This window comes from Salvia hispanica, chromosome 4 (genome assembly GCF_029641045.1).
Source record: "Salvia hispanica isolate PSC_SH4W2 chromosome 4, Shi_PSC_v1, whole genome shotgun sequence".
Lineage (NCBI taxonomy): Eukaryota > Viridiplantae > Streptophyta > Magnoliopsida > Lamiales > Lamiaceae > Salvia > Salvia hispanica.
Window position 1 is genome coordinate 59,854,584 of NC_142695.1, and position 270,899 is coordinate 60,125,482.

The 270,899-nt window shown below is 35.4% G+C and overlaps 32 protein-coding genes, 2 long non-coding RNA genes and 8 pseudogenes across 39 annotated transcripts; 27 read left to right on the forward strand and 15 right to left on the reverse strand.

Moving 5' to 3' along the window:
* Positions 1-347: 347 nt before the first annotated feature.
* LOC148929801 (uncharacterized) lies at positions 348-1,751 on the reverse strand. Its single transcript, XM_089057029.1, has 4 exons — positions 1,459-1,751; positions 1,227-1,395; positions 539-1,144; positions 348-449 (listed from the first exon to the last, which is right to left on the reverse strand). The coding sequence occupies exons 1-4, from the start codon at positions 1,749-1,751 to the stop codon at positions 348-350; spliced, it is 1,170 nt and encodes a 389-aa protein (XP_088913155.1).
* A 1,564-nt stretch (positions 1,752-3,315) lies between these two features.
* LOC125198257 (uncharacterized) lies at positions 3,316-5,833 on the reverse strand. Its single transcript, XM_089069606.1, has 4 exons — positions 5,699-5,833; positions 4,687-5,215; positions 4,004-4,609; positions 3,316-3,563 (listed from the first exon to the last, which is right to left on the reverse strand). Exons 2-4 carry the CDS (start codon positions 5,212-5,214, stop codon positions 3,417-3,419), a joined length of 1,281 nt encoding a protein of 426 aa, XP_088925732.1. The 5' UTR covers position 5,215; positions 5,699-5,833; the 3' UTR covers positions 3,316-3,416.
* Positions 5,834-13,149: 7,316 nt separating this feature from the next.
* LOC125195547 (disease resistance RPP8-like protein 3) lies at positions 13,150-16,811 on the forward strand. Its single transcript, XM_089069532.1, has 2 exons — positions 13,150-13,920; positions 15,005-16,811. Exons 1-2 carry the CDS (start codon positions 13,158-13,160, stop codon positions 16,720-16,722), a joined length of 2,481 nt encoding a protein of 826 aa, XP_088925658.1. The 5' UTR covers positions 13,150-13,157; the 3' UTR covers positions 16,723-16,811.
* Positions 16,812-20,845: 4,034 nt separating this feature from the next.
* LOC148929802 (putative disease resistance RPP13-like protein 3) lies at positions 20,846-24,393 on the forward strand (annotated as a pseudogene).
* Positions 24,394-25,126: 733 nt separating this feature from the next.
* Positions 25,127-29,546, reverse strand: LOC125195549 (aspartic proteinase A1-like). The gene is made up of 14 exons (XM_089056021.1): positions 29,391-29,546; positions 28,723-29,084; positions 28,581-28,641; positions 28,194-28,288; positions 27,999-28,111; positions 27,612-27,780; positions 27,498-27,537; positions 27,350-27,414; positions 27,064-27,177; positions 26,893-26,957; positions 26,247-26,403; positions 26,051-26,170; positions 25,460-25,548; positions 25,127-25,386 (listed from the first exon to the last, which is right to left on the reverse strand). The coding sequence occupies exons 2-14, from the start codon at positions 29,074-29,076 to the stop codon at positions 25,302-25,304; spliced, it is 1,527 nt and encodes a 508-aa protein (XP_088912147.1). The 5' UTR covers positions 29,077-29,084; positions 29,391-29,546; the 3' UTR covers positions 25,127-25,301.
* A 3,640-nt stretch (positions 29,547-33,186) lies between these two features.
* LOC125197089 (WRKY transcription factor 6-like) lies at positions 33,187-36,773 on the reverse strand. The gene is made up of 5 exons (XM_048095791.2): positions 36,397-36,773; positions 36,205-36,294; positions 35,754-36,065; positions 34,034-34,147; positions 33,187-33,942 (listed from the first exon to the last, which is right to left on the reverse strand). The coding sequence occupies exons 1-5, from the start codon at positions 36,679-36,681 to the stop codon at positions 33,316-33,318; spliced, it is 1,428 nt and encodes a 475-aa protein (XP_047951748.2). The 5' UTR covers positions 36,682-36,773; the 3' UTR covers positions 33,187-33,315.
* A 1,730-nt stretch (positions 36,774-38,503) lies between these two features.
* LOC125192932 (putative beta-1,3-galactosyltransferase 2) lies at positions 38,504-41,568 on the reverse strand. The gene is made up of 11 exons (XM_048090607.2): positions 41,282-41,568; positions 40,577-40,673; positions 40,414-40,478; positions 40,117-40,322; positions 39,981-40,044; positions 39,837-39,909; positions 39,625-39,745; positions 39,452-39,539; positions 39,260-39,385; positions 39,065-39,174; positions 38,504-38,981 (listed from the first exon to the last, which is right to left on the reverse strand). The coding sequence occupies exons 1-11, from the start codon at positions 41,386-41,388 to the stop codon at positions 38,833-38,835; spliced, it is 1,206 nt and encodes a 401-aa protein (XP_047946564.2). The 5' UTR covers positions 41,389-41,568; the 3' UTR covers positions 38,504-38,832.
* Positions 41,569-47,341: 5,773 nt separating this feature from the next.
* Positions 47,342-52,546, forward strand: LOC125196241 (Polynucleotidyl transferase, ribonuclease H fold protein with HRDC domain-containing protein). Of its 2 annotated transcripts, none has more exons than XM_048094675.2 (12): positions 47,342-47,703; positions 47,801-48,051; positions 48,662-48,760; positions 48,849-48,932; positions 49,143-49,229; positions 49,403-49,523; positions 49,752-49,936; positions 50,018-50,062; positions 50,179-50,687; positions 50,764-51,256; positions 51,397-52,025; positions 52,213-52,546. In XM_048094675.2, exons 1-12 carry the CDS (start codon positions 47,463-47,465, stop codon positions 52,217-52,219), a joined length of 2,751 nt encoding a protein of 916 aa, XP_047950632.2. In that variant the 5' UTR covers positions 47,342-47,462; the 3' UTR covers positions 52,220-52,546. The 2 variants fall into 2 exon arrangements, with proteins under 2 accessions (XP_047950632.2, XP_047950631.2); XM_048094674.2 differs by having other exon boundaries at positions 52,242-52,546.
* Positions 52,547-52,649: 103 nt separating this feature from the next.
* Positions 52,650-56,917, reverse strand: LOC125192447 (NEDD8-activating enzyme E1 regulatory subunit AXR1-like). Of its 2 annotated transcripts, none has more exons than XM_089069762.1 (14): positions 56,789-56,917; positions 56,528-56,700; positions 56,233-56,396; positions 55,374-55,484; positions 55,222-55,301; positions 54,994-55,144; positions 54,809-54,902; positions 54,374-54,462; positions 54,109-54,182; positions 53,854-54,016; positions 53,572-53,657; positions 53,370-53,453; positions 53,109-53,289; positions 52,650-53,001 (listed from the first exon to the last, which is right to left on the reverse strand). In XM_089069762.1, the coding sequence occupies exons 1-14, from the start codon at positions 56,824-56,826 to the stop codon at positions 52,918-52,920; spliced, it is 1,572 nt and encodes a 523-aa protein (XP_088925888.1). In that variant the 5' UTR covers positions 56,827-56,917; the 3' UTR covers positions 52,650-52,917. The 2 variants fall into 2 exon arrangements, with proteins under 2 accessions (XP_088925888.1, XP_088925887.1); XM_089069761.1 differs by having other exon boundaries at positions 53,370-53,474.
* Positions 56,918-57,089: 172 nt separating this feature from the next.
* LOC125195550 (uncharacterized) lies at positions 57,090-59,573 on the forward strand. The gene is made up of 3 exons (XM_089069763.1): positions 57,090-57,345; positions 58,318-58,341; positions 59,001-59,573. The coding sequence occupies exons 1-3, from the start codon at positions 57,165-57,167 to the stop codon at positions 59,318-59,320; spliced, it is 525 nt and encodes a 174-aa protein (XP_088925889.1). The 5' UTR covers positions 57,090-57,164; the 3' UTR covers positions 59,321-59,573.
* An 88-nt stretch (positions 59,574-59,661) lies between these two features.
* On the reverse strand, positions 59,662-62,560 carry LOC125195839 (fatty acid hydroperoxide lyase, chloroplastic-like). The gene is made up of 2 exons (XM_048094096.2): positions 62,078-62,560; positions 59,662-60,858 (listed from the first exon to the last, which is right to left on the reverse strand). Exons 1-2 carry the CDS (start codon positions 62,471-62,473, stop codon positions 59,812-59,814), a joined length of 1,443 nt encoding a protein of 480 aa, XP_047950053.2. The 5' UTR covers positions 62,474-62,560; the 3' UTR covers positions 59,662-59,811.
* A 4,644-nt stretch (positions 62,561-67,204) lies between these two features.
* Positions 67,205-69,944, forward strand: LOC125192586 (protein NRT1/ PTR FAMILY 6.4-like). Its single transcript, XM_048090205.2, has 5 exons — positions 67,205-67,362; positions 67,438-67,549; positions 67,747-67,964; positions 68,085-68,626; positions 68,812-69,944. The coding sequence occupies exons 1-5, from the start codon at positions 67,360-67,362 to the stop codon at positions 69,698-69,700; spliced, it is 1,764 nt and encodes a 587-aa protein (XP_047946162.2). The 5' UTR covers positions 67,205-67,359; the 3' UTR covers positions 69,701-69,944.
* An 8,979-nt stretch (positions 69,945-78,923) lies between these two features.
* LOC125192396 (carnosic acid synthase pseudogene) lies at positions 78,924-80,594 on the forward strand (annotated as a pseudogene).
* Positions 80,595-86,325: 5,731 nt separating this feature from the next.
* LOC125196742 (condensin complex subunit 2-like) lies at positions 86,326-90,364 on the forward strand. The gene is made up of 13 exons (XM_048095356.2): positions 86,326-86,596; positions 86,685-86,786; positions 87,328-87,445; positions 87,643-87,713; positions 87,955-88,015; positions 88,157-88,357; positions 88,475-88,764; positions 88,858-89,002; positions 89,086-89,333; positions 89,417-89,447; positions 89,559-89,698; positions 89,803-89,913; positions 89,987-90,364. Exons 1-13 carry the CDS (start codon positions 86,345-86,347, stop codon positions 90,176-90,178), a joined length of 1,962 nt encoding a protein of 653 aa, XP_047951313.2. The 5' UTR covers positions 86,326-86,344; the 3' UTR covers positions 90,179-90,364.
* A 1,308-nt stretch (positions 90,365-91,672) lies between these two features.
* Positions 91,673-93,207, reverse strand: LOC125195551 (putative ubiquitin-conjugating enzyme E2 38 pseudogene; annotated as a pseudogene).
* A 587-nt stretch (positions 93,208-93,794) lies between these two features.
* On the reverse strand, positions 93,795-96,691 carry LOC125191865 (serine/threonine protein phosphatase 2A 59 kDa regulatory subunit B' gamma isoform-like). The gene is made up of 2 exons (XM_048089292.2): positions 95,534-96,691; positions 93,795-94,433 (listed from the first exon to the last, which is right to left on the reverse strand). The coding sequence occupies exons 1-2, from the start codon at positions 96,689-96,691 to the stop codon at positions 94,074-94,076; spliced, it is 1,518 nt and encodes a 505-aa protein (XP_047945249.2). The 3' UTR covers positions 93,795-94,073.
* Positions 96,692-96,773: 82 nt separating this feature from the next.
* Positions 96,774-100,761, reverse strand: LOC125197546 (chromatin remodeling protein EBS-like). The gene is made up of 6 exons (XM_089056444.1): positions 100,460-100,761; positions 99,324-99,666; positions 99,171-99,239; positions 98,598-98,736; positions 98,265-98,316; positions 96,774-96,998 (listed from the first exon to the last, which is right to left on the reverse strand). Exons 1-5 carry the CDS (start codon positions 100,530-100,532, stop codon positions 98,290-98,292), a joined length of 651 nt encoding a protein of 216 aa, XP_088912570.1. The 5' UTR covers positions 100,533-100,761; the 3' UTR covers positions 96,774-96,998; positions 98,265-98,289.
* Positions 100,762-103,127: 2,366 nt separating this feature from the next.
* On the forward strand, positions 103,128-105,901 carry LOC125193679 (receptor-like protein EIX2; annotated as a pseudogene).
* A 4,564-nt stretch (positions 105,902-110,465) lies between these two features.
* On the forward strand, positions 110,466-114,930 carry LOC125193714 (receptor-like protein EIX2). Its single transcript, XM_048091581.2, has 2 exons — positions 110,466-113,056; positions 114,733-114,930. Exon 1 carries the CDS (start codon positions 110,531-110,533, stop codon positions 113,048-113,050), a length of 2,520 nt encoding a protein of 839 aa, XP_047947538.2. The 5' UTR covers positions 110,466-110,530; the 3' UTR covers positions 113,051-113,056; positions 114,733-114,930.
* A 2,915-nt stretch (positions 114,931-117,845) lies between these two features.
* LOC125195554 (receptor-like protein EIX2) lies at positions 117,846-120,386 on the forward strand (annotated as a pseudogene).
* Positions 120,387-122,049: 1,663 nt separating this feature from the next.
* LOC125195555 (receptor-like protein EIX2) lies at positions 122,050-124,322 on the forward strand. The gene has a single exon (XM_048093693.2). It carries the CDS (start codon positions 122,050-122,052, stop codon positions 124,264-124,266), a length of 2,217 nt encoding a protein of 738 aa, XP_047949650.2. The 3' UTR covers positions 124,267-124,322.
* Positions 124,323-125,711: 1,389 nt separating this feature from the next.
* LOC148929803 (receptor-like protein EIX1) lies at positions 125,712-129,704 on the forward strand. The gene is made up of 2 exons (XM_089057031.1): positions 125,712-126,012; positions 127,297-129,704. The coding sequence occupies exons 1-2, from the start codon at positions 125,712-125,714 to the stop codon at positions 129,702-129,704; spliced, it is 2,709 nt and encodes a 902-aa protein (XP_088913157.1).
* Positions 129,705-131,189: 1,485 nt separating this feature from the next.
* On the forward strand, positions 131,190-133,655 carry LOC125195558 (receptor-like protein EIX1). The gene is made up of 2 exons (XM_089057032.1): positions 131,190-131,825; positions 131,922-133,655. Exons 1-2 carry the CDS (start codon positions 131,190-131,192, stop codon positions 133,653-133,655), a joined length of 2,370 nt encoding a protein of 789 aa, XP_088913158.1.
* A 3,521-nt stretch (positions 133,656-137,176) lies between these two features.
* Positions 137,177-139,654, forward strand: LOC148929804 (receptor-like protein EIX2). Its single transcript, XM_089057033.1, has one exon. It carries the CDS (start codon positions 137,177-137,179, stop codon positions 139,652-139,654), a length of 2,478 nt encoding a protein of 825 aa, XP_088913159.1.
* A 3,295-nt stretch (positions 139,655-142,949) lies between these two features.
* On the forward strand, positions 142,950-144,572 carry LOC125195559 (receptor-like protein EIX1). The gene has a single exon (XM_089057034.1). The coding sequence runs from the start codon at positions 142,950-142,952 to the stop codon at positions 144,570-144,572; it is 1,623 nt and encodes a 540-aa protein (XP_088913160.1).
* A 192-nt stretch (positions 144,573-144,764) lies between these two features.
* On the forward strand, positions 144,765-145,364 carry LOC148929805 (receptor-like protein EIX2). Its single transcript, XM_089057035.1, has one exon. The coding sequence runs from the start codon at positions 144,765-144,767 to the stop codon at positions 145,362-145,364; it is 600 nt and encodes a 199-aa protein (XP_088913161.1).
* Positions 145,365-147,705: 2,341 nt separating this feature from the next.
* LOC148929806 (receptor-like protein EIX2) lies at positions 147,706-151,709 on the forward strand. The gene is made up of 3 exons (XM_089057036.1): positions 147,706-147,712; positions 148,595-150,854; positions 151,028-151,709. The coding sequence occupies exons 1-3, from the start codon at positions 147,706-147,708 to the stop codon at positions 151,050-151,052; spliced, it is 2,292 nt and encodes a 763-aa protein (XP_088913162.1). The 3' UTR covers positions 151,053-151,709.
* Positions 151,710-151,723: 14 nt separating this feature from the next.
* LOC148929807 (putative disease resistance protein At1g58390) lies at positions 151,724-153,497 on the reverse strand (annotated as a pseudogene).
* Positions 153,498-155,802: 2,305 nt separating this feature from the next.
* Positions 155,803-158,841, forward strand: LOC148929808 (receptor-like protein EIX2). Its single transcript, XM_089056085.1, has 2 exons — positions 155,803-158,454; positions 158,642-158,841. The coding sequence occupies exon 1, from the start codon at positions 155,828-155,830 to the stop codon at positions 158,414-158,416; it is 2,589 nt and encodes an 862-aa protein (XP_088912211.1). The 5' UTR covers positions 155,803-155,827; the 3' UTR covers positions 158,417-158,454; positions 158,642-158,841.
* A 4,909-nt stretch (positions 158,842-163,750) lies between these two features.
* LOC125193793 (uncharacterized) lies at positions 163,751-165,120 on the forward strand. The gene is made up of 2 exons (XR_007171631.2): positions 163,751-164,690; positions 164,870-165,120. It is a non-coding gene; the product is annotated as an uncharacterized LOC125193793 (long non-coding RNA).
* A 1,438-nt stretch (positions 165,121-166,558) lies between these two features.
* LOC125193521 (receptor-like protein EIX2) lies at positions 166,559-169,378 on the forward strand. Its single transcript, XM_048091335.2, has 2 exons — positions 166,559-168,931; positions 169,130-169,378. Exon 1 carries the CDS (start codon positions 166,598-166,600, stop codon positions 168,914-168,916), a length of 2,319 nt encoding a protein of 772 aa, XP_047947292.2. The 5' UTR covers positions 166,559-166,597; the 3' UTR covers positions 168,917-168,931; positions 169,130-169,378.
* A 1,379-nt stretch (positions 169,379-170,757) lies between these two features.
* LOC148929809 (receptor-like protein EIX2) lies at positions 170,758-173,467 on the forward strand (annotated as a pseudogene). Its single transcript, XR_016129036.1, has 2 exons — positions 170,758-173,097; positions 173,197-173,467. The product of XR_016129036.1 is annotated as a receptor-like protein EIX2 (transcript).
* A 947-nt stretch (positions 173,468-174,414) lies between these two features.
* On the forward strand, positions 174,415-176,614 carry LOC125195560 (receptor-like protein EIX2). Its single transcript, XM_089069997.1, has one exon. The coding sequence runs from the start codon at positions 174,732-174,734 to the stop codon at positions 176,472-176,474; it is 1,743 nt and encodes a 580-aa protein (XP_088926123.1). The 5' UTR covers positions 174,415-174,731; the 3' UTR covers positions 176,475-176,614.
* A 117-nt stretch (positions 176,615-176,731) lies between these two features.
* LOC125195561 (clathrin coat assembly protein AP180 pseudogene) lies at positions 176,732-178,694 on the forward strand (annotated as a pseudogene).
* Positions 178,695-179,817: 1,123 nt separating this feature from the next.
* On the forward strand, positions 179,818-185,457 carry LOC125195562 (uncharacterized). Of its 2 annotated transcripts, none has more exons than XM_089057724.1 (12): positions 179,818-180,148; positions 180,240-180,343; positions 180,895-181,036; positions 181,138-181,434; positions 181,527-181,674; positions 181,934-182,899; positions 182,987-183,216; positions 183,320-183,393; positions 184,017-184,098; positions 184,173-184,314; positions 184,697-184,756; positions 185,125-185,457. In XM_089057724.1, the coding sequence occupies exons 2-10, from the start codon at positions 180,288-180,290 to the stop codon at positions 184,254-184,256; spliced, it is 2,079 nt and encodes a 692-aa protein (XP_088913850.1). In that variant the 5' UTR covers positions 179,818-180,148; positions 180,240-180,287; the 3' UTR covers positions 184,257-184,314; positions 184,697-184,756; positions 185,125-185,457. The 2 variants fall into 2 exon arrangements, with proteins under 2 accessions (XP_088913850.1, XP_088913849.1); XM_089057723.1 differs by having other exon boundaries at positions 184,199-184,314.
* Positions 184,444-186,719, reverse strand: LOC125192664 (inositol diphosphatase DSP4-like). Its single transcript, XM_048090285.2, has 6 exons — positions 186,325-186,719; positions 185,784-185,877; positions 185,560-185,617; positions 185,417-185,460; positions 185,140-185,321; positions 184,444-184,690 (listed from the first exon to the last, which is right to left on the reverse strand). The coding sequence occupies exons 1-6, from the start codon at positions 186,561-186,563 to the stop codon at positions 184,669-184,671; spliced, it is 639 nt and encodes a 212-aa protein (XP_047946242.2). The 5' UTR covers positions 186,564-186,719; the 3' UTR covers positions 184,444-184,668.
* Positions 186,720-190,497: 3,778 nt separating this feature from the next.
* On the reverse strand, positions 190,498-195,007 carry LOC125192975 (centromere/kinetochore protein zw10 homolog). 2 transcript variants are annotated; one of them, XM_048090662.2, is made up of 14 exons: positions 194,408-195,003; positions 193,912-194,043; positions 193,648-193,824; positions 193,356-193,517; positions 192,989-193,222; positions 192,773-192,913; positions 192,531-192,623; positions 192,286-192,381; positions 191,909-192,037; positions 191,729-191,806; positions 191,491-191,649; positions 191,251-191,398; positions 191,074-191,156; positions 190,498-190,977 (listed from the first exon to the last, which is right to left on the reverse strand). In XM_048090662.2, the coding sequence occupies exons 1-14, from the start codon at positions 194,972-194,974 to the stop codon at positions 190,891-190,893; spliced, it is 2,286 nt and encodes a 761-aa protein (XP_047946619.2). In that variant the 5' UTR covers positions 194,975-195,003; the 3' UTR covers positions 190,498-190,890. The 2 variants fall into 2 exon arrangements, with proteins under 2 accessions (XP_047946619.2, XP_088926065.1); XM_089069939.1 differs by lacking the exons at positions 190,498-190,977; positions 191,074-191,156; positions 191,251-191,398 and having other exon boundaries at positions 191,497-191,660; positions 194,408-195,007.
* A 2,519-nt stretch (positions 195,008-197,526) lies between these two features.
* LOC125192241 (GDSL esterase/lipase At2g04570-like) lies at positions 197,527-200,115 on the reverse strand. The gene is made up of 3 exons (XM_048089755.2): positions 199,724-200,115; positions 198,559-199,054; positions 197,527-197,930 (listed from the first exon to the last, which is right to left on the reverse strand). Exons 1-3 carry the CDS (start codon positions 200,081-200,083, stop codon positions 197,737-197,739), a joined length of 1,050 nt encoding a protein of 349 aa, XP_047945712.1. The 5' UTR covers positions 200,084-200,115; the 3' UTR covers positions 197,527-197,736.
* Positions 200,116-210,179: 10,064 nt separating this feature from the next.
* LOC125195564 (protein FAR1-RELATED SEQUENCE 5-like) lies at positions 210,180-211,455 on the forward strand. Its single transcript, XM_089057037.1, has 3 exons — positions 210,180-210,189; positions 210,501-211,263; positions 211,416-211,455. Exons 1-3 carry the CDS (start codon positions 210,180-210,182, stop codon positions 211,453-211,455), a joined length of 813 nt encoding a protein of 270 aa, XP_088913163.1.
* Positions 211,456-211,511: 56 nt separating this feature from the next.
* Positions 211,512-212,816, forward strand: LOC148929810 (protein FAR1-RELATED SEQUENCE 5-like). The gene has a single exon (XM_089057038.1). The coding sequence runs from the start codon at positions 211,512-211,514 to the stop codon at positions 212,814-212,816; it is 1,305 nt and encodes a 434-aa protein (XP_088913164.1).
* A 26,326-nt stretch (positions 212,817-239,142) lies between these two features.
* Positions 239,143-239,864, forward strand: LOC125198836 (norbelladine synthase-like). The gene is made up of 2 exons (XM_048097090.2): positions 239,143-239,380; positions 239,461-239,864. Exons 1-2 carry the CDS (start codon positions 239,197-239,199, stop codon positions 239,751-239,753), a joined length of 477 nt encoding a protein of 158 aa, XP_047953047.1. The 5' UTR covers positions 239,143-239,196; the 3' UTR covers positions 239,754-239,864.
* A 3,566-nt stretch (positions 239,865-243,430) lies between these two features.
* Positions 243,431-244,517, reverse strand: LOC125198835 (uncharacterized). Its single transcript, XR_007172479.2, has 3 exons — positions 244,122-244,517; positions 243,935-243,994; positions 243,431-243,766 (listed from the first exon to the last, which is right to left on the reverse strand). It is a non-coding gene; the product is annotated as an uncharacterized LOC125198835 (long non-coding RNA).
* Positions 244,518-270,899: the final 26,382 nt, after the last annotated feature.

Sequence of the window (270,899 nt, forward strand, 5' to 3'; positions counted from 1 at the left end):
GAAATTAATAAGATTGATGCTATATATTTTATTCAGTAAATGATGTTACTATATGGATAGCGTCTCCAATTTACTTTAGTATTCAAACCTAATTTCTATGTAAAGTATACTTTTATTTTTGACTTACCACATACATAGAACGAGAACAAGAAGTGGGTGCAGCCATTTGAAACTTCAATAACAAATATGTTCAACAAAGACAAGCGAGAGAGAGTTCTAATATGACTTAACTGAATCCTATCAAGTTACTGACTTAGCATGTTGCTAGTTCTAAACGGCCACAACTTTGTCCTAAAATTTGAGAGTCAGAGAGATGAATTCATATTCAACATTCAAGCTTTGGTCGTTCACGGCTTTTGTAGCGAGAGAGACGCCTTCAAGATGGCTTTGATGAGGCCATCTTCCAAGGTTGTCGTCGATGTAAGAGCCTGTTGCACTATGCTTAAACCCTGTAGCAGCAATATCGAGTATGAGATTTTTAAATTAGAGTAAAATCTTGATACAAATTCTTGATACAAAACAAAGAGTAAAATCTTACCTCTTCGAGCCCAACTTGCACCTCCACTTCTTCAACCTCAGACAGGAAGATGTTCAGCTCTCTGAGCACAGAGAAGCATGATGACAGAGTCAACGGTGAAACAGTCAAATTATTGCTCACCATGTACATCATCTCTCCATTAACATGATGGTTTTTCAGATAAGGGTCGAAATTCAAACGGGAAAACTCGTTAGATTGGCTAAGGTTTGACATGATTAGATAGAGTCTTGTCTTTGCGCTTTTCAGTTGGACCTTCTTAGACTCGTCTGCTATACTCCTGTGCAGATTGTCAATAGCCTCTAGGCCACTGTTACTCCCCGAATACCACAGGATGCTTCCCAAAGGAAGCGTGAGCATGCCAAAAAGGAAATCGATGAAATCGTTATGTGCTTGAGCAAATAGGAACCTGTTAGTCGATTTCTGCATAGTGGCCTTCACAATCATCTTCTTGATATTGGTAGATGCAACTTTCTCGTTGATGCATTGCAACCAAGCATTCCCTTGCACATTGGATTTCTTCGGCGCCAACCCTATCTGCCTACCACTCAGCACGAAAGCCGTCAGTGGGTTCCGGGAAACCAATGATAGCCTCAGCAAGTCCACGATCTGATCAAAAACAATCCACAAACAACACTTTTTTTTAAGTAACATTCTCAAGAAATATTAGAGAAAAAGCAGAGTGCATCACCTCTTTCGATCCAAAAGCCACATCCATCGTCTCAGCACCATCAATGTCGGTCCCATCAATGTCGAGAACCTTGACAGTTTCCATGAACAGGTCCATCACATTAGGCATCACCTTCAGATCATCACCGATTATGAAAGAAGCTGCACTCTCAGTGAAGACCCCGTCGTATCTATTGACAGAATCGGGACTTGCAGGAACAGCATTATAGACGTTGAGCCTCAGTTTACAAAACTCAGCATCGTAGTAACTAGCTGAAGCGAGGAGCTTCTGCTTGGCAACCCCTGTCTGGAAATGGTCGGTGTCAAGATTCACTACGCCTCTGTACAGCGTGCTCAAGCTTCCAATAGCAGGCGCCTCGTCTACATTTTGCTTCTCGAGGACCTTCATGATCGTTCCCAATGGCAGAAGTAGGAAGCTTAGCAAAACATCCATGAAATCGCAGCCAGCTTCTGCAAACAGGACCTTAGTTCTCTGCTTGTTCACCACAACCTTGATATGCAACTTCAATTCCTCGCCCTTCGACATGTTGGCTACAGGAAGTGAAGCATGTGTGCTACCGAACTTCAATTCCTCGTCCAATACACGAATCAAACATAAATGAGATACGCGACTCTTCATTGAGTACACAGATGCATGAGTGTTTTGACCAACTCTAATATGCAAATTAGTACTTTTCAACAAGACATTCTATTAATATTCCTTGATAGGAGATAACAATCAAAAATCCAGCAAGATTAATTAAGGACTCGTTTCGTTTCCTAGTTTTGTCAAGAATAAAATCATTATGTTATGCTCAAAACATAGTTATAAAATCTACTGCCTCCGTCCCTGAAAATATGTCACTTATTTCTTTTTTCATCCATCCCTGAAAATTTATCACCTTTTACTTTTACCATTTTTAGTAATAGACCCCACATTCCACTAACTCATTCCCAACATAAAACTAATACTCCCTCCGTCCCGCTTAAGATGACACGTTTTCCTTTTTAGTCTGTCCCAACTAAGATGACACATTTCCTTTTTTGGTAACTTTATCTCTCCAATTAATACACTCAACCACTTTTTCTCACTCCTATTAAAATATTCATTTTTCTTTATCTCTCTATTTTAATACTTCCACCCACCCTCTCTCTCTCCAATTAAACACTTTAACTAATAACTCCTAAAATCCCGTGCCGGCTAAGCAATGTGTCATTTTAGCCGGGACGGAGGGAGTATATAAAAGTAGGACTCTCATTCCACTCATTTTTCAAGTCACATTTCATTACATTTTCTTAAAATTCGTGCCAGTTCAAAGTGGGACAATATTTGGGGGATGGAGGGAGTACATAATATCATAACTTCAAGTAAACCAACAAGCCCAAGTATAAGTTTCTGACATAATGAAAATGTTTTTTATTTTTTATTTTTAATTGTTCATAATGGTAAAGAAAACCTTCAAATCTTCGTTTCTTTCAAGGCGCAATTTTAAAATTCAGTGGACAATCTAACAATTTATATTGTAGACGGAGAAAATAGCAATCAAAAAATTAACAAGAAGCTCAAATAAGTTAATTTCTTTTCCTTCCAACAACACTTCACACAGTACAAAAACAGCAAATAGCATGAGAAGATTATCAGTCAAAAGATCAAGCATCAAAGCTGATAGATAATCAAAATCAGAGGCAACTATAAATATTCAGGTCGAGATTAAGAATTACCATGGTTGATAACTCGTAAAATGTTGGGACTGGCGGCTGATAGATCATTAGATAATTGAGTGAATTGTTCTAAATAAGAGAGAAGTGATGGCATAGTCCTTACTATATTATTTTGTTAAGATATTACAGGGATTTAGCATGTATTGTGGAGTCTTTCATATGAAATATTTTGTTGGCCAAATTCTCTTGTGCAACACGCAAATAACCCAACCTTTTTTATGTTTTCTAGTAATATTCAAAAATAAAAATATAAAAAAAGAGAATAAAAATGTTGAAAAATATAGATAAAGGCAGAATCAAAAGTAAAAGAATGTAAATGGGTTTCTAGTATTCAGAATATAAAAAAAACACAGAAAATAATGCTTAACAGAAGATGGTGATAAAAATGCTTAATAGAAAATGATGAGTAAGTGTTAAAACTAGAACACATGTAGCAAAAAAAAGAAGCGCAAATTGCTAGTGAAATCAGCCTAGGTTTAGATCAACTATGTCACAAAACAAGTCTTAACATCAAATGAGTATACAATCGATCGATCGACTTAATTTTGTTGCTTTTCTGATTCTTCAGCATTGGCTTTATAAGGCCTTCAGTCAGGGCTTTGGTCGATGTAAGAGCCGCTCTCAATATGCTTAAACCCTACACAAACAAAACCAAAATTCGACTAAGTTTTTCGTCACATTATTACTACATTTTACTTTACCAATACACGTCATGTAAACTTTGTAAAAACCAACAAAGCTTGTACAAAAGACTATAAAATTAAGACATAACAAAAGAACCAACGGTCGAGCTTCCATACATAGCCCGGCCCATCCCATCAAAACGACTATATGTCGGGCCGAAGTCCGAACCATGTTTTCATAGGTCCCACATACATTGACTTAAAAAAAGTGATTTTTGGACAGGCCGAGCCATGTATCGACCGAATACGTATAATGTAGGCACGTGGGTACCCAAAATCCAGTTAAACCCAAAACAACTCGAAAGATGGCTCGATAATTTGACAGATCTATCTAACATATCAAATGATGATCCAACATAGAAAAGAACAACCAAAATATGACAACCAATCTTACCTCTTCCAACCCAACTTTGAGCTCCACTTCTTCCACGTCAGACAGAGGGACCTTCATCTTCTTGATAACAGAGACACTAGAGGTTATGCTCAACGGTGCAACGGTTAAATCATCACTTACCATATACATTCTTGATCCTCTAACATGAGACTGGTTTCTAGTCGGGTCGAAATTGAGGGGAATATACTCGTTATCATCACCATTGTCGTTGTCAGACAAGGATGGTTTGGATAGCATATTTTTATTCTTTAGATCCATCAGTCTGTTTCTGAACAAACTATCTGGAATGCTCTTGTGCAAATTATCAATGGCCCTAAGTCCGGTGTCGCTGTGCAAATACCACTCTACCCTTCCTAAAGGAATGCTGAGCAAACCGAAAAGAAAACTCACAAAGTCGTGCTGTGCCTGAGCAAAAAGTAAATTGTTCGTAGATTTTTGCATCGTGGCTTTCAAAACCATCTTCTTGGAGTTCACGGAATGGTTTTTCTTGCTAATCTGATTCAGGGAATTCCCCTGCTTTGCTTCGCTGTTAGGGTGACAGTGCTTGAACACGTAGCATGACAGTGGATACTTGGCATACATTGACATCAGCAATAATTCCACAATCTGATCAATGCATTCAAACGGACGTTATTTTCTAAAAGATTAAATTTTTAAAACAGAAACATTAATACGGATTTAACCTCAGCGAGACCGAAAGTTACATCCTTTATCTTAGCCCCTTCCATCTCTATCAAGTCGTAGCCAAGACTATCGAGAGTAGACATGACAGAGCCTTCCACGCCACCCATCACCCACAGATCATCACGTATGGTGAAGGAAGCTGTACTTTCAGTGAAACCCGATTCATACCTAGGCCAATCATGTTTAGAAACAAGACCCTTCGGACTTAGCAGCAAGCTTTTAGCATCTTTATTTAGAAAATGGATGCTGTCAAGATTTTCTAAGCCATTGTACAGAGTGGTCAAGCTACCAATGGCCTTAGTGTAGTAGAGAGGCTTTACGAATTTCACAATCGTTCCCAACGGCAACCGAAGGAAGGTTAACAAAGCATCTACAAAATCACTGCCAGCTTCTGCAAATAGTACCAAACCGTTCTCCTCGTCAGTTACACACTTGACGTGTATGTTCAAGTTGTCCCTCTCACCATTCAGTTCCTCCTTGTCCTCGTACTCTTTCTCCGCGTCCTCCCTCTTCACATTCTTAGTCATTCTGTTGATGATTAGAAAAATTATAGGCAACATTTATAACTTATAACTCAAAATTCACACACAACACACAAAACAACTATCAAGAATTTCTCCAAAAATGTTCTCTCATTCCTCCTAAATGGCAAACAATATGCACAAAGATGCATAAATCAATTAACCTATAGATACAAATAGTATATGCAAATCCATTCCTATTCCATTGAAGAAAATAAGAATGTCAAGGACAAAAATACTCATTCAAATATGTTATCCATGACGAAAAAGGTAATACTAAGAAAAATAAAATTTTCAACAAACAGGTGGTGTGCATTTCAATTTAACTTCTGATTCTCACAAAAGCAATTAGAGAATTTCTTAGTTACAGCATCACGGTTCCCCTTTACTTCCCTACTACAGGTGCTGATCAATTTCATTATTGATTTCTTCATCTAACAATGACTAATAAATAATGAATATACACAAAACGGAACAAATTAATGCATACCTGCTCTAGAATTGAAGGAATTTTAAGTTCCTTTGAAGTGATAAAAGAGAAAATTGATGAAAGCTCGATTTATGAACAGCTAGCGGCACTTCGGTGGAAGCGGCGGAGGGACGGCGGCGCAAGTTAGCAAGTGTAGTTAATTTCTTGGCCAGCGTAGTAAAAGGGCTCTTTTTACTTGATGGTTTTTTTTTTACCGCTTTGAATGTTAAATTTAAATTCGAAAAAAAATAACAATAATATTGTTTTCGTTTCTAGATTTTACTTATGTTACTCAAGATTCCAAAATAAGAAATAAATTTAGTCATTTAGTCTTGAGTGAGTTATTTGCGAAAGAACAAAGTATGAGAGTATATAAAAACAAATAAAATGAGTAAAAAATAAAATACTATATAATTCACTATAAAGTAATGCACATAAGGAAATAAAGTAACAAAAATTAAATTAATATTTTTTGTCGTAAATGAAAAATGATATTTTTGTGCGAATGAAAAATGACTCAATTACAGTGAGATAGCAAAAAGAATGATTACAGTTCAACTACGATGAGTGCTGAAAAATACTCCCTCTGTCTCCCAAATATTGTCCCGCTTTGACCCGACATGATTTGTAAGAAATGTATTGAAAAGCGAGTTGAAAAAAGTTAGTGGAATGTTGATTCTACTATTATATGTATTAGGTTTATAATAGAATGTGAGTAGGAATGAGTTAGTGGAATATGGAGTCCACTACCAAAAATAGTAAAATTGAAATGGACAAATTTTTTAGGATGGACGGAAATAGAAAAATGGACAAACTTCCAGGGACGGATGGAATAGAAACAGTAGCAAGAAATAACCCAAATTGCTAGTAAATGCAACTACAACGTCACTAAATAAGTATAAACATCAAAACGAGTAAATTGTCCAACTCAAATTGTTGCTTTTCTTGATTCTTCAATATTAGCTTCCTAAGGCCTTCCTAAGAGCAGCTCTCAATATGCTTAAACCCTGCACCAGCCAAGTCAAAATTCGACTAAGTTTTTCGTCACATTTAGTCAAAATTCAACTAGGTTTTCGTCACATTTTCATGTTACATACTCATTCCGAAAACAGAAATTCTTCCACTGTACCACTTACTCTTTTATTTAATTATTTATTCATTAAAAAAAAAAAAAAAAAAAAAAACAGAAATTCTTCCCTATTTGATCCATTTTTTAAATATAGAAACTTTCTATTTTTATTTCTCTCTAATGAATGAGATCTATTTTCCACTAACACAGTTTTTATTTATATCTTTCTTTTACTTTACCAATTTTGCATTAAAACTTATATCATTTAAAAAGTTTCTATTTTTAGAAACGGATGGAGTATGTTATAAGAACCAACGGTCGAGCAGCTAAACATGGCCCGGTCCACCAAAATGACTTTAGGTCGGGCCGAACCAAGTATTCATATGTCCTACATAACTTGAGTTCAAACTATGACATTGACAACCAATCTTACCTCTTCCAACCCAACTTTTAGCTCCACTTCTTCCCCACAGACAGAGGGACCTTCGTCTCCATGCTGCAACAGTTGAATCATCACTTACCATATACATTCTTGATCCTCTAACATGAGACTGGTTCTCACTCGGGCCGAAATTGAGGGAATGCACTCGTTATCATCATTGTTGTCGTCGCCAGACAAGGACAGTTTGAATAGCATATTTTCCTTCTTTACATCCATCAGATGAACAAACTATCAGGAATGCTCTTGTGCAAATTATCATGCCAATTTATCATAGGTGCACATTGAGTTAAACGATGTTGTCTACTGTAACGACATCAACTAGTTAAAAAACATAAACGATATACTCCATATAACACAACTGCCTAGGCATAGAATACAATCAAACTGACTCAATTTGGTTGCTTTGTTCGATTCTTCAGTAGGGAAAATACTATATTGCGAACTCAATACTTAATTCTAACTGCAATTAAATAATTGCCCTTAGATATTCAAATCAAGGGTCTAGATCATCAATAAAAAACGTCAATAAGGATATTAAGGTCAATTTACAGCAAATTATTTGTAACTAACTTTTGAAAAATATCACATAACTTTAAAACGCATATAACTTTCTCAATTTAAATTATTTTTTCGCACAACATATATCAAATTAAAGATAATTTCATAAGGATTCTAACGAGATTTCACTTGCATATGTTCCAATGTCAAAATTTGAAAATTTTTTGAATTTTTTCATACAGCAACAAATGTCAACATAGTATATAAAATATGTTAATATAATACATGAAGAATGTCATTTTTAAAGCATGCTGACATTCTCAAAGCATTGTGTTAATATTTTCAAAACACTATATTGACATTTTCATCCAAAACCCTAATTTAGTAGTTTTTTTTTATCTTTTTCGATTTAATTAATAAAAACAAAATTTACACGTGACAAATTTTAGACCACTAGATTTCTAAAATTCTATGGTGTTAAATTAGTTGTAGTTAGCAACTAGAGAGTGAGTTAACAATTGACCACTCCCCTTCGTAAATATCTACATATTATGTTATAGAATTCTCTTGAATTAAGTATTAGAATATCGAGATAATATTAGTATAACTATCTAGATATAGAATTCTCTACAAGTTAGATACTGTCTAGTAAAAGATTTTTATAGAGAAAAAAATTTAGATATATTGAAAATTAAATAATAGAGGAAAGTATTCTAGAATATGAACTGAATGCCATAAATAGAGATAGAGTTGTATCATTTTGTATAAGTTTGAAAAATTTATTTATTTGAGCTTTCGCTTCTCTGCCATCTCCCTCAAAGCATGAGAATGCCAAAAAGGAAACTGATGAAATCATTATATACTTGAGCAAATAGGAACTTGTTAGTGGATGCGAGTCCAATCAAAAACAAACCACAAACAACACCTTTTTTATGTAACATTCTCAAGTAATATTAGAGAAAAAACAGAGGAGTATATCACGTCCAAAAGCCACATCCATCGTCTCAGTACATTAATGTCGGGAACCTTGAGAGATTCCATAAACGAGCCCATCATATTAAGCATCACTTTCATATTATCATTGAAAGTAACTGCACTCTTTGGGAACACATTATAGACGCTGAGTCTCAGTTTCGTAGCAATTGCTGGAGCGAGGAGCTTTTGCTTGGCAACCTCTGTGTGGAAATGGCAGTCGTCAAGATTCATAATGCCTCTTTACAGCGTGCTCAAACTACCAATAGCCGGTGCCTCGTCTTCATTTTGCTTCTCGAGGACCTTCATGATCGTTGCAGAAGTAGGAAGCTTATTCCTTGTCCAATGCACGAATCAAAACTATATTTAAATATAGAAACAAAGAAGCTTATTCCTCGTCCAAAACACGAATCAAAACTAGATTTAAATATAGAAACAAAGAACAAAATAAATAGTATTGTACATTCTTTAAATAAGTAAGCATTCTTTACTTTAAATAAATAGTATTGGATTAAATTTTTTAATTGATTCTGTTTTAATGGTAAAATTTACATAATGGTAAAATTTACATAAATCATTAGCCGGATGTTTTTAATTTTTTTTTTATAAAATATGTTTTTTATATTATGGAATGGATAATCGTTATCTCTATTAGTAAATTGTGAATTCATTAAATATGCACAAATCCTTTTCATTCTTAGAAATAATGGAAAGTAACAAAATTATTCTAGTATATGCAATTATGTTAATTTAAAAATTCGACTAAGTTTTTCGTCACATTTAGTCAAAATTCGACTAGGTTTTTCTTCATATTTTTATATTACATCGTTTCCTAAAAATAGAAATCCTTGCCTTTTTTATCCATTTTTTAAAAATAAAAAACTTTCTATTTTAGGCAACTTATATCTCTCTAATGAATGTGATCCATTTTCCAGAATCCGTGCCGGACAAAATTGAGGGGAATATACTCGTTATCATCACTCGGGTCGAATTTGCGAGGGAGGTCGAAATTGAGGGGAATATACTCATTTCATTCTCAGAAATAATGAAAAATGGAGTAACAAAATTGTCCAAGTAAATGCAATTAATTTAATTTATCACAACTCGCATGAAAACTCTTTTTTACAAAATAGAAAAGGCTCGACTTATGGAGACGAGGTGGTACTGTGCGAGCAGCGGGCCCAAGGTAAGCATCCAGGGTAAAACGGCACCAATATACTCTCTCCATCCGTGATTAATTGTCTCATACTTTTATATATTGATTTTATAATAAAATATGAGTATAATGAGTTAGAATATGGCGGTCTGCATGAGGGAGTTGTATATTTCGAATATTTAATGCTTGAATTTAAATAGATGTATGGTATACAAATTATGTTGGGAAAGAGCATTAATTAATAATTTAATCAAAATTATTAATCATAAAAAATTTGAATCAATTCTAATTTATAAATTAGTAGTTGAGCCAGTTCGTGTTCATTAAAGTTAGATGTACTTCATCGTACTAAGCCATGTGAAAGTGGAGACAGTAGATGCAGATATCATTGTAAATTAATACTAGTAGTCACATTAATAAATTAAATTCGACTTTTTATAGTTATTAAATTGCGTTATTGAAATGCGTAAAATGATTTATTAATGCGGACATTGCTTCTAATGGGGAACAATAGATTAAAATTTAATTTGAAATAATAAAATCTTTATGCATGGGTTGGCAACCAGCCAAATTTTATCAGGTACATTCATCCAAATTACATTTTTTTATGTATATTCATTCTAATTATTTTCTAGCTAAAATTATTTTTTAAATAATACTAGTACTAGTTATTAATTAATCTAATAAATTTTAATTTATTAATTAATCTCTGCAGTCATTAATAATAGCTGAAGCACATGGCTGCATCTACTTGCTTCTTCCACATGGTTAATCTTATTATAATTGTATGAGCCAGCTAAACTATATAGTACTACTCCCTCCGTCCCGCTTAAGATGATACGTTTTCCTTTTTAGTTTGTCCCAACTAAGATGATACATTTCCTTTTTTGGTAACTTTCTCTCTCCAATTAATACACTCAACCACTTTTTCTCACTCCTATTAAAATATCCATCTTTCTTTATCTCTCTACTTTAATAATTACACCCATCTTCTCTCTCTAATTAAACACTTTAACCAATAACTCCTAAAACCCCGTGCCGGCTAAGCAATGTGTTATCTTAGCCGGGACGGAGGGAGTACTATTAATTTTGTTTCCTCCATTTAATTCCCAATCAAGTTGAACATCTTAAATAAGTATATGAATTTGTTCTCCAAAATCCCTTCTAACTCTGAAATATACCACTCTCTCACGTCTCAACAGCCACCGGCAAAGAGAAGACGCAACAATCGCAAAAAAAAAAAGGTACTTTTTCTTTACTTGAATGGTTTCATAACTCACATGATAATGTTGTTTTATAGTGTAAATTTTTGAATTCATTTGCTTAAAATATTATGCTTTCAGATTTAGAGCTCCTACGAAAAGCTTGGGTAAATGAGTTAGGAAGATTTACTAAATTCAATAGCTTAGAAATCTTAATTAGAATATAGAAAAAAAAGGTTATTGGATCTATTAGATTTGAAAACATTGTTCTACATCACTGATAAACAACCAAATTTTATACAACCAAAACAAGATTATATTAGTAATTTTGACGTGTTAATTAAATATTAAAATAACAGATATAGTTAGTTAACAAATTAAAACCAATTTATTAGTCTTTAAGCCTCATTTTCAATTTTTTATTTTTATATTTGAATTATTTCTCTATTATTTTTTAAATTTTTATTAAAGTATGCATTAATTACATTTTATGGTTCAAAAAAATTTTAAAAAATTATACGCAAATACCATAATATTGTGCACATTCCCTATACTATATATATGTCTATACTTTTTAATTAAATGCATAAATAAATTATTTTTTTACTCAAATAAACCAATTTTTGGTTGTACAAAATTTGGTTGCATAGACTTATTGTTTACATTATTATGATTATTATTTTGTGCTTAATTTTGGGGAGATCTGGTCAAATTCTCAATCTCAAACTCTCAAATCACAAACCATTAAATCAACGTACAACTCAAATCTGAATCAAATGTACTAGTACTTGTTAATTCATAACTACGAAAACTTATATTTTTTGCACAAAATTTGATCAGTCTATTTTATATAGAATAATTTAATTCAAATCAAATCAAATCAAATCAATTATAATAAGACTTGATGTATTAGGAATCAAGTTCATAACTCCCTCTTGCAAAACCATGTGAAAAGGGAGACGATCAGATGCAGCCATCATTATAAATTAATTAGTATATTGATTTAGTAGCCACATTAATTAATTAAAGTTGACTTTTTGATTAAATTGTGCCATTGAAATCGTAAAAATGAGTTGTTAATTAAGAGAAAAAATTCAGTGCTCCAGCGATTGCTTCAGATGGGAAACATCAAAATTTAATTAGGAAAGACACTCTGGTCTCTGAGAGTAAACATAATAATTTAATTTTTTTTATGTATATTCATACTAATTAGTTTCTAACTAAAATATATTAATTTTTATAAAAAGTAATTAATCAATCTATAAAACTAATTAATTAATTTTTTTAAACTCATTAATATTAGCCATAACATGATGCTGATTGCTATATCTACTTGTGTCATGATTAGTATTAGTAATACATTAATTAATTGTCTGAGCCAGCTAAACAAGTTATTTATTTTTTATTTACTCCATTTATTTCCCAATCAAGGCGACCATATTAAGTCTACGAATTTGTTCATCAAAATCACTTCCAACTCTGAAATATCTCACACTCTCAACCGTCACCAGCAAAAAGAAGAAGCAATAATCGCAAATAGGTATTTTTCTTTTCATTTATTAGTTTCGAAATTCACATGATTATGTTATTTTATATAGATTTTTGAATTCAATTTGCTTCAGAAAATTATGCTGTCCAACTAAATTATTTATTTAATTAGGTACCTTAATCATATTCATTCATACTCAATTTTATTCAAGAACAGTATGTGTATTTGTGTTTTTCATTTCAATGTATTTAGGATTAATGCGATGCTATTTTTATGAATTAATTCTGCTGATAATAAACTTTTTCTACTAATCCGCTAGTATTAGCAACGAATATATCTGTTGCTAAACTTGATTGTTTTCGTTTCCAATCTGATTTCACATTTAGTAGTACTTAGTCTGTTGAAAATCCGTTGCTAAATATTATTAGCGGATTATGTTCGTTACAAACACTTTGGCAGCGAGGTTTTTACCAACGGAGACTGTTTGCTACTAATCCGATGTTAATCATATTTAGCAACGGAATTAAGTCATTTAATCACAGAAATGTCCGCTGCTAAAACGTTATATTTCTGTAGTTAATCTTGCTCTAAATGCTTGTTTTGATGTTATGTGGATTTACAATTTTGGTACTTGCAGAGTTTGCCCATAAACATGTCAGAGGCCATCATCTTAGGGGCGATACAGAAACTGGACACTTTTCTGGCTGAGGCGTCGAGTATTGATACTGATGACGAGCCGATGCTGAAAGAGGTGATACATGAGTTGAGAATGACAATGGATTTCTTCAGAGACGAGAAACCGGGAGAGAGGAGCAGGCTAAGTTATTTGCTAGCTGACTTTGCTGAGATGGCTCAAGTTTCAGCGGATTTCATGGACACAAATATTAATGAGTACTTTTTCGAAGATGAGATCACCCAAGTCTTAGATTGGCTGAGGAAGACAAAAAAGCGGATGATGGAGTTTGGAGCCGGTGAGGGCGTGAGTACACTACCACAAAGTGTTGGAGGCGAAGGTGTCGTGGTGGGCTTGGAGAAAGATTTGCAGAAGCTTATTGGTAAAGTAATTCTTAAAGACGACTCGGGCCTTGTTACTTCGTGTGTTAAAGGCATGACTGGTGTTGGTAAGACAACTCTTGCCAGACAAGTATACAACCATGTGGCCGTCGTTGAAAAATTCAAGCATCGGGCGTGGGTAACCATTTCGAATAACATGAGTCTACATGAGGTGCTTGTGGAACTGATACAGCAATTGGTGGGACTTGATGGAGATTCGTTGTTGCGGGAGGAAATGGACAACCGGAGTCTTCAACGCTTGCTTCATCAGAACTTGGAAGCAATGACATATTTCATAGTTCTCGACAACGTGCTGCAAGAAATGCGCATGGATTCCATCTTCCATGGCCTTCCGAACAAAGGTATGTTCGTCTTTGATAGATATTGTCTTTCGAATGAGGTCCTATTAGGCTGCTAAATAGCTTAATTTGCTAACTTGTCAACAAGGTGACATTCAACACAAAGACATCCATATATGTACTCCCTCCTTCCCATAGAAATAGGCCATTTAGAGTTGGCACAGATTTTAATGTATAATTGGTAAAGTAAGAGAAATGGAGAAAAAGTAGTTGAAATTGTGTAGTGGGTGGTGGGACCATAAATGATAAAGTAAAAGAGAAAAAAGAAAAAAGGTTACCATAAATGGATATGGATTATTTCTATAGGATGGACGAAAAAGGAAATATGACATATTTCTAGACGGAGGGAGTAAATGTTTTTGTGTTGTTGATATATGTTAACACTAAGACATAAGTACGTCAACTAAATTTGTGTTTACGTACTAATGTCATCGCGTTGACATTTTTAACATGCAGAGTTGACAAATTAGCAATTGATCACATCCCTTTCCGAATGATTGTATGTTCGTCTTTATTGCTTAAACGTAAAGGGTGTTTGGCTGAGCAAATAATCTCGTTAAAACAACTTTTAAGTGGAGTGTGAGCTTATAAGTTATTGAAAAGTGTTTTGTCTCATAAACCGTTTAGGGAGATGATCAAAACAAAAAATAATCTAAATCCAGAAATGCAGCTCAAATCATGGCCCATGATTAGATGATATAATGATCAATAATTAACCAAAAATACCGGAAGGTCATAATTAAGCAATTTTAGGCCATATTATAAGATTTGGGTTTAATGTCATGTTAAGATCATTTTAGGTCATCCTTAGTAAGAATGACCTAAATATAAATCAACAATAACCTAAAAATGTCCTACGCATGTTATTGTTCTGTGTTTAAATCTAGTTTTGCATAGATTAAAACCCGTTATATATATGCACATTGTTGGACTTTTAATGTTATCTTAATTCATATGAAGCAATCTAAAATCTACCGATCTCTGAATGGTAGAAAAATAACAAACCATATCATCCAAATCTGGCAGTTCAAATAGTCACCTGAGTCTCCCTTTAGCCATTAATTGTTCTTAATATGCATTTAATTAGGCCATGGAAGTAGGATGCTGCTAACCAGTTGCTATGATGTTACAACACACATCTATTATACTCATGAGATGAAAGCTTTGGATTCTGATAAGAGCTGGCAATTGTTTTTGAAAACAATTAATAAATTTACAACTGAAGAGATTAGATTCTCAAAGGAGTTGGAGAGGAAGGGCAAAGAGATGCTGAAAAAATGTGGGGGTCTGCCGATGGCTATAATAGATGTTGCAAGGCAGAAAGCAAAACAAAGACTTTCGGGGATTGAATGGGAAAAACTTTTTGATTCAATTGATTTGAGTGGATCATTGAAGTTATTGGAACCGATGTATCATCAATTGGATGAAGAACTCAAGCCATGTTTCTTGTATATGTCCTTTTTCAAGGGAAATGCAATAATGAGGGAAGAAAAATTGGAACAGATTTGGGCTGCAAGTGGACTAAACGCACGAAAATATATGGCATACGATTTATATAGGCAATCCATTATTGAAGTCGTGCACCCGTACCCAAGAAGCTATAAAGTGAAAGCATGTCAGATGAATCCTCTGCTACATATGCTATGCGTTCAAAAAGCAGAGGATGAAATGGGCTTTGAGGTCTTAAGGAGCAATGGAAATAGACGACCCTCTCAAAAATCATGTCATCGTGTTATTCATTGTGACAGAGAAAAGTTTAACCATTCATCGGATCAGGACAAACATCTTGTTTCTCTCATCTTGCATGGAGGTGGTCGCTACTTGGATGATGCTAGCCAGTCCTATTGGAAGAGTTTTGAATTCCTCAAGATACTCGACATGGAAGATTTTGGGGTGAAGACTTTATCAGAGACCATCGGCACGTTGATTGAGTTAAGGTATTTGGGATTGAGAAACAATCACATACAAGAGATCCCACACTCGTTTGGGGGCTTGAAAATGCTTGAGGTTCTCGATGTAGCTCTGAACTTTATGGTAGAGGTGCCGGATATTATCAATGAGTTGGGTAGGCTTCGTCATCTCTACATGCGTGATGTTATTTATCAGAAGCCTTTGAAAGTAGATGCTCTACAGAATCTTGAGATCCTAACCTACATCTCGATTTATGCTTGGACGTATGAGGTATCGAGCTTAGAGAAGATGACTTGTCTCCATAAATTAGGCATTGAAGAAATTGATGAAAGCTCAGATGTAAGGAAACTCTTTGCATCACTAACTAAGCTGGCCGACATGTATTGCCTTAACTTGAGAGGGTTTCGTTTCAAACGCATGCCGCGTTTAGACAAGATTGGTGTTCTATGTAGACTTTGTGAACTCAGAATAGATGGACGCCTAGCTAGGCTACCGAGTCGATTCCCTCAACGGATAAGTCACTTGAGTTTGGTAAATACTTTTCTTGATGAAGACCCCATGCCGGTAATAGAGAAGCTGACCTACCTACAGTTTCTCAAACTGCGGAATGCATACACCGGTCGAGAAATGGTGATCCGTGGGTTCATCAAGCTTGAAGTCTTGTGCATCAATGAAATGTGGAATCTAAGAAATCTACAAGTTGAGGAAGGTGCAATGTGGTTGCTCAGACAACTAGAAATCAAAAACTGTCCACATCTAGAGACCCTCCCACAAGAAATTGGGTCAATGGAGTGTCTGAGGAAGTTGAAGATGGTAACAACAAAACACACAGCAACAAAGATCAGAAATTCAGGCTTACTCTCCAAAATATTGGAAGTGGATATCAGTCCATAATTTGAAGTTTGTATACGTATTTTGTATTGATAACGTGTACTTTTTTCTTTTATATTTTACCTTTTTTCACGTACAAATTATCTGTACTTGTTAAAAGAGAGCGAATTGATTTTCAAACTGAGCAAATATAGCGATTTACAAAACATTATATCTACGCTGAAGTCCAAATTTGGTCACCTACATTCGCAATAATACGTTTTGACAAAAATAATTACTTAATTATGAAGAATCAAGACATTTATGAAGAATCAAGACAAACAGGTTCTTTCTCTTATATGCCATGGAGGTGATCGCTACTTGGACATTGCTTGCCAGTCTTAATATGGAAGACTTTTGAACTCCTCAGGATACTCGATATGGACGATTTTGGGATGAAGACTTTCCCAGACACCATCGGTACATTGATTGAGTTAAGGTATTTGGGATTGAGAAACAACTACATACAAAAGATCCCACCATCGTTGGGGGGGCTTGACAAAGCTTGAGGTTCTCGATTTAGCTCAAAACTTTGCTATGGAGGTGTCAGATATTATATGCAAAATGGATAACCTTCGTCATCTCTACATGTCTGATGTGATTTATCAGATGCCTTTGAGAGTAGATGCCCTAAAGAATCTTAATACCCTAACCTACATCTCGATTTATGATTGGGCATTTGAGGACTCGGGCTTGAAGACGATGACACTGTGGAAATTGGGCATTGAGGAAGTTGATGAAAACTGTGATGTAGGGAAGCTCTTAGTATCACTAAGTAACTTAAACTTAGAGCGCCTTACGCACCTTATCTTGAGAGGGTTTCGATTCAGAAGCATGTCGTGTTTGGACAATAGTGGTTTTATATTCAATCTCTCCGCACTCAAAATAGATGGGCTTCTTTGTAGGCTACCCAATGAGTATCAGTTTCCGGAATGTTTGAGTTACTTGGCTTTGGTAAACACATGCCTTGATGAAGACCCGATGCCGATACTAGAGATGTTGCCCAAGCTAGAGCGCCTCAAACTGTGGAATGCATACACCGGTGAATCTATGTGTGTCCAACACAACGGCTTTCCCAAGCTTGAAGTCTTGTGCATCAAAGACTTGTGGAATTTGAGAGATATTCAAGTCTCAAAACTTGCAATGCCATATCTCATGCATCTAGAAATCAAGAATTGTCCACATCTAGAGACTCTCCCGGAAGAGATTAGGTCGTTGTGGAATCTGAGGATGTTTGAAATGGTAACAACCAAACACATTGCGACAAAGATCAGAAATTCGGGCGTGACCTCCCGGATATTGAAAGTGGATATCAGTCCATAACTTGTATGGCTTAAATTACATTAGTTTGCTATTTCAATAAGTACTCCCTCCGTCCCGGATAATTCGGGTCACTTTGACCGGGCACGGGTTTTAAGAATTGTAATGAAAAGTGGGTTGAAAAAGTTAGTGGAATGTAGGTCCTACCTTTATATATTAGGTTTATAATAAAATGTGAGTAGGAATGAGTTAGTGGAATATGGGGTCCACTACCAAATAAAAGTGAAGTGGGACAAATTATGAGGGACGGACCGAAATGGAAAACTGGGACGAATTATCTGGGACGGAGGGAGTATCTTTTTACTATTTTACTTGGTTATGGATTGTAATATTATTCACATAAAATAAATACTCCCTCCGTCCTAGATAATTTTGGACACTTTGACCCGGCACGGGTTTTAAGAAATCTAATGGAAAGTGAGTTGAAAAAGTTGGTGGGATGTGGGTCCTACTTTTAAAGTACTCCCCCCGTCCCAAGGAAGATGACCCCGTTCTTGGGCGGCACAGGATTTTATGCAACTTTATTTTGTGTGTTAAATGGAGAGAGTAAAGTAAGAGAGAGAGGATAAAGTAGAGATAAAGGGATTTCCATTTTAAGTAATGGGTCATCTTAGTTGGGACAAACCAAAAAGGAAAGTGGGTCATCTTTAATGGACAGAGGGAGTATTAGTTTTATAATAAAATGTGAGTATGAATGAGTTAGTGGAATATGGGGTCCACTACCAAAAATGATAAAAGTGAAATGAGACAAATTATGTGGGACGATCCGAAATGGAATACTGGATCGAATTATCTGGGACGGTGGGAGTACCAAACAAGTGTTGGAGTTTGTTTTATTTCAATACGTTATACAAGTATGTTTAAGTAGTCAGGATTTGATATATTTTTATTTGTTTCCAAGTTTAATTTGCATAGGCCCCTTGTGTAATCTGTTGACCACGTTAATCCTTGGCAACTCAACTTTCAAATGACATTAATTCATAACTGAATGAAAAGACAAATTAATTGTGTGATACACAAATCAATTACTCCCTCCGTCCCCCATTAGGAGTCACACATTGATCGGGCATGGATTTTAAGAAATGTAAAGAAAAGTTGGTTGAAAAAATTAGGGAATGTTGGACCCATTTTTTTTATATTGGTTTTATAATAAAATGTGAGTGAATTGAGTTAGTGGAATGTGGGACCTATTTACTATTTATGGTAAAAATGAAGTGTGACTTTTAATTGGGGACGGACTGAAATGAAAAAATGTGACTCTTAATCGGGGACGGAGAAAGTATAATCAAGCCATGTGAAAAAGAGACAATTAGCAGATGCAGCCATCATTATAAATTAGTATTTGGTTTAGCATCCACATTAATAAATTAAATTTAACTTTTTTGACTAACTTGCGCTATTGAAGTTCGTAATTAATGTGGACATTACTTGTGATCGTAAACAATGGATTAAAATTTAATGTAAAATAATAATAGCTGTCAGAATGGATTTGCAATAAGCCAATTTTTTAATGTATATTCACCCAAATTAATTTGACAAGTACTTTTAAGTGGAAACATAATTATTTACTTTTTTATGTATATTCATCCTAATTAATTTCTAACTAAAATTTATAACTAACTTTTTAATAAAACTTATTTACTAATCTAATATTGTAAATTTTTATTTATTGATTAATCTTAACGCTCGTAAAAATAGCAATAGCATGCGACTGCGATCTAGTACTTGATTCCATTCACATGGTTTATATTATTATAATTGTCTAAGCTAGCTAAACTAATTAATAATTTATTATTTTTCCGTTGAATTCTCAATCAATTTGACCATTTTTAAGTCTACGGTTTTGTTCTTCAAAATCCTTTCCAGATCTGAAAGACTTCACACTCTCAACCGTCGCCTGCAAGGAGAAGAAGCAATAATCGCAAAAAAGGTATTTTTTCTCTTTCTTTTCTTTTGAATAGTATCATAATACACATGATTATGTTGATTTATATAGGTTTTCGAAATCATTTGCTTGTTAAACTAAAGCTTTCACAAAGAGCTTGGGTGAAATAAGTTAGGAAGATTTACTAACTTCAATAGCATAAAATCTTAATTGGAATAGAGAAAAAAAGGTATGAAGCTATTTAGAAATTAGAAAACTTGCTTTATATTTTTATGGAATCTTTTGAAGTTAGTACATGTTAGTATGTTAGTGTGTTTATCATTGTTCTCATTAAGATAGATCATTTTCTTGAGTGACATAAACTATCATCTATACAGCTAATCCTTCATAAAACTTAAGCCATCAATGAACATATGATCCTAGATTCGAGCAGAAACTATCAAAATCAAAATAACACTACTCCTACATACATGTCAAAACTATCAACAAAGCAGCTACTTGATTTGAAAATTATAAGCTAAACAACTCCTAAACTATTTATCAAATTGAAGAAATCATAAATACGAGCATAAACTCTTCATCAAACAAATTAAAAATGATGATCCTTGCAAGTTGAGAATCGGAAATTTTGAAATGTCGGTACTCAACTTGGGGGAGTGTTGGAATGAAGACAGGAACGAGCCAGAGGAAGAATCAAATCAAGAATCAAAATTATTTACTTTTCTTGCAAACATAGAATAAAACTCTATATAAAAAAGTTGAATACTACTACAATAGAGTAGATTTGAATTCTATTTTGTATTGAAAGAAAAGAGTTTCTTGTTGATTTTCAATCATCATTTGCTATCATATGCTAATTCTGAATTCGTTTCATTACAAACATGCAAAATCTTACCATTTTGGTACCAGGAACATGTCGGAGGCCATCATCTTAGGGGCGATACGGACACTGGAAAGCTTTTTGGTTGAGACTCGTATCGATACCTATCACAAGCAAGTACTGGAAGAGGTAACGAATGAGCTGAGAATGATGCTGGATTTCCTGAAAGACAAAGAGTCGGAAGAAAGGAAGAAGCTAAATTACTTGCTAGCTGACTTTGCCGATGTGGCTCAAGAATCAGTTGATCTCACAAGAATTATTAATTCTCGGTATTTCAACGATAAAATCTCCTATGCCCGAGATTGGATGAGGAAGGCAAGAAAACGCATGACGGATTTTGGAGTTGCTGAGAGGGTGAGCAGACCACAAAGTGATGGAGAAGACGAAGGTCATGTCGTGGTGGGGTTGGAGAAAGACGTGCAACAGCTTATTGGCAAAGTGATTCTTAACGAGGAGGTGACTCAGTCCGTGAGTCTATGCATCAAAGGGATGACTGGTGCGGGAAAGACGACTCTTGCTAGACAAGTGTACAACCATCCGGCCGTCGTTGAAAAGTTCAAGCGACGTGCATGGGTAAGCCTTTGCAGGGACACAAGTGAAAGGGAGGTGCTTGTGGAACTGATTAATCAGCTGGTGGAACTCGATGGAGATTCGTTGTTGCTGGAGGCGATGGACAAACAGAGTCTCAGGGATGTGCTTTACTCTCACATGAAAGGAATGTCATATTTCGTAGTTCTCGACAATATGTTTCCGGAAATGCGCTTGGAACCCATCTTGGGCGGTCTTCCGATGAAAGGTACGTTTGTCTTTCTTTCTTTATCTCGAAACTTTGAATTTCATATAACTCTCTCGATTCAAATTATTTTTTTGTTTATGTCTTGTTACTCTTTGATTGCTCTGCGGTCTATAAACACGGATAACTGTAGTATCTCTTTTGTTATCCAATGGTCCTAATTGGTTTTAAGAAGAGTTTCAATTTTTAAATGATCATCATGGAATCTAAAATTTTGACAATATTGTAAGATCGGATAATCAACTGATTGTATTAAATAGTCAAAGAAATGAATCTCACATTTCCATAGTCATCTGAGCCTCCTTTTTGCGAATAGTTAAAGTAGAGATAATGTAAAGTATAGTAAGAAAGATAATAATGTATATACGACTCTCTTTTATATTATTGTCTTTTTTACTTTACTTTCTCTTCATTTTAACTGTTTATTATCATCTTCGCAAAATAACGGCCAAAAAGAAACGCCTCACTTGTAGTGGGACCGAAGGAGTATCTTTTAAGGACATGCAATTACTTGCGTTGGAAAGTTTTAGAAAATAACAACAATTGAGGACGCGAAAGAAAGCGTAACTAAATTAAGGACAAATTAACTTAATTTTATTGCTTTTTTAGGACGCTTCCATTTGCGTCTCTAATTTTAGTTAAGACACCAACAAAAAGGTCATTTTTTAAGCGTTGGTGGTATATTTAGAAACACAAATTATTGTCCTTAATAAGTACTCCCTCCGTCCTATAAAAATATGGGCAATGGGTATGGCACAGAAATTTAGACAAAATTAGTAAAGTAAGAGAGAAAAGGAGAATGGTAGTTAAAATAGTGTCAGTGGATAATGGAACCTGCATTATTAAATTGCTATAACTATCCAAAAATCGAATGCACATATTTTTGTAGCGCAGACGAAAATGGAAAGTGTACATATTTTTATGGAACGGAGGGAGTATCAAAAAATGTCCTTAACGATTTTTTTTTGTGGTAGCGCCATGTATGGATTCGGGCCATGGAGATAGGGTGTTGTTAGTCACTCGCTGCAAGATTAGAGAAACAAAAACCTATTACACTCATGAGATGAAAGCTTTAGATTCCTTTAAGAGCTGGCAATTGTTTTTGAAAACAATTGATAAATTTACAAGTGAGGAGAACAAGTTCTCAAAGGAGCTGGAGAGGAAGGGCAAAGAGATGCTGAAAAAATGTGGGGGTTTGCCGATGGCTATAATAGATGTTGCAAGGCAGAAAGCAAAACAAAGACTTTCGGGGATTGAATGGGAAGAACTTTTTGATTCAATTGATTTGAGTGAATCATTAAAGAAATTGGAACCGATGTATCATGAATTGGATGAAGATCTGAAGCCTTGTTTCTTGCATATGTCCTTTTTTAAGGTAAATGCAATAATGAGAGAAGAAAAGTTGATACAGATTTGGGATGCAAGTGGATTAAACACAAGGAGAGATGTTGCATATAATTTATTTAATCAATCAGTTATTGAACCTTGTACCTATACGCACTTATAAATAAGGTGAAAAGGTGTCGCATCAATCCTCTACTACACATGCTATCCATCAAAAAGGCAGAGGAAGAAATGGGCTTTGAGGTTTTAAGCAGCAATGGAAATAGTTGTATCTCGCAGAGTCCTCGTCATCGGGTCATCCATTTTGGCAGAGAAAAGTTTAATCACTGCACGAATCAGGAAAAACAGCTTCTTTCTCTTATCTTCCATGGAGGCGGTCACTACTTGGACGTCAGTAGCCAGTCCTATTGGAAGAATTTTGAACTCCTCAAGATACTCGATATGGAAGATTTTGGGATGAAGACTTTATCGGACACTATTGGCACACTGATTGAGTTAAGGTATTTGGGATTGAGAAGCAATTATATTCAAGAGATCCCACACTCATTTGGGGACATGAAAAAGCTCGAGGTTCTTGATGTAGCTCTAAACTTTCTGGTGGAGGTGTCAAATAGTATATGCGAAATGGGTAGCCTTCGTTATCTCTACATGTCTGATGTGATTTATCGGACGCCTTTCAAAGTAGATGCGCTACAGAATCTGAAAACCCTAACCTACATCTCGATCTATGATTGGGCATATGAGGGCTCAAACTTGACAATGACTCATCTCAAAAAATTGGGCATTGAAGAAGTTGATGAAAACTCAGATGTAGGCAAGCTCTTTGCATCAGTGTCCAAGTTCAATAGCCTCGAAAACCTTATCTTGAGAGGGTTTCGTTTCAGAAGCATGCCGTGTTTGGACGAGATTAGTGTTCTACAAGAACTCTTCACACTCAGACTAGAAGGGCTCCTCACTAGGCTACCTAGTGCCGATAATTTCCCTCATCGGATATATGACTTGGTTTTGGTAAATACTTGCCTTGATGAAGACCCAATGCCAGTACTAGAGAAGTTGCCCGGCCTAAGGCGCCTCAAACTGCGGAATGCATACACTGGTGAAAAAATGTTGATCTGTGATGGCGGGTTTCCCAAGCTTCAAGTCTTGTGCATCAAAGAGCTGTGGAATTTGAGAGGTATTCAAGTTTCAAAACTTGCAATGCCATATATCATGCATCTAGAAATCAAAAACTGTCCACATTTAGAGACTCTCCCGGAAGAGATTGGAACGATGCACAAGCTGAGGGGGTTTGAAATGGCAACAACCAAGCTGACAGTGTTTGAAATGGTAACAACCAAACACATTGCGACAAAGATTAGAAGTTCGGGCCTAACCTCCGGAATATTGAAAGCGGATATCAGTCCATAACTTGTATGGCTTACAATGCATGAGTTCGCTATTTCAACATTTTCTTTTACTATTTCACTTGTTATGGAGACGATTGTACTATTATTCACATAATACCATGATTTAGTAGTTTTAAATAATTTTAACAAATGTTGGAGTTAGTTTGTTCCAATTGTTATACACATTTAAGTAGTTAGGATAGAATGTTTTTTATTTGTTTCAAAGTTGTTTGGTTTCTTGTCACAGTTTCGCTTATTCTTATTCCGACAATTCATCTGTTAATATGCTTGAATCTGTATATTTTGCCGTTAGCCGGTCAGCGAGTTAGGGATAAGGGGGGCGACGCCCCCTTGCCTAGGGGTCCGGGGACGGTACGATATGTTTCAATTTTAGGCCTTAATTGTCTTATTGGGCCTAGCCCGTCGTCTGTGTGCCTTTCTGAAAACAATCTGAATAACATTTGTTCTCCGTTTCTACCCATGAACATAGTCAACACAATGTTGGTGAACCACGTAAATTCTGTTCTTTTTACATTTCTATTTGTCTCGATTACACAATTGCTCTATTATGTCACAACAACATCAAACACGGAGAAACTTTTTTTTTTTTTTTAATATTATCGCAGTACCGTATTATTCTCATTTTGACAATTAATCAAACAAATAGATTGGATAGATTTTCTTTAAGGCGATTTAGCGAACATTCTGTCATTGTACATTCTATCCTCACCTAAACTAACACAGCATTTATATACAATTATTTAAGTAAATAATTGTATTCTTTCGGCAATCAACGATATTCCTTCAATAATTTAGGAAGAAAAGGAATAATTCTTGGCAGGAACTGTATATTTTACGTATATGCTTACACACAAAGTTTAAATTATTCAATTTACAGAATTACATGAGATGAATAAACTCAAGCAAGTATACATATATTTGTCACTTCAAACATTCATGAAAGTTTAAATTAGATTTCAGAAACAGAAATGCATTTTAAGCAGCTTCAGCGAAACCAACCTGCATATTCCCGTAGTCGAAGACCGTGTGATACTGCGCCATGAAAACATCCCCGAGAATCCTGCATCAACCACCGCACCAATATAAGTCGAGATTCGAGAAACGAGCGCAGTCATAATGGAAGATTTACGTACCATAGAGGGCCGCGGGGTGGGGCCACGTCTAAGGCTGTGAATCCACTGATGCACTGAGCTACGTCGCCCTCACCGACTTTTAGGATGTACTGACACGAGCAAGAATACAAGCACGATGACAATAGTTTCGGATAGTTATATCGAGAAATTGAGAGAAAGGAATACATGAAATGTAATAGCAGTTTTCAAGTCTAATTCCCGACGATCCTCAGTCTAGTTTGGTTATTAATTAGACAGCGTCGATAGTTCAGAAAATAATTGGAAAACAAAAAAAAAAGATGATAGTTTACGCAAAGACATCTGTGAGGGCGTCCTAAAGTGTCGATTCTCATGAAGAAAAGTGTCATTTGTTCTTTTACAATCTAACTATAAAAATGTCGGTTATTCTAAAGAAAAGTGTCGATTATAATGAGAAAAAGTGATAATGTGTCCACCTCTTTGAGTATTTAGCATCACATCAACTAGCGTACGGTACTATGAGGCAAGTTGTGCAGCGATATCCGTAGATAAGGGAGAACTAAGATTATACGACGCAAGAAAAAAGGACCACCACATTTATGAAAGCTAAAAAGGACTGGGGATGTATCGAACCTGTTCCGGGGTGAGAGCAAATTTTTTACCACCAATGGTAAAGGAAACATTGGGCATCGAAGAAAGAGCATTGCAGTCGACAGATGATTCACCCATCGGGCTGGGAAGCCGATCACAGAGCTATAATTTTTAAAAGAAATGATCAGAACATAAAAGGAGAAAAACATTTCCAGAAAAGATTGAATTTTGATTCTACCTGATTAATATAGTCAAGAATCATTTCCTGTGTTTGGTTCCGTTTGAGTTGGTTTTGCATCCACACGACTGCCATTTCGCAAACCGAGCACATTTCATCACCGAGGCCGTGTGAGTTGCTGTCGCTTTCCTTGTCCACCACACTCTCGATAAGCATACTGAACATAGTTTCACAAAAACTCGTGTCAATCAACAAAAATTTCGAACGAAGATAATAGCATCAAACCACCAAAGTTAAACACAATGAACAATGAGTGTTTTATTATACGGTGCGATTGTTATTCGAACTTTTTTATCTATATTATAATTATAGTTGAGATTATTGTCATTTAAATCATCTGATCTAATAACTTCTGAAAGTGGAATAATCACAACTTTTCAATTCTTCACAATCGTCTGAAAATTATCAAAATCACACAAAAATAGAATGACGACGTCCAGTCTAAAACAACGTTGTTTTGTTGTCACATCATATTTAATTTTGTCATTAATTTTGATTTTGACCATCGTGGGACAATTGCGAAAAATTGAAAAGTCATGCTTTTATATTCCACTTTCAAAAGTATGACATTGAGCGGAAGTCGACACAAATTTGTGGCTTAAATGGCAATCATCCCATCATAAGTCGAGCGTGAAGGGGTACTGACCTAACATCTCGAGTGCCGTCGAAGGAGCACAGACCAACCTGGGAGCAGATCTTCTTAGGTTCATCCTGTAAATAGCAACACGAAGAAACGTTATAGAAATACAATATTCGGCAAATTTATCGACTGGATTTAGAATTGTGAGTTGGTAAGGGGAATCAGAGCCTCACTCACCTCAGACAACAACATTTCCAATATGGTTTGTCCATAAACAGAAACGACAGACTTGCATTCCTGGCTTACAACCCCGGAAGCTCCGATTTCATGATTAATGAGAGTGATCACAGTCTGAACATAGAATTTTAGCAAGTTAGCCAAATTTTAGGATCGAAAATATGCAACAAAATTCCGATTCCCAAATTTCTAGCATAAGACGTTTAGTGGAGCACAGTATCATCGGCCAATTCAATCTCGAGTGAAGTACATATTTTAGGTCTACTAAGTAACTAGGAGTACGTACAGTCGGTCCAGTCAGCAATGAAGTTCCAGAATCTGCGATGGCCGAGCATCCGCCAGCGCAAAATCCTACAAGCTTTAAAGATTAGCTCATAGACCATCGAAAAATCAAATACACGATCAGAAAGTCATATAATGATGTCATAAGTCACCTGTTGATTCCCCACCAATGAGAACGTCGCCCATGTCGAACTGAACAAAACAGAGAGAATTTAGCTTGAAGTGGGGAAACGATTGCAAAAACACGATGAGGTTTAGAAGGACACCTGCCAATAGCCCTTCTGAGTGACGGGAACATAGGTGTGCTCGCCCTTGAAATGGTTAGGATCGACACCACCAAAAACGAGCTCACCGCCATCTTCTTCGTTGCCACCACGATTAAACCAAAATGAGAAAACCGGGTCCTTCACAAGGCCTTGATTCACCATGTTGTACCTGATATTTCACGACTATTAACAGAGAAATTTGAAATGGTTGGAAAATGACTCTATGCCGGGAATCAGATCCGCTGTTCTTAGAAATTAGTCAACGAGTTCCCACTTCCCACTACTTACGGATAATAAACTAATGAATAGATACCCTACTTCTCGAATCCTCGAGGTTAAAGACTTTTTTGTGAATTAAGACATGTGTATGCTTGTGTTTGTGCATACCAGACAGGAACGGCATTGCCGACTGAAATTTCCTGGAATCCAAGTCCGAGAATGCCATCAAACTTAGCTGCCAAGAATGTGATGCCGGGTTCTTTGGTAGCTTCAATAAATTCCTAACAAGACAAAGACTTTATATGTTAAATCAGGAAAAAATCGAAAATAATCCCTACTTCTTTCGTTGTTTCCTAGAAATACCTGATCTTTTACAGTAAGGTCACCAATCTTAACATTATCTTCACTGAAAAACCCGGAGATAGATCCAGTTCCATACTGAATCGCAGCAGATTTACCTTCACCAAACAACGACCATATATGAAATCTCAAACGACAAAACATACTACCGTTCTTATATAGATCGGAAATCCATTAGACCGACGAGAATTACATTGAAACTATTCAGCATAAGCTTATGAATTTGCATTTTTCGTAGTCAATGATAATATCCCATATTATTCATGTGATACAAACTAAAACCTACACATATTTTCAATCTCAATCTCAAACAATCACCATCACAAAGATCATACCGCCCACATCAAAACGAAGTTATCCAAAACAATCATCATTAGACATTAAGCATACCATTCTTTTTGTAGGTGCTTGAATGGCTTGACTTGTACTTCGAATGGAAAAGGCAAGCAACCTGGATCGATCACACGCACAAAATACTTAAAGAACACACAAACAAGGTTGAATACACCTAAATTACACCAAAAAAACTCACAGAAAAGTAGCATTTTGACGATGGCACCCAAAGATTAGAGCTCCCAGTGTCGAAAATCACAGTGAACTTTTGTGAAGGGGTCCCAATGCCAATCTCACCAAAATACTGAGCATCCAAATAGTTCTTCAAACCAATGATATCCGCACCCGAATCTCCCCTAACGCCACGGATTTTGTAACGATCCTTCCCTAAACCCCCCTGCTTCGACTCAAGCCCATCCGAAACCCGATCAATCTGATTCAATTTCCTCTTTTTCAACCCAATTCTCAGCAACCCATCATCACGAGCAGCAAAAGCTGAATTAAACAGCACGAATAAAAGAAAAACCGTGGCAAAGCTGTGCCTTTTACCCATCCCAAAAACTGCAACAAAATCAGTTAAAATTAGCTTCTACCACTGTGTTGACTGTATAAGCAGTGAAAACCTAAGTGATCAATAGAAATTGAGAGGGGTTATACAAAGATTGAATCTTTACAGTTAAAATTGAAAAGGGCCCTCTTCAATTAGGTTTTGTGATAGTGAAATTCGAATAATGGGAAATTGGGAATAATCGAAAGACAGTTTTTTTGGTCTGAATTGATGCCAGGAAACATGAATACAATAGAAATAGGATTATCCATAAAAAGATTGAACCTTGCACAGAAAGATCTGAAGTTTGAAAGAATCACCTGAAGGAGAAGAAGACACCGGAGAAATGATCGAATCAAGAAAGTACTGCGAGCTGAAAAGTCAGCAGTTGGGAGTTCTAAAGCGGAACAATTGGATAAAATGATATTAAAACATTACCATTATTGGAATATTTGTAATAGTGGGATAATGTTGTTTGGTAATTCAGTGCTATATCACAAAAGTGTTTTGATAATTAAAATATTTTATTATATTTAAAATATTTTATATCTATTAATTAATCAAAGGTTGCTCTTAGTTCAGTTTAAATTTTTTTTTCAACTTTAGACCTTATAAGGGTTGGGAATACGGGTATCCGTGGATATCCGACCCGAAAAAATCGGGTACCCAAACCCAAAAATCATCTAAATGTATATCCAAAACCCGACCCGATATATTTTCGGGTACTCCAATACCCACCCCGGGTATCCATACCCGACGTATCGGGTACCCAAATACCCGACTCTTTACGTGCGTTAATAACTAATAAAAAATTCAAATTTTATATATTAATATAAATATAGAAATATTTAAATTGACTAATGTGTTTGATGTTGCATTTATTTGGTAGTATAAAATTAAAAAAAAAATTGGTCACTTTTATTTTAAAGTATACGATTATATTTATGGGGGAGTGATCAATTGCTAACTCATCATTTAATTGCTAACTACAACTAATTTAAGGTAATAGGATTTTAGAAAACGTGTGGTCTACAATTTTCCACGTGTAATTTTCATTTTTATTAATAAAATAAAAAAAAAGATAAAAAAAAAACTTCAAATTAGGGTTTTGGATGAAAATGTCAATATAGTGTTTCAAAAATATCAACACAATGCTTTGAGAATGTCAACACAATGCTTTAAGAATGTTAACACATTGCTTATATTGACATTCTACATGTATTATATTGACATATTTTATATAGTATGTTAACATTTCTGCTTGTACGAAAAAATTTAAAAAATTTAAATTTTTTTTCAAATTTTGACGTCGGAACATATACATGTTGGATATCGTTGGAATCCTTATAAAATTATCTTTAATTTGATATATGTTATATGAATTTAAAGTTTTGAGATTTCTTTTAAAAGTTAGTTATAACTTAACATGTAGTTAATTGACATTAATACCCCTATTGACATTTAGGGATTAATGATCTCAGCCCTTAATTTGAATATTTAAAATGGCTATTATTTAGTTGTAGTTGACAATTAAGTTATGAGTTAGCAATATAACACTCCCCATGAGAATTGGTTATGGAATATGTAAATAAAATAATAAAAGTTACGCATTTAATTAAACTGTAGAAGTAACCAATAATATAATTTAAAAGTCAAAATAATTATTCCAGAGGATGAATGCGAGGTGAGAGTTTGGAGAAGTCGTGGCCTATAGTAAGAGAGATTGACTTATTTATATAAGTTTAGAGAAAGTTAACCTAGTAAGTTGTAATTATTAAATAAATTAGCCCAGCTCTTGAAGTTCAAAATGGCTAAACCTAATTTAAAAAATTCTTTAAATAATAAATTGGATATTCGGGTAATACCCAATACCCATTCGGGTTACCCAATACCCGATTTATCTTAAATTTCAATATCCAATCCCATACCCAATCCCATAAAATTGGATATTGGGTATCCAATACCCGGCGGGTATCGAGTTGGGTACATGTAAACCTAATACCCGATATCTGTATTCCCACCCCTACTTATAAGCCTTTGTTATAAATTTCAACAAATTAGATTTATGTTTAATGAAGTCTCGTTGATAATATATTTTGGGATAATATCACCTCTACTTAACACTGCTAATTCTTCTAGCTAGTATACATAAACGATTACAAAAAAACTCACACCTTATATTAAGTCAAAATAATGTATAAATAATATAAAATATAATTTAAATGTTATTTGAAATAAATATTCAGCGAAATCTTAACATTTGGTTTAACAAACAAAAGCATTCACCCTTTCGCAAGTTCAATATAATGCACTCAATGTCAGTAATCGTTCAAGAAAAGAAGTGACTTTAGAATCGATATTACAATCGCTCATGATATATTGTCCTATCTATCTATGCTGTTACTATTGTTTACTTCTACAAAGAAATGAAATAACTTTTGTAATCATGAACCTACCGGTTGATTAAAATGTAGAAGAGAGACTTGTTTATTCAATCAATTTTTGTTTTTATGAATTGTCAGGGAGATTCAATATAGAGAGCAGAAAAATGGATATCTGAAAGTCGTGCAAAACACTTTCAGATCAAATCAATTTCGGTGGTTCTACCAAAGTTATTTGATCGGATAGAATTCAGAGAATTCAGAACCTTCTTATGTGTATTCGAAATTATGAACCAGAAGACTTGATCGGATTTTGAAGAAGATGAACCGATGCAGCTGTTGACGAAACAGTGCATTCGTTGGGATTTAACTGAAAATAACTGATTTTCAAAAAGGTTTCGAAATTGCAAATTAGTCCTTCGATTTTCAGAAATTACATTTTCGGATGAATTTATGAAACAGCAACTTTGTTGGAAATAAAACAGCCAGGGGCTCTGCCCCTTGGACCCCGCTACCCGGGGGCGCTGCCCCCGGACCCCCGTTCATCTGTTTAGGGGCTTCGCCCCTAACATCATAATGAATTCAAATAAGCGTGCACTCCGCACCTCCATACTTAAATGATGTATCATTATAACAATAACCGATCAATCAAGTTAATCCAATTACACTAAAATATCCAATATGAATTTAATCAACAATAATCAAATAACCAAGTTATGAGACTGAGTCTGATACGAGAATATCTCTACGAATATCCCATATCTCTATTATTTAGTTTAGTATTGATTTAACATATCTTTCCATATATTCTTAGTATCTTTATTTCTTGTTCCCTAAGTCAGAGTAGTCTTATAAATAGGAGATATTGTATTCTTCTATTTCATTCAAGAAATATCAATTATCCTTTTATCTTATTTTTACGCATTTATCGTATCATTCTTGGTTTGATTGACCGGCAAAGCTCCAGCGACTACCTTTTATCCCTAAATTTGACGTCGGATTGATCGTCAGGCAACAGCTCCCGCGACGTTCGACGCGAATTATTAGAGTTAAGGAACTTTATCCTTAACAAATTGGTGAATAGAAATATGGAATATTCGTAGAGATATTCTCGTATAGAGTCACAGAGATAATTTCTTCTCAAAAACTAAGGAAAGTAGGGACTGCAGCAACAAATAATACTATATTTTCAGCATATCCATTAAGTCAAGACTTCGGGTCATCTATTATAAGTACAAATGTATACTACATGATAAGTACGAAGAAAATATAACAAGTTGGACAATGATCAAGTTGTTATAACAAGTCATATGAAACTTACATAATTGAGTTGGACAATGATCCTTGATCAAGTTGTATAAACCGCGTAAATGCTTTCACCAAAGATTCTAGAAAATCAAGACATTATAATTGACTCCAATACTTGACTTCAATTTATGGAAACGACTTGAATGACAACAAAAATATACGAGGACAAAATAAAAACTTACCAACTACATGAAACATGCCAAAGTGAGAGAATATGATTGAATATTTGATTTGTTTCATTTAAATTTTCTTCATACTCATTTGGCTCCATATGAGAATAATACAAATAGCATTGACAAAAATCTCCAAGAATTGAAAATACTAACACACGCTATCCTCAAATTTCTCAATATGTACAAAAATGATAACATCTTTCCTCTATAAATTTTATTGATATTATACATCTAACAATATATACATAATTATTCAAAATTTAAAGAAAATAAAATAAAACGAAGAGCACAATTTAATGTTTTTGAGTTTTGAATCTATTGTAAGGAAGCAAACATAATTAATAGAATTGAATAAAATGAGGGGTTTACTTTGGCCATTGTTGTTATTGCTCGTTGTTGTTGTTGCTGCTGTCGTTGCCGTTATTGGGGCTCGGGCCGCCACCTATAAGCGAGGAGATCGCGGCCGCTAGAGCGGCCGCGAAATTCGGGTCCGTTGCTAGAGCATTCACGGCTTCACTCAAATGATTCTGCTGATGCAGCGGCGATGGATGATCGTGGGGCCCTTGATTGAGCTCCGGCGAGGACATTTGTAGGCCGGAGAATTTGGACTGGTTGTACAAGGCCTGGCTGAAGATCTGCGGGAGAAAGGCGGCCGCGGCCGCGGAGCTTCCCGCGGCCGTGGACGGATTGAGGAAGGAGAGGGGGAATTGGTTGGAGGGTTTGGTTAATTGGAGAGGGTTGGGTGATTGTGTAAGGTCTAGTGTGATGGTTGGGAATGGGGCCGAGGCGGAGATCGTGGCCGGGGCCGAGATCGGGCCGGGGAGGAGGGTTCTAGCAAGGAAATTCGAGTTCATTATGCCGTCGGCGCTCGGCATCGGGCCGGAGAGGAGCATTCTCGCGGCGGAGGATGTGGTCGACGCCATGGCCATGGCGGTCGGGGGCAACGGGTGGTTGTGGTTTCCCTCGTAGGTCGTTATGAGGATGGTCGTGTCGTCCGCGCATCGTTGGACCTAAGAGATATGGAATAGTGTTTAGGTTTCTATTAGACGATATCGGTGATATTGTCGAAATAGGAGATGAGATACGAATGTCGGGACGTACCTGTTTTCGGACAGGGCAAGCCACGCCCATCGTGCAACGATAGTATGCACGAGGGCATGGATTGCCCTTAGCCAACTTCTGCCCGTACTTGCGCCATTGGCATCCATCGGTGATCTTTAAGAGAGAAAATTTTAATTATGTGTTTGATATATTGGATTTGGAGGGTGAGATTGAGAAATTCATCGCCTAGACTTTTTCACATTTATGACATTTTAAGATTAGATTAAAGTTCAAAATTGATCTTGTGCATTTGGCAAAAAAATGTTTTGGTCCTACACATAAAATGTACTATTATCCTAGAGATAATATGTTTTGGTCCATATTTAACGGTTCCGTAACAAATTAACGGTCAATCGCGTTTTGACCTAATCGATGAGTTAAATATGGACCAATACACATTGTCTAGACCAAAAGCTAACACACTTATAATATTCGGAACAAATATGTTTTTATGCAGATATAAGGGACCAACTCTAGACTTAAAACACAATTGACTGTTAAAAATTGATGAAATTGTAAAATATGAACCAAAACACATTGTTTTGAAAACAACCCCAGCACGCGCGTACGCGCGCGTAGAGAGAGTTTTTAATGTATGGTTCAACCTTTGGGGTTATTGGCTCCTGAAAACGCAAACTTTAGTCAAAATTTGGTATCACGAATTTAAAACTTGGTCACCAGAATCAAGAACTTTTGTAGTATACTGAATTTCAAACGATTTGGAAATTCCAATGAAATTTGAGAGAATAAACTCAAGTAACACACACAATGTCGTCGTTCACTGCAATTAAAAGTGACGCCGACTCTTATATTGTCCAGTTTGCCACCTACATAATCTGATATGTCACGTTGAAAGCAATTTAGGGAAAAATCAGAATCGTACAAATTTTCTACAAAGCGTAACTTCATGATATTAGCGACCAAGTTTAGGTCCGTGGAAAATACCAATTTTTTTGCCATAGTTTGTAATTTTAAGAACAGTTCTTATGGAAACATAATACTCACTCTGTTCGCAAAAATAATGTCATTTCGTAACGCCATAAATTTTTAACGTGTAATTGTTAAAATAAGAAGATAAGAAAAAAGATGAGTAAACTAAGAGAGAATTAGAAAAATTACAACAATAAAAGTGAGTGTAATTTGATGTACAAACTAAAATGAAAATTTTTACTCTATGATCTCATTATACCTCAAACATAAAGAGCTATATAGGCATAGACAAAATATTCACCTAGAAGTCAATGTCAAATATAGTTAGTTTTATCAAATACTAATTTAGAATTAAAAATTCATATCAATTAATTAATTTTACCACACCTAATTCCAAATCCATTGTAACAAACACAAAATTCACTAAGAATATTTCATCTTGATCTATAAGATGTCTTATATTTGAATAGTGCGGATTTTAAAAAATTTGTTTAATTATGTGAATGAAAATGGGGGAAATAAGTTAAAGAAGTAGGAACCAACTTAAAACGTGTGTTAGTTGAAAATGAGTATGACCTCGTAAGAGAAAGAACTTTTTTGAAATGAAAAGTTTCTATTTAAGAAACAAATAAAAAAAGAAAGAATTTCCATCTTTAAGAAATAAATGGAGTATTAATTAAATTAGTTAGTGAAATGTGGGGTCACAGGTCACTTGTTAAAAAGTATAAATGTGAAATGAGATATTTATTGAGATTCGTCCAAATGTATTCAATAAGTAAAATATACATACCATAGTGGCCTCGGACCTAGCACGGACCGAGACACGGGCCTTCCTCATAGTAGCCTCAGCGGCCTGATCGGCGCTTCTCGGAGAGTGTGCGAGCTTCTGACCCTTGCTCTCTAAACACCGTTCGTGATCACCCACGACATCTTTGTCGTGGACATCCCGACTAGTTTGCCCTTCGGGCGGGGACAACGAACCCTCCTCGTAACCCCCGGACGCCATTTGATGCAACATATATTCCTTCAAACGAGCATTCTCCGACTTCAAACAATCATTCTCCGAATTCAACCTCTCCATTTCCGCTTGAAGAAACGCCACCTTGTACCAACACAAATCAAATTCATCTAAGATTTCACCATAAAAAATGACAACTTCTTTTTCAATAGTACTATATATTTACATAAAATTAAGATTTTTAGCTAACAACTTCTTTAGCCTAGAAGGAGCCTCGAATCACCTCGATTTTCGCTCTTTTGCTCTCCGGAATCGACAACCCCCCATCCTCGACTCCCGACTCATCACTCCCCGTCGTAAGATGCAATCCGATCTTCCGGAAGAAAAAAAATTAATCAAAATCACAAAAATTTAAAAAAAAAAAAAAAATTCAAAATCAACAATTTTTTTTTTCAAAAAAAAGATAGAAACATACATTAACTCCTCTTAACTTGTCCATCCCTTTCTCCTCCTCCTCACCGTCGTCTTCGCGGCCACAGCCCTCTTTCTTCTCGGGGAATAATTCCATCACGTCGAGAACCTTCCTCTTCCCGCGATCCTCAGAGGCGCAGACCGGAAACTCAATGGTGTCCGGAGCCTCCATTTGAGGCGAAATGTGGTGGATTTTGAGCTGATGAGAGTGAAAGAGGGTTTTTCTGTGATGAAACAGTCTGATGAGACTGTGATCTGGATCAAAGGAGAGTCCACCTTGTGTGGCCATTTTATTCTTGATGGAACAGATAGAGAAAATTAGATGGGCAAAGTCTTTAGAGATAGCCAAAGACTCGGCTACAAATTTGGAAGGTTGAGACTAGTGAATGAAGACCAAATATAAGGGTACAAGAATGACTATTTATTTCTTGATATTTCTTATTTATTCCAACATCAGCACCGGGCCACGTGGTCCACGTATCACGTATTGATACGTGTGCGTGGAATTGGGGTAGGTGTATTTTTTTGATGTATTATTTTTTTAAAAAAATCGACATCTGCGCATGTAGTGATACGTGTGCTGGTGTTGATTTTGTGTGGATGTAAATATTTGTTTGAAATTGAGGATTTCTTGGAGATTAATTGGAATAGGGTTCTAGATTTGTTGGGGAGAGAGAATTGATTATTGGGGGATTGGGTCTAAATTCGTCTAAACTCTATAGTCATTGCCCTAGAATGACTATTTGAAAATTTATCTCCTAAAATATTTTCAAAATAAAAATAAATGCTAACAACTAATAGAGAAATAAAAAATAACAAAAGAAATAACAAATGACATAAGATAGTGAAAATAAAATGGTCAAAAGTTGTGGGATATTAAAAATTGATAGGAGATGGTCCCACAGTGAAAATGGACTGAAATTTTAGGGTCAAGTTGCAATTTGATGCATTCATGCATTTTTGTCAAAGCCTCTTGTGAAATGTTCCAAAGATACCTCCCCGATTAGCACGGCGTTCATTTATTAAAATATTATTTAATTGAATAATTTTTTTTATAAGCTATTGTTATTCAATAATACAATTATGGAATATTTCTTTTTGTATAATATAGTTTCTAAAGTTGGTTTCTTTTTGTAAGTTTTTTCCAACGTTGGAAATGAATCAATTTAAATTCGATAAATTAAGGAAAAATCTAATTACTTTAATTTATTTTGGAGGTCAATAGAATTTTAAATAAACATTCAATTAGACTTGATCTACATGCTCATTAATAAAACAAAATAAAAATTTTAATTATTAGTATTTTTATTTAAATAATAGTGTATAGAATGTTCTTTGAATTATTATACACATTTCAAGAACAATTGACTAGTTGATTTGAATAGCAAGACGGCAAGACCATCCACTCTTTGAAACAGACACACACAATATGTTAATAATCGAATGGAAATTCATGAATTTAAGAATTTTAGATAGGCCTTCTCAATTGTGTGTTAAAGCCAAGAATAGGAGACTTGGAGTCAATGGATTTGTTATTATATGGGACCAAATTTATGGTACAATGTCATTGATATTTGTCCATGTAGGGCACTAATAAATTGGTTTACTACTAGTTGACTTGATAAAATTTTTATCATATGTTCATATAAATTTTGAAATGAGCCATATTAATTACAATGTTGAAAACTTGACCTGAAAATGAAAATGTAGTGGATGATTGATTGATTCTACTAGTTTTTGTGGAAACTCCAATAATTAATGAATGAAAAATATAATTATTTTTTCCTAATTAAACTCTCTCATAATTCTATCCCCTCTCTTTTCTACAATTCTTGAATTCCACATTCCCAACTATATTTCCATAATAATAGTATCACTCAAACAAGTTGGGCTGAACCAAACAATCACAGACCCAATAAATTTTCAGCCCAACCCAATAAACTAGACTAGGCCGCATACTCATACTCCCTTCATCCCACAATAACTGTCACTCTTTTTTATTTTGGTCTGTCCCCATAATAATTATCACATTTTAATTTTACCATAAATGATAAGTATGTCTCACATTCCACTAACTCACTTCACTCATATTTTATTATAAAACCAATACAAAAAAGTAGGTTCCATGTTCCACTGACTTTTCCAACCAACTTTTCTTTACATTCCTTAAAACTCGTGCCAAAACCAAAAGTAACAATTATTGTGGGATGGAGGGGGTATTATTTGTATTCATTTCTATATAGTACTAACTGTTTTTTTACAAAAGTGGATAAAGGAGAAAAGCAAAGCACAAGAAAATTAATACAATGATCTCAATAAGGACAAGAGGAGTGCTGCTTTGTTTCCTTAGCTGCATTTTAGCAGCTGCATTCTTCTCTTCTAAAATGGAGAAGTTCTTGCAAAGCCTCTCTCTCCTTTGTGTGCATCTTTATGCTAACTCTCAGAACTTAGCCTTCCACACAGCATCTTCACCTTCACCACATCTTCTATGAACCTCCTTTATCCTATCCACTGATCTGCATATCCCGCTGCAGCTCCAATCGAACGAAGCAACACAAATGTTCCCGGCCTGCGCCTTCCATTCGCAATCTGCAATCCGAATGCATCACCAAATTAAACCAACATCACACTCCACACACACACATAGATAATTTGATGTCCCATCTACTCACCTGGAGGCGTGCCACAGCACAATCTCCGGTCGTCTATGTGCTGCACGTCTAGCCCTATGAACCAAGATCCGAGAGAGACGTCCTCGTTAGCAAACTTGTGCAGAACATTCCTAGCAACATGAGGAAAAAAATTGATCATTAGTCCATTTTCATGAAATAAAAATGTGTGTTTGTTTGGTAACTTGTAGTACTTACTTGTTTACTGAGATGTAAGTGGCTAGATCTTTCGATATGGCGTATAACTGCCCTGTCGCGTGGCGGAAGTACTTGTTCCCGTTGTCTCCAAACTTCCAGAACTCGGGCTCGTGGTACCTCACTCCCCTGCACCAAAAACAATCTAATTAGAAACTCATTTCCTCATAGAGAAAGGTTGCAACATAGATGTACCTCTGGGAGAGGACGGGGCCGGATTTCATGCATCCGATGTAAACTCTAGGCTTCCTCCGATGCCTAGCTAGCGTTTCAGCGAGCGTTGCTGCAAGATTTCAAACATAGGACTAATGAAAATCACTCAAAAAACTTGATGAAATTTTTTTGATACAGATGGTGCTGTGTTGTACCTATGTTGACATGGACATCATCGTCGACTTTCACGTAGTACTCTGCGTCCCACAACGCGACAGCAGAGGCGAAGTAGGCCTTAGTCTTCGCTGACAGCTCGAGATAGCCTTCAACGTGATTCTAAACACACAGACACACCATATCTCAGTAATTTAGTATAGTAAGGCCTAAAATGGATGTGGAGAGGGAGAAGTGTTCGAGTCGAGCTCACCAGTCTCATGATGTCCCCGTGCTTCTGGTCTTCGGCCTCGACGGCCCTATCTAGTATTCCTCCTAAAGTAGCACTGCAAATAAAATGTCAAGATATACACTTATTTTACTGACAATGAATCGAATATATGTGAGATTTTGTTACCTGTGACCGATGACAAACCGGACTACTATCCCTTTCTCTGCCTCCAAAGCTCGTCGTTTCTCTCCTATTTTTCAATTCAAGTTAGATGCAATCATAAAGGAAACATTTGGACACGGACGAGGATTCAAGAACGGACCTTGTGGCATCCACGTTGCACGAACTGAATCTCTCCTTTTCCTGCTGCTGAAAGCAGTGTTAACTCCAACAACCATGAAGTACTTCCTTCTTTTAGTCGAACCCTTTTCATTTTCGGACGAGGGGGCGCCACTGAGGACGGATTCCTGCGCTGCTTTGGCTGCAGCTAGCTCCATCTCCAACGAGGAAATGGTCTTGTCAAGCGTCCTATCACAGAACGAGAAATCGTCACAAACACAAACTCAACAAAAAAGGCCTAAAACCAAAATGTGGGGAAAAAATCAAGAAAACTACTCACTTTATAGCATGTTGAGTGTTGGAAACTTCCTTGAAGATCTCCTTTGGCACCCTTTTCACACTGTTCTGTTCACAGACGAAAACGCGTAAAAGTGAGATTCGTCTTTAAGAACTTGCTGATAGCTCTACACAATGGAAAGGAGGCGATATATGATGATACTCACAAATGTTGGATCACAGCCTTCTGCAACGAGCTTTAGCCTCTCGGCTTCAAATGCTGTCGCTCTTGCCACGCCTTTCGCTTCTGGCAAAATCCATGTTCTGTCGAAATGCATTCATTCATTAGTAACATATCATTCGACTCAATATCGCAAAATTAGACACATATCTTCAAACAATACTGATTAATTAGAAATGATACTAATGTACATAAAAAGTTAGGATCCAACTAAAAAAGTAAATGAGGAGAAAAGCTTGATTTTAAGAAGCTACAAATGCAACTTCCACAATTATTGATGGGGCCAATCTAGCATTAAAGAGCAATCTACTACTTCATGATTTAAGAAATTTGCAGTAAAGGAAGCATGTAGTGATTAAGAAATCAAACTAAAGTAGAATTATGGAGAGGAAAATAATTAAACATAGGCCCCTATCTTTGAGCTTCAAGCAATGTAACATATTCTAAAATTAGATGCTATCAAAATTTTGTGATCAAGAGGTCCCCTCACCATAAATTAGCCAAAAATGGCATCATAAAAGTAGATGAAGATAAAAAGAAGAATCAAGAACAAGAATATATACATCCATGAAAAGTACTAAACTCAAGAATTGGGATCTTAAAAATGACATGAATAACATAAACACAATCAAATGAATAATTGCAAAAATCAAGAATTTTAATGAGAAAATATATGCATGGATGATTATACCTGTTGGTGAAGAGCAGCCCTGAACAGAAGCTACCAAGGCAGAGAAAAAGAGTCCATTTTTGAGATACAACACTTCTTGAAAACTGCTCTCCTCCTTTGTTCTTCATTGTTTTTTTTTTCTTCCAATCTTTTTTCAAGAAAAGCCCATGAAAAAAGATGAAATTTTTATTGATCCCAAATCCTCAGAATTTGATGGGATTAGTGTTTTGTATCAAGAGAAGGAAGGATCAGAGAGCAAGAGGTGAAGATCAAGAAAGGGTGGCATTGTGGTTCTTTTTACTTTATTCTTTGCCTCTCTCTAACCTCTGTCTGTGTGTGTGTGTGTGATGAGAGATGAGCACACTTTGCAGGGAAGGGACTTGAAATACAAGTGAGGGAAGACTGACTAACTGTCCTTGTCAGAACAAATGCCACCGCGGTGGGCAGTTTATTACGGTTTGAAATAAATATTACTAGTACTTAAATGATTTTTATTTTTTGTTTTTGCAATGAAATTATTTCTTAGGTGGATCATGTGGTGAATTTCACTAGAGCCTTTTTATTTGAGACTAGTGTAAATAAATATTCTACTCCCTCTGTCCGCGAATAGGAGTCTCGTTTTTCCATTTTAGTTTGTCTGCGAATAGAAATCTCAATTCATATTATCGTAAATGGTAATAGGGTCTCGCTTTCCACTAACTCATTCAACTCACATTTTGTTTAAAACTAATATATACAAGTAGGTCTCATATTTCATTAACTTTTCTACATTCACTTTTCTTAACATTTCTTAAAACTCGTGTCATTCATAAATGGGACTTTTAATGATGGACAAAGGGAGTATAGGGTTTTTAATGGAAGGTGGGCATAATAGTAGTACTCCTAAATTTTTTTTTGAAAGGTGACATATGAATAACAAATTAATGCAATTAGCTAAAAGAATTTTAAAAAAATATACAATGTATTACTTCCAACGACATAACTATATTTTCACTTTAACCTGAAATAAGAACTCATAAAAAACTAACTTTTTACACATAATATGACATAATAGTTATAAAACAAATTATTTTCAAAAATATATACTAGTAATATATTTTTAATTATTTTTCTTGGAAAAAAGGCAAAATGGGATCTAGTGTTCTGATATTGGCTCATGACTGCCCCACGAAAGTGGGCCCCAAGGTTGGCTGGCGGCACGTGCCAGGATCTAATGGCAATATGGCTTGGTTTAAATTTGGAGAATAAATTTTTTATATATATAATTTTTTATTATTTTCATTACATTTTGCAATGTTTAATGATTTAATAAACAGGTTCCATTCCCCAGCACGTGGGAAACTGCAGTTGTCTGTATCTAGGTCCATTTCTCACACCAGCCTCCTACCACGTGTCATAATTCTTCATAGGGTCATTTTTGTCATTTGACACTCTTCCTAATTTGTTAGAAAATCATTAAGGTTAAATATTCATGTATCTATAAGCAAGTTACATGGGTTGACCACTTTAAGTTAAGGCATAGTTTTATTGATAAGACGATGTCTCTCTAATTAGTAAAGATTTAGGGTATAGAATCCGTCAGATCGAAATTCGCTAGCTGAGGGTCGCTGTAAATTTGTTACTGTTGTCTAACACCGTTTGAATTATGAAAGCATTTTTTTTCCTATTCGCTGTTGACTCTCATTATTCTCCGTTTCATACAAAAGGTCATATTTAAAATGGATAGAGGGAGAACAAAAATAAAGGGAACCGCAAACGCTACGTGAATCTCGTAGAAGATGGTATACTAACTATTTGAATCATTAAAGTTTTGATGATATATGTCCTCTATCGATAGATGACATGTAGAAAGATAACGTTTGGACGGAGACAGATTCATGTGCAATAAAAAATTGATTAATAAAGTTTCCTAACAATACTCATAGACCGACGGTGGAATTGATCACTCGCTTTACCCTGTCCAGATAAGACTTTGCCCCTATTAATAGATCTAAGGTTTAAATTAGGGTTTTTGGCTTTTTAAACCAAAACATTTCCCCGAATTCCGGTTTTTCCCATGAACTATGAGATTTGTTTTTAAAACTACAAACTTTCATTTCGTTAGGATTTTCCCAACCCGACCCGAATAACATAATTCAAAATGTTAAAGTTGTGTTTTGTTTATTCAAAAGTTATCATTTGTTATGTAATAATTGTGACTGTATGTATTATTGTGCCAAATAGGATCCAAGTAATCAATTTAGTGACAAATAAGATTAAAATTGACATGTAGACAACCCGGGTTTCGTCGTTGACGCGCCGGGGGAAAATCCTAACAAAATGAAAGTTCGTGGTTTTAAAAACAAATCTCATAGTTCATAGAAAAAAACAGAATTCGGAAAAAGATTTTGGTTTAAAAAGCCAAAAACCTTTAAATTATCATAGTCATGAAATAAATAATGACCATAATTTATGTTATTTTAAAAATAAAGTTGGGTGTTGACTAAATTTAAGCTTTGAATGTAATATTGTAATTAAACTCCATAATTATTATGTAGGATTAAAAATTAATATGCTATGTTGGAAGTCAAAGAATTGACGAATAAAATTCCTCCAAGAATTGTGTTATTTTTAATGAGGCGAGACTTTAGAATCCAAGAATTTCTCCATATAACTTCTACAACCCTAAAATTTCATATAAAGTCAAAAATTATAGATTGATAATTTCACATCAATTGTCCCACAATCCTATCAGTAATTAGACTGCTAATCAATTAACATAATTGTAATTAATTGAAATTCCACTCGAACTACCAGTTTCGTTTTAATGATTTAATTGAAAAAGATTGTGGTAAGATAGTCTTAACCAAATCATTAAATTTGGGAATTCAATGAAGATGAGCTTGTAATGATAAAGACTTAAATACCATAAAAATTTAGATAATACTGAGCTTTATGTGCCACTATAAAAAGAGTTCAAGAAAATTGAATTGCTACTATTTTTTAGTGAAAAATATAACTACATTATATCTCTAACTAAAATAATAGTGTCAAAATAGAACGTCCATTTTAACCCATGACGACCACGATGCTAAATAAATGCACCCACCTATCTACGAAATAACATTAATACTTGAATATGAAATAAATTACTCAAGTATGTGACACTGTCGCAAGAATTAATTTTATTATTTTAATAGTTATCGAGTGTTTATTTTATAGTATTATATTTTAGATATACACATCTCAAATATGAAATAACATAATTATCTATAATTCCTTCTTAACTGAAATCATATATTATTATATATAAGTATTGTTCCTACTGTAAATCATAAATACACAAAAGGCAAGTAATTGTTAGAGCACTGTTCTGTTTATGTCAGATTTTTTATTTTTTAAACATAACATAAAACGACAAACATGCACAAATTTAACAGCTAGTCATTTCTGATTAAAATTCAAATCCAGACCATAATTAAAAAACATGTTTATCTATAATTTTGAAACTACATAGGATTTGCAGCTTAATTAACCTTTTTCTCAAATTTGGTCGGTTTGGATTATGTCAGAATTAGACAAGATTAAACAATGTTGTACTATCAGTAGCCGTTGTATTCACTGCAATTTCAAAATAATAGTTTTATTTCCTCAAATAATTAGAAAATTAATTTTGTGTAAGTACTTGTACATATTAATATTTTGAATGTACGTGATGATAGTAAGACAATAATTATACCTGAATTTAGATAAGTTAGAAAAATACTCCACACATACATGTATGTGATCGATTTCGCTGTCAATATATATTTAAAAAATGTTAGGAATATATTATTTAATTTTTTTTGGTTAAAATAAAAACAAGAGGGTTAAAATAATTGTTGTTATGATGGGGTCAAAAGTATATAATGATAATTTATACCACTAATTGTGGGTTGTGTCACATTACAAAGTTTGTTACAACTCAAATTTTAATAATTTAGAAAAAAACTTCCTTTATTCACAATGAAAACGAAATCTTATGCAACACTCATATTGAGCTTTTTTTCTCTCTTTCTACTTATGTATATATGATAAAAAAAAAAAAAAGATGAAAAGAAAAAGGGAATTGAATAAGTGCTATCACTTTATTGAGCCAGAATTTCACATGATTCTTTCTTGCTTTAGCCAACCTTCAATTTTAGTGTTTCCATAAAGAGAAAATAATTGATAAAAAGATATTTCTCCCATAATAGGCACAACAAAGAGATTTTCTAAAGATAGGCCTTGATGCAAAGCAATGTTGTTTTTCATATCCAACATAAAATTCAAAAATTATAATTTCTTCCGAGTAGAGCATAAGCCTAAAAAGAAGAAATAATTCATTACAAAAAACACATGAAAATATCATCATATTTTGAAATGAATTTCAATGGAAGAATGAATGCATCAATGAAACCACATGTGAATTTTAAAACGAGTTGCATAGACTAATTAATACTACATGTCAAAATATCGACCATTGACTTTAGGTATAAAATTTAAATTACTAGGCCAACTATCGCATTCTTCGGATATCTACTACTCCGTATTAGCAAAAGGAATAGTCATTAGGACCGTTGATACTGTTGATGAATTGTATAGTCTTTGAAAACACAATGTTAATATGCACTACAATGGACACAATCAAAATGATTGAGTCCCTCAAGAATTGGGCATATGGGGTCCTTTACTTCTAATGTAATGGATCACACAATCTTATATCTTTACCATTAATTGATCATGTCGATATTACAAAAAATATATGGATCAAATCATCAAGAATAATGTGATTAAAGTGTGGTGTTTGATATCACCAATTTTTGTGGACCATTGACCTAAGAATCATGTGATGCAGCAACAAACATGGTCACATACAAGTAAACAAATTAATTTACATTTTAATTTGTCACACACAAAAACACACACACACACACAGTTCTTGACTTCGAATATAAACACTCAAATCACAATATTTATTCGGTTGCATCCCCAATGAGAGATAACTTAGAAACCCTTCTAGAAAAAGATAGATAGCATGAAGAAATCGATTTATTTAAATGAATAACTAATTACCATAATAAATAATGTACGGTGGGACTACAAAACCTTGAGGCATATATTTGGGGATCAATGAAATCAATTTCGATTTATGGCAAATCTTGTGATGCATAACACTATATAAAAATATATAATCAAATATAAGAAATGCTAGTGTGATTAAATTTTATATGCGTTAAATGACTCAGACGAAATCCTTAAATTAATTGGCCGAACCAAATCCACGAAGTCATGAGAAATCCGTAAAGTCATTAACTTTCAGCATAGTTCGATTTTTTCCGTGAATTTTAAATGATGCATGAAAAGTCATGAACTTTACTGGATTGTGTAAATTTCTCGTTTGACCCGACCCGATAGATTACACAATTACTTATCCTACGTGGCGCGCTAGAGGCGTGACTTGGTAAAACTCCACTAATTCTAATTGTTTCTTTTCTATCTTTTCAATATCTGACCATGAACTTATCACAAACGTACAAGTTGAACGAAATTCAACATACAAATCGACATAAACATACAAATCGAATTTTACAAATCGAATTAAGCATAAAAGTGGCATTAAATCCACAATTCGAATTGAACCCTAAATGTGTCATTTGTCAAATCACGCTTCCAGCGCGTCATGTAGGATAAATTTGTGTCGAAAATCTATCGGGTCGGGTCGGATGAGAAATTTACATAGTAGTACGATAGAGTTCATGACTTTTCATGCAACATTTAAATTTCACAGGAAAAACTAAACTATGTTTAAAATTCTTGACTTTACATGGCCGTTAAAATTTTCAATAGTTTACAAGAAATTAACAAATTATATATTCAGACTTCATTATAACTTGTGATTTTGTCCATCACAAAAAAAAAGTGTTATGGGCCGAACTCACAGCGTTTGATCCATAGTGATTGGGCCAAGCCCGATTCAAAGAGGCAATTTCTTCGGCCCATAAATTTAAAAAGAAAAATCTCAGCTTCATCAATGGCGGCTCTCTGTCTTCAACGGTGAAGCACCACTACTTCAGGAGTTTAATCAGCTAGCAAAATTGTCGCGTTTGACCACCAATTCATAGGCTAATTCGGTTCAATTATTGATATTTGGCGTCGGAGAAGAATCGCATTGGCGCCTTTCGATTACTGATGTGTTTAATCAATGGCGGCGGAAAATGAATTGCACAGAGCAACACCGCTCGCTATCGCTGCCACCTGTTTCTTCGCACTTGCAATCTCTGCTTATCTCATAAAGCAATTCTTCGCGAAGTCAAAACGGTGTAAGCCTTGTTATTTGATTGCGGAATTTAAGCCCCAATACAAATTCAAGCGAGTGTTGGCGGATAATTCGCACTCTCAATTCAAACACCTTAAGCTCCACGCAGCTGATTCTGTCGCCGAAGGTATAATCTCACTCTCTTGTTGGTTGATTAAGTTTTTGTTTTGTTATAGAGAATTGTTGGTTAATTTGTTGAGTTATTTGATTACTGCTGTGGATAGAGGAGGAATTGAATTTGCATCCATACAAAGGGGAAATTTCGAGGCTGATCAAAAATGGAAATGTGGGGATTTTGGAGTTGTTTGATGGGTGTGAGAAGTGGAGTATGGAGATGGGAGGTGAGTATGTGTGGGTTGAGGCAGAGGAGCAGCTGAGAGAGCTCGTGGCGGATTTGAGCAACGAGGAGGTGTTTGCGGTGGATACCGAGCAGCACGGTTTGAGATCCTTTTTAGGCTTCACAGCTTTAATTCAGGTTCATATTTTGTGTTTCTAGAATCGAAGTTGCATTCCCTGTGTCTGCTTGTCTCAGTTTATTCAACTCATTTGTCGGTTATATGTGTGCCGTGGGCTTGAATTTGCAAGAACATGTTGTTTGCAATGTGCATATGGTGTTTCCATTCTAAACGTTTGACTAGTAATTGTGTGTTTCGTATGATCAATGTTAATAACTTCATGGTGCTTGTGATTAAGATAACTTAAGTTAATAACTTTATGTACTTCAGGTTGTTGATGAATTAGTTGTTGGAACTATAATTGTTTACATAGGGATGATTATTGAATGCTTAGTCTTTATTTGTTCCAGATTTTTTAAAGTTTTTCTGTGTGTGTTAGATATGTATGAGCTTTATCTTCTCATGTTCTATTTACATTTCTTAATTACATGAAAAAAATGCAGATTCGAGTTGTTTTCTGAATTGGAACATCAAAGAGCACATTTTAGCCAACCTTGTTCCCAAAGAAAGAGATAAATAATGTACAGCCATAGGAAGAAACAAAAAGATACTTAAGCATTATTCTAATTCAATCGGTTTTCATTGATGTGCGTTTGTAAATGACCATGATATGCATATGCGTTAATGCAGATATCCACTATGAGCAAGGATTATTTGATAGACACAATTGCCCTACATGATGTGATGGGGCTTCTTAGACCTGTATTCGCCAATCCTGCAATATGCAAGGTGATATCATTACATTTCATGCTTTAAAGTTTGATTATTACTTATATATTTTTTTTCTTTTTGTAAAGAAGTTCTTTTTATGAAACAGGTGTTTCATGGTGCCCATAATGATGTACTCTGGCTTCAAAGAGATTTCCACATCTATGTTGTCAATTTATTTGACACGGCCAAGGTTATTTACAAGACGTAATCTTTTTTTTTTTATTTCATCTGATATGAGCCATTAAGGAGGTTATCTGACTTTTGGTGATTTCTAAACCATTGAGAAGTTAGGGCATCTTAAAGACTATTCGAATTACATACTTGTCGTCCAGATTGTATGCTCATTTATACAGTAGCTTCTTATCAAATTAATGAGTGCTGTTTTACTCATGTATTGCAGGCATGTGATATCTTATCAAAGCCTCACAAATCATTGGCGTATTTGCTTGAAACATATTGCGGTGTTGCCACAAACAAGCTGTTGCAGGTTTCCATTACTAACTATAATTAAATGTATCTTTATATTTCCTGAATTGGCATGAGCTCTGTGGAAAGCGGAATAAAGGCACTCTTTTTTTTACTATCATCTCAGTTAGCTGGAAACACCAGTTAAGTTGTTTTGATGATCATGCACTGACTTGGTAGCCATCTGACTTGTAGAGAGAGGACTGGAGACAACGTCCCTTGTCAGAAGAAATGATCCAGTATGCTCGAGTGGATGCACACTATCTGCTGTATATAGCATATTGTCTATGCCTGGAGCTTAAACAACTGGAAAATGGTACGTTTTCTAATTGGTTATGTTCGTGTATTCCATAACTATCCTTCTTTGCAAAAGATAATAAAAGAAAGACTTATTGAGAAAATGTTCTGTATATTAATATGAGTATAAAAACTCTCTCCTTTTCAAGTACACTGGTTTCACCAGAAGCAAAAAAACCATCGAACTCCTATTTTCAATTTTTATCAGTTTGCCAAACTCACATTCTAAAGAAAATAAGTGATTCAGAAAATACATCTCCTGGTGATAAGTTCCATTTTATTCTCGAGGCTAGTCGACGGTCAAATGCAACTTGTTTACAGCTTTTTGCAAAAGATATCGAATCTTGTACTGGAGAATTGGCTGCATCATCAATCGTTTCTCGGTGTTTAAATGATCCCGGAAATATTTCGCCAAGTCTTTGTGATGAGAAGGTATTATGTTGGCTGTGAATATTTTTCATTGTTATTGGTAGAGCTGGGATGGATAATACTGATGAAGAATATTCTTTTCAGTTTCAGGAACTTGTGAGACGACTGTGTGTATGGAGGGATTTAATGGTTAGCTCTATCAATTGCTTTATATTCTTAAATTGTAGTAATATCTTCTTAGTGTTACTACCGATACATCTTGAATAATGAAACAGCTAACTTGAATAGATTTCAAATTCTTTCAGGCCCGCCTCCATGATGAGAGCCTTAGATTTGTTTTATCAGATAACGCGATCATTGCACTAGCAGCTAAAATCCCAACTACCGAAGCTGATATCTACAGCAGTATGCTCGAAGCTGATTCAGATGTTGAATCTGTGACAATGGTTCCTCTCCAAACTCCATCTCCTGTAGTTTGTTCTCATTTGGACGACCTGTTCTGCCTGCTTCAAGGAAAGATTACCAAGCTTGATGATATACTTCAAATGTGCATCCGGGAACACCTCGGCCAAGGCGGTAGCTGTCCTCTTTCCGCATATAACTATGCCCTTCTGTCCAAAACTACCCTGGGAATAGGCAATAGAATCACCCCTAATCACAACGGGTTTAGAGCTTCAAAACAGGTTGCAAAGATGGCTTCTCGACAGCTTTTTGTTCAGAAGTTTTCATGCAAGTCCCCTGTTTATCACAACTGCAAGATCTATGCCAGTGATGGACGATTATTATGTTACTGTGATCAGAGAAAGCTTCAATGGTTAGATGAACGTGCGCTGTATCCTCAATGCTTACTTCCCTATTTTGTGCAAGCTAAATATTAACATTTTGTTCAGGTATCTGAACCGGGATCTAGCAAAACTTGTAGAAGAAGATCCTCTGTCCATCATGCTTCTCTTTGAGCCCAAAGGACGCCCGGAAGATGAGGACAACGACTTTTATATTCAGAAGAAGAAAAATATATGTGTTGGCTGTGGCGAAGGAAACCACTATCTACGATATAGAATTATACCTTCTTGCTACAGAATACATTTTCCAGAGCATTTGAAAAGTCATCGCTCGCATGATATTGTCCTTCTGTGTGTGGATTGTCATGAAATTGCTCATACTGCTGCTGAAAAGTACAAAAAGCAAGTAGCTGCTGAATTTGGAATACCATTATTTATCCGTAGAGTTGCTGACTTGGATAAGACACAAAATACACCTGCATCTTTGCCTGCATCGTGTGAGGAGATAGGCGTGTCTCCTTTACAGTTACGTATTGCTTCTATGGCTCTGCTGCGCCACGGACCACAAATGCCATCTCAGCGCCGTGAAGAATTAATGCAGGTAAGAAGCTAAGAATGCCATATCTTCAACATTTCTTCAAGAGTCAAAAGTTGAATAGGCATATAATTCAGCTTCGATACAGTAATGTGGATCGAACCCTTTTCTCTGTAATATGCTTACCAGTCTCTTACTTTGAGCAGACAGTCATGACATACTATGGAGGTAGAGAAATAACAGACGAAGATCTTGAAAAGGCTTTGTTAGTCGGAATGAGTCCTCACGAGAGAAGAAGATTCGAGAAAAAGAGAGGTTACACATTCAAACACCTCAGAAAAAGTAGCAATCCAGTTGATGCTGAAGAGGATATTGGTGGCAGGCCACCAGTCACCGTCAAGAATGCATCACACGATGAAGATGAGGATTCGTTGCACACCAATACAACAGATGGTTATCAACAAGATGATGACAACATTTTAGAGGACGCAAAAGTAACTGGTCCATGCAGCATTGACGCTGATGATTCTCTATCAGATACAAAGATAGTTTCAGGAATCGAAAGCATTTCTATCTCCAGCAATGATGATACTTCTGGGGGCGGAAAACTATCAAATGGGACGACTCATCCATCGGAGGAAAATGAAACATTGCTAAAGAATGATTCCAAAATGTCATTATTAGGACACGGACCTCACGGAAAGCAGGTAGTCGAATATCTGCTTAAGGAGCATGGCGAAGATGGGGTTCGCGAGTTTTGTCAGAGATGGAGACATGTTTTCGTCGAAGCTCTCCATCCCCGTTTCTTGCCGGGTGGATGGGATGTTAAGCACAGGTACACTCTCTAGTTTGACATAAGTTGATGCCCACAAATTGCTTTGTTTCATTTAGTAAATGTTGGAAATCTTCAATACTTTTTCTTCTTGGTTCTTCTAGAAGATGAGCATACATGAAATCATAAAAATCGAATTTCGGATTAAATGTGAAAAAAACCTGATATATATTTTTTGGTATGTCCAAAGGATTTGATGTTGGACATTTTTTTTGCCAGTGGTAAAAGAGATTTTGGTGAGTTCAGTGTTTACAAGCCCACCACCAATGCTTCTGCTGCTGCTATTGCTGGATAAATTTCTGGAATTTTGATGGTGATGGTTTATTTTGTTTTTTTTTTTCTCCCAATTTTGTTGTTGTAATTGGAATAGTTCATACATTTGCTAGCTCTCTTTCTCATCTTTTTTGTTGATATAGAGAATATACAATGTTGGAATTTTGGTTTCAATTTTGTTGTTGTAAGCAGAATAGTTTCTCCAGTTGTAATTTTCAAGAATGGCAAAATTAATGGAACTTAAATTTTAAGTGTTTGCAGTTAGTCAATTTTACTATGCTTCTCAAGTTTTTTTCCCTATTTAAAATGATTAACAATCATGATATAGGTTGGAAACAATTATATTTTCTGATATGAAACGAAACCAAAAATAAAGGTAAGATTATAGCTCAGAAAATTCAAGCTCCAAAATCTAATCTTCAACCTGTATAAACAGCACGACAACGACAAGAGCGTAGGGGATGATAATCTCAGCAAAGTTTATATTGATTCAAGAACTCGTGGCTAACGCAGGCGCTGAGCCATCTACGTAAAAGTCGAGCCTCAGAAAAAAGGTCGTTGCATCGTTGGAAAACTTTTTGTTGTTGAGGTTGGCACATACGTCTCTGTTGCTTTTTCGAGCTCAAAGTAACAGCAGCTGTGATTTGTGATCCACGCCGTTGAAGATGAAAGTCCCACTCATTGGAACGAATTGTCTGGTGATGAGCTGCAGACGAGAGAGAGCACGTGCCTCAGTTACAGTTTCGAACAAATAGACAATGCTGAGACCTTCGTAAAACTAAGATGAGATGACAAAATATAAAAAGAACGAACCTTGATCACCTCCTGTGAGGCGATTCCTCCAACGAAGGCGGCCACTGAGTGAAGCTCTGCAGCCCCGTAACGACACATTTCATTGATGAGGTCTTCAGTCAAGGTTGATCCGTTGCAGCCCACGTCGTTGAGTAGGGAAACGGCTGTTGTTTTCAATCTGGAAATCTCTTCGTCCATCTCACTGCAGGACACGAATCAGATTCAGGCTGCCACAAGGTAATGATATTTCGGGTTGAAAAGACGTATGGAGAAGGTTTTTACCCATCAAACTGCCCCGGAAAGCTATTATAGTTTGCAGCAAAACGATCTACAGCTCGTAGAAGAATGTAGAATCCAACAGCAACACTGCACCGTGAGTTTGGAGTGCTGGCAAGAGTTAGTAGAATGTACGAAACGAATCCAGAGATTGTACAAAGATACAAAATTTAAAGAAAAGGAAACAACGCATCATATATAGGAGTACCAGTACTCTTCGTCTGTAAGATACTTCTGTAGCTCCAATTGAACCGGCGAACTGAACTCCTCCTCAATCTTGCGATATCTGCATACCTAAACAACACGGACAAACAGAAGGAAATTCAGTTACTGGGAACACCATGGTAATGAGACTTTTCAAGCATGCCATTTAGAATAAAAGGCGTCAAGTATGCCGAAGGAGAGTTGAATACGAGATGTCACAAATGCACGGGCATGGAGGTACATATATCAAAGGATCAGAAATAGGAATGAAGTTTCAAGCACAAACCTTGAGTTTCCTAGCGTTTTTGCAGAAGCTTTTTATGGTTGCTTTCGAGATGCTTTCTGGATCTCTACCTAGCTTCTTCAGTATTTTCTTGACGAGCTTTTCCATGACAAGAAAATCGGCCTCAGCTTTAGCCTGATAGATCTTTTGTAGGGAGACGTATAACCTACAACAGACGCAGGTAACAACCCCGATGTCAGCATAAAGACTTGTTGGGTCGTGTGTACTGTTAGGCTCGACAAAGCAGTAGTCACTAACTCAGTTGAAGATGTCATATCTGGGATAGATCCCTCCAGAGGTGCCTCTCCGCCTCCTTCGTTAGCTATGAATTCCTAAATTGTGAAGCAAAAGGGAGCAAAAATATTACTATATCTCTGGACAACCATTCAATTCCAAGACTACATTTGTTTCGCTTAATATCAGTAAAAAGTTGGATAAACTAATTAAATTCACTTGAGTATGTACGAAGAAGTACAAGTGAAGAGATCTTTAAACCTAAATGGATAAAGGTGCTACGAGTTACCTTTAGAGCTGCCACCATAACCCAAAAATCTGAAGAGTTGGAATTAACTTCAGCACATGTATCATTAATTATTTGCTGTAGGCTTGAACCTGTGATGCCAACATCGAGCTGTCAGGAAAGTGATTAAAGAGCACCTTCTGCACTAATCAGCAACAAAGTTTCTGTGACTAAATATCACTATTCGCAAAAAGGCCTCTATATTTGGATTATGATCCTTATAAATTTGTAATTCACTGCAGCTAGAGCAGGTTTATTATTAGAAAATATGCCATGCTTGGCCGGTTCAACTAGATTTACAAGAGGATGCTGCAAGTATTATTGATCTACCACAAATCAAACAATCTACCATTTCCCCGTTGGAAGTCTAGCTCATAATTGATCTACCACAAATGTTTTTCTACAACTAACTTTACTTAAGCGGTAAATTTAACTTACTGATTCCTTGAGGAGTGAAGACTTTGAATGAAGCTTCCATTGCTTCTTTGTAATTGTCTTCATCTGGTGCAGTCTTCTTGGCCTTGATTAAATCCTATAGCATTCATCGAGACACCAACCAGAATACCTCAAAAGACAGACACGACAACGACCAAATCACCGAGACAGAAAAACTTATAATGCACCTTAAATACTCTTTTCTCATCCCTTGTAGACGGAAGTTTTCCATTGTGAGCTTTTGCCCATTCCTCTGTCATCTTAATGAGAATAATAACATATGGAATGTGCTTGTGAGCAACAGGATCGGCTGTATCCAAATCAATTGATTCTGCATATCTGCAAATTTTTTGAAGTACGTAATCATGAGTTATAGTCATACATAACGAAAATAGATAATAGGGAGAAGATCAAACCTCCTAAGCTCAGGCCATGGATTATTTAGCCTGAGGTCGTCCAGAAAATGGTCGGGCTTTGATTCAATCACTGCATGTTCCTGAAAAGAAGCAAGACTTACTATCCATGTAGTTAAAAATCATACGCTATGTCTAAGATGCAGCCAGAGTACCTTAACACTGATTCGAACAAAACCAGTAAGGCCATAAGAGCGCGCAAATATCAACAAGACATTGGCTTCACGGCAGATTCTATCCAACTTTACCATTGAAGATTCCACGAGCTGAAAGAAAAACGCAAGACACAAGTTATAACGTATGAGTATGAGAGTTTCTCAATAAATGATGATTATTCCACTAGAATTCGAGATACAATTCTCCCACACAATAGAATGAACTAGAACATTGATGAATGGGACAACCAAAAACGAGACATTATATAGAAAGAGACAAAATAAGATAGTACATTTTAAATGGAAGTAATCTTGTGTGTTCACACCAGATGGAAGTTGATTTAATGAAAAATCTCTTTCCAGACGATGTGAAATCCAGAATAGAACAGCATACCACCAAAATGCTCGACGATCTTCATATATATGACATCAAACAATTTCAATTTTCAATCTTAAAGTGGACCGATCAATCAACCTGATCCAAGAGCACTTATACTAAACAGCATGCAGCTTCATCTATCCAATCATAAACCGTATAACTTCTAATCCTGATAAACTAAGCTCAAAAGCCAACACATTAAAGACCACAACAAGCAAGCGAACAATCTTTCTGACACAATCAAACTCCTGAATATAAACTGTGAATCCCATGCTAACTTCAATCTACACAACCAGAAGGGGAATTGAATGTTCGCTACTGAAACATGAAACGCACACATCTCTTCAGTCCACACATCCTTTTAAGCAAATATATTATTCTAAAGCCACAAGAACCATAGGGCAGGATGAGCAAGCAATTTATAAACGAACAACGTATGTAAATTCTCATCAACACACAAAGAATGAACATATTCCACACCTGCGTGGCAACAACCAACGTAAATTGCGAAAAGAAGGATGGATTGGATTCAATCAACTTCTCGGGATACTCTTCAATAAACTTAGCCTTCACTGCATCATTCAGCTCCTGCAGAAAGGCACAAACCGTTTTCGCCTTCGATTGCCCCACGCTCGACTCGTCCACTAGATAGTCATCAACCAAAACAACACAATAAAACAGAATCCCACTACAGAATCAGCACTAAGAAGAAAAAAATCACATAAAACCAATACAATTAGGGCTGATAAAGGATCAAAGATCAAACTTTTCGTACCCATATAGTTATTCCCGAGGTCCCCGAGCTCAACCTTCGAGCCATCAACAACAGTAATGCTTCCAACTCCACCAAGAACTAGATTTTTCAAGGTCTCCGAGCCGGTGGGCCCACAGTTCAACAAACATATGCTTGATTTCTCTAGGGCTTCTTGCCCTTGCTCGCCCCAAATTCTGTAAACAAAAAAAGGGGATTAAAAAAAATCGAGTTACACAGACTGAAATCGTGCAGTGGGAATTGAAGAGAGGAAAATGCAGATACCTGAGCTGACGATCGTATTTGGTTTTGGGTTCCGCCATTGATGATTTAGCTTGTTTGATACGCAGAGAGGATTTAGCTGAGGTTTTTGTAAAGAAGAGTGAAAGAGGGAAAGTCTTAATTAGTCTATTGTGGGTCAATTTGCGATTTTATGAAGTTTTTGGGTAAAATTGAAAATGAAGGAAGTTCAGGGACTGAATTGTAATTTACAGAGCTGGATTCGATTTATGGTGAAATTCAACACTCTGAATCTGATTCGCATTCTAGATTCTATTGGGATCTGATCAAGCTGTGGAGTGGATTGATTTCGACGTCCATGTAGTTCAGCTGCATTACAGCTAGAGAGATTGATAGATTCATATAGAGAAAAGGGGCGAAAATGGCGGTGAGGACTGGGGTTTTGAAGGTAGTTCTTGGTTTAATGGCGATTTGCTTGGCTGCGTATATAGTGGGGCCGCCGCTGTATTGGCACTTGAAGGAGGGATTGGCCTCTGCTTCAGCTGCTTGCCCTACTTGTAACTGTGATTGTGATGCTTTGCCCCTTCTCTCGATTCCTAAAGGTGCGTGTGCTAGATCTATCACGGTTTTTGTGTTTAGAGTGTTGATTTGTGAAATTGTGAGAATCTAGGTTTGATTTTTAGCATTGAAGCTTGAAATTTGGATGAATTTATGTGTGATTGTTTGATTGCTCCGCGTGCTGCTTTTTTTAGGTTTTTTTGTAATTAGTCGGATTTTGAGGTTTAGATGATTGTGTGTTGGTTTTAGTTTGATAAAGATGCGGACTTGGCCCTGTTAGATAGCTTGTTTCAGCAATGGAGTGATGGATTTTGCCTTTTGTTGTTTAAATCTTGGTGAGACAGTGTTTTCGTGCTTTCGACTGGAGTGTGTCATTTGGGATTGAGCCATTTTGTGGGAATTGGAATTTACATTGTTGTGTGATTTGATGATTTGATGGTAGTGTGTGTGTGGAGTCGGCTTCTGTTTGCTACGATAACAGCTGGAAGTTTATGTTGGATGATTGGATTCTTGAAAGACTATAGCTTCTATCACCCGAATCTGTAATTAATAAGATGTAGAAATCTAGGGCTATCGTCATGCTGATAGACCACCATTTAGTGGCCTAATCGTTTAGATGCAATCGAGCTGATTCAGAGTTATAATGGGTGGTTAGTGACTGTAGTCTGGGAGGATTCTACATGTAGGAGATGACAGAGTTATGTGCCATCTGCATCTTATTTGAATACCGGTATCTTGTTCTCTGCAGTTGGTCGACACACCAACTGACTGAAATATACGATAGGTGTCAGAAATTTTGATGTAAGAGCAATGTGGCTCTCAGTAAGATAATGATCACTTATTTGTATTTTATATTGTGAGGCTTCATATGTTTGCTATGATGTATGGCATAGGTAGAGATTTGTCTCGATGTCACTTTCTTCACATGAATATCTTGTAGTAAGATGCATGGTATGTTTTTACATAGTCTTCTGCTCGGAAATAACATATTCTGATTACTTGTTTGCCTCTTGCAGGACTTCATAATGCTTCCTTTGCAGGTAACCACTGTATTCTTTGTTTTAATTGCCTTACAATAAAACTTGTCATTGATTTTTTGCATCAAGGAGTGTTATTAAGTACACAATCGAGCTATGAATGTGGCAGAATAATTTCTCTCTTTTTTTACATCCGTTCTCATTTGAATTCCTCTTGCTGGGACTCTCCAACAATGTCCTCGACCTTTTATCCTCAGTTCATCTAGTCACATAGTGCTATTTTTAAACCCTAATTTTAGTGTAGAAACAGCTGAACCCATTAAATAACGCGTATTTTCAGAAGCTGCCTACTTGTTTTTACTGTCTCCATTGGAGTATGTCTATAAGTCCTCTTTACATCACATTAATTAAGTTGAGAATTATTTATGCCGGTACTCATTAGTTTAAGTTATACACTATGCGGCGGTCCCTATTAATAATTCATTCCGGATCATTATATTTGATTCACATTGACCACTCTTTTGCATCTGGATGGTATTTGCATTTATTTATGTCACATTATTAATGCAAAACCGATAGAAACCGAATTTAGATTTGAAACTGCTGCCTATCTTGAGTGTGCAGCATTTATTGTCCCTGCTCTATAGTTTTATTAGTTCTTGTCGCACTTGCAATGAATTCTCAACCTATCCGCTTTCTTCTATTTTCTCTTCATGTCACAGACTGCGCGAAGCACGATCCCGATGTGAGTGAGGACACGCAGAAGAACTTCGCAGAGCTGCTATCGGAGGAGTTAAAGCTGCGAGAAGCCGAAGCGTTGGAGAATCAGCAGCGTGCTGACATGGCACTGCTTGAAGCGAAGAAGATGACATCCCAGTACCAGAAAGAGGCGGACAAGTGCAATTCTGGAATGGAGACGTGCGAGGAGGCAAGGGAAAAGTCTGAAGTGGCTTTATTAGCGCAGAAACAGGTGACGGCAATGTGGGAGCAAAGGGCGCGTCAAAAAGGTTGGAAGGAAGGAAACGGCAGGGCTCAATCCTAGCTGAATCATCACACGTAGTCTATTAGAAATACCAAAAAATGTCATATATAGTTTCTTGCAATCGGTTAACGGGGCATGGTGCTCTGGTTGAAGGGCATCACAAGCTCCGAATACCAGGTGTTTTTGCTGTAAGCGAGCATCAGCTTCACGAGTATGATTCAAGACCGATGAATGTTATCGGATCTTCATGTAGAGGTATCATTGTCACTACTATTATTTACCATTTGGAAGAATACATACAGAGTTGTGTCAACTTCGAGCTTTAGACTGTAGCAGATATGGTGCTTATAATGTTTATCGATCGATCTTAGGAATCGAAGTAATGTTATAGAGCTTAGGTATTGTGTAGGAAAGAATCATCATTGTGCTGTTTTAAGGTTTATAACTTGAACAGGTAAACATATTGTTCTTCCATGTTTATTTTATACATTGACAAACGTCGATGTATACAGACGTTGTACTGTATTATGATACAGCATCGTTTACGGCCGTTACTTTGCCCTTTTGAGAGCAGTGATGGAGCCAGAAGAAATGGAGATCTCATCATATCTCTGAAACAGGTAAGCCAGAAACACAGCAGCAGTTTGAGGCACAGCGTCCTTGGCTGCACACTGCTTGTTGGAGGCCGATGGACCCGGAGTCCCTGTCTGCGGCCCATTCGACCAGAACAGGTATTCCAGCAACTTGTTACCACCGTTTTTCTTCGAGAATCTGTCGTACACGAAGTCCTCTGGATTCTCGAATATCTCGGGATCCCTCATCACTAGTGGCTGGTAGCCACACAGCAGCTCTCCTTTCTTGATCTCGTACACCGTGTTGTGTGAGGTGAGGTCGAAGTCCTTTCGTGCTCGGCCGAACTGCTGTGGAACCGGCGGGTCCAATCGTAATGTCTCGTACACGAACGAATTCACCAGGTCCATCTCCTTCACCGTCTCGAAGCTAAGGACGTTGTTCGAGAGCTTCTCCCGCACCTCCCTCCTCAGCTCCTCGTGCAGGCCCGGATTCTCTCCGAGCCTGCTGAGGAGCGAGAGGAAGAAGAGGGTGAACCCTCCGAACGCGTTGAACCCGAGCGTGAAGAGGAGGTTGTGGATGGCTTCCTCCTTTGTGAGGTTGAAGTCCGTCTGCGCTCGGGCAACAGTCTCCGCGGCTCCGTTCTCGACGAACCTCATGAGCTTCTCGTAGCTGGATTTGACGAGCCAGAAGGGGTAGGAGAAGGAGTGGAGGAAGATCTCCTCGAGGGGCTGCACGACGTTGATGGGTATCGTTGGGAGGAGCTGCACTCCGAGCCAGAGGTCGAGATATATGTGGCCGCATTTCTTGATGTCCGGGAAGGCGGAGGCGTCGGCCCCGAGGAGGGTGAGGCTGAGGAATGCGAAGAGGAATTCTTGGAGAGGGAGGATGTAGCTGGCTGAGCCGCCGTCTCCGGCAGCGGCGAGCTGGGACTCGAGGGAATCCCACGTGGCGTCGAGCGTGGTGACCATGGACGAAACCCATTTGCTCGAGCTCCGTTTTAAGATGTCCATGGCGAAGGATTTGATCTGCAATTTTATTTAATCATTGATTAATTATAAGAGTTAATGAAGTAAATAATGGTGGTAATGAAGAGTATAGTATACTAAATACTCCCGATTTTAAAAAAAATACTCCCACCGTCCCAGCTAAGATGACACGTCCCTTTTTTTCACGTGTTTTGAAAAAATGATAATAAATAGTTAAAGTGAAGAGAAAATAAAATAAGGAAGATAATAATATAGAAGATAGTATCTTCTACAATATTCTCTAACTTACTTTATTTTTTCTCTATTTTAAGTAGTTATCATCATTTTTTCAAAATAAGTACGAAAAAAGAATGTGTCATCTTAGCTGGGACAGAGGAAAATGAATTGTAGAAAATATCAATTGTCGTCACACTTGCAATAATTCAAGCAAATCAATAATATGTAATGAAATACACTATTGCAATAATTTAAGCTTCAATATGTAATGTAACAACATATCATGCTTCCTAATCCACTAGAAATAGTAGTCCATCCTAAAGAAATTATGTGGTCATGAAAGCAAACAAGATAAGATAATTGGTACTATAATATAATTGTAACAATAATAATAAATATTTTTTACTTTTTAGCATGGACCACGGTCGACAATTCACAATCATGTATGTTAACAAAATACAAATATAGGCGTGTGGTCACATGCATGTTCACATGCACATATCAGTCAAGATTTTTTGCAAATCATTAAAAAATTAATAGTAGAAATTATGTTAAATTATGCCTCATAAAGAAATAGTACTAAGTTATATTCTCTAATCACAATTATGTGAAATTGTGTCCCCATAAAAAATACTACTCCCTCCGTCCCCGATTAAGAGTCACACTTTTCCATTTCGGTCCGTCCCCAATTAAGAGTCACACTTCATTTTTACCATAAATAGTAAGTAGGTCCCACATTCCACTAACTCAATTCACTCACATTTTATTATAAAACCAATATAAAAAATGGGTCCCACATTCCACTAACTTTTTCAACCAACTTTGCTTTACATTTCTTAAAACCCGTGTCCGGTTAAAGTGTGACTCCTAGTCGGAGACGGAGGGAGTACTAAGTTACATAAATATTAAATTTATCTATAATTCTTCAAACGTCCAACCACACGAATTCTGTTTTCTGAATCCGCCACGTCACTAGTATATACTGTGTGTGAGTATTAGGAGATGGAGGAGGAATTGTGCATAGTAAAAGAGAGATACTTACTTGGTTATGTTTAGTTTCTGTGGGATCAAGATAAGCACAAACCCTAATTCCTCCGGTGTACTTAACACTCGGCATGAAATCTCCGACGAGGATGTTCGTCTTGTCGACGAGCTCCGTGTCGAAGAGGTGGCGGAACGACTTCACGTCGAGCACCGCCACCACGTTCGGGTTTACCCCGAGGAAGAACGGGAACGCCGGCGGGACGTTCGTACGGAACACCGTGCTCTCGTACTTCTCCATCCGGTTCGCGAAGAACTTCTGCGGCCCCTGCAGCCAGAAGTACTGCAGGCGGTCCGCCAGCGGCCCGATCACCGGCCAGCCGTAGCTGCCGGGGATCGCTGCACGCTGAGGGGCGGCCGATGGCGACATCGCCGCCCCGGAGAGTGTTGCATTCATGATTTGGGGGGATTTTAGGGATTTTTTGAAGCTTATTGTGTTGAAGAAGAGAGTGTGGAATGAGATTGGATTTTTGTTTGGATGAAGAGATTTTTGTAGGAGGAAGAAAAAGGTTGTGATGAATAAGTTAAAATTTGAGCTAAATTATTGAGAACGTTGTGCACGTGTTTTTTCTAATTTGAACAGATGACAATTGTTACAACATATTATCATTAGCTAATCAATTATAATAAAATTGACTAGTGTATTGTAAGTGGAGAAAGATCTAAGATCTGTATTAACAATGATTAATAAATGTATTGCAGATAAAGAAAGCAGTGAATCATTTGGCATAAATGATAGTGTAAGATAAATCATGAAATCTGATCAAATTCTGTTCGTATCACAATTTTAAAAATCGGTAGGAAAATATGAAGTTTTGATTTATTTGTAATTGTCACTAAATTTATTTGATATGTTAGCCGTAAAATCATATGATTATGTCATCACTCATGAGTACTTAAACGACATCGTCTTTTCATAAAGAAAACGTCGATTGTTGAATAATATTTTGCACATTAGTTACTGAATTTTTTCCTGCTTTTTTTTAAGTTGCCGACACAGAATTTCTATTTATAATGCGTAATATATGTTGAGGAAATAAAATAGTGCTGTATATATTTTGTATTTAGATAAATAATAATATAGTAATTACTAAAATATCTTGCACATGAGGATCGAAAATTAAAATATAGGTTGGCTTTTGGATTCTAATGTGGAAAAAACAAAATCATGTAGGCTCACACTTTTCGGCCATACATTTGGTTCACGTAAAATATCTTTTTTTTTTTGTTATAGTACTAATTTGCAATTATTGTTGTACACTTGTCCTTAGACGAATATATATGACAAGTAGTTAAATCGTTTCGTAAGGTAAAAATGTGCATTAAATTCAAAATATATAATTCGAAAATAATACTATCATATAGATATAGTAGTATCAATTTCTATATTTTCAATTTCATAAAATATATTTATATCTCAACCCATTATATAAATTAAGTGATTTTCTGTTGTTTAATTTTTAAATTTGAAGTATTTTTCAAATTAATATAGTAGTTACACTTTTGGATTGTAGTTTGATGGTCAGTGTGTTATCACTTCATGAGATTTTTCATTTAATAATTCAGATCTTATCTCTTTTTAACATTTGGGTTCGGCCGTTTGGAAATCAGTATTTGTGTCACGTATTGAATATCATCAATTCACCACCAGTCATTCATCATCAAGGTGGAGCCATATGAAGCTAAAGTTTTAAATTTTCGATTATGATTTAATTTTAACTTTTTTTGAAATATTCACATTTCTAATGTGCCAACTCAAAGTTCAATACAACAAAAATTGGACGATATGGTAAATTGTCAACAACGTTAATGGTAATTCCGCACATGTTAATTAGGACGAATTGTGCTCGGTTATTATTGGGTAGATCTGATAACAACTCAGTCAATTAAGGTTAAACTCAAACACAACCTGTTATAGAAATTTTAAATCTAAGTATAAAGTTGACTTGCTATATTAAAACCCGAATATTATTCACACATTACAAGAATATGTCAGTGACACGATCTTATTAATGTTGTGATACTAACAATATGACAAGGACACAGTTCGAAACACGCAATAATGACATGAAACGATTCTGATTATTGTATTGCGGTGAACAACATGGTTATGGCCTCGTGACATCGAAAACAAGAAAAGGAGACGTCATGTAAAATGCAAGAAAATAAAATCATAATTAGAACTTTAATAAAGTAATAAAAATAAAATTTACTACTGTATTAAAATTTGTTCATGTCGTTGAAAAATTGTCGGACCTAATATTGAGATCATGAGATATATAGACGACTAACAATTAAAATTTCAACTATATGTGGGGGTGTAAAATCATTATCAGGACTTGGGTAATTGGGTTAGTAATGGTCGTTATGATAGCAATGGGCTAAATTGGCCCATTTATTATCAACTAAAAGCCCACTATTTGTTGTTTAAGCCCAATATGGACCTTCAATGATAAAAAAACAGACACATCATTTGCAATTATTTATTTTATTATAAGATCATATTGGATTAAGGGCGTATTTAAAAAAATAACTAAAATTAGAATCACAACATCCTTCCAATCACATGCTGCTACGTGACACTTATAAGCAACAAAAGAATGTTACTAAGCAACAAAATTAGTGAATAACATTGATGGATTTTCATGGATTGCAGAAAAAGACTATTTATGTCATATTAAATGCAGTTTATTTTGCACTGTAGACTAAAATGAAAAATAAACTGCATTTAATGCAACATAAATAGTCTTTGATGCAATTCGCGAAAATTCGTCACTGTTATTCGTTAATTTTGTTGCTTAATAACGTTGTTTTGTTGCTTTTAAGTGCCACGTGGCTGCATATGGTTGGAAGAATGTTGTGATTCTAACAGTGAAAGAATACTAATGCTCCCGATTGGATTATATTCATGTGCATAGATGCAAATAAATAATTTAAAAAGATTCAAATAGTAATAATTTTTATAGTGAAAATCATTTTCAGTCTTTAGGTTATGAATATATATGTGATGGACGAGGACCTGATTTTAATTTCTAGATGCGACATAAATTACGTTTGTTTTGAATACAATTACTTTATTTCTTCAACTCAAATATGTTCTTATATTATCATAATTAAGTGTTTTACATTATAAGCAATCCCAAAAGAAGCATATATGAATAAATAAACACTTTGGAAATGTAATTAAATAGAGATACTTTTCGCCTTCAAGATTTTTCCTTATCTATGCAAAAGATCCATATCGGCTAAAATAAAACCAAACAATAATTCATGAAGTAAATTTCACATTGGGAAACATGCGACGTTATGGTGCAAGGTTAAGTAACAATCGCATTCCAAAACAACGTTTTTCCTTCTATTATTCAAACCTTAATTTGGCAAGAAAATGGTGGTGAAATGTGAATATCACACTTCTATATTCTTACCCCAAAAATAATAGAAATTCTATATTTGTATTCTAGCTTCTAACTCCTTCCTCTTTTTTCTTTGAGTAGATAGTTATGATATAAATGGTTGCAATTAGTAGTTGAAGAGTAGAACACAATCAATGTTAATTTCCATAATTGGGATTAGACAATAGACACTACTTCTTGTTGGCACCTCATAGTTTAATTGATCACGTATCTAATCATTTGAATCATCAAATTTAGCCCCTTAATTTCGTGCTCAAGATTGTCTTATCAAAATTGTTATTGAATTGGTTCGAGATTAGGTAGTCACATGAGCGATATAGGTGGCTAATTAATCAATCTAGTTAGGTGGCGTCAGTACGTTAGACAAGATAATATTGAGATACAATATGCGATAAGTCCCAATGGTCTTCATCTAGGATTAATATAGTCATATGGATGATGATGAGATGTATAATCAGAAGACATAGTGTAATTATGGGTCTTTTGATTGACAATTTGTTTGTAAATAGTGATCATGTCTATTCTTATCTCTTGTTCGTTTTTTTTTAAAATTCAGTCCGTGACAATGTATCTTGGCTCATCTTCACAGTGTCAAGATTGCATTGTATATCACATTTAATATTCATCTCACCTCTACCCCTATGACTAATTTATCGTTAACAAAGCTCAGTTTGGTTTATTCTATACCATATTTTACTATTATCTTATCTAATGAACCGAACATCACCTCAGTACTATGAAGACGTGCTGAGATACACTATCACGAGCCAAGTTCTCAGGAAATAGCTGAACAAGAGATAAGAAAAAGTATGCCATCTAATTATGAGAAATAGTGATAATTGAATAACTTTTTATAATATGATATTGCTCTAAGATTTACTACCAAACTTTAATCAAAAACAATATTTAAAAGCCTTAATCTTATAAATCTATTAAGCCACACACCATGTATAATACTTCTGCAATAGTAGTTAGTAGAGTTGTCAATATCATCTCTTGAAAAGGGACAAGAAGCCTTTATTGTACGTGTGAAAAATGAGTAAAATGTGACAATTACCAAAGAATAGTACCCTAAAAAATCTTTATGCCCGTGGTTGAGTAAATTTAGACTTTATCGAATACTTTTTACATATTTCTAGTCCCAATATTTTCTATATTAAAATCGCCATTCCAGCCATAATTTATATAGCCAATATTTGTCGTAATTACATCACTCACATGTTATTGCATACAAGTGTACAACGGTGGATCCATATTCGGCCGGTGAAGCTACAACTGTATCCTCAAAATAGTAATATTATAAAGTATTATATTTAAAACTTACTTAAATTTTAATCCCCTTAATTCCTCAATAACAGAGAACTTAGATTGTCAAAAATAAAAAAAAAATCTTCTCTTTGTCACTGCTCGTCAGTCTCTCCAATCTTCCCACGTTCTCGGCCCCGAGTCATTCACATGTACGATCGATTACGTAATTATTTTTCACATCCAAATAAAAAATCCTGACTCCGTCACTGATGGTATACAAAGTGATTTTTGCGTATAGTTGAAGAAGGCCTAGTACCATGGCTAGAGAATTTTTTTCAATCAAACAAAAATAATTAAATAAATAAAGTGGAAAATCGATATGGAGATAAATACATTGCATCTATTAAAATGTCTTGATTAGTTGTGTAGGATTTCAACCACAAAAGAATACCTCCAAAATCCAAATGTACAAGTTTCATTTATTTGCTCAGACATTTGCTACTTAGTATTTTTTTCCCAATCATTCAATTCCAATCCAACTTTATTGTATTCCTTTTGTGCTCAGCAATACCAACTCTCTCTCTCCTCTCTTTCCACTCTCTCATCTCTCTCTCTCTCTGCAATGGTAAGTAACATTGTGCACATATATATATATATGCTTTGTGTAAAAATGGTGAAACTAATGTTTGGAAATATGCAGGTTTTGGTTGATAATCATGGTAGCAAAGATGAAGGAGCTATGGTAGATTTTCGTGGAAAACCGGTCGACAAATCGAAAACCGGTGGTTGGCTGGCAGCCGGGCTCATTTTAGGTAATCCATATATCATGCAGTTTTATATAGTGGCGAAGTCAGAAATTTCAAAAAAAATTCTATTTAACAATATGAGACTATATAGGCTAACTACCCCTATAGAATCTAGCTATAATCATAAGGGATTATTCACCTTTTAAATTAAATAGTCTTGACTTATGAGTCTCGTCTCGTCTCGTCCCGTATTTTGAGTTCAGGAACGGAACTCTCCGAGAGGGTTTGCGTGATGGGGATATCGATGAATCTCGTGACGTACCTCGTCGGAGAATTGCATCTTTCGTCGGCAAAATCGGCGAACATCGTGACAAATTTCATGGGAACTCTCAATTTACTAGGCCTCCTCGGAGGCTTCGTCGCGGACGCCAAACTCGGCCGTTACACGACGGTTGCTATCGCGGCATCCGTCACAGCTTTGGTAAGAAAAAAAAGTCCAACCCCTCAAACTAGTCATGTCCTAATTTATTAGTACCTTTTTTTCTATAATTTTATAAATCTAACATTATATTATTTCATTTGAATTATGTGATTATTGAAGGGTGTGACATTGTTGACATTGGCCACCACCATCCCCAGCATGAGGCCTCCTCCCTGCACGGATCCGCGAGGGCAGCCGTGCGTGGAGGCCAGCGGGCGCCAGCTGGCCATGCTCTACACGGCCCTCTACACGATCGCGTTGGGGGGAGGAGGCATCAAGTCTAACGTCTCCGGCTTCGGATCAGACCAGTTTGACTCGTCTGATCCGAAGGAGGAGAAGGCGATGATATACTTTTTCAACAGATTCTATTTCTGTATTAGCCTCGGGTCCCTGTTCGCGGTCACGGTTTTGGTCTACATTCAAGACAATGTGGGGAGAGGGTGGGGCTACGGGATCTCAGCCGGGACGATGATCATCGCGGTTGGTGTGTTGCTGGCGGGGACCGCTTTGTACCGCTACAAACAGCCCCAGGGGAGCCCGTTGACCGTGATATGGCGCGTCGTCTCCTCCGCGTGGAGGAGACGCCGACTCCCGTATCCTCCTCAACCCGACATGTTGAATGAGTACTTCAGCGCCACGGTTCCTCATTCGAATAAACTTCGGTAAAGAATTTTCTATTTTTGTTTAATTTCAATTTCCCCTGTTTTACTAATCCTGGATGTGACTGAACTGTCATGCTAATGTCTGACTGACAGTTCAGTCATGTCACTTCTTATTAAAACATGGGAGTTGTTAGAATATCAATTAAGAAAAGTATGATTTTTTCTTGGAATTGTAACAATGTTAGGTGTTTGGACAAGGCGTCCGTAATCGAGGCCGACGCGGGGGCCGAGGGAGCCAAAGGCGCGGCGACAGGGAAAGTCGCAACCGTTACTCAAGTTGAGGAAGTGAAGATGGTAGTAATGCTCCTACCAATTTGGTCCACTTGCATTCTTTTCTGGACAGTCTACTCCCAAATGAACACATTCACCATTGAGCAAGCCACCTTCATGAACCGGAAAATCGGCACATTCCAGATCCCGGCCGGAAGCTTCTCCTTCTTCCTCTTCATCTCGATCCTCCTCTTCACGTCCCTCAACGAGCGGCTCCTCGTCCCCCTAGCCCGCCGCGTCACCCACACGAAACAAGGCCTGTCCTCCCTCCAAAGGGTCGGGATAGGCCTTGTTTTCTCCGTATTCGGCATGGCGGCGGCGGCCCTAGTGGAGATGAAAAGGAGAGACGCCTTCGTCAACGACGGCATCAGAATCCCCGCCTTCTGGCTCGTGCCCCAGTTCTTCCTAGTGGGGGCCGGGGAGGCCTTCGCCTACGTGGGCCAGCTCGAATTCTTCATTCGAGAGGCCCCAGAGAGGATGAAGTCCATGAGCACGGGGCTGTTCCTCAGCACCCTGTCCATGGGCTTCTTCGTCAGCAGCCTGCTCGTCACGCTGGTCGACAGCGTGACGAACAAGAAGTGGCTGATGAGTGACCTCAATAGAGGGAAGTTGGATAACTTCTATTGGATGCTTGCACTTTTGGGGATATTGAATTTTTTGGTGTTTCTTTTGTTTGCAATGAGGCATAGGTACAAGGTGCAGAACTATGTTGCACCTCAGCTTGATGGGGAAGAAGATCTCAAGGAAGGTACAAGCATTAATGCAGGCAAGATTGCAGCTGAGGTTGCAACAGAAGTGCCTTAAATTGGACTTTGATCTATGTTTATATTATTAAAATTTTTTTGTTAATTATTTTTTTGTTATTATTTTTTTTAAGCATAAGTTGGTAAATGTATATAGGGAATACACACTATGAAATTTTTTTTTTTTTTTGTTGTGTAAAATTATTTAGATTTTGGTATATGTGTTTGTGTCTTGTATTTGGAATTTTGGATTGTCATTGTATAATATTTGATTTTGTAATGTGTATATTCAAGTGTTGTTTTTCCGCCCTTCTTTCATTATATAATATATAGACTATGGAATGACACATCCATTTACTATAGTAGCATTGGGCTTATGGGCTTACGACTTCTAACATAAGCCATATGAGTATTATCACTGAGCCCATAAAAAAAGATGCACATATCAATCAATATTAGATTAAAAATAACAATCAATTAGAGTGGCACAGCAAAAGCGTGGTAGGCCCATAACCCACATGTTCCAAAAAATTGTAAACAAATACTCCCTCTGTTCCTTCGTAGTTCAGTCATTTTTCTATTTTGGAAAGTTCCCTTATAGTTGAGTCATTTCCATATATAGTACTCCTTCCGTCCCAGAGAAGATGTCACACTTGAGAAATGGCACGAGATTTTAGGAGATGTTATTTTGTGTATTAAGTGGTGAGAGAAAATATAATTTTATAATTGATGTGAGAAGGAACTTTTTTCAAAAGAGGAAATGTGACATCTTTTGTGGGACGGAGGGAGTAACTTTCTTCTCTTTCTTACTTTACCCTCTCTTACTTTATTCACTTTTTACTTTATTCTCTCTACCTTTTTTCTCTTTCTTACTTTTTTATCTATTTATTTAAACACTCAACATTCATTTCTTAAACTCCGTACCAAAAAGTTCCGCCTCAACTATGAGGGAACGGAGAGAGTAGATGTTTTTTTGCAGCGTCTTAAATAAATGAAATAACTTTTTAATAAAAAATTGTAAACAAATAGATGTAATTCTATAAAATAATTTTTAATTTTTGCCCTGATTACCTTTTAATAATTTAAATATTTAAATATTTTTATCTTTTTGCAGTGTTTTAAATAAATAAATAAAAATTTAATAAAAAATTGTAAACAATTAGATGTAATTCTATAAAAATAATTTTTAATTTTTTTCATAAATTATACTCCCTCCGTACCACACGGTCCCCTCACACTCTTCGCATTTTTCCTCACGCTCCACGCCGTGGCTGAGGGACCCTGCGTCCATCTGGAACCGGGGAGCCCGGAGGCGGGAGCAGTGGGAGTGCTAGAAGGTCCAGAAGCGAAACTCGTCGGATCAGCCGCCGGTGTTCAAGGTAGTCCTCACGCTCCACGACATGGCTGACGGATCCCCCGCCAATCCGGAACCGGTGAGAAGAGCTGCGAATCCTCCGTCGGCGGAGGCGGAGGCGGAATGGGAGTGCTGCGGATCCTCCGTCGGCGGAAATCTTATTCATGGTGCTCATATTGGCTAATAAATACCCCCTCCGTCCACCATTAGGAGTCCCTTTTCTTGGCGGCACGAGTCTTAGGAAATATTAAGAAAAGTGGGTGGAGATAAGTTAGTGGGATAGGATATATTAGTTTTAAATGAATGTGAGTGAAATTAGTTAGTAAAATGTGAGACCCTATTGTAAAAGTGAATCGGGACTCCTTTTTGCGAATGGACTAAAATGGAGAAACGGGACTTTTATTTCCGAACAGAAGGAGTAGTTTTCTTTATTATTTAATACACCAAGTTATAATTGTACTTAAAAATAGTAAAAGTGAAATTAAATATTTGGAAACTATCTAAATAAGTAAGTAGTATTTCATCGACGACGAGTGTTAGGAAATTTAGTTGTTAATTTAGAATTAGTTTACGTGTGATTGCTTAAGGATGAATCGTCATCATTGTGATATTGCTTCTAAATTTTAACTAATTTGTCTTTATTATTAAAATATAGCAAAATTAATATAATAAATAGTGTAGTGAAAAAATATTACCTCCGTTCCTCAAAATTTGTCCCACTTTGACCCGACACAGATTTTAAGAAATGTAATGGAAAGTGAGTTGAAAAAGTTAGTGAATTGTGAGTCCTACTTTTATATATTAGTTTTATAATAAAATGTGAGTAGGAATGAGATAGTGGAATATGAGGTCCACAACAAAAAATGGTAAAAGTGAAATGAGACAAATTTTGATGGACGGACAAAAATAAAAAAATGGGACAAAATTTTCAGGGACGGAGGTAATATAATATAATGAAAGTTAAAAATAATTAGAAAACATATGTGAAACTAGAATTTGATGCAAAAGATGTCACATTTCTATTATTGAAAAAAGTTCTCAATCACGTTAATTTTAAAATTGCATCCAATGGCAAGCCAATATCAGAAAATGGAAGAGGGCAGCGGAATTATCACTAAATCCCGGTGTCAAAAAACATGCTTCAAAAGAAACACTAAAAACAACATGCGTCATTTTTTTGATATACTAGCTATATCAAAGTATAGTACATATAAGTGGTACTGGCCCGAATAACCTGTCAAATTTATAGGGTAGGACTGGAAATTTCTAGCCCGATAAAATTACAATCTAATTAACCCACAATTCGTTAGGGTCAAAACCGAAAACTCGATGGACTGGCCCGGATATCCAATAAAATTTCTATTGTTCTATTTGTTTGACTCTAATTCGACACTTCATTGATTATTTTATGATATAAATTACTAAAAAAAACTTCATGTTTTATATATTAAATATATAAATTATATATTAAATTTTTATTAACATAATAATAGATAAATAAATTAGAAACTTCAAATTCACTAAAAAAATATTTTTAATTTCTAAAACATGTTTTAAAATTTCTTGATGTTTATGTTTTATTTTGCATGAATCTCAAATATTAGTATTTGATCATGTTTATGTTTGAGTTTAAGCATATATCTCAAATTTATCATCATTAAATATTTTAAATTTTATAAATATAACTAATTTTCACCATTATTTATTGGATTGATCTTATGTTAATTTTATCGGTAGCAACCCGATTAATCCGCTCGGCTATCCCAAAACCCGAGCTTTTAGAGTTAGGGCTGAACTTTTATAACCCAGAAAAAATTCGCACCCGATTAACCCGCAATTGGCCCGACTGACATCCCTACGTGGTAGTAATAATTAATGGGCCGTGTTCACTTGGTTATTGTACATGGATATTAACAACTTGTTCAGCTAGTATTGCAAAAGAAAACCCCTCTTTGGGCTATTCCTATTCCTAATGAATAAGGTTTCCCTTTGGTACGGAAATTAAGAAAAAATATGTTAGGTTAGTTAAATAAAGGGAGAATAAAGTGAAAAATGAAAAAGGTAGAGAGATGAAGAGAGAAAAAAAGTATGAGAGAGTAAAGTAGGTGTGGAAAAATGTGTTGACTTAGACTAAAAAGGAAAATGACTCTATTATTATGGAACGTACCAAAATGGCAAAATGACTCTATTACTATAGAATGGAGGGAGTACTATTTATTAATGGCCGAAAAGAAGCATATATTTTTAAATTAAAGCATGCAGCTCATGCGATAACTCAAAATGCTAGATCATTTTCTTAATATTGTGGTTAGGATTAATTTATAATTAATTTAATATTTTATTTAATAAAATCTATTTAAATTTTAATTTTTTTTAATTTTTTTTAAATTTCTTTTATTCAATAAAAACTTGCTGGAGTAAATAATGAACTATATTCACTACATAATGAACTAAACGAACGTATGTTTTGAAGTAATTTTTTCGCATTCATTACATACCGAATTTACTTCAACTAAAAGATAACTACCAAATTATGAAGTACTCCCTCCGTCCACGAATAGGAGTCCCGTTTTTCTATTTTGGTCCGTCTACGAATAGGAGTCTCGGTTCATAGTTACCATAAATAGTAAAGAGACCCCACATTCCACTAACCCATTCCACTCACATATCATTTAAAACTAATATATACAAGTGGGACCCCTATTCCACTAAATTTCTTCCACCCACTTTTCTTAACATTTCTTAAAATCCGTGCTGAATAGAAATGGGACTCCTATTCGTGGACGGATGGAGTAATAAACTAATGGAATGAAGTAATAGCATGACTGAATGAAGTAATAAACTAACGAAATGAATTAAGAAACTAATGGAGTGAAGTAATAGCAAGACTGAATAAAGTAATAAGTTCATTGCTACTGCTTGACGTTTAACACAGTTACATTTCAATAAAATGTCATATTTACTTCATTACTAACGTTCATTATATATTGAATATAGTTCATTACTACCGCTTAACGTTTAACACTAAAATTTGTTGTCTCATTAATGTATTTCAATAACATGTCAAAATTACTTCATAACATACTTCATTTAGTTCATTATTTATAGTTCATTAGTGAATATAGTTCATTATTTACTCCAACAAGTTTTTATTGAATAAAAAATATTAAAACAAAAATATTTAAAAAAAAATTTAAAAATTTAAAAAAAAAAATTCAATAAAAAAGTATTTATTGAATAAAATATTAAATTAATTGTAAATTAATCCTAACCACAAGATTAATAAAAATGGATGACCCAAATTTGATCTCTAGTTTAATCTTTAAGAATAGTTCGACATTGATCACAACTCTGTATATATAAATCTAGAAATGTACTCCTATATAGAGTAAAAAAAGTAAACCACTAACTAAATCTTATCTCACGTCTATGTTATCAATATAGCTAGGGATGTCAATCTAGCCCGAAACTCACGGGTCGACCCGAATTACCCGGTAAAATCATAGGATTAGGGTTGGAAAATCGCAACCCATATTCAAAAGCGGGCTACATGGGCTAACCCGTTTGGGTCGGCAGGTTATGCGGGCTGGCCCGGGTGGGTTGCGGGTTAGCCCACGGGTTGAGCATTTAATATAAAAATATAATTAAAAATTTGGATTATATACTTATATGAAGTACATTTGGTAATATCAATATTAAATACAACATTGATATGAAGAATATATGGTAATTATGTCTTCTCTCTCAAATTGAAAGTTAAGGTTATATGAAATGCATGATTTCCATTTACTTGTAGTATTAATTAAACGATATGTTTATCTATTTTGTTTCAATTTTCAATTGCTATTATTTTCTTTCTCTTAATCACTTTGATAATACTTTACTATTTGCGACAATTTATTTTTTAATAATTTAGAATATTGGATTGCATAGAAAGTAACATATAAGATTACTATTGACCCGAATAGCCCGTGGGTTAGCTCGAAACCCGAAGATTTAGGTTTAGAGCTGAAAATTTATAATCCGAGAAATTCACAGCCCGAATAACCACATCCAAATAGCCCGAAAACCCGAATGGATTGGCCCGAACACGAGCGGGTTAGCCCAATTAACATCCCTAAATATAGCTAGGTAAATTTAGAAATCAAGACGAAAAGGTGTATATTTGGGTCATACTACATCTTAGTTTTGTTAGAACATTTAAAGCAGGTATTCAATTTCATAGTTTATTATCATAAATAATTGCAAAGTCAAAACTAAAAGCCAATTGTGAATTAGATGATTAATGTAGATATCAAGATTTAGGTTTAGAGTCGAAAATTAATAACCCGAGAAATTCACAGCCCGAATAACTAGTATCCAAATAGTCCGAAAACCCGAGTGGATTGGCCCGAACCCGAACGAGTTAGTCTAATTGACATCCCTAAATATAGCTAGGTAAATCTAGAAATCAAGACGAAAAGGTTTATATTTGGGTCATACTACATCTTAGTTTTGTTAGAACATTTAAAGCAGGTATTCAATTTCATAGTTTATTATCATAAATAATTGCAAAGTCAAAACTAAAAGCCAATTGTGAATTAGATGATAATCTTTAGTCCATAAACTCTAATTTATTTGTGGCATGACTTGATTCCATTACAACTAGTAATATAATTTTGGTACTAGGTATTGACATAACATTATATAATCAAGAAGTTCCATAGTCTGAACGGCAGGAATTAAACTAATGTTGTATAAAATATAGTACTCTATTTTTGTTTTAATTAGCGGTCTTTTATCGTATTTGGTCATGAATTTAAAATGTAACAAAATTAATTAAAGTACTCCCTAATTAGTACTAGGAGTATTTATTTTCAGGAAAAGACAAAATAAGCAGGCTGTAGAATAGTGATTAGTGAGCATGAAACAAATAGTAGGATTTTTAATTTGACGAGTTTTGGTCAAATTTTAAAATATTTATAATTTATGGATTGAATTTGAATATTTACAAACTAGGTCATGATTAATATAGATATCAAGATTAGAGAAAACGGTTCACCCATTGGCTTTAATTTTAAATATTATTGTTATTTTTATTATAAAATTTATAATACGGAGTAATATTTATGGACATTTAATATGCCATTGATTGGCGGACGATTAATTGGTTTTGGAAAAAAAAGTTAATTTTTAATTCAAGTTTTTGTTATCATAAATATACACGGTAATAAATTATGGCAGTTAAACTTATAATAGATTTATATGCATTATGGCGTTTCTATAGCATCATTAGGATAATAGTACATTACACTAAAAAAAAAACTCGCAATTTAGTGACGGAATTATCCGTCACTCCATGAAATTTAGGCACCTAACAGATTTAGTGACAGGTTAAGGTTAAGTATCAACAGATCCGTCAATACAAAGCTTGTCAATAGAAAATATTAGCGACGAACAAATCCGTCGCTAAAGTTACAATGACAGAAATCAAAAGAGGCCACCATGGTGAATCCGGATTAGTGACTGACTAAATAGTCACCAATTAAGATTGATGCTTTTCAGTCACTTATCCGTCACTATTTGAAATTTCTGCTGTCAATAATTCCGTCACTTTTTTGTAGTGTTAGTTTCATTTTCTTAATCAGTTGTTAATTAATTGGCTTTGATGACATTATTATATAGTTAGATTTGACGGCTGTTTAATAGAAAAAAAAACGCTTTGATTATTGGTATCTAGCCTTATCATTTAATTTGGAGTATTTGAATTGTCTTAGTTTTTATAAATAATAACCATGGCATTTATGTGCAAATCATCTCAAAAGTTATATATATAAAAAAAACAGCTCGACTAATAATTAGAAAATTGTGGTTGGCACATTAATTCTCACAATGATTATGCGTTTAAATGAACAATATTCATCCCTATAAATCTTTCCTCTTGAATCCTCAGCGCTCGCAATGCCTGATGTTTAAGAGCTATCCACTATCATCATGGTATAATTCGTTTGTTCTTTAATTTTTGTTCCTCGGTTTTAATATTTTATGTTTACGCAATATATTACTTTAGCATTTTATCTGTTTTTATGGATTATGCTTTGCTCAACTCAGAGTGTGTTTGTGTAAACCCTTGAAGCAGAGGTGTTTTTTATGTGTTTTAACACTAACAGGATTCCAACAGTGTATTCATGGTCTATGAAATCGATATGGAGTTCATATCTTATTGAGTTTGCAAAAATCTCGGGTTCGAGTCCTCCCGTGACGTGACCTTAAATTAATATTCATTTAACCATCAAAAAATATAAAATAAAACGAAGTACTCCGTAGTCTCAACGGCGCAGAATTAAACTAATGTCGTAGTACTATAATAGTTAGCTGTCTTTCATCGTATTTGGATCATGAATTTAAAATTACTAGTAGCAGTAATTATATGAAAAGTCAAATTAAGTAGGCTGTAGAGAAATAACTAGTAGTATTTTAAAATTCAAATACTCCCCCCTTCCCTCCCCTCCTCTCCCACAAAATTTGTCTCATTTCATTTTTACTATTTTTAGTAGTGGCCCTCATATTTCACTAACTCATTCCTACTCACATTTTATTACTCCCTTCGTCCTCCATTAGCAGTCACAGTTTGACCGGGCATGGGTTTTAAGAAACATAAAGAAAAGTTGGTTGAAAAAGTTAGTGGAATGTGGGACCCACTTTTTTATATTAGTTTTATAATAAAATGTGAGTGGAGTGAGTTAGTAGAATGTGGGACCTACTACCATTTATGGTAAAAATGAAGTGTGACTCTTAATTGGGGACGAACCGAAATGGAAAAGTGTGACTCTTAATCGGGGACGGAGGAGTATAAAATTAATACTCCCTCCGTCCACGAGAATTTGTTCCAGTTTTCCATTTCCGTCCGTCCCCAAAATTTGTCCCATTTCACTTTTACCATTTTTGGTAGTGGACTCCATATTCCACTAACTCATTCTTACTCACATTTTATTATAAAACTAATACTTTAAAAGTAGGACCCACAATCCACTAACTTTTTCAACTCACTTTCCATTACATTTCTTAAAACCCATGCCCGGTCAAACCGGGACGAATTTTCGTGGACGGAGGGAGTACTATATAAAAGTAAGACTCACATTTCACTAACTTTTTCAACTCACTCTTCATTACATTTATTAAAACTCGTGCTCGGTCAAAGTAGGGCTGGGGAAAAATACCGAAATACCGAAATACCGGCCTTATCGTACCGAAAAAATATCGAAAATACCGAATTTTCGGTATATCGTGACTTTCGGTATGGTATGATACCTTACCGAAAGATTCCGGTAAGGTAACGGTATGAATTTTCAAATACCGCGGTATACCGCTGCATACCGAAATTCGGTATATACCGTAAATTAAGGTATATACCGTAAATTAAGGTATATACCACAAAAATATAAACACAATTATATATAAAATATATTTTATATACTTTTAAATTATAAAATCTATTGTGAAATATAAATATAATTATGAATAAATTATATTTAATTTATTTTTAAAATTATAAATTATAAATAATATTTTAAAAACTCTAATTTTCTATTTTAATTGATGTTGAAAGTCAGGTATACCGCAAAAGTAAGGTATACCAAACTTCGGTACGGTATATACCGAAAATGAGGTACGGTATCGGTATAAAAATTTATCATACCGAAAATAAGGTATGCCGAAGTTCGGTATACCGAAAACTTTGATAAGGTAAAGGTATGACTTTTTCACATACCGTATTTACGGTAAGGTATACGGTATGGTGGTTTCGGTAAGGTATACCTTACCTACCCACCCCTAGGTCAAAGTGAGACAATCTTTGTTGGACGGTAGACAGTATTATAAATAGGAGGGCGAGGTAGAAAGAAGAAAGGCCTGCAGAGAAAAGAATATAATGCAAGTTAACAATATTCTTGTTTGGTTGGGGTTGGCAATGGCAGCCGCATGGGTGGTCCACACTAGGTGGCTGGACCCATGGCGGCATCGGCGTGGACTTAGGTTCCCTCCGGGGCCGCCTTGTCTCCCGATCCTGGGCAATGTGTTGCAACTGGGGCGGAACCCGCACAAGTCCCTGGCTGAGCTCGCCAAACGGTACGGCCCCTTGATGTCCCTGAAGCTCGGGACCCAATTCGTGGGAGTGGTCTCGTCGCCGGAGATGGCGCGGGAGATCCTGCAGAGACAAGGCCTCGTTTTCTCGATGCCGTTCAGCGCGGAAGCGGTGTGCGTCCTGGGGCACGAGCGCATGTCGATGGGGCTGCTGTCGACCGCCTCCGCCCAGTGGCGGAAGCTCCGCCGCATTTCAAAGGAGCACCTCTTCTCTCCCGCGGCGCTCCAGGCCAGCCAGCACCTCCGGCAGGAGCGGCTGCGGAAGCTGGCCGCACACGTCAGCGAGCGCTGCGGCGCCCCTATGAACGTCGGAGAAGCCACGTTTGCCACGATGTCCAACCTCATGTTCGGGACGCTTTTCGCGATTGAGATCGGTAACAGAAGGGACCTGAGGGAGCATGTCAACTCCCTCACCAGGCTCGCCGGAGCTCCCAATCTCGCAGATTTCTTTCCCTTGCTTGCTCCCTTTGATCCGCAGGGACTCAGGAGGAACCTCACTTATCATCTCCGGACTTTGATGGCACTCATCCAAACCCTAATCGATCAACGGTTGCAAGTGCGGACCGCCTCCAATTACCACAGGACCAATGATTCTCTTGAAACCCTCCTGGACCTTGTGCAAGGACATGAATATGATTTGAGTATTGAAGAAATCAAGCATATGTTTGTGGTCAGCATATGATTTTCTTTCTTTCTTTCTTTCATTCTTTCTTTTCAATGCTAACTCCTTTTACTTTACCCCTCAGGACCTGATCATTGCAGGATCGGATACAAGTGCAGCCACAGCAGAGTGGGCCATGGTAGAATTGCTACTCCACCCCGACAAACTAGCAAAACTCAAAGCAGAACTCAACAATCTTCTTGGAGACCAAACTTGCATCCTCCAAGAATCAGACATCTCCAAACTCCCATACTTGCAGGCATGCCCACACTAGTAACTTCAATTAATTCGCATCTTCAGGGTTTTGTATGATCTGTTTTGCAAAATTCCATATCATCGATATAACAATTTTTCGAATGTATTACTAAATTTTACTTGCAGGCTACTGTCAAAGAAGTGCTCCGCTATCACCCAGCTGCACCCCTGTTAGCTCCCCATGTAGCCAAAGATGAAACCAAGATAAATGGATATGTAATTCCCAAACATGCAAAAATATTTATCAATGCTTGGGCTATTTCCAGAGATCCCGCCATATGGAACAATCCCGATCAATTTGAGCCTGAACGATTTTTAGATAACGATATAGACTTTGGAGGGCATCATTTCAACCTAATTCCATTTGGTTCTGGACGGAAAATTTGTCCAGGCATGCCACTTGCTAGCCGCATGTTGCACTGCATGATAGCAACACTGTGTCATAACTTTGACTGGAAACTCCAACAAGGGACTGAATCCAAACAATTTCAAAGAGAAGATGTGTTTGGACTAGTATTGCAAAAGAAAAACCCTCTTCGGGCTATTCCTATCAAAAAGGTTTGATCCATATGTATGGTTTTATTGCCTAAATACATAAACACCTTTGTAAGGATAAGTGCTTCTGGTTCATGTAAACTACTATGACAAATGTATGTACTATTATTAACACTTGTGCTATGCACAGGACATACAAATTTCAAGTAATAAATACAAAACATAATAAATATAAAGAAATTATGAATTTAAAGCAATGTGAAAATTTTAAAAAACATAAATATACTTATCTTGTCTTACTCTAATTGGAGAATTTACTATTCCCAAATGAATGAACTATCTATACAATTTTAATTTATAATCTAAGTGGAGTAAAAACAATAAAAACTAATGACAAAAAGAAGATATGTAACTATGATAAAAGAATATTAGTTAATTAGAATAAGACATACAGTATAAATAAAGAAAATATGTGTGAGTAAAAATGTTTATTGACAGTGTTGTGGTAGTCATTAATCCAAATAAAAGGTAAATCAATATATAAATTTAATAGCTTAATTAAAAAAATTAATTTGAAAAATATATGGAATATTAAACATATCCACATTAAATATATGAATAATTTAAATAATAAAAATTTAAACTTATTTGAGAAGTAAGTTAGAAAATTAGTACTATCTAATAATCACATTTTATATATGGTCAAAGACTAAATGAATTTAAAAAATTTAAGACTTCACTGAGAAGTCAAGTTAGAAAATTTGTATTATCTAATAAGTTGATTATTTATTTCTTCTATTTAATTTCAAACTATATACAGTCAAAGACTAAATGAGTTTTTGATATTAGAAAGAATAAATCTTACTGCCTGCCACATATACGTATAAAAAGTAAATATCACTTAAAATATAGATAATATTTTATGCATCTTTGTTGTTTTGAATAATGTAACAATTTAGACTTCTTTATATTAAGAAGTTATACAAACTTTATAAGTTAAGTTTAATTTTGAATATGAGTATAATTTAATCTAAAAACTTAGTAGTATTGTTTAGCTTGTGAAGCATCTCTAAATTGGCAAACAATTTTATACAATTTTAAATCTGATATGAGTGAAATAAATAAAATATAATAGAGAACAAAAATGAGATAAAAATATTTATATTTAAGAATATACAAATAAAAACCCAATTTAGAGAAGCAACAATTTATAAAAGCCCAAATATTCACTAAACAGATTTTTTATTTTACCTTTCTCCCTTGCGGCGCTGCTATGCCTTACTCGCCATGACCGCCGCCTTTCTCTCCTTCTCGCGGTTCCACCTCTTGGCCACCCGGCTTGAGGACTCCTCCACGCCACCCAACTGCCGTCGCCGGTCACCCCTCTCTCTCGTAACTCTCAGGTAGCGGGCTTGCCGGTGTGCGAGTCCAACCGCCACCGCCGTCGGCTCTCCTTCTCTTTATTCCGCTTTCGCTGCCGTTGGCCCTCCTGCACCGCTGCCGCCGTGGGACCTACACTATACTAACTTTTTCCACTCATTTTTTTCATATTTCTTAAAATCCGTGTCAAATCAAATTTGGACAACATTTTATAGAAGGCGGGAGTATTTATCTGTTATTGTTGTTAAAAAGTGCAACAAAAATACAATCCTGAAATCTGATTGTTATGTGCATGTGTGACAGTGTATTCGTTGTCTTTTTTTAATACTCCCTCCGTCCCTATTAATTGTTCATTTTTTGCCATTTTCGTCTATACTCATTAATTGTCCACTTTTACTTTTTACCTTAAATAGTAAGTGGGTCTCATAGTCCTATAACTCATTCCACTCAAAATTTATTATAAAACTAATATATAAAAGTGGGACTCATATTCTATTAATTTTTCAACTCACTTTTTTTTACATTTCTTAAAATCCGATCTGAATTAAAGTGGATAATTATTAAAAGACGAATGGAGTATTGTTAAAAAATAATAATAGAACAGACAATATCTTTAAATGCAGAATGGTGTGTGCGCATGTGACTGTGTGATTACATAGCAATCGGTGATAACACTAGTTTGGTATTAGTATAATAGAAAAGCTTAGAAAAGGTTTATTAAGTTAACTTAAATAGAAAAGGTTAGATGACTTTTTAATTACTACCTCCGTCTCCCAAATTTTGATACAGTTTTCTATTTCGGTCCGTCCCCCATATTTTGACACACTTCACTTTTTACTATTTTTTATAGTGGACCACATATTCCACTAACTCATTCCTACTCACATTTTATTATAAAACTAATACTTTAAAAGTAGGACTCACATCCTACCAACTTTTTCAACTCACTTTCCATTACATTTCTTAAAACCCGTGTCGGGTCAAAGTATGTCAAAATTTGGAGGACGGAGGTAGTACAGTGTATGATAAAATATTAAGCCATTTTAATTAAACTATAAATAATATCAAGTGCTACAGTTATATAATTTTATCATAATTATACTAAAAATAGTAAAAGTGTTTTAAAACATTACCGAAAACTATCTAAATAAGGAAGTAGCATGTCATTGACGACAAGTGGTAGGGAATTTAGTTGTTAATTTAGAATTAATTTACGTGTGATTGCTTCAAGATGAATCGTTAGTCACATTGCTTGTAAATATTTTAATAAGTATTTGCATTTATTCATAATTTTTAAATATGTTTTGGATTATTAAAAAAAAGTATTCCATATTGTTACAAAAAATGACGGAGCAAGGATTTTATTTTAATGTGTTTGGGGCAACCCATTGTTAATTTAATAGCTCAAGTCTGAAATTTTTGTGACCAACATCTAATTTTTAACTAATTTGTCTTTATTATCAAAATATTGCAAAATAAATATAATCAATAGTGTAGTGAAAAAGTAAAATTTAATGATTAATAAAAAAATTAGAAAACACATGTAAATCATATAATTAAACAAATGGCACATAATTCTTCAAGTTTTATTTTTTCAGTATCTCAGAAATGAAGATAAACAATTTCAAAGTAGGTTCACTTGTCTACTAATATTATTTTAATTATTTATTACTTTGTTTATAATATTTAATAATTTTAAATTAAAATCTGTTTAATATATAGGACTTGAATAAAGAAGAGACAAAAATCTCACATAGAGTGAGAGAAGGAAAATCGGCGCCTCACAAAGAGGGACGAAAATTATCAGTGTATTCCCACTGTCTCTCATTTGTTCTCCTATTTATTAAGTTACATATTGAGCCCAGTTAGTGATATATTTGGACGCGGGCCACACCTATTTGGTTTTTAACTAATTAAATTGGACCTCAATTTAATTCAAACACAGATTGAATATTATTATCAGTCACTACAGTAATTATATTGACTTATCTATCCAAATCCGAAATTATAAGTAATTTTGGTTTCCTTGCTTAATTAATAACTTTCCGCACTTAAGATGTAAATATCCGATAATTAATTAATTTCTGCTACTGATATAATCAATTAATATCTTATTTACTACGGGAATGGATTCAATGAAAATATTTATTTATTATTCATGAAATAAAATTCTAACTGGCTAGGTTGTAGATAATAAAACTTTATTTAAAGTTTTTCTTGAGGATATTATCAAACTATACTTGGGACACGATCTATCCTAATCTAAAGTGCAAGTTTGGTGAAAAGACCTTAATGTCCTTTTTGGAGGGAAGAAAGATGAGGTGTCTTCTATCCAAAAATAATTTTTTAAGACAAAAACAATTGGACAAATAATAGCTCAATAAAATGCTAACTTCTTCAAGAAGTTTTAAAACACATTTAAATAGTGCACTACCATTAACTTTTTTTATAAATAAGTCATTAAATTTATATATTAATTAGCTTTATATTTGAGTTAAATTGGAATTATGCTAGAGATTTTAGTTTGCCTTCCATTTGTTTAGGTTAAAATTGAGATTTAATCATTTATTGCAATACTTTTTCTCTGAATTAATTCACAAGCTAAACGAAAACACATATATGTAATGCTTACAATTTTCATCCCATATTTACTCAATTAAAGTGCTTAAATCTTATATTATAGTTCGCCTCTAAGTAAACAATATTACTAAATTTATAGATTAAACTAAGGAATAAGATGAAATTATATATTATTTAGAATTAAATCTAACTTATAAAGTTTGTATAACTTCTTAATATAAAAAATAGTGTAAATTGTCACATTATTCAAAACAAACAAGATGCATAAAATATTATCATTATTTTAAGTGAGAGTAGTAATTTACATTTTATACGTATATGTGGCGGGAGGTAAGAAATTTATTCTTTTCAATATAAAAAATTCATTTAGTCTTTGGTAATGTGTATTAAGTTATGCTATGGTCTGAAATTAAAAGAAATAAATAAATAGTCAACTAAAATATGATTATTGGATAATACAAATTTTCAAACTTGACTTCTCAGAGAAGTTTTAAATTTTTACAATTTAAATTATTCATATATTAAATGTGGATATGTTTTAATATTCCATATATTTTTTTCGAATTAATTTTATATAAATTAAGCTATTAAATTTATATATTAATTTACCATTTATTTGGATTAATGACTTGCATAGCACTTTCAATAAAGATCTTTACTCACACATATTTTCTTTATCTGTATATCTTATTCTAATTAATTCATACTCTTTGATCATTAATCACACATCTTATTTTTTTCATTAATTTTATTGTTTTTCATCCAAAGAAATTCAAGTAATATACTTATTTGATTTTAATATGTGGCCTAAACATATTAATATTATATACGGGGAGTGATCAATTATTAACTAATTAACAATCACAAACTAAGATCAAATCTTAGCCATTAGATTAAGAAATTTAGTAGTTGAAATAATATCACATGGATTATATTTTAAATTAAAAAAATTATTAAATAAACTTAAAGAGTATTAATGTCAATTCTCTCTCATTAAAATTATCTCAAAACTTTAAATTTAAGTAACTCTCTCGATTTAAATTATTTTTCGCAAAAAATATATCAAATTAAAGATAATTTTATAAGGATTCCAACGAGATATTAATTGCATATGTTCCGACGATATTCGGATAATGAAATTTGATAAATTATATTTCAATTTTCTCATGTTGATAAACTGATTTTATCAGCAAATATAACAAAAAAATATCAATATAGTGTAGGTAAAATATAAATAAAACTGTGTTGATATTTGTAATACACTATGTTAATATAAAAAAACACCCACGAAAATTGTCATATGATAACATAATGACGATATTACTCTTTTGTTGATATTTTGTCTATTATTTATTAAAATTTGTGAGCTTTAATCTCATTCATTTATTTCAACATTCAAGGATGTAGATTTAGTCTTTGTTTTGGACTGTGTATTATAAGCATTAGAAGATGACCCATCGTGAATATATATGAACTATATAACCTACCAAAATCTGTTATAAATAATACTATTAATGTGGAATTTAGTACGGAGTAGTATAATATAGCTTGCTAAATTAAAATAGATATAAGACAAATAGATAAGTAAATGATTGTGTGAAAATATTAAATAGCAAGATTGAGAATGACTTTGGATTTATTTCTAACAAGGTAAAAAATTGAAAATATTAAATTTTGTTAATGAACTTTCTTTTTTTGAATTGGATTTGGAACTACTCCTAAATTCCTAATATTTAAAACTTTTACTAGTAATTATTCATAATTAAATTATTATTTATATGCCTTTTGAAAAGGAGGGAAAAACCAGAATTTCGTAAACACCTCTCTCTACGAATTCCGGCCGCCGTCTGCAACCGGAAATGGGGGAAGCCTCAATAAGCCCGAATTCGAAGCAAAGAGCTGCATTTTCCCCAATTAAGAGCCCGCAGTTTGCAATCGGCTCCAACGACGACAAGCTCGAAAGGGCTCAGGCACGTGCGGCACGTGCCGCCGCCATCCGCCGGAAGCCCACCGTCGTCTCCACCTCCGTCTCGCCTGAGGCCGATTCGTGCCTCGGGAAAGAACAGATCCTCGATTTGTTCCACAACTGCATCAAATTAGCTAGCGAAAATGTCCGCGCTTTTCTATTTTGAATTGTGATTTTTTAAAATCTTTCAAATCGATTTCTGATTGTCGATTGTGTTTGTCTCTGGCGTGCAGAAAATTAATCAGAAGAATACGTGGGAGCTGAATTTGATTGATCATCTCTGCGAGATTGTTAAGGTCGAAGAAGAAGATGATACTGAAACCAATTTCCAGAAGGTATTTTGTTTTAAATCCCTAGTTTGGAGCTATGCTTTGATAGTGCATTGGATTTTGGGCAATTCATTGCACAAGTATTCAATAATTGGGAGAAATTGAGCATCGCTTTTTAAAACAATTTGAGAGATGAAGACTTGAAGTTTTGTTTAATCAAGTGTTCGGGATTAAAACATCAGTCGATTAACGTTGAAAATACGAATAAGAGAAGCGTAAGTTAGAAAAACCAGTCCTTCATCACATAGGTTAAGAGGATTGTAACATGATTATGATTATTAAGTTGAACAGGTCAAAAGGTCAAGTGGAATTTGTGCAATGATCGAGCTAGTTTCTGTAACTTGACGATGATCGTGATTGTGGGGAGAAAGCTTTGCAGTTTTTTTTATCATTGCTTTGAGTAAAAACATGATTCTTGGTTGATGTTAAATGTTCTTCATCCATACTCTTTAGGAAGCAAAAACCACATATTTTCTTTGGATTCTTTTTTTTGATATTAGTTGCATTCACTTGTATCTGTAACTTTAACTGTATAACTCTACTGTAGGCTAGTTGTACACTTGAAGCTGGGGTTAGGATTTATTCAATGAGAGTGGATTCTGTGCATTCTGAGGCATATAAAGTTCTTGGAGGAATTAATCGGGTTGGGCATGCAGATGAAAAAGGTGAGGTTTCACATACCTTCATGGTTCCTTTGTTGAATGTCTATGAGTTTTCCTCCTCTTTTCAGGTTTTACTACTTCAGTTTGACTGTCGGTATGTGGATGAAATGTAGTAGAAAAGATTATTATACCAAATTCACATCATTTTATATCATCTGGTTTTGGTATGCTTCCTAAATCCTAACACTTTATTCATACAGATGCTGTCGAGGATGGCAATGTCACTGCTGGACAAGGGGAAAATGATGAGAAGAAAGAGCAAGGGAGAAAGGTTAAGTGTCTGTCTTGTATTCTGTACTCCTGCAAAGATAGTCCACTTTTCCTTTTCACACCTATGTAGATGTGTTTTTAAAGTATTTTTAAATGGCTCAAGTGTCAAAAAACTTTTGTACCATTGACTAGAAATGGACTTTAATTTTGGGAGAGATGAAAAAGGAATATGAAGTATTAAGCAGTGGATCCAAGTACGTTGTTATTTGAGTAACCTGTGCATTTGGCATTTATCAATGCAGTTGTCACCTTTGTCAACGCTGGAGTCATCTTTTGCCGCCATAAATGTAAAGAAATTTGATGGTAAGTTGCATCTAGTGGTTTCTAATATTTATCAATTAGTTCTCGTAATATCTGGTGTTATTATTCTCTCTTCTGATTTCTGAATGGCATTTGGTGTGTGTTAGACTACATGTACTCATGAATTTCATTTTCTTATTTTAGTTGCATTTGCGGTGGATCCTCTCTACCATCAGACATCAGCACAATTCGACGAAGGTGGAGCAAAGGGTCTGTTGCTGAACAATCTTGGAGTTTATGGTAACTGCCAGGTCCTTTTTGATTCATTGGAAGTACCTGGGAAGTGTTCATCTCCCGTGGCTCGAGATGAGGGTGCTCAGGTTATTGATCTGTCTTTTGCTAGTGGTAAGTAATGCTGCAGACTGGATTTTCCTGCAAGGATTTTACCTTCTCTGTTTCGTTTAATAAAAATGGTTGGTTTGGACTTGATACCTGTTGATTATGTTGTTTAATTTTGTTCAGAATGCATTGAGCAGATGGTGTCGGATATGCTTAGCAGCTCTGAAATATCTCCTAGCCTTATGGCTATAGTTAATCAATTGGACACAGATAACCGAAGACAATCTGAGTCAGTTTCATTTGGGCAAGTTAATGAACCTCTCGACAGGGATGATGATGATGGTGTATCTGCTGAGACGTTTGGGGTCTATGGAGCTTGGGACGATGATCATGATGACGAAGCAAATGTGATAGACGAGGCTACTGATAATCAGGACACAACGTTCCCAAGCCAGAATGAAGCTCCCTATGTGGTAGATATTTTGTTGCTTCAACCTCCTCACCTTCTTTTGCGTATTTCAAGTTATCAGAACGAAAAATATGTGACAGCATGCCTCACTCTGCAGGGTGACGAACAGTCATATGTGTATGACCCCGATGAGGATGACAGATCCGAGGAGGTTGATAGCTACTTGTTTTTAAGTTTGGGGTTTTCAACCAAGCAAAATTCTTGGGCAGGTCCCAATCACTGGAAATTCCGGAAAACAAAAGGTCTAGGCTTCACCATGCCCGAACTGGCTTTTTTTTTCCAGCTTGTCTCTTGCTTTGAAATTAAATGCTGACTTCTTCTGCAGAACCTGAGGTTCCAGCAGAGGAAAGTGGATCACCGAAGTTGAAGAAAGCGAAAAACAAGAAAGCAGATTTGGATATTGATTTTTCAAACACTATCGATACTGACTTTTCGCAAATCTTTGATCCTCCGAAGAATCCGAAGTCCTTATTACTTCCAGCAAATAGAGCACCTTGCAACACCAAACTTCCCGAAGATTGTCACTACCAACCAGAGGATCTTGTGAAGCTATTCTTGCTACCTCATGTTTTGGTATGCTTCATATAGCACACTTACCTTTTCCATTAGCGCGGGACGATACAATAATATCCATTTTGTTGTATTTTTTGCTGCAGTGCCTCGGAAGGACTAGAACGAAGAAACATGGTAAGTTTTACTATTATGCTTTGTATCCTCGCCAACCATACGATAAACATCTCTGCTTTTCATCTCTTTCATCACATGCTGAGGTAGTGAGACACTAATTATTGTGGCTAGATAATGAAAATCAACAAAGAGATGGGTTTGAAGCAACGGCATCCTGGGATGATGGAGATGATTTTGGTGGTGGCTTTGATGACGGACATGCTCATAGCGATGTTGAAGAGACAAGCACCCTCGTTTCTCAACCTCGACAGGTTTGTTTGTCCATCACCATTTCTTAATCAAACTGTGCTAGCTAGTAGAAGTAGTAACTAATGCATCATCTCTGTGTCTTATATACGACTTGATTCGTACTCAGGTGAGCAAGATTGAGGTTCAGTATGACAAAACATCGAAACAAGTTGATGTTCACGCGCTAAAGGAAACACTATGGGGTCATATACAACAACTGGATCAAAGCCCAGTTGAGGTAAAGTAATCTACATTTTACTATTATAGAGACTGTTGTTTCAATCACATTTGTAGTAACACAACTTTTTCAGGAAGAGTCTATCTCCTTCAAGCAAGTGTTGGCTAATTTCCCAGATAGCTGCAGAGCAGCACCATCGATTAATGACATCTCGGCTCATTTGTGCTTCATTTGCCTATTACATCTAGCGAACGAGCATGAGCTGAGAATCCTCGGCTGCCCCACCATGGACGACCTCACCGTATGCCTCAAACCGCAAACCTGACTTCTTAGCATCGTCTCGTTTTGTGATAAGTTATGGATATGATTACAAAAACAAGCTTAATTCTCAAATTTTAAATGATGATATTGTCACTCTACATCAATGGAAGCTTTTGTGTCTCGCCATTCAAAAAAAAAAAAACTTTTGTTTCTCCGCTTTACTTCTTACTGAGTAGACTAGAGAGGTGATGAATTCAGTGAAATTTGGAATTTTGTGGAGTGTGGACAACAAATCAAAATCCTTCTCAATTTTTATGAAAGTTAGATTAACTTTTAGTAGTTGGATTCAGTGTCCAAGAAATATTCTGGTTTAGGTTGATGAGTTGAGACGTTGATGTCTCCAATAAATATTGTGGTTTGTTAGATGACTGGATTAGATTATCCAGTCAAATTTCATTGTTGGGTCATTTTATCAATTTATATTTGAAATCTTTTAAATCATATAAACAATACTTAGTGAGTGACTTAAATCCAATTTCAATATTAGGTCCATTTATCTTTTTTATTAGAGAGAAAGTGGTGCGTTACGGTGACACCACTCTTAAAGTAACAACGTGATAATAAGTACTAACATGCAATATGCAATACGTGTGCAAGCAATATATGATACACATGTAAGTAATTCGGCATATGATTCAAAGCACTATGAGATACGAAATCAAAGCGCTATGGTGACACCATAGTTAAAATGACAATCTAGGCAAGTAATCTGCGATACATAGGCAAGCAACTTTGCGTATGGTTTCAAGCAATTTGCAATATGAAATCAACGATAATCAAGCAATCTACGATACACATGCAAGCAAGTCTGCCACGTGGCAGGCTAATAAGGTTGAATCTGCTCCTAAATCTAACGGTTGTCCTTGGTGGTACATTGTCATCAATGAACTTTCACATGAGAAATAATAAAACGAGTATCTTTGAATAAGCTGACATATGAAGCAACCGTTCGTCTTAATTACTCCCTACGTCCACAAAAAATAAATAAGTTTTACTATTTGGGCCGTCCACTAAAATTAGACTAATTCTAAAAATGAAAAGTTTTAAAATAATACTAATTGTACACGTCATTCCAAATGTGGACTCCACAATACAGTAACACTACTTTTCAGTCTTTCACCATATGTTTCCTCTCTCTTTCTTACTTTACTAATTATGCATTAAAACTCGTGTCATCTACAACTTTGTCTATTTTTTTGGATGGAGAGAGTATGTTGCAAGATACTCCATGTAAAACCAAGGTTCACAAACAAACGAAAAAACGCTTATCTTGGAGTAGCTATATTATATCAAAGGCATATATCTATACATATAAGTATAAAAAAACACACAAGAAGGTTACCTTGTGCTGAGCATGATCAAAACATACAATTTTGTTGGCAAATTAAATATAAACTGTAATAAATTGTATGTTAAGGTATGGTGATATTGATCTAATGTTTATGTAGGAATAACAATCTAACACTTACTACTAGTCAAGATGACATAAAAAGAATGCCTAAACCCTAAACCCTATTGCACTACTCTTCACTTGTTTCTTTTTCCGAATCTTGTTGAGAACAAAGCTAGAGATTCTACCGAGAAGCCCCTTTATACGGTGTTCATCCTTCTTCTCAGAATCGGCTGTGGTAGGAGCAGCAATAGGCTTGGCTGGAACGGGAATGGAACGGGAGGCGAGGGCCTGCTCAAGCTGGCCTCGAATCCGTTCCAAACCGATCTTGAAATTTGCAGAAACGGCAACGTTAGGAGCTGAAGAGGATGGCGATGTCATGCCTAACTCGCCAGCCACCACACGGCCCTGATGATAGCGATCGATGGCTTGTATCAACGGGGCAGCACGCTGTCGAAAATGCTCAACCACAAAGCCCTCAAAGTTCTGTGGCGGGCGCTTGATGATCTTTTGCATAGTGGCGCAGGAGAGGATGAAAGCATTCTCGTTGTAGCGATTGGAACGCTTTGAGTTTTTCGTGTTTTCGAATGGCGCGAAGGCAGGCTCGTTGAAATAAGGCCTTGAGTTCAGCACGAGGCCTTGGATCGAGACGAGGAGCTGGAGAATGGTGGATGTTTTAGTCCACTTCTGTTGCTTGGTGCCTCTCCATGTGTTGATCAAGCTTAGGCAAAGTTTCCCGTTGTGATAGAGATTCGGATTCAAACGGTAGCCGTGTGAGTGATAGTACACCTGTGGTGGAACGTTGGGGTAGTCGGATGGCAGGAAGATGTCGAAGAAGAAGAGGCCGTGGTGGTATGGAGTTCCAGCCGGGCCAACGATGACTGCGCGAAGGAGATCGATCCTCGTCTCGTAGACCTGGACATGGATGGAGTCTGGGAGGCTTCCTTTTAGGATTCTCCATTCCCTCATGATGTTAGCATTGTTGGTTTTCTGAGATGTGTGGTTGATGTAGTGATGATCCTTTGCTACTTCCACACAATCAAAATTCATGCCTTCACTTCCCATTTTATCTATTGGGAAATAAACACAGGCAATCACGGATATGAAAGGAGAATGAACACAAGAAACTGTTTACCCAGTTCGATACGATGTGTATCTACGTCTGGGGGCGATGCCAAGCCAGAGATTTCACTATATAATTTTAGGATGATTTTACAATGAGGGAACACCTCTATTTATAAACACAATAGAAAGCCCTAACTCTAGTCAAACTAGGAAACATATTTCATAAAAAATATATTTCAAGGAAATAAATCCTAAATAAGATAGGAGATATTTTAGTCTCCATAATTATCAAAAATTCAATAGATATGTTTGAATTAATATATCTGTCCAATCTGAAGTAATCCCAATGCAAATAGCAAATACAGTATGTTCCATTACTAAATAATACTATTGGTATTGCATAATTAATTTAGGGCGTAGAATCAAACATATGCTATCATCATAGACAACTAAAAATTTGAACCCTAAACCCTTTTATGAAGAACGTAACTCTGATTAAACTTAAATTAGTTAAATAAAAGATTCTTGAATCTATAAAATGTTAAGGGTTTAATTAAGAGCCTAAGAAGTCCTTTTGTAATGTAGATGAGGATTAGGATTCGTAAAACTATATTTTTGTAAAAGAGTAAAACAATGTATTAAATAATTAAAAAATGAATAAAATATGGACGACAATTTGAATCTGATAGTTACTCGTAACATAAAATTCTATTTACATCCATTTAAAAGTTGGCTTTGGTAGGATATTATTTAAGAATGAATCTGAGGATTAAGCAATTTCAAGAATTTTTAACATGGAATTTTGGCTTCTTTCCCAAGCTAATCAAACTCTGATCCTCATTACTTTATTATTAATGACGGTTTATATAATTTCCGCTCTTTTCTACTGAGTCATTTTTCTATTTTGTGATCTTCCAAGATAATTGAGTTATTTCAATTTTTTTGCAAAAAGTAATATTCTCTCATTATTTCTATTTCAATTTTTTGCAAAAAGTAATATTCTCTCATTATTTCTATTACTTTATTCTCCCTTCGCTTAATGGACTAAACATATATAAAAGGTTTGATTTGTTATTTTATTTATTTATCTAAAATTCAGATAATATTACCATATGAACTCTCCTTTGCAAGTAGATATACCATCTGATGCATACATTACAAATAGTGATCATCACACCTCTTCTTAAATTACAAAATGAACATATTTTTTTCTGCATCAGTGATTAACGTGGAAAAAATTAAATAAAAAATGGACGTTTAGTTTCAGGAAAACTAAACCCTCAACGCTAAACCTCGAAGCAAATTAGACGAAAACGAATAAAAGAAACATACCGGCATCTCCAAATATTCACCTGCAAATACGAAAAAATATGATCTGATAAGGATCTTGGTTGGATCTTTATTTCTTGCCTACAGCGTTCGCTGCTTTGAGGAGTCGAGCGCCTCAGCTCCCTATAGCGACAGAGGAAGGGAAAATGGACACGGGCAGAGGCTCGTTTCTGAGGGGTTTGGCAGCGGCTATGTCTTCCAACCGTTTCCAGTTTGATACTCGTCTTTCCAGCATTTCCTTCTCCTTGGCTTCGTATTCGTTGAACTTGGCCAAGCATTGATCAAAGAACGATTGATCAGCATCCATGAATACCTTACGCACGTTCCGTGTTAGGCTCCGAACCGCGTGGTTCCAGTGACAACGGATGCTCTTCTCAATATACGGGAGTACTATAGGGAGTAAGACATCTTGGTTTTGAATGATCAAACTTCTTATGTTGTCGTTGTTCCACAGGAAGAGGGCACGCTCAGCTACCTGTCAAACAAGATCAAAAGGAATTGCATTACATTACAGGAGCAACTGATCACGCTTATCGTATTATACTGACCACTATAAATTGTTCCATACATAACGAATCAACGATTAACCAAATGAGACAAATATGATGATTTCTCGTTATTTCTCATTGATATTACTCTAAAAAATCATGATTGTGTCTGTTCAAAACGATGATTGGGAAAAGATTAATTTCTTATTGTATATTAGCAAATCCCTGTTTAGATTAATCAACCAAAATCGTCAGATCAATAGAGCAAGAGAATAAAAGCTCAAGCCATCTAAAAAATGGCTAGATACTAACTCGAGCTAGAACATCATACCAATAATCCCAATCTGATCTTCCTTGTATTCTGGAAGAAGAAAACGATAAAAAAAACAGTTTCGAAATGAGTTTGCGCGCGTGTGTGTGTGAAAGAAAAGCATAGAAGACTATGTGGAAATGTAGTTATAGAAGGCAGCTTAGGCCATCCACAACCCACGTCTTTTAACCGTCCCTTCCCTTCCCTTCACTATTCATGGGCCCCACATCTGTATATCATATTCCCTTGCTCAAACTTTTCTTCTAAATGCTAATAGAGTAACCATTTCAAATCTGTATATTATACGATCTTCTAATCTGCATGCCAAGAACTCATATTTATGCTACCACTTTGCAAATCATTACCCAAATCAAGAGGGAGCAAACTGAATTCCTAGATTCTGGATTCAATTTTCTGCAATCATGAATTTACATGCTGCTCTAAGAAACTAAGAAATATAATCAAATTAATAAATTAAATATTCCCTTAATTCAAGGAAACCATTAGACCATGACTGTGTGCGATAAAAAACACTAGAGATAAGAAGTTAACGGAATTCAATCTGTATGCGATATTCCCCCTGCTCAAACTTTCTTCTAAAACTTAATGGAGTATGCAATCAATATATCATGTATTCAGAAAAAAATGGAAATAAGCAATATGAAATAAATAAAGCAGGAAAATACGAGATTCTAATTGCATGCCAAGAATATTTTTTATGCTTCCACTTAGCAAATTATTAACCAAAACAAGTGGAAAAAATGAGATCAGCACCACCTGAAAATGGAAGCTATTGATGCAGCGGCCAATCTGATGGAACAAAGGGACCATCGCACGTTGAAACTCTGGAGCCAGCGTAGTTTCCAACACTTCCTCCATTTCACTGATAAACATAACCTCCTTCGAACTATTAGTCACAGGCCAGTACTTCAGAAGACCTCTGATCACTGTATCCGCAAGCTTCACATCTTTCTCGACAAATTGAGTTACACAATACGACAGCTGCTGATGATACGCGCACATATGCTTCGGTTTATGAAGTGGAATCAACGCACGCACAAGAAAAAGCTTATGCTCCTCCTTCAGAGGCAGAGCAAAGCCATTAATAATACTCCCCAAAATCTCCAGCAACTCCGCAATCCCATTATGCTTCTCCGACTCAAACATGAAATGATAAAAAATGTTATTGATCGACTTCCTGATAAACGGCCTATGCACCATAAACTTCCCGTATATACGATGCAGAATCGTCTTCAAGTACTCCCTCTCCCTCTGATCCTCCGAGTCAAAAAGATCCAACAATCTCAGCACGAAAGAATGGTCAATGTATCTCTTGGCAAGCTTCGCATCTGTCTCGGAGGAGGACACGAACCTCAGGAAGAACTCATACACGAGCTGGAGATGATGCCAAGAAGGCTCCAAGACCGGCTCGTCATCCTCCGGATCATACACTTCCCCCACCAACCTACTATCCGGATTCGTAGAAGGCAGCGCCCTAAACAGATTCGCCACCAGCATCTTCGTGATCTCGTTCATCACAATCTCACTGAACTTCGAATTCACCAACGAGAAATAGTCCAACAACTCGAGAAGCAAACCCCTCTTAGCATCCTTCTCCTCCATATGCAAAGAGGAGTCAGTGAAATCAAACACCACACAGCACAAATTCAATTTTTTAATGAACACACTCTGCCGTTCCGAGCTCGAGGCGTCGCTCAAGCTCGGCAACGCCTTGCAAGCGGAGACGTAATTCAACAATGTAGGGCTCCCGCGCACCGTAGGCGCCAACGGGGGAGACATGCCATTGCTGGCCGGCAGTGGAGGGCCCGGATTCACCGAATTCGGATTCAAATCGAGAATTGAAGCGTCGGAATCGAACTGAGACTGCTTTGGGGATTGTTTCTTCGGAAGCTTGCCGAAAATTTGCTTAATCATATCTATACAGGCACAGAGCCTCCCAAACACTATGCTAAACAGAGAGCTGAGCCATGGAAATGCAATCTAAACAGCCAATTCATTCTATTTCTACGAGCATTGGTCGAATTAATCGGAATTGGTCGAATTAATCGAAATTGGTGGAATCAATAAAGCTCGTACCTTTTTGCATTCGATTACAGTCGGAAAATCTCACCGAATCAATTGAGATACAGAATTTTGAATTGCAATCGCGTAAGCATCTGACAATGGCGAAATCGGAAGCGATGAAAGGGGAAAGTGATGATTTTTTCCTGGATTCAAAACCCTGAGAGGAAGGGATGTTAATTTTGATAATTGGGAATATTAAAAATGATTTTTTTACAATTATTATCATCCAATTTCTTTTATTTTGGAAAATAAAATTTCAAGATCTATCCTATCGATTTATCCCTCAAAATCTTATTATTGAAAATACTTAATATTATGTGAAATAAATCTATTATAGATATGATCCAATCTAATCATAACACTATTCCGAGTAGATAAGCTCCACAAAATTCTCATTTACGTAGTATGGCTACACACATTATTTTATAAAATTATTTTAATTCTATGGTCCCTAAGTATTCTCTCCATCCCTTAATAGTAGAAGCAATTCTTTTCGATATAGAATTTAAGAAAAAATGTTTTAAATAAGTTAAATAAAATGAGAATAAAATAAAAATGAAAAAGACATAGAAATGAAGAAAGAGTAAAGTAAAAAAGGGTAAAGTACTTTTTGCCAAAAAAGAAAATTACATATCTACAGTGAAATAATCCAAAAAAGAATATGATTTAGCTACAGAAACACATGATCAACTAAGTATATTAAATGATATTTTTAAAAGAGAGAAAATTGTCAAAATCATAATATAATTAACTAATTTTAAATATATTAAATGATATTTTTTAAATAGAGAAAATTGTCAAAATCATAATATAATTAACTAATTTTAAAAGTTGCAAAATCTATCAAAACTAAGCAATAAATGTAAGAACTCAATCACATGACAATGCCTAAAGCTTTAAATAAAATCTCTCTCTCCCTCTCTCTCTCTCTCTCTCTCTCACACACACACACACACACTTCACAGTTTAGCAGAAGGCATTACTACTGAGACATGACAAAGCAAGCAAATTAGAAGCATAAATGGCTAAAAACTATGAAACACAACAAACATGAAACACCTAAGATTTTGCATTCATCATCAACAAAATCCAGCAAAACTCAAGCAATTCAGCAAATCTAGGATTCAAAATCTAACATTTGTAACAAAAAAACAAGAAGCAAGTCGACACATTGTCGAATAGACACCCTCTGCATCCTAACAAAGACAATGCTTCGTGTGTTTTTAGCCCTCATTCGCGTTCGTGCACACGATAAGGAGACGGATAGTTAAATATCTCAAGTCAGTGCAGACGAGGTAAATAGCTAACAAAGGTAGCCATAGATATCCGTGGCCGTGGGAAAAAGCTGCTGTCACTGTACAATTCCTTGATACAACTATACTAGAGCTACTATGTGCTGTGCTATGCAAGAAATAAGCACAACCTCGTGATGCCTTAGGACCAACGTGTCACCTCTTTCTGCGCTTCGGCTCCACCTAGTAATGAAAATCGAAATGCAGTGTGGCCAAGTTAACTTCAGAACAAGAATTTCATCAGTGGAAAGGCAAATTTGTAATGTGCACAAATTGCAAACACGATGTTTTGGTCGTTGACGAACAAATAGCACAATGACCTTATCTAGCTATCGTTGTCTACATCTAAATTGAATCGAGAATAAATCCCGGTTATCTTCTGACCGTTGTCGTATAATAAACATATTCGAAAGAATACATAATATCTTAATCACTCCAATTCAAAATAGAGAAGAAGCTCGTACCTTTCCCTCATCAGCAGGTGAGACCGGAAAAGAGTTTAAAGACCTTTTAGCATCATCGTCTGATGAGCAATCAGAGCATAAGAAATGGTCCAATTTCTTCGCTTCTTCAATGGCCATGCCCATACACGAAGGATGAAACCTTCAAAAAGGAAGATTTATCAAAAGACTCGAAATTGTCTTCAGTCAACAATATTACAACGCACAGTAACCATTTAAAGCTCATGTTCTCGACATAGGAAGTATAGTAGCTAAACTGAACTATTATGCATCTATCATCTCCAAATTTCATTGAAAGGAGTTAATCGAACTGCAAATTTCGATAGCTGCCAAAAAAAGTCATCCAGCTCTTCTACCAGACACCTCTAGAAATCTTCAAAAATAATCTTGTTTTGAGAAAGCATCAACAAATGGTTAAATAAATGCAACTACAAGTCATGAATCACAGTGTACTAGAAAAACCCAAAATTCATAATTCACGCCATTCTAGGACTAAGAATGTTGAAAAATCAAGTGAAACAGTTAAATCAGGATTCGACGACACAACCAGAAGCGTCTAGAATTTAGAAGCCATACCAGTCCTTGCACCCCTCACACTGCACCATGAGATCATCAGGGTTGTAAGGCATCTCGCATTTGCAATACCTATCACAGCGGATAAGTTGATTGAACACTAAGCTTATGTTCTAGTAATTTTCATCCACTGAATCTTCAAATTTCTATACTCACACAGCCACACGGTCAGGAGTAAAGCCTCCAGTCACGGCCTTGTACTCAAACCTACAAAAGTAATCCTCTGTGCCGACATTCTCAAGCTTGGTGTAATTCTTGAAGTTATGCACAATGCATTTGCCTTCGATGGTGTGAGCACTCTGCACGTCGAAGTGGTCGGACAGGAAGAGCTCCTTCACGCCATGGAACTGCCTGCGGCCCCCGACGGATTCCTCAGGGCGGTAGTACCACCTCACACGCACTTTCACATTGTTCCTATGGTCAGCTTCGATATTCTCCACTTTGGCCACGTACGGGGCCTTGTCTGAGCCGGACGGCCTCATTAACACACAATCTCCCGCTACAAAAACACCCACATTCTTTAATCCAACAAAGTTCAGAACTTTATCTCAATGTGCAAGTGTAGGCATATATAAACCATTAAACTTATAGAATTCGAGATCACTAGTAATACAAACATCAAGAAAATCCCAAATCACATTTGCAAAAAGACTACTTTTTTTTGCAAGAAATATGAGTGCAACATATATAAACAATGGGCACAAATGCAGAAAACAAGGCATTCCGAAACTCCATGATTCAAACAAAAATCAAGAAAAATCAACAATCAACCAACTCCAACATCCAATTTCAACATTCACATTAAAAAACACCCACATTCTTTAATCCAACAAAGTTCAGAACTTTATCTCAATGTGCAAGTGAAGGCATACATAAACCATTAAACTTATGGAATTCGAGATCACTAGCAATACAAACATCAAGAAAATCCCAAATCACATTTGCAAAAAGACTACATTTTTTTTGCAAGAAATATGAGTGCAACATATATAAACAATGGGCACAACACAAATGCAGAAACCAGGCATTCCAAAACACCATAATGCAAACAAAAATCAAGCCAAAAATCAACTATCAACCAACTCCAACATCCAATTACAACATTCACATTCAAGCCGGAGCAACAAATTAACCCAAACCACGGAAGAATCAGAGCCCAAGATCGAATTTTTATGATCAATAGCAGCATAAAACGAACTGGGCAGTAAGCATTGAGCCCCTAAATTCCCCAAAGCAGGAAAATAAAACAAAGAATGGCCAAAAAAGTAGCAACAAGAATGAAAAAGCAATACATCTGACGATTTTGTTGGTGCCCTTAATGCTGTAAGAATCAAGGTCCTTTTTTCCAGGCTTCGTCTTCGCCATTGCTTTCTCTTAGCTGAGGAGCTAGATCCAGTGAGTATTTTTTTTTGCAAAGTTCAGCCAAATTATAAGAGGTGTTACTTATTTTTGCATGCGAATTTGATTCCGTTATTCAGAAATTGAGATAGAGAAGCAGAAACCCTAGAAACCGGGTTGAAAGAGAGGGGTTGGGGTGATGGAATCTGGTGGAAGAACACTGGTTGGAGTGGAGGAGTTCAGTCTGCCCAGTCCGTCCATTTCTGTTTTTTGTTTTTCTAATTTATTTTCTTTTATTACTCCCTCCTAAAAATATAATCTTAATGGTAAACGAATTTTAATGAAAAATTAATAATAAAAAATGGATAAAGTAAGAAAAATAAAAAAAATAGATAAAATATACTCCTTCCATTTCCAATTAGGAGTCACACTTTGATCGGGCACGGATTTTAAGAAATTTAAAGAAAAGTTGATTGAAAGTTATTTAGTAGAATGTGGGACCTATATACTATTTATGATAAAAATGAAGTGTGATTCTTAATTAGAGACGGACCGAAATAGAAAAGTGTGACTGTTAATCGAGGACGGATGGCGTATTAGAAAAGACTAATTTATAATTTTTCTTTTATGAAATTTTGAAACAAAGCAAGTTTTATAACTGGGTTATTAGATTGAGGTTTCCCTAAATGTTAGTCTTGGGCTTCTCAAGTGACTAAAGGAAAGCCCAAATATTGTTACAAAGGAACTGAAAAGTTGTAAATATTACTTCTAATACTCCTCCTGTCCTCAGTTTCTTTTTAAATTTATTGCATCTAAGATGATGTATTATTAAAATTAATGATACGTTTATCTCTATTTTATTCTCTCTCAACTTAATATACAAAATAAAGTTATATAAATTCTCGTGCTATCTAATGAACGGGTCAACTTCTTTGGAACAGATGGAATACTATAATAATTTAATGTTAATGTTAACTAATCGTAAAATCAAGAGACTATAAGTGAATTTTGGTTGTTCCAAATTTCCAATAATCTTTATAGTCGTCGTGAGAAAGAGGTGTAAAAGAGGTCTTGTACAAGACGCACGGACCATGTGTTTGGTCCGCATCGGACAAGGTGCACAGACTATGCGCTTGGTCCACAAGCTGCACAGCCCGTGCAACACATAGTCGTGCGAAACAGAACATAACATACACTTGCGTGCTTCATTGGACAAATCCGCGAGTGTATGTTATGTTCTGTTTCAGACCGCAACTTGCTTCATTGGACATCAAGGATGTTGCATTTCTTACAGAGCTACACTCTTGTAAGGGCTCAACATGAGCACGATAAGACTGGACCCGGTCCCGCCCGAGCCAACCAGTAAAATGTTGTCTAGTTTTGTCATTTTAGTCCGTACGCGTAATATTGTCCACTTTGCCTTTTTTTTTTTTTTTTCCAATTTTTGGTAAATGAATCTCACTTTCCACTAACTCATTACACTCACATTTTATTATAAAACCAATATATATTCCATTAATTTTTTCCACTCATTTTTCTTCACATTTTTTAAAACTCGTGCCAAATCAAACTTGGACAATATTTTGCGGACGGAGGGAGTAATTATTGAGAAGACCTCAAAGTCAAGTCTAAAAGTTAAATTGAAAATGACACATGAATAAGATGCTAACGTGAACTTTCAACCAATGACTAAAGACCTGAGGAAATGAGGTGGAAAATCATTCGTCATTTAAATCATGGGCCCGATTTCTTTATTACTCGCTCGTAATTGTCCCATTTTTTTATTTCTGCGTCCCACAAAATTTATCTCAGTTCACTTTTTACTGTTTTTGGTAGTGGATCCTATATTCCACAAACTCATTATTATTCACATTTTATTACAAAACTAATATTTAAAAGTAGAACCTATATTCCACTAACTTTACTTACTTTTCATTACATTTCTAAAAATCCGTGCCAGGTCAAAATGAGACAATATTTGGGGGACGCAAAGAATATGAATCATATTTGAACTTTCAGTCAATGACAGACCCAGAAAGTCAAAAATTCGTGGGGTCAAAAAATTAAATAAATAAAATTTAAATAATTATATTTAATTTAAAAATAAAATATGAAAAAACTATAAATAATTACATTAAATATATATTAAAATTGAAATAGTACAAATATAATATGATTTAGTTGCTTGCTATGTTCAAAACTAGGTACTATTTCAAAATATATTTATTTTAAATTTATAATATACTGTTATTTTTATTTTTTTTTATCATTATTATTAGTATTATTTTACTTATTTTTTGTTATCCATTTTAGTATATCATCTAATTTTATTTGTTATTCTACCAATAAAATTATTATTATTTGTATTGTAATTATATAAAAAAATAAAATAATGACTTACAATAATTAACTGTTTTTATGTTTTAAATTTTAATAGGGTTAAATAAAATTAAAGAAATAGTCTAAAATAAACTATTAAAATCCCTAAAAAATAATGTGAGAAATTACTTTCTAAAAGTAAGCGCCACTCCGGTCTTCAGCAATCTTTTTCTTCAGATTATTTTTTTATCTTCTGTATTTTGTAATCTACTATCACTTCTCTTCCCTCTCTATTCATCTATTTTTTCCTTAGCCTCCCAAATTTTCTTCCCGTCGGTCTACCATGTGGTCGAAGGCGTGGGTCGGCCGACCCCACCCGGGTCCGTCGTTGCTTTCGGTACATTTATGATTATAGTTAAGCATCATTTTCTTGTTTTGTTTTTCGAATTCTTTCAAGTCATAAGCAAATTAAATTTTATTTTATGAATTGTAGTATTATTATTCTATCTTTACCTATTTAAACGGCTGCACTTGAGACAATGGAGTATCCCACATATACATTGAAGTTCCATACATCAATATAAGAGAGCATGATTTCTGATAAAAGAATAGCAACCAAATTTGTTGTTGTTGTTGTTCTTCTTCTTTTCTGTGCGTTTGTTTCAGGAGATGTAGAAGTGAGTTGCATGGAAAGGGAGAGAGAAGCTCTTCTAACCTTCAAAAATGGCCTCATCGATGAGGATGGGATTCTCTCGTCGTGGCAAAGTGACGAATGCTGCGAATGGTATGGTGTTGAATGCAACAACACCACTCGCCATGTCATCACACTCCAACTTGATGATGCAAATTTGAGGGGTAAGATAGGCTCTTCGTTGCTTGAGTTGCATCATTTAAATTATCTTGATCTCAGTCGGAATGATTTTAGAGGCATTCCAATCCCGGAATTCATTGTTTCCATGAAACAGTTGCAACACTTGTATCTTGGGAGATCTAACTTTTCCGGGATTGTCCCTCCTCGGACAGGGAACCTTACCAACCTGCGTTCACTTGATCTCTCGTATAACTCTTTGAAAACTGAGAATCTTGATTGGCTTCCAAGTCTCTCTTTGTTGCCTTCTCTTGATCTCAGTCAAATCAATTTGAGTCATACCAACTGGTTACACCAAATCCTAAATCTTCAATTCCTGCATAAATTGCATTTGGTATCATGTAACATAAGTGTTGACAAGCCTTCTCTTAACTCTTTTTCTACTACATCTCTTTCTATACTTGGTCATGTATTGGAATCACTCAAAATACTGGACTTGTCTTTTAATCAACTCAATGGACCGATGCCTGACCTGAGTGTATTTTCTTCATTGACACAACTGAACCTTTCGGCGAATAACTTTACAGGTTTCATTCCTCTGAGTATAGGCCAACTCTCCAAGCTTCAACTTCTAGATCTTTCTCATAATTCTTTGGAAGGTTTAGTCTCTGAATCCCATTTCATCAAGCTTCATAAGTTAAAGACACTTGGATTTATCCTTCAATTCATTGATCTTTGATATTCCCCTTGATTGGAGCCCTCCTTTTCACTTGAAAACTATATCTTTAGCCAGGTGCAATGTGGGTCCATATTTTCCGAAATAGATCCAATATCAGAGGAATTTGTCATATCTTGATCTCAGTAGTGCCAATATAACAGATGAAGCCCCAAAGTGGTTGTGGCATTCGTCTTCTTTTTTACGAAACTTATATCTCTACGACAATAAAATAAGTGGTGCAGTTCCGAATTTTTCGTCCACCTCCATCGAGTTAATGGATATTAGTTACAATCATTTTCTCAGGTTCTATACCATTATTTCCCGCCAATGCTTATGGTATATACTTGAGTGGAAATATGTTCACCGGTTCAATTTCATCTATTTGCAAAACTCACCACCATCAGCTTAGATACCTCCTCATCTCACATAATCAATTGTCAGGAGATGTTCCCAATTGTTGGGAGAATATGCCCAACTTGCACACTCTCCATCTTGTTAACAATAGTTTTTCGGGTGAAATTCCCGCCTCTTTTGGCAATTTAAAAACTTTGTTGCACTGAAAATGGATGATAATAATTTATCTGGTGAATTAACTTACAATTTGAGACATTGCCAGGAATTGAGATTCATTGATGTTGGAGGGAACAATTTAAATGGAGAGATCCCCGCTTGGATTGGCCAAATGTATAACATGCAATATCTAATCCTTCGTGGTAATAAATTGCATGGCAGTATTCCTCTCGAGATATGCCATCTTACTAGTATTCATGTTTTGGATTTGTCTATAAACAACCTGTCTTCGATAATACCTGACTGCCTTAACAATTTTACTTCGTTGGCTAGTAAGAATGCTGCATATCTTGATCTAGGTTGTTCTGGTTCAATATACTTTGGATATTCATCATTTCATTGTAAAGGTCTCGAATTGGAATACAAGAGAAATATCGGGTTTCTAAAACTCATGGACTTTTCAAGCAATAGATTGATTGGCAATATTCCAAAATCATTTGCCCATATGAGGGGATTAAAATCCGTGAATCTATCAAGAAATAGTTTGACAGGACATATAATTCCTGATATTGGCAAAATGGTGATGCTAGATTATCTTGATCTATCATACAACCAATTCTCTGGCAAGATACCTACAAGTTTGGCAGAAATGTACTCTCTTGGTTTTCTTGATTTGTCGAACAACTATTTGTCCGGAAAAATACCAACAAGTACTCAACTTCAAAGCTTCAATTCTTCTTCTTATGCCCGGAAGATGGACTTTGTCGCGACCCTCTGCCAAAGTGCACCAAAGATATCTTGAAGCCATCTTCCTCTAATCCGGTGGAAAACATGAATGTGAAAGACGGCAACAACTTCTCATTTACGGAAGAAGTTGGTATATCAATGGGCTTTGGTTTCATCTTTGGATTTTGGGGAGTTGTTGGTTCATTCATATTGAAGAAATCGTGGAGAATTGCATTCTTCAAATTGTTGGATGTGGCTGGAGATTGGCTCTACGTTAGGATTGTTGTGTTTGTATCCAAATGGAGATCAAACTAAATAAAGGTATTATCAAATTATTGTAATTTGGATTGATTTATTTTTTCTTCTCTTGTTTTGAATTAGGAATATGTACTCTCATTTTTTTAGAAGTCATTTTACTTTCATTTGTAAACAGTATGTTGTATGCATTTGTTATTTTTAGAAATTGATGTTTTGTGTGTCAGTTTATATGTAGTACTAACAAAAAACAAACTCGATCTTTATGGTATTGGTGGAATTGAAACTTAATCTTTTAACTTGAACTTCACGAACTAGGCCAGTGCCAAGAGACGAGAAATTCCTTTGTTAACCATACAAAATAGTTAATCAAAATCTAACGATGAGTTCCTAAAACACATTTTTCTCTATCTCTCATACCTTATTAATTTTGCATTAAAATTGAATTCCTATTTTTAGAGAATGGAGAAACAGTATTATTTAAAAGCAAAAACTACAAGTGAATTGCGCTTGCAGAGTAAGGTTTACATAAATGCTAATTTGGGCTTCTCAAGTGACTATGTGTAAAGGACCTTCTCCTTAACTGCGATCGGTAGCGTGTTTGCGGCGATCGAAAAGTGTTCCGGCCCCCTTCGTCGAGTCAGCGGAAATAATAGTTTCGAGTTGTGCGCGGGTTCTTCCTGTCGAGCAACGCGATAACTAGGTGGCTGATAGAATACTCGGCGTCCAATTAGGATCGGCGGAGGGAATCCAAATTAGGATTGGAAAACACACGCTATCTTTGGAAGAAATAATAATTCATTAATTGGTTGAATGAATGAATACAAGATCTCCTATTTATAATACTAGAATACTACTACTCTAACTTATTGAGCAAGAAACAAATATTTAAACAAATATGGAAAAGATATGGTAAATTAAATATAACTAAATAATAAGATATCCTATGATATAGAGGATCGTATCAACTCCCCCACGGTTAAAATCCGCCTTGTCCTCAAGGTGGAAACCACGAATCAACTACGATAGTTGAAAGCAAAAGCTTTGGTGAGGCGTATCCTCCTGATCAAACACACACCCAGCAGCTGAGCGTTTCCCTTCATCATCCCCATTAAATTTTTGAGCATTAGTGAAGACAACATGTTTGGCAAGCACGTGTAGCTCGATGCGAAAGGTTTATGTGGCGGCAAACAAGCACTCGATAACTCCTTCTAGTGACAGCTCTTTATCGCTCTCACGTAAATTCGATTTTTCCATAGAAATCCATATATTCGTTTGCTAAAACTGACACATATACCAGGCTCAAATGCGCGCAAAATGATCATTTTGATCATCCTGAATATATCACTGTCTTCACCATCCGTATCTTTGAAAAAATCCTGCACCAAGAGAAGCTCTTTCTCGTCTGGATGATCTTCCCTCAAAAGTCCCCCTATTGGACATGCCACTTCACCATCTCCAAAAAAAATTCACCAATGCAGGACCAAAGCAATCGTCTAAATTCAGCACTAAAACGTGAAGCTTGTCAACACGTCCACGAATTCCCAAATAGGTAGTGGAATTTCGCAGCGTGATCAATCGTGCATCGATGGAAAGCAATGTCGGTTGATGAATCATTCTTGCAACATCACTATCATGCAAATCTTCACTTTCGTCCAAACAATTCTCAATAACATCTTGGGATGTCACTCGAGCAACATCGAGAGATGCGACGACCTTCTTCACTTCCTCAATGGAATCAACCTCCTCTTTGTCATCTAACAATGTTTCGTTCTCTCCCATGATATAGGGCCTGCACGGCGGAGAGATCACGGTGGGTGGAGGCGGTTCATCTAATGATCCACCCTCCTCTCTACCATCGTCGTCGGGGCTGCAAGACAAAGCTGATTGGGGCAGATTCGAAGATAGGACAACAGCTGCAACGGGCGGTGGCGCTACTGAATGGCAGTGGCTCGTCATGCTCGAGCATTGTAGTGATTGGAGATCCGACCTATAATTGGTATACTCGATGGTGCGATATCGCGGTGGAGCCGAAGAGACATTAGGGAGTAAACCCGACGGCACAAAAGAAACCATGGTATTTCTCGATGGAGGATATTCCATCTTCTGAAGCGATGGAGAAATATATGGCCGATCAAGATCGGGCTGCTGCGATGATCGGGATTTGCTCACCCAGCGATTAGCGGCATCGACACAAGTGTCCATCCTGTCCAACGCCTCCAGTAAACGATCTAACTTTGCGTTAATCGAGTCCTTCGTTGTGGTGGCTGGACCAGGCTGAAATTGAGGTTGCCACGAACGATATTGGGCATAGGATTTTCGCGGCTGCAGGTCTGAATCCGGGCCAATATACGGTGGTGGTTGGCAGCGATCAATTCGCTGTCCGGGCGGATCCCAACGACTAGGCGGACCCAGTGGTAGTTGATCATAATCCAAATAACCTCGCGATGAACGGCGGGGTGGTGGTTCCCAACAAGAGGGTTGCCGCGACTGTGGTGGGTCGTAGGGCTGGAAACTCGGCAGCGGTCGGTTACCGGGAGGATCCCAACAGGTGTGGCGGCGGTCCGGAGGGTCCCTACAGGTTGCACGTCGTGGCTGGACCGGCCGGTAGGGACGGAACAGCGCAGCTGGCTGATGGAGGTAGTATTGACAACGACGATAGTTGACGTAGTCGTATAACATGATGGTGGTCTGACTTCGACGTTGCGCGCGAGAATCCTTCCCGTCGGGCATTGCAGAAGTAGAGTTGTCCGGCGGCTAGAGCTCGGCGGACTGACGGAACTCGACAACCAAAGCAGTTGCTGTGCACGGAGTCTTTTCCGTCGGGCAGCGGTGCAGCTTCGGCTCGAGATGGTGGGAGTGTGAGATCACAATGAAAGCACCAGTGGTTAAGGATCTTCTCCTTAACTGCGATCGGCAGCGTGTTTGCGGCGATCGAAAAGTGTTCCGGTGCCCTTCGTCGGGTCGGTGAAAATAATTGTTTCGAGTTGTGCGCGGATTCTTTCCGTTGGGCAACGCGATAACTAGGCGATTGATAGAATACTTCGGCGTCCAATTAGGATCGACGGAGGAAATGCAAATTAGGATTGGAAAACACACGTTATCTTTGGGAGAAATAATAATTCATTAATTGGTTGAATGAATGAATACAAGATCTCTTATTTATAATACTAGAATACTACTACCCTAACTTTTTGAGCAAGAAACAAATATCTGAACAAATATGGAAAAGATATGGTAAATCAAATATAACTAAATAATAAGATATCCTATGATATAGAGGATCGTATCAATATGGAAAGACCAAATATCTACACGAGTGCGCACGTTCAGACTTGATCCGGTTCAGTTCATTTGATCATTTATATAGTACTCCCTCCGTCCAATAATAGATGTCACACTTTCCTTTATAGTTTGTCCAACAAAAAATGTCATATTTCCTTTTTTGGAAAAAGTTCTCTCTCACATTATTAATATAAATATACTATTTTCTCTCTTCATCTAACATACAAAACAACATCACCTAAAATCACGTGCCATTCTTCAACTATGCCATCTACTATGGGATGGAGGGAGTATATTGTATATTATATGTATGTATACGGCACATTTCAAGTATACTGTAGTAGGTAAGGGAAGCTGCATTTCTACTGTAAATTTCCTGTGTTTGGTGTCTTTTTTGTTTCCCATCCTAATTCATTTATCTACAAATAATTTATTTTCATGATTCTCATAGTTAATTTATTATTAAATGATTGATTTATTTTGTAACTTGCTTGAGTATTTTTTATTTTCTCACATTAGAATTTGTATAATTTTTGCATATTTTTTTATTTGTAAATATTGATATTCTATTATCATAAATTAAAGTGGGTAGAGTAGCAGAAAGAAAGAGAAAATGTGAATATAAGTAAAAAAAGAAAGTTAAAAGGTGAATAATAAATTAGGAAATGTGAATATAAGTAAAAAAAGAAAGTTAAAAGGTGAATAATAAATTAGGAGTGACTATCCATGTTTAGTGTGAGACTAATTTTGGTAGACAGACATAAATGAAAAGATGAGCCTATTTTTTGTGGACCGATGAAGTAGAAATCTGGTCCCCCAGTATTAAAATCCTACGTCTGCCACTGATTATGTATACACCTATATATGAGGTGTGATCCGTTGTTAGCCCAAACTATGATCTGAACCGTTAGAAATGTCAATAGATGACAAAATAACATCAAACATAAAATGTCAACAGTGTCAACGGTTGACACCGTGTTGACATTATGTTGACAACAAAATCTAGAAATTTTATACTGTATTGATATTGTGTTAAAAAGTTTGGAGTTTGTATAAACAAGAGTCTTATTAGGAGAGAGAGATATTATTTTTTAACTATCGAATTTCTTTTAAAGATGACTAAAAAGTCTTATGAACATTAAATTTGAAAACGACCGATGACTAATATGTCGGCCGTCTGGTTAGAAATTCAACATTGACATTTCACCTAATTGGAGACTTGAATTATTAGAATGAGTTTTTACTATTAACTGTTAAATGAGGAAATGTGAAACATCGTCCCCATTTTTACGTTATCAGTATTTTTACATTATTTCGATATGATTTGTCATTATTATATTTCTTGTTTTATCTTTCAAATCATCTAATTAAATCAGCCGACACGAATACAATTCACTTCCACACATGAACATGATTTCTGACAAAAGAATAGCAATCAAATTTCTTCTTGTTCTTCTTTTCCGTTTGTTTGTTTCGGGAGATTCAGAAGTGAGATGCATAGAGAGTGAGAGAGAAGCTCTTCTAAGCTTCAGGAATGGCCTCATCAATGGCTCTTACAATCTCTCGTCGTGGCAAAGCGACGAATGCTGCGAATGGTATGGTGTTGAGTGCAGCAACACCACTGGCCATGTCATCGCCCTCCATCCTACTTTTACGGGTTTGAGAGGTAAGATCGGCACTTCATTGCTTGAGTTGAATCATTTAAATTATCTTGACCTCAGTTGGATAGATTTCGGAGGCATTACAATCCCAAAATTCATTGGTTCCATGAATCAATTACAACACCTGTTGCTTAGTAATTCAAACTTTTCTGGAACTGTTCCTCCTCAGTTAGGCAACCTCACCAACCTACGCTCACTTGATCTCTCATTAAACTCTTTGAGTGTTGAGAATCTCGACTGGCTTTCAAGTCTCTCTTCGTTGTCTTCTCTTAATCTGAGTCATATCGACTTAAGTCACACCAACTGGTTACAACACGTCCTAAGTCTCCAGTTCATGCGTGAATTGAACTTGATTTCATGTAAACTCGGTGTTCAAAAGCCTTCTATTGACTCTTCTTCTTCTTCTTCTTCTTCATCTCTTTCTATACTTGGTTCTGTATTGGAATCACTCGAAATACTGAACTTGAATGATAATCAACTCAACGAGCCGATGCCCGACCTGAGAGAATTTTCTTCATTGAGAGAACTACACCTTTGGGGAAATAACATTACAGGCTCCATTCCTGTAAGCATTGGCCAACTCTCCAAGCTTGAAGTTCTATATCTATCTAATAATTCTTTGGAAGGTTTAGTTTCAGAATCCCACTTCATCAAGCTTGCTAAGTTAAAGACATTAGATTTATCCTCCAATTCATTATTGGTGTTGGATGTTGCCCCCGATTGGAGTCCTCCTTTTCAGTTGCAATATATAGATCTAAGCGGGTGTAGTGTGGGCCCATATTTTCCAAAATGGATCCAAACTCAGAGGAATTTGTCACTCCTTGATCTCAGTCGTGCCAATATAATAGATGAAGCCCCGAGTTGGTTGTGGAGTACCTTTTCTTTATTGGGGAACTTATATCTCTCCGGCAATAAAATTAGGGGTACGATCCCGAATCTCTCATCCACCTCCATATTTTACATGGATCTTAGCAACAATCAATTCTCAGGTCCTGTACCATTATTTCCAGCCAATGCTGTCGAGATTCAGTTAAGTGGAAATATGTTATATGGTTCAATTTCATCTATTTGCACAACACTCCATGATATTCTTTGGAGCATTGACCTCTCCAATAATCAGTTGGTAGGAGAGGTTCCAGACTGTTGGGAGAAAATGCCAATGTTTTACTACCTCAATTTGGCCAACAACAATTTTTCGGGTGAAATTCCTAGCTCTTTAGGAAATTCAAAGAACTTGGTTGCTCTACAAATGCGTGGTAATAGTTTATCTGGTGAGTTGCCTTACAATTTGACACTATGCCAAAAATTGATATTCATTGATGTTGAAGGTAACAAGTTATCAGGGAAGATCCCCACTTGGATTGGTCACATGCATGGCATTCAGATTTTGAACCTTCGTGGAAATAAATTGCATGGCAGTGTACCTCCCCAAATATGCAATCTTACTAGTATTCAGGTTCTAGATTTATCGATAAACAATCTGTCTTCGATAATACCTGATTGCTTCAACAATTTTACTGTCTTGGCTAGTAAGAATGCCGCGTATCTTGATCCATCGCTAATTGATTTTTACTTTGCCTCTAACCGTGGAAATAAGCACTATGGATATTCATCATTTCACTGGAAAGGTCAGGAATCAGAATACAAGAATAATCTCAGACTTCTCAAGCTCATTGATTTTTCTAGTAATAGATTGACCGGGAATATTCCCAAATCATTTTCTGTTATGAGTGGATTAATATCCTTGAATCTATCAAGAAACAATTTGATAGGATATATAATTCCAAATATTGGTAATATGAAGATGCTAGATTCTCTTGATCTATCGCACAACCAACTCTCTGGCAAGATACCGACAAGTTTGGCCGAAATTCACACTCTTAGTGTTCTTGATTTGTCGAACAACAATTTGTCCGGAAAAATTCCAACAAGTACTCAACTCCAAAGCTTTAACGTATCGGCTTATGATGGGAATGCTGGACTCTGTGGCGACCCTCTGCCAAAATGCGCCGAAGATAGCTTAAGGCCATCCACCACTAATCCATTGGAAAACAAGAATGACAAAGAAGGCAGCAACTTCTCATTTATGGAAGAAGTTGGCATTTCAATTGGGTTTGGTTTTATCATTGGATTTTGGGGAGCTGTCTGTTCATTCATACTGAAAAAATCATGGAGAATTGCATTTTTCAACTTGGTGGATGCTGCTGGAGATTGGTTTTACATCAGGATTGCTGTGTTTGTATCCAAATGGCGACGAACCTAAATAAAGGTATTATCAAGTACACATTTTGTAGAAATTGAAAAATAATTTGTAATTAGATAGGTATTTCCTTACTTTTATCAGCCTATATAAATGACTTTTATTGTATTTTTGGAAACACCAGTTGTTAAAAATGTAATCCATAATGAAATTCCCTCTTTCTCTCCTCTTCGTTCTCTATTTTCTTCAAGCATCATATCTGCATTTTTCTTCATTCTCCTTCAATGGAGATTCATCCATCATCTCATTCTCCATTTTTCACATGGTATCAGAGCGGCGAATCCACTGCGCCTCTGATTACCTCTATCTCTTCTGTTTTTTTTTAAAATTTTTCGTTTGGTTTCAAGCTAGGGTTTGTCATTTTTTGATTTGTGAGATGTTTCTGCTTTACAGAGTGTTAAATCAAGCGGATTTGTTGTTTTATGCCGCTGATTTACGAAATTTTTCAGGTTCTATCCTCTTTCGGATCTCTTTGTTTCCGATCCGAAAATCATCAGGTTCTATTCTCTCTCCGATCTGTTTTTCTTCAATTCCGATTTTCAATCGGTTCTCTTGTTTGAAATTCTCTGGTTTTATCGATTGAATTCATCTCCTATGTTTTTTTTATCTCTCTTCGGCGTTATTTCCGCCGATGAAATCTGAAATCTGATTTCTCTCTCGTTTTTCCTTTGTTCATTGGATTTGTAATGATCCAAGTCTATAATCGGTTGATCTCTCTGTGTTTGAGATATGTGAAATCTCATGTTGTTGAATCTGAATATATTTTCAGATCTCTTTTATTTTCCGATTGTATGTCGGATGCTTGTGTTTGCTGGATTTGTATGATCCTAGCTCATTACTTCATCTCTCTTTTGTTCTCCGATTGTACGTCGGATGTTTGTGTTAGCGGGATTCGTATGATCCTAGCTTCTTTGTTAGTCTCTAAGCAATGGTTACTTTCTGTAGAGTTTCTCTATTAGGCTCTAAGCAATGGTGAGCTTGTGTGGCTGTTGTCGATGGTCTTGCGTTGGATGTTTGGATTGGAAGTTGCAATTGGTGATTTTTTGGTTTAAAGCTCTTTGTTGAGCTATATTGGAGGATTAGAAGTTGTTGTATGGTTGGTGTGGTGATCTTGGATGTACTCGATGCTAGTGAATGTTTTGAGGCATCAAGGTTTTACCATAATTCTAGCTACAATGTGATGGTTCAAGATGGTTTCTTCTCAAAGATGAGTTAGAATAGTTAGAATAAGATTGAGATGCTAGTAGTTCTTTTCCTTTTGTATTGATGTTTTTGTCAAGATGGTTGCATTTGATATGCTTCCATCTTGAGGGAGGCTGTAGAAATTGAAAAATAATTTGTAATTAGATAGGTATTTCCTTACTTTTATCAGCCTATATAAATGACTTTTATTGTATTTTTGGAAACACCAGTTGTTAAAAATGTAATCCATAATGAAATTCCCTCTTTCTCTCCTCTTCGTTCTCTATTTTCTTCAAGCATCATATCTGCATTTTTCTTCATTCTCCTTCAATGGAGATTCATCCATCATCTCATTCTCCATTTTTCACACATTTCATGCTTAAATACCTTTTTAGGTTAATTGTGGCAAATAATAGTTGTAGTACTTGGATTTGTTATATTCACACTACTGTTAAACTGTTGATTTCATTTTTTGGAATATTTATAACATCCCTATTTTGCAGTGCTGAATCAAGGCGAACAAATTAACTCATGGCTGGTGACCTTTCAATGTTATTTAATTTGGATTTGGTTTTTCTTCTCTTTTCTGTGAATTGGGACCATGTACTTTGACTTTGTTTTCTTAGTCTTTTTACGTTCACTGTAAACTTTATCTAGAAGTGTATTTGTTTCTTTCACTAATAGATGTTTCAGTTCTTGTATTTTGAGTAAGATTAACACATTGTATTAGATTAATTTTAAAAAGTGTTGATGGAATTCAAACTCATCAAAATCTAATCAAGAATTCACCGACTCCACGTCATCAACTAAGGAAATACGAGTGCACACTGTCCACTTAAAAACTACTCCCACCGTTCCACACTATTTCCATTTTAGTCCGTCCCATAAGAATATGCACTTTCTAATTTTGAGGAGTCTTTTCACTCTAATGAGGTGAGACCCATTCTCTACTAATAATACTTTATTACTTTTTCTCTCTACCTCTCTCTTACTTTATCAATTTTACATTAAAATCCGTGTCGACCCTAAAGTGCATATTCTTTGGGGATAGAGAGAGTACTACCTATTTTCTAAGAATAGGTAAACACATATTCACAGATAATAGTTAATGCTTGATCAATAACATTCCAAACTCTAATAATTTACTACTTCATCTGTTCCATGTTCCATAGTAGTGGATGTATTTTTTTTCGGCAATGAGATTAAGAAAAATTGTATTAAAAGGAAAAATATAGAGAGATGAAGAGAGAATAAAGTAAGAGAGAGTAAAGTAAGGGAGAAGATATGTGTTGAGTTAAACTAAAAAGAGAAATGATCCCATTATAATGAAATGTACCAAAATGACAAAATGACTCTACTATTATAGAATGGAGGGAGTAAAATTCTAAATTATTATTGTACTAGAATTTTCATTATTGTAGTTATTTTAATGAGGAAAATTCCAACCACGTGGCCGACTTCATATAAAGTGTTATGTGTGATTTCAACTAATCTACTAATATTTTAATTCCGTATTTATGAATTTGTGAATTTGTTTGTTGGGATACAGTGGGATATCCTACTGACGTGGAAGGAGGTGTTTTTGGAATGTCCTAATACTTGTCTGTGGGGATATCCGTTCTATCGTGGACCCTCTTAGCAAATTAAGGTTTACCAAAATGTTAATTTGGGCTTCTAAAGTGAGTATGGAAGCCTAAATATTCGTACAGTGAAACTGAAAATTAAGAAAATGTTTTTTTGAGTCCCATTCATAATTTAATGTTAGTGTTAATTTATCGTAAATCTACAGAATATTAGTGAATTTTGGTTGTTCCAATAATCTTTATTGTTACTGTAGGAAAGAGGTGTAAAAGAGGTCTTGTACAAGACGCACGGACTGTGTGTTTGGTCCGCAAGCCGCACCGGGACAAAGCTTAGGTGTTCGGACAAGGTGCACGGACAATGCGCTAGGTTCTCAAGTATGACCAAATAGAATGTACATAACCAAATTTAAACTTTAAAATGCGGTTAACTGTTAACTTTTTATGAATCAATTGAATATAGACTAAAAGAAAAAACTAACACGCTTATTAAGTAGTATTATAAATTATTTTAAGTAAATCTAAGAAATCAATTTTAGACTTTAATCTTTTAATAAAAATGCAAACCTTTTAGTTGGGTTACAATAAAATAATTATTTAATGTAAAAACTACAAGTGAATTGGGCTTGCAGATTGAGGTTGGCATAAATGCTAATTTGGGCTTCTCAAATGACTGTGGAAAACCCAATCCGGTTTTAATAATTCTTAGACGGTCTTAGTATGAAGATGACATCACGACTGACGGATCGTGGGAGGAGGGGGTGGTCGCCCCCTCCCGGCCGTTCGAAGAGCCTAATCTTTTCCTTAAATTGAGCTGAAGATATCATATCCATTCCCTTCGTGGAGTACAAAAAAGCTATTTGTTTTCAATATGTCTTATAAAATGTAGTTGTCCAATGGTGTAGTTGTTAAGTTTTTAACGTCTAGGGTTCAACCCTCAACAAAATAATATTTTTTTTCCATTTTTTACTTTTTTATTTTATCAATTCATTTTTCTTCTTATTAAAATAATACCTTTAATACTTTATGAGATCTAAACTTTTACTAATTTGCATATATTATATTATTATATTTATTCTTTAGTTAAAATCATTTTTAATTTTGTGTTAATATTTTTTTTTTCTCTATGTACTTATAATTTGTGATCCATGCATCTTAATTATTCTCTATGTAATAAAATAAACTTTTAAATATTTTGAAATCTAAATATTTACTGCTGTACTTATATCACTTTTGTATATAATATTTACGATGATTTTGAATGTATATTTACAATAATCTTATATATTTATATGGAGAGAATAATATATTGCTAAGCTAATGCATATTTATATTTTATTAATAAAGTTAGTGCTATTTAAATATTAATATAATATTATTTATTTTATATAAAAAATAATATTATATTAAATTCACCCAACTATTTTTGGGGTCTAGATCCGCCACCGGTCACGTGGTTGGAATTTCTTCATTCATTTGATATTTCTACTAACTAAACTCTCTCTATATATAGACTTGAATTATTAATTAAATGCATTAAATGAGCTGTGACAAAATGGGTTGAAAATTTCAGTCTTCCAATTTTTACTTTATGAATTATCTTCAAATAATTTCTAAATAATTATTGGCATTATACTAGAATTTTTCATTATCAAGGAGAGAATTCCAATCAGGTCGCCGTCTTCTAATTCATCCTAACACTTATAAGTTGATTAAAGTTAAAATTATCATAGTTGACTTTCTATTTACTAGAATAAGAAAATTTCGAAAATTCCAAACACGTAGCCGACATCGTATAAATGTGTAATTTTGACTAATCTACTTTTTTCCTACAATTAATCTCACTTTCTTGAAGTCTTTTATGATGATCATTTTTTCTCTTTCCCTATGTCATCGTTTACGTATGGTTTGTCAAGTCTAACAACAATTATTTTCTTTGTTTTTCAAGTCCAATAGCAATAATAGAGATGTGCTGGGCTATTTAACCCCACCAACTTGAGATTCTTCAACATCCAACAAATTAATATAGACAAAACATGATTTCTTACAAAAGATTAACCCTTCTTGTTCTTTTTTGTGTGTTTGTCTCGGGAGATGCAGAAGTGAGTTGCATGGAAAGGGAGAGAGAAGCTCTTCTAACCTTCAAAAACGGCCTCATCGATGAGGATGGGATTCTCTCGTCGTGGCAAAGTGACGAATGCTGCGAATGGTATGGTGTTGAGTGCAACAACACCACTCGCCATGTCATCACACTCCAACTTGATGATGCAAATTTGAGGGGTAAGATTGGCTCTTCGTTGCTTGAGTTGCATCATTTAAATTATCTTGATCTCAGTCGGAGTGATTTTGGAGGCATTCTAATCCCGGAATTCATTGGTTCCATGAAACAGTTGCAACACTTGTATCTTAGGAGTTCTAACTTTTTTGGGATCGTTCCTCCTCAGATAGGGAACCTTACCAACCTGCGCTCACTTGACCTCTCATATAACACTTTGAAAACCGAGAATCTTGATTGGCTTTCAAGTCTCTCTTTGTTGTCTTCTCTTGATCTAAGTCAAATCAATTTGAGTCATACCAACTGGTTACACCAAATCCTAAATCTTCAATTCCTGCGTAAATTGCATTTGGTATCATGTAACATAAGTGTTGGCAAGCCTTCTCTTAACTCTTTTTCTACTACATCTCTTTCTATACTTGGTCATGTATTGGAGTCACTCGAAATACTGGACTTGTCTTTAAATCAACTCAATGGACCGATCCCGACCTGAGAGCATTTTCTTCATTGACACAACTAAATCTTTCGTCGAATAACCTCACAGGCTCCATTCCTCTAAGTATAGGCCAACTCTCCAAGCTTCAACTTCTAGATCTTTCTCATAATTCTTTGGAAGGTTTAGTCTTTGAATCCCACTTCATCAAGCTTGATAAGTTAAAGACACTTGATTTATCCTTCAATTCATTGATATTTGATATTCCCCTTGATTGGAGCCCTCCTTTTCACTTGAAAACTATATCTTTAGCCAGGTGCAATGTGGGTCCATATTTTCCGAAATGGATCCAATATCAGAGGAATTTGTCATATCTTGATCTCAGTAGTGCCAATATAACAGATGAGGCCCCAAAGTGGTTGTGGCATTCGTCTTCTTTTTTACGATACTTATATCTCTACAACAATAAAATAAGTGGTACAGTTCCGAATTTATCGTCCACCTCCATCGAGTTAATGGATATTAGTTACAGTCATTTCTCAGGTTCTATACCATTCTTTCCTGCCAATGCTTATGGTATTTACTTGAGTGGAAATATGTTCACCGGTTCGATTTCATCTATTTGCAAAACTCACCACCTTCAACTTAGATATCTCCTTTTCGCACATAATAAGTTGTCAGGAGATGTTCCTAACTGTTGGGAGAATATGCCCAACTTGCACACTCTCCATCTTGTTAACAACAGTTTTTCGGGTGAAATTCCTGCCTCTTTTGGCAATTTAAAAAACTTAGTTGCCCTGAAAATTAATGACAACAATTTATCTGGTGAATTGCCTTACAGTTTGAGACATTGCCAGGAATTGAGATTCATTCATGTTGGAGGCAACAATTTAAATGGAGAGATCCCCGCTTGGATTGGCCAAATGTATAAAATGCAATTTCTAATCCTTCGTGGTAATAAATTGCATGGCAGTATTCCTCTCGAGATATGTCATCTGACTAATATTCATGTTTTGGATTTGTCTATAAACAACCTTTCTTCGATAATACCTGATTGCCTTAACAATTTGTCTATAAACAACCTTTCTTCGATAATACCTGATTGCCTTAACAATTTGACCACATTGGCTAGTAAGAATGCTTCATATTTTGGTCTAGGTTGTTCTGGTTCAATATACTTTGGATATTCATCATTTTATTGGAAAGGTCAAGAATTGAAATACAAGAGAAATCTCGGGTTACTAAAACTCATGGACTTTTCAAGCAATAGATTGATCGGCAACATTCCAAAATCATTTGCCAATATGAGGGGATTAAAATCCTTGAATCTATCAAGAAATAGTTTGACAGGACATATAATTCCTGATATTGGCCAAATGGAGATGCTAGATTCTCTTGATCTATCACACAACCAACTCTCTGGCAAGATACCTACAAGTTTGGTAGAAATATACTCTATTGGTTTTCTTGATTTGTCGAACAACAATTTATCCGGAAAAATCCCAACGAGCACTCAACTTCAGAGCTTCGATGCATCATCTTACGCTCATAATCAAGAACTTTGTGGTGACCCACTCCCAAAGTGCTCTGAAGATAGCTTGAGGCCATCCACCACAAATCCGGGGGTAAACATGAATGAGAAAGACGGCAACAACTTCTCATTTATGGAAGAAGTTGGCATATCAATGGGCTTTGGTTTTATATTTGGATTTTGGGGAGTTGTTGGTTCATTCACATTGAAGAAATCATGGAGAATTGCATTCTTCAGATTGCTGGATGTGGTTGGAGATTGGTTCTACGTTAGGATTGTTGTGTTTGTATCCAAATGGAGATCAAACTAAATAAAGGTATTATCAAATTGTTGTAATTTGGATTGCTTTCTTATGTACTCTCACTTTTTAGTAGTATGTATTTTACTTTCATTTGTAAACACAATGTTGGTATGCATTTGTTATTTTTAGAGATAGATGTTTCATGCATGTTTCAGTTTTTGTGTAGTACTAACACAAAACAAACTCGATCTTTGGAGTATTGGTAGAATTGAAACTTGATCTAATCATGAACTTCACGAATTAAACCAGTGCCAAGAGATGAGAAATTCCTGACTTAAAATTATTATACATATTTCTGCATGTATTATACATTGTATAATAATAATAATATTATTATAAAATAGAAGTCAGTAGATGAACAGTCTTTTCTAACCTTCATTCTCTACATTGATTATAATATATGTTGTAAATATTGAAATTCATTCCATAATTTATAAATATTTCAAAATAAAACCAAAACTCACCTTTTATATATGTATAGATAGATTATAGACTGTAGATATAGAAGTATTATTAAAAAGCAAAAACTGACACACCTATATATTATGTATGATTAACTTATTTTAAGGAAATATAAAAAAATTCATTTTAGACTTTAATCTAAGACATATAGTACTCATTCTGTCCCCTACAAATATAAACATTTTTTTTGGTCCGTTCTCTAAAAATATAAACTCTATTTTAGAAATAAAATTTTTCTAATGTGGTTGAACTCATTTTCCACCAACATATTTTATTATATCTCTCATGCTTTATTAATTTAGCATTAAAATCGATTTCTTATGGAGGAAAGAGTATTATTTAAAAGCAAAAACTTCAAGTGAATTGGGCTTGCTGACCGAGGTTTGCATAAATGCTAATTTGGGCTTCTCAAGTGACTATGGAAAGCCCAATAAGATGACGATTGAAATTTCCTCATTTAACATTATAGAATAGAATTATTAATTAGAATGCATTAAATGAACTGTGAGAAAATGAGTTTGAAAATTCATTCGTCTTAAAATAATTTCTAGTATATTATTTGCGATTAGGACTTAGTCAAGCGGAACTTTTTGATCATGGGTAGAACTAAACAAATAAATGGAGTACTTACTAAAAATATATAAGAGTAATTAATTATCAAGTACGATAAATTTAAGTTAAAATAATCAAAAGAAAAATGCATAATTCCACAGTTTTTCTATGGAAGGGGGCACCATTTCCTTCACCAAATTCACTTTTACAATCTAAACTCTCAAATCTCTATGCTATTTTCTCGTTAAAGTTAAAGATTAAAACTATATTTGATGACTTTCTATTTACTAAAATAAGAAATTTTGAAAATTCCAACCACGTAGCCGACTTCGAATAAATGTGTCATTTTGACTAATCTACTTTCTTGTTAGTATTTGTTAATTCAAAACAAATTGACCAAACCACATCTTTTCCTTCAATTAATCTCACTTTCTTGAAGTCTTTTATGATAATCTTTTTCTCTTTCCCTTAGTCTTCGTTTACGTACAGTTTTTCAAGTCTAATAACAATAATTTCCCTAGATTTTCAAGTCCAAAAACAATAATAGAGATGAGTTGGTCTATTTAAACCCCACCAACTTGAGATTCTTCAACATCCAACAAATATAGATAATGATTTCTGATAAAAGAATAGCCCTTCTTGTTCTTTTTTGTGTGTTTGTTTTAGGAAATGCACAAGTGAGTTGCATGGAGAGCGAGAGAGAAGCTCTTCTAACCTTCAAAAATGGCCTCATCGATGAGGATGGCATTCTCTCGTCGTGGCAAAGCAACGAATGCTGCGAATGGCATGGTGTTGAGTGCAACAACACCACTCGCCATGTCATCACACTCCAACTTGATGATGCAAATTTGAGGGGTAAGATTGGCTCTTCGTTGCTTGAGTTGCATCTTTTAAATTATCTTGATCTTAGTCAGAATGATTTTGGAGGCATTCGAATCCCGGAATTCATTGGTTCCATGAAACAATTACAACACTTGTATCTTAGTCGTTCTAACTTTTCTGGGATCGTTCCTCCTGACATAGGGAACCTTACCAACCTCCGCTCACTTGACCTCTCGTATAACTCTTTGAAAACTGAGAATATTGATTGGCTTTCTAGTCTTGTATTGGAATCACTCGAAATACTGGACTTGTCTTCTAATAAACTCAATGGATCGATACCCGACCTGAGTCAAGTTTCTTCATTGACACAAATGAACCTTTCCGCGAATAACTTTACAGGCTCCATTCCTCTAAGTATAGGCCAACTCTCCAAGCTTCAACTTCTAGATCTTTCTCATAATTCTTTGGAAGGTTTAGTCTCTGAATCCCACTTCATCAAGCTTGATAAGTTAAAGACACTTGACTTATCCTTCAATTCATTGATCTTTGATATTCCCCTTGATTGGAGCCCTCCTTTTCAGTTGAAATCTATATCTTTAGCCAGGTGCAATGTGGGTCTATATTTTCCAAAATGGATCCGAACTCAGTGGAATTTGTCGTATCTTGATCTCAGTAGTGCCAATATAACAGATGAAGCCCCTAGGTGGTTGTGGCATTCGTCTTCTTTATTACAAAACTTATATCTCTACGACAATAAAATAAGTGGTATAGTTCCAAATTTATCGTCCACCTCCATCGAGTTCATGGATCTTAGTTACAATCATTTCTCAGGTTCTATACCAATATTTCCTGCAAATGCTAATGTTATTTACTTGAGTGGAAATATGTTCACCGGTTCAATTTCATCTATTTGCGAAACGCACCACCATCGGCTTAGATACCTCCTTATCTCACATAATAAGTTGTCAGGGGATGTTCCCAACTGTTGGGAGAATATGCCCAACTTGCACACTCTCCATTTGGCTAACAACAGTCTTTCTGGTGAAATTCCCGCCTCTTTCGGCAATTTACAAAACTTTGTTTCACTAAAAATGCATGACAACAACTTATCTGGTGAATTGCCTTACAATTTGAGACATTGCCAAGAATTGAGATTCATTGACGTTGGAGGGAACAATTTAAATGGAGAGATCCCCGCTTGGATTGGCCAGATGTATAACATGCAATATCTAATCCTTCGTGGTAATAAATTGCATGGCAGTATTCCTCGCGAGATATGCCATCTTACTAATATTCTTGTTTTGGATTTGTCCCTAAACAATCTGTCTTCGATAATACCTGATTGCTTCAACAATTTCACTACGTTGGCTCGTAAGAATGCTACAAATCTTGATATAGATTGTTCTGGTTCAATATACTTGGGATTTTTTTCACTTCATTGGAAAGGTCATGAATTGGAATATAGGGGAAATCTCGGGTTTCTTAAACTCATTGATATTTCAAGCAATAGATTGGTCGGCAACATTCCAAAATCATTTGCCCACTTGAGGGGATTAAAATCCCTGAATCTATCAAGAAATAGTTTGACAGGATATATTATTCCTGATATTGGCCAAATGGAGATTCTAGATTCTCTTGATCTATCACACAATCAACTCTCTGGCAAGATACCTACAAGTTTGGCAGAAATATATTCTCTAGGTTTTCTTGATTTGTCGAACAACAATTTGTCCAAAAAAATCCCGACGAGCACTCAACTTCAGAGCTTCGATGCATCATCTTATGCGGGGAATGATAGACTCTGTGGTGACCCTCTACCAAAGTGCCCCGAAGATAGATTGAGGCCATCCACCACAAATCCAGGGTTAAACATGAATGGGAAAGATGGCAACAACTTCTCATTTATGGATGAAGTTGGTATATCAATGGGCTTTGGTTTTATCTTTGGATTTTGGGGAGCTGTTGGTTTGTTCATATTGAAGAAATCATGGAGAGTTGCATTCTTCAAATTGTTGGATGTGGTTGGAGATTGGTTCTACGTTAGGATTGTTGTGTTTGTATCCAAATGGAGATCAAACTAAATAAAGGTATTATCAACTCATTGTAATTTGGATTGCTTTCTTTTTTCTTCTCTTGTTTTGTGAAAAGGGTATATGTACTCTTACTTTTTTAAGCAGTCATTTTATTCTTATTTGTAAACACTATGTCGGTATGTATTTGTTATTTCTAGAAATGGATGTTTCATGTTTCAGTTTTTGTATAGTATTAAGTACTAACACAAAACAAACTCGATTTTAGTTAAAAGTATTGGTTGAATTGAAACTTGCTTAATCTAATCACGAACTTCACCAACTAGGCCAGTGGCAAGAGATGAGAAATTCATGACTTAACTATACAAATAGTTGATCAAAATCTAAAGGCTATTTGCTAGGGTTTTAACTCACATTGCATGCACATTCACAGCATACAATTGCAAGAAGGCGTAACATTGACTTAATGTTGTAAGAATCAAAAGGTCCTTTTGTCTTCGCCTCCCCTTTCTCTCAGCTGATAAGCTAGATTGAGTGCTTTGTTTTTTAAAAAAACCGCCAAATTAAAAGAGGTCCCCGCTTAAGCAAGATGTTTCATATTCACACATATTTTAGGAAAATGATGACAAGTAGTTAAAGTAGAGATAAAATTAAGCATGATCCTTTTGGTAGTATCATTTTTCCAAAACAGAGAAAAAAAATGAAACGTCTAGCTTAGGCTGTACTAGAAACTGGGTTGAGAGGGAGAGAGAGGTTGGTTAGAAATGAAACCATTTTTCGTGAACATCCCAGTATAACTTAGTCCGATTTTTTACATTACGAATATTTATATTGTACTCCCTCCATTCTATAATAGTGGAGACGATTCTTTCTGCCACATAGATTAAGAAAAATTGTATTAAGTGGATTAAGTAAAGGAAGAATAAAATAGGAAATGAAAAAGGTAGAGAGATGAAGAGAGAATAAAGTAAAAGAGACTAAAGTAAGTGAGAAGAAATGTGTCGACTTTTACTAAAAAAGGAAATGACTCTACTACTATGGAACAGAGCGAGTAGGTATTTGAATGGAGAGATCCCGACTTGGATTGGTCGGTTGTATAACATGCAATATCTAATCTTTCTTGGAAATAAATTGCGTAGTAGTATTTCTATTGAGATATGTCATCTTACTAATATTCATGTTTTGGATTTGTCCCTAAACAACCTGTCTTCGATAATACCTGGTTGCTTCAACAATTTCACTACATTGGCTAGTAAGAATGCTACAAATCTCGATATACCTTGTTTTGGTTCAATATACTTAGGAAATTTATCATTTCATTGGAAAGGCCATAAATTGGAATTAAGGGAAATCTCGGGTTTCTTAAACTCAATGATTTTTCAAGCAATAGATTGATCGACAACATTCCAAAATCATTTGCCCACTTAAGGGGATTAAAATCCTTGAATCTATCAAGAAATAGTTGGTCTGGATATATAATTCCCGATAATGGTAAAATGGAGATGCTAGATTCTCTTGATCTATCACACAACCAACTCTCTGGCAAAATACCTACAAGTTTGGCAGAAATATACTCTTTTGGTGTTCTTGATTTGTCAAACAACAATTTGCTTGGAAAAATCCCAACAAGCACTCAACTTCAGAGCTTTGATGCATCATCTTATGCGGGGAATGATGGACTTTGTGGTGACCCTCTCCCAAAGTGCCTCGAAGATAGCTTGAGGCCATCCACCATAAATCCGGGGGTAAACATGAATGAGAAAGAAGGCAACAACTTCTCATTTATGGAGGAAGTTGGTATATCGATGGGCTTTGGTTTTATCTTTGGATTTTGGGGAGTTGTTGGTTCATTCATATTGAAGAAATCATGGAGAATTGCATTCTTCAATTTATTTGATGCGGCTGGAGATTGGCTCTACGTTAGGATTGTTGTGTTTCTATCCAAATGGAGACGAAGCTAAAATAAAGGTAATTGTAAGTACATTTCATGCTTAAATACATATTTAAGTTAATTGTTGCAATTGATATTTTGTTTTTTTGAATTATAACATTCCCTTTTTCTCTCAGTGGTGAAACTACGCGTTTCAACGTTGAATCAAGATGAAGAAACTCATGGATATGTATATTTATAAGTTATTGTAATTTGGATTGGTTTCTTTTTTCTTTGCTCAATTTGGATTGGTTTCTTTTTCTTTGCTCAATTTTGTGAATAGGGAATATGCATTCCACTTTTTTAACGAGTCATTTAACTTTCATATGCACTAGTGTTTTAAAAACCGGACTGATAAGTGAAATGATCAAACCAATTATACAACTATTTCAATCAATATTAATTATATAGCATATATAATATAAGTAGGGTACATATATAATATACAAAAAATATCCAAATATAATTGATTGTTGATTATACGAATATTATATAATTAAACATATACTATTACTTAACGTAGAAAAAAATATATTTATATGTATGTATAGAAGTATATCCGACTCTACCCACTATTCACACGGCCATTTTATCACATGATTTGTGTTTTTTGTGAAACAATTGCATGTGTGAACCCAATATTTAGACTTGTGCAATATTTTCTCCCTACATATTGGAAACCACAAACCACATGATTGATTACCTACAAAGCTGATTAGTCATATTCAAGCTCTTGCTTTTATTTTTGAATATCAATTATTCTTCTGCACTTGGAGAAACTTCATTTGATTAGTCATACTCTTTAATCAAACATCAAAATCACACCCCTACAATAATATACAACATGTAGAAATAAAAGACTTACATATGTGGTCCATAAGATTCTTCAACTTCTTACTTTATCTTTTCTGTTAATTTATTTTGAAAAATCTTCAAAGAATCTTCTTGTTCCGTCCTTCAAAGTTGACTAGTAGGTAAATCACCTAAGCATGTTAGGTTTTAATTTAAAGATTGTATTAATTTATCTTTCCATATCTAAACCATTTCATTTGGAGCATCCCACAAATATAATTCACTTCCATATATCAATATGATTTTTGATAAAAGAATTGCAATCAAATTTGTTCTTGCTGTTCTTTTCTTTGCGTTAGTTTCGGGAGATTCGGAAGTGAGATGCATAGAGAGGGAGAGAGAAGCTCTTCTAAGCTTCAAGAATGGCCTCATCTATGAGCATGGCCATCTCTCGTCGTGGCAAAGCAACGAGTGCTGCAAATGGTATGGCGTCGAGTGCAGCAACACCACCGGCCATGTCATCAGCCTCCAGCTTAATGGTGTGAATTTGAGAGGTAAGATTGGCTCTTCGTTGCTTGAGTTGCATCAATTAAATTCTCTTGGCCTCAGTTGGAATGATTTTGGAGGCATTCCGATCCCGGAATTCATTGGTTCCATGAAACAGTTGCAACACTTGTATCTCAGGAGTTCTAACTTTTCTGGTATCGTTCCACCTCAGATGGGGAACCTTACTAACCTACGCTCCCTTGATCTCTCGTATAACTCTTTGAGGATTGAGAATCTCGATTGGCTTGCAAGTCTCTCTTTGTTGTCTTATCTTGATCTGAGTCATATTGACTTAAGCCATGCCAATTTGTTAGAACAAGTCACAAGTTTTCAGTTTCTACATGAATTGCACTTGGCATTCTGTAACATCAATGTTGTCAAGCCTTCTGTTTCTAATATAAGGAGCCTTACTAACCTATACTCACTTGATCTCTCGTTTAATTCTTTAAGTTATACATCTATTTCTTTATTTGCTTCTGTGTTGGAATCACTAGAAGTACTGAACCTGGAATATAATCAACTCAATGGATCGATACCCGATCTGAGAGTATTTTCTTCATTGAAAGAATTGTACCTTTCTGGGAATAACTTTACCGGCACCATTCCTCTAAGTATTGGCCATCTCTCGGAGCTTCAAGTTCTAGACCTTTCTTATAATTCTTTGGAAGGTTTAGTCTCCGAATCCCACTTAATCAAGCTTGATAAGTTAAAGAAACTTGATTTATCCTTCAATCCATTGTTGTTGAATATTTCCCCTGGTTGGAGTCCTCCTTTTCAGTTGCAAACTATATCTTTAGCTGGGTGCAACGTGGGCCCGTATTTCCCAAAATGGATCAAAACACAGAGGAATTTGTCATCCCTTGATGTCCATAGTGCCAATATAATAGATGAAGCCCCAATGTGGTTGTGGAGAGAGCTTCCTTTATTACAGCACTTATATCTCTCCGACAATCAAATAAGTGGTAAAGTTCCAGATCTCTCAACCACCTCCATTTTGCACATTGATCTTAGTAACAATCAATTCTCAAGTCATATACCATTATTTCCAACCAATATTAGTGGAATCTACTTGGGTGGAAATATGTTCAATGGATCACTTTTATCTATTTGCGAAACTCGCCATGATAATCTTAGATCCCTTACCCTCTTAAATAATCAGTTGGCAGGAGAGGTTCCGAACTGCTGGGAGAAAATGCCCAACTTACTCTCCCTCAATTTGGCAAACAATAGTTTTTCAGGTGAAATTCCTGCCTCTCTGGGTGCTTTAGGGTACATTGTAGCACTGCAGATGCATGGTAACAATTTATCGGGTGAGTTGCCTTACAGTATGATCCTTTGCCAAGAATTGAGGTTGATTGATGTTGGAGGGAATATGTTAACAGGAGAGATCCCCACTTGGATTGGCCATATGTATAAAATGCTTTTTTTAAACCTCCGTGGAAATAAATTGCATGGCAGTATTCCTTCCCAGATATGCAATCTTACTAGAATTCAAGTTTTGGACTTGTCGATAAACAAGTTGGATTCGATAATACCTGATTGCTTCAACAATTTCACTGCCTTGGCCAGTACGAATATCATATATTATGATCTGTATCTTTTTGGTACAAATTTTGATATTATGGACGAAAATAAGCAGGGTGGATATTCATCGTTTCAATGGAAAGGTCAGCAATTGGAATACAAGAAAAATCTCGGGCTTCTCAAACTCATTGATTTTTCAAGCAATAGTTTGATCGGCAACATTCCTAAATCATTTTCTGACATGAGGGGATTAAATTCCTTGAATCTATCGGGAAATAGTTTGACCGGGAGTATAATTCCTGACATTGGTCAAATGGATATGTTGAATTCTCTTGATCTATCACACAACCGACTCTCTGGTAACATACCAACGAGTTTGGCAGAAATATACTCACTTGGCTTTCTTGATTTGTCAAACAACAACTTGTCCGGGAAAATTCCAGCAAGTACTCAACTTCAAAGCTTTAATGCTTTGGCTTATGCCGGAAATGATGGACTCTGTGGCGACCCTCTGCCAAAGTGCCCTGAAGATAGATTGAGGCCACGCGCCACTGCACCCGGGGAAAACATGAATGTGAATAACGACATCGACTTCTCATTTATGCAAGGATTTGGCCTTTCAATGGCCTTTGGTTTTGTTTTTGGATTTTGGGGGAGTTGTTGGTTTATTCTTCAACATGCTGGATATTGGTTCTAAGTCAAGACTTCTGTGGTTTTATCTGGATATTTTTTTTTCTTTTGTTGTGAATTAGGTATATGTACTTATCACTTTGTTTTTTGTAGCATTATGTTTATTTTCATTTGTAAACTTTGTGTTAGGTTTGTAAAGTTTTTTCTTTTCAAAATGGATGTTTGTGTTTTTTGTATACTAAGGCAAATACATTGCGATAAGCTACAGTGTGCCCGATTTTTTCAACTAGATCATATTGGATTCGGCCATGTTTGTCTTTATTGCGTGTCGATTCACTGCAAGCTGCATAAGAAAAAAATAGTACTCACAACAAAAAAAATATCCACTTCAAATTATGGTTGGACTCTTCCAATGTTTTCATGGTAAACTATCTTAACTCGGTCAGTACGCTGATAGTTTCCGGTAAAGTCTCCACTCCAAAATCTTCCATGTCGTGTATTTTTTTGAGTAGTTCAAAACTCTTCCAATAAGACGAGCTAGCACCGTCTAAATAGCCACCACCTCCATGTAAGATGAGAGATATAAGGTTTTCATCCAATTCATGATACAGTTCCTATAACTCCAATGATTCAACGTTGAATCAAGATGAACAAACTTATGGATATGGATCTTTTTAAGTTATTGTAATTTGCATTGGATTCTTTTTTCTATGCTCTGTTTTGTGAATAGGGCATATGTACTCCACCTTTTTTACTAGTCATTTTACTTTCATTTGTACTAATTTTCTAAAAACCAGACCAATAAGTAAACCGATGAAATTATCGATTTACAATTTAACTGGTCAAACCGATTAGACAACTGGCTGAACAAGTATTAATAATGTAGCATACATAATATAAGTAAAGTAAATATATACTCTCCCTCTGTCTCATTACATGTGACATATGTGAATATACCCACTCACACGGCCATTTTATCATATGAATTGTGTTTTTTTTTTAATTTATATATATGATGAGTGGGTAAGAACAAAATTGCATGTGTGAACACAATTTTTGTTCTCTTTTTTTGTACTTATACATACATATTGGGACCCACAAACCACATGACTGATTCCTAAGTAGCTCAATAGTCATATTCAAGCTCTTGCTTTATTGTTGCATGTCAATTATTCTACACTTGGAGAAACTTCATTTGATTGTCTACAATTTTGTTTCAAAATCTTTAATCAAACATCAAAATCACACCGTCACAATTATATACAGTAATACAACATTTAGAAATATAAGACTTATATATGTGGTCGATAATGATCTTCAACTTCTTACGTTATCTTTTCTGTCATTTTATCATGAATAATCTTTGAAGAATCTTCTTCACTTTCTTGTTCCGTCCTACAAAGTTGACTAGTAAGTAAATCACCTAAGCAAGTTAGATTTTTATTTAAAGGATTGCATCATTTCACTAACTTTACCTATTCAAACCGTTAAGAGTTGAGAGATTTAAGCATCCCACAAATACAATTCTCTTCCATTCATCAATAAAGAGAGTATGATTCTTGAAAAAAGAATAGCAATCGAATTCGTTCTCGTTGTTCTTTTCTGTACGTTTGTCTCGGGAGATTCGGAAGTGAGATGCGTAGAGAGGGAGAGAAAAGCTCTTCTAAGCTTCAAGAATGGCCTCATTTACGAGCATGGCCGTCTCTCGTCGTGGCAAAGCGACGAATGCTGCAGATGGTATGGTGTCGAGTGCAGCAACGCCACCGGCCATGTCATCAGCCTCCAACTTAATGGTGTCAATTTGAGAGGTAAGATTGGCTCTTCGTTGCTTGAGTTGCATCAATTAAATTCTCTTGGCCTCAGTTGGAATGATTTTGGAGGCATTCCGATCCCGGAATTCATTGGCTCCATGAAACCGTTGCAACACTTGTATCTCAGGAGTTCTAACTTTTCTGGTATCGTTCCACCTCGGATGGGGAACCTTACTAACCTACGCTCCCTTGATCTCTCGTATAACTCTTTGAGGATTGAGAATCCCGATTGGCTTTCAAGTCTCTCTATGTTGTCTTATCTTGATCTGAGTCACATCGACTTGAGCCATACCAATTTGTTAGAACAAGTCACAAGTCTTCAGTTTCTACATGAATTGCACTTGGCCTTCTGTAACATTAGTGCTGTCAAGGATTCTGTTTCTCCTCGGAGCCTTACCAAACTACGCTAACTTGATCTCTCGTTTAACTCTATAAGTCATACATCTATATTTATATTTGCTTCTGTGTTGGAGTCACTAGAAGTATTGAATCTGGAATATAATCAACTCAATGGATCAATACCCGACCCGAGAGCATTTTCTTCATTGAAAGAATTGTACCTTTCCGGGAATAACTTGACCGGCTCCATTCCTCTATGTATTGCCCAGCTTTCGGAGCTTCAAGTTCTAGACCTTTCTTATAACTCTTTGGAAGGATTAGTCTCCGAATCCCACTTCATCAAGCATGGCAAGTTAAAGAAACTTGATTTATCCTTCAATCCATTGTTGTTGAATATTTCCCCTGGTTGGAGTCCTCCTTTTCAGTTGCAAACTATATCTTTAGCCGGGTGCAATGTGGGCCCATATTTTCCAAATTGGATCCGAACACAGAGGAATTTGTCATCCCTTGATGTTCATAGTGCCAATATAACAGATGAAGCCCCAATGTGGTTGTGGAGAGAGCTTCCTTTATTACAGTACGTGTATTTCTCCGACAATCAAATAAGTGGTACAGTTCCAGATCTCTCAACCACCTCCATCCTGCACATTGATCTTAGTAACAATCAATTCTCAAGTCATATACCATTATTTCCTACTAATATTAGTGGTGTTTACTTGGGTGGGAATATGTTCAATGGTTCACTTTCATCTATTTGCGAAACTCACCATGATAACCTTAGAGCCCTTACCCTATCAAATAATCATTTGGCAGGAGAGGTTCCGAACTGCTGGGAGAAAATGCCCAACTTGCTCTCCCTCAATTTGGCAAACAATACTTTTTCGGGTGAAATTCCCGCCTCTTTGAGTGCGTTAGGGTACATTGTTGCACTGCAAATGCATGGTAACAATTTATCGGGTGAGTTGCCTTACAGTATGATCCTTTGCCAAGAATTGAGGTTGATTGATGTTGGAGGGAATATGTTAACAGGAGAGATCCCCACTTGGATTGGCCATATGTATAAAATGCTTTTTTTAAACCTCCGTGGAAATAAATTGCATGGCAGTATTCCTTCCCAGATATGCAATCTTATTAGAATTCAAGTTTTGGACTTGTCGATAAACAAGTTGGATTCGATAATACCTGATTGCTTCAACAATTTTACTGCCTTGGCCAGTACGAATATCATATATTATGATCTGTATCTTTTTGGTACAAATTTCGATATTATGGACGAAAATAAGCAGGGCGGATATTCATCATTTCAATGGAAAGGTCAGCAATTGGAATACAAGAAAAATCTCGGGCTTCTCAAACTCATTGATTTTTCAAGCAATAGTTTGATCGGCAACATTCCTAAGTCATTTTCTAACATGAGGGGATTAAATTCCTTGAATCTATCGGGAAATAGTTTGACCGGGAGTATAATTCCTGACATTGGTCAAATGGATATGTTGAATTCTCTTGATCTATCACACAACCGATTCTCTGGTGACATACCAACGAGTTTGACAAAAATATACTCTCTTGGCTTTCTTGATTTGTCAAACAACAACTTGTCCGGGAAAATTCCAGCAAGTACTCAACTTCAAAGCTTTAATGCTTTGGCTTATGCCGGGAATGATGGACTCTGTGGCGACCCTCTGCCAAAGTGCCCTGAAGATAGGTTGAAGCCACACGCCACTGCACCCGGGGAAAAAATGAATGAGAATAATGGCATCGACTTCTCATTTATGCAAGGATTTGGCTTATCAATGGCCTTTGGTTTTGTTTTTGGATTTTGGGGGAGTTGTTGGTTTATTCTTCAACATGCTGGATATTGGTCCTAAGTCAAGACTTCTGTGGTTGTATCTGGATTTTTTTTTCTTTTGTTGTGAATTAGGTATATGTAATTATCACTTTGTTTTTTGTAGCATTATGTTTACCTTCATTTGTAAACTTTGTGTTAGGTTTGTAAAGTATTTCTTTACAAAATGGATGTTTGTGTTTTTTGTATACTAAGGCGAATACATTCCAATAAGATATAGTGTGCCCGATTTTTTTCAACTGGATCATATTGGATTCGACCATGTTTGTCTTTATAGCGTGTCGATTCACTGCAAGTTGCATAAGAAAAAAAGAAAGTACTCGCAACAAAAAATATATCAACTTCAAATTATGATTGGATATCCTCTTCCAATATTTTCATGGTAAAGTAACTTAACTCGGTAAGTACATTGATAGTTTCTGGTAAAGTCTTCGCTCCAGAATCTTCCATGTCGAGTATTTTGAGTAGTTCAAAACTCTTCCAATAAGACGAGCTAGCACCGTCTAAATAGCCACCACCTCCATGTATGATGAGAGATATAAGGTTTTCATCCAATTCATGATACAGTTCCAATGACTTCAATTATTCACCCAAATCAATCGAAACCAAGCCATGCTCCAACTCTACAAAATAAATTGTAAGACAACTTCCTCTGATTTAAAATACTCCAACATCCTCTTTCTCTTTATTTAATCTGGTTCAGCTTTAGCAATAAATCTTCAGTCCAATCATAGAATTAATACACCAGCCCAAACTCAAGAAAATTGGCCCAATTCTCTTCTCCCTTTTGTTTTAGTACTTTAGCCCAATTCGTATATTAATTAGAAAACCCACTTTTCTCATACCTCCTTTCATAAATTCCGAGTTCCCAAATAAGAGACAACAAACAATCAACCACCCATCCCCAAAATCAACTACTCTCTTCCTCTCTAAAAAATTTGAAGATATTTAATAACTCATGATGATCCTATTTTTCAGGTTCTTTGGCAAAAATTAGTGTAACGAAACTTTTGAGGGAGTGTGCGATGTGATGGCATATTATTTGGGCTTGAAATGTCAGTGGGCTCAAGAGGGAGAAATGAAAGAAAGTTTTGGGCTCATAACAAGTGGCTTTTCCAAGTAAAAGAATTGGGCTAGTAAAAAGAATAATTGCCTAAGCCCAAATTTAAATTCCTTCTCAATCGTCAATATAACATACTCCCTCCGCCCAACAATAATTATCACTCTTATTGTGGCCACGGATTTTAACAAATGTGAAGAAAAGTTGATTGAAAAATTTAGTGGAACGTGAGACCTACTTTTTTGTATTGGTTTAATAAAATGTGAGTGAAGTGAGTTAGTGGAATGTACTCCCTCCGTCCCAAGGTATTAGACCAACTTTCCTTTTTGGGATGTCCCAACATATTAGACTCATTTCCTTTTTAGCAAAAAATATCTATCTTATTTTATTCGCCACCTACTTTTTTCTCTCTTCTCTCCCCTACTTTAGTAGTCATTTTATTTTCATTTGTACTAATATTTCAAAAACCGGATTAATAAACGAACATATGAAATTTTTGGCTTATGGTTTAGTTAGCCGGTCCGATTAGACAACTGTCAGTATCAATAGTATAGCATATATATAAGTAGGGTAAAAATATATTTTACAAAAAATTATTTATTTAAATATAATTATTTATTTGTACGAATATATAATTAAACGCGAGATATTAGTTAGTGTACGAGTAAAAATTAATACTTCCTCGATTATGTATCACTAGTTTCCTTTTCGTCCTACCAACTAGTATTTCTTTTGCGTCCGCCCCCATATATGTATGCACAGAACGCGTTATATCCAACTCTACAATGTGCCGATTTTTTCTTTATTGCATGTCTATTCACTGCAAGCTCGTAAGAAAAAAAAAGTACTCGCAACAAAAAATATATCAACTTCAAATTATGGTTGGACATTCTCTTCCAATATTTTCAGCAATATTTTGTACACTATACAACAATTTTTCTTGGCCAGTAATATCCAACACGCTGCTATAAATTATTGTGTAGCGTTTATAAAATTACTGTATAAGTGGTGTCACTTTAAAAAGGGTTGTCATTTTAGCACAAAACTACTCCTAACTTCCTCTTTCTCTTTATTTAATCTAGTTCATCTTTAGCAATAAATCTTCAGTCCAATCATAGAATTAATACACCAGCCCAAACCATGATTGAGTCAACCGGCCCAAACTCAAGAAAATTGCCCCAATTCTCTTCTTTTCCGTCCGCCCCCATTTATGTATGTACAGAACGCGTTATATCCAACTCTACCCACAATTCACACGGCCATTAATTTTATCACATGATTTGTGTTTTTTGTGATTTATATGCATGAATTATGATGAGTGGGTAAGAACAATTGCATGTGTGAGCCCAATTTTTCTTCTTCATGTTTTTGGCCTTAAGCGCTATTTTCTTCCTCTTTATATGGAACCCACAAACAAAGACTGATCTGATTCCCTACATAGCTAATTAGAGCATAGCTGGGAAGAGCAGCATCCATGCCCTTTGGCAAGAATATGGATGTGGGCCTTGACCCACTTTTGTTCTTTTTTTACTCTTTGCTCTTCCGTAAGAGCACGACACCCACATCCATACTCTTCCCGCAAGAGCACAAGGATCCCACTATTTTATTGTTCAATTTAAATACTTCAGTTACTAAACATTTTCACAATATTAAAATGTATTAAAAATACTCGAAATACTATTACAAATTACTAAAAAATTAAATATTACATAATTAAATTCATAATAAAAAAAATTTGAAGTACAAATGAAAGATAATTTGATGTAAAGAATGGGTAATTAATGTTAGTATTTATAAATGATTTAGGGATAATTTTAAAAAAAATAATAAAAAAAGTTTGAAAAAAGGGTAAAAAAACGGCTATATTTTTGGTAATCTGAAAATATTCTTTTTTCCGTATTATTTTATATTTTTTTACGAATTAAATAAAAAATTAACAGAATGAAAACGAGCCTCATCCGGAGGCGCCACATATGCATGCATTTCGGCACGTCGGTGCCCTTGCTATCTAGCACAGTCGCGCCGTCGGCAAGAGTACAGCGGCGAGCACGGTGCTCGCCGCGCCGACGGCACGGTGGGTCCTCTTGTGCAAGAGCACCGCTACGGATGCTCTTTGTCAGATTCAAGCTCTTGCTTTTATTGTTGCATATTAATTATTATTCTACACTTGGTGAAACTTTATTTGATTGTCTGCAATTTTGTTAATCAAACATCAAAATCACACCCCAAAAATAAACACTACAACATTTAGAAATTAAAGATTTATATATGTGGTCGACAACGTCTTTCAACTTCTTATTTATCTTAAAAAATCTTCAAAGAATCTTCCTTCATTTCCTTGCTCCGTCCTTCAAAGTTGACTAGTATGTAAATCACCTAAGCAAGTTAGATTTTATTTCAAGGACTGTATCAATTTATCTTTACCTATTTAAACTGTTTCATTTGGAGCATCCCACAAATATAATTCACTTCCATTTATCAATATGATTTTTGATAAAAGAATTGTAATCAAATTTGTTCTCGTTGTTCTTTTCTGTGTGTTTGGTTCGGGAGATTCAGAAGTGAGATGCGTAGAGAGGGAGAGAGAGGCTCTTCTAAGCTTCAAGAATGGCCTTATCTACAAGCATGGCCATCTCTCGTCGTGGCAAAGCGACGAATGCTGCAAATGGTATGGCGTCGAGTGCAGCAACACCACCGGCCACGTCATCAGCCTCCAGCTTAATGGTGTGAGTTTGAGAGGTAAGATTGCCTCCTCATTGCTTGAGTTGCATGAATTAAACTCTCTTGGCCTCAGTTGGAATGATTTTGGAGGCATTTCGATCCCGGAATTCATTGGTTCCATGAAACAGTTGCACCACTTGTATCTTAGGAGTTCTAACTTTTCCGGGATCATTCCTTCTCAGATAGGGAACCTTACCAACCTACACTCACTTGATCTCTCGTATAACTCTTTGAGGATTGAGAATCCCAATTGGCTTTCAAGTCTCTCTGTCTTGTCTTATCTTGATTTGAGTCACATCGACTTAAGCCTTACAAACTTTTTAGAACAAATCACAAGTCTTCAGTTTCTACATGAATTGCACTTGGCATTCTGCAACATTAGTTTTGTCAATGTCAAGCCTTTTGTTTCTCCTCATATAAGGAGCCTTATCAACCTACGCTCACTTGATCTCTCGTTTAACTCATTAAGTCATACATCTATATTTACATTTGCTTCAATGTTGGAATCACTAGAATTATTGAACCTGGAATATAATCAACTCAATGGATCGATACCCGACATGAGAGCATTTTCTTCGTTGAAAGAATTGTACCTTTCTGAGAATAACTTAACCGGCTCCATATCTCTAAGTATTGGCCAACTCTCGGAGCTTCAAGTTCTAGACCTTTCTTATAATTCTTTGGAAGGTTTAGTCTCTGAATCCCACTTTATCAAGCTTGATAAGTTAAAGACACTAGATTTATCCTTCAATCCACTGATGTTGGATATTTCCCCTGATTGGAATCCTCCTTTTCAGTTGGAAACTATATCTTTAGCCGGGTGCAATGTGGGCCCATATTTTCCAAATTGGATCCGAACTCAGAGGAATTTGTCATCCCTTGATGTTCATGGTGCCAATATAACGGATGAAGCCCCAAGGTGGTTGTGGACTACGCTTTCTTTATTACAACACTTACACCTCTCCGACAATCAAATTAGTGGTATAGTTCCGGATCTCTCAACCACCTCCATCTCTCACATTGATCTTAGTAACAATCAATTCTCAAGTCATATACCATTATTTCCAACCAATATTAGTGGTATTTACTTGGGTGGAAATATGTTCAATGGTTCACTTTCATCTATTTGCAAAACTCGCCTTGATAATCTTAGAGGCCTTACCCTCTCAAGTAATCAGTTGGCAGGAGAGGTTCCCGACTGCTGGGAGAAAATGCCCAACTTACTCTCCCTCAATTTGGCCAACAATAGTTTTTCGGGTGAAATTCCTCCCTCTCTGGGCGCTTTAGGGTACATTGTTGCACTGCAGATGCATGGTAACAATATATCGGGTGAGTTGCCTTACAGTATGATCCTTTGCCAAGAGTTGAGACTAATTGATATTGGAGGGAACATGTTAACAGGAGAGATCCCCACTTGGATTGGCCAGATGTATCAAATGCAATTTTTAAACCTTCGTGGAAATAAATTGCATGGCGGTATTCCTTCCGAGTTATGCAATCTTACTCAAATCCAAGTTTTGGACTTGTCGATAAACATGCTGAATTCGATAATACCTGATTGCTTCAACAATTTTACTGTCTTGGCCAGTAAGAATACCACACATTATGATCTATATCTTTTTGGCACAAATTTCGATACCATGGACGAAAGTAAGCAGGTCGGGTATTCATCGTTTCAATGGAAAGGTCAGCAATTGGAATACAAGAAAAATCTCGGGCTTCTCAAACTCATTGATTTCTCAAGCAATAGATTGATCGGCAACATTCCAAAATCATTTTCTGATATGAGGGGATTAAATTCCTTGAATCTATCGGGAAATAGTTTGACCGGGTGTATAATTCCGGACATTGGTAAAATGGATATGCTGAATTCTCTTGATCTATCACACAACCGACTCTCTGGTAACATACCAACGAGTTTGGCAGAAATATACTCTCTTGGCGTTCTTGATTTGTCAAACAACAACTTGTCCGGGAAAATTCCAGCAAGTACTCAACTTCAAAGCTTCAATGCTTCGGCTTATGCCGGGAATGGTGGACTCTGTGGCGACCCTCTGCCAAAGTGCCAAGAAGATAGCTTGAGGCCACACGCCACTACACCCGGGGAGAACATGAATGAGAACAATGGCATCAACTTCTCATTGATGCAAGAATTTGGCCTATCAATGGCCTTTGGTTTTGTTTTTGGATTTTGGGGGAGTTGTTGGTTTATTCTTCAGCCTGCTGGATATTGGTTCTAAGTCAAGACTTATGTGGTTGTATCTGGATAATTTTTTTCTTTTGTTGTGAATTAGGTATATGTACTTATCAATTTGTTTTTTTTAGTGAGTATTATGTTGTACTTTCATTTGTAAACTTTGTGTTGGATTGTTGTTTTTTCTTCCAAAAATGGATGTTTGTGTTTTTGTACTCTTATAGTTTCTGATAAAGTCTTCGCTCCAGAATCTTCCTTGTCAAGTATTTTGAGTAGTTTAAAGCTCTTCCAATAAGACGAGCTAGCACCGTCTAAATATACCACCTCCATGTAAGATGAGAGATATAAGGTTTTCATCCAATTAATGATACAATTCCAATAACTTCAATCATTCAACCAAATCAATCGAAGCCAAGCCATGCTCCAACTGTACAAAATAAATTTCTCTTTATTTAATCTGGCTCAGCTTTTAGCAATAAATCTTCAGTCCAATCATAGAATTAATACACCAGCCCAAACTCAAGAAAATTGGCCTAATTCTCTTTGCCCTTTTGTTTTAGTACTTTAGCCCAATTCGTATATTAATTAGAAAACCCACTTTTCTCATACCTCCTTTCATAAATTCCGAGTTCCCAAATCAGAGACAACACACTCTCAATCACCCATCCCCAAAAACAACTACTCTCTTCCTCTCTCAAAATTTTGAAAATATTTAATAGCTCATGATGATCCTATTTGGGCTGGCATATTATTTGGGCTTGAAATGTCAGTGGGCTCAAAAGGGAGAAATAAAAGAGTTTCGGGCTCATAACAAGTGGCTTTCCCAAGTAAAAGAATTGGGCTAGTAAAAAGAATAAGCCTAAGCCCAAATGTAAATTCCTCCTCCATCATCAATACTCACTCCGTCCAAAAAAAAAATAGAGCACAACTATCATTTTTTGCAGTCCACAAAAAATAAAGCACAATTATTTATGAAAAGTTTTCAACAAATAATAACCTTACACATCATTCTACTGACACTATTTCTCACTTACTTTTTCTCATTCTCTCTTACTTTTTTCACTTGTCTTTTACTTTACCAATTCTACATTAAAACCCGTGTCATACACAAATTACTCTATTTTTTTTGGACGGAGGGAGTATAACATATCTCTTTTTTTTCGGTTATATCTGCATCTTCACATTGATGCATAATCGAGTAAAAAGATTTTTTGTGGATGGAGGGAGTATCTTTTTTTAGGTTATATCCGCATCTCACATTGATGCATAATCGAGTAAAAAGATTTTAGACTCTTCGATAACATTCGGCTAAATGATCGACGTTCTTTTGATAACAGCTAAAAATATAGAAAAAAGTCGGGGTGTTACATGGAGAGTTCTTATTGATATGGGTCTTTTTCAAATTTCATTTTTATAAACTTAACTTTGAGGTTATTTATCCTAAGCATTATCTATATTTCAAAAAGATTTATATTCAATAATTATTTTAACTTCAAACTTTTGGACCGAAGACATTAGTAAATTCTTCATTTCGTCGAATGGAAAGTTTAATTGTTGCAATCGAGATTTTGTTTTTTTGAATTATAACATTCCCATTTTCTCTAAGTGGCGAAACTACGAGCTTCAACGTTGAATCAAGATGAAGAAACTCATGGATATGGATATTTATAATTTATTGTAATTTGGATTGGTTTCTATTTTCTTTGACAACTGTCAGTATCAATAGTATAGCATATAATCTAAGTAGGGTAAATATATATTTTATAAAAAATATTTAAATATAATTAATTATTTATACAAATATATAATTAAACGCGAATTATTAGTCAGTGTAGAGAAAAAATTAATATTCCCTCCATCCCCTACAGTGGCGGAGCCAAAATTTTAACGGTGGGCGGGGGCCTAAACTACCATTAAAATTTGTTGAGTATGTTCAGTGCTAACAACACGGAAACAACTCGAACGCGAGCAATAAAAAAAGCCGGACGTTACAAACGAATGACGAGAAAATTAATTAATGAATAGATTTTTGGAGCATAGCATTTTACTAATAATATGATATTTTTACACATTTATTAGACTAAAGATTTATTCTCTATTCCAGATTTTTTATAGTAAAGGACATCAAATTAAAAAAATTATCAATATAATATTTAAAATACTTATAAAATCAAAGAATTACATTCTATTTTTAAGTTATAAATATCGTTTTTAATGATTACAATTTAAACTGTTTATGCAAAATTAGTAGTGAAAAAAATCAATAAAAGTTACTAATATGAGAAAATCCATAAAATATAAATGAATATGAGAAAATCAAAAAAATTAATGTAAGAAAAAAAAGTAACCGAACTACAAACATAAAATCAAATTTACTAATATTATAAAATATAATAATATGAATATAATAAAACGTAAATGAATGCAAAATAGAAGGATCAATACATAAAATCATTATGTACAACTTTGCATACATATATTATACATATGAATTATCCAAATGGCTAAGGGGCCCAAGGGTCCCCTGGCCCCACCGTGGCTCCACCCCTGATCTCCCATTACATATCACTAGATTCTTTTTCGTCTTACCAACTATTTCTTTTGCGTCCGCCCCTACATATGTACATATAGAACGCGTTATATACTACTCTACCCACGATTCACACGGCCTTTAATTTTATCACATGATTTGTGTTTTTTGTGATTTATATGTATGATGAGCCCAATTTTTCAGACCTATTGAATGTGTGAGCCCAATTTTTCTTCTTCATGTTTTTGGCCTTATGCGATATTTTCTTCCTCTTTATATGGAACCCACAAACAAAGACTGATTCCGTACATAGCTGATAATTCGGGTCACTTTGATCGGATACGGGTTTTAAGAATTGTAATAAAAAGTGGGTTGAAAAAGTTAGTGGAATGTGGGTACTACCTTTATATATTAGTTTTATAATAAAATTTGAGTAGAAATGAATTAGTGGAATATAGGGTCCACTACAAAAAATGATAAAAGTGAAATGAGACAAATTATATGGGACGGACCGAAATGGAAAACTGGGATGAATTATCTGGGATGGAGGGAGTATTATTCTACACTTTCTGAAACTTTATATGATTGTGTGCAAAGAATCTTCATTTTCTTGTTCAGTCCTTCAAAGTTGACTAGTAGGTAAATCACCTTAAGCAATTAAGTTAGATTTTATTTTAAGGACTGTAACAATTTATCTTTACCTATTTAAACCGTTTCATAATCATCCCACAAATATAATTCACTTCCCAATATCAATATGATTTTTAATAAAAGAATTGCAATTGAATTTGTTCTTGTTGTTCTTTTCTATATGTTTGGTTCAGGAGATTCAGAAGTGAGATGCGGAGAGAGGGAGAGAGAGGCTCTTCTAAGCTTCAAGAATGGCCTCATCTACAGGCATGGCCGGCTCTCGTCGTGGCAAAGCGACGAATGCTGCAAATGGTATGGTGTCGAGTGCAGCAACGCCACCGGCCACGTCATCAGCCTCCAGCTTAATGGTATGATTTTGAGAGGTAAGATTGCCTCCTCATTGCTTGAGTTGTATCAATTAAACTCTCTTGGCCTCAGTTGGAATGATTTTGGAGGCATTCCGATCCCAGAATTCATCGGTTCCATGAAACAGTTGCAACACTTGTATCTTAGGAGTTCTAACTTTTCCGGGATTGTTCCTCCTCAGATAGGAAAACTTACCAACCTACGCTCACTTGATCTCTCGTATAACTCTTTGAGTATTGAGAATCTTGATTGGCTTGCAAGTCTCACTTTGTTGTCTTATCTTGATCTGAGTCACATCGACTTAACTCGTACCAACTGGTTATACAAAATCTCCAATCTTCACCTTCTGCATGAATTGCATTTGGCATTCTGTAACATTAGTGTTGTTGAGCTTTCTTTTTCTCCTCGGAGCTTTACCAACCTTCGCTCACTTGATCTCTCGTTTAACTCCTTAAGTCATACATCTATATTCATATTTGCTTCTGTGTTGGAATCACTAGAAATATTGAATCTGGAATATAATCAACTCAATGGATCGATACCCGACCCGAGAGCATTTTCTTCATTGAAAGAATTGTACCTTTCCGGGAATAACTTGACCGGCTTCATTCCTCTAAGTATTGGCCAGCTCTCGGAGCTTCAAATTCTAGACCTTTCCTATAATTCCTTGGAAGGTTTAGTCTCCGAATCCCACTTTCTCAAGCTTGATAAGTTAAAGAAACTTGATTTATCCTTCAATCCATTGTTGTTGAATATTTCCCCTGGTTGGAGTCCTCCTTTTCAGTTGCAAACTATATCTTTAGCCGGGTGCAATGTGGGCCCATATTTTCCAAATTGGATCCGAACACAGAGGAATTTGTCGTCCCTTGATGTCCATGGTGCTAATATAACAGATGAAGCCCCAAGGTGGTTGTGGACTACGCTTTCTCTATTACAACACTTACACCTCTCCGACAATCAAATAAGTGGTATAGTTCCGGATCTCTCAACCACCTCCATCTTGCACATTGATCTTAGTAACAATCAATTCTCAAGTCATATACCATTATTTCCAACCAATATTCGTGGTGTTTACTTGGGTGGAAATATGTTCACCGGTTCACTTTCATCTATTTGTGAAACTCGCCATGATAAACTTAGAGTCCTTATCCTTTCAAATAATCAGTTGGCAGGAGAGGTTCCCGACTGCTGGGAGAAAATGCCCACGTTGCTCTCCCTCAATTTGGCCAACAATAGTTTTTCTGGTGAAATTCCTGTCTCTCTGGGCTCATTAGAGTACATTGTTGCACTGCAGTTGCATGGTAATAATTTATCAGGTGAGTTTCCTTACAGTAGTATGATCCTTTGCCAAGAATTGAGAGTGATTGATGTTGGAGGGAACATGTTAACAGGAGAGTTCCCCACTTGGATTGGCCAGATGTATAAATTGCAATTTTAAAACCTCCGTGGAAATAAATTGCATGGCAGTATTCCCCTCGAGATATGCAATCTTACTCAAATTCAAGTTTTGGACTTGTCGATAAACGAGTTGGATTCCATAATACCTGATTGCTTCAACAATTTTACTGTCTTGGCCAGTAAGAATACCACATATTATGATCTATATCTTTTTGGTACAAATTTCGATACCATGGACGAAAATAAGCAGGACGGGTATGCATCGTTTCAATGGAAAGGTCAGCAATTGGAATACAAGAAAAATCTCGGGCTTCTCAAACTCATTGATTTCTCAAGCAATAGATTGATCGGCAACATTCCAAAATCATTTTCCGATATGAGGGGATTAAATTCCTTGAATCTATCAGGAAATAGTTTGACCGGAATTATAATTCCGGATGTTGGTAAAATGGAGATGCTGAATTCTCTTGATCTATCACACAACCGACTCTCTGGCAACATACCAGCGAGTTTGGCAGAAATATACTCTCTTGGCGTTCTTGATGTGTCAAACAACAACTTGTCCGGGAAAATTCCAGCAAGTACTCAACTCCAAAGCTTCAATGCTTCGGCTTATGCTGGGAATGATGGACTCTGTGGCGACCCTCTGCCAAAGTGCCCAGAAGATAGCTTGAGGCCACATGCCACTGCACCCGGGGAAAACATGAATGAGAATAACGACATCAACTTCTCGTTTGTGCAACGATTTGGCCTATCAATGGCCTTTGGCTTTGTTTTCGGATTTTGGGGGGTTTGCTGGTTTATTCTTCAACCTGTTGGATATTGGTTCTAAGTCACGCCTTCTGTGGTTGTGTCCAAATGGAGATGAATTTGAAAATCAGATAATAATAGCTAAATTTTATACGATTAAACAATTTATAGGTTGTATCTGGATTTTTTTTCTTTTGTTGTGAATTAGGTATGTACCTATAACTTTGTTTGTAGTATTATGTTTACTTTCATTTGTAAACTTTGTGTTGGTTTGTTGTTTTTTCTTCAAAAATTGGATGTTTGTGCTTTTGTATACTAAGGCGAATACAATGCCATAAGCTGTAGTGTGCCCGATTTTTTAAACTAGATCATATTGGATAATTTGGATTCGACCATGTTTATCTTTATTGCATGTCGATTCACTGCAAGCTGCGTAAGAAAAAGTTCAAAGCCTCCAACATAAAGTTCAAAGCTATAATTCATGCTTCCCGGCGAGTGTATATATGTAATAATTTCTTAATCCCAAGTATCTTAACTCTTACACTCATAGTTTCTGGTAAAGTCTATTGGAATAATTGTTTGAACAATTACATAAATCTCTCTATGAAAATTAACCGAGAACCATGGAGAAAGAGCATAAACTATAGAGCGGAAGCGTACCTTGATCCATAACGAATTGAACGGTAGAATTGCTTTGCAGCGGCTATGGATTTTCCAAACGATCAGAGACATCCTTCGCAATAGTCTGCCGAGAGAATACAGAGATATAGAATGTTTTCTGACGTCTAGGGACCATAACCCTAGCTTATATTTATATTAAATATAAACCTCTTTATTTTTTATTCGGTCCCTCATTAAATAGAATATCTCATATGGTATCTACACTTATTTCCATAACAAATAAATACACTTTAACCCAAACTTTAATCATAATAGATTAATTTAATTGGACAACTGAAAGATAACCAATCACATTAAATTAGTCACGTGGAAGCCCAAATTTCTAACAAAGTCTTCGTTCCAAAATCTTGTATGTCGGGTATTTTGAGTTGTTCAAAACAATCTATATAAGACAAAATAACTTCGTCCAAATAGCTACCACCTCCATGACTAAAAGCATTCTTAAACAACAAGAATCGACAAACATATACTCCATTTTTATTATGAGTACAATAACTATTACTCCCTCCGTCCGCGAATAGGAGTCCCGTTTTTCCATTTTGGTCCGTCCACGAATAGGAGTCCCGGTTCATATATGCTATAAATGGTAAAAAGGCCCCACATCCCACCAACTCATTCCACTCACATATCATTTAAAACTAATATATATAAGTGGGACCTCTATTCCACTAACTTTCTTCTATCCACTTTTCTTAACATTTATTAAAACCCGTGCCGGAATGGAATGGGACTCATATTCGCGGACGGAGGGAGTATTTCAAAACTTGTATTGTATGTTGATTTTGCAATATATATACGATATGATATTCTTGCATTTTTCATATGAAAATACTATAATTGTGATAAAAATTAAATATATATAAATTACCAAAAAAAATAGTTCATTGTCTTTGTTATGCTTAATGAAATTTCTATTTTAGTATTGATATGAGTTCATGGACAACTCCATCGGGCTAGCAGCTTCTGATTTGCCCAATTGCTAACCTTGGGCTTTTTAATAAACTAAGAAAAGCCCAATTGCTAATCTTGGGCTTTTTATTATCTACGCCTCGGGTTATCTGCGTCAATTCTTCTTTGCACATATTAAGAAAAAATGATTAGTAAATAATTAGAAGTCTGGATAAAGTAGAAGAAAAGAGAGTAAGATAATCAGTCCTTCAGTATGAGACATTAAAAAAAAAAGAATACGAATAAATTAATTTGGGACAAATGAAGTACAGTATATCATACTTACTATTTACTAGTACTTTTAATTAGAAAAAGTAAACAGATACTTTAGAGTTTCCTCTTAATTCAAAAATCGACCGAATGAAAAATGGTGTTGCGTAGAAAATAGAAACTGGCATCTGAATTCGATAAGACTAGATGTAGTCCGTGTCCAATGTGTACTATCCAGTTTTAGTTCTTGAATAGAAATCATACTATGAAATGTTCTTAAAACCATTAGCTTTGGCCAAATTTTAGTATTTTAACTTTAAAATTGGTCTACAATATCACAAACTTTGCATTTTGTTTGTTATTTCCCATCCCAACTCAAATAAAACATCTTAAGAGAAAAACTAATTTTATGTGGGCAACGATGAAATATTTCCAATAGTTTAGACCACTTTTTAAAGTTTTTGGTAAGTAGGATAAAAGCCATGTAAAAAATCACGTTGATCTAGTAGTGCCAAGTAGGATAAAAAATGCACTTAATTTAGTCGGATATGGTGATTTAACTGCCATGGGAAATAACATACAAAATGCAGAGTTTGTGATATTGTAGACTAATTTTAAAGTTCGTGGTAAATAACAAAATTTGGCTAAAATTCATGATTTTAGGGATCAATATCCCTTTTTAATTCTTGAATAGTTCTTAAGATGACCTAAAAGTCAAGTCTATAAAAATTAAATTTAGAAAACGACCCATGACTAAGATATCGGCCGCCTAGTTGGAATTTCCTCATGACATTTCAACAAATATTGGACTATAGAGTATAGACTTGAAATATTAGGATCCATTTGAATGAGTTCACACTGTTATACGAGGAAATGAGATGTAGAATTAATTCGTGATTTGAAACATCTACCCGTTTCCTAAGTTTATGAATTACTCCCTCCGTCCCCCAAATTTTGTCACCATTTGACCCGGCACGAGTTTTAAGAAATGTAATAGAAAGTGGGTTGAAAAAGTTAGTGGCATGTGGGTCCTACTTTTATATATTAGTTTTAAAATAAAATGTGAGTGAGAATGAGTTAGTGGAATGTAGGGTCCACTACCAAAAATAGTAAAAGTGAAAGGTGAAAATTTTTTAGGGACGGACGAAAAAGGAAATGGGTGACAAATTTTCAGGGACGGAGAGAGTATTTTGGAAGAATTTCTAAATGATTTGTAGTTGTAACTTAGTCACACAACACTGTCTTGCTTGATATCGATCTTTCAAGTTGACTTACAACTTACTACAAGTCATATCATCTTCATTTTATGAATTACTACCTATTTAAAGCGTTACACTTGAGACAATGGAGTATCACACAAATACATTTCATTTCCATACGTTACTAGAGAAAGTATGATTTCTTGTGAAAAAATAGCGATCAAGTTTCTTCTTCTTTTACTTCTTCTTGTTATTTTCTGTGTTTTTGTTTCAGGAGATACAAAAGTGAGATGCATAGAGAGGGAGAGAAAAGCTCTTCTAAGCTTCAAAAATGGCCTCATCGATGAGGATGGTATTCTCTCATCGTGGCAAAGCGATGAATGCTGCAAATGGTATGGTGTTACGTGCAACAACGCCACCGGCCATGTCATCACCCTCCAACTTGATAGAATTGAAGGATTGCACGGTGAGGTTCTTTCTTCTCTGCTTGAGCTGCATAATTTGGATCATCTTTCCCTCAGTTTAAATGACTTTGGAGGCGTTCCAATCCCCGAATTCATTGGTTCCATGAAACAATTACAATACTTGTATCTTAGTTCCTCTAACTTCTCTGGGACCATTCCTACCATTCCTCCTCTGTTATGGAACCTTACCAATCTAAGATCACTTGACCTCTCGCAAAACTCTTTGAGTAGCACATTTTTGATACCTAGTTCTGTATTCAAATCACTCGAAAAACTGAACTTGATCGGGAATCAACTCAACGGATCGATACCAGACCTGAGAGTATTTCCTTCATTGATAGAACTGCATCTTTCGGAAAATAACTTTACAGGCTCAATTCCTCTGAGCATTGGCCAACTATCCAACCTTCAAGTTTTAGCTCTTTCTAATAATTATTTGGAGGGTTTAGTCTCTGAATCCCACTTCATCAAGCTTGATAAATTAACTATGTTATATTTATCCGGCAATCCATTCCTGCACATTGGCTCTATTGCCCCAGACTGGACTCCTCCTTTTCAGTTGGAATTTTTATCTTTAACCGGGTGCAATGTGGGGCCATATTTTCCAATGTGGATTCGAACTCAAACGAATTTGATACAACTCATTATGGGTTCTGCCAATATAACAGATGAAGCCCCAGAGTGGTTGTGGAGTGTATCCTCTTCATTAAGGTACTTATCTCTCCCCAACAATGAAATAAGCGGTACAATTCTGAATCTCTCATCCACCTCCATCGAGACCATAGATCTTCGTAAAAATAAATTATCGGGTCCTATACCATTATTTCCTGCCAATGTTCGAGAGATTCTGTTGAGTGAAAATATGTTATCTGGTTCAATTTCATCTATTTGCCCGACTCGCCTTTATAGACTTGTTACCCTTGTCATCTCATATAATCAGTTGGCAGGAGAGATTCCCAACTGTTGGGAGAATATGCCAAACTTGACATCCTTCATTTCGGAAAACAACAGTTTTTCGGGTGAAATTCCTCCCTCTATAGGTGCTTTGCAATACCTCGGTATACTACAGTTGCATGGAAATAGTTTGTCTGGTGAGTTGCCATACAATTTGACACTTTGCCAACGACTGTATTTGATTGATGTTGGAGGGAACAAGTTAACTGGAGTGATCCCCACTTGGATTGGGCAGATGTATAGAACGCAATTTATCAACCTTCGTGGAAATAAATTGCATGGCAGTATACCTCGTGAGATATGCAATCTTACTGATATTCAAGTTCTGGATTTATCAATAAACAATCTGTCTTCGATAATACCTGATTGTTTCAGCAAATTTTCTATGTTGGCTAGTAAGAATACCACAATTGTTTTTCCGGCATATATTCATACAATATACCTGACATATTCGGCATTTCAATGGAAAGGTCACGAATCAAAATACGTGGTGAATCTCGGGATTCTCAAGCTTATTGATCTTTCAAGCAATAAATTGAGTGGGAACATTCCCAAATCATTTTCCAATATGAGCGAATTAAAATCCTTGAATCTATCAAGAAATAGTTTGACTGGATGTATAATTCCAGATATTGGTAAAATGGAGAGCCTAGATTCTCTAGATCTATCACACAATCAACTCTCTGGCAAGATACCTACAAGTTTGGCGGAAATACACACTCTTGGTGTTCTTGATTTGTCACACAACAATTTGTCTGGAAAAATTCCAACGGGTACTCAACTTCAGAGCTTCAATGCATCAACTTATGACGCGAATGATGGATTATGCGGGGACCCTCTGCCAACGTGCTCCGAAGATAGATGGAGATCTTCCCCCACTAATCCGAGAGAAAACTTGAATGAGAAAGGCGGAAACAACTTCTCATTTATGGAAGAAGTTTGCATATCAATGGCATTTGGTTTTATCTTTGGATTTTGGGGAGTTGTTGGTTCATTCATACTGAAGAAATCATGGAGAATTGCATTCTTCAACTTGTCAGATGCCGCCGCTGGAGATTGGTTCTATGTCAAGATTTTCGTGTTTGTTTCCAAATGGAGACAAGCTGAAATATTAAGGTAATATGAACTACATTTCACTTCAATATATTCTCAATTTTCTCTAGTTTGAAAAGTTAAAATAATTTTCAAACTGCATTAAACCAAGTTTAATCTATCATGATTTGGTGATTGAATGCATAATTTGTTATGTATTATTCGCAAGATCTTATGCAATCTTTGTTTCTGAATAGAGGTGAACAAGCTCGTGGATTATAGAAGAATGAGGAAGATATCTATGTTGCTTATACATAGTTTTGGTACCTGAATTATATCATTCTCTAGATTGTGTTTTTTCCTACTTTGATCAATGTTTGTCAAGTATTTTAGTTAGTGATTGAGTAATATGATAAAAACATATTATTATCATGTATTCAGAGATGATGTTATAGGAATATAATACAATGTCACACTTTCCTACATAATTTTTTCAAGTCAAGATAATTTGCGTTCATTGTATGCATTGACACCAATTATTTGTGCTAAATGTGAAAGTTGTGAACTTGGATAAATGTTAGTATATTGTTTCTAATAATACTTTGGAAGGTTTAGTCTCTGAATCCCATTTCATTGGGACCACATTTTCCAAAATGGATTCGAACTCAGAGGAATTTGACAATCCTTGATCAATCCTTTAAATTATGGTTGGATATCCTCTTCCAATATTTCGGAGGTTAAGCCCGAATTTCTGATCCTTGTTGCAATGTGTTTGGTCGTTACCATCTTAAACTTCTTCAGATGCACCGCCGACCCAATCTCCGTCGGGAGGGTGTCCAGTTGTGGACAGTTCTTGATTTCTAGTTCCTTGAGACCACTTGACATCGCACCTTCTGCTACTCGTACTTTTCTGATTTCTAGTTCCTTGAGACCACTTGACATCGCACCTTCTGCTACTCGTACTTTTCTAAGATTCCACAACTCTTTGATGTGTAGGACATCGAGACTGGAAATCCATTGCGCTGGATCACCATTTCTCGACCAGTGTATGCGTTCCGCAGTTTGAGGTGGCGCAGGGAGGGCAAATCCTCTAATACTGGCACGGGGTCTTCATCAAGACAACTATTTACCAATACCAAGGAAAACATATATCCAGGGAAATTAAGGGCACTTGGCAGCCTAGAGAGTCCATCCAGTTTGAGTGTCCTGAGCCGATATAGAGTGCGAATCTTGTTCAAACACGGCATGCTTTTGAAACGAAACCCTCTCAAGATAAGTTGATCAAGGCTCCCCAACTTAGCTAGTGATGCAAAGAGAATGCCCACATCCGTGTTCTCATCAACGTCTTCAATGCCCAATTTTTGGAGATGAGTCATCGTCCAAAAGCTCGAGACCTCATATTCCCAATCATAGATTGAGATGTAGGTTAGAGCCTCAAGATCCTGTAGCGCGTCTAGTTTCAAAGGCATTCGGCAAATCACATCAGCCAAGTAGAGTTTGCGAAGGCTGTGCATTTTCCATATAATATTCGGCACCTCCACCATAAAGTTCAGAGCTATATCAAAAGCCTCAAGCTTATTCAAGCCTCCCAGCGAGTATGGGATCTCTTGTATGTAATTGTTTCTTAATCCCAAGTATCTTAACTCGGTCAGTACCCCAATAGTTTCTGGTAAAGTCTTCGCTCCAAAATCTTCCATGTCAAGTACTTTGAGTAGTTGAAAACTCTTCCAATAAGACGGGCTAGCATCGTCTAACTAGCTACCACCTCCATGTAAGATGAGAGAGATAAGGCATCGGTTGTCTTGATTCGTGGAATGATTAAACTTCTCTCTGCTGCATTGGATAATTCAATGACACGGGTTCTGAGAGGGCCTACTATTTCCATTGCTCTTAAAGATCTCAAGGCCTATTTCCTCCTCTGCTTTTTTGATAGCTAGCATGTGCAATAGAGGATTGAGGCGAAGCTTTTTCGGGTCATAGAAAGATATTGGCTCATTGACGGAGTCCAAAATTGATTGATGAACTAAACCTTTTGTAAAGTTTGTTCCAATGTTTAATCCAGCTGCATCCCAAATCTGTTCCAACTTTTCTTGCCTTATAATTGCATTTTCCTTAAAAAGGGACATATGCAAGAAACATGGCTTCAGCTTTTCATCCAATTCATGATACATCGGTTCCAACAACTTCAATGATTCACTCAAATCGACTGAATCAAAAAGTTCTCCCCATTCAATCCCCGAAAGTCTTTGTTTTGCTTTCTGCCTTCCAACATTTATTATAGCCATCGGCAAACCTCCACATTTTATCAGCATCTCTTTCCCATTCCTCACCAACTCCTTTGAGAATTTGTTCACATCGCTTGTAAATTTATCAATTGTTTTAAAAAACAATTGCCAGCTCTTATCGGAATCCAAAGCTTTCATGTTGTGAGTGTAATAGCTGATTGCATCGTAACTCTCCCCGCGGCTTGTCCACAATATTTGACTTCCATTGTCTGCATCTGTCAGCCGTGAGTTCTTGAGCCATCTCGACCAAGTCAGCCGTGAAATGCCTTAGCAGGCTCCTGTCTTCCATTTTCAAGTTTCTCAAGAAATCCAACATCTCTTTCAGATCTTTAATTTTAGCCCACATGTTGTCAAGATATTCATCCAAGTAGGCACTATTTGAAAATTGAAAATACCAACTCTCCATATCTTGTATCATTCGTAAGATCGCAGCCTCCGCCATGTTTATGCTTCTGCAATTACTACACTCCCAAGCTCAAAACATATTTATAAAATCTTTGCAATATTTAGCATGTCATATCAAGTCTAGCAAATCAAACAAGCCACTAAATAAGATCATTACTCCCTGTGTCTTCAAATGACAGTCCATTTTGGTTTTTTTTTTTTTGTACTTATTCCCTTATAAGTCTCAACAGTTCAAAACTAAGATATAATTATGAGTCTATGACATTTCCTACTATACATAAATTGACAATGTAAGAATTTGCATTGTAAAATATGAATTTAGGGGTCCAAGAATTCATGTTTTCATAGTTTAAAACAGAGCAAATTCCTAAATCTTAGAGATGTCACAAACTATTCTAACTATTTAAGATTTCCATGCAATTAACATCTTAACTTAATTTCACAGCCTGTCAGAAGTGCCATGCAATGACATAATTAAATTTTAAATATTACTAATAAATTAACATCAACTAAAATTTATAAATCCTAATTGAAAATAGCGTTGACTGAATTGTGCGTGATTTACAGAAAATCTTCTGAAAATCTTCATTGAAAACTATGTAATCAACGAAATGATTGTGGATTGAATGATTTGAAGGAAGGATATAGAAAATACATGTGAAAACTGCAACATATATAATCATGTGATGAACTTGGAAACTACATATTCAAAGGAAGGATATAGAAAATACTTTGATTTTTCTTCTTATCTTTGCCGATCTCGAATTATTTTCCGATTCAATCACTGTGTATCATAATGTACATATAATTAAGTTGGATTAGGTGTAGAACAGCTTATCTGAACTGCCATCAAAATTATTAAAACAAGCAATAGTGTGACAAGGAATTTATGTACTAACCAAAGTAGTATTTGAGTAAAAAGCCCATATTTATGATAGGCCTTAATTCTCTCCATTGCAATAATAGAAAAAGGCCATAGTTATGATGGGCCTTCTCTCTTCAAAATCGGCCTCAGTGGCTTTTAGTGCATGTCTTGAAAATATGGAACTGAACATGATATTTAAATTATTAACCGAAAGTATTGTCGAAAATCATAAAGTTTGGTCAAATCTGTATGTTTTGTGATTTTGTAAGAATCGCGTGAATATTGTAAACTCGGATAAGTGTTAGTATATTGTTTTCAACGATTGATTCTAAAAAAAAAGCATTCACTTTCACGAGGATATGAAGCGCACTTAATCGGTAAAAACCTCTCATTTCATTTAATGGATAAGACTATCTATGTATATAATCATCAAGAATTATTTTTCAAATTATTATGTTGATTTTTAGTTATTATAATTAGGTAAACTTCACTTCACTATGTTGTCTTTTGCTTCATTGATTTTGAAGGCAATTAGTAATTCCTACGTTAAATTTTATCTGCATATCCGAAAATTCTCATGAGTTATCATCAAAGAAATTTCTAATGGAAGACTATTCAATAACATTCCAGACCATAGTATTTTGCTGAAAATCTAAATTACAATTATTTCACTATAATTATTGTTATTATTTAGAGTATGAAAATGCATTAAATGAGTTGAAATGTCAAATGAGAAAATTCAATCCAACATTCCAACCACGTGGCGAGTTCTTATTTCAAATTTCATTTTTATAACATGACTTTGAGGTCATCATAATATTTTTTCGAGATTAAATATATTTCAAAAGATTTTACATATTCAAGAATTATTTAACTTAAAACTTATGTATTATTAAATTTTTCATTTCATCGATGAGAAAAAAAAAAAACTTTATGATCTCCTCGCACACGTAATTGTAAATTCAGTGATGAGAAAATCATATGTAAAATTACATTGGTCATTTTATTCATGACAAATGTCTAAGTATACATACTCTCCGTCCATGAAAAAATGCCCCATATTTGATCGTCACGAGTTTTAAGAAATTGTTTGACTTTGTAAATAAAAGTGGATAGAAAAAGTTAGTGAAATAAACATCCTACTTTTATATATTAATTTTATAATAAAAAATGTGAGTGGAATAAGTAGTCCACCTATCAAATATAGTAAAAGTGAAATGAAATGTTTATTGGCAGACAAACGAAAAAAGGAAAATAAGATATTTAATGGCGGATTGAGGAAGTAATCATCACGAATTGTATATAAATTTCTTTTGTAGATTTTAAGTGATCATAATTGAGTCAACCATCGCTTTACATTTTTTGTCTGTTTTTCATTGATGTTCGACGAAATTCTCACGTTGATATTTTTATATGTGGGAAAGTTCTTGTATCATTCGAACTTTACCTATTTAAACAGTTACACAATACACATCACACACATAATATCCATAAAAGAGAGTATGATTTCTTTCAAAATAAGATCAACCAAATTCCTTCTTGTTGTTCTTTTTTGTGTGTTTGTTTCAGGAGATGCAGAAGTGAGATGCATAGAGACGGAGAGGGAAGCTCTTCTAAGCTTCAAGAATGGCCTCATAGATAAAGATGGTATTCTCTCGTCGTGGCAAAGCAACGAATGCTGCAGATGGAATGGTGTTGAGTGCAGCAACACCACTCGCCATGTCGTCACCCTCAAACTTAATCGTGTTGGTTATGTTGGTCGATTGCAAGGCGAGGTTCGTTCTTCACTTCTTGACTTGCATCATTTAAATCATCTTGACCTGAGTGGGAATGATTTTGGAGGCATTCCAATCCCAGAATTCATTGGTGCCATTAATCGACTACAAGATTTGTATCTTAGTAGGTCTAACTTTTCTGGGAGCATTCCTCCTCAGTTAGGGAACCTTACCAACTTACACTCACTCTACCTTAGTTACAATGATTTTGGAGGAATTCCAATTCCAGAATTCATTGGTTCCATGAAACAATTACAACACCTATCTCTTAGTGGTTCTAACTTTTCTGGAACCCTTCCTCCTCGGTTAGGCAACCTTACCAACTTGCGTTCTCTTGATCTCTCGCGCAACTCTTTGAGGAGTGATAATCTCGATTGGTTTTCAAGTCTCTCTTTGTTGTCTTCACTTGATCTCTCGTTCAACTCTTTGAGGAGTGAGAATCTCGATTGGCTTTCAAGTCTCTCTTTGTTGACTTATCTTGATCTGAGTTTCATACACTTAAATCATACCAACTGGTCACACCGAATCCAAAGTCTGAGGTCCCTAAGTGTATTGCGCTTGCAATATTGTAACATCGGTGGATCAATCCCAGACCTGCAAGCATTTTCTTCATTGACGGAACTATCCCTTCAGGGAAATAGCTTTACAGGCTCCATTCCTCTAAGTATTGGCCAACTCTCCAACCTTGAAGCTCTAGATCTTTCTTCTAATTCTTTGGAAGGTTTAGTCTCTGAATCCCACTTTATCAAGCTTCATAAGTTATATGCACTTCTTTTAGACTCCAATAGATTGACATGGAATACTACTTCTGATTGGAACCCTCCTTTTCAGTTGAGTAATATGTATTTAGGTGGTTTAAATGTGGGACCATATTTTCCAAAATGGATTCAAACTCAGAGGAATTTGGATACCCTTGAGCTCAGTAATGCCAATATAACAGGTGAAGTTCCGAGGTGGTTATGGAATATATCTTCTTTAAGATTCTTATATCTCTACGATAATCAATTAAGTGGTACAATTCCAAATCTCTCTTCGACCTCCCTCACGTATATGGATATTAGTAACAATCAATTCTCGGGTTCTATACCAATACTTCATCCCAATGCTATTCGCATTTACTTGAGTGGAAATATGTTCTCTGGTTCAATTTCATCTATTTGCAAAACTCATTATGATCAGCTTGATTCCCTTAACCTGTCAGATAATGAGTTGGAAGGAGAGGTTCCCAACTGTTGGGAAAAAATGCCAAACTTATACTCCCTCAATTTGGCTAACAACAAATTTTCAGGCGAAATTCCTGGCTCTTTGGGTGCTTTACATTCACTCGCTGCACTCCAGATGCATGGTAATAATTTATCTGGTGAGTTGCCTTACAATTTGGGACTTTGCCAAAGATTGATATTTGTTGATGTTGGAGACAACAAGTTAACAGGAAAGATCCCCACTTGGATTGGCCATTTGTATAATATGCAATTTCTAAACCTTCGTGGAAATAGATTGCATGGCAGTATTCCTCCCCAAATATGCAATCTCACAGATATTCAAGTTCTGGATTTGTCGATAAACAATCTGTCTTCGACAATACCTGATTGCTTTAACAATTTTATTGTCTTGGCTAATAAGAAGACTGCCCCAAGTTCTGAAGTATTGTTCTTTGCTAATTCCAATGAAAATAAGCTCAATGGATATTCCACATTTCTATGGAAAGGTCAAGAATCCAAATATTGGGATAATCTCGAGTTTCTGAAACTCATTGATTTTTCAAGTAATGGATTAACAGGGGGCATTCCCCAATCGTTTTCCGATATGAGGGGATTAAAATCTTTGAACCTATCAAAAAATAGTTTGACAGGATATATAATCACCGATATTGGTAAGCTGAATATGCTAGATTCGCTTGATCTATCGCATAACCAACTCTCTGGCAAGATACCCACGAGTTTGGCAGATATATACTCTCTCGGTGTTCTTGATTTGTCAAACAACAATCTGTCCGGAAAAATTCCAACAAGTACCCAACTTCAAAGCTTCAATGCTTCGTCTTATGCCCGGAATGAGGGACTCTGTGGCGACCCTCTTCCAAAGTGCCCCGAAGATATCTTGAAGCCATCTCCCTCTAATCCGGTGGAAAACATGAAGGAGAAAGACAACAGCAACTTGTCATTTATGGCAGAAGTTGGCATATCAATGGCGTTTGGTTTTATCTTTGGATTTATGGGAGTTGTTTGTTCATTCATATTGAAGAAATCATGGAGAATTGCATTCTTCAACTTGTTGGATGCTGTTGGAGATTGGTTTTATACATTAAAGGATTGATGTGTTTGTATTCAAAGGCAGACTAAGCTGAAATAAAGGTAATATTAACTACATCTTACTTGATTAATTTTTTCATTATTCTCAATTTTCTTACTTTTAGTTTGAAAAGCTAAAGAATTTTCAAACTGCATTTGACCAAGTTTTATTTACTTTGTTTTGGTAATTAAATACATACTCTGTTATTTATTATTCTCAACATATTATCCAATCTTTCTTACTGAATAGGTGGACAAGCTTGTGGATACTGCTTATGAATAATTTAGCTACCTGAAATATAGTCCATGGATTTGATAATTTTCGTCATGTATTTTAATCAGTGATGTAATAGTGTATGCACTTATTATTGTCAATTTTAATGTTTTTTCTATTTTTATCATGTATTCAGAGATGATGTGATATTATACAAATGTCTCACTTTCCTCCTCTTCCTATGAGTAAGGAAACAACTCTTTTATGGGTTTTAAGTTAGGTAACACCGTAACAATATATATTCATATCAAATTTAATTCTTTAATTAGTACATACTACCTCCGTCCACGAAAATTCGTCCCGGTTTGACCGGGCACGGGTTTTAAGAAATGTAATAGAAAATGAGTTGAAAAAGTTAGTGGATTGTGGATCCTACTTTTATATATTAGTTTTATAGTAAAATGTGAGTAGGAATGGTTAGTGGGATATAGGGTCCACCACCAAAAATGGTAAAAGTGAAATGAGACAAATTTTGAGGGACGGACGGAAATGGAAAAATGGGACAAATTTCCGTGGACGGAGGTAGTATTTAACTTTTCTTCGTAATTTTCTATTATTCGTGTTAAAATTAAACTAAAATATAGTATGAGAAAAAAAAAATTAAAAATAACACTGATTTGTGTATATACTTCTATAAAATTATTATAAATGTAAAATTAACAATAGAAATATATACACTAAAATAATTCTAAATAATATATTCGATTAAAAATAACAGTGATTTGTATGTATAGTCAATTATTTCAAATAACAGTGATTCTTGAATAATTCTCAAGATGACCTAAAAGTAAGTCTATAAAAATTAAATTTAAACTAATTGGCCGCCTGGTTGGAATTTCCTCATGACATTTCAACTAATTAGACTACTAGAATGCATTTAAGTCTATAAAAATTACTAAGTTTTAGTACTTGTATCATTCAATAGAATTTACTTATTTAAATGGTTACAGTTAAATCAAGAGTATACCTGAACCAGAAGCTCTTCATTAAAAACTATCTAATCAACGAAATGATTGTGGATTGAATGATTTGAATTAATTTCTGAAAAGAAGTTTTACAAATTCAAACTTCTTGATAAAAAAAAAACAACGTATTACACACATATAATCATGTGATGAATTTGGAAACATGAAAGGAAAATATAGAAAATACCTTAATTTTTCTTCCGGTCTTTGCGGGTCTCGAATCTTTTTTTCCGATCCAATCACTCTCTTTCATAATGTACAATTGGTACATACTACTATATCGTTTGATAAAATTAAGTCGCCTCTAAATAATACTCCCTCCGTCCCTAATAATTCGTCACCATTTGACCAGACACGGGTTTAAGAAATGTAATAGAAAGTGATTTGAAAAAGTTGGTGGCATGTGAGTCCTACTTTTATAATAAAATGTGAGTGTAAAAGAGTTAGTGTAATGTAGGGTCCATTGCCAAAAATGGTAAAAGTGAAAGGTGGCAAATTTTTAAGGATGGACGAAAAAGAAAATAGGTGATAAATTTTCAAGGATGGAAGGAGTAATTAGGCTGGATTAGGTGTAGAAAAGCTTATCTGAACTGCCATAAAATTTACTCCCTCCGTCCACCATATTGTTGGGTTAGGGCTCCCAACTTGTGGAAAAAAGGCCCAAATATTATTGGCCCATTTATTTACTTAAATAGGTCAATGGAGAACTTATAAATACCTACCAAGTGTGTAGGAGCCGCCACAATTGAGAGAAGAGAGAGAGAGAAAAACGTGTAGAAGGAAAGAAGGGGAAAAGAGTGTTCTCCAAGTTTCTGCACTGCGCAGTCTCGGTTTTTGTCTCGATCGGGGGTTCAAACGTTGTCCGATCGACTTGAAATTTTAACTGGAGGTAGAACACTCGTGGTTCTTCATTCTGACTGAAGGAAATTGATTTTGAACGGTTAGATCTTTAGTTATAAATTTCTGAACGTGACTGCAGTTCTTGAGATGTTTATTTCATCTATTTTGAAGTTGTATTGATTATCTAGTGCCTTCGTTGTGTTGTTAAGGATTAGATATCATTGTAAACTTCTTGGTTGTATTCTCTCCTTGGTGATAGTGGATTTGGTAGACCGGTGGGTCTCGTGGTTTTTATCTCTTCACATTGAAGAGAGTTTTCCACGTAAAATCTTGGTGTTGATATTTTCATTATCGTTTCTCATTATCATATTAATGATTCGTCCACATTAGTTGCTATTATATTGTGCTCCTATCATATTCTTGCAATTGGGAAGGTTTGATTATCCGCTGCGCCTCAGATTTAGGCCATTCCTCCCAACACATATAAAGAGCCATTTTGACTCAGGACGGGTTTTAAGAAATTGACTTTGTGAAAAAAAGTAGAGGGGAAAGTGAGTGGAATGTGGAACTCATTTAAAGTATTAGTTTTATATTGAATTGTGAGTGTAAAAAGTTGGTAAGATGTGGAATCCACATACAAAATGTGAAAATATTATAAATCGTGGGCAAACTAAAATGACAAAAAATTTCTTTAAATTGTGGACGGAGGGAGTATTAAAACAATTAATTATGTAACGATCAGCTTTCAAGCCCGTTAATATGAAAGGCCTTCGCTCCATTGGAATAATAGAAAAAGCCCATTGTTATGATGGGCCTTCTCTCTTCAAAATCGACCCAAATGGCTTTTAGTGCATGTCTCGTATTTAAATCATCACCAATAACATATGGTCGGAGCCATCAAGTTTGGTCAAATTCTGTTTGGTCAAATTCTACTTGTCGCATATATTGTTTTGTTTTCAACTATTGATTCTAAAAAATCATTCACTTTCATGAGGATAGTGAAGTGCACTTAATTTGTAAAAACCTTCCATTTCATTGGATGAGAAGATTATCTATGGATATAAATATAATCATCAAGACCTATCTTTCAAATTATTCTCTTGATGTTTAGTGATTATAATTAGGTAAACTACACTTCATTATGTTGTCTTCATTGATTTTGAAGGCAATTAATTCCGCATCACGAATTATATATAAATGTCTTTTGTACATTTTTAGTGATTATAATTGAGTCAACCATCGGTTTACATTTTTTGTCTCTTTTTCGTTGATTTTCGACGCAATTGTTACGTCGATTTTTTTATACGTTGGAAAGTTCTTGTCATTTTAAACCCCAATATCAATTCTCTGTTATCATATACTCCCTCCGTCCCCCATAATTTGTCACCATTTGACCCGGCACGAGTTTTAAGAAATGTAATAGAAAGTGGGTTGAAAAATTTGGTGGCATGTGAGTCCTACTTTTATATATTAGTTTTATAATAAAATGTGAGTGGGAATGAGTTAATTGAATATGGGGTCCACTTCCAAAAATAGTAAAAGTGAAAGGTGACAAATTTTTTGGGACGGACGAAAAAGAAAATAGGTGACAAATTTTCAGGGACGGAGGGATTACTATTATTATCTTCAAAGAAAATCTATATTTCGATTATGACTTAGTCATGCATTACTTTCTTAGTTTCGCTCTTTCCACGTCTACGCAATTTAAATTTATTATAGGATTTGTATCATTCGATCTTTACCTATTTAAAACGTTACGCTTTGGACATTGTAGTATCACAAAAATACACATCACATACATAATATCAATGAAAGAGAGTATGATTTCTTTCAAAATAAGATCAATCAAATTTTCTCTTCTTGTTCTTTTTTGTGTGTTTGTTTCAGGAGATGCAGAAGTGAGATGCATAGAGAGGGAGAGGGAAGCTCTTCTAATCTTCAAGAATGGCCTCATCGATGAATATGACTATCTATCGTCATGGGGAAGCGAAGAATGTTGCAAATGGCATGGCGTTGAGTGCAGCAACACCACTCGCCATGTCATCTCCGTCAGACTTAATGATGCTGTTTTTGTTGGTGCATTGAAAGGTGAGGTTCGCTCTTCCTTGCTTGAGTTGCGTCATTTAAATTATCTTGATCTCAGCTGGAATGATTTTGGAGGCATTCCAATCCCAGAATTCATTGGTTCCATGAAACAATTACAATACCTATTTCTTATGAGTTCAAACTTTTCTGGAACCCTTCCTCCTCGGTTAGGCAACCTTACCAACTTGCGTTCTCTTGATCTCTCCATGAATCCTTTGAGTAGTGAGAATCTCGATTGGCTTTCAAATCTCTCTTTGTTGAATTATCTTGATCTGAGTTTCGTAGACTTAAATCATACCAATTGGTTACACCAGGTCCAAAGTCTCCGGTCCCTAAGTGAATTATTGTTGATTTATTGTAACATCGGTGGATCAATCCCAGACCTGCAAGCATTTTCTTCATTGACGGAACTATCCCTTCAGGGAAATAGCTTTACAGGCTCCATTCCTCTAAGTATTGGCCAACTCTCCAACCTTGAAGCTCTAGATCTTTCTTCTAATTCTTTGGAAGGTTTAGTCTCTGAATCCCACTTTATCAAGCTTCATAAGTTATATGCACTTCTTTTAGACTCCAATAGATTGACATGGAATACTACTTCTGATTGGAACCCTCCTTTTCAGTTGAGTAATATGTATTTAGGTGGTTTAAATGTGGGACCATATTTTCCAAAATGGATTCAAACTCAGAGGAATTTGGATACCCTTGAGCTCAGTAATGCCAATATAACAGGTGAAGTTCCGAGGTGGTTATGGAATATATCTTCTTTAAGATTCTTATATCTCTACGATAATCAATTAAGTGGTACAATTCCAAATCTCTCTTCGACCTCCCTCACGTATATGGATATTAGTAACAATCAATTCTCGGGTTCTATACCAATACTTCATCCCAATGTTGGTAGCATTTACTTGAGTGGAAATATGTTCTCTGGTTCAATTTCATCTATTTGCAAAACTCACCACAATCAGCTTGATTTCCTTAACTTGTCAGATAATCAGTTGGAAGGAGAGGTTCCCAACTGTTGGGAAAAAATGCCAATCTTATACTCCCTCAATTTGGATAACAACAAATTTTCGGGTGAAATTCCAGACTCTCTGGGCACTTTACAGTACCTCACTGCACTGCTGATGCATGGTAATACTTTATCTGGTGAGTTGCCTTACAACTTGAGACATTGCCAAGAATTAATATTTATTGATTTTGGAGGCAACAAGTTAACAGGAGAGATCCCCACTTGGATTGACCATTTGTATAATATGCAATTTCTAAACGTACGTGGAAATAGATTGCATGGCAGTATTCCTCCCCAGATATGCAATCTAACTGATATTCAAGTTCTGGATTTATCGATAAACAATCTATCTTCAACAATACCTAATTGCTTTAACAATTTTATTGTCATGGCTAATAGGAAGACTACAAGTCCTGATATATTTTTTATCACTATTTCCAATCCAAATAAGCTCAATGGATATTCCACATTTCTATGGAAAGGTCAGGAATCCAAATATAGGGATAATCTCGAGTTTCTGAAACTCATTGATTTTTCAAGCAATAGATTAACAGGGGGCATTCCCCAATCATTTTCCAATATGAGGGGATTAATATCCTTGAACCTATCAAAAAATAGTTTGACAGGATATATAATCCCCGATATTGGTAAGCTGAATATGCTAGATTCGCTTGATCTATCATATAACCAACTCTCTGGCAAGATACCCACCAGTTTGGCAGAAATATACTCTCTCAGTGTTCTTGATTTGTCAAACAACAATTTGTCCGGAAATATTCCAACAAGTACCCAACTTCAAAGCTTCAATGCTTCGTCTTATGATGGGAATGATGGACTCTGTGGCGACCCAATGCCAAAGTGCCCAGAAGATATCTTGAGGCCATCCCTCACTAATTCGGTGGGAAACAAGAATGAGAAAGATGCCACAACTTCTCATTTATGCAAGAAGTTGGCATATCAATGGGCTTTGGTTTTATCTTTGGATTTTGGGGAGTTATTGGTTCATTAATACTGAAGAAATCATGGAGAATTGCATTCTTCAACTTGTTCGATGTTGCTGGAGATTGGTTCTACGTCAAGATTGCTGTGTTTGTATCCAAATTGAGACGAAACTGAAATACAGGTAATATTAACTACTAGTATTATACTTAAATTTTTTTTCATCATTCTCAATTTTCTTGAATAGCTAAAGAGTTTCAATACTGCATTAAACACATGTTTAGTCATTACGATTTGGTAATTGCATGCATAATCTATCATTTATTATTCTCAAGATATTGCCGAATCTTTCTTTGTGAATAGAGGAGGACAAGCTCGTGGATAGTAGAAGAAGGATGAAGAACTATATATTGCTTATAAATAGTTTGGGTACCAGAGTTATAGTCTAAGGATTAAGTGTTTTTTCTACTTTTATCAATGTTTGTCATGTATTTTAATTAATGATGATGTAATAATGTAAATGCACTTATTATTGTTAAATTAAGTATTTTACTTTATATCACATATATGTAGATGTTTTTAAATAATATTATGTCACACTTTCCTCCTTTTCATTTGAGTAAGTAAACAATTTTTACAAAATATTGGTGCGACAGTTAAACACACAAATTAGCATTCTTAATAGCATTTAAAAATGTCCATAGCCGTTCTTTTTTTCATGTAGTGTGAGGCGGAAATTAAAATTACATTTAATAAGTATATGATTTTATTCAAACAATATCTTGTATAAAAATTTCTGTATTAATGTTTCTAATAATAAAAAAAACTATTTCGGATATTCAGAATTTTTATATTTTTTGAATAAATTTACATTCAATAAAAAATTGTTCTGAAAGCGAAGTCCATAATTATGATATGCCTTCCCTCCATATCTATAATAGAAGAAGCCCACAGTTATGATGGGCCTAATCTCTTCAAAAGCGGCCCGGATAGCTTTAGGCCCGGCTCGACAGTTTTACAGCTCTACTACCACAAATATTTTAGTGCATATATTAATAGTAACTGAACATGGTATTTTTTTATCATTATCAAAATTATTTTAATAATGTAAAGGGCAAGTCATAAAAAAAAATTAATCAAATAATATTTTGTTTTTAATTTTGAAAATTATTTGAATAATCTTTAATAAAATACGTAACATGACTACCAAAAATTCAGATGCTAAGTCACCACCAATAGGTTAAAGATAAATTATGTTGACTATTCAAAAAAATATATATATGACAACATTTTTTCAAAAAATATGAAGTGTATTACAACTATACATTGACCTTATTGAGACCACTTCAACATAATTAGTAAATTCGTTATTCGTGGGCTTCATTCATACTCCAAACTCACCATTCTAATTCGTGGGCCTTTTCAAATTTCATTTTTATAAACTTGACTTTGAGGTTGATTATCTTAAGCATTATTCAAGAATTAAATAATATTTCAAAAGATTTATATTGAATAACTATTTTAACTTCGGATCGAAGGCATTAGTAAATTCTTTATTTCGTCGATGAGTAAAAAAAAAACTCTAAACTTTTGGATTGGATTGGAAGGTTTTTGTAAATTCAATGTACAATATATCTTCATGCATGTGAAATTAAATTTGTCATTTGATTGATAGAAATATCAAGTATATTATCATCACGAATTATCTTTAAATTTCTTTTGTAGGGTTTTAGTGATTGTGAATCGGTCTACCATCGTCCACTCTTTTGTCTTTTCGTAATTGATTTTCGACGCAATTCTTATTGAATTTTGTTTTTATATGTTGGAAAGTTCTTTAGTCACTTAAAACCCCGATTTATGTGATATCATAAATTAGATTCAAAGATATTTGTATTATTTGCGAATATGACTTAGTCACGCGTTACTTTCTTGTTTTGTTTTTTCTAATTGATTTGCAAGACGTCACGCAAGTTATATTCCATATTAGGAATTGAATCATTCAATCTTTATTCTTTACCTATTTAAACCGTTACACTTGAGAAAGGATTATCCCAAAAATACACTTCACTTCCATACAATAATAAAGAGAGTATGCTTTCTCATAAAATAATATCAATCAAATTTACCCTCATTGTTCTGTCATGTATGTTTGTTTCAGGAGATGCAGAAGTGAGATGCATAGAGAGCGAGAGAGAAGCTCTTCTAAGCTTCAAAAATGGCCTCATCGACGAAGATGGTATTCTCTTGTCGTGGCAAAATGACGAATGCTGCGAATGGCATGGTGTTGGGTGCAGCACCACCACTAGCCATGTCACCACCCTCAAACTTAGTGGTCTTGACAATGGTGGTGTATTAAAAGGTGATGTTCATTCTTCATTGCTCGAGTTGCATCATTTAAATCGTCTTGACCTCAGTCATAATGATTTTGGAGGCATTCCGATCCCAGAATTCATTGGTTCCATGAAACAATTACATCACTTGTTTCTTAAACATTCTAACTTTTCCGGGAACATTCCTCCTCAGTTAGGGAACCTTACCAACTTACGCTCACTAGATCTCTCATATAACTCTTTGAGTTCTACATCTCATTCCATACTTGGTTCTGTATTCGAATCACTCGAAATACTAGACTTCTCGTATAATCAACTCATTGGATCCATCCCTGACCTAAGTGCATTTTCTTCATTGACACAACTGAACCTTTCGGCGAATAACTTTATAGGTTCCATTCCTCTAAGCATAAGCCAACTCTCACATCTTCAAGTTCTAGATCTTTCTCATAATTCTTTGGAAGGTTTAGTCTCTGCATCCCACTTCGTCAAGCTCTATAAGTTAAAGACACTTGACTTATCCATCAATTCATTGACCTTTGACATTCCCCTTGATTGGAGTCCTCCTTTTCAGCTGGAAAGTTTATCTTTAGGCGGGTGCAACGTGGGCCCGTATTTCCCAAAATGGATTCAAACTCAGAGGAATTTGGTTTCCCTTGATCTCAGTCGTGCCAATATAACAGATGAAGCCCCGAGGTGGTTGTGGAGTACGTTTTCCTCATTAGGAAACTTGGATCTCTCCGACAATCAAATAAGTGGTGCAATTCTGAATCTCTCATCCACCTCCATCCGGTACATGGATATTCGTAACAATCAATTCTCAGGTCCTATACCGTTATTTTCTACAGTTGCTTCCGACATTCTATTGTCTGGAAATATGTTATCCGGTACAATTTCATCGATTTGCAATACGAGCAACGATAAGCTTCAAACCCTTGTCCTCTCTAATAATCGGTTGTCAGGAGAGATTCCCAACTGCTGGGAGAATATGCCCAACTTGGAGTCCCTCGACTTAGCTAACAATAATTTTTCAGGTGAAATTCCTCGCTCTTTTGGCAACTTAGACCACCTCGTTGTACTACAGATCCGCGATAATCACTTATCCGGCGAGTTGCCTTATAGTCTGAGATTTTGCCAGGAATTGTATTTAATTGATGTTGAAGGGAACAAGTTAACCGGAGAGATCCCCACTTGGATTGGTGAGTTATATAACTTGCGTTATCTAAACTTTCGTGGAAATAAATTGCATGGCATTATTCCTCCCCAGATATGCCATCTTACTAATATTCAAGCTCTGGATTTGTCGATAAACTATTTGTCTTCGGAAATACCTGATTGCTTCAATAATTATACTCTCTTGAAGATTACCGATTCATATCTTTCTGCTCCAACATATCCAAATACTACGATTGTAAATAAGCGCTATGGATATTCATCGTTTCAATGGAAAGGTAAAGAATTCGAATGCAAGGAAAATCTCAATCTTCTCAAGCTCATTGATTTTTCAAGCAATAGATTGACTGGGAATATTCCCAAATCAATTTCCAGTATGAGGGGATTAAAATCATTGAATCTATCAAGAAATAGTTTAACGGGATATATAACTCCAGATATTGGTAAACTAGAGATGTTAAATTCTCTTGATCTATCACACAACCAACTGTCAGGCAAGATACCTACAAGTTTGGGAGAAGTATACTCGCTAGGTGTTCTTGATTTGTCAAACAACAATTTTCGTGGAAAAATTCCAACGAGTACCCAACTTCAGAGCTTCAATGCTTCGACTTATGCCAGGAATGTTGGACTCTGTGGTGACCCTCTCCCAAAGTGCCTCGAAGATAGCTTGAGGCCATCCACCACAAATCTAGGGGTACACATGAATGAGAGAGACGGCAACAACTTCTCGTTTATGGAAGAAGTTGGCATATCAATGGCCTTTGGTTTTATCTTTGGTTTTTGGGGAATTGTTGGTTCATTCATAGTGAAGAAATCATGGAGAATTGCATTCTTCAACTTGTTAGATGATGCTGCAAATTGGCTCTATGTCAAGATTGTTGTGTTTGTATCCAAATGGAGATGAAGCTAAAATACTCAGGTAATTTTAACTACTACTACGTTTTACTTCAATAATTTTTTCCTCATTTTCAATTTTCTCCCTTTTAGTGTGAAAAGCTAAGGAATTTTCATATTTCATTAAACATGCTTAGTTTATTATGATTTGGTAATTGAATGCATAATATGTTATATTTATTATTCTCACGATATTAATTATCCCATTTTTGTTTCTGAATAGAGGTGGACAAGCTTGTGGAATGTAGAAGAAAGCAGGAAGAATTATGTATTGCTTATGAATAGTTTGGTTCGAGTACTATAGTGTTACAGACTCAATGTCCCACACCGGCTGTAAAAGCAACAGGTCCTGTTTGGTGTGTAACATATAGTCCATGCATTAAATGTTTTTTCCTACTTTATCAATATTTGTAATGTATTTTAATTGGTGATAATAGTGCATGTAGTCAAATTTAGTGTGTTTTTTTATCAATGTTTGGTGATAACAGTTATGTTGTCAAATTAAGTGTTTTTCCTGAGCCCATTTTCCCAAGCCCATATCTTTGGACTACAATCATATTTGTTAAGTTTGGGCCTGCAAGTCCAATAGTCTTCATAAATTTTCAGCCAACCTTCTTATCAATCTGCTCCATGTTTTAAACCCAATTCAAACTGCTCTCACGGCCCAAATCGAAAAAGAATAACAGATGCCCAATCTGAATCTACAAGAGTGAATTTCAGTATGAATCAAGTGAAAATTGTAAACTCGGGTGAATGTTATATTGTTTTCAACAATTATTTCTAAAGAAAAAATTATTTACTTTAACGAGGATAATGAGGCGCACTTAATTGGTAAGACGTTTTCGTTTCATTTCATTGATGAGAAAATCATTACAATCTCCATGCATGTACAGTTACATTTATCATTTAATAATAGATGGGGAATATCTATGTGTATCATCATCAAGAATTATCTTTTAATTATTGTGTTGATTTTTAGTGATTATAATTAGGTAAACTTCACTTTACTATATTGTCTTTTTCATTGATTTTATGAAGGCAAATCCTACGTTAAATTTTATCATATTAGAAAATTATCATGAATTATCATCAAAGAAATTCTTGATGGAGGACTATTCAATAACATGTCGAACCATAATGTTTTGCTGAAAATATAAATTATTTATTTAACTACTTGGTTGAAGAGTTGGAAGTACATTAGAATGCAGTTGAAATGTCAAATGAGAAAATTCCATCCACGTGGTGAGTTCTTATTCATGGGTCTTTTTCAAATTACATTTCTATACACTTGACTCTGGGGTTATCCTAAGAATTATTCAAGAATTAAATAATATTTCAAAAGATTTATATTCAAGAATTATTTAAACTTTAAACTTTTAATTGGATTGGCAGGTATTAGTAAATTCTACATATATATCATCGGTGAGAACATAAAACTTTATTTTTTGGATTGGAAATTTTTTGTTAATTCAGTGATGAGAAAAACATGTAGAATCTTCATAAAAATTAAATTTGACTTTTTAGTGTTGTTGTATAATTAGTCAACCGTCGCTTTTACTCTTTTGTCTTTTTTCTAATTAATTTTCTACGCAATTCTTATATTGAATTTTTTTTATTTGTTGGAAAGTTGTTTTGTCAATTAAAACCCTAGCTATTTTCAGTGATATCATAAATTAACTTCAAAGAATATTTCTATTATTTGCGGTTATAACTTAGTCAAGTGTTACTTTCTTGTTTTGTTTTTTTCTACTTGATTTGCAAGACGTTTACGCTAAGTTATATTTCATTTTAGGAATAGTATCATTCGATCTTTATCTATTTAAACCGTTACATTTGAGAAAGGATTATCTCACAAATACACTTCACTTCCATACAATAATAAAGAAAGTATGATTTCTGATAAAAATATATCAACCGAATTTATCCTTATTGTTCTTTTCTGTGTGTTTGTTTCAGGAGATGCAGAAGTGAGATGCATAGAGAGCGAGAGAGAAGCTCTTCTAAGCTTCAAGAATGGCCTCATCGACGAGGATGGTATTCTCTCGTCGTGGAAAAGCAACGAATGCTGCGAATGGCATGGTGTTGGGTGCAGTACCTCCACTAGCCATGTCACCACTCTCAAACTTAGTAGTCTTGAAAATAAAGGTCGTGTATTGAAAGGTGATGTTCGCCCTTCATTGCTCGAATTGCATCATTTAAATCATCTCGACCTTAGTTTCAACGATTTTGGAGGCATTCCGATCCCAGAATTCATTGGTTCCATGAAACAATTACAACACTTGTTCCTTAAATATTCTAACTTTTCTGGGAGCATTCCTCCTCAGTTAGAGAACCTTACCAACCTACACTCACTTGATCTTTCGTCTAACTCTTTGAGTTCTACATCTCTTTCTATACTTGGTTCTGTATTCGAATCACTCGAAATACTAGACTTGTCTGATAATAAACTCAATGGATCCATCCCAGACCTTAGCGCATTTTCTTCATTGAAAGAACTTCATCTTCTGGGAAATAACTTTACCGGCTCCATTCCTCTAAGTGTTGGCCAACTCTCCGAGCTTCAAGTTCTAGATCTTTCTTATAACTCTTTAGAAGGTCTAGTCTCGGGATCCCACTTCACCAAGCTTGATAAGTTAAAGACACTTGATTTATCCTACAATTCATTGATCTTTGATATTCCCCTTGATTGGAGTCCTCCTTTTCAATTGGAAAGTATAGCTTTAGGCGGGTGCAACGTGGGCCCGTATTTCCCGAAATGGATTCAAACTCAGAGGAATTTGCATTCCCTTGATCTCGGCCGTGCCAATATAACACATGAAGCCCCGTGGTGGTTGTGGAGTACGTTTTCATCATTCGGAAACTTGGATCTCTCCGACAATCAAATAAGTGGTGCAATTCCTAATCTCTCATCAACCTCCATACGGTATATGGATCTTCGTAACAATCAATTCTTAGGTCCTATACAGTCCTTTTCTACCATGGCTTCCGATATTATGTTGTCTGGAAATATGTTATCCGGTTCAATATCATCGATTTGCAAAACTAGCAATGATAAGCTTCATACCCTTGTCCTCTGAGGTTCCCGACTGCTGGGAGAATATGCCCAACTTGCAGTCCCTCGACTTGGCTAAAAACAATTTTTCGGGTGAAATTCCTCGCTCTTTTGGCAACTTAGACCACCTCGTTATACTGCAGATCCGCGATAATTACTTATCCGTAAGCTGCCTGACAGTTTGAGATTTTGCCAAGAATTGTATTTAATCGATGTTGAAGGGAACAAGTTAACTGGAGAGATCCCACCTTGGATTCGTGAGAAATATAACATGCATTATCTAAACTTTCGTGGAAATAAATTTCATGGCAGTATTCCTCGGGGGATATGCAACTTGTCTTCGATAATACCTGATTGCTTCACCAATTCAACTGTCATGGCTAGAAAGAATAGCCAGTTTCCGAATCCTGGTCCATCTATGTTTATTGTAATAATCTCCCAAAATACAGAGGAAAATAAGCGCTATGGATATTCATCATTTCAATGGAAAGGTCATGAATGGGAATACAAGCAAAATCTCGAGTTTCTCAAACTCATTGATTTTTCAAGCAATAGATTGACTGGGAGCATTCCCAAATCATTTTCCTACATGAGCGGATTAAGTTCCTTGAATTTATCAAGAAATGGTTTGACAGGATATATAATCGAAGATATTGGTAAACTGGAGATGCTAAATTTTCTTGATCCGTCATATAACCAACTCTCGGGCAAGATACCTACGAGTTTGACAGAAATATACTCTCTTGGTGTTCTTGATTTGTCGAACAACAATTTGTCCGGAAAAATTCCAACAAGTACTCAACTCCAGAGCTTCAATGCATCGGTTTATGCTGGGAATGATGGACTCCGTGGCGACCCTCTGCCAAGGTGCCCCGGAGATAGACTAAGGCCACCAACCACTAATCATCCGAGGGAAAACACGAACGAAAAAGACGACAATATTGGTCTCTCGTTTATGCAAGAAGTTGGCATATCAATAGCCTTTGGTTTTATTTTTGGATTTTGGGGAGTTATTGGTTCATTCATCATGAAAAAATCATGGAGAATTGCATTCTTTAACTCGTTTGATGCTGTTGGAGATTGGTTCTACGTCAGGATTGCTGTGTTTTTATCCAAATGGAGAAACATGTGAATTATAGGTAATATATTAACTACTACATTTTACTGTAATTTATTAAAATTTTGTAATTGAATATATATTATTGTCAAGATTTTATTTAATTCTTCTTTCTGAATAGAGGTGGACAAGCTCGTGGATAGTAGAAGAAAGGATGAAGAGTTATGTTGCTTATAGATGGTTTTGGTACTTGAATTATAGTACATGGCCTAAGTGTTTTTCCTAAGTTCATCAATATTTGTCATGTATTTTAATTAATGACCATGTAATAGTGCATGTAGTTTGCTACTATTTCCTAATTAAGTGTTTTCCCAATTTTATCAATTTTCGTTATGTATATTAATAAGAGATGATGTAGTAGTCTAATTATTTATGAAATAATTTTTCAATCACATGCTAATCCGAAACTAATTTTGATCATAGTACTTCATCTCTTACGTACATAGTATATCGTTTTTACGTCTGAGATCATTTGCGTTTTGTTCTACATTTCTTCTTAATACATTGTAGTATCACAACTTTGTGACTGGAATTTATTAGTAATTTCTTCATTTCATGCATTGATTAAAAAATCATGCAAAATCTTCATGCTTTTAGGATTAAATTCGCCATTTAACTTAATAAGAAATATCTATGTATAAATGTATATGATCATCACTATCTTATTATCTTCAAAGAATTCAATACTACCCATCAAAAATTAAGAAGAAAATTTCCAACATAATATTAAATGAATCCATGCAATGTTGAACTGACAAATTGATATCATCAAAGATTAAAGCCACAAAGTTTGAACAGAAAATGCCACTAGGAAAAGTCTCACATTAGGTTAGGCCTGCAATAGAATAAATGTCAAATATCTTGACTTTGCATATTTAAACCGTTACACATTTACACATGAGATGACAAAGTATCCCACAAATACACTTCACTTCCATCATCAACAAAGAGAGTATGATTTCATATAAAAGAATTGCAATCAAATTTGTTCTTCTTGTTCTTCTTTTGTGTGTGGTTGTTTCAGGAGATGTGCAAGTGAGATGCATAGAGAGGGAGAGAGAAGCTCTTCTAAGCTTCAAGAATGGCCTCATTGATGAGTATGGCCATCTCTCGTCGTGGCAAAGCGACGAATGCTGCGAATGGTATGGCGTTGAGTGCAGCAACGCAACTCGCCACGTCATCGCCCTCCGACTTATTGGTGTAGCCTCGAGAGGTAAGGTTGGTTATTCGTTGCTCAAGTTGCATCATTTGACTTATCTTGACCTCAGTTGGAATGATTTTGGAGGCCTTCCGATCCCGGAATTCATTAGTTCCATGAAACAAGTGCAACACTAGTATCTCAGGAGTTCTAACTTTTCCGGGACCATTCCTCCTCAGTTAGGGAACCTTACAAACCTACGTTCACTTGATCTCTCTTTGAATCCTCTGAGTAGTGAGGATCTCGATTGGCTCTCAAGTCTCTCGTTGTTGTCTTATCTTGATCTGAGTCACATCGACTTAAGTCGTACCATTTGGTTACCCAAAATCTCCAGTCTTCACCTTCTGCATGAATTGCATTTGTCTTCATGTAGCATCACTGCTTTTAGGGCTTCTTCTAACTATTCTTCAACGTCGCTTTCTATCCTCGACCTGACTAATAATCAACTCAATGGAACGATGCCAGACCTGAGAGCATTTTCTTCATTGAAAGAATTGTACCTTTCAGGAAATAACTTTACAGGCTCCATTCCTCTAAGCATTGGCCAACTCTCAAACCTTCAAGTTCTTGATCTTTCTTATAATTCGTTGGAAGGTTTAGTCTCGGAATCCCACTTCATCAAGCTTGATAAGTTAAAGACACTACGTTTATCGTTCAATCCATTCTTGCATATTGCCTCTGATTGGAGTCCTCCTTTTCAGTTGAGTCGTATATCTTTAGCAGGGTGCAATGTGGGCCCGTATTTTCCAAAATGGATTCGATCACAGAGGAATTTGTCGATCCTTGATCTGAGTGGTGCCGGTATAACCGATGAAGCCCCAATGTGGTTGTGGAGTACATCTTCTTTATTACAGTACTTGTTACTCTCTGACAACCAAATAAGTGGTACGGTTCCGAATCTCTCATCCACCTCCATCCTTCATATGGATCTTAGTTACAATCAATTCACAGGACCTATCCCTTTATTTCCTCCCAATGCTTCCGATATTCACTTGAACGAAAATAAGTTCATCGGTTCAATTTCATCTATTTGCAAAACTCACCACGATCAGCTTTGGATCCTCGACCTCTCCAATAATCAGTTGGAAGGAGAGGTTCCCAACTGTTGGGAGAAAATGCCGGAATTGTATGCCCTCAAATTGGCTAACAACAATTTTTCTGGTGAAATTCCGGGCTCTCTAGGCGCTTTACATAAACTCCTTGCACTGCATATGCATGGTAATAATTTATCGGGTGAGTTGCCCTACAATTTGAGACTTTGCCAAAAATTGATATTCATTGATGTTGGAGAAAACGAGTTAACAGGAGAGATCCCCACTTGGATTGGGCAGATGTATAACATGCATTTTCTAAACCTTCGTGGAAATAAATTGCATGGCAGTATTCCTACCGAGATATGCAATCTTACCAATATTCAAGTTCTGGATTTGTCTATAAATAACATGTCTTCGATAATACCTGATTGCTTCAACAATTTTACTATCTTGGCTAGTAATATTCCTGCATTTCTTAACATATCTTATTTTAGTCCATTATACTTTGGATATTCATCGTTTCAATGGAAAGGTCAGGAATCGAAATACACGAAAAATCTTGAGCTTCTCAAACTCATTGATTTATCAAGCAATAGATTGACCGGGAGCATTCCTAGATCATTTTCCGATATGAGGGGATTAAAATCCTTGAATCTATCAAGAAATAGTTTGACAGGACATATAGTTTCGGATATTGGAAAAATGAATATGCTTGATTCTCTTGATCTATCACACAACCAACTTTCTGGCAAGTTACCTACAAGTTTGGCAGAAATACACACTCTTGGTGTTCTTGATTTGTCGAACAACAATTTGTCTGGAAAAATTCCAACAGGCACTCAACTTCAAAGCTTCAATGCTTCAGCTTATGCCGGGAACGATGGACTATGTGGCGACCCTTTGGCAAAGTGCGCCGAAGATAACTTGAGGCCATTTCCCACTAATCCTGGGCAATATATGCATGAGAAAGAGGGCAGTAGATTCTCATTTATTCAAGAAGTTGGCATATCAATGGCTTTTGGTTTCATCTTCGGGTTTTTGGGAGTTGTTGGCTCATTCATACTGAAGAAATCATGGAGAATTGCATTCTTCAACTGGTTGGATATTGCCGGAGATTGGTTCTTTGTCCGGATTGCTTTGTTTGTATCCAAATGGATTCCAAGGTGATACAATACATGTAATTTTAACTACATTAGTATAAGTACTTTCACTCTGTTTTCTTAGTCTTTTTACTTTTATTGTAAACCTTATATTGGTATATGTGTTTCTATATAGTAAGACAAATGATAAAAGAAACTTACTGAATCATATCACCACTGTCTGCCCAAAGCCCACCTATTTTCAAGGAAACATAAAATGTTAATATGATGCACATTACTATTGAAACGACATAGTTTTGTTCCTAAAAGATGGATTACCTCAAGGCCGAAACATATGACAGGATGCAACACTTGTCCGTACAATCGAAACTCAAGGAAATAACACAACTTTCTCTCTTCTCATATTCACCAAAACAACAATCTTCTTTCTTCTCTCTCTCTCTCTTGAATCCACAATGCCAAGCAAGCTAAAGAAGGCCATTGCTGCCGTGAAAGACCAAACAAGCATCAGCCTCGCCAAGGTCTCGAGCAAGGACTCCTCCAGCCTCGAGGTAGCCGTGCTGAAGGCCACGAGCCACGATGATGTCCCCGTCGACGAGAAATACGTCTACGAGGTCCTCCGGCTCGTGTCCTCCAACAAGATCCATGCGGAGGCCTGCGCTCGGGCCATCGGAAAGCGCATTGGCCGCACGCGCAACTGGATCGTCGCCCTGAAGTCCCTGATGCTCGTCCTCAGGATCTTCCAGGACGGCGACCCCTACTTCCCGCGCGAGGTCCTCCACGCGATGAAGCGTGGGGCCAAGATCCTCAACCTCTCGAGCTTCCGCGACGAGTCCAACTCGAGCCCGTGGGACTTCACCTCCTTCGTCCGCGCCTTCGCCCTCTACCTCGACGAGCGTCTCGAGTGCTACCTCACGGGGAACCTCCAGCGCCGCAAGGCGCTGGAGGAGTCCGAAGGGGCTTCCTCTGTCTTCCAACGGAGCCGGAGCAAGATCATCACCGCCACCGAGCCCATCCAGGACATGAAGCCCACGATGCTCCTCGACAAGTTGTCGTACTGGCAACGCCTTCTCGATCGGGCCATCGTCTTGCGGCCGACCGGGTCCGCGAAAACGAACCGGCTCGTCCACATTGCGATCTACGCCGTGCTCAAGGAAAGCTTCGATCTTTACAGAGATGTATCCGAAGGGCTTTCCCTCATTCTTGATAGCTTCTTCCATATGCAATCCCAAAATTGTGTCATTGCATTTCAAACTTGCATCAAAGCTGTGAAGCAATCTGAAGAAGTCTCTGCTTTCTTCAGCCTCTGCAAAAGCTCGGGCATCGGAAGAAACTCCGAATATCCGACCGTGCAAACGATATCCGAAGAATTGATCGAATCTCTTCAAGAATTCTTGAAAGATCAATCATCCTTAGTCGGCAAGCCGGCAGCGACGAGCCAGATCCCTGCCCCGGCGCCAGCGGCAGTGAAACAGGAAGCTGCACTGGCGCCGGTGCGGACGAGGTCCGTCATGCCAGAGAGCCACGGCTCGACGGACAGCGTCTCCGATGAGGGGTCCGAGGACGGGTCCCAGTCCCCGGGCGCCCCCTCGTTGGAGGAGCTGATCCAGGCGGCCGGGACGTTGAAGAGCCGCGGCATTTCCATCGATCTCGAGGCTTATTCGACGTTCAAGCCCGAGGACGCGTTCGGGTTGAGCGACACCGGGTCCAGCCGATCGCTGCCGGTAGCAGATAGGGCCGATCTGATGTCGCTCGACGATTGGTCGGTGGAGGAGGACAACGACGAGGACGACGATCTGGAACCCCGGCGGAGGGAGAATTTGGGGACGTTGCTATCGAAAAATTGGGAAACTGTGCTGGCTGAAACAATGCCGAAGAGATCTACGCCAATGCCTCGCATAGACATTAACGCAAACACCTTCTCTGCGTTCCCGGAAACCCTGAATGTCGACGACGGAGGCGAGCAGGAGCTCTTCCTGTTTGAGGTGGCGGAGGCGGCGCCGGTTGATCAGAATTTTAATCCTTTTGTAGAGGATTCGACGGAATTGGCGGCGGCGCCGACGTTTACTGCGGAAAATCCGAATGTGGGTTCGGTTGAAAATGATCCTTTTGCTTCTTGGGCTGATTTCTCGGATCAAAGCGGCGGCGGCGGCGGAGATCAGCAGAATTTGAAGGAGCAGCAAGAGCTGTGGCTGCAAAATCAGAACAAGATTTTAGAGAAGAATTGCTCTTAGTGTGAATTCAATGAGATGTAATTATTGTTTTATAGACATAGATATAATGAACATAAATTAGATAATTAGATCAGATAATTTATTGTAAACTATTTATGAACTAATTGTAAAAGATGGGATTCATTTTAGTATAATATCACGATCAAAATTAGTTATATTTATAAAATATAAAATATTTAATTATAATAAATTTGAGATATATGTTTAAACTCAATCATAATATGATCAAATGCTAATATTTGAGATATTTTGTGAAATTTTAATGCATGTTTTAGAAATTTAAATATTCTTTTAATGAGTTTAATTTATTTATCAATTATTATATTAATAATAATTTGTATAATTAATATAAAATTGAATGTTAATTTTTTAGTTATCTATATCATAAAATTAGTCAACGAAGTGTCGATTTAGAAGTAAAATAATAGAATAATAGAAATTTTAATGAGTTTTCGGGGCAGTCCATCGAGATTTCGGGTCTGGCCCTAACGGGTTGCGGTTTAATTGAGTACGGGCTTATCGGGTTTTAATTTTATCGGGCTAAAAATTTTCAGCCCTAACCCTATAAATTTGGCGGACTATACGGGCCAACCCACGGGTTGCAGGCTTACTGACATCCCTACTTGTACATGTGCACAGGTCACATCATCATTAGGGTTGAAGCTACTTTTGGCATTCAATAAAATGGTTTGTTTGATTAATGTATGGAATTTGTCAATCATGTCGAGATGAAGATTTTGACGTATTGTCAAAGCTCTGAAAATAGTCATTTGTTATTATAAAAGTGCGTTCATTGCTCAATCAAACTTATCGAGTCGTAAATCTTTATCTTGACATGACAAACAAATATCATAAACTAATCGAACGAACCTTGTTACTAGAAGAGCTAAAATTGGCTTTAGGCAACTATAATATTTAAAACTTTTTCAGAATTCATGCTAGGAAAAAATTTATTTGAGGCTATAAACTGAAATTCATTAAAAATTAGGTAATCTTTTAAATTTTAATTGACAAATCTCTAATATTTATAGACTAATCGCGCGGGAAAATTCTTCTCTCTCTCAAAATTAACGACCGGTTCAGTTCACCAACGCCTTTTCTCTCTCAAAAATAACTACCGGTTTATTTCATCAACGCCTTCTCTCTCTCATGATACGTGTCGCTGATTTTCCGACGATCCACAGACAAATTCACTTCTCTCTCTACAAAATCCACGCAATCTTCAGCTCCTATATTTTCTCTCTCCACACACATTAATGGCCGACCTTCATTACCTCTGCTGAAGCTAAGAAGCTGCGATTCTCGGCATCTGATTCACCTCACACCGTAAAAACAGATAATTGCTCGATCGCGTAGCTGAACATCCGATCAATTTCCCCATTTTTTTCCTGGATTCTCGATTCAAGGTTGATGAAGCTTGTAATCGGTGTTTGCTGTCCTGATTGTTCGTGCGAAGCAGTATTCTTATGGAAATCCCCTGAAATCGAGCTGCATTTCGTTTATTCAGGTAATTTTTTTTTGTTGCTTTTTAGGTTTTTTTTCCCCCAATTGATTTTGCAATCCTGTCGATGTGAATGTTGTTGGACTTGTGGTGGTAGGAGGAACTTTGAAGGAGGAGCGAGGGTTGAGGAATCGTTGTTTGAGTAATGGCGCAAGGGGAAGTGGAGCGCTGCATCTTTCCATTGACGAGTTTGCAGATTGGGTAATTAATTTCTTTTATTGGATTCATTGTGGCTGAATTTAGATTTTGGAAGTTGTTTTTATTGATTTTTCCATGAATGGCATTCAATTTGTGAGTAAATATGGTTTCTGGTCTTATTAAAGAAATACTATGAAGAGAGGAAAAGGTTATGGAAATAGATTGGAGAGCTCTGAATATCTAGAAATCATTTTCCTTGTAAAGAGTATATGATGGATTTCCGAGGTCTCTCTATTGGAATGTAAAGCTTTTGTAGTTGCCTAAAGCATTATTTAACTTAGTGTGTAGGATGCTAAGGAGGAGAATTTTGTTTATACTAATCTCTAGTGTATAATCTAATATATTCAACAATGATCATGGCAGCCTATTTCTCAAAATTCCTGATTATTGAATATGCAAAAGAGGAAAATCTCACAGTGACTTCCTTTTCTTGGATACATCGTGTGTGTGTGTGGGTGGATGGGTGTGCGTTCATCCTAACTCAATGTTCTGAAAGATTTTCTCTAGACATTGCTGTAATCTGTTTAATATAGAGGTTCATATGCTTTGTGCAGGGATTTGCAGTCCTACCTTTCAGATCTCCACTTATTTCTACCTTCTGAGAGTGGGAACTTCTATATCTTGGTGGACAATAGGCCATGGCTGAAAGATCTTGCGCCTCTGCCTACTCATTGGTGGCAATTGATGGTTACTAAGGTTGCTAAAAAGATTATGTTCCATTATAGTTAGCACTATCAAGTTAACATAAGCTCTGTCAAAAACTGTTTTGCTCAGAAGTACTTCTCATATTTCTACAGTCCAGGTTGTCCCCATTCGCGAACACAAGGGGCAAGAAGGAAAAAATGACAACTGAAGAACTTCCAGAATCACAGACTTCTTCCCCACCACCTACCAGAAAATTAAGAGTTCTCCGAGAGTGGTTCCGTGTCATCGATGATGTGGTCGGATCTAGGGAGGATGCTTTGCTTCCAGTAAAGAAGCTCACAACCTCATTGATTGCAAATGGCTTGATACACAGCACTCTGTATGGGTTCATTGTATTTGAGGTTGTGTGGAGCAATGTTCGTGGAATCAATTATTATAATGATCTTCAGGTTGGTAGTGACCGCAGAGAAAACTTTAGTCACTGAAGTTAGAAACCAGGTGCCTGAAATCTGCTTTCTCGTTTCTTGTTTGTCGTTTTCAGACAGATACATCACTTGCAATAGAGGCTAAGATTATGCGAAGATGGGAATTCGACAGTATAGCACAAGCTGTGTGGAGCATAGCCTCATGGTTTCCTGGGACGATGGAAGAACATATTCTGCTGAAGGAGCATTTGGAAATCACATTAGGTATTTGTCATAGCCAGAACTGCATTCTAGATTCTTGCATCATTTCAATATTATTTTTTAGGTGGCTAAAACGTTCATAGGTATATGGAAAATCCTGTCGAGTTCTAATTGCCTCATTTGTTTTCAATCCTCCATTTCTAACAGAACTACAAAGTTCAAATTTGTATAATACTACTATAAACATGTTTATTGATTGTCCAAGGCCTTAATCCATTTTCTAAGTTAATTTGTTGCAGCACTAAGTTTGAGGTTATTTCAGGAGAGGATTACTATGATGCTGAAGAAAGTTTCGTGACGACTATTAATGAGGATGGGGACGAAACTACTAGTGACGTTACACCTGCAGGAAGTGAAACTCCCTGCTCTATGGAGCATACTCCTAGTGTGTGTCCAGATACAACTGACAGTATTAAGAGAACACACCGTGTGTCTCCTACCCTCAATGAGCCTCCCAGAAGATGGAATTTTTTTCGCTCTAGTCACTATGAAGCTGAGCACGCTTCTAGCTCTGGAGAAGCAAACAATGAACCAAATGGAATCTGTTCGAAGACCTCTGATGTAAGTGACAGTGAAGAAAAAATCGAGGTCACAGTCTATCGTGATGTTTTGATTCTATTCAAGTTCAGTGATCCCTATCTCCCTTTCAAGCTAAAGGAAATAATAATGCCAAAACTAAGGCTACTCACTCTACTTGAAGCTGGACTTCCATCGTGGGTCATTTTCCTGCAGTCTTACCCAGGATTTTGCCGGCTCTACCGACCATGGATGTGCCCTCTAGCACGAGGCCTATATGTCCTTATCTCAGTCATTACTGTCCTCATTGGCTTCTATGACTTATACAAGAATGTACCTCTGCTTAAGGCAACAGTTTCTAGAATGTTCGGACCCCTCTGCGACTGGATAGATGCGTGGGAAATGACTTCAAGGATTCAGTATTTAGGAACTATGCTGTTTCTTCATAACTTCCAAAAGGCCATGAAATGGTTCCTCACTGCAACAAGGACCGTTCTCTCCTTCCTCTCATTCTGTGTTATGCCATTGGCTCGGCCCTTTGCTGAGGTCGTGGAATTCTTCTTGCCCCTTTGGAATCTGTTCGAACCAGTAGCAGAGGATTTCTTCTCAGTGATTTCGGCAGTGGTGGAATCTTCCTTCACGATGATAGGTGATATTTTGGAGATCTTCCTGCTGCCGGTGTGGTACTTGTTCAATGTAGCTTGGAATGTTTGTAAGGACACATACTTTCATCAATCACTTTAACCTTTTCTACATAATGGCTACACATTCTTGAATCTTTTTTATCTGTTTCTTCCAGCAACAAAATTCGTATACTCTGTAGCATGGATACTTTTTTACGCTCCGTTCAGGCTGCTCTTCGGGTTCTGCCGTATTCTCGCGTCCTCAAGTTCGGTCTTATTCGCCTTGTTTAGAGATGTGTGGATGTCTTCAAGTAGCATCTTTAGGGTGACAAGGAGTGTTCAGTCAACGGTGAGCACAGTTGAGATTTCAATGTGGCGTTCCCTTTGGAATGACCTTTTCTCTCAGGTAGTTTGCTGCACAACTGAAATCTGCTTAGTTACTAGTGTTTTTCATATTTGATCTGCTTGCAATTTTTGATTTATACATATGTTATGTTTCTTTTGATCAGATTTTTCGTGCTCTCCGAAGTATTCTCCACGGTTTAGTGGCTTTCCTTGCTGCCTGCAATAGGCATCGGCTCAGGTATGACATAGATGTAATTATATTAGTCGATATAGGGCTGGAAACGAACCAGGCCTACCCAAACACTAGCAAGCCCGAGCTTAACACATTTGCATTTTACTTAGGCTCCACCTTGATACATATTTGAGTTTGGCTCAAATCAAAATAGTTAGGCTCGTGCACAGCTCGAGCTGGGTTTGTCATTAATCAAGGTACATAAAATTAGGGGGGAGGGGGATCAAATTCGAGCTTGTGAACAAGGTTGAAAGCATAATATTGGGCCGAACTTCACTTGGTATAGGTTCACAGGCATGCAAACAAACAAGTTCGTGAGCTAACAAAAGGGACTAAATGATTGAATCTCGATGCATTTTAATTAATTGAGATCCAAGTAGCTAGCTCCTTTACAGGTTCAATTAGCAAATGTTGCCCGGAAACAGTTCAATGCAGAGGGGTGCTTCAGCACCCTCAACCATTTTTTTAAAACTTGAACCTCATATTTATTATTTTGGGGGAGCAGTTGATTTTAGCATAACATGAAATATTCAAGCAGAAATCCTAACCCAGACTAACGGAATGCAGCACCATTTTTATCTTTGGACGAAGGCTAGCTCGTCGGTCTGACTAATTTTTTTTCAATGCAGTATCTATAATCATGTGCGTGAGTTCATTCAAAGATCGTTAAGAGCCATGAGGACGTGGCCCCAAGAAAAAGTTGGGATTAGTGTAAGTCAAAAGAACTGTTCTCCCCCTTAATGTGCAGAAGTGATATTCAATTTGATTTATGCATCCGCTGGAAGTTTTTGACCCAAGATTCATATGACAGTGCTCCTCCCTGGAAAGAGTCCTTTTATCGAGTGAAGAAGTCCAAGAAGGAGATGTAACATCTGAATCAGAGGTAACCACAGAAAGCAATCTTCAGAGAGAGAGAGGAGAGGAGAGGTAACCATCTGGCTAAACTAGCATTAATTGTTTTCAGTGGTGCAATTTGTGTAGCATAACTCTTGTCTTCAGAGAGAGAGAGGAGAGGGAGGGAGGGAGAAATTTCAGCTTGGCTTGCAGAGACTTAACTAGTACACAAACTTTTATGATTCCATAAACAACTAGGAGTTGTTACATTGAATTTGAAATAGCTGCTCTAAGTAGACTCCTATGCACGATAAAATAAGCACGATTTCTACTTTACTTTCGACACTTGAGGCAAGTGTACTGTGAAAAGATACAAAAAAGAATGCTCATGGAAAGATGAGTGAGCTCATACTGAAAATTAACCTGCATTTTCATCTCCTTTGCCTGTCATCCACTAACCAGTTGTGTTCTGCAGGAGACATAAAGCTTCATCAAAGACGAATACCCATCCAGAAGAATTATCAGAATAAGGAATGTATGTGCATTGCTGATTATTCATTACTGAGAAAGTATCATTCTGAACTAGAGAAGCAGTACATATTAGATCATTCAAATATTCTCGTATGAAGGCCTTAAGCATGAGTCATCATTATGCTTCAGAATATATTGATTCAAGCTTTTACTTTCAATGGAGTGACTATGATGGCTGCATAAGAATTAGGCTCATTTACACTCATATAAGAAAAAGAGAAGCCTTCTTGATCTGATAGATTGTGTTTTACTGATCCTAAACAATCATTCTACTTTATAGTTCAGAGGCTTTGGAAATGTCGTTGCTCCATAAATTTTGATACTGATGTTTATTCACTAGTTGAACTGATGAAACAAAAAATATTCTATCAGGCACACTCCTTATACCTCTTGGAGACTGAGAATGATATAGGCAAGTTCTTGAAGGATGAAGCGTCGAACATCTCCATAAACCTCTGATCCGAAACTCTTGCTTTGGCTGCTGCAAACCGCTGGTACTCATCGAAAACAGAAGTCAGGCACCATCTCTGTGATTTTCTCAAGCACCCAACGAGGCAACCAGTTCGGTGCTGAATGAAGTGACCACATCCAATAACAAGTTAGTACTTACATCTGCAACTTTGTAGCTACCTAGTTTAGTCTATAGAGAATGTACATATATTACCTTTCCTCGTTTGCAATGAATCAGTACAGGATGATTCTTGACATCTAACATTAAGAAAAAAAAGTGAATAAAACCGAAGTTATCTTACTGAACTCAAGCATGCATTTTCTGAAATGGGAATTTGAAAGTTGAAACCAACATACCTATAGCTACCTTCAGCGCTTCGCGAATTTTGTCTTCGGGTATATTCACAAAGGGTTCCTGTTAAGCACGAGTTCGTGTTATAGGTATCAGGAACATGTTCCCCCTAGAATCGTCCGTCGCTAATTAATTCTTAGGAAGTCAGTACTCTCCTTTCATAACTAAAGGAGCCATGTTCATTTTTGAGCATTATTCAAGAACATTATGATACCAACATTATACTTACCTTACATCCCTCAATCCCAAACTGAAATAACTGAATCCCATTTGCTTTGAGAAACTCCACGTTGGCGTCGGGGTACGGCTCCGGGCACAAATATCTACACAAAGAAAACACAAATTAACCTCTCTCAACCTATCTCTCCACACACACACACACACTACTTTGATGTGTGATATAAGGAAAGAGTTATAGCCATGTGCAATCATATGCTTATTTGCATAAAAATCTAATGAAACTGTACAGTAACTGAAATAACTGTAATAACTGTATTGTAATCAAAATAGCTAAAGAAACACCCAAAATGATTCCTTTATATTATATCTTTCTTCCCACACAATGACAAAGCATTAAATGCCATTTCCCAAATCTTCAATAATCTAACAACTAATATAAAAAAAATGTCAAAAAAACCTTAATATCCACGTCTATGTTTTCACACACCACACACACTCAATCAGCACCATATCCTCAGACCTCAATTTTCAAACACCTCTCTATTTATAGATACATATGTAAAAATATAGAGAAGAGAGAAGAGACTCACATGATAGATCGGAGGTTGAGGGTTTCGAGGAAGGAGAAGTTGCCGGAGTCGGGAAATCCAGACCGGTAAATCCCGCACTCCACCATTGCGAAATTGAGCGGCGGCGTGAACACCGCGCCGCCAGCCTCCACGTAGCTCTCGCCCCGGAACGACACCCGCAGCTGCCGCGGCACAGCCGCTTCTGCGGCTCTGCACTGATTTCTATTGCTGCCGTTTTCGGCGTTGAACTTCATCATCATTTTTATTTTCTGATTTAATCTAACACAAAAAAATGAATTGCTCAACAGTGATCTCTCGCTTTCTTGCTTTTCTAGTTGATTCAGATGAAAAGGAGTGTTGAAGAAATGCCTTTTTGTGATGATTTTTAGTTGGCGGGTTTATTTATAGGCGATGTTTGGGGCATGTAATTTTGACTACCACAAGCAAATGGTATATGCGTGCACTCATCATCCATTTATTCGAATTTATCTATTTTCTCTATTTAATAATACTCCCTCCGTCCACGAGCCATTTCCGGTCACTAGGAGCGGACGTAGAATTTGTTTTGGTATAGGATATTATATAAAATATCGAGAATTCGACGATATTATATGGATAAATAAAATATCAATTTGGTAGGGCTTCGGCCCATTCTCGGTCCCTTTTGGCGTGAACTTTAATAAATTTCCCAAGTCTGAGTACGCTGTTAGTGAAATGAGAGTCTCGATTATTAATTTTAAAATGATTAATTAAATACGAAAATTGGATAACAAAATTTTGGATGAGCCAAATTAATAAAATGAATTTTTGGTTTATGGTATGAGTAAATATTTTATATTTCAATAGAAAGAAAATGTGGTTTTGACTTTGTATTGCATTTAGGTTTTGAAATAAGTACGCAGGATGTATAGTCAACTAAATTGTGTTATTTTTTCTCCTCAAAGAAAAAAAATCTCTTCCAATAAGGATTATTAGGGCGACTTTTTGTTATCATAGGGATGCTAACCATCTAGTTGATTATGTGAGTATTTTTGAATTAATTGTGCATATAGTAAATAATTTCTCGAGCTAAATGAAATTTTATTGCGGGAATATAGAAATAAAAAATTGTTATAATGTTATTTAAAATAGATAATCAAGCGCTAGTATAAATTTGAAGTTTTCAACTTGAAAACTTTTTTTTTCTTTTTTTTTAAGATTTCAAGATGAGAACTATAGTGTACGGTGGCATAATCTAAAGTAGTGTAGAATCTTGTTAATTCAACTATTTGACTTTACGATCTCTAATTAACTTGTTCCATACGAAAATACATGGACACAATTATTTTCATACATGAATTTAAAATCGTGAATCCTGAAAATATTGGAACCAATAATTGACCATTAATTATAGAGTGTATTATAATTATATACTTACATACACACACATGCAATTGGTAGAAGATAAAGCATGAAAATGAGGGAAAGGCAATCCTTTTCTACTTAACTTTTTGTTATAAGAAGTATATTCGCTTATATCTTTTTTGACAAATAAAAATCGGTGGATATTCTTTGAATCAATAAATAAAAGAATAAAAATAAAAAGTGGATGAGTAAATATACTTTAAATTAAAATCACAAAAAACAGTTTTACACGTATGCTAGAATTTTTTTATAATTAATTTTGTCCAAAGCTAATGTTTCTATTTGTAGCAATAATTGTATGTATTGAAAACCTTACGTTTGCAACTCTAGCACTACTTTAATTTGTAATTATATTAACAAGTTACAATAAACGAAACCTCGAAATGATGTGTGGTTTGGAAATGTTAAAAAGTTGAACTATAAATATAAAATTTTATTCACACCTTCCTAAAATGGCTGGAACAAATTATGTTGACATAGTCAATATTATAATAGATGCACCTTTAATTATTTTTGTTTTATTTTTTTCAAAAGAGAAAGATCGGTAGAAAGAGCATAATAGTATTATTCCAACGAATATGCTACTTTATATTATGAGTGTGCTGATTTTGGAGAGCTGCGCGCCACGTTTACATAATTTGTCCTTTGTTGGGACCTTTGTCCTATATCTTGCATGCTCAAATATTAGTTCTAATCGTGCAACGGCAGATCCAGAAAACAGAACTTGTAGGGTTATGTATAATGAAAGATATCGTCTATAGCATCGGAGGCATAAGCGATGCGGTGATTGTTTCTTGCAGTGGATGACGGATGAAAAATAGAAGTGAACTCCAGTCTCGAAAGGATGGTGCAGAACTGTCTCACAGTGGGATTGACGACAACTCCAAAGACCGAATTTAATAGAGTTTTTTTCTATTTTCGGGTCATCCCCAAGTATATACATAGATATGTAATTGTTGTGATATGTCTCTTTTCAATATATGTCTCGGAATTTTGGGACAAATTTTCTTATTTTTCATTAATAATAGTATAGTTATTTTGCAAATATTAATAAGTCGACATGTTATAAGAAGATGGAAAGTTCTCAAATTAAACCTTTTTAAATTCTATTTGTATCCCCCAATGATTTTAAGTGGATATATACATGTAATAAAATCATTTAAAAATCAAATCATACACCAGTTCTGAAATTACCATAATTAATATAAATAATTAAAAAACACTTCAAACAAATAGAATAGTTTTGAATGCATCCAAGCACTAAATTTTATGCATTGAACCAACCATGCAAAAACTATTGTAATTAAATATATATATGCACTCTAAAATATGTTTCAATTACTATATAAATGGAAGACTGCATGAAACAATCCACACTAAATTTAATTAATCATAATTATAATCAATATAAATAATCAAAAAGGATTTTAAATGACATAAAATAGAAACATGCATGATCCATGAAACACCCCCACACTAAATTTAACTATTTCTAAAATTTTTAATGAAGTTGGAGCATGCAAAACCACAATAAAAATTTAGTAGTCTAGCTAACCACCAGAGTTGCTATTATCAAGTGTTAGCTGAATTAATTAGTCACGCAATGTCAGAATGTCACTTAATTATTTGAATAAATAAATATGAGAACAAAGTTACACCATAAAAATAAACCACTTATGCATACATCATTTTCCATAATTAGTACTTTTCCATCTCTTTTAGGTGTTATAGAAATGTTTGTCTTTTGAAATCGATCACTATGGGTGGTTTATATTTAAGTGATTATTCTTTTGACAATTTATGTGTTGTACTCCTATTGTTTAAGGGGGCTAATCATATGTTGTATTCAACATGAAACAAAACTTACATAAATTCACTTCTTTATGATGTGATGATTTTAATCCTTACAACAAACTGCACAAACTAGACAATCAGAGTAAGCAACTCACAATTAGTATGGACGTTGTTAATTTACTTCATCAAATCAGTCTCAATCGTAATTATGATTCTTAATTATACTCCCCCCGTCCCACTTTAGGAGTCCCGGTTTACTACTTCTGGGTGTCCCACTTTAGGAATCCCGATTGGAATATTTCATAATTGGTAATAGGCACCAACATTCCACTGTCTTAAAACCCGTGTCAACTCAACCGGGACTCCTAAAGTGGGACGGAAGGAGTAATTTATGATCATGAACCAACCACAAAGAATGGTTATCTTTAAGAGCCGCATAATTTACATTTTAAAATTCAATAATTGGAACTTGGTCCACTTTTAACGGTTTCTATTTGCTCACGCAATTTGTCTTTCTTTACTAATTAAGTAATTATGGGTTTTAACTTTTACTATTTTTTATTTCATCGATGTCAATTAGAAAGTCAAAAAAATACAAAAGTTTATTAATGTAATGGATCCTTTTTTTAATTGATTTTCAAGGGGTCAGTTTATTTTCGGTGATGTGATTTGAACATACAAAACAAATTAGGTCAATTCTCTATACTATGCTAATATGATTAAATATAATTGTATTGAATGTGACAAGGCCATCTTACAAGATAAATACATCAAGAAACATCATATGTTATATTATCATACACGTTTTGCCTTAGTGAGAATAATACTTGTGTGGACGATAGCATTGATCAGTGTCACTCTATTTTAAAAACATGAGATTTGTAAATTTGTGTAATTATGATGTACATAGGCTATTGTGGTAAATTAACAATGATACTATAAATTTAACTATGACAAAAAAAAATGATAATCTAGTAATCTTAACTATCACAAAAATAAGTTATTAAAATTTCAATAATAAAATATTTATCCTTTCCCTCCATTTTCTCTCTTTCATAGGGAATGAAAGCTTTAAGAAAGTTCTCAAAAATGTTTTCTAAGTATAAATTTTCATAGATGTATCACTGAATATACTAAAAAAATGTTATCTTTAAATAACCTAAAGCTATGGGCTAAAAGTAATAATCTCAAAATGAGTAAACTGAGAAATGAACACCATTAGCAGAGGTTAATGGCAGTAGTAAACTAACTCTTGAACAAGCCTCTGCTCTCTCATTTTCCGTCGTTTTTGTAGTGCTCGTTTCACCTCCGACTCCCACAGGTTCTGAGGTCATTCCATCGATTCTTCAAATCTTCGGTGGTTCCATTAATCACGCCGCTTTTCTTCTTTCATCCGAAGTATGTGTTTTCTATTCTAAACAAGCATTCTCTTCTCAGAGGTGAGTCTGTGAATATGGCTCGGATAAAATCCTGGACCTGCAATGCACGAGGCAGTGACTAATAGTAGATTTTTCGAACAATCATCTGAAAAGCTTTGGATTTTTTTGTTCAAGGTGTATGAAATTTTCGTACCTCTGATGCTTCGAAGTTGCAATCAGCGAGTTCACCGCTCTCCCAGGCATCGGTGATAGACTTCAGAGGCATGTCCAAGAGTTCTAAGGGGATGTGCAGGAAATAGAGTAAGATAAAGTTGTTGAGAAATGCAGTTATAATGGAAATATGGTACAGTAATCGAAAAAAAAAATTCACCGGCCAACTTTCTCAGCTTCCGGATGGATGATATAAGATTATCCATGTCCTTTTGAGCCTCTTGTGACTTCTCTCTCTCGTCCACGGCCAACATGGGCTCGAGTAAAGAGGAGAGATGCTCGAACAGCAGCTGGATCAGTCTTTGAAGCTGTATTTAGAAAGCCGGTGAGAAAGATACTTCGACTTAATAGTTATACAAATTTTTTAAATCAAGTATATTGATCAATTCTTGCACTGCACCTGCAATGTTTCTTGAGCAGCCATGTCATCTATAAGAAGTATCTCTTTCGCAAGTCTCGTAAAGACCGACTCGAGAATCATGGTCATGCTCCTCAGATATACGGAAGGAAGTAACAAGGGTTCCCAGATTATGTGCACTTTCTCGATCACAAACGCAATCTAGCAGAAAACTGAATCAACGTCTCAAACTGGGGAAGGCATTGAAGCTTCTTCTTCATTTCAAAAAGGTGCTGAATACCTGATCGATGCAAAATTTGGCAGATTCAAACTGTTTCACTTTGTGGGTGTTTTGAAACCCGTTGGCTCCATCGATAGCCTAGTCAACAACATATCACAGCACAATCAGATCGGAAAAGATTTGGCTTGTAAAAATGCACGCACAGAAGATACCACAAAAAGGCCTGTTTCCAGAGAGTACCTGTTTTAAGTTGGACTTAACAAGCTGAACTTGACGCTGCAAAACTTCTTCAGCCAGGAGTAGAAATTTGGGAGCCAAATCAATAAATACAGCAAGCTCCTTAACAGAACTAGGAAAGTACGGGCGATACTGCAAAATTAGAGCGATGAGATGCATTATTGAAAAGTAGTTCAGAGAGTTTATTTTGGTGAATGACTACTTATTTCAGTTGAAAGAGAATCAATAACTCTAAATAAACTACATTCAATTAGCTTCAGAAATCAGAGATCAATTTCTACAGTTCGATGGCAGGAGCATATTGTCGGAAAGGAATGCAATATTTTTTTCTGATGATGCCAAAGATATGGAAAGGAAAACTAATCAATATGCAGACCTACCTGAAATGCAAGCCCAAGAACCTCCTGAGATAGGTAAAGACAGTCATTGTGCATGAGAACAGCCGCCTGGGTAATGGAATCGAGCTGGCTTTGAAGCTTTAGAAATCAAGTAGACGTGTCATAACATTAAATATATTATCATATTTGTTGAACTTTTATGAATATGAACGTAAGCAAAATCTTCACCACAATGCAAAAGAACTTGACTAGATATAGCTCAAAGCAAAGTAATTTAATCTACACACCTTCACAGGGATGATCGCTTCGTAAAGAACTAGAGCATTTCTAGCAGCATGGTAGAATTCCAATGCCACTTTTGGAGGTGATAAGCACACATCCTGCAATAACCAGTGGCATAAAAACACATTCTCAATATGTGTGGGGGTACAAAGACATAGAAAGTAATCAAGTATATAAGTCGACAAATTGGTACACAAGTCGACAAATTGGCGAGAGTGTATAGTGAAATGAAAAACAAAAACATAACCTTTAGGGTTTGATGCACAAGCTCCATTAGTTCTTTAGCTGATACAGACACCACGCATTCCTCAGATGAAAACAGCAAAATAACGCGGTTGGAGTCAGCACTCTCTTCTTTGTTGGCGCCCAATGTTCTCGTGCTATAGTCCTGTAGGCAAATACACCACAGCTGAATCAGGCAGACCAGCAGAAAACACTTACAAGATCACAAATATGTACTCACTTGAGGAAGACTGAAATCAGATTGCAGAAGCATATTTCTGGCCCTAGCCAAAATTTGAGCTTTCTTTCTCGATGCAAAGTGCACTTCAACATTGTCAGCAAAATTACTCAGCTTATGATCTTTATCATTCGATGAAGATATGAACTTAAGTTCCTTCAAAGCTGTCTCAAAATCAATTGTGAGTTTCCTGATCTGCTGAAACTCAGCGAGCTTCGAAGCATCATCGGGAACAGCCTGAAACCCGATGGAGGGATTTCATGACTAACATCTCACCATGGGAAACAAAATTTTATGAAATCACATATCTTCTCAACAAAATTCTTTATATATGAACCGATATTTAATACTACGAGAATTAAACACAAACCTTGACAAGGAAATTTGAAATAATCATATCTGACATCCTTGGCCAAGTCAATCGTCCAAAACAGCGCATCCAAGATCCATCGTTGAAGCATAAATATTTGCTGAAAAAATTTATGATCTGAACGATGTTGGAGTACATAAGTTTACCATCCACCTTATTGCCCTGTGAATATGAGGACGATTAAATGGGCCACGAGCATGGGTTTAATTCACGCAAAGGAATAAGTACATGATAGTTATATAAACGCAGTGCACACGAAAGCCAATTCTGCTTCCAGATTCCTAATCTGTACCTCAGACTCAACAGATGGAGACATCTTAAGAACTGCTTCTTTGACATGGCCCGGATCCTGGTTGTTTTCTCCTTCTTCAACTATAGGATTTGCTTTACAACTCACCACTGGCGTGAAAACATATTTAGTGATCAAATCTGCAATTTTAGCAAGCCCATAATCAAGAACCCCTGCAACCTACATAAACACCATGGGTGATTACACATTGCAGAGAAAGTTGCCACTGAAAAATGAATACGGGAATATTTTCCAATTTTTACTCACATCCATAGCATTCATTAGAGTGGACAGCTCTAGACCATTAACTCCATCAATCTGATACTTCACATAAACCGCATTGGCATCCTGATCGAACCGCACGGCATTCTCCATAAACCTCAAAAGTAGCTCTTGAATCTACATCCAAATTGAACGGCTCTAAAAACAAATCATTAAATTGGATAAAATCACCATTTTGTTACTCATCACCAATAAAAAAATGTAAGTTTCAATCGTCAATTGTGCCACAAGCAATGAAAAGAGCAAAAAATTCAACCTTTTCTGAGAAAAGCCTAACTCCTCCAAGTTCAGAAAATGAAATGAAGTTCTCTATTCACTAAGAGTTCTTATTGCAGAAGCTTAATAACTGTAAAAATTGCACAAAATACAGCCTTCAATCCAACTAAGGCAGAGCAAAATTAAGAGGAATGTTCAATCCAATCAATATTTGCAAAATCCAATTCCTCTGATCACACAAAATCAAAGCAAAATTCCAATTCACCTCCTCGAAGCAATCCACCCACTGTTTTCTGAAAATCGCATAAACCGCCGGCTCACCTTCCTCCGCCGCGTGAGAATCGCCACGGCCCTTCACTCCAAGAGCTGCTTTCAGCTCCCTGAGCCCCTCCGCCGCCTCCACCACTCTCCCGCTCTTCACATCCTCCCTAACCACCCCCAATTTCCGATCCAATTCCAAAATTACCCCCAAAAACTCCACAATCTCCCTCTTCCCCCGCGCCTCCCGCCTCTTTTCCACAATCTCCTTCACGATCCTCCCCACATCCGCCTCCACCGGCTGATCGCACAGCGCGGCGACGTCTCCGGCGAGATTCTCGGATTTCGAAACGACGTCGGAGCAGCGCGAGAAGAGGGCGGAGAAGTCGGAATGGTGGGAAAGGAGGTACGATTGGACGGTGGATTTGATGCGGAGGGAGTGGGAATCGAGGCGGGAGATGAGGAGGCGGAGGTCCGGCGCCGAGAGCGGCGAGGAGGGGGATTCCGGCGAGATGAGAAGATCTCGGACGTTGATTGTGTTGATCATGACGTCGATCGTGAGAGTCCACCGCATTAACTGTGGGGATGTCTGCAGCAGATAGTTTGGCGTTGCAGAAAATTAATGTTTTCGGTGAATTTCACTTTAACCCCCAAATAATTTGTAATTATCAGTTTTCACCGTTTATTCAAGAAAATAGCAAATAGAGATAGGATAATCACCAAGCTGATGTGGGATAAGATAATAGAATTTTAACACGCCCTTTCATGTGTGGACCGGAATGACATATCGGACTTTCATTACGTGGGTAGGCAAGAGAAGAGATAAAGAGATATAATCCATCATCGACTTGGGCCACTCACCTCTTAAAAGGCCTCATAAGGGGGAGGGTTATCCACACTTATATAGATTAGATTGGATTATCACCAAGTCGATGTGGGACAGAATTTTAGAGAATTTAACACGCCCCCTCACGTGTGGGCCGAAAAGGATATCGGTCTTCCATCACGTGGGTAGGCAATGCTAGAGAACCATCATCGATGTGGGCCGGAAAGGACATCGGTTTTCCACTCGTGAGGTAGATAAGAGATAAAGAGAATAAATTCATCATCGACTTGGGCCCGCTCTGATACCATATTAGAAATGAGCCACTCACCCCTTAAAAGGCCTCATAAGGGGGAGGGTTATCCATCCTTATATAGAAGAGATAGGATCATCACCAAGTCGATGTGGGACAGACTTTTAGAGAATTTAACACGCCCCCTCACGTGTGGGCCGGAAAGGACATCGGTCTTCCACTCGTGAGGTAGATAAGAGATAAAGAGAATAAATCCATCATCGACTTGGGCCCGCTCTGATACCATATTAGAAATGGATCACTCACCCCTTAAAAGGCCTCACAAGGGGGAGGGTTATCCATCCTTATATAGAAGAGATAGGATCATCACCAAGCCGATGTGGGGCAAGATAATAGAATTTTAACAATTAGACATAAAATGCTTCATTTAGAGTTATAACAACATAAAATGCTTAATTTAGAGTTATAACAACAGAAGATTATATATTTTTTGTCGCAACACAAGTTAATGATTTGATTACATGCTGAGAAGGTTGATATCACGTCCGAAGAAGCCAGGTGACAGAAACTCTTACATCCGACTCTGTATGGAGATTCAGTAAACAAAAATGAGCCGGAATGAATGAAATATCTTATCAATGTAATAATATTTGTTTCAGTAAATATACTCTTCAAACACTTAGATCCACTAGTCGCATCGTACCAAAATAAGGTCGATCATACTCTCTACGACAACAAAAGAATAATACTTCATAAAACTATCTCTATTGGTTTTCTCTATTTTAAAATAAGTATCTACTATAATTTAACTCTAAATAAGCGTATTATTTTTAAATTTTAGAAAAATGAGATCGAATTTCGTCTAATGTTAACCTTGTGTCCAATGCAATCCTTCAATTGCATGTCAATTTTTCATGCAACAGTAATTTTGCAAAAATAATAAATATACATTATTTAATGTCAAGAAAGATGTAAGTTAGACAGGGAGAGGCAATATAAAATACTCTTCTAATAAAATATTGAATCGACATAATTAATACGATCAAATGCAGCCAAAGATTTCGATAGTACCAATTAGCAACCACCCACCGAATGCTATTAATTGCAACTATTATCGCATTTGCAGGCATTGTACGTATATACCATGCATGTTTGCTAGATTTCTTTGGTACTTACAATAATATCACACCAAATATGTATGAGAATAAAGTTGACAAATTAATACATGCCAATGCATTTAAATCCCCAACTATAAAATTAGAGGTGCATCTTCTCACTAGCGATTGATGTGAGATTTCTTGACCTTTTCGATTCGACACGTGTCTCGTTTTTATACACAACGATTATTGACTAATAAGTCAATATTATTAAAGCAATGAATTGTGAGTTCATTCACATTAAGGGGTTAGTTTGCAAAATTGTATCCCGATATTAAATATGTAGTGTGTTTAGTTCATGAGATTGAATCCCACAACTCAATCTTAGATGGATAATCATGGGATAATTAGTCATAGCTAAGCCTCTATGATTAAAATAATCTCACAACTCAAAATCCTAGATTATATCTTGATATTATTTTATCTAGGAAATCGAATATATACCACATAAGTGTTAAGATGTTTTTATCTTAGGCGTTGCTCAATTATATCGGCTAAATCCTTTAAAAATTAAATTATCGGGTTGTTGATGACTGTTTTTACGTTTATAGGACGGTGCCTGATTGTTTTAGTTTGTGATATTATGTTCGGGTTGTAAATTCTCTGTTTTTCACTTTTTTTTATGAGTTTGTATTTTTGCTTTGTGTGGTTCACTTGTATATGCGGTATTGTGCTGCTAGATTGATACATCTACGGTCTTGATATTGTTGTATGTTGTTTGCAGCGTGGTAGTTGATTTTTTTTTTATCATTTGTTAGCTACTTTGATCCTTAATTTGTTATTGCACGAATTTTTGCTACTATGTAATATTACGACTTTTTAAAACTTTGCTCGTCAACTTCTGACTTTGAGTAATTTTCGTTCATAAAAAAATAGTGATACGCGGAAACAAATATTGAAAACTAGATATAATAGTTGACATAACATATATATTGACATACAACACGAACATCGTCAAACATAAATCACGCTATCTCGCTATCTAAGTCGAGATATTATGAGCACTAGTTGGGGGCATCGGTCACAAAAACCACAACGTACTCAAGACCTAGTTAGATATGCGCTAGTAACACGAAATCGGGGTCGAACAAGTTTTATATTTTTCATAAGAATTCACGCAGACTATGCTTGAGCAAGTAGGTAGCCACAATTTGGCTGGCTTTCTGAGTTGGATGGAAAGAATCCCAGAACACATATTTATTTGCATCTGTACATGTGAAGGGATTGAGCTGGTCGCACATATACCCCATTTCGAACATTCCTGTCGCACAACATGCGACTGATGCTACTTCAAATCCTGTCAATATATTTCACAACATAATATGTTAAATAAAAAAAACATTTAATTCATAATAATTAAAGAATGTTAGTTGGTTAGCTAGTAACAAATTATTTACCTACCTTCAATTTAATTAACAACCTCTAAAATATGGTACTCACATGCATAATTCATAACAACATGGTACTATTTTGTACTATCACATAATAATATTACCCTCTTTTCTTAATTTACCAGCTACTATATTTGTAGACATAAACACACACAATTATTGAAATTTATTGTTGCATGTTGACATATATATCAATGCCCAACCACCTTCATGCTTAATTGTATCCTAATTTATAACCCCAAATTGATGTGTAATTAAACTATTCACAAAATATCTGATCATTTAGAAGTAGTATCAAACTAAAAATCCCATCAAAATTTAAATTCAAACCCCAATTTTTCCCAAAATGAGTGATTTAATTTTTTTTCCATTTCATGATAAAACCATTAAGGATATTTTTTAATACAATTAAAGACGCTATCTGAAAATTTGACACGTCAGACTATCTAACATGAGACTGGTCCCTCAAAACACGAAAACGTAATACTGTAAGAAACTTCATGAAAATAACAAAAAAAAAAAAAAAAAACTTACCAAATTGAGAAGGCTTCTTGATCATTTGCATGAAAATCCCATAAGGATTAGAGAAAACAACCTTAATCCCACTCAACTTCCCATTCACCTTCCCAACCAAACCATTCAACTTCTCATTAAAATGCAAGGCCACAAGATTGTACCCTTCCATGCACTCATTCCCATTCCCATTCACATAGTTTGTGGACCTCTCCAACGGCAAGCACCCCATCGGCGGGAGCCCGGTCAACGAGATCTTCCGGGCTCCCAGGCCGTAGATGCTCGTGATGAACTCCTCCACTAGCCCGATAAGGAAGTCCTGATACTGGTCGACCGTGTATCTGGACCTCGTGTTCGGGATAGTGTAGTAGTTCTCTAGGAAGTCATTTGTGCCTAAGCTTACCAAGTAGAGAGCATCGTTGATTATGGAATTGGCCTTTGTTTCGCCGGCGTAGGCTTTGAGTTTGTTTTGATATTCCTTGTAGTATTCCACCTCTTTCCATAGAGGAATCACATTCTACATAGATATCACAAAATTCAAAATAAATATACACAAATTGATCAAAATTGAGTATATGTTGTCTATTTTAATACTGAAATAAAATACTACCGTCCCTCTGTAGTAGAGGCGTTTCATTTTGAGCACTAGTTTTGAAAAAATGATACTACTAATAAATAGTTAAAGTGGAGAGAGAGTAAAGTAAGAAAGAAAATAATAAAAGAAGAATTTCTCTCTATTATTCTCTTTTTCTTTTTACGTTTCTCTACTTTAATTATTTATTATTATTTTTTTAAAATGAGTGCTGAAAATTAAACGCGGAACGGAAGGTGTATCAAAATATGATAATATTAACTTCATTTCATTAATTATTTATTATATGCATAATAAATGCTGCTTATTTTCAGTCTGATATTTTTCGATCCAAGTGAAGCACAGAATTATCTACTTCAGAAAAAAAAAACACACATACACACACACAAAACCAACAAAAAAAGTGTGATTATGCAAATGAGAATCTAGCTAATTTCTGAATTTGTTTCAGAAACAAGCTTGAAATTAAGCCCATGCAAATTTCAATTTGTATGTATATCAATTTCCTCAAAAAATAAATAAATTAATAAACAATTAAAACCGCAACAACGAAACACGAGAAAAGCGTGTGGCTAAAACCGATCTCGAACTTACGAGCACATTCGAAGTCGCGTTGTCAAATCCGGTGCCGGCGGAGGCGAAGCAGACGCCGGCGGCGAAATCGGAGATGTTGTACTGCGGATCGAGGTACGCCGGCACGAACGGCCGGAGACCGAACGCCTCCGAGATGAAATCCGGCGGAATGCGGCCGTTCGAGAATCTCCCCGTCGGTTTCCCGCCGTAGAAATCGCGGCCGTAGGGGCGGAAATTGCTCCGCAGCACCGTCGATATCTGGTTGTTGTTGCCGGCGTCGACCGAGGAGTCTCCGAACACGATCACCGCCGGGACCGCGGCGGCGCCGCCGCGGCCGAGGAGGCAGAGGAGGAGGCAAGCTAAGAGAGGAAAATTCAGCATTTTGGGAAATATTAATGTGTTTTTTGGTTGAAGTGATAAATGGAAGGGTTTTAAATAGAAAATTGGGGGAAAGTTTGTTGGTTGATTTATTTAATGGATTTGGGAGTTGAGGAAAAGGAAGAAGCTTTTAATGGTGCATTGAATTATAGTGCATTGGTGTGAGGTGGTTAAATGGGTTGGCAAATGCACCCATGCATTGATGCTTTTGTTTTTTGAGTGACTTCCAATCTCGTATTTTATCCCGTTGTCATCGAACATCTGTCGATATTTGGCTCGATGAGTATGTGTACATAGTAGCGTTCGAATAGACTGGTAAATTTATGCGTTTTGAAGTGATTTGGAGTAGTAATTTTGTTATTGAACACTTATTGAAGTGTTTATTGTTAAAGTTGGTTGCTTGTGTGATCAACTAGTGTTATCACCCTGCTATGCATGAGACAAAATATTTTCAAAAAATATATTAACCGTTAAAAATATTAAAATAAAAAAATTGAGTAAAAAATGAATATAATAAAACAAATGGTAAAGTGGAAACAACGAAGTTTCCATTTCAGAAACTGTAATAATTAGAATAAGAAATTAAAAAAAATATGCACTATTGATGAATAAAGAGAGTATAGACTTCCTCTGTCCCATAAAAATATGTGCACTTTCCACTTTCGTTCATCCCATGAAAAAAGAGTATATACTCTCTCCGTCTCATAAAAATTTGTGCTCTTTCCATTTTTCCGTCCAACAAAAATACGTGCATTCCATATTTTGGAAAATTATCCCAAATTATAACCTCCATACATCAACGTAAACCCTAAGAAAAGAACATATATTGAAGTGATTTGGAGTAGTAATTTTGTTATTGAACACTTATCGAAGTGTTTATTGTTAAATTTGGTTGCTTGTGTGTGATCAAGATTTATTAGAATTTAGAAGGATGGACCATTACAAAAGAGAAGAAATTAATGAAATGCTTTTGTTACTCTAGATGTATAGGCATACACATTTATTAATTTTGTGCCCTAATTTTTCTTTCTTCTATTACTGAAAGATATTCAAATTGCTGTAGCAAAAAAGAGTTATGCATGGTACAAAATATGATGATGTAAAATATTGTCAGATAAATAAATGATTAGTTGAGCTTTCCCAATTAGAGGTGCCTTTTATTGCACCTATAACAAATGAACCCTGGACCAATCTAGCTACATGGCATATGCAATAAATAGTAATTAATTGAATTGTATATTTCCGTAAGTAATTTATTGGGCGATAGCTGTGAGGCAGAATAATAATTAATTTATTAATAATTTTTTGTAAATAATGTACATAAATAATGATGCAAAATATTGTGATGTGGTGAAAGCACTATGTTCGAAAAAATGTGCATTTAAATCCCCACCTGAAATGGAGGCCATTCAGTAACCGTATTTTTTTATTTTCTTTTCATGATACATTGTTATCATCGACTGTCCCTCTCAAACTAATATTTCATTGAATTCTTTTAATTTTTACTCCAACTTCGTTTTGATTTTTGCAAAATTGAGAATATTAAATAAATACCGAAATAATTTTATAAATAAAGTGAAAGTGAAATGTAATATTATGAATAATGAAATAAAGGAATCCCCATTTTAAAATTCGACATGGGACTTTATAAGTAAGAATAAAATGAGATAATTAAGTAATTGAAAACGGTTGTTAAATTGCATTCTTGTTGTGTCGTAGTTTATATATTACTCCAAAAAATATGTAATTTAATTTGCTTAGATTTTATTCTTATTGATCGAGTATTATATAATATTTGAAGTCTAGAAATATCGATGATTTATTGAGCTGAATCTGATGCATCATTAATAGCAGCACATTTTGGTTACAATCAGATCGTTCTTTTAAAATTCTAATAATATTTATTTTGGTTTATTGTATTGATTTTCAAGTGGCATTCCCTAACTAATATGTAGGGTTACATTTTGGGGCTCATAATTAATTGAGCTTTTTAAGTTGTAGTATCTCTTAAGTCTATTCCCTAAGGAAAAATGTGCCATAAATGATGGAATATGTAGCCATAAATCTAATTCGGATTTTATTTTATTTTGGTGTAATAACGAGTTTTAATAAAAATTAGATAGTGTGTTATGTGAATCAGTGAATGTAGATATAATCCGACTTATAATGATATATTGGCCATATTCTTGGTAAATAAGTATGGAAAATTAGATATTAAAAAATGTCCTAAAAAGGGAAGTTAGAAAATATCCAAAATTTTCGAGACATATTCAAAATGACAAAATATAACTACTCCGTATTATTCATGTATTGAGGATAATATTACTCCCTTCGTCCAAAAAAAATAGGATAATTGGTGTATGACACGAGTTTTAATATTGAATTGGTAAAGTAAGAGATAAGAAAAAAAAGTAGGAGATAAGAGAAAAAGTAAGACAGAAGTATATGTAAGAGAGAAGTTTTAATTCTAATGGCATAAGTGGTAAATAAAATTATGTGTAAGATTATTATTTTGTTGAAAATTTTCTATAAATGAATGTGCTCTATTTTTTTTGTGGACGACCAAAAATGATAAATATGTTCTATTTTGTGGACGGAGGGAGTATTATTCGACAAGTGCACCAGAGTGTGTCTCATTATTAAATTAAACTTGAAAATAGCTATTTTAATACATAAAAAATCACAATATCGAAAAAACCTGAAATAATATTTATTCAAGGGCATTTAATGTCTGGCATACAAAAATTGAAATATGAAACATTTAATGACTGATAAAGGGAGTAGAAAATAAACGAGCTCCCATGAGATGAAAGATTTATAAACATACGTGTGCACACGTACACATCTTACTGTCCCAAAATGATAACTTTCGGTATATCGTCATCCAGTGGCGGATCCATGTGAGAACAAAGGGGTACGAGTCCACCCAAAACATATCCTAGCAAGTGGTCCAGTGGTAGAAGGGTCTACTATATTAAGTGGGAGACGCGGGTTCGAATCTCATTATTATTTTAAAATTTTAATCTCATTATTATTTTAGAACAATAGAACGTGCTTTCAATTCCTAATACATTTAAGTTTATGTAAGAAAATCTATTTTAAATAGTGAAAGTTAATAATACCAACAAGTAACTCTTTTTTACATACGATAAATATTTTTAATAAAAAATGATATAGATTATGGTTGCAATAAATCTATTAGAAAGAAGATAAAAGGTTCGTCGAATTTTGAAACTTTAAATCATTAGGATTATTTATCATACCCCCTCATTATAAATTCTGTGTCCTTCACTGTCGTCAACGTAATCTTCATTAGGAACGCCATATATTTTCTTCACGGTGCCTATAACAGGCTCATCGCGAGTATCATCGGCTTCTTCGTTAGCAAGCTCGCGGAAAGTGTGTATGCTGTGTCCGGCTTGGTCCATGGCACGGACTTGGTTTACTAGGACCAAACATGCCAACATTCCCACCAAAAAAATAATTGAAACTTTTGGCCTAAATGCAGCCATTGCTAAACTTTGTGGTTTCCTAAAAATTTTGCTTGATTTAGTTGTTGTGATCAAGAAATGAAGATGGAGTTAGATTTTGAGAAGAGGTGGAATTTATATATACGAAATATTTTAGGTGAAGTTGGTTTAGTTAGTTGGAAATATAAGTGGTTGAGTTTTTCCCAATTCTAATTTTGTGTAGGGTAGTTAATTTTAGTATGTGGAGGATTTCCCAAAAAATTGTAGTACTACAACCAACTAATCAATGGACCATAACCATCTTAATTTCTTTCATTATATATATATCGAAATGAATTTATATATTTTGCGTTTATTTATATAAAGTACCAATTAAACCAATTTCAAATTATATTATACAAATTTTGCAATTTTTCATATATGTAGATAAAGAACCGATTAAGTTGTTTATATTGGTTTTTTCACACAAGATTACAATTTCTAAACACAAATTAAATAAAAACGCATCAACAAGAATGCATTGGAAAGATAAGTTCGAGTTTCATCTGCATTTTTTCACAGAGTAAATCAATACATTGAGGCTCTTCTTGGTATGGTCGAATGGAATGACATTCCCTTTTATTGTAAATTTTTTTCTTAGGAATCACCTAGACATGGCCACGGTTCAAAAACCGCCGGTTCCGGTTCGGAACCGCCGGTTCCGGTTCGTCGAATGCTTGAACCGTAACCGGCCTGGATACCGGTTATCCGGTTTCGGTTTAACTGACGGTTACCGCCGGTTCCGGTTCCGGTTACTAACCGCCGGTTTTTCAGCAGTTCCGGTTCGGTTCCGGTTCTTATTTTTTTTATTTAAATCTTATAGTTATAACTTTTAAATTCTTTAGTAAAATCCAAAGAGACTTTGAAAACAGTCGAAAACCGCCGGTTTTCTGATCGAACCGCCGGTTTCTGACCGAAAACCGGCGGTTTCCGACACCTTTTCAGACCCTACGCTGCAACCCTACGCCTACGCCTGCAACCCTAGCCCTGAACCGTCGGAAACCGGCGGTTTTGTGTCAGAAACCGGTGGTTTTCCGACCTTTTTCAGCCCTACGCCTGCAACCCTAGGAACCTACCGGCGACGGCTACATTTTCCCGATTAACCGGCGGTTAACCGCCGGTTCCGGTTTCATATTTTTTGAACCGTAACCGGCCCGTTATAAACCCTAAACCGGATTTCGAACCGTCCGGTTCCGGTTCCGACCCGCCGGTTGGGAACCGGCGGTTAACCGCCGGTCCGGTTGGGTTTGGCCACCTCTAAATCACCATTTCATTTGGAATGGTCATTCCATTCCACATGAGAATTTTCATTCCATCCATTTAGCTAAGGAATGACCATTTCATTCTTATTCTCCTTTTTTCTGAATTTAAATTTTAACAAAATTCTACTACATATTATATTATATTATATTTAAATTCAATATCACCTCTAAATCACCATTTCATTTGGAATGGTCATTCCATTCCACATGAGAATTTTCATTCCATCCATTTAGCTAAGGAATGACCATTTCATTCTTATTCTCCTTTTTTCTGAATTTAAATTTTAACAAAATTCTACTACATATTATATTATATTATATTTAAATTCAATATCACTTCACTTAATAATTTTTAAATTTTATAATAAAATTAAAAAAATTTAATTTTTAATTATTAAAAAAAAATAACACTACACACACATTGCGCACACACACTTCACACACTATGCACACACTACATACACCACACATTGTGCACACACACTTCACACAGTGGCGAAGCTACTGTGTGTGAAGCTAGAAGTTTTACAATGGGGGGCCCAAATTAATTTTGATAGTCAAAGGATTTTTTTGATGTTCATGATGTCGGAAGCTTGATTATTTGATATTTTCAATTTTAACGTAAATTTAATGAATGGAAACAATTTTTTTATGATGTTTAAATATTTCCAAAAAAATATCAGCGAAAATACAAACTATAACAAATAGAATACAATAATTATTTTTAAGCCTTGTTTATTATGAGTGTAATATGGAAGAAAGCAATTATGAAATGACAAAGATCTAAAAGTGACATAATTAGTTGTGCAAAAGAGAACAAATAGAAATTATGTTATAAAGAATTGAAAGCAAAGAAAAATAAAATATACATATGCATAAACAAAAAAAGAATTAACAAAAGAAAAAGAATTAAAAAAAGTTGCATATATAGCAGAGAAACAAAAGCAAGAAAAATGTTGTTAGTGGGGTTTCGTACACATGACAATTAAACATGAGGCACTGATTCACACCAACTGCGCTACTACCTTCATATATAAACCATTTATTACATATACAAGATATAGAAGGAAAATTGATGGGGGGACTAGTTTCCCCTTGGCCTCAACGTGGCTTCGCCATTATACCACACTACAAAATTCCATTACATTTGTATTCCTTACATTCACCAAGCACAAGAATGGAATGAAATCTCCTTCCATTTCTATCTCCATTCTATTCCCTCCTTATTCCATCCATCATACTAAGAAGGGCCAAAAAATTTAGTCATAAGTCATAAATTTATTTATTGTATCTTTCATTGCAACAGCTGTATTGCAGGAACAAGATTCCAACGACCGATCAAATAGTCTAAAAGCCTTTTGTCAAAAACCAGTAAAGTTCCTATTCTTTTTCGTCCATGAATGATTGAAAAAGTAATGTATTTTTCGTGTTAAAAGATGCTATTGAATGTATGGTTGAAAATGCAAAAATGGCCGTGAACTATCGACGTGGCTTGCCGAATATCGATATAAAATCACAATTGACTTTATAAAATTATTCAATGGTTGAATAAATAGTGATACTAAGACAAACAATTGATCTCCAAAAAGAATATAATTATACTTTGGGCTACATAACCTGAAATGTTTTTGGTAAATTATCGGTAGTAGATATTCATGGTATTTCAGTCATTAAATATATTTACGATAAAATAAAATTTATTGTAATTCAAAGTGTCATTGTTCCTTAAGAATTAGTAAAGCTCGTGTTGTTTTAATTTACAAAAGACCATACATAAAAGAAAAGTACTGTTGCGTGAGGTTTTGCAGTATCAAATAATAAGACCATCTCCAATCGTACGCCAAAACTCATTTTTGGTGTAGATAATTTCTCCAACCATACACCAAACTCAAACTCATTTTTGAGTTTTTTAATGAAATAACACCAAATATGGTGTTTACTCCAAAATTTTGTTAGAGAAATACTCAAAAATGGTGTAAACTTAAAGATGGTGTAAATGGTTGGAGTAAAACTACTTTTTGATGTGACATATACTTAAAAATGGGTTTGAGTTTGGCGTAAATGGTTGGAGATGGTTGGAGATGGCAAAATATCACCACATAACTTAGTTATTGCAAAGATACAATGGCTCGAATAAATAGGGAGATAAATACAAACAATTACATGACGAAAAACTGATTGCTTACACAAATAAAATATATAAGCATGAAAAAGGTACTACTCCGTAATAAATAGACGCGACTTAGTAAATGACAAATCAAAATTAAATATATCCGGAGGTTGAGTGTATATAGAATTAAGTAGACATGCCCAAGGTTTATCGAACCGGCGGTTAAAACCGAAATCAAAACCATAACCGCCGGTTACGGTTCCGAACCAAAACCGTGGATTTTTGAACTGTGGTTTGGTTCAGGTTAAAAAATTTTCAAACCGAAACCGTGCCGGAACCGCGAAAAACCGCCGAAAAACCGTGAAATCAAGCCGGAACTGCAAAAAGCCGACAATTTGGAAACGAAACCGAAACCGAAACCATAAACATAAGTTTCCTAGCTTGTTTGTCCATTATTCTAGGTGGGTTCGATAGACCACAAGGAATTCATGATATTAGATAAAAATAATAAATTCATGGGCTGCCTAATAAACATAAATTTCCTAGTCTGTTTGTCCATACTATATTTTTTCGTAAGTAATATTTAGTTATATTATAATTCAAAATTGTCAAAGTATTAGATGCAAGCGATACCATAATAAGGATTTGAATCGATTAGTTATATATGCAACACATCAATAAGGAGTAAGGACAAATTAATCTGACCTAACTTCACATTCCTCCACCTACCCAACTAATTTTCCTCACACTGAATTTAGAGTAAATAAAGTAAATCAATTATTAGTATAATTCTTATAATCTCTACACAAATATAGGGAGTAATTAAATTGAATTAACTGTTTTCGGTATTAAATGATCATTTAAAGGACATGAAAAACAAAGTTAGGTATATCAGTTATTTTTTACTTTTCACCTGTCCAAAACCGTTTGCGACATGTGGCTGAACAAAGCCTCTTCCAGCTCTTTCCTCAGCGACGCCGCCCCTGATGAAACCATCCTAATCGAGCTCAGGTCGAAGTTATCCACCAGCGGAACTATTATTGACATAGATGTTTCAGGGATATTTAAGATTGAAATAGTGTTACACATATTATTATCACTAAATTTTTCATGATAACAAATCAGTCATTTAAAGCCTTAATTCAACAGGCCCTTGCTCATTAAACAAGTCACACAGAAAATTTAACCAACGAATCAAACACTACGTTGGGCCATTAAATGCTTTATGAATGCCCATATTTACCAATTCAAACACACCCTTATTATAAATAATAACCCTCTCAATCACAACTCCTCTTTGTAGTGAAGGGACTAGCAGCGGAAGCGTGCGCTAATTTTTCATTCAAATAAATCAGATGATCAAGATCTATTTAGTCGATTATTTAGATAAATTCTATTCGTACAATAATCACATATATCATGCTCATAACTCAAATAAATCATGCTTTAAATTTATTAAAACCTAAAACATGCTTTTCTACGGTTTAGCTATTTTAACTTGATGACGCTCCTTCTCCACGTGAAGATCTTTAGTACTAAATCACAGATCTTCTGTCTGGTTCCCAGACTGTAAACTGATATCAGGGTGGGCTGATCTCACCAGTATACTAGGACTTAAATAAAGAAGACGGAAAACCTTTCCTACAGAGGAGAGAAAAATCGTCCCTCTTGAATATAGAGAGGGGGACGAAAATTTTGAAGTAAACAAGTGTGTTTTCTGTCTCCTTTATTCTCCTATTTATATTAAGTCACATATTGGGCCCAGACAGGGATATATGAAAGGTTTTGGATATGGGCTCCTCCAATTAGCTTTTTACTAATTAAATTGAACCTCAATTTAATATAAGCTTTTAATTGGAATATTACGAGCAGCCACTACAAAATAATATTGCACTCCCCGTCCAAATCCAAAATTATAAGTAATCCGGGTTTCCATTGCTTGATATATATTTCCCGCGCTTAAGATAGAAACATCCATTAATTAATTAATGTCTGCTATGGACTTAATTAATTAATATCTTATTAACTCCAAGAGTGGACTTAGCAAGAAATTCTTATTTATTATTCATAGAGTAATCAAACTCCAACTAGCTAGGTTCGGAATAATAAAACCTTATTTCAAGCTCCTCTTGAGGAGTTATCAAATGAGACTCACCACGCGCACGATTCAATATAAGGAAGTGTCATGATATGATTGAGGGACGGTTCCCGCCAGAGTGGAAGTGTCATGATATGATTGTATTTTGACCTTTATATTTATACATTATGATTTAATTAATATATATATATACCACATGCGTTTCACAAGAATATGCACTTTTGGTTAGACACAAGTTTTAATGCATAATTGGTAAAGTAATAAGGAAAAAAGTTTTTTTCAAATTTAGAAAGTGCATATTCTTGTGGTATAGACTAAAAAGGAAAAAGTGCTTTTTTTGTGGGAAGGAGGAAATATTTTTTAATTTTATTTTTAGACTCCCCACCATTAAAATCCTGCATCCGCCACTTGTTATAATATTATAGGGGTGCGTTAGGCTCCTTTGCACCCTAAGTGTCCTATTTCCTTCGTAACCTCAGCCCTTGGATCCTTGAATTGGATGGTTGTGATCAATGCATTATTAGTCTATAATGTTGCATTATTAGAATGAAAATGTGCATTATTAAATGACACGTGACATTAATCTAACCGTCAGATGACAAAATCGTGGGGCTAGGATTAAGAAGGAAAAAGGACAAAAGATATGAAGAGGATTTGAATACATCCCTATATATATATATATATATATTAGGGATGTATTCAGGTCATTATGCTAAGTATTTGTAAAACATAAAACAATTTCCAAACCATTGATTTTTTCCATCTGATGGCCGAATTGTTTGCCATGTGTAATTAGTAATATTACTTATAAATAAAGAAAAGGTTAGTTTAGGTATAATCCTAAATGCAGCTGTTATTAACATCCCATGATTATCTCCATCCAATATACACGTTCATTTTATCATTGATTTTGTTTTATTTTGTTTTGTTTTTCTACCATTATTCTACACGTATATTTCATCCTTTTTTTTTCTTTGATTTTATTTTGATTTTCTATCATTATTTTTCCTGTTATTATTATTCTTCGGAAATGTCACGCAATCTCATATTATAATTTATCTTCATAAACTCTTCATAAACCCAGCGTGATAGGAGTTGCAACCTTTTTTATATCACGTCGATGGAAGAAGGTATGTCGCTGTTTAATTTTAATGATCATCTGTATGAATTTGGTTTCAACGATGATGGTAATTTTCAAGTGTTTTAAGCATGAAAAAATAGTGGCTTTCTCTGAGGGTTTTTTTTTTCGAAGGGGATAGGTTGTAGTAGTACATTCGGTGACACAACGTTCCAAAACTGGTTTGAGTTAGAGGATTTTCATACTTTTATAAACTTTTTAATTTTTTGTTGAAGGTATGTTAAAATGTTTTTGTAATGTATGCCAACATATGTTTAATGTAGTCTATTACTCGACTGATCAATTCCATTTTTTATTATACAGTTAATGTTGTGCCTGAATGTTCAGAAGAACTAAAACCTGTTGTTGGTCAGTGTTTCCAATCACTTGATTTTGCAATCGCTTTTTACGATGTGTATGCTCGAGCAGTTGGTTTTGAGACGCGCAAACAAGGAGTCAAAAAAGTAGAAGGTGTTACTATTTGGCAGTATATTGTATGTACTCGTCAAGGTAAGAAGAGGACAGAGGAGGAGGATATGGTGAACGCCAGACATGGTTTCACGTTGAAAAGAAGACGTTTATCCAACCGGTGTGCCTGCCAAGCGAAGATATCATTTCGTTATTTCTCCGAAGGCGGACGTCCCGGATATAAGATTCATGAGTTTGTAGAGGCACATAACCATACAATGGTGGAGATGCAACATAAGCCATTCATGTCTATAAATCGAAATCTGACTGAAGTGCATGAGAAATTCATTCTAGACTGTTCAAGGGCTAATATCGACCCCACTTTGACTTTTAAATTTCTGAAAGAGGTATTGGGAGGCTACCAGATGGTGGGGTGCACCGTTGGGGATATACGTAATGCATCTCGAGACATTAAAGCGTATGCTCAAGGTTATGATGTTCAGATGGTATTGGACGAGATGCGTAGGAAGAAGGAACTGTCTGATGCATTTACATATCACTATGAAGTTAATAGTGAGAATCAGTTGGTAGCCTTATTTTGGTGTGATGGTGTCTCGAAAAGGAATTACCACATGTTTGGTGACATTGTTGCTTTCGACTCAACTTATAACACCAACAGGTACTACTTTCTGTTGATTTCGAAATATTACATTATATTCATTATAAGTTACATCATTATGGTAGTACATTATGCATAGTTTATTTTTACATTATTAAGTTCTGGTTGGACATATCAGGTACTGTATGATATTTTGTCCATTTACTGGTAAGGACAATCAGGGGAGACCTGTTACATTCGCTGCTGGTCTAGTTTCGAATGAGAAGACAGGTGCATTTGCTTGGTTGTTTAAACATTTTATTGAGTGCATGGGTGTTGCTCCCAAAATGATGGTCACGGACCAAGATTTGGGAATGCGGTCGGCTATTGAGGAAATTCTAGTTGGCACTAGACATCGGTGGTGCATGTGGCATATAATGCACAAGCTTGCGATCAAAGCTCCAAAGAAGCTCCTCATAGATGAAAATTTCAAGAAGGATTTCCATGCTTGTGTTTGGTCCGAATTACACGAACCGGAGGAGTTTGAAGAAATGTGGGATGCTATTATTGTAGAATATGGTCTAGAAAATGTGGATTGGTTCAGAACCATGTATCGGCATAGGAAGTATTGGATACCTGCTTATTTTTGTGATTTTCCGCTGGGATCGACGATTCGGACCACATCTGTGTCTGAGTCTGAAAATAGTTTTTACAAAATCTTTCTGAAGCCTCGGCTAAATCTTGCTGAATTCTATTTGAGTTTCAATAATGCCTTGGAATCTCAACGTAATTCTAATGCAAAGTTGGACTATGCAGATTCAACTCTTGTGCCAATTTTGGCCACTGACCAGCCTTTCGAAAAGCATGCATCCACATTATTTACCGACTCTATGTTCAGAACAGTGCAGGAAGAAATTGTGGAGGGTTGCATCAGATGTAGGATTGTTGGTATGTCATCCGAAGGGATGATTGATTGCTATAAAGTAGGTGACAGCCACCGAAACACATTTGTGGCGACACATGACAAGACGGACCAGTCGTACGTGTGCGAATGCAAGTTGTTTGGCAGACAAGGGTTTCTGTGCTGCCACATATTTTACTTATTCAAGAACAACGAAGTAAAGGTCATTCCTGATAAGTACTCTGAAAGCAGGTGGATGAAGACGCCTTTGGTAAAGGCTGTACATGGATACACGGCTGATGTGTTTCAAAACAATGATGCCCAAGATGAGAAGTTGATTTTATCAAATGAATTGACGTCTATTTTCTTCAGTTGCCTTGCTAGTTACCAGTCAAATATGGATACATTACGCGCTTTTGCAGGTGGCATGAGAGATCTGAAGACTAGTATAGATGGTAATTCTCCTCCTATATCTGCAGTTGAAAAAAGAAGGATGGTTGAAGAGTTTTATGGAATGGTCAGACCAGAAGTTGTTGAAGTTCACCCTCCTGACGTTGTCCAAACAAAAGGGTGTTGTAGTACGAAAGGCAAGCGCATAATTTCAAAGAGGGAGAAGGCTATAAAGGAGCACAATAGACCTTTGAGGAGATGTATGAATTGCTTAGAGATGGGCCATCACGATTCCCGGAATTGCCCTGAAAATGCGAATGGTAAAGGCAAGGAGAAATGCTGAATGTATGTTCATGTCGCCGTTCCAGAATGTTTTTTTAATTGAACTGTCGTACTTACGTTTTGCAATAAACTTTTTTTCCGTATTACATTATTGTAAGGTAAATGCTACATTTCCCACATCTTTTTTTGGACGTATTACATTATTTCCGATTATGCTACAGTAATCATGTTATTATTAACTAGTTAGCTAGTACATCCTATAACATAGTGTAATTTGTTATAGGACTCAATGATACATCCGTTATGTACATATGTTAGTTAAATGATGTAACTATATTATATATCTTGAACTTCTTTCAGCCTTATATGTTGAGTTGAATTTCTCAAATAATGTAATCGTAGTTGCCTTCTAATGTACATTTTCATCCCAGATTCAATTGGTTATTTTCTTAATGTATAACTTCACAAATTTCAAATCCTACGCGCTATTACCAGGGATGGAATAAGAACAACTACAAGTGCTTCAGTGCATTGCAACATTGGTCAATGATGTAGTATAAACCACAAATCAACAATAATAATATAACAGATTAGTGCTGAACAAAATATGTTTAACATAGTTAATAAATAACGTATGTCCTTAACAGAGTTTCGAAATACCAAATGTGCAAAAGGCAAAACCGTTTTTAATCTGTTTCCCAACCAAAAAAAATCTGCATAACAAACTACATTTCCCATAAAATAATTCAGACCGGCACATCAATCACTCCAAACCATAATTTTGAACAAACTTTCCGAAACTGAACTTTGCAGGCTTCTCTTTCCAGTGCTGATCTGCTGCAATTTTATTCAACTTTTGTCTGATATTATGCTCAAACATGAGTAAGGCCGTGTTGAACTTAATCCTTAGCATTTCCACGCTTTTGTTTCCCCGTGCTGTGAACCCACAGTCCCAATCTTTGTTCTTATCTCCAAAAAAGGTTTCCATATGGCGCATCAGGTACACACCACAGTCCACCCTGTTGAAAAGGCCTCTCCATGGCATACTTAGTAGATGCAGTGAACATTTGCGAATCATACCAGCTAGCTTGGGTCTTCTGAATTTCGCGAGTGCATCAGCAAGGTACTTCCTCTGCATAAATTAAAATAAAATTAAAATATAGTAAACCATACAAACTATACAATTCAACAACTACCGTAAGCAACAACAGTATCATACTCTGTATACATGTACCAAATATACTAACACGGCTGATCCAGATGATGTACCTAGTCAGAGAGTTAATGTACGTACCAACTGAGAAGGTGTTTTCCCGTATTTTGCGTTGAAAGATTCATGTGAATCAGCAAGTGTGTTGTCAATCAAATTCAGCTTCCCAGCAGCAACATCGAAGCACAACAGATACATATGCTCAGGTCCTTGAATCGGGAAGAAAATCTAAAATACGCAAAACATTAAATACTTAAAATTTGAATATTAACTTGCAGCTTAGTTGGAACAGTAGACCTCACCAGTTCATAGTTATTCCATTCAAAATCTTTCACAGCTAATACTTCACCCAGAACCCTTGTGTGGAAAAGATCAAACAACCTTTTATCTTCCCAATCAGCAGGTGGATTCACAATGGTATTAATCTGCATTGTATTGTGTCAATACTCCATCAGTGTCATGAAATTTATGCAAACTAAATGCTAGTATTTTACTCACACATGGTCCGGTAGAGAAAAACAGCCTTGAAGCAGTTTCTGGCGCCTTTACTAACTCCATGTGGTTTAAGTATGAGCTCCATGCATCAACCACCGCAACAGAGACTTCCTTAAATGGTGCAAGAGAAACAAACTCTTTTTTGGCCGTCTTAGCATAGGTGTCTTGATAAATTATTGCTTTCCTGTAAAGTTACGTACATTGTTTTGGTAAGAAGTAATATTCTTCAATTCATATAATGACTGTAAAAATACACTGCGTATGACATACTCATGGTCGTTCTTTGTGTTCAGCACCCAGTAGTACATTTCCTTGTCAACTTGATTCGCCCTTGCTGTTATTTTCACAGCCCTGTCATTGAACGGAGATCTAAGCACAAGGCTCGGTTTTTTTGTTCTCTGAATTGTATTCGGATTTTCAACCTACATAAAGGAAAAATGTGCACAGATTGAAATCAATCCAGTAATGTAGATTTCACCTTGCAATAATGTACACCAAAACTAAATTTGGTCCCAAAACCGTATTGGTGAGAACCAAATATTTGAAATTCGCAAAAGCAAAGTGACATGTTTATATCTGATGGCCCACCTCAACATGTGGATCTTTCAAAACTTCTTTCTCCTTCGTAGCATCCTCTACTGCCTTCCCCTTAGACTTACCACCTCCGCCAACATTATGGTCAGCAATGTACCGCTAAACAACCAACAATGTGCAATGAAATGAAAATCAATAAACAGTACTCCATCGTCAGAGTTAATGTTGCAGAAGTATGTAACGGATGTAAAGTTAACACAAGTAATGTCCCACCTCAACTTCTTCCCTAATCACTACTCCTTTCGCCTTTGTAGCTCCTTTGCCAGTCTTACCACAAACTTTTTTCCCAGCATTTGCGGCTTCGGTAATGGATTTTGGTTGAGCCTGTTTTGCACTAATTCCCTCTTGATTTTCAGCTACTACAGTATTGGGGATAGTCTCAACACTTGCCTGTAGATTTTTAATAAAATAGTATTCATAAGGTAGTACGTAGATGTACTTAACATGTACAAACCTAATCTAAGCAAAGTAGATTAAATAACTATGATATGAATTGACTTCTTGATGTTTACCGTTGCAATCTTGACACTTGGTATGGTATCCACATCCATGCCTTTACTTCCTCCGTCACCATCTGACATTGGACCCGTCTCACCTGCAGCACTTAGTGGCCTGTCCCCTTCAGGTACATCGTCACTGCCTTGGTGACCTTCAGCTCTCGCATCATCTCGACCGTTACCTATGTCATCACTATTGAATCTGTCCATATGTTCATTACCACCTGACTCGGGCACGAGTTCAAACGACGGCCTCTCAAAGTCATCTTCTATCTTCAGCTTTTTGTCGTACGCCTGCATCATCCTTTCAATTGCTGCAATCCATTCAGGATTGAACTCCTCTTCGTCTTCCTTAGCTTGAGTTAGTGTCTCAACAATCACTTCGTCTGTTGGCATTGATTCGTCGGCTAGCCCAAGTAGTTTTTTCCCCATTTGTGTACCTAACCGGAAGCAACTTTCGTCCATCAACTCGTTTGGTATTTTCTTGAAATTTTCTACCCAGCCCTCAACAGCAGCTGCCAACTGAGATACACGGGTCGTCCACTCATCACGGATACGTTTTTCTCTGTTTCGGCTAGGCTCTGGCCGGTCCTCACGTACAGGTTGTTGTTGCCTCATCCTTTCATCCTCTCTTAAATACTCCTCTTTGTTAATTTTGTCCTCTTTGCTCCCACATCCAAACATACCGTGCTTCACTTCTTCTGCTTGCCGTTTATAGAGTGTTTCCCTTGTCCAACCTTTTATGGTTGGCCATGCACGAATCACCTTACGTCTGCAGTGAACAACTCTATCCACATAGCAGCACTGTGAAGAATCCATAAAAAAAACATTAATTAGGGACTGCACGAAATAAAAATGTAGTACACTACAATAATAGTACATTACTTACCACTTTCCTTCTCTTTCCAGTTGTTGAATGCATTTTCCAATACTGAAATTACATAACCGCACCAGTTCAAGTTCCTGATCTGATCAACATCATCAATGAAGTGCAGTATCTTTGTCTTGCACATTGAGTCTCCGGGCGTCTCGATAATTGCATTCTCCATGATTAACATGAACAGCTTCTTGAACTCGGGACCACCATCTACATCCATCAACATCAGCTCCTCCAACTCTCCTGGGGTGCACATATATCGGGTCTTTTTAAACCGGTCTGCCACTGAGTCCATAAACACAAAGTTTGTCTGCTGCTTTGGCCGTTCAATGTACAGATGCCCCTTTGGGAACCCAAATGTTAGATGCACATCGTCCTCTCCAATGTGAAGGGAGTCATCTTCAGAGAAATTAATTCTACACCGAGCTTTGTCGAACACAGATAGAATCCAGTGTGCGAGATCGCCTGGAATATGGGTGATATCGAAGTGTAAGATTTCGCCGAACCCTATTTCGTGGACAGCTTGGATCTGTCTCGGGTTCAATTTCTTAATCATCCTCACAAACTCTTCTGACGTCCTCCTGAAATAGAGTACATTATCCTTCTTATTTCGCTTCTGTGGCTGTTGTTGGGTCTCCCCTGGTGGGTCCACAAAGTCGTCAGCGTCATCAACTCTTGCCCTCTTTGAACCTATTCACAACAAATCATGTACACACAAATCAGATACTGAGCAACGATGTAAATAGTAGATGCATTTTTGTATAGATGCATTTATGTACATCTGCCATACAATGCAGATACAAGTACACAGTGTAGATGCTGTAGCTACATAATTTTAAAATGTTGATGCATATATAATGTAGCCTAACAAGTATAAAATGTAGATAACAGCACAACACAGTTACTTTCCCAAGACGAATGCAGCTTTATACTTGGATAATGTACACATTACATACAAGAATTCAGTCTCCAAGATGATGTAACTAAATGATTAAAAAATGCAGGGATATATTATAAATGCAGATACAATTATGCAGGGTTCATGATGTAGCTACACAATTTAAAAATGGTTATGGCTAGATAATGTAGCCTAACAAGTATAAAATGTAGTTAAAATACCAAATTCAGTTTCCTGGATGATGTAGCTAAAAAAATATAAAATGTAGCTACAAATTATACAGTGTAGATTCAACTAAACAGGGTATATGATGTAGCTAGCTTGTAAAAAATGTTGCGGCCTAAATAATGGACCCTAAAAAGTATTCAATGTAGAAACCATGACAAATTTTTGTTTACCAAGACAATGTAGCTGATTTCATAAACAATGTACACATTACAACAAAAAATTGAGTATCCTGAACGATGTAGCTAACAAAATATAGAATGTAGCTACACATTATACAATGTAGATTCCATAACACAAGGTATATGATGTACATAAACAAGTAAAAAATGGTGTTGCCTGGATAATGTACCTTAACATGTCAAAAATGTAGAATACATCACAACAGAAAGTTTACAAACACAATGCAGCTATTTTCTTAAACAATGTACACATTAAACACAAGGATTGAGTATCAGATAGACATTATACAATTGGGATACACATTTCAAACTTTATAATTATAAGGTAAATGCAGCATATCAATAAAACCATGTACACATGACATCCAAGAATTGAATGTTCCAGATGATGTAGCTAATCAACCAGAAAACGTATCCTTTTATATTACCAAACACAATGTCTCCCAACAAGCATAAAATGTAGCCAAAAAAGCATAAAATCTAGCTTCACATCACAAACAAGCATATAACGTTCCCAGTCATCAAATAAGTTGGTTGGCACTATAATGCAGCTTATTTCCTAAATAATGTACTTAGATATGCAAATACCATACAATAATTCAACAATTTCCACAGCTACGAAGCCAACACATACTAAAAAAATGAAAATTACTTTCTCAGATCCAAAATTTATTTTACTCACTTGCATCTTGGTTTGTTTGCTGCTTCAAAGTCTTTCCCTGCTTCGCCATTGTTGTCAAAATCCAACTTACCTATTTAATTTAGCAAATGTTTAGGCATGAGACGACACTAATTCAGAGCAGAGAACAACAAGAACAAAATCAATAAAATGTGATTTGTAGAGTACAAATAACACCTTTTACACACCCCTAATCGAATAGAAACACATCAACCACAAGCAAAAACAAAATGAGGTTTATGGAAAAAACCTCGTGCAAGGCAAGTGACAACCTTGCTGATAATGGACTAGAAAAAAAAAATTTAACTTGAAACTGACGAATTAATGAAACGAAAAAACATAAACACCAACCAAATGCAACGAAATCGTTTCAAAAATTCTGGAAATCACTGAAAGTGAGATCGCAATATAAACAAAACGGGCAAATAATTCCACCAAATCTTTCTCACCAACACAAAGAACAAGCCTCTGTTCCCTTAAACAAATCTCCACCAGATTCTTGGTCTATTACTGTTACCTTGTGCAAATCAAGCATGAACCCTAACCAGAAAGCCGCCCCAGATGACACAATCAACACCACTACACCAAATAATGTACAAATCTGGAACGATTCCAACCAAAGTAGGCGGCGCCGATGGGTATTGAGTTTAGATTTTGAAATCTAGGGTTCCCGATTCAGAAATGTGGAGGCTGGTTGTGGTGTGAGTTTTGAGAGAATCTGGGGAGACGGAATGAAGAATTGATGGAGAGAGAGTGAAGCGTATCGTGGGTTTAATTAGAATCCCGAAAATCATGGACATGCAGTTGGAACGTCAAACAATTAAGTGATATTGTGCCATTTTTGCCCTTATAATGTATCCGGAAATGGGAATTAATGTAGCAAATTGTATTTAAATCTAAACCATCCGAATCTATCATCTAATGGATGATATTAGTGTTGTGTTTAAGACTAAGGGGGGTGTAAGGACCTTAATGCACCCCTAGGGATGTATTCAGGTCAGAACGCTAAGTATAAGTAAAACTCAAAACACTTGCAGTCCATTGGATCATATGATCTAATGGTTAGATTAATGCCACGTGTCATCTAATAATGTAGAATTTTAGACTAATAATGTAGCTCGGATAATAATGTAGCAATTTAGTTGAATAATGTAGCATTTTAGTTAAAAAATGTACAATTTTAGTCTTACAATGTACATTTCTAATCTAATAATGTATCTCGCCTAATAATGTAGATTTTTAGTATGATAATGTAACAAATCACAACCATCCAATCTAATGATCCAAGGGCTGTGATTTGTGCTGTGTTTTACACTAAGATGCTGTAAGGACCCTAACACACCCCTATATATATATATATATATATATATCAATAAGTGAAATTCTGTCAAAAATTAAAACAAATCTCAGTCATTGGATCTTGTAATGTAACCGTTAGATTATTGCCACGTGTCATCTAGTAATGTAGATTACTAGTCAAATAATGTAACTTAGCTAATAATGTACTATTTTAGTACAATAATGTAGTATTTTAGTCTAATAATGATAATGTAGCATTTTGGGCTAATAATGTAACTTATCACATCCATCCAATCTCAGGATCCAAGGGCTGAGATTTTTTGTTTTGATTTTTAACAGAATTTCACTTATTGACCATAATGCGCCCATATATAGGGGAGTGTTATGTTGCTAACTCAATGCTTAATTGCTAACTACAACTCAATAATAGCCATTAGATATTCAAATTAAGGCCTAGATCATTAACCACAAAATGTCAATACGATCAACAAAAAACGCAATAAGGCTATAGGATTAATTCCAATAAAAATCAATAGGGGTATTAATGTCAAGTTAGTTATAACTAACTTTTAAAAGAAATCCCAAAACTTTAAATTCATATAACATATATCAAATTAAAGATAATTTTATAAGGATTCCAATGATATACTACATGCATATGTTCCGACGTCAAAATTTGAAAAAAAAAAATCTAGAATTTTCGTATTTTTCGTACACAGGCTAATGTCAATACAGCTAAGATAATATGTCAATATAAAGCATATACAATGTCAATCCTAAATTTGTGTTGACATTCTCAAAGCATTGTGTTGATATTTTTGAAACTCTATATTGACATTTTCATCCAAAACCCTAATTTGGCGTTTTTTTTTTAATTTTTTTCGATTTAATTAATAAAAACGAAAATTACACGTGGCAAATTGTAGACCACACGTTTTTTAAAATCATGTGGCCTTAAATTAGTTGTAGTTAGCAATTAAATGATGAGTTAGCAATTGATCACTCCCCTATATATATATATATAGGGGCGCACTATGGTCCATAAGGCAAATTCTGTCAAAAATCAAAGCAAATCTCAGCCCTTGAATCCTTAGATTGGATGGTTGTGATCATAATATCCGAGCTACATTATTACACTAAAACCGTTACATTATTAGTCGAGTTACATTATTTGACTGCACAATCTACATTATTAGACTAAAACGCGTTACATTATTAGCCGAGCTACATTATTAGACTACAAAATCTACATTATTAGGTGACACATGTCATTAATTTAACAGTTACATCACAAGATCCAATGGCTGAGATTTGCTTTGATTTTTGACAGAATTTCACTTTTTGATCTGATCACATTCCTATATATATATATATATATATAGGGGCGCACTATGGTCCATAAGGCAAATTCTGTCAAAAATCAAAGCAAATCTCAGCCCTTGGATCCTCAGATTAGATGGTTGTGATCATAATACCCGAGATACATTATTACACTAAAAGCGTTACATTATTAACTAGGCTACATTATTAGACTGCACAATCTACATTATTAGACTACAGCTGTTACATTATTAGCCAGACTACATTATTAGACTGCACAATCTACATTATTAGGTGACACGTGTCATTAATCTAACGGTTACATTACAGGATCCAATGGCTGAGATTTGCTTTGATTTTTGACAAAATTTCACTTATGGACCTGATCACATCCCTATATATATATAGATATATATATAGGGAGATGATCAAAACAAGTATGTGTTTAAATCCAGAAATGTAGCCCAAATCTTGGCCCTAGGATTAGATGATCTAATGGTCAATAATTAATCCAAAATACGGAAGGTCATAATTAAGTAGTTTTAGGTCATATTATAATATTTGGATTTATGTCATATTAAGATCATTTTAGGTCATGCTTTGTTAGCATGACCTAAAAATAAACTAACTATGACCTAAAAATGCCCTACGTATGATATGGTTCTGCGTTTCTGTATTTAAATCTGGTCTTCATAGATCAAAACCCTATATATATATATATATATATATATATAGGGATGCATTACCCTCCTTTTCCCACCTTAGTATAAAACATAGGACTAATATACACCCTAGGATCCACTAATCTAATGGTTTTGATTAAATCCTAGACGGTACATTAAGTTATTAGTTTCGTACATCGCAGGGCAAATTTGGTATAACATTATTGGACGGTTCAATTTCTAATTAGGATTTGCGTCATTCACGGGATTTCAACTCCCAGTCATTTCATTCCCCTCCCACTCTCTCCCCCCATTACTTCTCCCTCTCTCCCGCTGAACCCTAGCCGCCGCCTCACTCGAATCTGCTTCTACCTTCCCTCATCTCGACGACCGGCGTTTCTCACGGCGAATCGGTGACCATCACGACGACGGAATTCCGGTGCATACCCAACAAATTCATTTTGGTGACAAAACCATTTCAATTTATGTTTGATTTCGACTGCGGGGTGAAAGGTAAGGCCGGAAATTCAAGTTTGCTTCAATTTCTGGTGGATTCAAGTTCGAGGAACTGTTGTTTGATTGTTTTGGTACATTATGTGGTATCAAATTTGATTTCTAAGTTGATTTGTGTGGATTAGGTTTTCGATCTTTGAGTTTCTAGCTTATGCTATAAAATTAAAGCTTTTGTCATTTGATTTTGCACTGTAATTCTCCTTCCAAATGTTCTTCCTTGATTTCTCCCTTTTTTTGTGTATGTTGCCTTTAGTATATTGGATTATTCAATGTTATTTGGATGTCATATATCTCCTGAAGAACTTCATACAAAATGGTGAACAATCGAACCATTGCTTAAACATTGTTAACCTCATTCTGTACATTGTTGTATGTCCTCTGTTACTTTATATCATATCATTTACGCATTATTTAAGAAAATCTCATTCATGTTACATCATCAATACAGTTTAGTTCTATCAATGGAGTACATTATTCTGTGTTAAAGGTTCATCATGGTACACAAACTTTGAAGTATTCTTCATAAAAGCAGAGTTCATTGTGTGTTTACAGTTTGTGGGTTAAGCTTTATTTTGGGGTAGGTTTATTACATTAAGGTATGTTCTGTTGCTGCATTATGGTATGTTCTGTTGCTGCTTTATCAATACATTAATGGTACATTATGCATTCAATTTTTGTACATGATGTTGGTGTGCTACATTATGTCTGTACATTAGTACATCATTAGATACTACATTATTACGTTATAAATATACATTTTTTTAAACCAAATCAGAAACTTTACGGCTAGTATCAATGAATATTGTTTTTATGGAACATTATGTATACACTTTTGTACATGAATAGCTATTGCTGATATTAATGTTGTTGTGATATATCATATTTGGACATTAGTACATCATAGATTACTACATTATTCTTTGATAAATGTACATTATTGTAATCCAAATCTTTTAATTTATTCCTACTACCATTGTACATTGTTTCTGTGGCAGTATTTGGATTAAAAAACTACATTTAGGGGTTGTATTTGTACATTATTTCAGTAGGAAAAAATGCCTTATTATATATGCATACTTGTACATGACTTTAAAACATCATTTAGATAGATTAGTACATCACGTGATGTTAATTCTATGTATCATGTCATGTAGCTATATTTGTACATCATGTGCTATTACATTATTTAGCCAAAGATGTACATGTATGTGTTTCTGAATAGATTCAACGAGTGCAAGAATCGATTCGAGGATGACTTTGACGATGATATGCCCATTGCAGTAATGCAACGACAAGCTTTAAAGATGTGCTACATTATTATTTTGCTGTAGATTATATTAGTGCGAAAATTGTATTTTAATATAGACTATAATTTCTTTGATGAAGGGAAGAACTTATATTCGTTCCCCAAGGGTTTAATAGTCCATGGGGCTAGGGTGTAGTACCAACCCAGTAGCGCAACGCTCATTAAGGGCAAGGAGTTAGAGTCGTTCTTGTAGAATTCAATTATTTTATTGTTTTGTGGAGTAGTCTTTGTTGTATTTTTACAATTATTAGGTTACATTATTCAGGTTAATTGTTACATGATTTACTACTTATGTATTGTACATTTAAACCATAAATATGTACATTACAAAAATGAATGAAACCAAATTGATGGAAAAAATCTACATTAAACTACTACATTCGTACATTATTCACTGTTAGACATATACATTATAAGACTATATTCGTACATTATTTCCTATATAAAATCCAAAACACACATTAGAAAGCAAAAATTTATGCATGTGGTGGTATTATACCCTATCCCCATGGATTGCTAAACCCTAGGTGAATGATTCAAACTCTCTACCCTTAGTGATGGTTTTATTTTGTGAGTAGGTACTACAACCTAGCCTCAAAGGGTATGGATTCAAATCCCACCAAAATTAAATCCTTACATAGGTACATCATTTAGTATGATGCATGTACATTAAAGCCAATTTTTCCACCTTATTTTCTAAACCCTAAATCCTAAATACACATAAAAAAGGAAATTCAATGCATGTGGTGGTACTATACCTGCCCTATGGATTGCTAAACCCCTAGGGGAATGATTCAAACTCCATACCCTTGGTGATGATTTTATTTTGTGAGTGAGTACTACAACCTAGCCTCATGGATCACTAAACTCAAAGGGTATGGATTCAACTACCACCAAACATTAAATCCTTACATAGGTACATCATTTAGTATGATGCATTTACATTAAAGGCCAATTTTCATACATTATTACTATGTGAAATCCTAAATACACATAAAAAATGAAATTTAATGTATATGGTGGTACTATATACCCTAGCCCTATGGATTGCTAAACCCCTAGGGGAACAAAAGTTTAATTCATTCTCCAAGGGTTTAGTAATCGAGGGATTAGGGTGTAGTACCAACTTAGTAACGTTATATAAGTACATTACTCAATAATTTAATGAACATAAAAAAACAAATCGAATTCATATTCTAGTCAGGGAACATAATTGCAACATAGTATAAATATTTCATTTTTAGATAATATTTAACAGTCAAGGAACATATCAAATATAAGAACCGTGAATTAAGAAGTTGTTGATTAATTTAATATAATAGGTGTTTATTTAGGGAATGAAAATAATTTCCCATGATTAATTTAATATACACTAGGCGTTTATTTAGGGAATGGAAATAACGTCCAATATGAAATCTTCCTTTTTTGCCCTTTTAAATTTTTTTATTAATTTATTTAATTCCAAGTGGCTCATATATTAACCATCAGATAACCACTAATCAATGGATGGAATTAGTTTTAATTTTTAACAGCTTTTTACACATTAATCTGAATACATCCATATATGTATATATATATATATATGTACTAGTATAACAACTAATTTTAATGTTATAACGTACATCCAATATGGTGCTGCCATGTGGCACAAAAAATGCAATATTGTAAACACTAAAAGACAATATATACTTGTAGAAGCTATAAATGAATTTCGGCATATTGCATTTTTGTTATATGTAGATTGGATTTTTTATTGTTAAGTTTTGCATTTTAGATATTGACTGTTTAATTTGCATTTTATATATAGACGGATTGCATTTATATATGTGAAAATGCAAAACTTAACAATATAAAATGCAATTTATGTGAAAATGCAAAACTCAACACTATAAAATGCAATTTACCTACAACTAAAATGCAATATGCGGAAATTCATATACAACTAGATTGCATTTTTGTATTTAAAATATTGCATGTTTTGTGCCACATGGCAGCACCAGATTGGATGTACATTGTGACTCTAAATAGGGGGGCACCCTAGTGCTCCCCTATTGCCCCCTTAGTGTCAATTTCCTTCTTAATATCAACCATTAGATTGATGGAATAGAAGGACTAGATTAAAAGGGCATATCTGATCCCGTGTTGCATTATTAGTTCATTTTTGTGCATTATAAGGGTAAACTTGTAAACACGAAAATATATCAACAGTTTTAAAACTGCAAGTGCGAAAATTACGTGGTTATTTGGAGAGATGATTGACAAATCCCTCATTCCATTCTCTTTCATAGTCGTGACCTCCTCACTTCTCCCCTCTTCCCAAACCCTAACCGTGCCGTTTTACATCCACAGATCAAGAAAAAAAATTGATTCGTGCTGCAAGGATGACAGGAAATCGAACCAAAGCAAACTCTGATCTTGTTTCCATCGTTCGAGGGTCGATTTTGCTATTTTGTCATAACCAGACATCGTCGTTTGTATCCGTAGCCCGAAAGCAGGTTAAATTTCTGATCGAAATCCGATGATTGTGCAATAATTTGACTTCTTGTATAGTGAAAACTACATTTTTTGTAAATCTAAGGTCATTTTTTTTCATTACCGAAATTCAATTTTAGGTTCTCTATAGTTGAAGCACTATTTTTTAGCACTAAATAAACCTGCAAGTATACAAAGTATATATAGTATAGCTAAAGGTTAGTACCGAGATATCGAACATGGGGAAGGAAAACACAAAGTGTCTATCCTCTACTAAGACTCAATTACTATTTGGAAGAACAGAAGGTTTTGGAAAACTTTGAAAGCCGAAAACAATAGAAGGCAATTAACAACTAAATGCGAGTAAAACACAGAGACAATCGATAGAGATAAGGGAATCCCAGGAATGTGCGTTCACAGTTATGATTATACAAATTCAAAACTACAATACCCTAGCACAGTTATTACTTTGATAGGACGAGTCGCCTAACTTATGCTCATGCGATGCAAACGTTGATTACAAGATTAGGGTTGTCAATCCTAACACGTAACTCCGAATAGCTCCTAAGACCCTTGAAAAGTCCCCACTCTCAATTAACAGTGCGTTTTAAGGGAAGCTAAGTGTAGCGTCTACTAAGTGAATCTAACTCGCTAGAACTCTCTCACAGTTATGAAGCAAGCTATATTAAATCATGCACAATTGTGTCACTCAATCATGCACAATTGTGTCACTCAATCATGCAGCATCATAACTACTTAGGGAAGAAACAAAGTAAAAACAAAACGGATATTAAATAGAAAAAGAAATTTTATAACCAAAGCAAATAAAGCTAACATATCCCTAAGTAGGATTCTTCCTAAACAAATAGAAAAAGGAATCGTTACTAACACATCCCTAGAATCCTACTTAGGGATGTGTTAGCTTTATTTGCTTTGGTTATACAATTCATTTTTCTATTTAATATCCGTTTTGTTTTTACTTTATTTATTCCCTAAGTAATTTTGATGCTTCATGATTGAGTGACACAATCGTGTATGATTTAATATAACTTGCTTCATAACTGTGAGAGACTTCTAGCGAGTTAGATCCACTTAGTAGACGCTACAGTTAGCTTCCCTTAAAACGACACTGTTAATTGAGAGTAGGGACTTTTCAAGGGTCTTAGGAGCTATTTGGAGTTACGTGTTAGGATTGACAACCCTAATCTTGTAATCAACGTTTGTATCGCATGGGCATAAGCTAGGCGACTCGTCCTATCAAAGTAATAACTGTGCTAGGGTATTGTAGTTTGGAAGTTGTATAACCATAACTGTGAACGCACATCCCTGGGATTCCCTTATCTCTATCGATTGTCTCTGTGTTTTACTCGCATTTAGTTGTTAATTGCTTTCTATTGTTTTCTGCTTTCAAAGTTTTCCAAAACATTCTGTTCTTCCAAATAGTAATTGAGTCTTAGTAGAGGATAGACACTTTGTGTTTGCCTTCCCCGTGTTCGATATCTCGGTCCTGACCTTTAGCTATACTATATATACTCTGTATACTTGCAGGTTTATTTAGTGCTAAAAAATAGTGCATCAAGTTTTTGGCGCCGTTGCCGGGGAAGACAATTCACTTTGGAGTGATATCGTCAAACGGATAATTTTGCTAATTTGGAATTCAATTGCTTTCATTTTTAATTTTAGTTTTTGATTTGTTTTTGTTTTTGATTCTTGCGGGTTTTGTATGCGAACGCGCTCTGGGAAGGACAGCTTAGAACCGTTCGATTTAGAACTTGAAAGAACTCATAAGAAAATAATGAGTGAAAAAGGATCAGGAACCATGTGTGACAAAATGGACCTCGAAAAACCTGCAGGAGATGGTCAAGATGTTGATGGACGAGAGAGATGCCGAAAGGGCAGCCCGAGAGGCGCTGGAAAAGAAGAACAAGGAAACACTACCCGTGATGAACATGTTCAATCATGGGAATACTGTTACTTTTCCCGAAGGCCCTCGTATTGATGCTAATAACTTTGAGCTATGCATGACCCTTATTCAAAGGGTTGAGCAAACTCCTTTTGCAGGCAGGGCCACCGAGGACGCTAACCGCCATCTCACCAAATTTGTGGAAATCGCGAACACTCTCAAGTTGAATGGTGTCGACGACGATGCCATAAGGGTAAGACTATTTCCCTTTTCATTAACTGATTCTGCTAAAGAGTGGTTTGAGTGTATGCCCCTAGAGAAGGTTTCCACATGGAAGGACATCGTAGCTACCTTCCTCGACAAATACTATCCGCCAGGCACAATCTTGAAGCTGAAAAGCAAAATCTTTCAGTTCATCCAAGGCCACGACGAGCCCCTCTATGAGGCGTTTGCTCGTTTCAAAGCTCTCCTCTGAAAGTGCCTAACCACGGTTTCACCGTGGACCATTAGGTAAGAATCCTCTATAATGGATTTAATGAAAAAATTTGTGCTATGTTGAATTCAAGGGCAAACGGAGGCTTCTTGAGAAGGTCGGGATAAGATGCCATGGCAGTGATCGAGTAATTCGCCGCCAACAACAGGGGGTGGTCGAAAGAAAGGCACAGCATGAAGAGGATAGCTACAATTGAAGAGGCCGAGGAAAGTTCTTTTGCGAAGGAATTGGCCGGACTCAGGGTTAGGGTGGACCAAATGGACACCTCGAGGAAGGAGGATCCGATTCCACCAACCTCCATTATAGTGGTCTCTAAACCCGAAACTCCTGCCCTGATAGTGGAAGAAATCAACTACATGCAAGGAGGCAGTTCCAACAGAAACTACAACAATAATTATCGCCCTAATCAGGGGGGCGGTAATTTCAATACTTATAATGGAAACTGACCTCATCCTTATCTCTCATATTCTAACAATAATTTCTTGCAACCCCCCTCAGGATTTAGCGTAAAGGAGGAGTAGTTGAAACAACTAAAAAGGAGGAGAAGTATGACCAAGGGATCACAAGGATCTTGGAAGTAATGACACATGACATGAAGGTTAATGACACCAAGATCGGAGTGGTTGAAGCTAGGATAAACAACCTCGAGCAAGGAATGAACACGATCTCAACTGACATAGCCAACATCAACACTCAAATGGAGAAAATCCAAAAAGAAGCTGGATGAGGATAGGGCAAAAGCAGCCACACGAGTAGATGGCAAAGCAAAAAACTGGGGACTGCCCAGTCGCCGGCGGACCGCCGCCACCACCGCGGCGGGCCGCCACTGAGATGGCAGAACCACCTACTCAACAGGGACTCATGCGACACAATGGGATTGTGCTACCTTTCCAACCAAAGAGGAAGTTTAAACTCGAAGAGCAGTTCAAACATTTTTTGAACATGTTTTGTAAATTTCATACTAACATTCCTCTAGTTGAATCGTTGCAGGAGATACCTAAATATGCGAAGCTACTAAGGGAGGTGGTGATGAAGAAGAAAAAGCCAACAAAAGCCGACTTTAAGCTACCGCATCATTGCAGCGAGATCATCCAAAAGGAAAGGGCAGTGAAGCAAAGAGATCCGGGCCAATTTATTATCAGATACCGGATTGCAGAGGGAAAGGTTGACAAGGCCCTGTGCGATCTAGAATCTTCCATCAATCTCATGCCACTGAAGTATTACGAAAAGCTCAACATTGGGCCGCTCAAAACTTCAGACGTGACACTAAGATTGTCCGATAACTCGTCCATCAAAACTGTAGGTATGATTGATCCATAACAAATAGAACGTTAGAATTGCTTTGCAGCGGCTATGGATCTTCCAAACGATCAGAGACATTCTTCGCAATAGTCTGCCGAGAGAATACAAAGATATCGAATGTTCTTCTGACGTTTGGGGACCATAATCCTAGCTTATATTTATATTAAATATAAACTCCTTTATTTTCTATTCGGTCCCTCATCAAATAGAAAATATCATATTATATCTACACTTATTTTCATAACAAAATAAATACACTTAGCCCAAACTTTAATCTTTATTGGATCACTATAATTGGGCAACTGAAAGATAACCATACACATAAAATTAGTCATGTGGAAGCCCAAAAATTCTAACATAATCTCCATAGTTGGATGCGAATTATTTAGGAGGCATGCATATTAATTTAGTTAATGATTTCTTGAGTCTGATTAGTCGAAGTAAGGAAATTCAAGTTTAAACGCAAAAGGTGAACTCTTCTATCCTACATACTAATGTGGATAAAATGTCAAATATTTAGCTATGCAAATGATGTTGTCTTGCCATAAAAGATTTGTTTTATGTGTATGAAGCCTATCTGTTTGGTTGGAATATACGAATCGAATTTGGGTTCGCGTGAGGATGGTGTCCCTACTCGGATTAGTGTACACAGGTGACCGTGGAAGGTGGCCACCTTCTACGGCACAAAGATGATATAGTGGAGGCCGTTGGGAGGTGGCCACCTCCTCGGCTGGAGAAAGATGTAGGTGACCGTGGAAGAGTACCATCTCCACGACACTTGGTGTTCAGATATGACAGATATACAAAAGAACTTAGACTGATCAGTCGAACTTTAGCTCACAAAGAATTTAGTAAGCTCGGGACTTTTAAGAGAAAACTCTCGAGTGTTACTGTGATGGCATGACAATATTTTCAACGTATATGTGTATATTTTGGCAATGTGTTCACTGAGTATTTTTGTACTCAGCCCTGCATATATTTCTAAATGTGCAGGTTGAGCAGTGATGGTGGAGAATGCTGAGCGGAGTCATGATTTTCTTTTTATTTTAAGTAGGGTCTCTCGGCGGTGCATGTCTCCATACATGTGACCGTGTTCATTCCGCTGCATACTAAGGTTCTAGATAACATCGATTGTTCTTCTATACTCTGATAATTATTTATTACAAAGTAAGATTTCCATTCCAGTTCTTTTGATTAAGAGTTAGTTTGAAATTGTTTTCCCCCTTATTTATAAGTGAATATTCAGTAATTGTTTTATCCCCTTTCTGTACCCCTCTTCTTATTTCCCACCCCTAGTAACGGTTTCCCGGCTTTGTTATCCCTAGCAAATTGTGGTCGTAACATTTTCTCTATTCTCAATGCATTTTCATATTCCCGATTCACACTGTAGAGGCTATAACGGCTATTCCTATTCCAATATCATAAATTGCTAATTCATCTTTTCCTTTCATTTGTGCAAAGAAAGAATCGTTCCGCATACCGATATATATGGAGTATATAAATTTGATCAATTTGGAAGAAAATATTTTTTTATGTCATTAGTCAATAGTTTATTTCTATCTCATATGTTAAAAAACCCTACAGAGATTTTACTCAATGTATACATTGGCATTTTATTTAGATTTTGTGCAAAACTTCTTAAAGAAGCTATATAATTGATGTAACTTTTGGACATTTTTATTATCTTTGATTGGGTTAAATCAATCAATCAATCAAGCTTTTTTTTTGTACAATGGAAAATTTACTTTTTGCATCATATATGTATAAGAGAACCCAAAATAATAAGTTCAAATATTTTAAGATATGCTCAATATTCAACCAACCCAACTATACATTTTTTGTAATTTATTAGTGACTATCCAACCACACCATTATATATTTATTTTTATTAATTTTTATAATATTATTACTACATGCTATATTTATTATTGCATACTAAAAATTGATAAAAAAAAAAAACACAATGAATGATAGACTAAAGTTGTATAAAATAACCAACATAAATTACCTTAATTGAAATATGAAATTGAAAATACAAATTGGTGCTCAAAGAGATGGAATTAGTAATAGTAATTTTGGAGTATCTTAATAATCTATAGTTTTTGGAAGTATACATGGAGTGTATTAATATTCTATAGTTTTTGGAAGTATATATTAAATTGCAACTTAATTAAGAATTAATTAACATTACTAACATTAAAAGATATGATGAGATAGTCTCTCTATTTATTTCTACTTTTCAAGTACATAATGAAATACTATAAATTAATGCCATAATTCCTGTAAATTTAATAAGAGGAAATAATATAGTACTCTATTTAATTATATAGATATATAAGGAAAGTATTCCTAAAAGTGACTAATAGACGTGTAGTATATGTGCAAATAACATTTTGCTACAACTTGTGTTTTTACATCTATATGTATAACAAACAAGTTTGAATGAGTTGTTAGTGAATCCCTAAATAACTTTACATCTTTATTCATGTAAAGATTTCCAACAACTCAATTTATGCTAGTCTTTCAACTTTTTGTAACAATGTTGTCAATAATCAATTTTATATATCATATTCCCTTCGTGTTAAGCTACTTGCTCTGTATTCCATTTTGAGTTGTCTCAGACATATGTTCCATTCGAGTCATCTCAAACTACTTGCACCATTTTCTTTTTTCTGGAAAACACTTTATTCTCCTCATAGTTTATTCTTTCTTTTTCTTTTCAACTATATTCTTTTTCATATTTTATTCTCACTCCACTTAGCCTTCAAACATCAATTTTATTAAAATCTAATGACTAATGTCTAAAAAAATGCATCAACTACCGTATGCCCTCATATCAGAAATTTGAGATACTTTTACGATGTACCAATGTTGTTGTACACACAAACCTTTTGCATTCAACAACACCATGGTATCTACCATACGAACATATTTGATATTTTTGTTAATTTTTTGTTCAAAACTGATTTTACGATATTTCTTTCAATCCCAAGGTTTAATTATTTTTGGAGGTAAAATGTGCAATTTCCATGTTCTCCCGGGAAAAAGCGCAAGTTCCCATATCTCTAGGGACCAATGTGCAAATCACCTCTAATTAATCAATTAATTCTTTTAGCTTTTGGATGGAGGGGAGTGATCAATTGCTAACTAATCATTTAATTGCTAACTACAACTAATTTAAGGCCATAGGATTTTAGAAAACGTGTGGTCTATAAATTGCCACGTGTAATTTTCCTTTTTATTAATAAAATAAAAAAAGATAAAAAAAAACTCCAAATTAGGGTTTTGGATGAAAATGTTAATATAGTGTTTCGAAAATATCAACACAATGCTTTGAGAATGTCAACACAATGCTTTAAGAATGTTAACCCATTGCATATATTGACATTCTACATGTATTATATTGACATATTTAATATAGTATGTTGACATTTCTGCTTGTACGAAAAATTTAAAAATTTTTGAAATTTTTTTCAAATTTTGACGTTGGAACATATGCATGTAGGATATCGTTGGAATCCTTATGAAATTATCTTTAATTTGATATATGTTATATGAATTTAAAGTTTTGGGATTTCTTTTAAAAGTTAGTTATAACTAAACACGTAGTTAATTGACATTAATACACCTATTGATATTTTTTGAAGTTAATCTTATGGCCTTATTGACGTTTTTCGATGATCGTATTGATATTTAGGGATTAATGATCTAAGCCCTTAATTTGAATATCTAATGACTATTATTTAGTTGTAGTTAGCAATTAAGTTATGAGTTAGCAATATAACACTCCCCTGGATTTATATACAAAGATTAGTACACATTGAATTCCCACAAATTAATGATGGTTCAAACCTTCAGGCCCTTCTTGATATAATGGAATGGAATAAGCAGGGAATGGAATGGAGATGAGAATTGAATGGAGATTCCATTCCATTTTTGTGCTTGGTGAATGTAAGGAATATAAATGGAATGGAATCGTGTACTGTGGGTACGTGTAGTGTGTGCATAGTGTGTGTGTGCAGAATGTGTGGTGTATGTAGTGTGTGTAGTGTGTGCATAGTGTGTGAAGTGTATGCGTGTGCAATGTGCGTGAAGTGTGATTTTATTTTAATGATAATAATTTAAAATTTTTAATTTTATTATAAAATCTAAAAATTATTAAATGGAGTGATATTGAATTTAAATATAATATAATATAATATGTAGTAGAATTTTGTTAAAATTTAAATTAAGAAAAAAGGCTCATTCTTAGCTAAATGGATGGAATGGCTATTTCCACGTGGAATTGAATGGTGATCCCTAAGAAAAAAATTTTACCAAGCCAAGGAATGGAATAAAAGTAGGAATGTCATTCCATTCCCCAATTACTAAGACATAATTGAACAAAATAAATTGACTATGTTATTAATTGGATTGAATTATTCACTTTACTAATTTATTTTTTATTTTTTATTACCAGGAGTATCCATTAGCGAATCTAGTGATTATTTCTCGTGTTGATTTGTAGACACCTCCAAAATTAGAATAGTTGGTCTAATAATTAAAATTGATCTAGACCGAAAGGCAGGGATTGATTTCCTAATCATTTGGTTAAAAATAGACGAGTCTGATGTCATTCAACCATACCCCTTAAATTACATTATTTTAATGCATTGTTAGTCCATTACAAGTAATATTTTTAAGGAATTATACCTTTCGGTCTTCAGTTTTTAGAAGTTTTCAAGATTCACGATTCGGTAGTTATTCATCATGGATTTTCCTAGCTTTTTTTATCAATTTATTTTGTTCAATTATGTCTTACTGGATTAAGCCTTTTTTATAACTAAATTTTTTCCATTATAGGTGTTGAATGTTGATTAGATTTATGTAAATTTTAAATGATGCCAATTTGGTTATTACTCTATGATTTATTATGCCCAATGCATATTTTCATATTTAAATAGTTGGCCACTATTCGGTACATATGCTAGTTAGTACTATAAGATATTATAGACGAGCTAAAATATGAATTTAACTTTACATGATTTTTTTAAAACAATAAAATATGTTTGTTTTATAACGTTAATTTAATAAGTAACAAAGACGTAGGCGTGTGACGTGTGCCCGTAAATACCATAAGAATCTTTCGACCTCGACGACTTTATGAGAAGAATATCAACATGTCCCTATATGTAAATATAGCTTATTATGCATGTAAAAACAATAAACAAATATGTTTGTGCATATATATACTGTAGTGATAAAATGCAAATTTATATATTGTACAAACTCAAAACTCCTCAACACAGCTTCAATACAATTTCAATACAATGTCAATACAGTGTAAAATTTCAAGATTTTAATGTGAACACAGTATCAACACAATATCAACACAACATCAATCATTGATTACCATTGAAATTCTGTTGAGATTTTCTTGTTGATCTTTTTTTGTGATTTGTTGACATTTTTCAATGGTCCAGATCATAGTTTTGAGTTTGTACAATATTTAGAGTTTTCATTTAATCACATCCCATATATCTATATAGAGTGCCATTGTCCACAAATCCACTCTTAAAGACCGAACCACCGAACCCTACCAAATTAGGGCTTTTAGATCTAGTTTTTTATGGATAAGATACAAAAATTTATAAATTATTTTCGCCTTCATCACGAGCCTATTTTAATTCATTTGAAGGTAAATAAGTCATACTAACATGTTACGAAGATTTAACTTCCCGAATATATTACTTCATTCTGGTCGGTTTTTACTTCATTCCAGTAGGTTTTTACTTCATTCCAGTACGTAAATGTGGTTTCGCCGTCGCGTGCCGTTCTTTCTCTCTACAATATCTATCACCAACGCCATGGCGTTAATATGGTTTAATAAACACATGGAATAATGTAATAAATTATTGGAATGAAGTATGTGTAGAAGCATTTGAAGTCCTACTGGAATGAAGTAAAAATCTTATCCAATGAAGTAATAAAGTTTCTGAATGAAGTAATAAAATCACTTGAATAAATTGCATTTTTAAATGTTAATCAAGCAAAAACCCACGTCAATGAATTTGAATGAAGCATATGTTGAATCATTTCAAAACCTATTGGAAGCAAGTAAAAACATGTTGTAGTTTCAAAGTATTACGTACAAAATGAAGTAATAAACCTATATAATGAAGTAAAATGGGCTTGTAATGAAGTCGAAAAAATTTTCACAGCAGCACATCTCATAAAAAAAAACTAGATCTAATGGCCCGGATTTGGTCTCTAGTTCGGTGTTTAAAATTGGTTTGACATTGATCACAACTCTATATATATATATATATAGGGGTGCGTTAAAATGACAACACTCTTAAAATGACAATGTGACATCACGCTAGACTGCAATATTATATATGCTAGACTGCAATAGTACAAACGCTAGACTGCAATCTATAGATTGCAGTCTAGCGTATTGGATATTGCAGTCGGGAAAAGTTGCAGTCTAGTGTATTGGATATTGCAGTCCGTGAAAATTTACCCTTGAGCAATTTTTATGATTGCCACATGACAGCTTATTATTCGTCCACATGTACAAATGATTGGCTAGGAATGGTGGTATGGTGTTACTTTAAAAGGTGTTGTCATTTTAACACAATCCTATATATATACATAGGGGTGCGTTAAAATGACAACACTCTTAAAATGACACTGTGATACCACGTATACTGCAATATTATAAATGCTAGACTGCAATATCCAATACGCTGGACTGCAATATAGATTGCAGTCCAACGTATTGGATATTGCAGGCGGGAAAAATTGTTGTCTAGCGTATTGAATATTGCAGTCCGCGAAAATTTACTCTTGAGCAATTTTTATGATTGCCACATGACAGCTGATTATTCGTCCATGTGTACAAATGATTGGCTAGGATTGGTGGTATGGTGTTACCTTAAGAGGTGTTGTCATTTTAACACATCCTTACTTATATATATATATATATATATATATATATATATATAGGGATGTGATCAGGTCCATAAGTGAAATTCTGTCAAAAATCAAAGCAAATCTCAACCATTGGATCCTGTAATGTAACCGTTAGATTAATGCCACGTGTCACCTAATAATGTAGATCGTGTAGTCTAATAATGTAGCTCGGCTAATAATGTAACACGCTGTAGTCTAATAATGTAGATTGTGCAGTCTAATAATGTAGCCTAGTTAATAATGTAACGCTTTTAGTGTAATAATGTATCTCGGGTATTGTGATCACAACCATCTAATCTGAGGATCCAAGGGCTGAGATTTGCTTTGATTTTTGACAGAATTTGCCTTATGGACCATAGTGCGCCCCTATATATATATATATATATATATATATATATATATGGAGATGATCAAAATAAGTATGTGTTTAAATACAGAAATGCAGCCCAAATCTTGGCCCTAGGATTAGATGATCTAATGGTCAATAATTAACCAAAAATACGGAAGGTCATAATTAAGTAGTTTTAGGTCATATTATAAGATTTGGGTTTATGTCATGTTAAGATCATTTTAGGTCATGCTTTGTTAGCATGACCTAAAAATAAACTAACTATGACCTAAAAAGGCCCTACGTATGACCGCGTTCTGCGTTTCTGTATTTAAATCTGGTCTTCATAGATCAAAACCCTATATATATATATATATATATATAGATATATATATATATGGGAGTGTTCAGATCCACCACTGATTTTATATCAAATATCCGTGCAGATCTCATCCCTTCATTTTATCAATCTATCTTTATTTTTAATGTCTATTTTTGGTACTAGGGTTGATGACTTGGATCTAGCTAATATAATTGTTGTTTTATCATATTCAAAGTTTTTGCTAAACCCTTTAAGAATCTAAGTAAAATTATTCCAGCCTAATTATTCAACTGTTAATAATGTAATGATGCAGCTCTAGTAATGTCTTTATGCAACACGTCTAATGTAATGATGTTGCACGTAAAATGTAATGATACAAAGCCTATAATGTAACTCTATTAAACACATTAACCAACAACTCCTAAAATCCCGTGCCAAAAAAATCAACGTATCATCTTAGTCGGGACGGAGGGAGTAATTAAGAAGTAAGTGCCTTTCATGATCTGCGGTCCGTGGATGCAAATTTCGCCCGGTTGGTTGCGGGGGAGGGAGCAGCCGGTGTCCTGGTCGACGACCTTGAGCTCAGCGTTGCGGACCACATGATTGCCGCATGAGCCGGACTTGGTTGGTAGTGGCAACTTGGCGAAGGACGAGAACATAGATAAGACCGGCCCGACCTCAGTCATGCCGTAACCCTAATTTATCATGAACCCACCTACTTATTTTCTTTAATTAAAGAAATAGATAAAGTAACATAAAAGATATATATATATACATGAAGTAGTACTCATCTCGTCCCACCACAAGTGATATGTGTAAGTGCACCTTACACAAGTCTACTTTGTATTTGGCAATAAAGTAGACTCCAGTAAGTGCATCTTGGCCATGTATAATAATATCATAATTTCTATCCTTTTTTATTCTAGGTGGGTTTGATAGACCATAAGGAATTCAAGATATTAGACAAAAATAATAAATTCATGGGCTGACTAATAAACATAAATTTCCTAGTATGTCTGTCCATTATTCTAGGTGGGTTCGATAGACCACAAGGAATTCATGTTATTAGATAAAAATAATAAATTCATGGGCTGACTAATAAACATAAATTTCCTAGTATGTTTGTCCATACTATATTTTTTCGTAAGTAATATTTAGTTATATAATAATTCAAAATTGACAAAGTATTAGATGCAAGTGGTACCATAATAAGGATTCGAATCGATTAGTTATATATGCAACACATCAATAAGGAGTAATGACAAATTAATCCGACCTAACTTCACATTCTTCCACCTACCTAACTAATTTTCCTAACACTGAATTTAGAGTAAAATAAAGTAAGTCAATTAGTAGTATAATTCTTATAATCTCTACACAAATATAGGGAGTAATTAAAATGAATTTAGTGTTTACGGTATTAAATGATCATTTAAAGGACATGAAAAACGAAGTTAGGTATATCAGTTATTTTTCACTTTTCACCTGTCCAAAACCGTTTGCGACACCTGGCTGAGCAAAGCCGCTTCCATCTCTTTACCAGCAGCGCCGCCCCTGACAGGACCATCCTAATCGAGCTCAGGTCGAAGTTATCCACCAGCGAAATTATTATTGACATAGATGTTTCAGTAAATTTAAGATTGAAATACTGTTGCACATATTATTATCACTGAATTTTTCATGATAATAAAACATTCATTTTCAGCCTTAATTCAATAGGCCCTTGCCCATTAATGAGTCATACGGAAAATTTAACCAATGAATCAAACACTATGTTGGGCCATTAAATGCACTATGAATGCCGCTATCTACCAATTCAAACACACCCTTATTATAAATAATAACCCTGTCAATCAAAACTCCTCTTTGTAGTGCATAGACATCTCCTCCGCCACAACCAGAAATCGAAGATGTACGGAACAATATTCGATGAGAAGACGGTTGACGTACCGGCAACCGAAGCGTGGAAGCTCTTCAGCAGTCCCCAGCTCTCCAAAGTGATTAAGGAAGCCATGCCCGACTTCATCGGTCGGGTCGACGTTGTCCAAGGCGACGGCGGCGTCGGAACCATTGCCGAGATGGTTTTCCAACTAGGTACCATCCACATTCATTTCAATTAAATTCCACTAGATTTATGTAATTATCCGAATTAATTTAATTAATTAATTGAGTAGGAGGGACATGGAAATCGCTTAAGGAGAAATTGATGGTGTTGGATCACGAGAAGCGTGTGAGGGAGGTAGAGATTGTGGAAGGTGGATTTCTGGATCTAGGGTTCACGCTGTATCGTGTGAGATTTGAAGTGATAGAGGTGGAGGGAAACGAGAAGCAATGTATAATTCGATATACGATCGAGTACGAGCTCAAAGAGGAAGCTGTAGAGAATATTGCACTCGTTTCCATTCAATCACTCATCGCCATCGTGCAACACTCTGCTCAGTATTTGCTCCGCAACAATGGCAATTGATCTACTATAGGCCGCAACAATGACAATTGATCTACTAATAACTTGGAGCTGTGTGTTTTGCTTTCATGTTTACTAAAATAAATTTCTATCCTCCTACTATTTATCTCTGTATTTCATTTTCTCTTTTCCATGCTTTTAATAACAACAATCAATATATATATATATATATATATATATATATATATATATATATATATATATATAGGGGTGCGTTAGGCTCCTTTGCACCCTAAGTGTCCTATTTCCTTCGTAATCTCAGCCCTTGGATCCTTGAATTGGATGGTTGTGATCAATGCATTATTAGTCTATAATGTTGCATTATTAGCCGTTATGCATTATTAGAATGAAAATGTGCATTATTAGTCTATAATATTGCATTATTAGCCGCTGTGCATTATTAGAATGAAAATGTGCATTATTAAATGACACGTGGCATTAATCTAACCGCCAGATGACAAAATCGTGGGGCTAGGATTAAGAAGGAAAAAGGACAAAAGATATGAAAAGGATTTGAATACATCCCTATATATATATATATATATATATATATATATATATATATATATATATAGATATAGATATAGGCGCACTATGGTCAATAAGTGAAATTCTGTTAAAAATCAAAACAAATCTCAGCCCTTGGATCCTTATATTGGATGGTTGTGATAAGCTACATTATTAGCCCAAAATGCTACATTATTAGACTAAAATGTTACATTATTGTAATAAAATAGTACCTTATTAGCTAAGTTACATTATTTGACTAGTAATCTACATTACTAGAGGACACGTGACATTAATCTAACGGTTACATTACAAGATCCAATGACTGAGATTTGTTTTAATTTTTGACAGAATTTCACTTATTGATCTGAACACGTCCCTATATATATATATATATATATATATATATATATAGGGATGTGTTAAAATGACAACCGATCTTAAAATAAAACCATACCACCATTCCTAGTCAATCATTTGTACACGTGGACGAATAATCAGCTGCCATGTGGCAATCATAAAAAATTTGCAAGGGTAAATTCACGCGGACTGCAACATCCAATACTCTAGACTGCAATATCCAATACTCTCAAAACCCAACTCCTTCACAGAATTAATCTGTTCCTCATTCAGTCTGCTTATTGCATCAACAAAATACATCAGCTTCCTTTTCACTAGAAGCCTTTGAGATAGATTTTCAGCAATAACAATCTTTTGCTTTTTGTTAACAATAATTAACGCTTTTTGAGATATTGAGGTACTCCTTTTTCGCTTGGATGTTCTTCTATTTTCTGGTTTAAAATCAAACATAATAAATCTATATCAATTATACAAAGTATCATGACAATAACAAGTGTACTCTTTTGACATCAAGTGTGTGTATATTACTAAAATTATTTCATTAGATATACCAATCACAATTAACAGAATTTCAGGCATTAAGTATGCTTTGTCATTAAAAGGTATTTTCCATATATAGTTAGAACAATTATATTATTACTATTATGTCAACAGTTAAAGTTGACATAACCTGTTGATTATCGTATAAAGTTTATGGCAAGTATACTCTGTTTATATAAATATGACTATGTCAACTATTATTTAAACAAGCTTAGAATATGTCAATACCTATTGACACACTACTACAACCATACATATGTTTTCTACAGCCATCCTAACAGCCATTGAAACAAGCATACCCTATGTCAATAGTTGTTGACATACTACTACAGCCATACATTTGTATTTTTTTCTACAGCCACTCTAACAAGCATACAATATGTCAATATTATTATGTCAATACTTATTCAAACAAGCATACACTACTGTCATTACTGTCAACAGTGTATTATTATAGTTATGTCAATAGCTAGTATATAGAATGTCAATAATCTTAAAAATTTAAACAAATCCTTAACTGAAAGGTGAAGCTTCTTCTCTTCCTTTTTTTTCAGCTGCATTTTTCGTTGCCATCTATTCCGATTCTACAATCGCAAATCAAAAAAAAATTCAGCAAGTACTGAATTCATAAAAAACGAAATCGAGATGTTTATTAAAACACCAAAATCAAAGCAATATACTTAAAATTTGAATCAATTTCTTAACCTGAAGAAGTGGCTTCATGCATCGCCGATTTTGACTCCTGTTCCTCAGCTTCAATTGATTTTTCAACCGATTCTTTCCAATTTTCCTCTTCGTTCGTCATTTAGATCAGCGAGATTTTGAATATCAGCGAGATTTTGCAGATTTTGAAGAGATTCGAGTTCTATGAATTTGATGAAGATGAGCGAGATTTGAGATTTTTGAAGAGAGATTTTAGAGAAACTTTTAGAAACTGATTTGAAATCAGTTTTGAGTTTGACGATTTTTTTTATTAATGAAATTACGATTTTACCCCCTTGTTGATATAATGTTGTATTTGTTGACATTTTGTTTAGTTTGTGGATTAGTGGCCCATATTGCATCTCATTTCTCAATTTAGCTAAATAATCTCAACCTAACAAGACCCTATATATATATATATATAGGGGCGCACTATGGTCCATAAGGCAAATTCTGTCAAAAATAAAAGCAAATCTCGGCCATTGGATCCTTAGATTGGATGGTTGTGATCATAATATCCGAGCTACATTATTACAGTATAAGCATTACATTATTAGACGAGCTACATTATTAGACTGCACAATCTACATTATTAGACTAAATCGTGTTACATTATTAGCCGAGCTACATTATTGGACTACACAATCTACATTATTAGGTAACACGTGGCATTAATCTAACGGTTACATCACAAGATCCAATGGCTGAGATTTGCTTTGATTTTTGACAGAATTTCACTTATGGACCTGATCACATCCCTATATATATATATATATATATATATATATATATATATAAATGCCTTTAAATCAAGAAATACAGGCTGATTTTGAACCATAGGATTAGCTGATCTCATCTTAAGATTAAAAGATCTAATGGCTCCATTAATTTCTTAAGTATTACTATTTTAATCATAAAAAATACGTATAAGCATAGAAATGATATTTTGTCAAGTGTTTTGTTATGGCAATCCCTACAATCTTGCATTATTCTTCTGTCAATTAAGATTTTTTGTGTGTGATTAATTAGATAACTTATTCAATATCATCAACTTCATCTTCTTTACCACTCCATATCCTCCATCTCGTTCATCGGCAATCCCTTCAAACTTTCATTATACTTATTCAAGAAAAAATATTGAAGATTTATTCTTCGTGATTTACTTATACACTAGAATTTTATTTGCATTGTCAGGTTGTTTAAAATTACTCAGTTCGTTCAGATTTGTACGAGGCATCCTAGTACTCAGTAGTTTTATGTAATGACTCGAATATTGGATTATTATGACCCAATTTACCCATAAGTTGACATGAACCATATATTCGTTTAGTATATGACCCAAAGAATGGATGATGTTTGGGTTATTATTTGTGTATTCTTCGGCCTTATTAATATTGGGTTATTTTAATATGTCAAAAACATGAGAATAATCGTGTATTTTACTTCAGTTTGTTTGATACAAACATTTCGATCAGATTTGTATGACGCATTCTGGTACTCCGTAGTGTTATATAATGACCCAAATGTTGGTTTATTATGACACAAATTAATCATACGATGCTATGACCCAAATATTCATTTATTATGACCCAATATTCGGTCGTACTAATATTTAGTTTGTTTGATACGAACATTTCGATCAAATTGTATGAGACATTCTGGAACTCAGTAGTTTATGTCATGCCTCGAATGTTGGTATATTATGACACAAATTAACCTAACAATGCTATGACACAAATATCATTTACTATGACCCAATGTATCAGTAATGCTCATCACATGGGCTATCGTCTATAAGAAACAAGAGGAAAGCATTCCAAGGCCATTGTAATGGAAGTTTTTCTCATCTTCAGCCGTTCCTTTCATTTTTTCCCCTTCTGGACTGATTTTGTTATGTGGTGTTGTATCTGAAATATCAACAAATTAGTACATAACATTAACACAAACCAAGCATAAAAATTATGTGTTTTTCCCATAGCAAGTCACCATATAATAGGTGTAACTCCATCATATCCCATACCATTCATGAGTTCTTCAAAAGCATAGTACATAACGTTAAAAAATATAACTTTAACCTTGTTTTGTGTCATCAATACCAGGCCTCACTTCAGTTGAGGGTTTTGTGGAAGTTCTCCCTTTTGATTATGAAAAAAAAAATACAATTAAATACTACCAGATTGAAGTGAAATCCAACCAACTGAAGTGAAAATTTTGCCAGATTTTGTCAATTTTAAGTCAATCGTTGTACGAAATCTTACTAACCTTTTCCGTCATGCCTCGCCGATCCAGAAGCTCGAGTGTCGACCATTGTTAAAGTAGGCTTTTGGTTCACCCACCTCGTCGATTTCAGAATCGTAAATTAGGATGAGGGTTATTGTGGACTAGCCGATTTGTGTGGAGGTAGGGTTTTTCTTGATTTTGTGGAAGAAGAAGAAGATTTGAGGAAAAGTGGAGGAGTTTTCGTTGAAAAGAGAGTGTGGAGTAATGACTCCCAATTAATCCGCACTCAAAAAAAGGAACGACAGTTTTTATTTTTATTTTTATTCCTATTTACCCCTCACATGACACAAATCCGTCTTATTATGACCCAACAAAAACGAGGAGTCATTCCAGATCATAACCATTAATCTCCAAATCTGACAGTCCATATATGGTCTGTATTTCTGTACTTAGGGACTTCTTTTGGTAGATGTAAACCCTATATATATATATATATATATATTAATCTATGAAAACTAGATTAAAATACAGAAACACAGAACAATATCATGCGTAGGCATCTTTAGGTCATAGTTAGTGTATTTTAAGGTCATAGTAACCAAATGACCTAAAATGGTCTTAACATGACATTAAACTCAAATATTATAATATGATCTAAAACTGCTTAATTACGACCTTCCGTAATTTTGGTTAATTATTGACCATTAGATCATCTAATCCCGTGCCTAAGATTTGGGCTACATTTCTGGATTTAAACACATACTTATTTTGATCATCTCCATATATATACATATATATATATATATATAGGGGAGCACTAGGGTGCCCCCTTATTTAGAGTCACAACGTACATCCAATCTGGTGCTGCCATATGGCACAAAACATGCAATATTTTAAACACAAAAATGCAATCTAGTTGTATATGCATTTCCGCATATTGCATTTTATAGTGTTGAGTTTTGCATTTTCACATAAATTGCATTTTATATTCTTAAGTTTTGCATTTACACATATATAAATGCAATCCATCTAGATATAAATGCAATTTATGTGAACATGCAAAACTCAACAATAAAAAATGCAATCTGCATATAAAAAAATGCAATCTGGCGAAATTTATTTATAGCTTCTAAAAATATATATTGCATTATAGTGTTTACAACATTGCATTTTTTGTGCCACATGGCAGCACCAGATTGGATGTACGTTGTAACTTTAAAATTAGTTGTTATACCAGTACATCCCTATACATATATATGTGTGTGTATGTATTCATAGGGATGTATTCTTAGATCAAAATCCGTGTAAGTGCATCTTATATAGGTCTACTATGTATTTTGCAATAAAGTAGACCCACGTAAGTGCATCTTGGCCATGTATAATAATATCATAATTTCTATCCTTTTTTATTCTAGGTGGGTTTGATAGACCACAAGGAATTCAAGATATTAGACAAAAATAATAAATTCATGACATAAGTTTCCTAGCTTGTTTGTCCATCATTCTAGGTGGGTTCGATAGACCAGAAGGAATTCATGATATTAGATAATAATAATAATAAATTCATGTGCTGACTAATAAACATAAATTTCCTAGCCTGTTTGTCCATACTATATTGTTCATAAATAATATTTATTTTTATTATGATTCAAAATTGACAAAGTATTAGATGCAAGCGGTACCATAATAAGGATTCAAATCGATTATTTATATATCAACACATCAATAAGGAGTAATGACAAATTAATCCGACCTAACTTCACATTCCTCCACCTACCCAACTAATTTACCTAACACTGAATTTAGAGTAAAATAAAGTAAGCCAATTAGTAGTATAATTCTTATAATCTCTACACAAATATAGGGAGTAATTAAATTGAATTTAGTGTTTCCGGTATTAAATGATCATTTAAAGGACATGAAAAATGAAGTAAGGTATATCAGGTATTTTTCACTTTTCACCAATTCAAAACCGTTTGCGACACGTGGCTAAGCAAAGCCGCTTCCAGCTCTTTCCCCCCCCTGACAAGACCATGCTAATCGAGCTCAGGTTGAAGTTATCCACCAACGAAATTATTATTGACATAGATGTTTCAGTGAATTTAAGATTGAAATAGTGTTGCACATATTATTATCACTGAATTCAACAGGCCGTTGCCCATTAAACGAGTCACACAGAAAATTTAACCAACGAATCAAACACTACGTTGGGCCATTAAATGAACTATGAATGCCCCTATCTACCAATTCAAACACACCCTTATTATAAATAATAACCATCTCAATATCAACTCCTCTTTGTAGTGCATAGACATCTCCTCCGCCACAACTGGAAATTGAAGATGTACGGAACAATATCCAATAAAAACTTGCCAAAGTAAATAAAGAACTATATTCACTAAATAATGAACTAAATATGTTATGAACTTATTACTTCATTCAGTCGTGCTATTACTTCATTCCGTTAGTTTATTACTTCATTTATTCATGCTATTACTCCATTCTATTAGTTTATTACTCCCTCCGTTCCACTTAGGAGTCCCGGTTGAGTTCGGCACGAGTTTTAAGAAATATAAAGGAAAGTTGGTGAAAAAAGATAGTGAAAAGTGGGTCCTACTTTTATATATTAGTTTTATAATAAAATGTGAGTGAAAAATGTGAGTGGAATGTGGGGTCTATTACCAATTATGGAATATTCCAACCGGGACTCCTAAAGTGGGACACCCAAAAGTAGTAAACCGGGACTCCTAAAGTGGGACGGAGGGAGTACTTCATTTCGTTAGTTTATTACTTCATTCAGTCATGCTATCACTTGATTCCATCAGTTTATTACTTCATTCCGTTAGTTTATTACTTCATTCAGTCATGTTATTACTTCATTCCGTTAGTTTAGTACTTCATTCAGTCATGTTATTACTTCATTCTATTAGTTTAGTACTTCATTCCGTTACTTTATTACTTCATTCAGTCATGCTATTACTTCATTCCGTTAGTTTATTACTTCATTCAGTTATGTTATTACTTCATTTCATTTGTTTATTACTTCATAATGTGTTATGACATAATTATGTTTCAGTTGAAGTAAATTCAGTATATAATGAATGCGAAAAATTACTTCATAACATACATTCATTTAGTTCACTATGTACTGAATATAGTTCATTATTTACTCCAATAAGTTTTTATAGAATAAAAAAAATAATAAAAAATAATAAAAAAATTAAATTTTTTAAAAAAAACTGTTTTTATTTAATAAAATATTAAATTAATTGTAAAATAATCATAACCATAAGATTAAGAGCATCCACAACGGTGTTCTTAGAGCTGTCCGTCCGTCCGTACCGCTGAACAAGCGGCGTCCGTCCGCTGCTGCAGCTCGTCCGTCCGTTCCAGCGGCACGGCGCTGCACTTAGCTAAGAGCACGTTATTTTTTAAAAATTTAAAATTTATTTAAAAAAATGTTTTTAAATAAAAAAAATATTTTCCCACTTCCCAAAAAAATATATCCGTTTTCTACCCACTTTTAATTTATTTTTCAATTTTTTTCCCCAAAATTCACAATTTCCTCTATAAATACCCCCACTTCAACACAAAAAAAAATCACATTCTCATCTATTCTATCATCTACATTCTCTCATCATTTTTCTCATATTCTCTCATCTAAATTCCCACCACACTTCAGAATGTCCGGCTCCGGCGATGACCCCTCCGGCAATCGCGGTTGGAACCACGATTGGTTCGACTCCGACTCATTCCCTTAATTTGTAGGATTTTAATTATGTATTTTTTATTTTCTATGATTTTAATTATGTATTTTTATTTTTTAAGATTTTAATTATGTAATTTTTATTTTTTAAGATTTTAATTATGTAATTTTAAATTTTTAATGCATTTTAATATTGTGGAAATGTTTTTATTTAAATTGAATAATAGAATAGTGGGACCCTTGAGCTTGTCCTTAGCTAAGAGCACGGATGTAGGTGTTGTGCTCTTAGCTAAGGACAAGGAGTAAAAGTGGGTCTGGGCCCACTTCCGCGCTCTTAGCTAAGAGCACGGATGGGGATGCTCTAAGAAAAATGAGTGGTCCAAATTTGGTCTCTAGTTCGGTCTTTAAAAATGGTTCGACATTGATCACAACTATATATATATATATATATATATATATAGGGTAGCGTTAAAAGCAGAACCCCCTTTAAATGTAGAACACTGAACAAAATAAAATAGATCATTATAAAAGATCATAAGGTTATTATAAGATCATTTTTAATTCATTATAGGAAATTTGCATTTTAAAATACACTAAAAAACAAATCCAAAAATCATTATAAAAGATCATAAGGTTATTATATACACTAAAATACACTAAATATACACTTAGAAAAATTGCATTTTAAAATCATTATAAAAGATCATAAGGTTATTATAAGAAACAGATTACTATATTGAACTAATAATGAAAAAACAATGACCTTAATGGTCTCCTACAATAAATTATTTTCATATAGTTTTGTGTTCATATATATATATATATATATATATATATAGGGTTTTGATCTATGAAGATCAGATTTAAATACAGAAACGCAGAACAAAGTCATACGTAGGGCATTTTTAGGGCATAGTTAGTTTATTTTTAGGTCATGCTAACAAAGCATGACCTAAAATGATCTTAACATGACATAAACCCAAATCTTATAATATGACCTAAAACTACTTAATTATGACCTTCCGTGATTTGGGTTAATTATTGACCATTAGATCATCTAATCCTAGGGCCAAGATTTGGGCTGCATTTCTGGATTTAAACACATACTTATTTTGATCATCTCCATATATATATATATATATATATATAGGGGTGTGTTAGGGTCCTTACAGCATCTTAGTGTAAAACACAGCACAAATCACAGCCCTTGGATCATTAGATTGGATGGTTGTGATTTGTTACATTATCATACTAAAAATCTACATTATTAGGCGAGGTACATTATTAGACTAGAAATGTACATTGTAAGACTAAAACTGTACATTTCTAAACTAAAATGCTACATTATTCAACTAAATTGCTACATTATTATCCAAGCTACATTATTAGTCTAAATTCTACATTATTAGATGACACGTGGCATTAATCTAACCATTAGATCATATGATCCAATTGTTTTGAGTTTTACTTATACATAGCGTTCTGACCTGAATACATCCCTATATATATATATAGGTTTGTGTTAAAATGACAACTCCTTTTAAAATGACACCGTGACACCACTTATACAGCAATATTATAAACGCTACACAGCAATATCCAACACGTTAGACAGCAATCTAGCAATTTATAGATTGCTGTCTAACGTGTTGGATATTGCTGTTCAAGAAAAATTGTTGTTTAAAGACCAGCACATTGCTGCCCGTCTTTTTTGGGGGTTTTTTTTTTGCCACGTGGCAGCTTATTATTCGTCCACGTGTACAAATGATTGGCTAGGAATGGTGTTATTTTAAGGGGTGGTGTCACCCTAACATGCCCCTATATATATATATATATGTTTGTGTTAAAATGACAACCCCTCTTAAAGTGACACCGTAACACCACTTATACAACAATATTATAAACGCTACACAACAATATTCAATACGGTAGACAACAATCTTTAGATTGCTGTCTAGCGTGTTGGAAATTGTTGTTCAAGAAAAATTGTTGTATAAGGTATTAAATATTGCTGCCCGTCTTTTTTTAATCTTGAAAAAAACAAATCGGCCACGTGGCAGCTTATTATTCGTCCACGTGTACAAATGATTGGCTAGGAATGGTGGTATGGTGTTATTTTAAGGGGTGGTGGCACTCTAACACTCCTATATATATATATATATATATAGGGGTGTGATCAATTGCTAACTTTCTTAAGTTGCTAACTTGCTAACTCCTCAACGCAGTGCATTAAAAATGTCAACACGATGACATTAAAATATCAACACATAATTTTATTGAACTTCAATATAATGTGTTGATATTATGTATTGATATTTTGATGTCACCGTGTTGACATTTTTAATATTGATGAGTTAGCAGAGTTAGCAACTTAAATAGTTAGCAATATAACGCACCCATATATATATATATATATAGGGTTTTGATCTATGAAGACCAGATTTAAATACAGAAACGTAGAACAAAGTCATACGTAGGGCATTTTTAGGTCATAGTTAGTTTATTTTTAGGTCATGCTAACAAAGCATGACCTAAAATGATCTTAATATGACATAAACCCAAATCTTATAATATGACCTAAAACTACTTAATTATGACCTTCCGTATTTTTGGTTAATTATTGACCATTAGATCATCTAATCTTAGGGCCAAGATTTGGGCTGCATTTCTGGATTTAAATGCATTCTTATTTTGATCATCTCCATATATATATATATATATATATATATATACGGGTGCGCTATGGTCCATAAGTGAAATCCTGTCAAAAATCAAAGCGAATCTCAGCCCTTGGATCCTTAGATTGGATGATTGTGATCATAATATACGAGCTACATTATTACAGTATAAGCGTTACATTATTAGCCGAGTTACATTATTAGACTACACAATCTACATTATAAGACTAAAGCGCGTTACATTATTAGCCGAGCTACATTATTAGACTACACAATCTACATTATTAGATGACACGTGGCATTAATCTAACGGTTACATCACAAGATCCAATGGCTGAGATTTGCTTTGATTTTTGACAGAATTTCACTTATGGACCTGATCACATCCCTATATATATATATATATATATAGGGTAGTGATATAATGCAAACTTATATATTGTACAAACTCAAAACTCCTCAATACAGCTTCAACACTGTTTCAATACAATATCAGCACAGTGTAAAATTTCAAGATTTTACACTGTCATCACAATATCAACACAGCATCAATCATTGACTACCATTGAAATTCTGTTGAAAATTTCCTGTTGATGCTTTTTTTTGATCTGTTGACATTTTTCAATGGTCCAGATCATAGTTTTGAGTTTGTACAATATTTAGAGTTTTCATTTGATCACATTCCTATATATATATATATATATATATAGGGGTGCACTATGGTGCCACCATAGATAGGATAATACCATACCACCAATATAATCCGTTAGATCTCATTTATGGATGCCTAGGATTAAGTTTCGTGAAAAAACACGGGTTTGCAGTCTACTGTATTAGATATTGCAGTCGTGGTAAACTGCAATATTGTTGTGGTAAGACTGCAATATTCAATGAACAACACTGCAATCTGGTAACGTAAAATTAGAAATTTCCTATTTTACCCCTCCGTGTTTTTACACGTGGCAGCATGACAAGCACACGATTTTCAGATAAAATGGCCTAAAATGGTGGTATGGTGTTACAATAAAGAGTGTTGTCATCTTAATACATCCATATATAACCCATAATTATGGTGATAACCTAATAACCCTCATTTTATGGACGAAAAGTATCATTTTATGCATGCTGAAAAAATATCATTTTATCGTATATAAATATCATTTTTACTAAAAATGATACTTTTGACCCATAAAATGATAGGGTTATTAGGTTATCACATAAATATGAGTTATAATATGATACTTTTTCCATCTTTTGTGCTTTTTCCTTTTTACTCTCCCCCATCCATTATTAAGATCTAAAGGCTGAAATTACTTCCTGATTTAATCATTTTTATTCATTAAAAAATTATAGAAGGGCGTTTAGGGGATATGCATTGACGTCGGTTATGGTAAGTCCATGATTCTCTCCCTCACAATATCTTGCAGCGGTTTTTTTCATTCATAGTACAGAATTGTCTCTTCTCTTTCATCGTTCTCCATTCTCCATTCTCTTTCATCTTGCAGCGATTAATCTTTCATCGTTCTTCATTCTCGTAAATTCTGGTCTTAACAAATAGTGCAATCGTGCGAAACTTGTAGAATTATTTTTTGGAGAGTTTCGGGAAGAATATCTTTACTACAATGGAAGAAGGTGGTTCTTCAACAATGGACGAAGCTTATGATTCAACTATGGAAGAAGGTAAATTTGTCGAAAAAGTATTTGATTATTGTATCAACGTTTCATTAATTTCCATATCACACATATTAACGCAACCCTTTTTGATTTATGTATCTGTTAATTGGTACTAGTTCCATAATTGACGTTAACAATGGAAGAAGGTTTATGTAACTTGAAACTATCCAGTAGGCTTTACCGGTATTTGTGGATGTGGTTTAGGGTTTAGTGTTTATTTTGTTTTCTCGGCTGCTGTGTTATGATGTACGAATAGTAGTCTTTTCTGGATTGGAGCAGCCCCGTATTGTGCCATATTATCGAATTCGTGTTGTTCAACAATGGAAGAAGTTAGTCCAGTAGGCTTTAGCAGTAATTGGTGAATGTGGTTTAGTATTTTGCTTAGGCGACAAGTCTCATGTATTAGGGTTTAGTGTTTTTTTTTTCTTGCCTCTGCTGTGTTGTAATTTTGGATTTATATAATGTACGAATAACAATGTATAATGCATTCTTTCTTATATGTAATGTATGGTTGATATCATATAATGAAAATAAATTCTGATATGCTTTTATTTATGTATAGTGTTCGTTATACTGTTTCAAATCAAGGGATATCGCTTTTCTACGGTTTTATTCGACGGTTTGAGTCCGACATTGACGTGCTTTGTGCATTCGTAGGTGGTTTGGAAGAACTTGTTAATTCTCTTCAAGCTGGAACTCCTCCAACGTCGGCCTTTGAAAAGAGGCGCATGATTGAAGAGTTTTATGGAATGCCAAGGCCTGAAGTAGTAGAGGTCCATCCTCCGGATGTTGTAAAGACCAAGGGTCATGCTAGCAGCTCCGCAAGCTAACTGATTTCAAAGAGAGAAAAGGCTGTAAAGGAGGCTAGTAGGCCTCTTAGTCATTGTAAGGTGTGCGATGAGTTGGGACATCACGACTCTAGAAACTGTCCAATGCTTAAAGAGATGGCGAAGGAGAAAGAGTTTAGTAAAGGCAAGAGGAAAGCTTGATGTGTTTTGTACCTAAAAAATTAGTTTTCGTCTTGTATTCAGTTTTATTATTTGTTTCGTTGTCTTAGTTTTATTATTTCTAGCGCTGTGAACATTTTATGCATGATAAATTTGCATTTTTCGGGAGTTAATGTGCATTATCGATTAATAGCCTTGCATTAATAATGATTTTCTGTGCATTACTCCCTTTTTTTATACCATTATTCCATTACTTTGTTAACGTGCATTATCGAACAATAGCCTTGCATTAATAATGATTTTCTGTGCATTACTCCCTTTATTTATACCATTATTCCATTACTTTGTTAACGTGCATTATCGAACAATAGTCTTGCATTAATAATGATTTTCTGTGCATTACTCCCTTTATTTAAGTACAAAAAGTTAAGTGCTTGTAGACAATAATGTACAACTTCGTTACTAATAATGTACATTAACAGACTAAAAATGTATAATTATTATGCATAAATTGTTGACAGTGGTAGGATTAATAACACATTCGAAACGAAATGATAACTAAGACTAAACCGAAAACTAGAACTAATAATGTTTTTAGGTACAAGATACATCAAGATTTCCTCTTGCCCTTATGAAGCTCTTTCTCCTTCGCCATCTCTTTAAACATTGGATAGTTTCTAGAGTCGTGATGTTCCATCTCATCGCAAGCCTTGCACCGTCTAAGAGGCCTAGTAGCCTCCTTTATAGCCTTTTCCCTCTTGGAAATCAGACGGGTGGCAATAGGACCTTTGCTGCTCAACCAACCTCTCCCTGAACTTTTGCGCAATCGCAAGTGGAAGAACATCATCCACCGCTTCGTCAATATCTAACCAAGGCTGCTTCGCCGCTGCCCGAAAATCAATAATGTATCGCATTAATGCACAATACTAACTGTATAATGTACAAAAGTAAGCAAATAATGCACCAATGAATATTACATTCTATCAACCATTGACCTTTTATAAAACCGAAGCATTTAAAGTAAAACAAAAAACATAATGTACACCACTCCCTACAATAATGTACAAATGGCAACAAATAATGCAAATATGAATACAAATTTCACTCAATTTTAAGGCATTTTATCAAACCGACTGATGTAAATTCAAACAAAAAAGTAATGCACACCACTACCTACAATAATGTACACATTGCATCAAATAATGCACGAATGAATATAAAGGCAAATGCAAGACAAACCAAAAATCAACCCAGATACGATTTCATCTACCAAATCGCCCAATACATAATTGGAAACCAGTAATTCACTACAAACTTCAATAATGGACAGAACCCTATAAAAAATGAACACGATTTTACGATTTACGGTGGGTATTATGAAAAAATAGGCGATTAACAGTGGCTATTACGAAAAAATGAACCATATCAATAATCGACGATTAGGTTGTGTGTCGGCAGTGAAAATAGGCGATTAACAGTGGGTATTACGAAAAATTGAATCATTAAATGTGTCGACCAAATGTGTGAAAAAATCGTCACTGTTTTAATGACGAACATTGACGATTAGAAGTGTCTCTTACCAAAAATCGGAACTTTTGAAACCTTCCTTGTTGTCGACTGTAAATCTATCATCGCGCGGCGAAGGTATCACATTAGAACTATGAATCGTCGACCGGCGGTGCTTTCACGGCAAAAAATTGGCGGGAGTGGTGGTGTCTCTTCAATTTGAGTAGCGGCTAGGGTTTTTCATAGTTTGAAATGGGGGAGACGATTTGAGAATCGTGGGCTGATGGGAAGAGACGTTTGGAGTGAGAAAGAGAGTGAGCATATGGAAGGATTGCTTAAATCTCGCTCCTGCCGTTTTAATTCATGGCTGTTTTATAATTTTACCCATATAATGCACAGAATGAACCTAATAATGCAATACAGGATGATTATGTGAGGCTTCATCTAGTCCATCCATCATACTAATCTAATGGATGTGATTAAGAAGGAAATAGTATCTAAAGGGGCAAAAGGAGTTTAATGCTATCCTATATATATATATATATATATATATATAGGGGTGCGTTATAATGATAACTCATATTTATGTGATAACCTAATAACTTTATCATTTTATGGGTCAAAAGTATCATTTTTACTAAAAATGATATTTATACATGATAAAATGATATTTTTTCAGCGTACATAAAATGATACTTTTAATCCATAAAATGATATTTATACATGATAAAATGATATTTTTTCAGCGTACATAAAATGATACTTTTAATCCATAAAATGATATTCTGTTATATAAAATGATACTTTTCGTCCATAAAATGAGGGTTATTAGGTTATCACCTTAATTATGGGTTATCATATGATCACATCCCTATATATATATATATATATATATATATATATATATATATATATAGAGTTGTGATCAATGTCGAACCAATTTTAAAGACCGAACTAGAGACCAAATCTGGGCCATTAGATCTAGTTTTTTTGATGAGATGTGTTGCTGTGAAAAAATTTTCTGCTTCATTACTAGCCCATTTTACTTAATTGTATAGGTTTATTACTTCATTATGTACATAATACCTTGAAACTACAACATGTTTTTACTTGCTTCCAATAGGTTTTGAAATGATTCAACATATGCTTCATTCAAATTCATTGACATGGGTTTTTGCTTGATTAACATTTAAAAATGCAATTTATTCAAGTGAGTTTATTACTTCATTCAGAAACGTTATTACTTCATTAGATAAGATTTTTACTTCATTCCAGTAGGACTTCAAATGCTTCTACACATACTTCATTCCAATAATTTATTACATTATTCCATGTGTTTATTAAACCATATTAGTGTCATGGCGGTGGTGATAGATATTGTAGAGAGAAAGAACGGCACGTGACGGCAAAACCACATTTACGTACTGGAATGAAGTAAAAGCCTACTAGAATGAAGTAAAAACCTACTAGAATGAAGTAATATATTCTGGACGAAGTTAAATCTTCGTAACATGTTAGTATGACTTATTTACCTTCGGATGAATTAAAATAGGCTCGTGATGAAGGCGAAAATAATTTATAAATTTCTGTATCTTATCCATAAAAAACTAGATCTAAAAGCCCTAATTTGGTAGGGTTCGGTGGTTCGGTCTTTAAGAGTGGATTTGTGGATAATGGGACTCTCTCTATATATATATATAGAGAGAGAGAGTTGTGATCAATGTCGAACCATTCTTAAGGGCCGAACTAGAGACTTAATTATGACCCTTCATTTTTTTTATCTTGTGGTTAGGATTAATTTACCATTATTTAATTATTTTATTTAAAAAAACCTTGTTGAGGGGTATTTTAGGAAATCAATTTATTAACTCTCCTAAAATAAAATACGTGTTTCATCTCTCCCTCAAATCTTCGATCGCGGTTTTCTTCAATCTTCGTCGATCTCCATCGATTTTCATCGATCTTCTTCCTATAATCTACTTAAATCTTCATTTATCTCCATCGCCGGACAATTTTGCTTCCTCAATTCACGATCGTTTTGCAATTTCATCAATCCACAATCTGCATCGCCGGACAATCGCGATCTTCATCAAATTCTCGATCGATTTGGAGGTGCGGAGGAGCGATCGTGGCGGAAACGGAGGCTTCATCAGATCAGCCGGAACGGTCCTCTTGCGGGTGATCTTCCGGTAGAGGACGACGGATACAAATATAAGCGCCAGTGCCGCCGCCGCGGCGAGCAGCGGCATGAGAAGGCGGTGGTGCGGCAACGACAGCATTGTCGTGAATCTGGATACAATCGGATAGAAGCAAAAAAGAGTATATAGAGGTTGTCGACAGAGACTAGTGAGAGAAGAAAGATGGCATTGTGTTTTTCACAGAGAAGGGGGTTGTGAAGCAGCTCATATTTTGTCATTGAAGATTGTGAACGGATTGGTGCAATTGGAGTTCGCAGCTCATATTTGCGAACTGGATCTTCTACATAATGAACCAAATTATAAATATAATGAAGTAAAAAGTATTCAGTGCTTGTTAGGTTTGACATTGTAAACATGGATCAAACAAGTAAAGGGATCATGTCACATGGTTGTATGTTGTGTGTAGTAGGGTGATAAAGATTTTTAGTCATGTAATTTAGATTTATACCTTGGTTCCATCATCCTTTGGCTCATTATCTATATATGATCTCACATTTGATCCATGTTGAACAACACATAGTGTATTCAAATCCTGATATTGATTTAGAAAATGATTCATTACAAGGACAAGCTATTTCATTGTTTGAGCTGTATACTTCTGAAAATTCTGATTTTACCTTCTCCATTATATTAGCTTTTAAGTTTTCCATAAGACCTGCGTCAACACTGAAGTTTGATGACGATGTAACATCTGCCATTTGTACATGAAGACCCTGCCAGTAGTATTATATAAAAAATAGTTCATTCAGTAAGATAGTTACTTTATCATACTGAAATATTACTTCAAACAGAGTCTATAAAAGGCAAGGTAAAAAATAGTTCATTCAGTACGATAGTTACTTCATCATGCTGAAATATTACTTCAAACAGAGTTAATAAAAGACAAGGTAAAAGATAGTTCATTCAGTACGATAGTTACTTCATTATACTTAAATATTACTTCAAACAGAGTTAATAAATAGTGCATTCAGTACGATAGTTACTTCATCATACTGAAATATTACTTCAAACAGAGTTAATAAAAGCCAAGGTAAAAAATAGTTCATTCAGTACGATAGTTACTTCATCATACTGAAATATTACTTCAAACAGAATTAATAAAAGGCAGGGTAAAAAATAGTTCATTCAGTACGATAGTTACTTCATCATACTGAAATATTACTTCAAACATAGTTAATAAAAGACAAGGTAAAAGATAGTTCATTCAGTACGATAGTTACTTCATTATACGGAAATATTACTTCAAACAGAGTTAATAAATAGTGCATTCAGTACGATAGTTACTTCATCATACTGAAATATTAATTCAAACAGAGTTAATAAAAGCCAAGGTAAAAAATTGTTCATTCAGTACGATAGTTACTTCATCATACTGAAATATTACTTCAAACAGAGTTAATAAAAGGCAAGGTAAAAAATAGTTCATGCAGTACGATAGTTACTTCATCATACTGAAATATTACTTCAAACAGAGTTAATAAAAGGGAAGGTAAAAACCGTTTAAACAATATGTGAAAGTTGTAAACCAAATCATCCTCACTATATAAACCCCATAACCAATACAAACTCTCCATTACAAAAAAAAAGGAAAAAACACAAACTTGTCCAATACAAGAAATCATCCAAAATTGACACACAAGCACATCTCAATCGGCTGAGCCGTGATTCTGGGCACCACCCATTTGTTAGGCGTGGGAACGGACTGCACAAATGTCCTCATCAGCATGTTACCATGACTCAACTACATCTCCCGAAACTCTTTATCTCGCTCCTCAAATTTGATTTCTCACCCAAATCTGAGTTAGAGGACCCCACTGTTTTCTTCACCTATATACAAGAAACACATAACAACAATTCAACATTTGAAACATAGTTTATGTTACATCATTAAAATAGTTCGGAACTTCATGATTTAGGTTCTTTAGTTCATTAAAGGTATAATTCACAACTAAATGTACATACAAAATAGGTCAGTTTATATTACTTCATTCCATGAGGTTATTACTTCATCAAATAGCTGAATTGGTTCATTCAACTGTTATTTCTTCACAAAATATGCATACAACACAGTTACTTCATCCTCTGAATACTACTTCATCAAATAGGTTAGTTAGTTCATTCAATGTTATTTTCTAGCAAAATATGCATACAACACATTTAATAAAATTTATACGAACATCAGACGAACTTTCCTTTGCGATTTGATCTCCAAATTATGAAGTAATAAATCACATTAAGAAGATGCATATTAGTTTTTGCCACATATTTCAAATGATTCAAGCACCAAACTCATAGCCTCATCAAATGAAGTAGCCTTGTGAAATGAAGTAACATCCTCATGAAATGGACTAAATCGATTTACACAGCCACATTTTTTTTATACCTTTTCTCCCAAATATCAAAAGTATTGTGAAGTAATCGATTTACATTACTTCAGTACGTGAGGTTATAACTTCATCAAATAGGTTAAGTTGTTCATACAGTACAGTTAACAAATTCATAAAACACAGCTAACTTCATTCTATGAATTTACTACTTCATAACAACTTATCACTTCATTTACCTTTTGGTGGAGGGATTTGACTTGCAATATTTGCTTCCGACCGACCAGTAGAGAAACTTTCCTCAGGATTTGCTTTCTCGACCAGTTGTGATTTGCCCATCGGCCTATGAGTATATTTGAAGCTTATGTTGACCTTCCTCGGCTCTACTTGATAAACTTATAAGACAAAAATCATAAACCAATTTACAAATAGATGAAGTAAATTAAACTTTTGAACTATGCAAAGCTTCAAAACAGTGTATTACCTGATGCAGTAGAGTTGAGTGTTTGAGTCATTTTTGAATCGTCATCGGATTTGAACTCGTTGGCTGTAGATGTTGAACTCGGCGACTCGAGATGCTGAATCGTTGGTACAATCGATTTCAACTGTCATGAAGATGTTGAATCGATTACTGAGATGAAGTTGTTGAATCGATTTCAGTTGATGATGAATCGATTGGAGTGAGATGAATCGATTTGGAGATTTGGAGATTTGGAAAAGAAGAAGTAGCGCAGGAGCAGAGGCGGGAATATGAAATGAGTAAAATTTTTAGGATGGGTTTAACCCTAAATTTTTTATCTCCAATGCGAAAGGACCTAAATACCCCCGCATTGAAGTAAATTATTTATATAATGAACTACGAAAAATAACCCTTAATGATCTAATCTCATCCATCAAATTTAAGATCTAAGGGCCCAAATTTGGTCTCTAGTTCGGTCTTTAAGAGTGGATTTGTGAATAATGGGACTATATATATATATATATATATATATATATAGGGGTGCGTTAGGCTCCTTTGCACCCTAAGTGTCCTATTTCCTTCTTAATCTCAACCCTTGGATCCTTAAATTGGATGGTTGTGATCAATGCATTATTAGTCTATAATGTTGCATTATTAGCCGCTGTGCATTATTAGAATGAAAATGTGCATTATTAAATGACACGTGGCATTAATCTAACCGTCAGATGACAAAATCGTGGGACTAGGATTAAGAAGGAAAAAGAACAAAAGATATGAAAAGGATTTGAATACATCCCTATATTTATATATATATAGGGTCCTGTTAGGTTGAGATTATTTAACTAAATTGAGAAATGAGATGCAATATGGGCCACTAATCCATAAGATTCATGAAATGTCAACAGCTATCATATTATGTCAACACGGGGGTATAAGTGCCATTTCGTTGTGTAATTTTTGGATTTGTTGAGGAAAAATTTTGGATTGAATTGGATGAACTTTGTGCAGTACCGTTTTTTCCGCAAAATTAAAGCTGAAGAATTTGTGCAATTGAAACATGAATATAGGAAGTAAACAGAAGTAGAGAAGACAATTGCATGGCGAGGAGGTAGGGGATGAAGACGAGCGTGTTGGCGATTAGGCAGGAGAAGAGGCGGTAGACGCCGTTGGAGGCTTCTCAGAGGAGGATTGGTCGCTCGTTGATGAAGATCAGGAGGGTTTCGGTGGTGGAGGAGAGGGGGAAGGTGAGTGTGTACGCGAAGAGACCTAATCTCTTCTCGATCCCCTATTTGACTAATCCGATGTTGATGTAGATCGTGCCGAGCACGATTCCGACTCCTATGGCTTGCAATGTGTTGGTGACGAGCAATTGCTTCGTTTTATAAATCATTTTCCAGAATCGGAAGGATAGGAGTGTGATTTCGTGGATTCTCGAGCTTCTAGATCTGATTTTGTGTTCAATTGGAGGAGGAGAGATGGATTCAATTGATTTTTCCGGCTTCTGCTCCGGCTGTTCCGGTAGTTGGAGGTCGGTGAGGATTTCCATGGCGAATTCGAGGGGATCGAGCTGAGGGGGGACGGTGAAGCCGTTGGAGAGGAGGAAGGCTTCGAGGGAGGAGATGTCGTCATGGTGGATCTCGAAGCAGCACCAGACGCCGCAGGGCGTGCCGCCGGAGCTCTTCTCTGCTGTAGTAGGTGAAGAGAGCGTTGGTGCCGTTCCGGAGCCACCAGCAGCGCAAGGGGCAGCGGAGGTGGAGGAGCTCGATCGGATTCTCCAGGTATTTGACGAATTGATTCGGAAGGTATGTGTGTTTGTGCGTGTGAAAGTTTAGAGTCATTTGTCTGGCTAATCTAATTATCAAGATTTGATTTTAAAATGTTCTTTTTTCTTGTTCACAGTGATGGTTGAATGTGTTCTGTTTTTCTAGCAAATGTTTCCTTTCTTTTAAATGAGGGATTTTTTTTGGTGGATTGTTTTTCTTATTCTTGAGCTGAAATTTTTCTTGCTTGCGTTGCTGTCTTACTTAATTCTGCTGATTTTTTATTGGTCTTGATATCTCACCATAGGTAATCTCTCTCTCAGTTTGCCTCTTGAGCTAAGATTTCCATAGCTTCTTGATTCTTGTAAGAAACATATTGATCTATTTGAGAGAGAGAGTGAAAAACATCTTGATCTTATAAGGAATAGAGTGAAAAGCAACACTCTTAATATTGATGATGACGATGATAATGCACATAGCCGTAAAATAGTTGTTATTTTTCAATTGCTTTCAATTAATGTCGCACTCCATGTCTAATAAAAACATACGCTTATTTACATTCAGCTAGTTAAATAGCACTACTTGCTATGAATCAAAATAGTTGTTTTGAAATTTGAATGTATTTAAAAAATTTGGTCAATATTGAATTTGTTGGTGGATTTAGGTGTGTACCAAGTGAAGAGAAGCAGAGCAACAAAGGGTGAGTGTTTCAGGCAACGTCGATTCCGCAACTCTGGTGAAGAAACTGATGAAGTCCGGCAAACACGCCGAGATCTGCTCTCCAAAATCCAACCAAAACCCGAAACAGAACACCGCTTCTATCAAAGAAAACAAGAAACTGCACGTGCCTAAAAACAATGAACAAGACGAGATGCAGCTGATCAGGAACAAGATCAATCAGCTCTCTCGCCTCAAGTCCAATAATGGGAAAACGAAGAAGAACGTTGCTGGTAAGAAAGGGAATGATCAGATGGCCAATACGAACGACATGTGTGTAAATGATATTAGCGCGATGATGAGTCTTGCCGGTTTTCATGGGAATGGTGTTTTAGGAATGGGAGATTTGGAGTACTTGAGCAGCAGCCTCATGGGAGTGATGCATTTGTGAGCCGGCATGGGGGTTACCCATACCAGCTGATGTTGTATAACTGGAGCGCGTTTGTGCCTCTTACCACCGGTTATTACTACAGCTATGGTGCTGGGGTTTGAATCCCCTTGCACAGCGGAAGACTTGTACAAAACAAATAAATCAGATAAGGATCTATTTGACTGATTAGGCGATTAATCAATTCACATGTTTAACAGATAATTGCATGCTAGAACGCAAATAATTCATGCTTAGAAAATAAATCCTAAACATGAATACTACGGTTTAGAGTTACCGATTTGATTCTCCAAAGAATCGACGATTGCTTGCGCCTTCTCCACGTTATGATCTTCAATACTAGACCACGGATCTTCTGACTGGTTCCCGAACTATATCTCGATATCAGGGTGGGCTGATCTTATCAAAATACTAGGACTCGAATAAAGAAGACAGAAAATTCCTCACGGAGAAGAGCTGAAGAATTTTCGAACTCCTCTACTAATTAGAGAGGGGGCGAAAATTACATCTAATAATTAATTGTGATTCTGTCTCTCCTTTATTCTCCTATTTATATTAAGTTCATATTGGGCCCAGTCAGGGATCTATAGAAGGTTTTGGATATGGGCTCTCCCAATTAGCTTTTTACTAATTAAATTAAACCCACAATTTAATACAAGCTTATATTGGAATATTACGAGCAGCCACTACAGAAGTAATATTGCACTCCCCATCCAAATCCGAAATTACAAGTAATCCGGGTTTCCACTTTTTTTATTATTTATTTCCCGCGCTTAAGATATAAATGTCCATTAATTAATTAATGTCTGCTATGGACTTAATTAATTAATATCTTATTAATTCCAAGAGTGGACTTAGCAAGAAGCACTTCTTTATTATTTATAGAGTAATAAAACTCCAACTGGCCAGTTTCCCGAATAATAAAACCTTGTTCGAGCTCCTCTTGAGGACATTATCAAACGAGACTCACCTCGTGCGCGGTTCAACGTAATAGCAATCCTAGCACCGCTAGATATTAATCACCACTACCCAATATATCAGGATTATTGGGTTGCGAAAAACCCGCACCATTTGATAAGTCAAAGTAGTGCATAATCAATATCGTATGCTCAATGCTAACGTATGTAGATTAAGAAATAGTTATTTATCAAGACCTAGTCTTTCAGTAGATAGCATAAAGACACGTCTTGCTGTTAGATCCATTTAGTGCTATACCACACCAACGTCATTTTATTTCAGTAAGGCTAAGAAATAATCGGACTGACATTGCAACCTTTCACGATAGGTAGTCTAAGCCTATCTGGGTTGTGAAATTCTTCTTTTTCTTTTGCAAAGCATTGCATAGAACCGACTGTGTTACCTTAAAGTGGACGACGCCCACAACTAATCTACTAAGCAAAAGACTTAGACTTTGTTTGCTTCTTATACATTTAAATGTTTATAAAACATCTTATAAATGCACAAGCAAACACAATGTAATAATATACTGATTCTATTCGTGCGAAACTGCTCGAATAATACTGAATCGGGTTAAAAAGTGGATTATAGAGTTTTACGTATACAAGCAAGATTCTATTCGAGCGAAACTTGCTCGAAACATGCTTTTCAGTATACCAAACCTAACATATGGCAGCGGTGATTATGCTGGTGGAGGTGATCATGTGTTTAGTGATGAGATTGGAGGTGGTTGTAGGGTTATGTAGTTTGGACTTTCTTGAATTTCTTCTCTTTTTTGCATGTGAGAGTTTTTATAAACTATTTATATTTTTATGTCAAGATGGTAGTGTTAGCTATTAAGCATAGTCTATTGCCTCATTTCTTACATCTCCTAGTGGATGTTGACACTATATACAAGTTGCATCAAATGTCAACAATTTATAGTTGACATTATATATGTATAGTTGACATAAATTGTATATGCAGTTGACATAAATTATATATGTAGTTGACATGGATTGTACACATAATTGACAAAATATTAGTGTAGTTGACATGAATTGTTAAATAGTTGACATTACATGTGTATAGTTGACATAGATTATATATGTAGTTGACATTAGGGATGTAATCAATTAAGATTTTTAAGGCTAATTGAGAAATGATGCAATATCAGCCACTCATTTTTATTAAATGAGTGGTCAAGATTTTGCCACATAAAAAATTATCTTTTTATTAGTTATACACAATTATGTTTTTATTTTATCATTACAACTTATTCACAACAAATCTAAAAAGAACATGCACTTTTTGTCCTTTAACAACTAAGGCCCTTCTTGGTAAGATGGAAAGAAATGTGATTCTTTTTTTCATTTGTTCATTTGATTGGTACGATGAAATAATGAGAAAATGAAATGAAAACACAAAGAAATTGTATTTCTACCTTCATTAATATTCCATTCTATTGTACCAAAAAGAGTGATTGCTCTCTAGAATGAGCATCCTTATTCAAACTCACTAGTCACAATAAACAACTGGGTACTTCTACACCTCTGGAGCTGTTTCAATGGTATACGTATGTGTATACGCACACAACCTTACAAGTATAATTTAATACTTATACGTGTCTCTCTCTTTTATTTCCTCAAATTTAAGCATGAAATATTTTGCACTCTGGGTGTTTGGTAATATTTCTCATTTGAAAATTAGTTGCTAAGATTTAGTTATCTCCCTTTTTTAATATCAACTATGCATGTCAACTACCTATATAATCTATGTCAACTACATATACAATTAATGTCAACTACACACATATAACGTCAACTACATTTACAATTCATGTCAACTACACAAATATAATGTCAACTATGTGAACAATCCGTGTCAACTAAATATATAATTCATATCAACTACACACATATAATGTCATCTCAACTAGGCTATGTACGTAGTTGACATTAAAAAGGATAGCTAAATCTTGAATCTAACTCCTGGCAACTAATTCCCAATTGGGGAATATCAACAAACACCTAGAGTGCATTATGATTAAACTTGATTCCCCAATCCACCTCGCATCCAACACAATTGATCTGCAATAATCTCAAGTATGAACCAATTCATTCAAAATCTCAATATCAGTTAGATGAGTTCATAAGAAATTAAATAAATTAGATTAAAATGAGGAGTAGAAAAGTATTAAAATTTATTATATCATCTGAAATTAAGAATTCATCAATTGTTCACAAAAATAGAGAGAAGGTTTTAATACAGTAAATTAATTCTCCTAAAAATCACAGTGACACGATTCCACTAGTTGATGACCAAAATCCGCCATTGTTGTCCGATCAATTAGCTTGATCACCTCCACCGAATTCCCTTAGGATTGTACAAAATGGCAGCCCTAATCTACTACCTCATCTCCGCAACCCGAAACCACCTCAAATTCATCGCTGATTACGCTGCCAAACCCTACCACCCCCTCCCCTTCCCTGCCGCTGTGGCTAATCACCACCGATTGCGGCACCTCCAGCTCCACCTCACCATCCTCTGCCTCCTAATCCCAATCGTCCACCACCTCCTCGCCTCCTCCGACGTCGATCCCCTCGTCAAAGGCCGCACCGCCGTCCACCTCTTCACCTCCCTCAATCCGCCACCCTCCTCTCCGTCGGGGCGGCGCCGACAAGGGGCTGACAGCTTCGGCTGACGCAACTGCTCAATGCTGTCGATTGGAATCGTTGGAATCCAATCGTTGGAATCGATTGAATCACAAATCTCACTGAAATCGCGATTCAAACCTGAAGACCCTATATTAAAACACGAAATGACCATTATACCCTTTCATAATAAATTAATCTAAAAATATTTTTTATGTGGCAAAATCTGGACCACTCATTTAATAAAAATGAGTGGCTGATATTGCATCTCATTTCTCAATTACCCTAAAAAATCTCAATTGATCACAATCCTATATATATATATATATATATATATATATATATCGTCAAACCCATAATATTATAACAAGTGGCGGATGCAGGATTTTAATGGTGGGGAGTCTAAAAATAAAATTAAAAAATATTTCCTCCTTCCCACAAAAAAAGCATTTTTTCCTTTTTAGTCCATACCACAAGAATATGCACTTTCTAAATTTGAAAAATATTTTTTTCCTTATTACTTTACCAATTATGCATTAAAACTTGTGTCTAACCAAAAGTGCATATTCTTGTGAAACGCATGTGGTATATATATATATATATATATATATATATATATATATATATCATAATGTATAAATATAAAAGTCAAAATACAATCATATCATGACACTTCCACTCTGGCGGGAACCGTCCCTCAATCATATCATGACACTTCCTTATATTGAATCGTGCGCATGGTGAGTCTCATTTGATAACTCCTCAAGAGGAGCTTGAAATAAGGTTTTATTATTCAGAACCTAGCTAGTTGGAGTTTGATTACTCTACGAATAATAAATAAGAATTTCTTGCTAAGTCCACTCTTGGAGTTAATAAGATATTAAATAATTAAGTCCATAGCAAACATTAATTAATTAATGGATGTTTCTATCTTAAGCGCGGAAAATAAATATCAAGCAATGGAAACCCGAATTACTTATAATTTTGGATTTGGATGGGGAGTGCAATATTACTTCTGTAGTGGCTGCTCGTAATATTCCAATTAAAAGCTTATATTAAATTGAGGTTCAATTTAATTAGTAAAAAGCTAATTGGAGGAGCCCATATCCAAAACCTTTCATAGATTCTTGTATGGGCCCAATATGTGACTTAATATAAATAGGAGAATAAAGGAGACAGAAAACACACTTGTTTACTTCAAAATTTTTGTCCCCCTATCTATATTCAAGAGGGACAATTTTTCTCTCCTCCGTAGGAAAGGTTTTTCGTCTTCTTTATTTAAGTCCTAGTATACTGGTGAGATCAGCCCACCCTGATATCAGTTTACAGTCTGGGAACCAGACAGAAGATCTGTGGTTTAGTACTAAAGATCTTCACGTGGAGAAGGAGCGTCATCAAGTTAAAATAGCTAAACCGTAGAAAAGCATGTTTTAGGTTTTAATAAATTTAAAGCATGATTTATTTGAGTAATGAGCATGATACATGTGATTATTGTATGAATATAATTTATCTAAATAATCGACTAAATAGATCTTGATCATCTGATTTATTTGAATGAAAAATTAGCGCACGCTTCCGCTGCTAGTCCCTTCACTACAAAGAGGAGTTGTGATTGAGAGGGTTATTATTTATAATAAGGGAGTGTTTGAATTGGTAAATATGGTCATTCATAAAGCATTTAATGGCCCAACGTAGTGTTTGATTCGTTGGTTAAATTTTCTGTATGACTCGTTTAATGAGCAAGGGCCTGTTGAATTAAGGCTGAAAATGACTGATTTGTTATCATGAAAAATTTAGTGACAATAATATGTGTAACACTATTTCAATCTTAAATATCCCTGAAACATCTATGTCAATAATAGTTCCGCTGGTGGATAACTTCGACCTGAGCTCGATTAGGATGGTTTCATCAGGGGCGGCACCGCTGAGGAAAGAGCTGGAAGAGGCTTTGTTCAGCCACGTGTCGCAAACGGTTTTGGATTGGTGAAAAGTGAAAAATAACTGATATACCTAACTTTGTTTTTCATGTCCTTTAAATGACCATTTAATACCGGAAACAGTAAATTCAATTTAATTACTCCCTATATTTGTGTAGAGATTATAAGAATTATACTAATAATTGATTTACTTTATATACTCTAAATTCAGTGTTAGGAAAATTAGTTGGGTAGGTGGAGGAATGTGAAGTTAGGTCAGATTAATTTGTCCTTACTCCTTATTGATGTGTTGCATATATAACTAATCGATTCAAATCCTTATTATGGTATCGCTTGCATCTAATACTTTGACAATTTTGAATTATAATATAACTAAATATTACTTACGAAAAAATATAGTATGGACAAACAGACTAGGAAATTTATGTTTATTAGGCAGCCCATGAATTTATTATTTTTATCTAATATCATGAATTCCTTGTGGTCTATCAAACCCACCTACAATAATGGACAAACAAGTTAGGAAACTTATGTTTATTAGTCAGCCCATCTGCCCATGAATTTATTATTTTTGTCTAATATCTTGAATTCCTTGTGGTCAATCAAACCCACTTAGAATAAAAAAGGATAGAAATTAATTTATTATACATGGCTAAGTACATAGCTTTGTGTACAAATTTTTAATATGCATGTTGCATGGTAGCAACTGCAGAGATTGCGAGTCATTCTATAATTAATTAAACAATTTATTGAAATTATCTGACTAAGACGCTGAGTCACAATAAAAGAATAGGTTAAATCAAATGAAATCAAATTAAGTAAGCCATTCTATTGTTCAATAAATTAAATGTTGAATTTGTTGAATATTCGGTGCAAAATCTCTCTCTAGTAACCGTGCAATTATTTTGTATACATCCAAAAAATTGCATTTTGATTTATGTATTTGGCAATAAAGTAGACTCGTATAAGAGCATCTTACACGGGTCTATTTTATTGCCAAATACATAGACCCATATAAAATGCACTTAAACGGATCAAATGTGGTTGGACGGAGGTAGTACTACTTCATGTATATATATATCTGTTTTATGTTACTTAATCTATTTCTTTAATTAAAGAAAATAAGTAGGTGTGTTCTGATAAATTAGGGATACGGCATGACTTAGGTCGGGCCAGTCTTATCTATGTTTCCGTCCTTCGCCAAGTTGCAACTACCAACCATGTCCGGCTCATGCGGCAATGTGATCCGCAACGCCGAACTCAAGGTCGTCGACCCGGACACCGGCTGCTCCCTCCCCCGCAATCAACTGGACGAAGATGATACGTTTCTTTTTCGGCAGGGGATTTTAGGAGTTGTTGGTCAATGTGTTTAATTAGAGAGATAAAAGGTGGGTGTAAGAATTAAATAGAGAGAGAAGATAGTTGAATATTTTAATTGGAGTGAGAAAAAATGGTTGTGTGTATTAATTGGAGAGAAAAGGTTACTAAAAATAGAAATGTGTCATCTTATTTGGGACAAACTAAAAAGAAAAGTGTGTCGCCTTAGCTGGGACGGAGGAAGTAGTAATGTGCAACTATACTAATATATGTAATTTATTTCATGAAACAATTAGTTGATTCATAAATATGTGAAAATAGGGTACTTGAAAATAGACATGGACGGGTGGCTCATATATTATTTAATACTCCTTTCACTATTATAAGTTCACATATATGGCAAGACAACATTATTTGCGGAGATAACCTTTTTGAAAATATTACAATATAAAATAAAATACTAATCAAACTTCAAAAAATTATTAAACTTTAATAGGAATGCTTGCCTCCTAATTAAGCCCTCTCATTTTCTGCTTATCCTTTAAAACTTTTGAAACTTATATATTATTTAATATTTAATTTTAGAAAATGAATGAAGATTAAACGAAAAAAATAGGATACCCATTTGACATCCTTTCAAGATCAACTAAAAAGATATGAAAAACTCGGGATGTTACAGAGAAAAAGTGATTAGGTGTATTAATTGGAGGGAAAAGTATACCAAAAATAGAAATGTGTCATTTTATTTGGGACAAACTAAAAAGGAAAGTGTGTCATCTTAGCTGGGACGGGGGGAGTAGTAATTTACAACTATACTAATATATGTAATTTATTTCATGCAACAATTAGTTGATTCATAAATATGTGAAAATAGGGTCACTGAAGATAGACGTGGATGGTTGTCTCCACACCGGATACATCGGGTATCTGGACGACGATGACGATGTTTTCATTGTAGACAGGGTCAAGGAACTCATCAAATTCAAAGGCGTTAACTTACTTATACTTGTACTAGTATTTATTATGTATATATGTGATTAAAGTGTAGATATAACTTATGTATTGTTTATGATGAGTAGGTACCACCAGCTGAGCTGAAGGCTCTTCTCATCCCATCTCCAAATTTCTGATGTTGTTGTTGTCTCGTAAGTCATCAATAAATAATTTTTTATTTGCCATCCACATATCTAACTATTTTGTTATATATATGCAATGGGAATAAAGATGAAGCTGTTGGTGAAGTTCTTGTTGCCTTTGTAGTTCCATCAAATAGTTCTGAACTTACAGAAGAAGTTGTTAAGGAATTCATCTCCAAACATAAAATTTAAATTAAAACCCTAATGATTTTTATATGCCATTTCTAGATATAAAAAAGTGTAGTATATATCATCAAATTGTATTGATATCGTATTGATTCTATGTTGATTTTAAAATCTGTGTTGATTTTTTTGTAGATTTTTGGTTGAATCTGTGTTGAATCAATCGTGTTGCTTTTCTGTTGCGTGTTGATTTTTTGCGCCGAAATTTCGTTGATTCTTTTGTTCTGCTATTTGTGATTTTTTGCGTTGAAATTGCATTGATTCTTTCGTTTTGCTGCAGCTTCACAAATAATCGTCGC

What these genes read in the sequence shown, in the direction of transcription:
- LOC125195559 (XM_089057034.1), top strand. Translation starts at nt 142,950, where the DNA reads ATGTTTGGTTCAGGAGATTCAGAAGTGAGATGCGGAGAGAGGGAGAGA.
- LOC125197089 (XM_048095791.2), bottom strand. Translation starts at nt 36,681, where the DNA reads ATGGCCACACAAGGTGGACTCTCCTTTGATCCAGATCACAGTCTCATC. An exon ending in CTAGGTCCGAGGCCACTATG is followed by an intron (nt 34,148 to 35,753) that starts GTATGTATATTT and finishes TCTCTCTTAAAG; the next exon opens with ATCACCGATGGATGCCAATG. An exon ending in CTTGCCCTGTCCGAAAACAG is followed by an intron (nt 33,943 to 34,033) that starts GTACGTCCCGAC and finishes CATATCTCTTAG; the next exon opens with GTCCAACGATGCGCGGACGA.
- LOC148929805 (XM_089057035.1), top strand. Translation starts at nt 144,765, where the DNA reads ATGGACGAAAATAAGCAGGACGGGTATGCATCGTTTCAATGGAAAGGT.
- LOC125195560 (XM_089069997.1), top strand. Translation starts at nt 174,732, where the DNA reads ATGCCAGACCTGAGAGCATTTTCTTCATTGAAAGAATTGTACCTTTCA.
- LOC125198257 (XM_089069606.1), bottom strand. Translation starts at nt 5,214, where the DNA reads ATGACTAAGAATGTGAAGAGGGAGGACGCGGAGAAAGAGTACGAGGAC. An exon ending in TAACTTTCGGTCTCGCTGAG is followed by an intron (nt 4,610 to 4,686) that starts GTTAAATCCGTA and finishes TGCATTGATCAG; the next exon opens with ATTGTGGAATTATTGCTGAT. An exon ending in TCAAAGTTGGGTTGGAAGAG is followed by an intron (nt 3,564 to 4,003) that starts GTAAGATTGGTT and finishes TTGTTTGTGTAG; the next exon opens with GGTTTAAGCATATTGAGAGC.
- LOC125193521 (XM_048091335.2), top strand. Translation starts at nt 166,598, where the DNA reads ATGCTTTCTCATAAAATAATATCAATCAAATTTACCCTCATTGTTCTG.
- LOC125195558 (XM_089057032.1), top strand. Translation starts at nt 131,190, where the DNA reads ATGATTCTTGAAAAAAGAATAGCAATCGAATTCGTTCTCGTTGTTCTT. An exon ending in TTAGTGCTGTCAAGGATTCT is followed by an intron (nt 131,826 to 131,921) that starts GTTTCTCCTCGG and finishes TCTGTGTTGGAG; the next exon opens with TCACTAGAAGTATTGAATCT.
- LOC125195547 (XM_089069532.1), top strand. Translation starts at nt 13,158, where the DNA reads ATGTCAGAGGCCATCATCTTAGGGGCGATACAGAAACTGGACACTTTT. An exon ending in CCATGGCCTTCCGAACAAAG is followed by an intron (nt 13,921 to 15,004) that starts GTATGTTCGTCT and finishes GCATTTAATTAG; the next exon opens with GCCATGGAAGTAGGATGCTG.
- LOC125192664 (XM_048090285.2), bottom strand. Translation starts at nt 186,563, where the DNA reads ATGATGATGAAGTTCAACGCCGAAAACGGCAGCAATAGAAATCAGTGC. An exon ending in CTCAACCTCCGATCTATCAT is followed by an intron (nt 185,878 to 186,324) that starts GTGAGTCTCTTC and finishes TTCTTTGTGTAG; the next exon opens with ATATTTGTGCCCGGAGCCGT. An exon ending in TTCATTGCAAACGAGGAAAG is followed by an intron (nt 185,322 to 185,416) that starts GTAATATATGTA and finishes CACTTCATTCAG; the next exon opens with CACCGAACTGGTTGCCTCGT.
- LOC125195564 (XM_089057037.1), top strand. An exon ending in TCAACTTATAACACCAACAG is followed by an intron (nt 211,264 to 211,415) that starts GTACTACTTTCT and finishes TTTACTGGTAAG; the next exon opens with GACAATCAGGGGAGACCTGT.
- LOC125195549 (XM_089056021.1), bottom strand. Translation starts at nt 29,076, where the DNA reads ATGGGTAAAAGGCACAGCTTTGCCACGGTTTTTCTTTTATTCGTGCTG. An exon ending in TTCTTGACTATATTAATCAG is followed by an intron (nt 26,171 to 26,246) that starts GTAGAATCAAAA and finishes TAAAAATTATAG; the next exon opens with CTCTGTGATCGGCTTCCCAG. An exon ending in TTGCTCTCACCCCGGAACAG is followed by an intron (nt 25,549 to 26,050) that starts GTTCGATACATC and finishes TGCTCGTGTCAG; the next exon opens with TACATCCTAAAAGTCGGTGA.
- LOC148929803 (XM_089057031.1), top strand. Translation starts at nt 125,712, where the DNA reads ATGGAGATGCTAGATTCTCTTGATCTATCACACAACCAACTCTCTGGC. An exon ending in CTCATTTATGGAGGAAGTTG is followed by an intron (nt 126,013 to 127,296) that starts GTATATCGATGG and finishes TCTTTGCGTTAG; the next exon opens with TTTCGGGAGATTCGGAAGTG.
- LOC148929808 (XM_089056085.1), top strand. Translation starts at nt 155,828, where the DNA reads ATGATTTCTTTCAAAATAAGATCAACCAAATTCCTTCTTGTTGTTCTT.
- LOC125197546 (XM_089056444.1), bottom strand. Translation starts at nt 100,532, where the DNA reads ATGGCGAAGACGAAGCCTGGAAAAAAGGACCTTGATTCTTACAGCATT. An exon ending in ACTCCTGACCGTGTGGCTGT is followed by an intron (nt 99,240 to 99,323) that starts GTGAGTATAGAA and finishes CCGCTGTGATAG; the next exon opens with GTATTGCAAATGCGAGATGC. An exon ending in CACCTGCTGATGAGGGAAAG is followed by an intron (nt 98,317 to 98,597) that starts GTACGAGCTTCT and finishes TTTCATTACTAG; the next exon opens with GTGGAGCCGAAGCGCAGAAA.
- LOC125196241 (XM_048094674.2), top strand. Translation starts at nt 47,463, where the DNA reads ATGGCGGCGGAAAATGAATTGCACAGAGCAACACCGCTCGCTATCGCT. An exon ending in GCTTCACAGCTTTAATTCAG is followed by an intron (nt 48,052 to 48,661) that starts GTTCATATTTTG and finishes GCGTTAATGCAG; the next exon opens with ATATCCACTATGAGCAAGGA. An exon ending in CCACAAACAAGCTGTTGCAG is followed by an intron (nt 49,230 to 49,402) that starts GTTTCCATTACT and finishes TCTGACTTGTAG; the next exon opens with AGAGAGGACTGGAGACAACG.
- LOC125191865 (XM_048089292.2), bottom strand. Translation starts at nt 96,691, where the DNA reads ATGATTAAGCAAATTTTCGGCAAGCTTCCGAAGAAACAATCCCCAAAG. An exon ending in TCAATAGCTTCCATTTTCAG is followed by an intron (nt 94,434 to 95,533) that starts GTGGTGCTGATC and finishes CTTGTTTGACAG; the next exon opens with GTAGCTGAGCGTGCCCTCTT.
- LOC125192932 (XM_048090607.2), bottom strand. Translation starts at nt 41,388, where the DNA reads ATGAAGAACAAAGGAGGAGAGCAGTTTTCAAGAAGTGTTGTATCTCAA. An exon ending in GGCCCCGTCCTCTCCCAGAG is followed by an intron (nt 39,386 to 39,451) that starts GTACATCTATGT and finishes TTTTTGGTGCAG; the next exon opens with GGGAGTGAGGTACCACGAGC. An exon ending in ACTTACATCTCAGTAAACAA is followed by an intron (nt 39,175 to 39,259) that starts GTAAGTACTACA and finishes TCATGTTGCTAG; the next exon opens with GAATGTTCTGCACAAGTTTG.
- LOC148929804 (XM_089057033.1), top strand. Translation starts at nt 137,177, where the DNA reads ATGATTTTTGATAAAAGAATTGTAATCAAATTTGTTCTCGTTGTTCTT.
- LOC125192975 (XM_048090662.2), bottom strand. Translation starts at nt 194,974, where the DNA reads ATGCGGTGGACTCTCACGATCGACGTCATGATCAACACAATCAACGTC. An exon ending in TTCTTGGGCTTGCATTTCAG is followed by an intron (nt 192,038 to 192,285) that starts GTAGGTCTGCAT and finishes CTAATTTTGCAG; the next exon opens with TATCGCCCGTACTTTCCTAG. An exon ending in CCAAATTTTGCATCGATCAG is followed by an intron (nt 191,650 to 191,728) that starts GTATTCAGCACC and finishes GTTTTCTGCTAG; the next exon opens with ATTGCGTTTGTGATCGAGAA.
- LOC148929806 (XM_089057036.1), top strand. An exon ending in AGACAAGCTGAAATATTAAG is followed by an intron (nt 150,855 to 151,027) that starts GTAATATGAACT and finishes GTTTCTGAATAG; the next exon opens with AGGTGAACAAGCTCGTGGAT.
- LOC125196742 (XM_048095356.2), top strand. Translation starts at nt 86,345, where the DNA reads ATGGGGGAAGCCTCAATAAGCCCGAATTCGAAGCAAAGAGCTGCATTT. An exon ending in TCAAATTAGCTAGCGAAAAT is followed by an intron (nt 86,597 to 86,684) that starts GTCCGCGCTTTT and finishes TCTGGCGTGCAG; the next exon opens with AAAATTAATCAGAAGAATAC. An exon ending in GACTAGAACGAAGAAACATG is followed by an intron (nt 89,448 to 89,558) that starts GTAAGTTTTACT and finishes TATTGTGGCTAG; the next exon opens with ATAATGAAAATCAACAAAGA.
- LOC148929810 (XM_089057038.1), top strand. Translation starts at nt 211,512, where the DNA reads ATGGGTGTTGCTCCCAAAATGATGGTCACGGACCAAGATTTGGGAATG.
- LOC125192447 (XM_089069761.1), bottom strand. Translation starts at nt 56,826, where the DNA reads ATGGCGGAACCCAAAACCAAATACGATCGTCAGCTCAG. An exon ending in TTGTTCGAATCAGTGTTAAG is followed by an intron (nt 55,302 to 55,373) that starts GTACTCTGGCTG and finishes GCTTCTTTTCAG; the next exon opens with GAACATGCAGTGATTGAATC. An exon ending in GATATGACATCTTCAACTGA is followed by an intron (nt 54,017 to 54,108) that starts GTTAGTGACTAC and finishes CGTCTGTTGTAG; the next exon opens with GTTATACGTCTCCCTACAAA.
- LOC125193714 (XM_048091581.2), top strand. Translation starts at nt 110,531, where the DNA reads ATGAACATGATTTCTGACAAAAGAATAGCAATCAAATTTCTTCTTGTT.
- LOC125195839 (XM_048094096.2), bottom strand. Translation starts at nt 62,473, where the DNA reads ATGAATGCAACACTCTCCGGGGCGGCGATGTCGCCATCGGCCGCCCCT. An exon ending in CAGAAACTAAACATAACCAA is followed by an intron (nt 60,859 to 62,077) that starts GTAAGTATCTCT and finishes ATAAAATTGCAG; the next exon opens with ATCAAATCCTTCGCCATGGA.
- LOC125198836 (XM_048097090.2), top strand. Translation starts at nt 239,197, where the DNA reads ATGTACGGAACAATATTCGATGAGAAGACGGTTGACGTACCGGCAACC. An exon ending in CGAGATGGTTTTCCAACTAG is followed by an intron (nt 239,381 to 239,460) that starts GTACCATCCACA and finishes TTAATTGAGTAG; the next exon opens with GAGGGACATGGAAATCGCTT.
- LOC125195562 (XM_089057723.1), top strand. Translation starts at nt 180,288, where the DNA reads ATGGCGCAAGGGGAAGTGGAGCGCTGCATCTTTCCATTGACGAGTTTG. An exon ending in ATTATTATAATGATCTTCAG is followed by an intron (nt 181,435 to 181,526) that starts GTTGGTAGTGAC and finishes TGTCGTTTTCAG; the next exon opens with ACAGATACATCACTTGCAAT. An exon ending in GGAATGACCTTTTCTCTCAG is followed by an intron (nt 183,217 to 183,319) that starts GTAGTTTGCTGC and finishes TCTTTTGATCAG; the next exon opens with ATTTTTCGTGCTCTCCGAAG.
- LOC125192241 (XM_048089755.2), bottom strand. Translation starts at nt 200,083, where the DNA reads ATGCTGAATTTTCCTCTCTTAGCTTGCCTCCTCCTCTGCCTCCTCGGC. An exon ending in ACGCGACTTCGAATGTGCTC is followed by an intron (nt 199,055 to 199,723) that starts GTAAGTTCGAGA and finishes ATATCTATGTAG; the next exon opens with AATGTGATTCCTCTATGGAA. An exon ending in CAAGAAGCCTTCTCAATTTG is followed by an intron (nt 197,931 to 198,558) that starts GTAAGTTTTTTT and finishes ATATATTGACAG; the next exon opens with GATTTGAAGTAGCATCAGTC.
- LOC148929801 (XM_089057029.1), bottom strand. Translation starts at nt 1,751, where the DNA reads ATGTCGAAGGGCGAGGAATTGAAGTTGCATATCAAGGTTGTGGTGAAC. An exon ending in TGGCTTTTGGATCGAAAGAG is followed by an intron (nt 1,145 to 1,226) that starts GTGATGCACTCT and finishes GTTTTTGATCAG; the next exon opens with ATCGTGGACTTGCTGAGGCT. An exon ending in TGCAAGTTGGGCTCGAAGAG is followed by an intron (nt 450 to 538) that starts GTAAGATTTTAC and finishes TTGCTGCTACAG; the next exon opens with GGTTTAAGCATAGTGCAACA.
- LOC125195555 (XM_048093693.2), top strand. Translation starts at nt 122,050, where the DNA reads ATGGAGAGCGAGAGAGAAGCTCTTCTAACCTTCAAAAATGGCCTCATC.
- LOC125192586 (XM_048090205.2), top strand. An exon ending in CGGCATCCGTCACAGCTTTG is followed by an intron (nt 67,965 to 68,084) that starts GTAAGAAAAAAA and finishes TGATTATTGAAG; the next exon opens with GGTGTGACATTGTTGACATT. An exon ending in CCTCATTCGAATAAACTTCG is followed by an intron (nt 68,627 to 68,811) that starts GTAAAGAATTTT and finishes TAACAATGTTAG; the next exon opens with GTGTTTGGACAAGGCGTCCG.
- LOC125195550 (XM_089069763.1), top strand. Translation starts at nt 57,165, where the DNA reads ATGGCGGTGAGGACTGGGGTTTTGAAGGTAGTTCTTGGTTTAATGGCG. An exon ending in CCTTCTCTCGATTCCTAAAG is followed by an intron (nt 57,346 to 58,317) that starts GTGCGTGTGCTA and finishes TGCCTCTTGCAG; the next exon opens with GACTTCATAATGCTTCCTTT. An exon ending in TCATAATGCTTCCTTTGCAG is followed by an intron (nt 58,342 to 59,000) that starts GTAACCACTGTA and finishes TTCATGTCACAG; the next exon opens with ACTGCGCGAAGCACGATCCC.